The sequence below is a fragment of the Leptinotarsa decemlineata genome, unplaced genomic scaffold, assembly GCF_025532065.1.
Source record: "Leptinotarsa decemlineata unplaced genomic scaffold, Ldec_3_MD MMD2_tig00003736_RagTag_RagTag, whole genome shotgun sequence".
Lineage (NCBI taxonomy): Eukaryota > Metazoa > Arthropoda > Insecta > Coleoptera > Chrysomelidae > Leptinotarsa > Leptinotarsa decemlineata.
Window position 1 is genome coordinate 7593174 of NW_027412593.1, and position 288358 is coordinate 7881531.

At 34.8% G+C, this 288358-nt stretch overlaps 5 protein-coding genes and 1 long non-coding RNA gene across 7 annotated transcripts; 5 read left to right on the forward strand and 1 right to left on the reverse strand.

Annotated features, from left to right (window-relative positions):
• Nucleotides 1–25646: 25646 nt before the first annotated feature.
• On the reverse strand, nt 25647–26993 carry LOC141483541 (uncharacterized). The gene is made up of 2 exons (XM_074178213.1): nt 26580–26993; nt 25647–26520 (listed from the first exon to the last, which is right to left on the reverse strand). Exon 2 carries the CDS (start codon nt 26517–26519, stop codon nt 25827–25829), a length of 693 nt encoding a protein of 230 aa, XP_074034314.1. The 5' UTR covers nt 26520; nt 26580–26993; the 3' UTR covers nt 25647–25826.
• A 10176-nt stretch (nt 26994–37169) lies between these two features.
• Nucleotides 37170–122953, forward strand: LOC141483617 (uncharacterized). Its single transcript, XR_012466191.1, has 2 exons — nt 37170–37487; nt 122796–122953. It is a non-coding gene; the product is annotated as an uncharacterized lncRNA (long non-coding RNA).
• Nucleotides 70391–74621, forward strand: LOC141483615 (uncharacterized). The gene is made up of 2 exons (XM_074178383.1): nt 70391–71279; nt 71341–74621. Exons 1-2 carry the CDS (start codon nt 70697–70699, stop codon nt 74619–74621), a joined length of 3864 nt encoding a protein of 1287 aa, XP_074034484.1. The 5' UTR covers nt 70391–70696.
• Nucleotides 74530–76099, forward strand: LOC141483616 (uncharacterized). Of its 2 annotated transcripts, XM_074178385.1 has the most exons (3): nt 74530–74876; nt 74940–75612; nt 75652–76099. In XM_074178385.1, exons 2-3 carry the CDS (start codon nt 74944–74946, stop codon nt 76039–76041), a joined length of 1059 nt encoding a protein of 352 aa, XP_074034486.1. In that variant the 5' UTR covers nt 74530–74876; nt 74940–74943; the 3' UTR covers nt 76042–76099. The 2 variants fall into 2 exon arrangements, with proteins under 2 accessions (XP_074034486.1, XP_074034485.1); XM_074178384.1 differs by having other exon boundaries at nt 74538–74876; nt 74940–76090.
• A 64455-nt stretch (nt 122954–187408) lies between the features above and the next one.
• On the forward strand, nt 187409–192152 carry LOC141483614 (uncharacterized). The gene is made up of 2 exons (XM_074178382.1): nt 187409–188757; nt 188819–192152. The coding sequence occupies exons 1-2, from the start codon at nt 188199–188201 to the stop codon at nt 192100–192102; spliced, it is 3843 nt and encodes a 1280-aa protein (XP_074034483.1). The 5' UTR covers nt 187409–188198; the 3' UTR covers nt 192103–192152.
• A 61244-nt stretch (nt 192153–253396) lies between these two features.
• On the forward strand, nt 253397–272277 carry LOC111508158 (prolactin-releasing peptide receptor-like). Its single transcript, XM_023163588.2, has 2 exons — nt 253397–254670; nt 272150–272277. Exon 1 carries the CDS (start codon nt 253415–253417, stop codon nt 254666–254668), a length of 1254 nt encoding a protein of 417 aa, XP_023019356.1. The 5' UTR covers nt 253397–253414; the 3' UTR covers nt 254669–254670; nt 272150–272277.
• Nucleotides 272278–288358: the final 16081 nt, after the last annotated feature.

Here is a 288358-nt window from a genome sequence, read left to right on the forward strand (position 1 = left end):
CTGTGAATATTCAATATCGTGTTTTTTGCATGCAAAATCCAGCTGATTGACACCCGAATCACCTCTCAACAATCTTTTCTGCAATTTGGTGCCCGGACCACAATACTGATAGCCAGGTAAGTGTAATTCAAATGGTAGATTATTGATGAGGGAATTGATCAATCCTCTACCAGTTTTATTTGAATGCAATTCAGTAGATCTGCATCGACTCATAACCCCTATTTAAATAAAGGAATCGATGTGGAACCCTGCTTATATAGTCTCCAACTGTCATACAATGCGCATATTGAAGCAGAAGCAGCAATTTTCCATCGATAATTTCGATGAAAAAGTGGGTGGTGGATCGGGAAGCGGTGTCAAACAACGTCACGGATCTTTACTTCCACTTTCTATTCGCGGCCTGATTATTGGACCTTCTAACTGTGGCAAGACAAATGTTATGATTTCTTTGCTAACGCATCCTCTAGGATTACGATTCGCAAATGTTTATCTTTATTCAAAGTCTCTTTATCAACCTAAATACGAGTATTTACGTGAAGTATTATCTCCAATCGAAGGGTTGGGTTTTTACACTTTTGCCAATAATGCAGGTGAAATAGTAGAGCCTTCAGACGCCAAACCTGATTCGATATTCATTTTTGATGATGTTATGTGCGAGAAACAGGATGTTATACGATCATATTTCAGTATGGGTCGTCATAAAAATGTGGATTGTTTCTATTTAGCCCAAACATATTCACGAGTTCCGAAACAATTGATACGAGATAATGCAAATTTTATCGTAATGTTCAAACAAGATGATATGAATCTCAATCATATTTTTTCCGACCATGTATCACCAGATGTAACATATAAGCAATTTCAAGATATGTGTGCGAGATGTTGGGAAGATAAATATGGATTTTTAGTAATTGATAAGGATCGAGAAGTGGTAAATGGACGTTATCGAAAAGGATTCGATGCTTTCATATATCCTTGACGTCCTTGAAGAATTGAATCACTTGAGTGCTATATAGTGGAGATAACACTTCATTATACAAATTCTTGTAGTGAATTATGGAGGGAAAAAATGATGATGAAATATGTTTAAAAAGAAAGTTAATTGAAGCAACGGATGCCGTTCGGAAGAAATTCAATTATATCAAAAGTAGTCGTCTAGGTGATCAATCAGCACTCGAGAGGATCTATGAGCCAATAATAACACCTTTGAAAGTAATATCTGCCAATACTGAAGGAGCATCTCAAATGAATCAAGTGATGCAGAAAACAAAGCCTGCTACACCATTAACAGCCAAAACTATAATTGAAAGTGAGTGGAAACCGAAATTTGAAGGGACTTCCTCGAAGGATCTTCAAACCTCTCAATTGACAACTTTAGATTCACAATCACCTAATGTATTCGATGATGGTGATGAAGTACAAAAGCATATAAAAAAGTTACTATCAGGAAATCCCTCTTACGATACAGTCTTTGTAGTACACATGAACACTGAAACGGGAAATTTATAAATGGGAGTAGCTGATGTGGAATTTATCGATGAGAAAATTGTGTTTATTAAAAATGGTAAAACTATTGGCTCTTATCAGGGCACTCCAAAACTATATAACTTGATATTCATGAAAGTACCATCGAGAAATATCCCCTCTTCCGATATGACCACATATGGTGATATACTCAAATTAACAAAGGCTGCATATAAATACAATGAGAGAAAACAAGGTCTTCTATCGAATAATTGGAAGAAATATAGAGAAATAATCCTACCATTATTATCCAATGGAAACCCTAGTAGAGAAGGTGCTGGCATGATCAAAATACCCACCCAGAAAAAATATATCAGAAATAAGCATACAGATTATGTTTATTGGAATGAACTCGAAGAATTGATTGATCGCCTTCGACTACTTTGGAGTTCACGACTGGCTGGACATACCGGACATGATAATGAAATATTAGCCATAATTGAGGAATTACGTGAAGAAGGATTAGTCTATTGACCGCAATATCATGAACATGATGTGTGAAACTGGCTCAGTCGATCACAAACGATCTAACTATGCATACCACAATTGATAAATTTGGGCGTAGAAGAGGTGGTGTTAGTAAACCAATAGTTGGAAGATCTGGTGTTGGATTCATTCTCACACCAAATGGTGATTATGATATTCAGAATAAGCGGTTTCAAAATGTTGGTGAACCTGTAGACAGTAAAGATTCTGTTACTAAAGGATATGTTGACGATCACATTAGAAAAGTCAATGAGACAACCCTGAAGTATTTCCAAGAATTCATTGCATCAACGCTACGTAACATCGGAAAACATATTGATTCAAAACATAATGAGGTGCAAATAATCATTGACAAAAATGCACTCATCACTTCTGCATTAGCTGATCAATTGAGTAATGTGGAAAAGCGAACTGACGTAATAGCTAAGTTGGTTGATACTTTTACTGAGCGAGTCATTGAAGTTTAATAGTCAATCGTTACACTTGCACCTGAACAGTAGAAAAGTGATTCCTCAATTTTATCATCTTGAAGAAGTCTTAGAGCAGTAATATGAGTAATGCAAAATGGCAGGTTGTGAAAGAAATACACAAGCCGGCGCGTCGAAATTTCCCCCGTCGGAAGACAATAATAAAGGGTTTTTCTGACTTGTGGCAGATGGATTTGATGGAAATGCAACCATATTCTAAAATTCTAAAGAAAATGAGGGATGTAGGTACATCCTTATAGTTATCAACTGTTATTCAAAGTTTGTATGGTCAAGGCCGTTGAAGAATAAAACTGGTGATTCAGTTACTACAGCTATGGCAAGCGTGTTGAAAGATGCTAAATATACTCCAAAAAATTTACAATCTGATCATGGTACTGAGTTCTATAATTCGAAATTCTCATCGTTAATGAAGAAACACATCAATCATTACTCAACATTCAGCACAAAAAAAGCTGCAATTGCAGAACGAGTAATCAGAACATTGAAGAGTTGGCTTTATAAGGAGTTTTCACTTCAAGGTCATTACAAGTGGTTGAACATTCTTCCTAGAATTACTCGTCAGTATAACAACAAAGTTCATCGTACGATTGGTATGAAACCTGCAGATGTGAAATAGTGTACTAAATTGTCAATGTATGCCGAATCTAAGAGTCCACATGTGAAACGTAAAAAAAGTACGTTTAAAATTGGGGATAGTGTTCGAATCAGCAAATATAAAAATTCATTCGATAAAGGTTATACAGCAAATTTTACAGCTGAAATATTCAAAGTTGTGAAAGTTAATAATACAGAACCTATAACTTATGCATTAGAAGATGTGAATGGGCAACCAATCAAAGGCTGTTTTTATGGGCTGGAGTTGAATAAAACGAAAGATCCCAATACGTATTTGGTGGAGCGAGTTTTAAAAAGAAAAGGACATCGCCTCTATGTAAAATGGCTGGGGTTCTCTGAAGATCACAACTCATGGATCGATGAAAATTCTTTAGTGTAATGACATTATCATGATTGTACTCAATATTAGATAAAAAATAAAAAAATAGTGTATTAAAATTGTTTTATTTATTAAAAACTAAATAGAATAATAATCTTAGAAATGATGCAAGTAATATGTAAACTATTGGTTTTATTTTTCATAAATTCAACATATTGAAATCACTTCAAGATGTGTATGTTAGCATAAGATTTCCATGAATCCTCCGTCTCTCTATCCGCTCTTCATGGGTTAGACACCAGCACTCTCGAAAGTGGACATCTCTGTTGGGGTGAAATTGGCCGACATTCTCACACAATTGCCAATCATTTCTACAAGCACTGCATAAATTGTTCCAACAATCCACACTATATTCACCACATTGTAGACATCGCTGGACTAATGTATCGCAAGTCGCTACACAATTTATGCATATATTCCTTGAAATGCCCATATTATTACACATAATCTCTTTCGAACATTCTCTGCACTGCTGGCGGTAGTCACTTACTTCTAGAGTTGAACCATTTATCCTCTTCCGAAGTGGGTCTGGATTCCTTGCCACAACACATCTACGACACAGGCCGGTACATGGGTTGATATATGTTTCAGGCCAATACCCATGGCAGTTGTAACACACTATATGTTTGCCAATTTTGATTGGAAAGCCGCGTATTGTCGGTTTTGTATCCCACTCTTTAGGGAAAGACATATTCACTGATAGATGTACAAATATTCAATCGATGAATTTAACTACACTCTCACGCTCCCATGTTTCCCTCTTATGAACAGGTACCGTGAAGAGTGGGGTAGAGTGGAGGGAGCTACCACCACCACTGTCAAAAATCATATAAAAATTGGTGAGTGATTGTAAACTTCAGTCAGTATTCAAGTATCACCACAAGAATACATTAATATGTCTGCCCAAAGAGCTGCTGTGTTAGCATTATTATCTCAGAGAGATATTAATAACCTTGAGCTGGTGGAAGAGTTTGAAGACGTTGGACAGATAGTGGGTGTTGACGAAGAAAATGATGGTGGAGATATGCAGTATGAGGTGAATGAGCAAGGTGCAGAAGGTGGCTTAAATATCGAAGACGATGAGGCAATTGAGCAAGGTGTTGGGGATTTAGATATTGATGATGATGAAGAAGGTCTTGTTGAAGAAGAAGATGAAGGTATCGCAACAGATTCGACTCACGAGACTGACGACAGCGGAGTAGTTATTGGCAATGTTGAGTTGTTGAATATCACTGAGACATTGGATGATCCGTTAGATTTGTATTGTGTAACGGATAGTCATGTAAGGATCAAAACGATTGACGGTGAAATAGAGAAGTTGTGTTGGTGTTGCTTCCGCTTTTATTCTGTGCGGAATAACAATGGAGGGTATTATGAGCACGTCGACATTCATTACACCGCCCGCTTCATGGAGATGGGACAAACATGGTGTAAAGCATGTGATAGGCCTTTGACCAACTTTAGGAGAATAGCCGTCTGTATCATATGTAACAACACCCCACCTCTGGAGATGTAACCGTGGACCTTCGGGTCAACAAAAAAAAACAGCCCTTTTCAGGGCTACATTATTCAAACAAAGAGTAGATATCTCATAATGAGATTGCAACAACACCCCATCTGCGGAGCAGTTACCGTGGACTTTCGGGTCAACAAAAATACAGCTCTTTTCAGAGCTACAAACAAAGTGTAGATATCTAATAATAAGATTGATCACTCAGTCAAAGAAATAGAATATTTTGAGTGTCACATAATCATACGAAGAGTAGTTTGTAATATATGGATATACCTCTAAAATGTACATCCATATACATATGAGGTATGCATAAATGTGTTATAGAATATGTAAGTTCTCTGAATATCTTATCTTTGTAAAATAAATCACATTGAAAAATGATTGTTTAAGCGTCCGAGTGGATTTGAATCTGTTTGATAACATACTAGCTCTCTCTTATCTGAACAATTGCAGAATTCATGTCAAGATTTGGAAATATAATTTTCATAAGACAATATTTCAAATTCGAGGGGTGTTTATTCAGAGTAGTCAATAAGAGTAATTGGTATTGTAATTCAGAATATTTATTTCAAAGGTGGAAAGGAGAGAGGGAGGTAGACACTGCCCAACCACTGCCCAGTATCTCGTGTACACCAACCAAACAAAATGTGGACTCCGAGGAAGGATAAAGGATGGGTGAAATAGGGAAAAAAATAGGGAAAAAAAAGGAAAGGATTACAAGTCGTCGTCGTCACTGTCATCGGGTCGGGGGAAGTACTGCCACATCACCGAACCCTCAGAAAACGCCATTTCCTCCGCAAATGCGTCGTCGTCCCAGAGATCGTCATCATCATCATCCGAGCTGCTCGAGTCTTCGGAGTGGTCTTCGGTACTGGTCACATGCAGTACCTGGACCGAAGATGTGGAAGGGTGATGAGTCGTGGTGGTTGAATCGGCCTCCATATCTGGATTCTCCATATCGGAATCCTCCAACTGAAGATCCGGGAGTGGCGCTGTAGGTTCTTCCGCCTGGGGTCCGGTCGTGGAATCGGCTTCCTGGTATGTTGACATGCTGACGATAGCTACTCAACTGAAGATTACATTGAGGAACTCCTACATTTATACTCTTGCACAGGAGGGGGTATAGTGGAAGGCGGAGTGGGAGAGGGAGGTGGGGGTCGCAAAAAACGCGCCCCGGATGCAAGTGGTGGATGTTGAGCGCCCCAGGCCGCGAAGCGGCCTGCTGAGCGATCGCTTCGCGATCGCCTATACAACCTTTCCCTTCGTTACTTATCCGAATATACGTTGCTTAAAATTTCTTTATGATACGAATTTGTATCAATATTATTAAAATAATGTTCCAAAGATATCCAAAGATAATGATTAACTGTTTCCATTTTCTAATTAGTTCGTTTTATAGCGAAACAACTAACGTTTCACCGCAAGGGTGTACCGATATAGCCCTATTTTTTTCACTACTACCAAATAGAGTGGTTAGGTTGAATGCTGCCCCATCCACGCAGCATTCCGTGTGCACCAACCAGGTACTATGTGCACTCCGAGGAAAACCTAACCTAACCTACCTGATCATCATCATCATCATCTATAATGATGATGTCAGGTTCGGGAGAATCAACCACCACGATGATATTTGGTGGAGCGATTTGATGATCTTCAAGCCACAGTTGATCCACAAGTTCTGGGCTGGCGAATTCATCATGTTCAAACTCTCATTCAACTGATGTCGCAATAAAGTTCTTCATTATCAAAGTACAATAAACAACCATCACAAAAATACTTTTTATGACCACGGGCAGATATTTGTGATGATACTAGTCTCGATAAATCCTTAATCCAACAATAATGACTATTACCAGAATCATCTGTAATAATCAACAGATTAACATGACTATTTAATCTACGTTCAGAATAGTGTAACGGACCCACAACTTCATATTCAATTCTACCATTTTTAAAAACATTTTCCAACCCATAAACATTGATAGAGCAATCGTTCATAACCTCAAACTTGTGAATATCTTTCAACTTAACTGGAAATTCCATACCTGCTACATTCAAGACGGTTGAGAAGTGGGGATATGATGAAATTTCATTAAGTTTCTGACTGGCAGGGTATAAAGCTGAAGTCACAGCCCACGCAAAGCAGCACTGATCTTGATTAAGAACAATCACCACACTTTTCTTCAATTCGATGAACCTTGGCAATTTGATGTAAGAAGACCCTCCGAAGGGGCTATACTTGTTGATATTCACCTCCAAGTACAAAATTTTCTCAATGGTCCAACCTGAAAATATGGGTTTTCTCTATAAGTCCATCATCATCAACATTTTGACTAGATCACATACCTGAATCCCGATCTTGAAATTCCTCTGCTTTAACAGGTAAACTATCTGCAAAACTGCTATAAACCACATCCAAATCATTCGATTGATCAATTACTTCATTGGGACTATTAAATGATTTGATGTCTGAAAGATCCTTAGTTTGCAGACTGTACCGCCCAAACACTTCCATGTTCACTTTCATGCATTTATGGATATCCAACACTTCTTCAAGTAGTTTCACTACTTTCTGCTTAATTTCATTGAAGAATGTTGGGTAATCCATGTGGTGGTTTTCACTGTCCACTCGGTAGCTCACAATTCGACACTTGAAAGCTGTATTGACAATTTTCACACCTTCCCCATATTGAACACATGCATTTGTTCTGTGCTGCAACGTCCTCCGATGTACATTCATCTGATCGCTTGCAATAGTCAAATTGCAGCAAACGCATGTTTGCAGTGTTGGAAGTGCTGGGGGTATCAACCGTTGCCTCTTCGATGTTGGAGGTCCATCACCATTTGCGGGTGTGCAGGAATCCCGCTGATGACGACGTAGGTTGTCACTACGAGTGAAACTTTTTTTACAATCAACGCACGAATACATCTTGTATATAGAAATATCTACCGTACGATAAGGAGAATTTGAAATGAGTGAAACGTTCACACCACACTCCTTATAAAAGCCCAACTCCTCCCCCCCACCATAACCCAAATGAGAGCTACAAGGTCAACATTCAATGCCACAGAGCAAGCTCAAGGTAGTCGAAGTGACGAACGTCAATGTCAAACCCCACACTCAAGGTCAAACACCGCAACGCCGAACCCCACTGTATATTCTGTACACGTCACGATTTCATTCAAGGTCAACATGCAATGCCACAGAGCAAGCTCAAGGTAGTCGAAGTGTCGAACGTCAATGTCAAACCCCACACTCAAGGTCAAACACCGCATTCAATCTCATACTATGTGTACGACGTTCAAGGTTAGGTTACGTCATACGATATTCTGAACTTATATAGGAATTACCAACAAGGGAGGGGACAACGCCGAACGCCCACTGTTCAAGGTTATATTCTGTACACGTCACGATTTCATTCAAGGTCAACATTCAATGCCATGGAGCAAGCTCAAGGTAGTCGAAGTGTCGAACGTCAAGGTCAAACCCCACACTCAAGGTCAAACACCGCATTCAAGTTCATACTACGTGTACGACGTTCAAGGTTAGGTGACGTCATTCAAGGTCGTGTGACGTCTCAAGGTCAAAAGGGGTGGGGGGAGGCGTTCAGTCGGCATTAGCACACTACTTATTAGCTAGACATGGTTGGATGAGAAAGTAAAAACGCCGGCAGTTACGATTAGCGGGTATAAGTTCTTAAAAAAAGATAGGTGTTCGCGTGGTGGCGGGGTAGGCATCTATATTTCCAATAAACTTAAATTCAAACTCATTGAAACCTCTACAAAAATTGAGCAATTATGGTTAATAGTTCAAATGTCAACGTCCGTGAACTTCATCTGTTAAAATAACCTATCGCTCACCTAGCTCGGATATTGCTTCCTTCTTCGACGAATCATATAATACATTTTCCCATTCCTTAAGTATGTCTGATAATATTATTTGCATGGGCGATCTGGATATGGATGTTTACAATCCTAATATTCATTCAAGCAAGTATTTAGAAAATTTTATGAGCGATCACGAGCTATCGCAAATTATAAACTCACCAACAAGAGTGTGTGAGAAAAGTTCGACACTGATAGATTTGATAATGGTTACACGAATAGAACTTATATCCAATTCTGGAGTTATAGTTAGTGATATATCGGACCACGATGCGGTTTTTGCAGATCTTCCTATTTCAAAGCCGGAACCTGTCATGAAATACTGTAGAATCTTCAAAAATGTTGATATGAATAAGGTTTGCTCCGAACTAGAGGAAATGAATTCACATAGAATATACTATACTAAACAATATAGATGAAAAATTGAAAATACTCAGTAATTGATCGTCATGCCCCAATGCGGATAGTAAAATTAACAAGAGCACCTTCTCCATGGTTGAACGATAATCTCAAAGAGTTAATGAATCTCAGAGACAAAGCCAAACTGAAATACAAGCAAACTAAATCAGAGGACAATTTTCGTCATTATAAAAATCTCCGAAACATTACCAACACTTCTATAAATCATGAAAAAAAAAGTTTATTTCAACTGTGTTTGTACCAATAAAGACCAGAAGCAACTATGGAAAGAGCTGAGAAACTTGAATATCACAAGCAGAAAACTTCACGTTGCAATCCCAGAAAATTTGAATGACGCCAATCAGATCAACCCCTATTTTGTAAACAGTGTCCCAAATTTCAATAATGACAACAAAGAACTTATTGAATTTTATAATAACAAGTTAACCCCGAATCTGGACGGAAATAATTTCGAATTTCACCTTGTATCTGAAGAAGACGTTGTAGATAATAATAATAATGATATGTTATTTATTTAAAATAAATATGATATGTTTATTTTAATCAAACATGTACAGCTATTATAATTTGTTATTATACTTAAAATAAAATAAAATGAAAAAACAAACACTATAATACAATACAAAGACACAGTTCAAGATTATTTAGTTCTTAACCAGTTCTGTTCAATATAATATATCAATCGTTTGTATTCCTGCTTGATAAGAGTGAGACATAGGTTTTCAAAATGGTGTTCAATTTACATTTTCCTTGAAATAAAAATATGAAAATAAATAGTATAATACAGTAACACAATTTTCAACTTAGCGAATATCAAACTTTCAAACAGTTAAGTTCAATACAATATTTCAATAATCTATATACCTGTTTGCTAACAGTGATACATCGATATTCAAAAGGTTTTCAATTTTCATTTTCCTTCGATTATTTCAGTGACTACTATTCTAGGCATTTTCAGAATGTATTTTTTTAATTCTTTCTTGAAAGTAAAAATGATTTTGCAGTAAATTGCTTGAAAACTAATGCAACTGGAGTAGATGGTTTTATATGACAATGATAAATATATGATTTCCGGAAATAAAACATGCTTTATTACATAAAGTCAATAGCTGTATTCTTAAAAAAATTTTCCCAACTCAATGGATTTTTGCGTATGTTATACCTGTCCCCAAAACAGCTGATATTTTAGACTACAAAGATCTTAGAATCATGAGTATTCTACCCACCATGTCTAAGTTATTGGAACGCATTTTGAATAAACAAAGCAGGGAATATATAAGTAACTTTGATCTAACTCCTCTCTTCCAGTGGGGTTTTAGGCCTCTACATAGCTGTACAACAGCTTTGCTTAAAATAACGGATGACATATTGGCAGCAACAGATACAAGAGCCATCTCGTTATTGATCTTACTGGCTACAGTGAAGCATTCGACTCATTGAATCCAGAAATACTTATGCTCAATTATATTGGCTTCTCTAAAACAGCCGTTACAAGAATACTTCACAAATAGACATCAAATGGTGAAACTCGAAGGCGAATTATCTGAGTCGGTGAGATTATTGTGCGGTGTTTCGCAAGGATGTATACTTGGGCCTTTTCTTTTCAGTTTATATACCTCAAATATACTAAGATCAATCTCTGTAAGTATCATGTATCGTTTAAACCAGAATTGCTGAATAAAGCTGTTGCTGACATCAATACTGAACTTCAAAACATTCATGATTCTTCTGTGAAACACAAACTGCAACTCACTCCTAATAAAACGCAGGTTCTTATGTTTGGTGCCAAGTTATTATGCCAAAGGTATTTACGACAAGTGGTATAACTCCATATATAGTACCGGAGGCAACAAATCTTGGCTTGATGTTGGATAATAATTTCAGGTTCAAAAAGCAAGTTCCATTATATACCCAGAGAGCTTACGCGAACTTAAGACTGATTTACCCTCACCAAGCATACCTAATTACTAAGACAAAAACCAATGAAAGCCAGACTCTCATCCTTTCACAGTTAACCTACTGTTCACCTGTTTGGATAGTCTAGATTTATGCAGGATACAAAAAGTTTTTGTTTACGCTACATCTACGGCATCCGTAAGTTCCAGCATATTTCTCATAAGCTTTCTCAGTTGCAAAAGCTGTCAATGAAGAATCGTTTCTTATTGCAATCTCGAACTTCATTTCACATTATAATCATCACTAAATCACCGCAGTATCGTTATGATAAAGTTCGATTTCGTGAAAATGAACATGAAGTGAATATCCGACACAAAAATACAATAACCCCACCACAGCACAGCACTGTTTGAGAGATCTACACTCATTACAATAGTCTTCCCAAACATCTAAAAAAATTGAAACTGCCACTTTTGAAGCGTTAGGTTCGTAACTGGCTATATGAAAAACAGCTATCGTGCAACTGAAGTCTCGCATAAAATGCAAAAATTCAAGTCATTCTGTAAGCATTATGAATTACCCCTCTTTTATTCCTTTTATTTTTTTTCTCTCTTACTACATAGGTACTATAATTTTTTGTACATCATATGTTCGATTAATACTTTTAAGTTTTGTATATTTTAAAGCAGGATTCGGCGTCTTGCACACGCTTGTCTCCTGAATTCCGCTCCGGGATTTTACACCAAACCCATTGTATTTTCCTTTGTATACTTCCTTTTTTACCTTGGTAAATGAAAGTTGATCTTTCAGAATCCAATAGAAAATGCTTACCAGCCAATAGTTGTAACTAGGATTTTTTCTGTGATAAGTCAGAAAAATCAGAATAGTTTTCCAATTTTACCAGGAGGCTTCTGAGCCAATGGGTTGGCGTTTGGTTTTTTGACATTTTGAGAAGTCAGTGTCTCCTATAAAAACTTATACAGTGTTTCCCATTTTAGATGGAAGCACACTTATAAAATCTATATTTCTCAACGAATTTCAATGATTATTTTTCTATGGCCAGACATTCGAAAATTCTATTAGGACACCAAATTTCATGAATTATTCATCTTCAGGGCCAACCATTCTTATTTTTCGAGGCCAAAAAAAAATTGCGTTTTTTTATAAAAAATGTGACTACATCACTAAATTCATGACGTTTTCAAATGATCTATGTCAAAGATACAAAAAAATGCATCCAATAATAAAAAAGTTATAAGTGAATAAAATTTTAAAAATATGCTATTTAATCAAACTACCACTTCAATTTCAGAAGTTTCATATGAATTCTGACGATACCACTGGATTCAGAGGTCTCGAGATATCACTTATAAGAAAATTATAAGGGAGTAAAATATGAAAAATGTGTCGTTCATATGAATGAATGCGAATTTCGAATTGCTACAAACTAGTGTAAAACAATCTCTTATTCATTGCACATAATAGGATCGGAGATTTCAACAAGTTGAAACTGTGTCCAGTCTTTAATGTTGCGGAGTAATTGCAGCACACGCTTGCTGAATTCTAGTACACAGTTCCGCTCGATGCCTTGGTCGTGATTTGTAGACAGTATAGTAAGGTTAGGCGATCTGGATAATCATCCAATTAATCTATTCCCCCGTCCTATCCAACGATTAGGGTAGTTTTGATTCAGCCAACTCTTCACAATTCCCGCATTATGAACAGAACAGCCATCTAACTGAAAATATAAATTGCTTGCATTTTTAAGGAAAGTTCATCTATTGCGTCCGACAATTCACTCCTTACAAATTATGAGAAATTTGCGGCGTTGATACTGCAATCAAAAAAGAATGGTCCAACTATTATCTCATTGTTTCATTTAGTATTCTACAGCAACCATTTACTTTTTCTGTGCCCCAAATCGAATATTTTATGATGAAACCACTCCATTTGTTGTGAAATTAGCTTCATCACTGAATGAAATATTCTTTAAATAATGTCTCACGTTAAGGTACTCGCTCTGTGCGCATAAGCAAAATTCCAAACGTTTTTCTTGATCACCTAGTTCTAGAGTGTGCAAAAATTTCGTTTAAAATGCCTTCAATTTGTTTTTTCGCAGACATCGCCTAATATTCCCAGTAGATGTTTACAGCTGATTCTCGGCCTCCCCCCACCACTATGACGTATTAATTGATTTTTTATTGGTTGTTGTTTGGTGAAGTCAAGGTGATGTGACCTTGAAGGGTGTGGTGTATGGATCGTTCAGAAATTTTTTCCCGGTTCTAATCCTCCCCCCACCAATATGACGTGTTATTTGCTATTTTTGTTGTGCATGAGATTTTGTGTGTGTATGTGTGTGTGTGTGTGTAAGAGAATGCACGGTACAGGGTTTCATCATGTGCTTGTTTGTCTATGTACAAACATACGTCTGCATGCTTCGAAGATCCTCCAAGTAATAAATGCTCCATCGGTGTGAGGGCACCAAGTTAGTTGTGGAGTGACGTCACAGCAATAACCGTTCAACGGCTAGAGAGCGACATGTTCACTCCACGACGTGTGGCAGAGTAATGCGTATTCATCGGTCTGCCCTCACCTCTCCCGATGCGATGAAGGTTGTGACGTAACGCATCGCTCTAACCCCGCTATCGATGGTGACACCACGGCAGCCGAGGACCGTCTGCTTAACGTCTACCCTCTCCGAGACCGCAACGACCATTGCTTGCTCGTACCGGCAACTGTCATCGCATCAAGTTGGGAGATGGGCTTGGCTGTGACGTCAGGCATCTCTAGTGGATAGCAACTAGCAATGTGAACCTTTCACGGTTTCATGGTGGGGGTGACTCGCACTGTTTAATATAAAAGAAATGCCTGGCACACTATGAAATCAGTAGACGAATATATCTGCAGCAGTTAGCAATTGGTAGAGTGTTATTCAGTTCGTAATAGAAGGAAGACGGTGAGTGTATTTGTCTGTTGGAAATTGTTTATATTTTCATATATATTTTCATCATGTTCGTTTCAAAAGTAGACTTAAATAAAATTAATAATTTGATTGTACAGGAGGTTGAAATACTAGAGCAAAAGGCCTTATCATCATTGCCAATTGATGAAGTGTACATAATTAAAAATATGTCAACTTATTCTACACGATTTGGTAAATCAATTTTATTAACTTTGCAAGATGTGAGCAATGATAAATTATTTAAAACATGGCTACCAAAACGTATTTCGTTGCAATTCAGTGATGACGATATATCTTGTATCAACTCATCAGGTGGTAAATATACGATGATGTATTTAGGACAGAGCCAACAAAGTTTTGCTGGCATGAAAACGCGATCTCTAGTCAAATTCAATATGATTGAATAATAATAGTAATAATTTATAGTGAATTTCTTTAGGTCATAGCTTACAAAGTTTTTTTGTGTGAAAACGCTAACTCTGGTCAAATTCAATATGATTGAATAATAATAGTAATTATAATGAATTTCTTATTGTTTTATAATATTCATATATTAGATGATAATAATTATATGGAAATATAAACATTACTAACTTAGTTGAATACACTCACTTTGTAACTACAAGTAAAATGGGAATGTGAGTATTATATCACTGAAAAATTGGAGGTTGCTTATTGTTTATTTTTTATTCGATTTCAGTTCCACCATTTAAAGATGTGGATGCAGTACGCAAGTCAAGATTGGGTCGATGTTGTAGATCTCAAATCATCGGTTCAACATTTGTCGTCTAAATTGAAGGTGTTGGGTGATGGAGCCGAACATGCAAGCAATTATGATATGAGTGAATGCTATGATGAAAAACAAATCGAATTATGCCTTCGTGATGCTGAGAACTATTGGAGTGGTGCAGAAGTTTGTAACAAATTTTTGGATAATGAATTGGAATTGTGGCAACTTTGTGAGATTATGATTGAACTGAACCTAAGAAGATTCCTGTACAGCCTCCAACCATACTTGCCAGAATGGATTATTCATCACTTTGAATTGAATGATGAAAATCGAGAGGAAATTGAAGATGGTCGCGAAAATGATGATTATGAGGAAGAAGTTATTTTAGATAGTCTGTATGTTCCTGTAAATCACAAATAATGTCAAATAAAAAACTTTGTATTATTTTCATGTTTTATTTATTTAAATCTCATGAAATGCAATAGAAAATGATTACAAAACAATAAATATGATATAAAATACAATACATGAAATAAGTCAGTTACAAATAAAAAAAAGATCATAAAATAGTACATGATAGAGTGAAAAAAAAAGTGTCAATATCTGCTATGAACTGAACCATCCAATGCATTGTATGTTAAAACTGTATCATGCAAAATTAATGCATATACTTTAGTGTTGTCTGGAAACTTGGTCTTCCTTGTCTCAAACTCAATCTTTATATCAAGAGTTGATGATTTTGTTGCATTCGGTTGATGAGAACAATCGATGACGAATAGTGGATTCTCTCTAAATTGTCCAATGTCCATCAGAGGTTCACTCATATCTTTATCATAATAACTTCGCTGGAAACTCTCAAAAGCATAATAAGCAGGAGCATCAAGTTTTTTATCGAAATTCAAATTCCAACGCTCATATGGATAAACTTCAGAATTCAAGTATACTCGAATACTATTGATATCAGCAGTTGTGAATTTTGTAATATCCTGTGTTCTATCTTCAGATGTGGTAGTACTTTGGAATGCGATGATGACAAAACGAGGAGTTTCCAATGCGTTAGTTGTTTTGATGGCCCATATGTCTGAAGAAGTCCCACGTAATGATGGTAGTTCATAGAGGTCCCACATACGATACGCCAACTTGATTTTGGCATTCAGACCGCTTTTGTTTATTCTACTCAAAAGTTTGAGCTTGTGTTTATCATCTGGTACAATATGTCTTATTTTTCATTCGATTTTATTTATTTCCAAATCAGCATCAACCTCACCTATATATGAGTTTTTGAATGATCGAGCGATAATCAAAATCAATTCTTGTTTGGCATTCAATATACTTTTGTTGTAATCTTCAGCAAAACCCATCAAATATTTCAGTGGTAGTTTTCCACTAAAAACATGACTGTTTGTATCCAAGATATCTTGCTTCAATTGTGAAAGTCCCCAACCAGATGTCAATAATGTGTTAGCATGAGATTGTCCAAATGATATCATGGTTTTCATTGTAGATGTTATCCCAGGTTTTCTAACAACAGCCACTTGTTCACCACCCATTTCATAACGAATTTCGTCAAAGAGAAATGCAATTGCATTATTCGAGAGATAGCATGTTTTCGCTACATCTTTGGGGGTGAATTTACCTTCTATGTAAATGAAGCTCTCGGCAATATCTAGTATAACATCTTGATTATTGATTGCAATTCTGATTTCATCCGAATTCCTGAATAGCGGTGATCCATAGGGCTTATATGTGTGCTCATGTAAACTTATGAGAGAATGATCGAGCACTGGTTCATTGAATATATTCAACTTTTCATTGTTTGTTTCGAGCACCATTGTTATTTTCTCACTTTCAATCCAATCGATTTCGAAAATTTAAGATCACTCACAGACAGAGCGTTATGTGCTAACTGTTTAGCATACACTTGTGGAATAAGCTTCTTTTTATGCACACCTTTCTTTTTGATAGTGCAACTCGTTTGGGATTGTTCAATGCGATTTTGTCTATTATAAATGAAACCCATAACAACAGTTATTCGATTTTCTTCAATTCCAAAATAATAAAAATCTCTTTTTCACTTCCAAAATCGATAAGGTTATTTTTTTCCTCCAAAACACGCACTGTAATGTTGTGAATCAATTGACGACCTTCTGGACTGACAGGCATATATATAATACTGTGTGGTTCTTTAGTAAGATTGTAGCCAGGTTCAACATCAATATCGAATGAGAAAAGAATGTGGGATTCTTCACCATTTATATATGAACCAGAAATTATATTGCAATCTAAGCGGATAAGTCTCACAGTTGTAATGTTTATTGGTAATGATGATTCATGTATCTGATTTGGTGGAAATATTCCATGAGCAAACCCCATCATTTCTGCTATAGAATTTGGATGTGTCAAATCAATTTGATATTTGGATCGCATTTCACATTTGGATCGCATTTCACATTTGAATGTACTATTATTGGCGTGTAGATAGAAAATATCATCTGCAACGACATCATTTGGTTTTTTATCATGAAACAATCTGAACATGATATGTTCCTGTATGACGGCATTGATCTCTTCTATTTCGTAAGCACCACATGGAATTTCAATTGTCAACTTTTGGGGTATCGATGAGTTGTCATTACTGATTCTAAAACTAACTAAGTTATTAGCTTCAGTTATATTATTGATTGTATTGCATCCATAGAATCCCAAAAGTCCTAATCCATAACGACTGTTCCTATCCAATTCAATTGGTGGAAAAAATCCGCACTCAAGACACTTGTCCCGACAGCTTGTAGCTCGAACTTTCGTGACATGACTGATGAATATTTTGAAATACATTTCAATTTATTATTGTACACAGCAACAGCACATTTGAGACAATTTACACTTTTTGGAATGTGTTGTATTGTAATAAGTATCATTTTTATTGATGCCAATATTCACATCCTCTATATTACAAATACAACACATAGATTTTCGAGGTATAGGACCATCATTAACATCCGAATCGGAATTTTGATCGTGGTGGTGCTCATAACAATATCTATGTTTCATTATATCGATGTCATCTTGCAGATGCTTAGGCAACTTTTCCGAAACATATGCAATCTCATGTGCAACACATGCAAGTATCACTTCCTTAGGCATATTTGCAAGCATCACTCTATCCATTTTTTTCAAGGTACCATATTTTGAAAACATTCTAAGTGAAAACCCCATTCCCTTGATAGCCTCCCGATCCAGTTTTGGTGCTGAATCCATTTTTATTTGGAAAATTATTTAGAGAGAAACTGCAAGCACAAGTGACCACAGAGAACTGTATTAAATTTCTGTTGTCGATCATAGTTATATTTGATTTATACATTCGAACATTTTCGAAAGAATCGAGTCAATTCCAATGGTGGGGGTAGATCTCCAAAACTATCGAAATATGCGACTTCTTTCCCACATTTTTTATATGCCACCCAATGTGTTCCTGGTCCACTTATTCCATCTATATTAACAATAGCTGTCTCTTTTTGTTTTGGACCTGATGATGGTAATCTATCACGCATAAAAACACCACGAAAATGTGGAATTTTCATTTTTTGTGCATAATAACTGAGATCAGGATCAGTAAGAGGCCTCTGAGGTAGGGGTTCAATTAGTTTTTTGTTTTGTTTGTGGCTTTGTATGGTTTTAAATATAGTCCTAAACCTTTACGGTATGGTTTGAGATATATTCCACTTTCGCGTTTGCCTAATGCTACAGACTCCATGGTTTTATTGTGACGATTGGCTTCCATTAAAACCGCTCTGCTGGCTTTTGCCGAATTAACGGCCTTGGTAATACCAGCAGCGGCTCCCGCCAAACTTCCTAGTGCGGATAGTCCAGCAAAAATTGGTATCAATGGTAAAAGTCCACCGATCTTGGGAACAGGAATTATGCGTGGTGTGCGGATTTTCTTCTTTCCACCGGCAGCTTTGAGGTATTTACGTGCTGCCTGCAATGCCACAGTGATCGCTTTTTGCTATTATTCGTCACAAATTGATTCCCACCAGCTTTCTTCAATACATTTCGCACTTTATGGACTATCCCAGCACCAAATGCAACTTTTCTAATTTTATTTTTCTTCGTTTGTTTCCTCTTACATTTTTTCTTATTGGTACTACAACCCATGCCCATATGTCTTTTCGCTTTCATAATGTTGGTGACGAGTAATGCAGCTGCTCTTTCCCCAATACTCGCGTCCTTCGATTTAACCCTATCCCAAGCGCTGTATTCAAGTTCTTTGTCGGCTAAATGTCGTGTTTTTTGCATTCAATATCTAATTTATTGATTCCAGGATCGTTACGAGCTAAACGTTGTTTCAATTTTGTACCCGGTCCACAGTATTGATAACCTCCGGGTAGATGTAATTCGAAAGGAAGTTTGTTTATTAAATCATTAAGAAAACCACAACCTCTTTTGATTTTACGATCACTTTCAATACGTCCGTATCGTTTGATGGTACACATTGAAATGAATAAGCTAATAACATTTATATAGTCTCCAACCACGGCACGATGCGCATTGTAAAACAGAAAGAAAAGTTTGCTGTAGATAATCTAGATGAGAAATTTGGGTGTAGATTGAATGGACAAAGGGTATTCAGACATGGTCCACTACTTCCATCATCAGTTCGAGGACTCATTATAGGACCTTCAAATTGTGGAAAGACGAATGCAATGATATCACTATTAACACATCCACAAGGACTGAGATTTAGAAATGTGTATCTCTATTCGAAATCACTCAATCAACCGAAATATCAGTACTTGCGAAGTGTTTTGGAACCTATAAAAGGATTAGGTTTTTATACATTCAGCAATAATGCAGAAATAGTGGAACCCTCCGACGCTAAACCTAATTCTGTTTTCATTTTCGATGATGTGATATGTGAAAAGCAAGATATTATCAGATCATATTTCTGTATGGGACGTCATAAGGATGTTGATTGTTTTTATCTAGCACAGACATATTCACGGGTACCCAAACAGTTAGTGCGTGACAATACCAATTTCATCATAATGTTCAAACAAGATGAGACGAATTCACATCACATTTATTCAGATCATGTTTCACCCGATGTAACATTCAAACAATTCCAATTGATGTGTGTTAAATGCTGGGAGGACCAATATGGATTTCTAGTCATTGATAAGAATAGAAAAATAGATGAAGGTAGATATCGCAAAGGATTCGATAGTTTTATATACCCATGATCTTGTTTTTTACACTTATTCGATCACTGAATATTGTAGAGGTCACTTCATCAGCGAATTAGGCTATAATTTAAAAAAGGGCATTATAAATACAAAAGAAGGATTCTGAAAATAAAAACAATGAAATGAATTTGAAACGTCAACCAGTAGAGACAACAAAAGCTGTCAGGAAGAAATTCAACTCTATCAAGAATGATGATATTGAAAATCGTACGACACTTGAAAGATTGTATGAGCCCATAATGAAACCATTGAATGTTTTATCATCAAACGCTACTTCTAAATCACCAGTGTTATCACCAAATCATGGAACTGTTCAATCTACTTCAAATTATCCCATGAGTACTCCAATAGGAAGAAAACAATCTTTTACTAGTGTATCATCTGTGAATAGTGACACGAGCACACTTCAAGATGATATGAGAACAACTCTATTCGAAACACCATCATCGTCCCACATCGATTTCTCGGATCCTGACACCTCACCTGATATGAATGAAAGTGGTGAAGATGTTTTGATGAAACATTTGAATAATGTAAAATCTAGAAATCCAGCATATGATGAAATATTTGGCGTACGTATGGATCTTATTACACAAAAGCTGAAAATGGGAAGTCTAGTGGTGCATTTCAAAGATGGAAACATTTCATTTTGGGATGCTAATAAAGTGAAAAAATATGAATGCGCAGGTAGTCCAGAATTGTATGATATGATCTTTTTGAAGAATCCACGAGATGTTGATAATAAAAAAACTCGTCAAGTATATTCCAAAATATTGAAAATAACGAATGCTCCATATAAACAATATCATCAGAAGAATGGTTTTAAAAATACAAATTCTAAAAAATTTCGTGAAGTTATCAAACCTCTATTAGACTCACGACAATATCCAATAAGAAGTAGAAGTAAAATTGGTGGAGCACTCAAACGAGTGAAAATGGAGAAAATATATAATTCTAAACCTGTGAATTATGTGTACTGGAATTCACCGAAAGAGTTAGTTGCTCGCCTACGACTATTGGTAGCTTCAAAGTCAGCTGGTCATACAGGACATGACAATGAAATAATTTCAATAATTGAAGAATTACGTGAAGAAGGTATAATATATTAACATATTCACATGTAATGATCACTGTCACATCATCATTCAATGCAGTAACATTATCACCTTTTCTCTTTAATCATATTGAAATAGAATGACTAATGAAATAAGTGATGTCAAACGACAAGTTGTTAATAATTTTCGTAGAAGAATAACCACCATCAAAGGTTTTGCAGATCTATGGCAAATAGATTTAGCTGAACTGCAACCTTATGCAAAAAGTAATGAAGGATACCGATATATACTTGTAGTGATAGAGTGTTACTCCAAATATCTGTGGACTGTAGCAGTTAAAGATAAAACAGGTAGTACAATAACTAATGCAATGAAACATGTACTGAAAGAAGCCAAATACTCCCCCAAACACATACAAAGCGATCAAGGGAAAGAATTTTTCAATAAAAGCTTCTCATCTCTCATGCGAGAATATAATATCAATCATTATTCAACATTTAGCACAAAGAAGGCAGCTATAGCAGAAAGAGTGATTCGTACAATAAAGGGGTGGCTCTACAAGGAATTTTCGATGAGAGGTCACCACAAATGGCTTGATATTCTTCCAACTATAACTAGTAGATATAACAATAAAGTTCATCGTACAATAGGTATGGCACCCATTAATGTTGATCCATCAACAAGATTGATATTCAAAGGTATCAATGGAGTTGGAGAAAAACGAAGTAAACCCAAATTCCGATTGAATGATATTGTACGAATAAGCAAATACAAAAATATTTTTGAAAAGTCTTACACTGCGAACTTTACCACGGAACTCTTCAAGATTGTTAAAATCAATAAAACCTTCCCCACAACCTATAATCTTGAAGATATGAATGAACACCCTATTAGAGGATGTTTTCACGAAGAAGAGTTATTGCGAACCGAAAATCCTGACGTATATCTGATCGAGAAAGTGCTGAAGAAAAGGAAAAATAAAGTATATGTAAAGTGGTTAGGACTTCCTAGTGAACAGAATTCTGAATAAAGAATTTATGAATAAAGTAATGTTAAAGTTCAATATTGTTTTCATTTCAATTATATGTAAGTGAATTGAAAAAATATTGCAGCGGTAAACATTGCTCCAACCATTCGCAATGTTCTGTGTATACCAAACCAAATTAATTGTATACTCCATTCCCGCTTAAAATTTTTTTCAACTCACAATATTGAGAACACAATACCATTCCCAAAACTAATCGCTGTCACTTTGAAATGCTTTCTCCAACTCTTTTCGCCAATTATCTCTCACTGATAATGCCGTCTCATAAAGTCGAGTCGACTCCTCAAGCTCTGCCTGTGCTTGCATTCTCGAACGTTGATTGAATTTGTCATCTTTCATGATTTTTGAACGTAGTTCATCTGCTTCTTTGCTCATGTTAGCCAATTCAATTTTCGCTAATGCAATCTTAGCATCTAATGCTTGAAGAGTGTCCTTATTGACACTAATAGCTTGCTCACTCTTTTCATGTTCAGCAATAGCCATTTGCGCCTTCACAAGACGGCATTTCGCTTTCTTTTTCATATCTCCAAACCGAAGTAATGGAGGGAAAGAAGATAGCGATTCAGTCATCAAATCACCCTTCATTTCTTTGGGTTCACATTTTGTCTTCCTCTTCGATCTGTCACTTTTCGTTGTGGGCTTTTTCTCCCGCAAACCACTTTTCGATTGTTTTTTTTCTTTCAACTCAGTGACAATCGATGAAGATGCATTATTAACCTTCCTTTTGATAGTTCTGGATTTCTTATCAACACCAAGAGGGGGGGTAGATGAAGGGTGTTTGGATGATGATGATTGTGAAATGATTGGAGTTTCAACGATAATTTGTTGAATTGGTTCCGGCGCATCTGCGAAGTTAACGAAGTCGCTAACATCAAAATCACTTATCGAGTCTTGAGACTGTAAATGTAATACTGGAATATTTTCAAAATTAGTGTGATCGATATCAACAAGTGGTGAACCATCTTCAGCAATCAATAGTGGCATGGAGCTCGTGATAATGATTATTTAGGTTTGGAGGAATGATATGTGATAGCAATAGAATGTGGATAGGAAAGGTGATGATGTTACTGATACTTCACCTTTTATAGAAGAAAATAAACTAGCGCATGCGCTCTTTCGTCAACTAGCCCACTCTTTCATCGACTAGAGATGCCATATTCGAGTCAAGTGATAGGTGGGAGTCGTACCACTTCCGTTTCCTATTCAATCGTATAAGTCGACTTGCGATCCTGAAGTTCATTCATTCACTCTCTACAACTGTGAGCAAACAACAACAAGATGAATTCTGCAAAAATAAATGCTGCATTAAATAGAATATCTGCTGTTGATGAAAACAATTGGATAGACGAATCAGATGATGATGATGTCAATGTTCCGCTAGAGGAAGTGATAGTTGAAGCAGAAGATGTTGGAGTCGATGAAGATGAGATAGACGAAGTTGAAAACGAGGCCAACCAAAGCGACGAAGATGATGACGTGATGGAGTTTGAGAGGGTCATGGATGAAGAAGGAGATGATGAAGGGATAGAAGCTGACACAACTGAAGGCGATGGTGCTTTGAGGATCGGTATGCGAACGCTCAATGTCAGTGAGACATTGGAAGATCCCTTGGATTTGTATTGTGCAATGGATGCATACGTATTGATCAGCACAATAGATGGAGAGAACAAAAAACTATGCTGCTGCTGCTTTCGGTTTTATTCGCATAGAAACAATAATGGAGGGTGGTATGCCCATGTCAACACCCACAACACTGTCTCAATTATGGAAATGGGACAAAATTGGTGTGAAGCTTGCGAGAGGCCACTAACAAACTTCACCCGAGTATCTACATGTATTATATGTAATAATGTCCAACCTGTGGCACAATAACCGTGGACCTACTGGTCAAAAAAAAACAACAGCCCTTTTCAGGGCTACATTATTCACACAAACGGTAGTAGTAGAATTCACAGATTATGTGATAAATGACTACTTTGACTAAAAAGTCGAAGTTAGGATTTGGTTTATCATCGAATATCTGTGCATATGATGAGTACTTCTTTGACGGAAAAGTCGAAGTTGGTAATTTCTCAATCATTGAATATAATGATGAGTACTACAGAGTTGGATGATGATACTTTCACATAAGTTTTGACTATAGTGTTAACCTATTTCTGATTGAAAGTATAATGATAGCTCTGAAAATAGTTGTTTATTGTCTTTAATTGTAGCCCTTAAAAGGGCTGTTTTTCCTAATAATCCATACAATGGTATGGACTAACGCTCTTCATCATCAGAAACAATCATCTGTATCTGATGATATACTGATGATGTCGTCCTCATATTCATCAGATTCATCTGAATCAGATGATATACTAATTATGTCGTCCGCATGATTATCTAGCTCGTTATCCTGTAGATCGTCCAACTCATCTACTTCCTCTTGCATACGTTCCGGGAAATCATCAGGAAGATCGTAGATGCGTTGCAGCATTTCTGCGAAGGTTGTACTGAAATGATCAAACGTAGAATCTATTTCATGTACCTGGATGGGTCCTGTACTCATCATAGAAAACTCTGGTACACTCATCGGTTCGGTGGTGGAATCAGCAATCGACATTGTGGAAGAATGATGTAGAACTGGGATTGATACTATATTTATATTGGAAGAAATAAAACGGAGGGGGTGAAGTGTAAATGTAGAACAGTGTTTGAGATTCCAAAAAAAATTGAAAATGACGATCTTCATGAAATTCTGAGCGATTATTATGAGAAATTCTAAGTGATTATTATGAAAAACTAATAAGAGAGAGGGAGGAAGACACTGCCCCAGCCTCGCAGTGCCTCGTGTACACCAACCAAAGAAGTGTGTACTCCGTGGAAGGAAAGGAAAGGAAAGGGTGGGAGAAACAGGGAAACGATTACATATCGTCGTCGGAATTTAGGACATCATCGTCATCAATTAGGATGGGAGATGGCGGAGGACTGTCCTCGATAAGGATTGGGGATGGTGGAAGTCTGATGTCGCCAGCGTCATTGTCGTCGTCGTCGTCATCCTCATCTGTGGTGTCTCCAGGCGGTGGGTCACCCCATTCGTCATCCCATTGGTTGGGATGCTGAACCTGCACCCTGTAGTCATGATTCCTGAATTCGTATGGAATGTCATGAGGTGCCGTTGTGGAGTCCACGAATCCTTCCTGTATATATGCATAGTAAGGCATCTGAGGCTCCGGGACACTATAGGGCTCAGTAGTTGAATCAGGTTCCATGTTGGAGGTGGCTGATCAACTGAATATTCCAACAGATAATTCCTACTTTTATACTTTTGAAAGGGAGTGGGGAGGAGTGGGGATGAAAGAACTTGGAATTGAAATTGAAGAAAAGAAAAATAATTAAAAGACGAAGTGAAGAAAAATGCTCCAACCATCGCATTGTTCAATGTGTACCAAACCAAAACAATGTACACCCTTTATTTCACTTCTTTTTTCATTTGTTTTTTTTTTTGTTTTTTATTCCTAAAATTATAATTACAAACCTAAAACTACCATTCTACCTAATTATCCTAAAACTATCCTAGTTGACCTAAAAACTATTTCCCTTTATTTAAAAATTTCTTGATAAATATTCGCGCCGTTGGCTAGCAATTTCATTCTCCTCCCGGGAAATGCTAGCCAACGCGGCCTCACTATTTCGTGAAGCGAGTGCAACATCCCTACACCTCTGTAGGAAAGTTTCCATCTCCTGGGGGTTAACCTCTCCGATAGGCTCCGGCACTGGTGGCACTTGTGGCGCGATCTCCCCGGCAGGCTTCGACACTGGTGGCACGACCTCCATGGCAGGCTCAGGCACCGGTGTAAGTTCCATGGGTGTCAACATCGCTAATGGTGCAAATTGGGTGAGGATTTCACCTGGAGATGGCACCCTCGGCACCGGCTTATATGCCCTCCGTCTTTCCACTGTCAATGCGAGCGGTGTGGGACGTCTCGGAAGATTCCTTTTGGCGGTCGACCAACTACCTGCATAAGGGTTAGTCCTATTGCATTTACTCCTATACCTTTGAATAGGACCAACCTTAGCTGCAGATTGCCGCTTGGCTTTGTTAACAACCCTGTCTTCCTGGAATGAGACAGGGCTGCGTGGCCGCTGCACACCACCCGAAGTTGAAGCCTTCACCTCTTGGACCATCACCACCTCGTCTCCCTCGAACATGTCAGGGCTGCCTGGTAGCTCCACCTCAACATCCACAGGTATGATCGATGCCACAGCGTTGTCGATTTCCTGCGTGTAGTTTTCCATTCTGAAAATGTAAAATAATACAAAGTTAGTTGTTATGAAGAAGTAACATTGATAACATACTCAAAATTCGCTTGTTGTAGACTGTAGAAGACTGCTGTAGTAGACTGGTGTTGTAGTAGACTGCTGTAGCTGGACTGCACTCGATGAGAAGACTTGTCGTACTGAATGCCGAGAAGTGTGCTCCTCAGGGTGTAGGCAGAAGTGGGAGTGGTGGGAGTGAGGTGGGGGCGCGCATGCGGAATTGTGGGGTGAGGCGAGTAATGGTGGGAAGGGGGCGGGGCTAAAAGTGGAGGAGAGTGGGCGGGGACTACAGTGTGTTGTTAAATTTTTTTTTCAATGAAACATAAAATTAAAAATTTTTAGTCATAGAACCGGCATTGGTCATCCTCAGTCATAGAACCGGTATTGGTCATCTACTTGAATTGTGACTGGAGAAAAAAATCTTTATTTTTTGTAAATCTATATTATTGAAATCAATAATGGGGGTATTTAATAATCAGTGTGTATGTAAAATCGATATTTTTTGAGAAATGAGTGGCGGAATCTCATTATTATAATATTGAATTTATTACACTTATTTTCAATTTTACACGAAAAATAGTAATGACAAAAGTTGTAGAGAATTTAATTTCCAACAAATTTGGTCTCCATTAATTTTTTCGCAGGATTGATATTTTTCCAGAAAAGAACGGGTTGTAATCTCATTATGTAATATTAAATTTATTACAGTTATTTTCAATTTTACACAAAAAATAGTAATGACAAAAGTTGTAGAGAATTCAATTTCCAACAAATTTGATCTCTATTAATTTTTTCGCAGGACTGATATTTTTCGAGAAAAGAACGGGTTGTAATCTCATTATGTAATATTGAATTTATTACACTTATTTTCAATTTTACACGAAAAATAGTGATGACAAAAGTTGTAGAGAATTCAGTTTCCAACAAATTTGGTCTCCATTAATTTTTTCGCAGGATTGATATTTTTCGAGAAAAGAACGGGTTGTAATCTCATTATGTAATATTGAATTTATTACACTTATTTTCAATTTTACACGAAAAATAGCAATGACAAAAGTTGTGAAGAATTTAATTTCCAACAAATTTGGTCTCCATTAATTTTTTCGCAGGATTGATATTTTTCGAGAAAAGAACGGGTTGTAATCTCATTATGTAATATTGAATTTATTACACTTATTTTCAATTTTACACGAAAAATAGCAATGACAAAAGTTGTGAAGAATTTAATTTCCAACAAATTTGGTCTCTATTAATTTTTTCGCAGGATTGATATTTTTCGAGAAAAGAACGGGTTGTAATCTTGAGAAAGATTCCGAATCTTGACGATCAAATTTTTTTTTAATTATAAACCTTTAACAATTCATAAAAAAGTGAAATATTGATATTAGTGGTTCAAATCCCGGTTTTTTCGCAGGATCGATATTTTTCGAGAAAAGAACGGGTTGTAATCTTGAGAAAGATTCCGAATCTTGACGATCAAAACTTTTTTTTTGATTATAAACCTTTAATAATTCATAAAAAAGTAAAATATTGATATTAGTGGTTCAAATCCCGGTGTTTTCGCAAGATCGATATTTTTCGAGAAAAGAACGGGTTGTAATCTTGAGAAAGATTCCGAATCTTGACGATCAAATTTTTTTTTTATAAACCTTTAATAATTCATAAAAAAAGTAAAATATTGATATTAGTGGTTCAAATCCCGGATTACACATAAAAAAAAATCCATAATTTTTATATAAATGAAGCTTTCATATCTTATATAGAATAATAAATGTTATTAACACCAATATGTAAGCCTGTGGCGTAATGGTTAAGACCCTAGCCTATGCAGACGTATGACATGAGTTCAAATCCCCGTGTGACCAGAATTTTTTTTCTTTATTTCTCACCATTATTCCTTGTGATTTAAATAGAATTTAAACTGTTAGTATAAGTGGGCCTGTGGCAGCGTAGATGTTAAGGTATCATCCTACCGCACAGACTATCCAAGTTCGAAACTTGGCAATGGCAAAACTAGAAAAAAACTAAAAAAAATAATAAGAAGGAGGCGGTGGGGGGGCAAGAGGGTATAGTTTTTGTGGAAATAAAATATTTTTTCAATTTTAAATTTTTTTTATCAAATTTGCAGTTTTTTTTGTCAAATTTTTTTCAAAACATAATACATTAATATCACATTACTTCTGTCATATTGAATTTTCCGGTTTTAAAGATATTGAATGATATATTGATCTCGGCAGATAATAAATTAATCAATTGATCCAATGGAGTCTCCTGAGATTGTGATTGTTGAATAATATTACTTATCCAACGAATGTTCTCATTTGGATCGTTTTCATAAAATTCAATATCATTATGACCCCAAGGAAGAGTGTGGGTAGTATTCGGAATGATAAATCGTTTATCGTCGTGGTATGATAATGCAACTTTATTTTTCAATTCAGTATACATATCATGCAACACGCTTCTAAATGAATTCATCTTTCTGAATATCATACCACCTTGTTCGACGATTTTTTGATAATCTTCGCATGTCGAATCATTCTTTATTACCGATCGTTTAACCCCTTTGGCTTTCTTAAATTCACCATCAACAGATTTCACATAATATGCTTTAGCACCTGTACCATAAAAACTTATGATTGGATCATTTGGAAATTCATCTTTGAAGTTACCCAAGACTGAACTTGTTACTGGAATATTGAATTGGTTAACTATACTGTAATTGGATGTATCAAATCTACTTATGTTAGTTTTTATGAATTCATAAAAATTTTCTGTGTTTACTTTAAGAATGAGCGAGTCGGTAATTATAAAAAAAAAATATTACTATTCAATCTTATTGAAATTTTTAAAAAATAAATACCTGAGTCACGTTCCTGGAATTCAGTCGTTTGAGCCACAATTACATCACGGAATCCATCAAAAACAGCATTCAAATCTGAAGATTGGTCCACTATTTTATTTTGGGAATTAAATGACTTCGTGACCCTCGAATCCTGAGTCTGAAGAATATAATTCCCAAAAACATATTCACTTTGATGCTTTTATGGATCCTGATGGCCGATTCCAGTAATTCAATGACCTTCTGCCTAATCTCATTGAAAAATGACATGCAGTCACTGGTTACAATCGAACTCTCCACCCTGTATGTAGCAATGCGGCAATTGAATGCATTCGTTATAATTTGAACACCGTCAGACAATTGAACACATGCATTATTTTTATGACTCATGGTTCTTCGGTGAGAATTCACTTGAGTCATAGGAATTGTCACATTACAACAATTGCACGTATACATAGGTGTTGCATTATCCACTCTCACCCGTTTCACTGCAGGCCCTCCTTGGCAACTCTGGAGCTGATGCCGACGAAGATTATCACTACGAGTGAAAGATTTACCACAATCACAGGAATACATTTTCTATGATACGTTCTCACTAACTTACTTGATGTAAACTAACATAACCTACACTGGTCCGCTTCTTAAATACACTCTGATCGTATCCGTCAAGATGACATAGCCATCCCCACCTCTCAGTTACATGCACCAACTCAATCTCTAAATTGGACACATTACCGGATGCCGATACGAACAGACAGCGTTGCGCGTTGCGTACAGGACAGATGTCGAGACAGAGGTGAGGACATACCGATGAATACGCATTACTCAGCCATACGCCGTGGAGTGCACATCTCGCTCTCCTACTGCTGAACGGTTGCAGTTGTCACACCACTAACTTGGTGGGGTCACACTGATGGAACATTCATTACTTGGAGGATCTTTGAAGTATGCAGACGTATGTTTGTATACAGACATGCACATGATAAACCCTGTACCTTGCCTGCTGTGACGTCACACCGCTTGGTGGACTCACACCGATGGAACATTCATTACTTGGATGATCTTTAAAATATGATCCAACAACCAAAAGCAATTACGTCATTACGTCACACACACACACACAAAATCTTGAAAAAATTCTGAATGGTCCATGCACCAGACACTTCAAGATCACATCACCTTGATTTCACTAAACCAACAAAAATAAGCAATTAATACGTCATAGTGGTGGGGGGAGGCCGAGAATCAGCTGTAAACATCTACTATTCCCCCTAGGTAATTTTGAATTTAAACTGGTCACCCTCAAACTATTATTTGGATTATCTCCTAAATAATCTAATATAGTCTGATTATTTCCATTCTTTCTACGTATATTATTATTTGAAATATACGTGGATACTGCTCCAGACCGATTGAATACTTGATTAATTTTATGTACTGTGCTGTTATTTATGGTTGGACGATTTAGGTGTCTTTCATTAAATATTTTAGTTACCTCTCTTTTACTTTGGTGATAATCTTCAGAAATACGTATAATTTCGATTTTTTCTTGAATTGACAATTGGGCCATTATCTAGTTTCAATTCGAATTACAAACACTCAATTTGATAAAGGTGAATCACGAAATGACAATTCCTGAACAAATAGATAATAAACTAGTCGCAACCTAGTTGTTCATTCCTTGAACCCATTTAGAGCCAATATTGCGCACACGCAACAACATATATCATGAAATAAATTAATCATAAAGTAAAACAATTTGGAATAAATACACGTATTGCGTAAATACGCATCACTGGCATATAAATACAACTTTTTTTTGGGGGGTGTCAGATGAACAAAAAAGTAAACGTGGAAGGGGAGCAGAGGTGTAGTCAGAATTTTGTTAGAATTCTATTAAACGATATATTTTTCAAATTTTACTCATTGATGAAATTTTTTTTTGAAATATTCAATAGTCATATCACGAGACCTCCTTGATTCGGTAATGTAATCAGAACTTAGATGAATCTTCTGAAATTGAAGTGGTTGATTAAATAGCATATTTCTCTATCACTTATAATTTTTTTAAATTTTGGCCTTGAAAAATAAGAATAGTTGGCCCTGAAGGAGAAGAATAATTCATGAAATATGGTGTCCTAGTAGAATTTTTGAATGTCTACCTAATGCAAAAAGAATTACTCGAATCGGCTAAGACATAAAGATTTTATAAGGGTGCTTTCATCTTAAATGTGTCATACTGTATATTTTACCCACATAGTTTTTGCGGTTTCAGAAGCTTGGTTATATTGAGCTGCCAGAGATTTTTGACGTCCTCAGCTGGTTGTATAGAGCAATTTTATATAGCCGATTGGTATACTATTCAGCCATGAATTGTAGTCCTTGTATGAGATGGAAGTGTTAATATCATTCGGTGGGAAGTGGCACAGACAATCGAGTCGAACAATACATACAAGCTCACTATAAAGTCAATTTAATTAGAAACGTGCTTGAGTTGATTCACCAGATTGAGTCTACTCGTTCGTAGTACATCTGATTCGTAGTGGGGGAAATAATTTCGCATTAGTCTTAAGCAGATAATAAGCTCCTCCAATGATTGAGACGCCAACCGAAAACAATGCATGTCAGTTGATCTGCTTTTATGGGTTGAAACATTATCTAATATTCTTGTTAGTATGTAACACGACTGATCCATATGAATTTGCAATTGTTATCAGAAGAATACTTCAATAGTTTTTTCAAATTATTCTAATGACTATTAATACTGTAATAACCCAGAGGCGAAACAATACGACGTGTATAAAAATAACACTGTAAATGAAAACATCAGATTTTTGCAATAATTATCAAACCTCCAACTGTTATGACTGCATTTTACATGGATCAAAAATGTGGGTTACTTTATGTCATGAAGCTATTCATTTTATTTATTTTGAGTAACATTTTCCTCCAGATTTTAGAATCACTTCATCTTTAGTTTTGGCTGTGATAGCGTTGAAAAACTGTCAAGTGAAGGTGTCACTTACCATTTCGAAATCATTGATAATGAAGCCAAGACGCCCAAATTACGCAAATGCGAAAAAGTGACGAATTATCATTGATTTTCACTTGATAAGTAGAATCTGTAACCTTGAGCGTGAAACTGATCTCGACAAAGATATTATCATAAGGAGGTGACTGAAACTAACACATACAAGCTATGTTCTAGTTTTGTGTACATCTAGAAAAATCATTACTTTGCATAAAGAGAGTCATTGAAATGAATTCAAGTATTTTGTTATTGTACTATTGTTATTCGCTATCTGACGGATACCTTAACTATTCCTTATTTTCTACATGTAAAAAGGTTCGAGTGTGAATAATAATCAGAATTGGGACTTTTATCACCAGTCATAGATCTCTCTCCACATTTTTCAACTTTTGAACTTTCAAAAGCATCTCAAAACTTGTCACATACTGGTCTCAATAATTTCAAGCATTTCTCATTCACTCTATGGCCGAAAATGCAACATTGGTTTTTTCTGGACTATGGAATCGAATATGTGAAACATAATCCTTGTAGCACGCTATTATAGTCTGCTTAGTTTGACTAACATACTTTTTATGGCAGCTCATTTTGTGAATCCCTTTTTCTCCCTGGTACCCCCACACTTGTTGAAGTGTACGAGCAGTTCTGAAAGTCACTTCTATATTCAATTTTTCAAAAATTTTAACCAATTCGTTGTTTTATCCAAGTTTGAATGGGGTAACTCTTTCTGAAAAGTCAAGGATTCAAGAAAACTCTCTTCTTAATGAACTTCATCCATACTGTTTGAAGAAAACCCGTTACTTTCAGACATTTCCTTGATAACTTTTTTTGATAAATCTTTCTCTGCCGAATGGAAATGTGACCAACTCTTGGCAAGAAAATATAGTCTGGCATTTTTTTTTCGTGGACAATAATGAGAGATATCAGGGATATATCTGAAAGTGAACTTTATCTTTCAGAAACGAATGTGGAGAAGTAGTGGAAGAGTATATCCAGCTCACACAAATTTGCATGTGACAGAATTATTTCTAGTTCGATAACTGTTTGTACAAGCAGCTATGAACAACCCGTTGTCTTCCTCCATGGCTGATCTGTTCATGAGAAGATTAGAAATTAAGACCAGAGAAGAGTTGAATTACTTTAAACAAACATGGATCCGATAAGTGAATGATCTATGGACTGTTAAAAAATGAGGTAAATGTTCGAATTTCACGAGCTATACGTACATTCGATTAGCGATTTTTCTATTTTTTCTGTTGGTACACTTTTCACAGTTCCAGCTGTTCAGCATGTTTAGTTTGTTGGTAACAGGCATAAAAGTTAGAAGTGAGTGTTCGGCGATATTCTGCTATAAAAATGGATCAAAGAATTTGCATCAAATTTTATGTAAAAAATGAAATCAAGTGCTTGAAAATACTTGAAATGGTGAGAGTGGCATATAACGATTGTACAATCTGACGATTGTTTACAAGTTGTACAAGTGGGCCAAATTGGAGACTTTTGAACGGAAACTCCTGTTTTCATACTATATAAATGAAAACTGTCCGAGGGTCAAATTTCATGAAAAATTCAATGATGAAAATCGCATATCGATATCAATCATCATTTCTGATTTACAGCATATTTTTCCAATGTGCATTTTCGAGAAGTTGCTGTAACTTTTTTCTTGTCAAAATTTTCTTGTTTCTATGAAAACATTTTCAATGCACTTTTTCACGTAGAATTCAATGGTTTGAAAAACTAATTTTTTCAAATAAGATATCAATAGTTACTGATGGATAACTATTTTTTTCAAAGAGACACCCTGTATATTCCTGCATATTTCAACAGACCTCAAAATTGCCTTTTCAGAAATGTAGCACACTTGAAATACAGAGCTTTTAGATTTTTTCATGTAAAGTTTGAAACACCCACTTTGATCCAGTAGGCTTTGAACGATGCGGCGATAAAACAGAATGCAAATCTTAACTGGTAGCTGTCAAATTTTGATTTGAGCAGTGAAGACTCTTCAATTAGTGGTTTTTGTTCAATTTTCAAACACATTTGCAATGAAGTATGAGAATTATGAAAAATTTCCTATTTTATTCCAACCGGGGAAAATGCAGAAGCAGCAAGCAATTAATATCACGAGAGGTATCCAGAGAGAAAACAACCTTTTATAGACATTTTCGCAAGTTTGCGACACAACCTAATAGATGGTGATCAATTTGAAAAGAAAAGGCCAAAATTATATGAATTAAGGGATAAGGAGAAATAGTCGTTTTAGGAGCTATTGAAAATAATCCCGAAACGTCAACGAGAAATTTGAAAATATCAACAGGCCTACCAAGAAAAAACGTTAAGAGGATTTTGAAAAAACACAAATTGAAGCCATACAGGACCAGAAGGGTTCATCAACTCAGACCAGGAGATTTTGATAATTGCATGACTTTTTACCAGTGGTTCCTGAAAAGTGCGTGAAACCGAGTGAACCAAGTCCGTGATTTTTCGTTAAATTGTAATTAGACTGATGAAGCTTATGTGAGCAGTATCGTCATTTTCAACCGCTACAATTCTTTTACTTGGGCATAACAAAATCCCCATCCTATTATGGAGCGGAGAAGTAAAGGAATATTTGGATTAAGTGTGTGGGTAGGTGTTTTAGAGTAGGATTATCGGCCCGTTCATTATATTCAAATCAATCAAATCAAATCAAACTTTATTCATCCATTCCATAATTGTCATTTTTTACAGATTGTTACAGATAATATAATAATATAATATAATATAATCCTGTACAGAGGTTACCTAAGCATAAATGCTTGTAGTGCATATCTCTGTACAAGGAAAACAAAAAGAAAAGAAAAAATTTAATTGTATTTAATGTTGGGAGAGGTGCAAATTGATTGTGCATTGAGGATAGTTTTATATATATATATATATATATATATATATATATATATATATAATTGTTGAATAATTGTTGAATGACGCCAACGGCGATCCAGGAATGATGAAAAAAGTCATTACAGTCGACGGATCTTGGGAATATAATAATAATAATAAATGGCCTTTATTGTACATGACGGAGTTTAGCAAAGCGCCATTCTTCCACTCAACCACGTTTGAAAAAAACAAGATTACCAAAAATGGCGTAATATAAATTAATTTCTGGGCAGAATCAGAATGAAATACAAATGTTTATGTTCAGATCACTGTTGATTGAGCAATTCAATTTTAAGTTTACTTTTGAGCATGATACGTAGGACCGACTTTAAAGTCGAAGACTTTGAGGTCGTAATTAGAGTCGAAATTTCGAGATAAAAGTCGAAATTTTGAGATTAAAGTCGAAATTTCGAGATAAAAGTCGAAATTTCAAAATTCAAAGTCGTAATTTCCAAGAAACAAATAATGAAAATATGTGACACTTCTGCGCTTTCGTAGTTTTGCAATTTCAAACAATTTAATCAATTGATTGACGGAATTACATATCTGCAATGCGAACTGAATATGTATATTCAGTTCTAGATGTATCTAATGCAGGCGTTTTGTACTTTCTGAATGGTTATGATATCGAAACCTAAGTCTAATAGTTTCAATGGAAGAGCCCAAAAGAAGCACGCCAAATTCGATCAAATGTCAATGTTTTGCTCACTGTTTTCTTCGATTACCGTAGCGTAGTACATGGTCAATGAGGAGTATTATCTTGAAGTTACGCGCAGCTTGCGAAAAGCAATACTACATCAACTACTACAGATCTCCAAATATAAAGTTCACCTATAAAATTGGAAAAAACGAAGAGTTACTATTATTGGAATTTCTAGGTACAAAAACCACCGATAACGGATTGAAGTTTGATGTACATAGGAAAGAGACTAGCACTTTCAGATATATCAAAAAATGACGGGACTACATTTTCATGTCAATAGATTGCTCACGTTCTCTTTGAGCAAAGAAAGATACGATATTGGGACAAAAGTCATCAAGAAAATAGCTGAAATTAACGTACATTTTTTCAAACATAGTGGAAAAGTTAATCAGAAAAAGAAAATTCTGAACCTCAAAACTAGATTAACGTAAGTCACACGAAGTTAACTTCTCAGGAGAGCACAAAAACAAAAAATAACTCTAGGCTTGGCTGCAGAGCTTATCAACCTTAGAAAACGTACAAGGCGGTTTTCTGACAGACGGTTTTGCAAATCGAGTACTTTATAGCCAGGCGGTTCGACGTGGGTGCTCACTCGAATCGACTGCCGCGTTGGTCGGTGGTTCAAGCCCCAGTTTGAACAATGGACTTTCACTTGATATTGTCCAACCCGTGTTAGGAATCACACGTTAAAAGATAAGACCTCGGTAACCTATGCAACTGTATTTCAACGGAAAATATACGCTATTGAATTGTGTGCAGAGAAATTGGACGAATTCAACCTCATACACGAGTCAATAAAAATATTCTCGGACAGTCATGCGGCGTTGGAATCTCTTGTTCATTTTTTTAAGAAATATTAATTGAAAATCTCCAAAAATATTTGGATGTTTCTCCTTTGTACATTGTCATAATCCTAAGATATAATTTCTGAAGCAGTCTATAAAACAATAAAATACTATCAAATTACATACCATCATGTGATATGAGATTCACTGACAATTTTGTTGAAAATTTGATTCACATGCAAATAACTCAGATGAATGAAATTGAAATGAAGGATCATGAAATAAAAATATTTTTACATTCTGAAACATCTTGCTTAATTTGCCTCGTAGTATTACCAACCTATCGTAAACAACAATAAAGATGCATGGAATAATAGTGGATGAATAAGCTCGCAAAAAATCCAGCAGTCGAGTCGATTGCTTTTGTTTTCAATGTTGTTGATGCTTGCGAGGTTCATAATAACAGTAATGTGCAGGCTTTCGAATTGTAAATGTTGGACATTGTTTATGGCAAATTGTTTGTTTCATTTGATTGATTTATTCGAATATAGTTCATTGATGCTCTGTTTGTGATTGTATTGAGGAACTTGAAAATCCACTTCCATGTTCAAAACAGTATAATTAGTAAACCAGGGCAGTTGCGTTTAAAGTGGAAGTTAAACAGGTAAGTTAAGAGGTTGTTCAACCATTAATTGAGTTGAAGTATAATAACTGAGTATAGGAGGTATACAAAATGGTTGAAGAACCTAATTTTAATGAATGTGGAAACGATAAGAAACCACTTTTTCCACTTAATTCATGGTTGAGTTTATTCTTCGGATTGTTTTATGTAAGATTTTCGAGTTGGAAAAAAATAGCACAAGTTCAAATAATGTTGGTCACCAATTTTTATCCAAAGATTTTGGCACTGTATGAAGTGAAGACAAATTTATTTAGAATAATTATGTGTGGTTTATTGGTGAACAAAAACACCTAAGGAGATGATGCAGTTATCGAGGTTGTTTCAAAAGTATTATTCGTTTTTATGGGTATAATTCAACCTGTAGTATCTCAGTGAACTCGAATTAAATTGTTTCGAAATAAGCGCCACTTGAACTAACGTAACATAAGTCGATTAATTCCGTCAGCATGAAAATTGCGTGATCGGGATTTGATAAAATCGACGAAGTCTGTTTTTACCTGGTTCTGATTGGTGAAAGTTCTACCGAAGTGCTTGAAAAGATGGTAGTCGATTGGAGAAAGGTCTGGGGACTATGATAGGTTAGACAGAACTTTGATACTGAATCAGTTCAATTTTCGGACGGTGATTAGTGAAACGCGCGGACGAGCGTTGTCGTGAAGCAATGCCGGCTGCTGCTGACACAATTTTCGATAAATTTCGTCGATTACCTCACAATAGGCCTACTATGCTATGATGGTTTAGCCCGGTTGCAGAAAATTATGGTGAATCATATCAGCCGCTGATCATCATACAGTAAGAAAATTAGGGGATTTACCTTCAATTTACAGTTACTTCCATCAGCTCTTTCCTTCTCTCAACTACTCAGTTTCTACTGTAAACTTTTGTAATGGAAAAAGAGGCTTGTAATGTGTTTATTTGGTTTCGTGACATACTGTCTAGGGCAGCGTACTCGTATAGATACGGGATTACTTTTTATATACTCACATGTTTTTTTTCAATAGTTATTTTTGTTTGTTGTGATTTTCTGTCAATCCAGAGAAACGCTACAAAACATAATATATGAAAGGGTATTGATGTACAATTTCACTTTCATGTATATAATATTCATAGTATAGTATGAGTCAAACATATTTTTGGTTATTATTATTGGAGTTCTTTCCCAACACCAAATCGTTATTTTTAACACCTCGACACGTGTTTCGATCACCAAGTGATCATCTTCAAGAGGAAGATTGAACTGGAAACTTTCCTAAGCTAACGCTATTTATGCTATGCAGGTATACTATACAGATAAACCATACAGGTATACCACCCTGAACTAATTTTACAATTTGCCTTATCTATTTACTTTACAATATGTCCTTATGTAGTATATGAATGTTATAGTTATATATAAAACAATTTTCAGCTATATAAAAATTAATTTCACAATATTCCTATCTAAATTCATTTTCACAATGTATCCTTATGTAGTAATCAGTATATGCAATAATATTATTTTAACAAGCTATATACTATGCTATTTGGTATTGGTCCGTCATCGTTATTCATAATATTATTATGTTTACTTATTTCTATACTCTCATTGACATCTAGTTGCCTATTGTTGTTAACTTGTCTAACTAATGTTAATGAACTGAAGTGTATGGAATGGTTTTGTTGCAGAATATGATGGGCGAGTGCTGATTTTTCAGGTCTTCCATATTTTAGGTGTGCTATGTGTCCCTTGTATCCTACTTTAATAGATCTTTTTGTCTGTCCATGATATTTTGCATCGCAGTCCTTACATTCAATTTCGTAAATTCCAGACTTTTCCGAATTCTCGACTTCGTCTTTTGTACTTCCCAAAAGACTCTGTAGTGTTTGACTTGTTTTAAAAACCACCTTCATACCTAGTTCCTTGAAAATCTTTCCAAAGTTCCTCGTATATTGGTGGTATGGAACTGAGATGTATTTATCTTGGTTTTTGTCCTTTCTGAAAGTCAAGATTTCGTTCATTCTTAACCTAAACTTCTTCTTCCTTATTAGGTCATTTACAATACTCCTCGAGAAACTGTTAGTGGCTGCTATTTCCTGTATTGTACGTTTTTCTTTTTTGAACCTATCATGTGTTAGAGGGAAAGTCAAAAGACGATGCACTAAAAAATTCAACCCAGCACGTTTGTGCTGTCCACAGTGATGTGAACTGTCAGGAATATACCTGTACGTGCTTGTTTCTTTTCTGAATATATCGTATTCTAAACCCTCCATATTGGCTCCTCATTACCAAAATGTCAAGAAATGGTAGTTGTCCCTCATTTTCTAACTCATACGTGAATTTTATTGATGGACATCAATTATTTAAAAGGGAAACGAAGTCGATTTTTTGGTATCGAATATCGCGAAAATATCGTCCACATACTTTAGCCAAATCCTAGGAAAATACTTTGACTTTTCTTTGGTTTCCATTTCGAATCTGCTCATGAACAGGTCTGCCAGGTAGGGGGACTAGGGGTTTCCCATGGCCATTTCTTCCTGTTGTTCATAAAAGCAACCTTCTACCTGGAAACGATTTTGTTTCATACACAAATAAGTAAGAGAAACGAATTCATTGATTTCGTTATTATTGAAATTATTTTTCTATAGTAATTCCCTGAGGTATTGTAAGGTCTGTGGAATTGGGACGCTAGGAAATAAGGAACTAACATCAAAAGAAACCAAAATCTCACCTTCTTGCAGAACAATGTTTTATGTATGTTGTATGAACTCTAAAGAGTTTTTCATACTAAAACCTGGTTCCGCAATAGACAAGGTTTCAAATTCCTTGGTGAGCCACTTTGCTATTTGGTAGGTAGGAGCTTCAATAGCTGACACGATGGGGCGCATTGATTTTCCCGGTTTGTGGGTATTTGGGAGGCAATATAGCTTCGACACCGTTGGGTTGGAAACTTGTAACTTCCGTTTCAGTTAAGGGGTAAGCATGTTGTCGCATTTCTTGAGGACGTATTTTACTTCGGCAATCATCTTTGGTAACGGGATCCTGGACAATTTCGCATATGGTCCATTAGTAATGAGAGTATTAACTCTTTCATAGTAGTCCGATTTATCCAGAATTACTACTTTGTTACCTTTGTCGGCTTTCAAATAAAAAACGTCATTGTCTTTCAATCGTTTGATAAGTTTCTTTTGGTTTTTATCTTTGTTTTTTGAATGCTTCCGTTTATCCGTTATCATGTTCTTGGAGACTTGATTCCTGACTTTTTTTCGAACTAGTCCTTTCGAGGAATCAAGCATATATTGGGTGGTATACCTGTATGGGTGGTATACCTATATGGGTGGTATACCTGTATGGTTTACCGTATAGTATACCTGCATAGCATAAATATCATTAGCTTAGGAAAGTTTCCAGTTTAATCTTCCTCTTGAAGATGATCACTTGGTGATCGAAACACGTGTCGAGGTGTTGAAAATAACGATTTGGTGTTGGGAAAGAACTCCAGTAATATTCATTACTACATCAAAGGTTCCAAACAGTGCATCATAAGTATATTTTTGGTTCTCCTCCAAGACAAGTAAACTCAAAAACTCAATATTTCGAAATGATGTAACGGTTCACTCATGAGAAATTGAGAAAATCTGTATATACATTCAGTAGATATACAAAATCGAAGGAACGGTGCGAAGCCCCAGTGAACGAACAATGAGCAGAGAAAGAGTCGGTGCCGTTTAATAAAATTAATTTTTCACTTCGTGTACCTGTTTATCAAAGGCATGAAATATTTGAGATTATTCATTCAGTATATTATAATTCCTAGCTTTTTGCGATAGATATGCATAAACGATATTTTCGTTCCAGACCAAAAAAGAAAGAGAACCAAGAATCAGGAAGGATCAGGTTCAGATGATTATATCCAGTTGAATCAGTCATTTAAATCTCATCTAAAAAACTTGGATTTCATCTATCTTATGATAATTAACTGTCTACTATGCCGTCTGATTGTCTACTGTAGAGCTGATGGCGATTGTATCAGGTATTGAACTCGAGATACGCCACAACTAGCGTGGTTACGGAAGCCAAATATTTTTTAAACGGTTTTATTGAGGTTATCATGTTTGTTTGTTTGTTTATTTGTTTGGGCCAAATTTAGTAATTGAAGTTTGACCCCCTTCCCGTTGACAGAATCATCTGAAATTTGGTACACACATTCACTTCTGATGACAATACAATTCAATAACTTCTGTATAACTGTAAATCAAAGATTGCCGGAGCTACCTAATGGCCGATTACATATTTTTTCACACCTATCCTAATATGGGTATCAAATGACACGGTTCGACTAGTAGAGTAGAACTACACTTTGAATACAGATACAAATTCAAGATGGCTGCAGCTACAAAATGATGGATTACATATTACCTGGTAATACTGGGGCACTAAATGAACTAAACAGAATGAGAAGAATTGAGTAACAAAATAAAAAACTGAAAACTTGAAAATAAAATAAGTAAAAGAAAATATATTAGGTGATTTCATTGAAAAAAAAGAAGATAATAATGATGTATATAATGTACTAAAAACTAGAAAATAATTCGGTAGGTCTTAGGTAGCAGTCATCACACCAGTCACCTCTGCAATCTGAGGTATTGATCAGATAAAAAAATTATAAAATTTTTAGGAGCAGCGTAACCTGAGTAAATATGTAAATACTACGCCCAACTAGTGATGACTACTACTTAGAACCTTCCAAATAATTTTTTAGTTTTTACTAGGTTATCGGCATCATTATTATTATTTTTTCAATAAAACTGTTCAACATAATGTTTTTTTACTCATTTCATTCATTATAATTTCGGGCTAGTCGTGTCTGCAATTTCAGGAAGATTTGTGAAATTTCTTCCCTTAGTATATATTGGTAAATGGAAACCTACTTCTTGAAACTGAGTGAGTACCAACATCTTTTCTCATTTAATGCTACCTGGACCATTGAAAATATAAGATATTATGCATTTTATTCATTATAATTATGTAGAACAAGTTTTGATTGTTCCTACCGGTGAATTATTTTTTTGTGATATTGTACATTTATACCAATTTGTGATTCAATCGACAGCTGTTGATTGAACATTATCTACTGATCTAAAAGTACTGTGTTATTAATAAATATGAAAGTATAATTTTCTATTGTAATTTTATATTATGTCTTTCTGTTTGTTGACATTCCTAGAAACCATTCTCATTGTTTTATGTTTATTCAGTTTTCTGTTCTTTGTTCATTAATTCAACAATACGTGTATTTCAGCATTTATTTTGTTTGATTTTCCATTTCTTGTCAATTTATATAAGTATATTTATTGGCTGGTGCCCTCTCAGCTCTCAGAATATCTTAATTTTTCAATCAGATCTCAAGAACACAAATCCACGCCTTGATTGTTACATTGATGAAGTTGATTTTGAGATATTTTTTATCAAATTATTTTTTTTCAAGTACGCCATAATGTAATCTAGAAATATTCACCTATTTCAACGTAACTATACAGTAGGTTCTGGTTAATGCCAGTATGGTCCTGCTGTTGTATGAACGAAACACATCTGCAAGACTAACGTTTCTCAAGAACACAAATCCACGCCTTGATTGTTACATTGATGAAGTTGATTTTGAGATATTTTTTATCAAATTATTTTTTTTCAAGTACGCCATAATGTAATCTAGAAATATTCACCTATTTCAACGTAACTATACAGTAGGTTCTGGTTAATGCCAGTATGGTCCTGCTGTTGTATGAACGAAACACATCTGCAAGACTAACGTTTGTGAGGTATCTTGCATAAATGTCTGTCGGATATAATTCAATGTGCATTGTGGTACTAGCCGGGGATGTAGTTGGTTTTTGTCAGGAATTCACTTGGAAGAATTTCCAATCATTTTCGATCAAGTAAGGAAATAGTGTGTGGAATTTCCTGGATTCCAACGTTCTCCTATTCATTTTGTGAATCCAAAATCTGGCCCTCTTCTTCTTCTCCCGCCATTGACATTTGACTTATAATCATTTCTTTAATCGATACAACGTTTTGGTATCCACGACACCCTCAGAACAATGCTAGGAGAAGATTGTGTTTTATTTACCAACTGTCCATTCCTCAACTATAGACTGAACTAATGTGCGCAGCCTCGATAAAAAGTGCGTGTGTGTTGAGCCTTAGAAAGACGCATCCACGTTCCACAGAAAACGTTTCAGCTCCATATCTTGTCTTTATACTAGCTGTGAAAAACCAAATGTTGTGGTACGAAACGAGATCAGGAGAAAGGACTTAAAGTACACTGGAAAAATATACTTGGGAATGAATACGTGAAATTACTGATGAGGGACCATCTAAAAAAGGACCGAAGAATACAACAGAAATTGGTCAAAAATAATTACGAGGTAACCTGTTGGATATTACCTATTTAGAGGACAGTTAAATGAAATAGTTGTATGTAGAGAAAAGTTTATTACCGTTATGTGGTCCAGTTGGAATGACTAGCTCTTGATTCGCGGAGGCAAGGGCGAAGTTCGGTTTTTGATTTTGTAATAGAAGAGGGTCATCAAATTAAAAACTCTCATTCGGGCGCTATCTACAGAAATTTCCAGAAATACCCTTCTCAACGTTGGTCACTGTAGACCAACTGAGTTACCCCGGAATAGGAGACGCTTACTTCAGAGCTTTGATAAAGTTTTGCATCCTCACCCTTGAAATGAAAAGGTAAAAAAAATACTGAATCAGTATTGAAAATAAATGGTCACTGTATGAAGAAATCAAAATAAATGTTCACTGTATAAAGAAATCAAAGTGTCGATATTCTGAAATTTTCTACTCTTTCCAATGAGAGCCCCAAAAGGAATAACAACAAAAAACAGGGTCTTAGTCTTGGGTTAAATGCACTAAACCTTAAAAATTCTTATCGAAATCGTATCTCCAGAAAGCACCAAGGAAACTCAAAGCTGTTGTTTCCCACTCCTTCAAATGAACTCCTCTGATTTTTGAGATCCGGGACTTCGGCATTTTCTAGCACTAACCACCTCAGACCTACCATTTCACAGTACAGCTAGACACTTCCAAGATTATCTCCCCCTTGTGTCCAATTGATTCCTGTGTTCATGCCATCAGTGGTTCTTATGCATTTTATCATTTTGTGATTTTACGATTCTACTATTTTTTATGATCCTATAATCTTGTGATTTTGCCGAGCAGAACTATAATATAAAAAAAACTGTTGCCGAAAAATCCTGATGACTATACAATTAGTTAAAAATTAACAATTCTAAATTGATATCTATAAATACCTGAAAACATGGATGGAATTCATTCATATAGCTGATCCTCAAAAATTTTACTTAAATCACCACTACGTGTTCTCTAGACGAAGCCAGACACAGAAAAAAACCTTTTAAAAATTCCATCATTCACACATAGAATCGGTCAAAGTTCAAGCAATTCTACTACCTGTTACATTATTCCCTACAGACATACACCCATAACCCACTGATTCTGAGTATTTCTTTGAGAAAGACGTTGACTAGGCCATCACTGTCAACGAGGAGCACTATAGGTCGATGGATACCTACTTCTTTTTGCCTGATTTGGATGATGTGCACACCAACGACATGTTCCTTCAACAGGACGACGCTACTTGCTACACAGCTCATGCCACCTTGGATATTCTGCACGTGTAATTTGAGAGCATGCTTATCTCACGTGGCGGTAATGTGAACTGGCCACCGAGATCGCGCGATTTAACCCCGTTATACTTTTTCTTGTGAGTATTTTTTGAGTCGCAGGTATATGCGAATAAGCCACAGACCTCAGCAGTACTCAAAGCCAACATACTCTCTCTCTCTCTCTCTCACACACACACACACACACACACACACACACACAGTACACAGTTACAGTACACTATGAAAATGACTGATCCAAGGAATAGTACCAGTTGACGTCTATTTGTATAGCTAACATGGATAAAAATAATCAAAATAAACAATACGGACTTTGAATAGGAGTCAGCTCTGGAGTTCTGCTGCAGACTCCTCAAAAAAATTCGAGATCTGTTGAAAAAAAAATTTGAATAATTTGTATGCTACAATCTACTATTCAAAATTGGCAAAAATGGTTTCTTTGTATTCATATTGTCTCGCAAACGGCATGAAATAAAAAGTGGAAAAATGAAATGTTACAGTGAAACAAACTTTCCGAAACGTTTGCATAAAATCCCAATTTGAATACACACAGTGCTAATTCGTGTATTCTTTCAACCGTGTTAGGAATCACATGTTAAAAGGTAAGACCTCGTTAGTTCTTAGCTCGCACAAGTTTCTCAACTTCTGAGAGTTGTCGTTCGTATGGGGGCGGCAGCTCATTAACGGAAAAACAGATTTTTTTTAAACAGAAAAATTTTCAGTATATTTGGTGCACCAAGATAAATGTATCTCAGTTCCATACCACCAATACACGAAGAACTTTGGAAAATTTTTCAAGGAACTAGGTATGAACGTGGTTTTTAAAACAAGTCATACACTACAGAGCCTTTTAGGGGATCCAAAGGACAAAGTCGAGAATTCGGAAGAGTCTGGAATTTACGAAATTAAATGTAAAGACTGCAATGTCAAATATTGTGAACAGACAAAAGGATCTATTGAAATAGATATAAGGAATACTTTTGCACTTTTGCAACAAAACCATTCCACAGACTTTAGTTCAATAAGATTGGTTGGAAAAGTCAACAACGACAGGCATCTAGATGCCTACAAGAGTGTAGAAATGAGTAAACATAATAATGCATTTCATCAGTTCGGACTTCGATTGTCTAATATGATATAAATTGATTTAAAATTCCTGAAAGAATCTGTGAGAAATAAAAAGGTTAGCTGAGAAATAACAATTTGATTAAGCAAAAAACTGAAATTGAAATGAAATAACATGCAAGCAACCACCAAAAAAAATTTGAGCTATTAACACAAGATGGAAAATTAAAAAATTATTAATAAGAAACGAAAACTAAAAAATATAAAATTGAAAGATTCTAAGCCAAGTTACTTCACGACGGTTCGATTATTAGTATTCACAATCGTCTTCGGGTTATTGTGGATACTAACAATCGAAACGTCGTGAAGTAACTTGGTTTAAAATCTTTGAATTTTGTATTTTTTAATTTTCGTTTCTTGTTAATATTTTTTTAATCTTTCAGCTCGTGTTAATAGTTTTTTTTTTTTTAATTTTTCTGGTTGTTGCTTGTATGTTACTTTATTATAATTTCAGTTTTTTAGCTTAGTAAAACTGATATTTTCCAGCAATTTTTTTAATTTTTTTACAGATTCTTTCAGGAATTTCGAATCAATTTGTATCATATTAGGCAATAGAAGTCCCAACTGATGAGATGCACCACGAAATATTGTTAACCACCTTCAAACAAACATAATAATATTATGTATAACGATGGTGGATCAATACCTAATAGTACCTCGTTGAAATAATACTTTATCAGATTCACCTGACTATTACTTGAGGATACATTGTAAAGAAATTTAAGACTAGTAGATAAGGCAATATTGTGAAATTAAGTTGACTAGTTTAGTAATCCAACAATTCTTCTGAAAAAGGGGTTGGTTAGGTGGCAGGATCAATTTTTTCCTGAAAAAACAATTGTTTACTTGCCCACGTTTCGAGGTTAATTGAATTCTTCTTCAAGGCTCTGAAATTTTTTTTTATTAAATTCGAAATGTCGGCAAAAAATCTTTGTTTTTTAAGAAAAAATTGATCCTGCTACCCAACCAACCCCTTTTTCAGTGGGAAATTAATTTAAGACACTCAAGACGAATGTATCTAGGTGTCTATAGTATAAATAAGGATAACATTGTACGTATATTTAGATTAATCTTTCTCTTAAAGATCATTACTTGGTAATCGAAACACGTGTCGAGGTGTTAAAATAGCGGTTTGGTGTTGGGATAAAACTTCAGTAATATTCATTACTACACCAAAAGTTGCAAACAAGTATGAATATATGAATATATGCATAAAATTCTCATATGAACAAATAAATAGTCGATTTGAGCTCTCTTTACGAATCCAACTGAGTGTAGTATACTTTTTGAACAAACCTGTGGTTGGCATTCAGCAGGAATGAATGTTCAGACATCGGACACACTTAAGTGTGGTTCAACGAAATGGAACAACGTGCGTCCAAAGATCCTGTAAATTAATCGATCCTTCTTCATTATCATCTTCAGCTCAAACTTGAATGGAAATAAAGGATTTCTTGACAATGCTTGCATAAAATTCCAATTCAAACGATCACAATGCTGATTCGAGCTCTCTTTGTTTGCGTTGCAATTGTACGGGCATCTCTTTCAGACAGACGCCTCCACGTTCCACAGAGGACGTTTCCATCGCGACGCTGGCTCCGACGTCGCTCTCCGGCTCTCAGTACGGCGGAATCTGTTCGTCAGACACGTCGCTTCCTCATCGTCGAAGCTGTGGCAGCGATTTCTCCATGCCATTAAACATTTCGATCACAGTCTGATTGATTTTCAATTACTTCCTTCTCTGATGTTCTGGCGTCGAGCAGCACTGCCACAATGGTCGCTTTCATCGAAGTTTTTCGATTCGAACACGTGTTGCATGACACATTTCACTTAGAGGTTACTGGCCACCGACCAATCAGGTAAAGCTGAATGTTGTGAATATTTGTTGATGTTTACCTAATTCATCTCATGAAGACATCGTCGAATTTCAACCGTTTAGTTCCTCTGATTAGTACAAAATGTGTTTTGAAGTAGAAAATTCGATCGTAGAATAGTATTTCTTAACTTCATGCAGAACGAAATGAATATTTTAGAATAATAGACGGTTTCTATCAGTGTAATGTCCATTTTTTGTAATGTACCAAATCCACCTGTTTGCAGGATTGTTCTCTGCTGTAGAATCAGGAAATAACGTTCATGTACGTATCATGGATTTTTCAATTGTGATTGATTGAAGTTTTTATAGTTTTTAGTTATTATATATCATTCTCTAAATCTTTCATATTCGACAAATAATGACGTGAAATAGATTACCCGATATGAATACGTATATATAATCATTGTTATGTGCAAGTGAAATATATAAATGAATCATTTTTCTTATCTCCCACTATTGCTAGTTTGCCTAATTGGGGCGACAGTAAAATTCATTCTCACATCACGATTGTCATGACCGTATTAGAGATATTCGCAAAAAAAACAAAATATTACAGATTCCGACAGATCGCCTCTATTTCAAAAGATATGAAGATAAGGTAAAGCGACTTTTCGTGCTGTTTCATTTTTGTTATGATCCGACGTGTCGTTCATTGAAATGTATGTAATTCGTTTCATTACGAACATCTAGTTTTTCCATCAATTTAAGTTGCCATCAGTATCATATCAAATTGAGCCATGATTATACAATTTTTTGTCAGATATATCTCAATAAACCAGAGAATAATATCTATTGTATCTAATATTCGAACATGTACATTAACTTCAAACATCTCAGAAAATTTTGCAAATAGATATGAGTGCCCTCGCATTTTCTAGCCTTTACATTACATTACATACAGGTAAATATTGAACCAAAGTAATTGTTTGTTGAGAAAATACGAATTTTCGATTGTTTTCAGCTTCTGCAATCTAGAAAAATACAAACATTGCAATGGAAGTTTAGAAATGGTAAACTTCCTAGTTCACCCAGATGGGTTACTGTGTAAATTCAAAGTATTTTTCTTAAAAAAATGTTCTATTTATTGTCTTATCTAATAATTTCTCTTAACTAAAATTATACAGATACTTATCTTTACGTTTTGATGGCAAAAATCTGCCTCAGTTTTCAGAATTGAAAAAATGTAAGGCTATTCGCAGTTTTTTTTCTTCGCTGATTCTCTTCAATTCAGAACTTCCCCGGAAGATGTGGAAGAAGTTTCAACATGTGAAATATGTCGATGATGTTGACTTCTGAAACTTCACAAACTATACCGGGAACGATTCGATTTTCACAAACTTCATTTTCAAAAATAAGATACTGAATATTAACTCTTCTCTCTAACTTTTATATACCCCACGTAATCACTAGTACTCAGATACATATTCAATCATAATTATCTAGAGCATATATTATTTCTACATCTACTCAATTTTAATATACCTCAGGTATATTAAATGCAGGTTCATGGAAAATAAAATTGATTTTGAAAAAAATATACTACGCCGCCCATGCCATAAAAAGAAACTGCCGACGTTCGGTAACCATTTAGTTTTTATGCCATTAGAATTGACTTCGTATATACTATAGAAACACAATTAACATGTCTACAAAAACAAGGATAACATAGGTTTCTAAGAAAAAAAGTTCAGTAATGTTGATCTATTTAAATCCGGTTGGTTATTAATTTAAATGTATGAATTTCTAAGTTTATTAATTTCCAATGTTTCAGCGTTAAACCTTCATTTTTTATATGCAAAATTTTGAAATCTTCGAAGGAGAATATATTCTGAAAGATGATTTGAAAATGCTGAGCTTGTTTTCCTATTTACATAACTCATATGATGATCATGAATTCTGGAATATTCGATGTAATTTCGTCACTATCCATATTTGTAATAAAGACACGTATAAGAATTTTGCTTTTCTTTGACTGGGATTTATTGGCAACTACGCTCGTCTTGTTTCATTCGAAGTCACTGAATGTTTATTTGCGTAGTTATTAGAACATTAGACATTTATATTTCTCCAATTTTCGAATAACTTACTATGCATTTGAAATCAGATTCCATCGAATTCAATGGAATGAGACGAGAATGATTGCCAATGCATCCCTAAGATGCATAAACTTGAAGGATCAGTGAATATCATCATATCTGGGGAGAAAAGTAATTCGAATATATCCTTAGAAATCGAATTCGAATATATCCTATCCAATACTTGGTATTGAAAAAAAAACTGTGAATAGTGGCGAAACTGCAACTGACTATATCAACAACATTGACATATTTTACATTTCAAAACTCATTTGACATCTGTTGAGGACGTTTTGTAATGAGGCAAATCAACGGAGAAAAAAACTTCGAATATTCTAGATTTTTTAATTCTGAAGACGTAGGCAAATTTTAGCTTTCGAAACGTGAAGATGAGTATCTGTATAATTCCTTTTTGATTTGCAAAATCATAACATACGACAAATCACTGATGAATAGGACTTTTTTTTAATTTACGCAGTTTTGTTTGTTTGAAGGTGGTTGACAATGTTTCATGGTGCATTTCATTAATTCGGACTTCCATAGTCTAATATGATATAAATTGATTTGAAATCCCTGAAAGAATCTGTAAAAAATTGAAAAGGTTAGCTGAAAAAATAACAATTATATTAAGTAAAAAAATCTGATATTACAATGAAATAAAATACAAGCAACTACTAAAAACATAAAAAAAATTGAACAACACTAGATGAAAATTATGAAATTATTAAATTATAATTTTATGAATTATGAAATTATAATTTTCATCTCGTGTTAATAGTTCATTTTTTTTGATTTTTTATTTGTTGCTTGTATTTTATTCTATTTTAATTTCAGTTTTTTCTTGCTTAATATAATTGTAATTTTTTCAGCTGATCTTGTCAATTTTTCAGAGACTTATTCGGGGATTTCAAATCAATTTATATCATATTAGATAAAGGAAGTCCGACCTAATGAAATGACGTGGTTTTGTTCTACTGATGACCTATTTATTTTGTAGAAATTCATATTGAATAGAGGACAAAGAAAATAATTTTGTCTATTTTCTCAAGTAACTTACCTATCATTCTCAGTAGTAGTCCTCAAGTACTACTATTGAGAATGGTCCAACAAATCAAAATCGGTCGTAATAAATGATAAACTTAGACAAAAGTATTTTCTTTATCGTATATCGAATTTACGCAGTCACTTATCGAGGTGAATTGAATAGTTTGCAATGAATTGATTGATGTAGCCGTTACTACGTAGTAGAAAATCGTCATGGGAAAATGAAACTTTTTATGTCTAACACAATATTAGTTTGAAATTGTCCATATAGAACAAAACTGCAGTAACGATAGTTACGAATAAAAGTGGTAGAAAACATAGAAAAGTTTCGTTTCTCATTTTTCATGTAATTTCATATAATCATTTTAGTCACTGAGTTCTGATGACGTTTTCAGGAGTAATTAGGAGTGAAAATAAATGTGCTTGGTGCAAGTTAGAAGTTATTCATTCAACAACACTTTACAAAAATTAAATTTCATGAATATTCGGTCACTGAAATTATTTTGTCAATTGAGTTTCTATTATTATCACAGGATTATTTGACGTTTACATTCCTTATTGTGAGGCTTACCATAAAAACTTTCTGTCAATATTTTCATTTCATTCATGAACGAAACGTCGCATGATGCCTTAGTTTTGTATTATATGAAATGGAGGTGATATTACCCACAAATAAATTTTGAAAAAAATATTCATTGTTTCCCAAATTGAAAAATTATGACTAATTCAAGCAACCTCGTAATTATTACCATTATCGAGATAGCAAAAACTACAAAACAGGTAAAAAAAAGGTCTGTAGGTATTTCGAAAAAAATGCTTTAATGAAATAAGTGAAATTGTCAACTTCTTATTCTATTTAATATAAGACTTGCACTGCATATAAATAGGGTAGGTTATGACCATACAGCATGATCGTATACAAACTGGTCCATCAAGTGAGTAACGATTGAGATATTTTTTATTTTTCGGCAAATTATATTAAAAATTCTATTTCAAGTTCTGTTGCTCCAGTTCTGTTGCTACAGATCTATGTAAAACATAATGTGGATTACCACCAGATGGTATTCAGGCAAATTAAAATCTAAATCAAAAATGCTGATGAAAAATTAACGATGCATCTGATTTGTTTCTGCTGCTGAATAGTTTTTCGGAATTTTCAAGAAATCTTTACCTATTAGCTTTCAATTTATTATTCAATATATCACACCAAACGCCTCATTTTTGTTATCGAATACAAAATTGAAATTTTCATACGACCAAAAAATACAATTTTGAAAGAGTAGATCTTGTGAAAGTCTTTCTGGTTTTCTATTTTTCCTTCAATATAAAGACTGAACAGGAATTTTTCAAGAAAGCAACATAAAAATTGGAAAATAACAATAATAAGAACGCCCTACAAAGATGTATAGCTCATAAACAGTAATTTATTCCAGATACAAACCCGTGCAAAAATTCCACCCGAAACGACTGCATTCTATAAATATTGAACAGAAATCATTGTTTTCACAACCTCTTTTGGACATTTTCACCTTCCATAATTTGAAAAAAATAATAAAAATTTTATTGATTATTTATCGATAAAATCTGTTTTAAAGAAACATTTATCCACGACTATTAAATAATGTATCCATTATACGTCTGTTTGCTGGAACATTAATCACGGCAGTGATTAATGAGTCAATAATCACTGCTGTCAGATGCTTCCTTGATTTAGCTATAATATTATTTTGTTTTGTACATATAATTCAAATGTTTCGACAAGTCACCTATGATTAACTTGACCAATTGATAAAATATTAGAATTATAGATAACTATAAATAAGTATCTGGTAATATGAATATCATCTTGCGAGATTAGACACATGATGATATTTGTTGAGTTAAATACATAGATTTCTGTATTGATTATTATGAGATATATAATTTTAATAATTTTTGATAAGCATGTACTGTGTGTATAAAAATAGTGTTTCTGAAAATATGTAGGTAGGTATGTTAAGAACCAAAATTTTCTAACAGGAAAACTTCAACAATTTTTTTTATAAGTCGTAGATAAAGTATAGTATTCTACTCCTGTAGAATGGCTATTATTCTCCAGGTGATTCAGGTCACTCGTCTGCGGTTCGTGGCCGTAAACTTCATTTCGTGAATAATAGCCATCATTATACGCTCGTTCGATAATATACTATTATCCAAATTCTTTCGTAGATTCAACAATGAATGCAATAAAAAATAAACAGTCAATAAAAAAACACATGATCCTACAAACAGCACTACAAATTCAACAAACACCAACTCAATTACCAACTCACCAAACATCGACATATTTCACAACTAATGTTATATCTTATATTCCAGGATTGCCTGAAAAGATAAGACGAATAGAAAGTAGATATGATGTAAGAACTTTACAAAATAACAAATAAACACATACAAAAGACAACAACACAGGAGAAAAAACAAAGAGTTACATTGATGAAAGTTGTATTGGTGAAACTTCGAGACCATTTAAATCCTTCGAAAATGAACATCGAGTCATCAGAACATCAGAAATAAACTATTAGCAGTATTAAAATTGTCAAAACACATTTTGAAATCAGACGGTGAACATTGAGTTGAATGGAACAGAATGAGAATGATTGGCAATAGACCACACTCTAAGAGACGTAACCTCAAAAAATCAGCGTATATTTGTTTATCTGGAGAATTTAAACAGGTCCTTAGAAATGTGTTGTACTTGCTATTCATTTCGAAGAAAGATATTGATGGTGGCAAAATTTAAACAGATTAATATGACAGAATACCTTCTACTTCATCGTATGCTTCAGAAGTCGATCAACAATATTTGTAAAATGACAAAATCCTTTGACATCTGTCGAAGAAGCAAACCATCAAAAAATTGCGAGTATCATTAAGTTTTTTCCAATTCTGAAGGCAGCGTCAGAATTGGCTGATACTTGATGGAAATCAATGATAACATAATATTTAAGTAATACTTTATTCTAAAATTTGTAAAGTGAGTAAGTGACATTTGTTAAATAACATTTGTAATATTAAAATTATAATGGAGAACTTTATACAAGTGTAGAATGGTAAACTTTTTAGTTTACCCCGATAAGTTACTGCGTAAAATCAAAGTATTTTTCACGAAGAAAAATATTCTATTTATCAGTAACTTGTTGTATTTAATAATTTTGCCTATCAAAAAAATTGCTAAGAAATAATACAATACTTATTTTCACGTTTCGGAGGCCAAAATCGGTCTCCGTCTTCAGAAATGGACAAAAAATTCTAAGATATTTGCAGTTATTCCTTTTTGATCATTCATTTCTTAACTTCTTCGACAGATATCAAAAGTTTTGAAATATGAAATCATGTCAATGTTGTTGATCATCAACTGTAACACACAAGGTGCTCTCCGGTATTAGTCTGTTGTCATTTCGTCACTATCCAAATTTTTCTTCAAGATGGGTAGCCAAGTACGGTCTATTTCTAAGAAGCTGTTCGAAATACAATTCTCTCCAGCGTATATTCTCATATATATCCAGCAGTCCTTGTGGGTGGTGGAAGAGTACACGCATGCCTTGATATGAACTTCGTGATAGACAAATTTGCACGGTCTATCTCAAAAGAGATCGATACAGGAACTACGTGGGGGTTTTGCAGCTCGTAGATAAAAGCACCCTGCACCATCCTGATGTCGGAGAGATGTATACTTACCTCGGGGTGGGATAACTCCACTCACAAGAGGTAACAGCAGGAAAGAACCCTCTCCGCGGAAAATATCAGTACGAATCACGAAAGATCTGTTCATCGGAACTGCCAGAGAAGAACAATGTTGCTGCTGTGAATATGATTGCCGTTCCATTCTTACTCTAATCGTTTGGAGTAGTGAAATGGACCATCTGTATCAAACTAAGTCAAGAACCAAAAAATGATGCATCCCAAAATGTCCGTTTTGCGGTTGTACTTCTCCGATAACAGGGATGCCGTGAACTTTCGACTTTGAGGTGTCTACATGATAGAATGGTACTGAGTTGGAACCACAGTATTGTTGTAGAAGCCACATAGAATGGCGACTTCTACAACAACATTGAAGAGCTCGTCGTATCGAAGCGCCTGACATTGTCTTTCCTCAGGTCGAACGGGCTGTAGTCGGAAACTGAGGGGCTCATCAGGGGTTATATACCAAAGATATTTTTCAAACATTTCTCACTTTGAAATGGAATAAGAATACTCAGAATCGTCAATCACCTCACAAATTGTGTAATCACAATTTGTGAGCTGGTTGACGTGGAGTAGAATCTAGGTTTCAAAACTGGCACGCCAGCGTCCTAGAAGCAAATTGAATGAAACAACAAAAGTATAAAATATTTTTCGAAGGTTCATTGTTCATGGGAATTATGGAAACTTATCATGCCAATAAACTGCACTTGAGAGATTTTGGATCGGTTATATAAGTTACTATGTCGAACATCAAAACGAAAAGAGTTCAGAAGTTAACCATGATGTATCATTTCTAATCATATTTGTATTGAATATATGTTAGCGAGTGTTAAAGAATAATTTTTCCTGAATCATCTGGAAGGTAAATATACCAATCAAATAATTGGAATCAATAAATTTGGGTCTATGGATAAACATATCTCAGTATTTGTGGTGGAAGGATGTGAAGATGATTTGATTGGATGAAAAATAGAAATGTCACTGCGGAAAAATATAATGGAGATTTGAATGTGGTTATAGAATCCTTGACATAATATAAAGGTTTTGTGAAAAATGCTTTTCGACATTCTACTTCTCCATATTTTTACAAAAAATTTTTGGAAAACTTCCAAAGAAAAGAAGAAAGCGATTGATTCAAAATGAACCCTTCACAAAGAGATCAAGGTTTATGAAAGTTCCAAATCACATAAGAATTGATTATGAACTCCATATATGAATCTGAAAATTGTGTGTACCTTCAGTTGAGAAAAGATCCGAAAAATATACAACCAGCCAATGATATGAAGATATTAATGAAATGTTGAACAGAGTATTGATAGAATCAAAATCGAATATTATAACTCTCAAATAAATTCACAAAAAAAAGAAGCTGAATTAAACAACAGAAATCTCACTTCAATGGTCGTACTTCCTTTCACCGAGGAAGAAATGCTAAATATATTCTTTGAACTCAAAAATAAATGTCTTCTGTACCTGATGATTTACCTAACAATATAGTAAGAGAATTCAAAAATGATTTGGTGAAACCTATAACTCACTTAATGAACTTTTAACTAAAAACAGGCACAATTTCCGATGCTCTCAAAATAGCCAAGGTGATTCTATTCCATAAAAAAATGAAAAATATAATGAATAACGTTAGACCCATATCATTTTTTCTTAAACTTTTTGAATATTTTATGCTAGAGAGGCCTAGAGAGGCTGGACTTATTCATTGCGAGGTTCATAATTATCCCAGAAGAACAGCTTGGATTCAAATAATCTACATCTACAGCAACCACAGATACACACACATTAGCGGCATTATCTGGGTTTATTGTTGGTTTTTCGTTGGTTATCTGCCACACGTACCTACAAAGTCGTCGGTTTGCATAGTATGAATGGGGGCAACCTTGAGCATGTCATAATGCACCTCTTCGGAATATTAATCATTATTCTTGCTCTCACCCCGGAGTATGTTTGTGGAGTTGTTTCTATAATTATGAGTGATATGTGTTCAAAGGGAATACTTTTTTACATTTTCCAAAGTAATCAATATAATCCACAAATCTGTCAGAGTTTTGGTATACGGGATGTTTCTTTCCCGCTTGGGGCTTTGTTTACGAGGTGGAGTTACTACTAGTTAACAATCTTTCTCTTAGAAGAAGGTTTCATATATGTGGCGGAGCCGTGCTGAAATCAATCGAGTTCCAGACACTTTGCTGTCTGGGTAGCATCTTTCCTGTACTGACGAGAGGTAATACCTTGAAACCACAGTCTGCAGGTGATCTACTTCAATAATTTCAGCATAGTCCTGCTGCTGTATGAGCGAGAACATCTGCGAGACCAGCCTCTGTGAAGAATCTTGCATAACTGTCTGTCGGAGATATTTCAATATCCAGCGTGTTATTAGCCGGGAAAGTAGTTGTTTTACGACAGACGTTTACCAGACCCTTCTGCATAGGTGATTGGGAGAGATTAATATTTCGAAATTCATTTCGACAAGGGGACAAGAACCATGAATAGCATTTTGAAATGCGCTTGTTCATATACGCTTGTTCATATTATCAACTATTTTATAGGCTCACAAAAACTTTCGTCGTACTCCATTGTACCTGTTTAAAAAAATGAACTATCCGTTTTGATGTCATATTCGAAACTTCGTTCCGGAGATTTCAACCTCGAAGGTGAGCATCGAAGTGGTCAACCTACAGTAAACAAGGACGGCGATTTAAGGACCCTGGTGGAAACTGACCCATCACAAACAATGCGTGGGATGGTGGAAGAACTGGGCGTCAGCATCCATGTGGTTTTTGATGGTTCAAAACGTATTGGAAAGGAACGATCGACAGACATTGTCACGTTTCGAGGTCTGATCTTCTTTGATTTTGCGTAAATAAAACGATTCTTTTCTAGATCGGATCGTCACATGTGATAAAAAGTTGTTCAGGACAGTGTTCAGATACCGATGCCATCCAGGTACTTCTTGAAAGCCAAAACACATTTAAAAAAGACCATGATTACTGTATGGCGGTCAGTGACTGGTGTAATTTACTATATATAACTTTCTGCAACCGGGCCATACCATCACAGAAAACTCCTACTGTGAGAAAGACGTTGAAATGTTGCCATAATTTCGTCAGGAGCAGTCGGCACTGGTCAACAAAAGAGATCGAATACTGCCCCATGACAATGCCCGTCCGTACGATTCACAACTCATCCTACGAAAATTAAATGAATTGAGCGCCGCAGTTTTGCTTCACCAACAATATTCCTCACACCTCTCGCCAACCGACTCACATCTTTTTTCCTAACTTTCTCCATGCAAATCTCCCATTATAAAACGATCTGACCAGCTGTATTCACTCTCATAATACATGATAAGCTCGATATCAGCTCTTCATCATAAATGAAATATCTTGGAAAAATATTAGACAAACCCCTATGATGGGATTTACGTGATGAATTTATAGAAAGGAAAATACGTATGATACTGTATGAATTCAGAAAACTCAAAGATATACTCGATATTGAACAAAAGAAAATTCTCTATTCCAGTCTGGTAGAGAGTCACATCACATATGGAATAGTAGGATGGAAAATCGTACTAAAGACATACTTACGTCCGATTGGAATGATTTGAAGGAAATTTTTGAGGTTGATTATATGCAGAAAGATTACGGATGTCCAGGTGACTTGCTGAATTCCGAATCAACTCTTTCATGAATAGGCAAATATTAGATAATATTCAGGAAAAAGTAAAATGACGGCAGAATAAATCTCTTTGTCCAATTATGTCTAAATGGATCAGACAGAAAAGTTTCAAATATCTAGGTCTTGAATCATTCAATACTACTCCAGATGATTTGCAAATGATATGCTTGTCCCTGTCGCGGAATCTGGGGTTGTCCCTATTCTGTGCGTCGTGAATATCACGATGGCTTAGGGTGTGTCCAGATACGCTCGAAAACGTTTTGGCGTAGATTTTGATGGTGTCAGAAGTCAGGTGAATAGTATCGCCTGACTTCTGTCAGGGTTGACACTGATCTTCCGGACTCTTAGAAGAGTGAGCCGCTTGCTGCTGCAGGTATCCCATTGTAACTAACGCGAGGTTGATGGATCTCGCCAGTAGAGCTGTGTTATCCACGTAGAGTGCCAACTCGCGACAATATAGCCGCAATGAGTGAAGTCGCTGTTTTAACGGCGGAGCTAAATAAATTAAAAAAGAACGAAATTATTGAAATATTATTAAGTTTCAAGCAGCCAATGAGTGTCACGAATACCCAACTAACTAATTATGTGACAAAAATAAGTGAGAAGTGTACTACGGTCAGTGAAAATATCAATGATAGGAATATGACAATGAGCACAAAAAAGTAAGCTAACATATCATTTAGAAAAAAGAATCCAAGAACAAGAGGATCTCATAGCTATATTGAAGAATCTTAACTGTGAAAAATTAAATTCAGTAGATTACACTCCATCTAAACTTAAAATAAATAATAATTCTATATCAAGTGAAGAACATTCACAAGTAAACACTGTGCTCGAGAGGGCAAAAAACAGCCAACAAAAAACTTTTGCTCGTGTAGTTGACAAGGGAACTCCAGACCGCCTACAAAAAACTAATCACTCTATAAAAATGCATGTAAATAATGAGAAGACAATTCCAAACCAATAATAAAAGAGTACATGTGTATAAACCTGTGATTGGATGTAATGATGAAGAAAATTTTGAGACCGTTCCAAAAAGAGGTTATATTCATGTATCTCGTAATGGCCCCGAAATGTCGAGTGACAACCTACTACAAGTACTGAAAAGAACGTCACCAGATATATCCTTCTGCTGTGGAGAATGGTCCAGAAGCGAATATGCTTCAAGTAATAACGGTTAGCTTCCCATTTGAAGGCGTGGACAGAGTCTACAATCTCCCCATTTGGCCAAAAGGGGCAGAAAATCGAAGATTCAAGTTCAGAAGAAATTTTCGGAAGTTGGCAAATACCGAACAGAAATCTTAGCTAATAATGGTTTCTGTGACGCTACGAAGAGTATGATCGACTTCAACTCTGAAAACACAGTGAGCATGTTTCACATAAATATTCAATGTCTTTCAAATAAACTTCAAGAGCTGGAAATATTCCTAACGGATAATAAATTCTCTGTTCTTTGCCTATCAGAACACTGGCAAACAGAATCGAACATGAGGAGTCTGAAATTACTTGGTTATACACTTGCTACTCATTTTTGTAAGAAAAATATTAGACACGGGGGTGTTTCAATATATTTGAACTCTCATTTGAAATTTAAACTATACTGATAGTTACACGCGCGAAGTATACTCTGAATTTTGTGCAGTTGAGCTGATTGGTTTAAGGATTGTTGTTGTTACTCTCTACAGATCGCCCTCAGGCAATAAAGATATTTTCTTTACCAATTTAGAGCACCTACTGAATGATTTTGCGGTGTCAGATAAAAGGCTTGTTATTTTAGGTGATTTCAATATAGAATTCGCCGAGGACAATAGAGATTCAGAAGAATTGGATATGTTGCTCAATTCTTTTAGAATAACAACAACCATCAGTGAACCCACTAGAATTACATCACATTCGGCAAAATGCATTGACAATATCTTAACAAATGTTGATCACCAGTTTTATGAATCTGGGATCATAGAACCTTGCCTGTCAGACCATTCAGGTTAGTATTTTGTATACCTGAATACACCGGAAAGACTTTCTGGCGTTACCCTACAGAGATGTATCACAGACAAAAGGATTACGAAACTGAGAAAGAACTTATCAATAATGAATTGGACTATTTACTTTAGAAATAGGGACGTTAATTTCTTTGCAAATTTTATAGTTGAGTCTTACTCGGCAAACTTTGAAAACATATTTCCCTTGAAGAAAATTACTGAAAACGATAAACCTCCATTATCGTGGTATAACAACTCGCTGAAAGAAATGAGAAAAAAAACTAACTGAGATAAAATCCATTTGTAATATTAGCAGAGATAATCAACATTGGAATATCTATAAAAATCTGAAATCTGACTGAAAGAAACAATCAACATATGCCAAAAAGAGTGCAAATTATCGATTTATCGCTTCCTCGGATAACAAATCAAAAGCCTGTTGGCGAGTTGTGAACTATGAGAGGAACAAAAATAGACTCAACCAATTAGGTATATAATCCCAGATGATTTCAATAACTTTTTTATAGGAATAGCAGAAAATATAATTAACTCTTTACCGCAAATATCAGATTCTGAATTACTTCAGTTCAAAAAATTTCCGGCCCCCTCGAAGTAATTTTATTTTTCACCAGTTTACATCTCAAGAAGAACTGGATACTGTAAACTCTTTAAAAAACTGAAAATGCACAGATTTTTACAACCTAAACAGTAGAATATTAAAAGATACCATTGACATAATATTACTACCATTAACAGAGTTCATCAACTTAATTTTATTCACTGGTGAGTTTCCGCATGTATTCAAGTAGGCAAAAGTGTTGAAATATGAAGTGAATTGCAGCTTATAGTCATCCTGTATAGTTTTATTGTGGTTGCTAAATGTTGCTATTGAGAAGTCTAGTTTGTCAATATTTTTTAATTCAAAGTTTGACTGTCACGTATATATTTGTATTCCTTAAGTTTATTAAAGTTCTACTTCAACTTTGCTATTTCACTACGATCCACAGTTTCAAGTATAATCTACAACAGGTTATGGGCCCAGAAACACATTAGTGAAATATCGGTAAATTGAGTTGAAGAAAGAAATAAACGTGTTCATTGGGTGACATCTTGGACCTGTTTGTCACTGAGTTACGGATTACATAGTTTTTTCGATCACTGTAGAAGATGGAGATTCCGAAAGTGTTGATCGAGAAATTGGAAGGGCAATCCAATTGGCTTGATTGGAAATTTCAAATCAAAATCCAGCTGCACGCACACAATGCATGGGATGCTGTTTTGGGCACAGTTGAATCTTCAGTCAAACCAGCAGAGACAGCAGATAAGGATATAACAGAAACATACAAATGTTTGATGCAGTCTGCAAACAGAATTGAATACACAGCCCAAAATCTCATTGTTTCTAGTCTGAGTTCACAAATGTTCACATGTGTAATAGTTCAAAGGAGATGTGGGATAAGCTATTGAGTATCTTTGAGCAAAGAACGGAACAAAGACAAGACAGACTATTCAACAAGTTCTTTGGGATCAGAGAAAAGGATCCCCTAGAAAGCATAGCTAAACATATGGCAAAACTCGAAAAGTTTTGGATAGAACTTCAAGACGAAACTTGGAAAGAGGAGGAAGTGAAGTTGCCGGAGTCGTTATTCATCAATAGAGTACTCAATACTTTGCCTCAAGAACCATTTGCCTCACGAACCATTTGCAAAGAACCATTCAGTTACTTCGTGAAAGATTATGCACCGTGGAAATGCGACTTCAAGAACGAGAAGAAACTAACGATACTTCCACTAAAACAGCATTAGTAGTATCGAAGAGAGTTCAAGATCGATCCCCACCAATAACATTAACCCTGCACAAGAAAGATAACGCGAAGAAGAAGTTTACTCCAAAATGTTATCGATGTGGTCATAGAGGACATTTAAAGAAAGACTGTACCAAAGATATCAAAACGAATGTTACTTCAGTACAAGGTTCATCATTCATTTCACAACCTCTTTAGTTAGATTTACATCCAAACGTTAGTTGGATTGCAGATTCAGGTGCCACTCAACATATGACCATGCACCGAAATTGGTTTTCCACTTTCGAAAACTTCCCAGTTTCCCAGTCAGTTATTATTGGTAATGGTCAGAGTATGCAGACTCTCGGAAAAGGAAATATAAATGTTCAAATGTTCATCGATGGAAAATGGATAAGAAATTATCTTCAAGATGTGTGGTACGTTCCTGATGTAGGGAGGAATCTGTTTTCAATACCTTCTGTAGTTGATAAAGGTATGACGTCAACAATCAACAAACATATCTGCAACATTTCGAAAATTGGGAAGGTTGTAGCCACTGGAACTCGTAAAAACGGTTTATATGTGATGCATATTCGAGTAGTTGTCCCTGAAAATACTGCAGAAGTTCAGTTAGCCGCCAGCGATAACTTGCAGATTCGGCACGAACGTCTCTGTCATCAAAATAAGAGACATTTTCAGAATTTTCTGGAAAGAAGAGGAGTCGAGGTTGAAGCTGATGCAGAATTTTGTGATGCTTGTATGTATGGTAAACATTATCGACTACCTTTTGGTCAGAGGATGAATAGAATCAGTAAACCTGGAGAACTTATCCATGCTGATGTTTGTGGACCAATGAATATAAAATCGATTGGTGGTGCACGATTTTTCGTCGTTTTCAAGGATGATTTCAGTAAATTTCGCTATGTTTATTTCCTCAAAGAGAAGTCTGAGGTGAAAGATAAACTGGTAGAATTTTTGTCAAAGCAAAAATAACTGGACATTCAGTACAAGAATTATTAACTGATGATGGTAAAGAATTCGATAACACGGATATAAAGAAGATAATCACAAAGTATGGTATACATCATCATGCCTTACACAACTGAACAGAATGGGGCTGCAGAACGAGAAAATCGAACTCTCGTTGAAGCTGCACGAACTATGTTACATGCCAAAAATCTTCCTTCTAGGTTTTCTTTAACTGTGAATAACCAACGATTTTTAATGTTTTTTCTTCCAATAGGCTTTTTCACTAATATTCAGGTGTTATTTTCCACCAGCGACTGCATTTCTTCGTCCATTACTTTTCTCCACATCTCAGATTCATTAGATGAGAAGGCGTCGTCAACAGTATTGGGTTCTTCTACAGCAAGCATAGCAAAATCATCATATTTTTCAGGTTTTTGCAATTTAGATCAACTGGCAGACTAATGCTCATAAGAAAAAACATTAAAAATCGTTGGTTATTCACAGTTGGAGAAAACCTAGAAGGAGATATTAGATTTAAAGCAAGGTTAGTTGCAAAAGGTTTTTCTCAAGAAGCTGGTATTGACTTTGATGATACTTTTGCACCAGTTGCTCGATTTGATACTATAAGAACAGTTTTATCAATGTCTGTTTCCGAAAATTTGCACTTATCACAATTTGATGTGAAGACGGCATTTTTATACGGATTACTAGAGGAAGAACTTTATATGGAGCAACCGGATAACTATCACGACGGTACTGATAAGGTATGCAAGTTACTGCGTAGTCTGTATGGTTTGAAACAGGCACCTCGTTGTTGGAATTTGCGCTTCACCGAATTTCTGAAGAAAAAAGGATTGCAGCAAAGTTCATCAGATGCATGTTTATTTATCAGAAAAGAACCGAATAAATTACTTGTAATTTATGTTGACGACGGATTAGTATTGGGAACTGATTTAAAAAGCATTCAGAAATTTCTCAATCAGATGAAAACTGAGTTCAAGATAACTGAGTGCACAGCAAGAAGATATCTTGGGATTGAAATAAATAAATCAAACGAAGGTGTGTTTCTGAACCAGGAAATATACATTAAAAAACTTTTACAAAAGTTCAATTTATGTCAGTGTCATCCTGTCAAAACACCAATTGAGAAATGTCAAATTGGCGATGAGTTTCAAGATAAGGATATTCTTCCAAATATTCCTTTTAGATCAGCCGTAGGCAGTCTTATGTATTTATCAGTAGCTTATAGGCCTGATATAGCCTTTGCTGTTCACTTTGTAGGACAAGCAGTGTCGAAACCGAAGTATCATCACTGGGAGATAGTGAAAAGAATATTGAAGTATCTTCGAAGGACAACTGACTATGGAATTAGTTATAAAGCTGATACACGTTCTCTCCAAGCTTACAGTGATTCCAATTATGCAGGTGATTTATCTTCGCGTAAGTCAACTTCTGGATTTGTCTGCAAGTTGAATCAAGGTGCACTAACATGGTTTAGTCAAAAACAACGGTCAGTTTCATTATCAACGATGGAGGCAGAGTACACTGCAGCCAGTGAAGCCGCTAAAGAAATTATCTGGTTGAATTGTCTTCTTGATGAAATTCATACATGTGTGAATACCATCCCAATATTATGGATTGACAACGCTAGTGCTGTAAAGTTGGTTCACAATCCAGAATTTCATAAAAGATCCAAGCACGTAGACGTTCGATACCATTTTATTAGAGAAAAAGTACAAGAAGGTACATTTCAAGTACGACATATAGCAGGCGAGGATCAGATAGCGGATATTCTCACCAAACCACTGAGCAGAACTCGATTTCAGAAGCTAAGAGATCTACTGGGTGTTACTAAGAGACCACTGCACTTCAGTTCAAGGGGTAGTGTTGGAATATGAACTGAATTGCAGCTTATAGTCATCCTGTATAGTTTTATGTGGTTGCTAAATGTTGCTATTGAGAAGTTTAGTTTGTCAATTATTTTTAATTCAAAGTTTGACTGTCACGTATATATTTGTATTCCTTAAGTTTATTGAAGTTCTACTTCAACTTTGCTATTTCACTACGATCCACAGTTTCAAGTATAATCTACAACAAAAAGTTATACCAATTCATAAGAAGGGTGACAAAGCACTTCCTGATAACTTTCGTCCGATTTCGATAATTTGTATATTTTCAAAGATTCTCGAAAAGATAATCAAACAGAAGCTGTGATGAATAACTACTTCCATGATTCTCAATTTGGTTTTCGAAAAAACAACTCGACTACTCGTGCAGTGATGAATGTTGTGAGAGATATAGTTGAGGCGATGGACAAAGGACATCATGCATCAGTAATCCTATGTGATTTGTCGAAAGCTTTCGACTGTGTCTCTCATGATATCCTTCTTCAGAAGCTCAGTTATTATGGACTGAGAGGAGTTGCTCTAAAGCTTTTTGAATCTTATCTAAAAAATCGCTATCAAGTTGTTAAAGTCAGCAATGAGAGGTCAGAGTGAAAAACTAACATACATGGTGTCCCACAGAGTTCGGTCCTTGGACCGTTACTGTTTATTATTTACATTAATGATTTGCGCCAATTTCTGTTGCCGGAAAAGTGTACTTCGTTTGCTGATGATACTACCCCGATTACCTCTCACTATGACTATCAGCAACTACTAATGTTATCACTGGCGTTACAAGTGAAAAGCCAAATAATGGTTGCAGGCTAATAAGCTACAACTTAATAATAGTAAAACCCAGAATATCACATTCTCTACAAATATTTCTCTCATGGAGGAAATAACGTTAGATTATTGGGAATAACTACTGATACCTCTCTTGGCTGGAATTGTCATATTGAATAACTTAGACATAAACTTTCTAGTAAGCTATTTTCACTTCGGCAATTGAAGAGATATGTTAATCATGATACACTGAAAAGTACCTACTTTGCACTTTTTCATGCTCATATGAGTTACGGTATCATAATGTGGGGTAACTCCTCAATGTCGCTGCAAATCCTTCGACAACAAAAAAAAAAGGCCTGAGAATAATTTTAAATTGTAATAGCAGAGAACATTGACGTGCTTTATTTGTTTTTATTGCATATACAAACAAGAAATTTGGTAACACAATCTTAAGTACATTCCTATGATACAAGACGATCAGATTATATCAGAATTCCCAGGTACAGGCTTACAGTCTGCCAAAGAAATTCACCAGACTATCATGTGTATAATATATTACCATCTGATATCAAGTCAATCAATATAATTTCCTTTCAAAAAAAGATTTCTTTTGCAGCACTGCTTCTATTCAGTGGTTGAATTTGAAGAATATATGCAACATCTTGAAGTGCCTCTTTGAACACTCCTTTCAGATCCCATTCGCTCGACTCTGTTTTTTCAGAAGTGCTCTGATAAATATCACTATTTAATTTTTTATATCAGAATGATCATAAGTATACTTAACGTGGCTTTCTTCATTTGTCGCTACTATGTCCTTCTAGGTATTTTAATATATTTTCAATATATCTTTATGTATTTTCAATCTAAGTGACTTGCTATAAATGTACTTTTGTATAAAACATAGTTAAATATTCTATTCTATTCTATTCTATTCTATTCTATTCTATTCTATTCTATTCTATTCTATTCTATTCTATTCTATTCTATTCTATTCTATTCTATTCTATTCTATTCTATTCTATTCTATTCTATTCTATTCTATTCTATTCTATTCTATTCTATTCTATTCTATTCTATTCTATTCTATTCTATTCTATTCTATTCTATTCTATTCTATTCTATTCTATTCTATTCTATTCTATTCTATTCTATTCTATTCTATTCTATTCTATTCTATTCTATTCTATTCTATTCTATTCTATTCTATTCTATTCTATTCTATTCTATTCTATTCTATTCTATTCTATTCTATTCTATTCTATTCTATTCTATTCTATTCTATTCTATTCTCTGGCTTGGGCACGTCTGCTGTGTCTACCGAGTTGCTGGAATCAACTATTCTCAAAGGACAAGTCTGAGTAAGTGAGGGCGATAATATCTCCTCGTACGAAGACGTCATCTATAGGATCGATAGAGAACTCAATCAGGCCTTATTGGAAAATGTATAATGATGGAATTGGCTGATACTTGATGAACATTCATAACAATTCCAAATAACACTTTATTGCGAGATTTTCATTGGACTCAAGAAGCTATTGAACACGCCTGAGGAAGCTATAGTATGGTTAAATACGTATTGCGGTTTTGTGAACTGTCCAGCGGAAATCTAACAATGGAGTAATACTATTGACCTGCCATAGAGTAAGTGTGAATTTCAGGCGAACTTATGCATGGATTTGCGATTCAATTCCATGATATGTTTATTGTCAGAACAGAGGTCGAATTCGATGAATTCTCAACTTCTCAACATATTCTGTTGAAATAATGAGTTCAAATTGATATTTTGCTAAAAAAATATGCAGTCGCCAGTTGTGACTTTTCCATTAGTGGAACTTTATGGAAACCTAATTAGTTCATCAAGAGTGAATTGCAACTTTGTTTCGTAACTCAATTTTCTGGAGATGAGCTCATTAACAATATAAAACACATCAACTCTAGGGAAAATGGGAAACAGATCGATAAAGTGAGTAATTTTTTGAAGGGTGGGGTTCGTATATAATAATAATGATATTTGTTTGAATACAATTTTGCTGTACTTCAATTGAATCATACTAAATACTAATATTGTTTGAATATAAAGTCTAGCTGATCAATGCTCATTCTAGTTAAACTTACTAAGATGATTTCAATAATCGAAGTGAATATTGTTTTTTTGGAGAAAAACAAATTGCTTTCACGTTTTTGAATACTTTCATCCAACATAATCTAAAACTTGCATTTACCCAGTTGGAATGATTAGCTCTTGATTTGTGGAGGCGACGGCACAGGTCGGTTCTTGATTTTTCATAAAAATTCAATCATAAGTGCTGAAAAGGATAACCAAATTGAAAGCTCTCATTCTGAAGCCATCTACTGAAGTTTCTAGAAATACTGTACCTATTTTCAACAATTGTCATTGTAGACCAACTTAATTACACTCTTGAATGAAATAGGTTTTATTCAAGAGTTTCAATAGGGTTTTGAATGCCTTTGTTTCCACACGCTTCATGCCCAAAATTTTCGAAAACATTACATGTCATGAGGCAACTGATATGCCGACATCCTCAGCAACTTCTCTTATAGTGATTCTACGTTTCTCCATAACAATTTTCTTCACTTTCTCAACGAAGGGTGTCCAGGGCGAGCGTCGTCATGCACATCTTCTCGACTTTTTGTGGAAAGCTTGTACCGCTTGTAAAAGTATTTCTGACTCATAATACAATCACCGTATGCTACTGTCAATATTCACCTTATTTTTTGATCAGTCCACTATATCCATTAACAAACGTCATTGAGATGACGATCACATGTGAAAAATTTATGATCATCATCATAACAAATGCAATTGTTTTATATTATTTTCCACTGTCCGGAGACGTCTTACGAAATATGGTATGACTAATATTATGTAGATACATTCACCGGGACGTGTACCGTTTTCGTTAGAATGGAGTGAGCGGAAGTAAGACCTGAACGACCCATATACTCAAATAAAATTTTAGAATACGGGGTAATTGATTGAAACCGACTAAAAACGTTCATATGTCCTCTATTGATAAAACGTTCTGCTGAGATATATTACACTCCATCTACCGACTTGAGTGTTTGATGTTCGAAGGCGTTTCAATTAACTCCCTCGAGCTGAAACGATCGTCATTGAATGAAACAAATTGAAATCGAAAATAAATGTTCTCTCTTGGATATTGAAAAGACGTAATAAGTAGGAATAGCGCTTGTTGAAATTGATCGCACATGTTTTGAACTCGTTTTGATTGAATTTACCAGAAAGAGGGTAGAATTATTTTTTCATTTCCTTGATGTCATAATTGCTGATCAATAAACGTAAAGAATACTTGTTTGGTTGTCATATCCATATCCACGAGCTGATATTTCAATCGCCACTAAAGAAATAACCAGGAAAGGAATTTCTGGCAAAAACATAACAATCTGCACTGATAGCAGACAAGCCCTATTAGCCTAGAACAGGCAACATGTTACCTCTGGGCTGGTACTAGAATGGCACCAAGATTTAGCCAAAGCTAGGTAGATTATAACATGAGGTGAGTTAAAGGACTCGACAGAAGTGAAGGTAATCGCATTGCCGACTCTTCAGCCAAGGAAGCTGGTCTAAGAATTTCAGGATCTAGTGGTACCTACGGCCTCATGACTTCGACAATTGCGGAACTAGCCAAACGTCACACCTATGCTCAATCCCTGAAGAGATGGGATGAAATCAAAGGATGCAGTCTTGCCAGGATCACCCTGGTCGACCCTGGGAAGCTGACACCGAAGAAATATTTGGCGATGACCAGGAAAAATCTACGCTTAACAGTAGGATTTATGACTGGCCACTGTCAACTAAGGAAACACCTCCACAATATGGGGCTAGTGGATACACCTCTATGCAGGATGTGTCAACAGGAAGATGAAACTGTCAGGCATGTCCTATGCGAATGTCCGGAGTTATCGTCAATTCGAGAGTGTGTGTTCGACGAGTCTTGGCCTACACCTGCCGATATAAAGGAAATGTCTCCCAGAGACCTGTCCACCTTCCTGGAAAGGACAGGATGGACGATGACCTGGGAGGACAACTCCTCTAGAGAATGTACAATGGATCACATGTGGCCTAAGTGCAGTGGGCCTACACTCACAGTAGGGTGCTAATGCCGACTGAACGCCTCCCCCCACCCCTTTTAACCTTGAGACGTCACACGACCTTGAATGACGTCACCTAACCTTGACCTTGAGTGTGGGGGTTGACCTTGACGTTCGACACTTCGACTACCTTGAGCTTGCTCCATGGCATTGAATGTTGACCTTGAATGAAATCGTGACGTGTACAGAATATACAGTGGGGTTCGGCGTTGCGGTGTTTGACCTTGAGTGTGGGGTTTGACATTGACGTTCGTCACTTCGACTACCTTGAGCTTGCTCTGTGGCATTGAATATTGACCTTGTAGCTCTCATTTGGGTTATGGTGGGGGGGAGGAGTTGGGCTTTTATAAGGAGTGTGGTGTGAACGTTTCACTCATTTCAAATTCTCCTTATCGTACGGTAGATATTTCTATATACAAGATGTATTCGTGCGTTGATTGTAAAAAAAGTTTCACTCGTAGTGACAACCTACGTCGTCATCAGCGGGATTCCTGCACACCCGCAAATGGTGATGGACCTCCAACATCGAAGAGGCAACGGTTGACACCCCCAGCACTTCCAACACTGCAAACATGCGTTTGCTGCAATTTGACTATTGCAAGCTATCAGATGAATGTACATCGGAGGACGTTGCAGCACAGAACAAATGCATGTGTTCAATATGGGGAAGGTGTGAAAATTGTCAATACAGCTTTCAAGTGTCGAATTGTGAGCTACCGAGTGGACAGTGAAAACCACCACATGGATTACCCAACATTCTTCAATGAAATTAAGCAGAAAGTAGTAAAACTACTCGAAGAAGTGTTGGATATCCATAAATGCATGAAAGTGAACATGGAAGTGTTTGGGCGGTACAGTCTGCAAACTAAGGATCTTTCAGACATCAAATCATTTAATAGTCCCAATGAAGTAATTGATCAATCGAATGATTTGGATGTGGTTTATAGCAGTTTTGCAGATAGTTTAACTGTTAAAGCAGCGGAATTTCAAGATCGGGATTCAGGTATGTGATCTAGTCAAAATGTTGATGATGATGGACTTATAGAGAAAACCCATATTTTTAGGTTGGACCATTGAGAAAATTTTGTACTTGGAGGTGAATATCAACAAGTATAGCCCCTTCGGAGGGTCTTCTTACATCAAATTGCCAAGGTTCATCGAATTGAAGAAAAGTGTGGTGAATGTTCTTAATCAAGATCAGTGCTGCTTTGCGTGGGCTGTGACTTCAGCTTTATACCCTGCCAGTCAGAAACTTAATGAAATTTCATCATATCCCCACTTCTCAACCGTCTTGAATGTAGCAGGTATGGAATTTCCAGTTAAGTTGAAAGATATTCCTAAGTTTGAGGTTATGAACGATTGCTCTATCAATGTTTATGGGTTGGAAAATGTTTTCAAAAATGGTAGAATTGAATATGAAGTTGTGGGTCCGTTACACTATTCTAAACGTAGATTAAATAGTCATGTTAATCTGTTGATTATTACAGATGATTCTGGTAATAGTCATTATTGTTGGATTAAGGATTTATCGAGACTAGTATCATCACAAATATCTGCCCGTGGTCATAAAAAGTATTTTTGTGATGGTTGTTTATTGTACTTTGATAATGAACGAACTTTATTGCGACATCAGTTGAATGATTGTAATCACATATCGACAACGACACCATCCACAAATTTCAGGGTTGATAAATTTGGTAAAAGGGTACCTGAGAATATTTTGAAATTTGAAAATATCGAGAAACAGTTGAGGGTTCCATTCGTTGTATATGCTGATTTCGAATCTATTCTGAAACCAGTGCATACTAATGAGCCAAATCCTGCTAACTCTTATACAAATCGAACATATCTTCATGAACCATATGCTTTTTCTTACCTCATAAAGTGCTCTTTTGATGATTCTATATCTAAATTTGTACTATATAGAGGTGCTGATGCAGCTAAAGTGTTTGTGTCAAACTTGGAGGCTGATGTCACCAATATTTATCACAAATATTTGAAGAAAGTCATTCCAATGAGTCCATTGACTGATGAGGAAGAGCATGATTTCAATATTGCCGCCACATGTGGTATATGTGGAGAACCATTTGGTGATGGTGATATTAAGGTGCGTGACCACTGCCATCTAACGGGGAAAAAAAGAAATGGAGCTGCACATAGTATTTGTAACCTCAATTTCAAATTGCCCAACTTTATACCCATAATTTTTCATAATCTCAGTGGGTATGACTGTCATTTGTTCATAAAAGAGTTATGCACAAACAAAACAAAAGTTGATGTCATTGCTCAAACTAAAGAAAAGTATGTTTCCTTCACGAAACATATAATTATGGAGAGAATAGTAGATCACAATGGAGTGATGAAAAATAAGTTTTTGAAATTAAGGTTCATCGATAGTTTTAAATTTATGGCTGCTTCCCTTCAAGAGTTAGGTGACAATTTAGATGAAAAACATTTTGTGGAAACAAGGAAATATTTTCCGGAACAGGATAAATTCAAACTTATGAGGCAGAAAGGTGTTTTTCCGTACAGTTTTATCGATTCTTTAGATAAATTAAATTATTCTAGTATACCATCAAAGGTGGACTTTTATGATAAATTAAATGAAAAACATGTTTCTGATGAGGATTATGATAGAGTAAAGCAGGTATGGAACACATTCAATTGTCAAGATTTGGGTGAATATTCTGACATATACCTAAAATCTGATGTTCTACTGTTGTGCGATATTTTTGAAAATTTTAGAAATATGAGTTTAGATACATATAAATTGGATCCTGCTCACTATTTCACTTCTCCAGGTCTTTCTTGGGATGCTATGTTGAAGTATACGGGTGTCAACTTGGAATTATTAACTGATATCGATATGGTGCATTTTCTCCAAAACGGTATACGTGGTGGTGTAAGCCAGTGTTCGGAGAGAAAACATATTGCAAACAATCAGTTTCTTCCAAATTATAATCCCGAAGAACCTTCATCTTTCATAATGTATTTGGATGCAACAAATCTGTATGGTCATAGCATGTCTCAATCATTACCTTTTGGTGGGTTCACTTGGTTGACCGCCAGTGAAATATGTCAGTTGGATATCAATAGTATTCCAGATGATAGCCCCCAAGGATACATACTTGAAGTAGATGTGCATTACCCTGTCGAGTTACACGATCTACATTCGGATTTACCATTTTTGGTTGAAAGTATTATACCACCTGGTTCAAAGTCCAAAATACCCAAACTTATTCCTAATTTGAATAATAAAAAGAAATATATCGTTCATTATAGGAATTTGAAACAAGCGGTCCGTAATGGTTTGATGGTGATGAAAACTCATAGAATTCTCAGATTCAATCAGTCACCGTGGCTGAAAAAATATATCGATTTAAATACAAATTTGAGAAATAAGGCTACCAATAAGTTTGAGAAGGGTTACTTCAAATTGAATATAAATTCCATATTTGGCAAAACGATGGAAAATGTAAACAATAGAAGAGACATTCGAATTGTCACACATTGGGAATCCATAAGAAGAGGTATGGGTGCCAATGCTTTGATAGCTCGTCCCAATTTCAAAACATTATCCATATTTTCGGAAGACTTTGTCGTCATACATATGGATAAAGTTAAGGTTTGTTATAATAAACCATTGTATTTGGGGTTCAGTATATTGGATATGTCGAAAACAGTCATTTATGATTTTTTCTATGATGTCATCAAAAAACATTACGGACCACAAGCTTCTCTTCTCTATACCGATACGGATTCTTTGATACTGAAAATAATGACGGATAATTTTTATAATTTTATGATTGCAAATGTTGACAAATTTGACACTTCTAACTATAGGTTGGGTAATAAATTCAATGTGCCAGTTAGCAAATCGGTGATTGGAAATATGAAGGATGAACTTCCGAGTGATCCCATCATCAGTTTCCATGGCACCGGTGCGAAAGCATATCATGTACAAAGTGTGTCTGATGAAATAAAGAAAGCAAAAGGTATTAAAAAATCCGTTATAAAAAATCAAATTTCAATTGAAGATTACATTAGGATTGTTGAAACAGGCGGTATAATATTTAGAAAGATGAATGTATTCAGGAGTGATTTACATGATATTTACACGTTGATGTGCAATAAAGTCGCGCTATCACATAATGATGATAAGCGATTCATCATTCCTAATACCACCAAGACATTACCTTGGGGCCACAACGATATTGAATTCTATCAGACAAGCTCCGAACAAAATTTAAGAATTCTTTTGAATGTACTGAAAGATGAAAACAGTATAAGTGACAAGAAATTAAATTTACTCATTGCCTTATTGGAAGAGCAATCGAGTAATTGAATTTTTTCACTCATTATCTGATTTGTTCAACAAATTGTAAAATTCATACTTGTGGAATATTTCAAACGAATTATCCTACCCCACTTCCACCCCCACTCCCATTCCCACCCGAAGTGGTAGGGAGCATACGGCTATAAAACATGAGGAGGAGGCCACAGTTCATCATTCGATTGCAGTCTTCCTTCGAAAGAAGCAGCCAACCTGAGATACCTGCCAGCCAACTTAGTTGAAGTTGAAAATTCCAAGCAGCTTGATGTAAGTACACACTTCCATACTATTTATATTATATTGTCTAATATTTTCATTTTCTCTTTCTAGAATCATGTCTTTTCTAAGGAATGCTCTGATGACCCCGATTACCACTCTCAGTGAGAGACAGTTGGAGGATGTAGAGCGGAGGAGGGTGGTTGTCCTACAGGACATCATGGTACAACCACCAGCTGCACCACCAGCTGCAGCTCCCATTCCACCACCGGGGATGACTTCCACCCAGGAAGTGGCGGCTCCCATTCCACCACCGGGGATGACTTCCACCCAGGAAGTGGCGGCTCCTGACTTGAAGTTCTTTTTCGAGGACTTCAAACCAACCCCCGAGGAGGAGATTGACCACCCACCAACTTTGTCGACATTCAGACCAACTTCTTCGTCAGCACCCCAAATCGAAGATTTACTGAATGTGTACAACCCGGACCTGGACGAGTCTCTGGCGGATTTATCGCATCTTCAGAGTCTCTTATCGCCCATCGAACTATTATCGCCCATCGATTCAGGGGATGAGTTCGAGAAACCGGTGAAGAGGGCCAAGAAGATGAAGAAGTCCGCACCTGTGAAGAAGTCCGCACCTGTGAAGGCATCCAAAGCCAAAGGTGGGAGGGGTGGTAAGTTGAGTGCTTTTCGCAAAAAGTGTGAAAAGAACTCACCTTACGTTGGTTGGCCTACAGCACCCCTTCCAGTGATGGAGGTGCAGAACTTGGTGGAAGTCGTCGCCCAGGTCCATCGGGATGCGTCACCCCCTCCAGTCACCCCCCAGGTCCATCGGGATGCGTCGCCCCCTCCAGTCACCCCCCAGGTACGTGTTGAGCATTCCGAACAAGAGGTTGGCCCGGAAAATGTCCTTTCACAGACTGTGGTAGAGGGTAATAAACTCAAAGAGTCTATTACCTATGCACAGTCTGTGAAAAAGAGATATTTGAGGGAAAAGAAGGTTGTGGATGGTTCTGATTCCAGAAAAAGGGCCTTGATGGCGGATATTTCCACCATCGAGGCCCAGAAACTGGAATTAGAGAAGCGACTCTCTTTGCTTAGGGCGAAACTTCAAGAAGAAGATTCGCAACAAGGAAAGAGTTTGGCTTACATCCAAAAATATGGACCTCTTGTTCAGGAATGGGATGCCATGTGCCAGGGGTTCCTTAATACCTAACCCCTTTTGTAAATATATTTTTGTTTAGTTTAAGTTAGATGTATGTTAAGAATAAAAAAATTGTAATTTTAGGAATATAATAAAAACTTGCATGTTAATTTTAAGGTTATGAATGTTATGAATGAAAAAATAAAATAAGGAATATTGGAGTGCATATCTATTTTGGTTGTTGCACACAAAATACTGCGTGGTTGGGGCAGTATTTATTCCTTCATTCTAGTCATTTTCTAGTCACATGTAGTATATAGAATAAAATTAGTTAAATAGAATAATTGTATAGAATTTCCATCATTTGAAAGTGTGTGAATTGTAAAATAGTTATTTTTTCTAGAGAATAAATAAAGGTGATTCTAGTAATGCTCTGAGTATAATTCCAAAACCTTTTGACACTTCTCTCATCATTACTTTTCTCAACATTATTCAAACAAATTTCATTTATGTGAATGTGTTAAAATGAAATCATGAATCTAATTAATATTATATTGGATTTATTCCCCAATTCTCACATCAATACTTGAATAAATAACCTAGTGGGTCTTTATTTTTCACATATTCCCCTTCCCTTACTCTACCCCACTTTCTTCAAATCATATAAATAAGATTGTATTCTCAATATTCTTCAACTTGTTCGTTCATCATGAATCAAGCAACACCAATTATTCGTGAAGCTGATTCCACCAGTGAACCTCATTTTGCCCCACCAGAGAATTGGTCCTATGGTGACATTCAAGTTGCTGTAGTTGATTCAACATCTCCCGATGATGAATTCGATGGGTATTCAGATACAACAATAGAGCTGAATGAAGAACAAGATGTAACCTCAGACGAAGATGAGTTTGAACATGATGAATTTGCCAGCCCAGAACTTGTGGATCAACTGTGGCTTGAAGATCATCAAATCCCTCCACCAAATATCATCGTGGTGGTTGATTCTCCCGAACCTGACATCATCATTATAGATGATGATGATGATGATCAGGTAGGTTAGGTTAGGTTTTCCTCGGAGTGCACATAGTACCTGGTTGGTGCACACGGAATGCTGCGTGGATGGGGCAGCATTCAACCTAACCACTCTATTTGGTAGTAGTGAAAAAAATAGGCCTATATCGGTACACCCTTGCGGTGAAACGTTAGTTGTTTCGCTATAAAACGAACTAATTAGAAAATGGAAACAGTTAATCATTATCTTTGAATATCTTTGGAACATTATTTTAATAATGTTGATAAAAATTCGTATCATAAAGAAATTTCAAGCAATGTATATTCGGATAAGTAATGAAGGGAAAGGTTGTATAGGCGATCGCGAAGCGATCGCTTCGCGATCGCTTCACGATCGCTTCGCGATCGTGAAGAGATCGCTCAGCAGGCCGCTTCGCGGCCTGGGGCGCTCAACATCCACCATTTGCATCCGGGGCGCGTTTTTTGCGACCCCCACCTCCCCCCCACTCCGCCTCCCACTATACCCCCTCCTGTGCAAGAGTATAAATGTAGGAGTTCCTCAATGTAATCTTCAGTTGAGTAGCTATCGTCAGCATGTCAACATACCAGGAAGCCGATTCCACGACCGGACCCCAGGCGGAAGAACCTACAGCGCCACTCCCGGATCTTCAGTTGGAGGATTCCGATATGGAGAATCCAGATATGGAGGCCGATTCAACCACCACGCCTCATCACCCTTCCACATCTTCGGTCCAGGTACTGCATGTGACCAGTACCGAAGACCACTCCGAAGACTCGAGCAGCTCGGATGATGATGACGATCTCTGGGACGACGACGCATTTGCGGAGGAAATGGCGTTTTCTGAGGGTTTGGTGATGTGGCAGTACTTCCCCCGACCCGATGACAGCGACGACGACGACGACTTGTAATCCTTTCCTTTTTTTTCCCTATTTTTTTCCCTATTTCACCCATCCTTTATCCTTCCTCGGAGTACACATTTTGTTTGGTTGGTGTACACGAGACACTGCGTGGTTGGGGCAGTGTCTACCTCCCTCTCTCCTTTCCACCTTTGAAATAAATATTCTGAATTACAATACCAATTACTCTTATTGACTACTCTGAATAAACACCCCTCGAATTTGAAATATTGTCTTATGAAAATTATATTTCCAAATCTTGACATGAATTCTGCAATTGTTCAGATAAGAGAGAGCTAGTATGTTATCAAACAGATTCAAATCCACTCGGACGCTTAAACAATCATTTTTCAATGTGATTTATTTTACAAAGATAAGATATTCAGAGAACTTACATATTCTATAACACATTTGTGCATACCTCATATGTATATGGATGTACATTTTAGAGGTATATCCATATATTACAAACTACTCTTCGTATGATTATGTGACACTCAAAATATTCTATTTCTTTGACTGAGTGATCAATCTTATTATTAGATATCTACACTTTGTTTGTAGCTCTGAAAAGAGCTGTATTTTTGTTGACCCGAAAGTATACGGTAACTGCTACGCAGATGGGGTGTTGTTGCAATCTCATTATGAGATATCTACTCTTTGTTTAAATAATGTAGCCCTGAAAAGGGCTGTTTTTTTTTGTTGACCCGAAGGTCCACGGTTACATCTCCAGAGGTGGGGTGTTGTTACATATGATGCAGACGGCTATTCTCCTAAAGTTGGTCAAAGGCCTATCACATGCTTTACACCATGTTTGCCCCATCTCCATGAAGCGGGCGGTGTAATGAATGTCGACGTGCTCATAATACCCTCCATTGTTATTCCGCACAGAATAAAAGCGGAAGCAACACCGACACAACTTCTCTATTTCACCGTCAATCGTTTTGATCCTGACATGGCTATCCGTTACACAATACAAATCTAACGGATCATCCAATGTCTCAGTGATATTCAACCACTCAACATTGCCAATAACTACTCCGCTGTCGTCAGTCTCGTGAGTCGAATCTGTTGCGATACCTTCATCTTCTTCTTCAACAAGACCTTCTTCATCATCATCAATATCTAAATCCCCAACACCTTGCTCAATTGCCTCATCGTCTTCGATATTTAAGCCACCTTCTGCACCTTGCTCATTCACCTCATACTGCATATCTCCACCATCATTTTCTTCGTCAACACCCACTATCTGTCCAACGTCTTCAAACTCTTCCACCAGCTCATGGTTATTAATATCTCTCTGAGATAATAACGCTAACACAGCAGCTCTCTGGGCAGACATATTAATGTATTCTTGTGGTGATACTTAAATACTGACTGAAGTTTACAATCACTCACCGATTTTTATATGATTTTTGACAGTGGTGGTGGTAGCTCCCTCCACTCTACCCCACTCTTCACGGTACCTGTTTATAAGAGGGAAACATGGGAGCGTGAGAGTGTAGTTAAATTCATCGATTGAATATTTGTACATCTATCAGTGAATATGTCTTTCCCTAAAGAGTGGGATACAAAACCGACAATACGCGGCTTTCCAATCAAAATTGGCAAACATATAGTGTGTTACAACTGCCATGGGTATTGGCCTGAAACATATATCAACCCATGTACCGGCCTGTGTCGTAGATGTGTTGTGGCAAGGAATCCAGACCCACTTCGAAAGAGGATAAATGGTTCAACTCTAGAAGTAAGTGACTACCGCCAGCAGTGCAGAGAATGTTCGAAAGAGATTATGTGTAATAATATGGGCATTTCAAGGAATATATGCATAAATTGCGTAGCGACTTGCGATACATTAGTCCAGCGATGTCTACAATGTGGTGAATATAGTGTGGATTGTTGGAACAATGTATGCAGTGCTTGTAGAAATGATTGGCAATTGTGTGAGAATGTCGGCCAATTTCACCCCAACAGAGATGTCCACTTTCGAGAGTGCTGGTGTCTAACCCATGAAGAGCGGATAGAGAGACGGAGGATTCATGGAAATCTTATGCTAACATACACATCTTGAAGTGATTTCAATATGTTGAATTTATGAAAAATAAAACCAATAGTTTACATATTACTTGCATCATTTCTAAGGTTATTATTCTATTTAGTTTTTAATAAATAAAACAATTTTAATACACTATTTTTTTATTTTTTATCTAATATTGAGTACAATCATGATAATGTCATTACACTAAAGAATTTTCATCGATCCATGAGTTGTGATCTTCAGAGAACCCCAGCCAATTTACATAGAGGCGATGTCCTTTTCTTTTTAAAACTCGCTCCACCAAATACGTATTGGGATCTTTCGTTTTATTCAACTCCAGCCCATAAAAACAGCCTTTGATTGGTTGCCCATTCACATCTTCTAATGCATAAGTTATAGGTTCTGTATTATTAACTTTCACAACTTTGAATATTTCAGCTGTAAAATTTGCTGTATAACCTTTATCGAATGCATTTTTATATTTGCTGATTCGAACACTATCCCCAATTTTAAATGTACTTTTTTTACGTTTCACATGTGGACTCTTAGATTCGGCATACATTGACAATTTAGTAGACTGTTTCACATCTGCAGGTTTCATACCAATCGTACGATGAACTTTGTTGTTATACTGACGAGTAATTCTAGGAAGAATGTTCAACCACTTGTAATGACCTTGAAGTGAAAACTCCTTATAAAGCCAACTCTTCAATGTTCTGATTACTCGTTCTGCAATTGCAGCTTTTTTTGTGCTGAATGTTGAGTAATGATTGATGTTGTGTTTCTTCATTAACGATGAGAATTTCGAATTATAGAACTCAGTACCATGATCAGATTGTAAATTTTTTGGAGTATATTTAGCATCTTTCAACACGCTTGCCATAGCTGCAGTAACTGAATCACCAGTTTTATTCTTCAACGGCCTTGACCATACAAACTTTGAATAACAGTTGATAACTATAAGGATGTACCTACATCCCTCATTTTCTTTAGAATATGGTTGCATTTCCATCAAATCCATCTGCCACAAGTCAGAAAAACCCTTTATTATTGTCTTCCGACGGGGGAAATTTCGACGCGCCGGCTTGTGTATTTCTTTCACAACCTGCCATTTTGCATTACTCATATTACTGCTCTAAGACTTCTTCAAGATGATAAAATTGAGGAATCACTTTTCTACTGTTCAGGTGCAAGTGTAACGATTGACTATTAAACTTCAATGACTCGCTCAGTAAAAGTATCAACCAACTTAGCTATTACGTCAGTTCGCTTTTTCACATTACTCAATTGATCAGCTAATGCAGAAGTGATGAGTGCATTTTTGTCAATGATTATTTGCACCTCATTATGTTTTGAATCAATATGTTTTCCGATGTTACGTAGCGTTGATGCAATGAATTCTTGGAAATACTTCAGAGTTGTCTCATTGACTTTTCTAATGTGATCGTCAACATATCCTTTAGTAACAGAATCTTTACTGTCTACAGGTTCACCAACATTTTGAAACCGCTTATTCTGAATATCATAATCACCATTTGGTGTGAGAATGAATCCAACACCAGATCTTCCAACTATTGGTTTACTAACACCACCTCTTCTACGACCAAATTTATCAATTGTGGTATGCATAGTTAGATCGTTTGTGATCGACTGAGCCAGTTTCAAACATCATGTTCATGATATTGCGGTCAATAGACTAATCCTTCTTCACGTAATTCCTCAATTATGGCTAATATTTCATTATCATGTCCGGTATGTCCAGCCAGTCGTGAACTCCAAAGTAGTCGAAGGCGATCAATCAATTCTTCGAGTTCATTCCAATAAACATAATCTGTATGCTTATTTCTGATATATTTTTTCTGGGTGGGTATTTTGATCATGCCAGCACCTTCTCTACTAGGGTTTCCATTGGATAATAATGGTAGGATTATTTCTCTATATTTCTTCCAATTATTCGATAGAAGACCTTGTTTTCTCTCATTGTATTTATATGCAGCCTTTGTTAATTTGAGTATATCACCATATGTGGTCATATCGGAAGAGGGGATATTTCTCGATGGTACTTTCATGAATATCAAGTTATATAGTTTTGGAGTGCCCTGATAAGAGCCAATAGTTTTACCATTTTTCATAAACACAATTTTCTCATCGATAAATTCCACATCAGCTACTCCCATTTGTAAATTTCCCGTTTCAGTGTTCATGTGTACTCCAAAGACTGTATCGTAAGAGGGATTTCCTGATAGTAACTTTTTTATATGCTTTTGTACTTCATCACCATCATCGAATACATTAGGTGATTGTGAATCTAAAGTTGTCAATTGAGAGGTTTGAAGATCCTTCGAGGAAGCCCTTTCAAATTTCGGTTTCCACTCACTTCCAATTATAGTTTTGGCTGTTAATGGTGTAGCAGGCTTTGTTTTCTGCATCACTTGATTCATTTGAGATGCTCCTTCAGTATTGGCAGATATTACTTTCAAAGGTGTTATTATTGGCTCATAGATCCTCTCGAGTGCTGATTGATCACCTAGACGACTACTTTTGATATAATTGAATTTCTTCCGAACGGCGTCCGTTGCTTCAATTAACTTTCTTTTTAAACATATTTCATCATCATTTTTTCCCTCCATAATTCACTCCAAGAATTTGTATAATGAAGTGTTATCTCCACTATCTAGCACTCAAGTGATTCAATTCTTCAAGAACGTCAAGGATATATGAAAGCGTCGAATCCTTTTCGATAACGTCCATTTACCACTTCTCGATCCTTATCAATTACTAAAAATCCATATTTATCTTCCCAACATCTCGCACACATATCTTGAAATTGCTTATATGTTACATCTGGTGATACATGGTCGGAAAAAATATGATTGAGATTCATATCATCTTGTTTGAACATTACGATAAAATTTGCATTATCTCGTATCAATTGTTTCGGAACTCGTGAATATGTTTGGGCTAAATAGAAACAATCCACATTTTTATGACGACCCATACTGAAATATGATCGTATAACATCCTGTTTCTCGCACATAACATCATCAAAAATGAATATCGAATCAGGTTTGGCGTCTGAAGGCTCTACTATTTCACCTGCATTATTGGCAAAAGTGTAAAAACCCAACCCTTCGATTGGAGACAATACTTCACGTAAATACTCGTATTTAGGTTGATAAAGAGACTTTGAATAAAGATAAACATTTGCGAATCGTAATCCTAGAGGATGCGTTAGCAAAGAAATCATAACATTTGTCTTGCCACAGTTAGAAGGTCCAATAATCAGGCCGCGAATAGAAAGTGGAAGTAAAGATCCGTGACGTTGTTTGACACCGCTTCCCGATCCACCACCCACTTTTTCATCGAAATTATCGATGGAAAATTGCTGCTTCTGCTTCAATATGCGCATTGTATGACAGTTGGAGACTATATAAGCAGGGTTCCACATCGATTCCTTTATTTAAATAGGGGTTATGAGTCGATGCAGATCTACTGAATTGCATTCAAATAAAACTGGTAGAGGATTGATCAATTCCCTCATCAATAATCTACCATTTGAATTACACTTACCTGGCTATCAGTATTGCGGTCCGGGCACCAAATTGCAGAAAAGATTGTTGAGAGGTGATTCGGGTGTCAATCAGCTGGATTTTGCATGCAAAAAACACGATATTGCATATTCACAGAACCCCGATAATCTTGCAGCTAGACACATAGCGGATAAGGAGCTTGCAGAAAGTGCTTGGAATCGTGTCAAAGCAAAAGACGCTACTATTGGAGAAAAAGGAGCTGCTTGGCTAGTTACGAATATAATGAAAGGGAAACGCCGATTTGGTATGGGTTGTGACTCATCTCCCAAGCAGTCACACATTCCGAAGAAAAAGCGTTCTATTAAGAAAAAAAAAGTTAAAAAAATATTGAAAGCTTCTAATGTGATAGCTTTTGGTTCTGGGATTGTTCAGAAAGTGCGTGATGTTCTACACAAAGCGGGTGGAAGTGAATTTGTTGTCAAAAATTCTAAAAGAGCAGCTGAAATTGCACTCAAAGCAGCACGCAAATATATGAGGGCTGCAGGTGGGAAAAAGAAAATTCGCACACCGCGAATCATACCGATTCCTAAAATTGGTGGAATACTACCACTCCAATTTTTGCTGGTTTATCAGCACTAGGTAGTTTAGCCGGTGCTACTGCTGGTATAACGAAAGCAGTTCAAGCAGCAAAAGCGAGTAGGGAGCAGTTGAGTGAGACAAATCGCCATAATAAACACATGGAGGCAATTGCTATAGGTAAACAAGGAAGTGGTATCTACTTGAAGCCTTACCGCAAAGGATTAGGAGTCTATTTGAAACCTCAAAATTCAAAAAACTCATAAATTTGCTACCTGAAAGAGCTCTCTCCAATATCGACCTCAACTATTACGCTAAGAAAATGACGATTCCATATTTTCGGGGGGTATATATGCGTGACGATTTACCAAAATCAGGACCACTCCGATATGAATCTGCCATAGTAAATTTGGATAGTCGACATGGTCAAGGGACACATTGGGTAGCATATAGAAAAAGGGGAACTTCGATAAAATATTTTGATAGTTTTGGCGATTTACCCCCTCCCAAAGAACTGATTCACTATTTTTATATGGGTTCGAATCCTATCAATACTATCACATATAACTATAAGCGTGAACAACGATTCAACACAGTATGGTGTGGCCATTTGTGTTTGAAGTTTCTTCAGAACAAGACATGGAGTTAACACCAGTACAGAATAGGGAGAGTATCAAGAGGATGAGTCATTCATTGATCGCATATTCCAGAGTACGCACTTTACAAAAAATGAGTAAAGAACAACTCGCTGATATGCCGAAAGAGGTGTTGATTGGGTGTGCATCACATGAAATTGCATCTGTATGGGATAAGTTACCACAAAACCTACAAAATGATATTGATGTCTTGAAGTATCAGTACTGTCAAGAGCATTTCAATGATTCTAGCGGTAGCAGTAGTAATTCCGATATGAATGATGGTCCACCTACAAGAAAAATTTTTTGTTGTTATTGTAAAGTGAATGATGTGAATGTAGTCACACATAATGATATGGATAGACCACCGAAAAAGCGACGATTGGTCCACAATTTCTGCTGTCAGCAATAAAAAGACATGAATCATCGAAAATTCGTCAGTCATGTCACGCACGTTTTCATTGTCGGGATACTCTAGCGAGTTGAGTGCCAACTTCTACCCACCCATCGAATTGGATACCAATAGTAATTATGGTCTGGGATTACATGGTTTCTACTCCTACAATTCCATATTCAATGTAGATGCTAAGAATAATGTTATCGGCTATTCGAAGACAATTATCTCACCCCCCACTATTATAAAAATTCCACCTGGGGCATATGAAATTGATGAAATTAATAAGGTGATTCAAAGATTCATGAAATCCAAAGAAATGCAACTAGAAAATGGAATTGAAGAAAATATCGACGAAGTATTTCTCCTACGTGCAAACAACAACACTCTGAAATGTGAAATGCGATCGAAATATTACATTCATCTCAAACATGAAAACAGCATTGCTGAACTTCTAGGGTTCGATGACAATGTTTTCAATTGTGGTGAAATACATGAATCAACATTGCCCGTGAATATCAATAAGGTGAGGATTATTCGTGTGGATTGTAATGTCACAGCTGGAGCATATTCGAATGGCGATGAAATCCATAGCATCTTTGAATTTGATATTGATGTAGAGCCCGGTTACAAACTCACCAAGGAGCCACAAAATATTATTTATATGCCAATCCGACCTGGTGGTCGTCAGTACCTCGACAATATCACTCTTCGCATATTGGATGATAATGGTAATCTGATCAATTTCAATGGTGAAAAAATAATAGTCAAATTGGAATTGATAAAGCTATAATAATCATCATTTCTCATATATTTATTCACAACATCGACGACAGTCATTAGTAACAATCATCGTTTCTCATACGTTGATTCAGAACATCGATGACAGTCATTAGTGTATCATAAAGAAAATGAGTAAAGGAAGCATCGATAAGTTTGGTCGCAGAAGTAAGGCAGTTTCAAATACTGTTTTGCGTGGGCAGCCTGGAGTTGGTTTCAAATTAACAACCGATGGAAACTTTGATATGGAAAATAAACGTTTGAAAAATATAGCAGAGCCTGAAGAGAGTACGGATTGTGTTAATCGAGGATATGTCGGTTTTTACATCTCAAAGATGAGAGGAGAATTAGATACTGATATTGACAAAATTAATTTGAAATTAGATGGAGTAGAAAAATATTCCGTATCAGTGAGGGAAGATCTCATTACGCTTGGACTGAAATTAGTAGAATTTGTAAAAAAGTATGAGCATATGGATAAGGATATCAAATCGCTGCAATCTGATTTGAAAAAACAACCCTCGATAAGCATTCAAACGATCGAGCAAAAACGATGGTGAGCGGTGATCATCTGTGAAAAAAGTCAATATAAAGCTGAAGTTGATCAAATTGTTACTCAGTATTTGTTACTTCCTAACGCTGAGCAGGTGATATTCATTGATGGAACTATAAATTCTGCGATTATCGTTTCTAAAAATGGGGTTGTGCTTCAATAGTCAGCGATTGCCGCAGCGGCAGCAGTTGAGTCAGCATAATGTATTTGGTGGAGGCTATGATCATGTGCATTTAAAGAAGCGAAAATCCAGCAGTCGATTCATTCCACGTATATCTGCCAAACGGTCAAGATATAGAATAAGTGCTAGTAGCCTGAACTTTCTCAAATCTATTGGCTTGAAGGTGCGATATAAAAAATAGTAATAACATGGCGACAATCACCACAAGTGATAAATTGGAAGTGTTCGAGGAGCCCATGTTCGACCATTCCCTCATCAGCCTTCATGAGCATACATATAAGCCGTATGGTTCACCATATTACAAAAATTCAGATGAAATACGAATTCCAATCAATTATCAAGATCTCATACTCGATATTGCAGATAGTTACATTTATATCGAGGGGAAGTTCACACCATCTGATGCCACAAAGCGGTGCTACCTATCCAATAATGCTCTCGCCTTTCTCTTCGACGAAATTCGCTATGAAATGGGTGGTGAGCAAGTGGTTGTTGTTCGAAAACCCGGCATAACTACCACAATGAAAACAATGATATCATTCGGAAAAACGCATGCAAATTCGCTACTACCGATAGGATGGGGACTCGATGTGAATAAACAAGATATATTCGATTCCGTTAGCAATGTATTTAGTGGTAAATTACCCTTGAAGTATCTCATGGGTTTTGCTGAAGATTACAATAAGGGGATAATGAATGTGAAGCAGGAGCTCATTTTGATTATAGCTCGCTCATTCAAAAATTCATTCATTGGAGAAGTCGATGCAGATTTGGAAATCAATAAAATAGAATGGAGAATCAGGCACATTGTGCCGGAAGATCGACAGAAACTGAAACTATTGAATCGCATAAATAAAAATGGTAATAATGCTAAAGTGAAGGTGGCTTATCGTATGTGGGACCTTTATGAATTACCCACACTTCGTGATACATCCTCGGATATATGGGCGGTGAAGACAACCAGCAGCCTCGAAAGACCACGATATATCATCATCGGCTTTCAAAACACCGACCAATCCGAAAATATGTCAAAAGATGTAACGAAATTCACACATGTGAATATTAATAATATTCGACTATCTCTGAACTCTGAAGTATACCCATATGAGCGTTGGAATCTGGATTTCGACAAGAAGTTAGACTCATCAGCTTACTATGCATATGAAAACTTCCAACGTAGCTACTATTATAAAACTATGAGTGAACCGATGATGGATATTGGTAGCTTTCGCAACAACCCACTATTCATTATCGACTGCTCCCATCAACCCGAAGCTATGAAGTCATCCACTGTCGACATCAAAATAGAATTCGAAACACGCAAGGTGAAGTTTCCAGCAAACACCAAAGTATATGCACTCATCCTCCACGATGCTGTTCTATCATATAATGCTCTTAATGGCTCTGTTCAAACTGGATTGTAATAATATTGACATGTAATATGCTATGAAATATTCGATATTGATGAATAATAAAACACTCAATAATTATGTTATATCTTTTATTCACCAAACAATTAGATACAAACAAATATGGATTGAAACATTATTTTATTCACAAACATATACAACAGATTTCAAATATTTACAACACCATCATTTATCGCTTCTTCCAGTTGCGGGTTGGGACTCTGTGGTTCCAATTGATATTTCTCTATGATATTTTGCGGTAGGTAGGTGCATATGTCTTGAAGAAAATGTTTCAAGTCTGCTTCAATTATTAACTCACAGAACTCATCCAAATTTCTACTCCCATATGAATATTTATGACACAATGCCACACCGAGTTCATACTTCTCACTAAGCTCCAAAAGTTTTCGCACCTCTTCAGCATCGTAACATACACTCAAATCATAATTTGATGAATGTAGAGCATCAAAACTCAGATCAGCCATCTCCCAAGCCATTTTTCTTATGGCGGAATCCAAATCCACTGCTTCCGGCCACTCTTGGGCTGAATATTGCATCCACATATTTATAGAATGGTGAGTTCTGAAAATTCATAAATGGCATTCATTAGTTTGCAAATAATATAAAAAAAATACTCACTTGAAATCTGACTATGTCTATGAAGTGACCAAGTTGATACATATTTTATATTAATCTACCATATTTTCACTATTTACAAAAAAAAATCATAATTTCAAAATGTTCAATCTAAAACATTGAATTTCATCAATGATCGGGTTTTAGCACCAGGATAATCCTGCGAACTTTGACCCATATAAGTAAGTGTGAATTTGGCTTTGGATGAATTCACTTCACGAATGAAGTCTTCTGGTAATTGCTCTGTGACACGTTTTGGAAGCCATGCTTTAAAAGGAGTATCACTTTCCTCATCCAATAAAACTACTTGAATTGATTTACCATATCGTGTGGAATACATTGACATTTTTTCAATTTTATATTCTTTATCAATAACCAGAGCGTTTATAGGTTTCTGCTCTAAAGCTTCACTTTGTTGAATTATAGAAAAATTAATTTTTTCAATGTCAAATTTCAAATTATCCATATTCATAAATATAGTGAAATTACGGTTAATTAAAATAAAATATATATTCACCTCACTGACGAAAACGCCCTCTCGGATGGGTTGATACTCGTTGTCTTCACTTTGGAATTCGACAAATACTTCTGTTTACCTATTTGGGTATTTTAGTGTCTAAACTGAATGTGGAAGCATGATATTCTGAACTTATATAGGAATTACCAACAAGGGAGGGGGCAACGCCGAACCCCATTGTTCAAGGTTATATTCTGTGCACGTCACGATTTCATTCAAGGTCAACATGCAATGCCACAGAGCAAGCTCAAGGTAGTCGAAGTGTCGAACGTCAAGGTCAAACCCCACACTCAAGGTCAAACACCGCATTCAATCTCATACTATGTGTACGACGTTCAAGGTTAGGTGACGTCATACGATATTCTGAACTTATATAGGAATTACCAACAAGGGAGGGGACAACGTCGAACGCCCACTGTTCAAGGTTATATTCTGTACACGTCACGATTTCATTCAAGGTCAACATTCAATGCCATGGAGCAAGCTCAAGGTAGTCGAAGTGTCGAACGTCAAGGTCAAACCCCACACTCAAGGTCAAACACCGCATTCAAGCTCATACTACGTGTACGACGTTCAAGGTTAGGTGACGTCATTCAAGGTCGTGTGACGTCTCAAGGTCAAAAGGGGTGGGGGGAGGCGTTCAGTCGGCATTAGCACCCTACTACTCACCCTCCCTAGTCTACAGATACAGACAGATCCATATACACGATTGAAATCTTTTTGTCTTTTTTTTCACGAAGATAATTCTTCAATAAAAGGTGCGTATTATCGATTCGTGTTCATTTCAATTCAAGAATGCAATTGAATATAACTATAAGGTTCTGAAATATAACGGGACAGGGATTATCTTCAGATTATTAATCCTTATCAGTGAAGGACATATTAACATCCAGATATTTGACAAACTCAAAAATTTGTTTTTAACTGATGATCCGTTTACGTGAGATTACGTTATCCAGTGACTGGATAATAATTAACTAAAACGGTAGATGTACCGTTTTGGAGAAACTGCGTTTTTGGAGAAACTGGCAGAAAATTGTTGAAATTGTTCAAAAATAAGATGAATGTTCAAATTTTATTTATGTTGATACAATCTTCTCGAACATATCTTTACAGTTTCAGCTGTAGAGCATGTTGAGTTTGTTGGTGGGAGGCATGAAAGCTAGAAGTGTTTTGCGTGTTCGACGACTTTCTGCTATCGAAAAAAAAAAAGATCAAATAATTCGCATTGAATTTTGTGTAAAAAATGAAATTGAACTTCTGTACTTTGAGTAAGAAAAATGTTTACAAGTGGTACACGTGTTTCAATTGAGGGTCGAGAGGACGCCCTGGACACCTCAGCATATGAACAACCGACGAAAATGTTGACAATGAAGAAAATTGTTATGGAGAATCGTCAAATCACTATTAGAGAAGTTGCTGAGGATGTCGGCATATTTTTTGCCAGAAAAACCGTCACATGACCATCGTTCAGGAATTGTTGAATGACGTCAATTGCGATCTAGATTTGCTCAAAATGTCAATGATGATGAATCATGGGTATATGGTTATGACATCGAAACTGAAGTGCAATTGTTTCAATAGAAGAGCCCAAGAGAGCCAAGACCGTAAAAAGCATCCCAAGTTCGATTGAAGATTTTGTTCACTGTTTTCTTTGATTGCCGTGGCTTAGTGCATCAGGAGTTCTTGCCACATGGTCGGTAATGTGGAAAAACATATTATGACTTTTGCATCACGATAATGTATCTGCCCACTCATGAAAGGACATCGGTTCACGATGATTGAGGTGATAAATACCGAATCGCTGAGAGACCTCAAGGACATACCTAAAAGTGCATATTAGAATTGTTTTGAGGATTGGAGAAAACGCTGGCACAAGTGTTTTATATCTGAGGGGAAATACTTTGCGGGGGACTAGATATAAATTGGTGAATAAATACATGTTTCTTGAGAAAAATGATGATTCACATATATTCATCTATACGCTGAACAAACAGCGTATAGATGAAACTTTCTAACACGATATTCGCTGAAACATTTTCTATGTTTTCTGATGCTTCAAATGGTGAAAAAAAATGTTAATTAATATAAGTTGAGCGAATATTGAAGCAAGGAATAAAACGATACTGTCTAGAGAAGATGTTTTGGAATTTATGTATCAGGTGACAATATAAGTATTTTCCTGATTTTGGGATATCAGTAGTAGTGAGGGGGACATTGAATTCATGGATGATGAATTGATGAATATTGTGTTGAGTCATCAGCTATTATAATTACTTCAGTATTTCGTTTGGCAAGCTGAAAGTCAGACCACACTAATACGACCAGTGTGGCCAAGTCAGTTTTAGATTCAGCAGTAGAGTTTGTATCAGAAAAATAATAGGTTGATATAAAACATATTTCCTAGATTCGTACTATGAACATGGAAATTTCCACTATGTACATTCATTTAAAATGATAAACTGAATCATCAGTGGATTCCAACTCTCTAACAGTAGAATAGTAGATGGAGAACCAAAACAGAAAAACTACTGCAAAACCTGAAGATTTGAAATCACTGAACACGGCGCTCCTCTCGTGCGATTTCTTCTGCATCTACAGTTAATTGATTAGCAATATTAGGAATTTTCATTTGCATTACGCATTGTATTGTTGTGAATGATTTAATGTTCTTGCTCGTGGTGAATAACACTAGTGAATACTGCTGATTTTGTATCTATCATGACATTAAAATTATCCCATCATAAATTTACTTTGCGCGCACTATGACAAATTTCATAACCTAATAAACCAAACCAATTTGTTTGATTAACAATGTTTTTTCCTGATTTGTCGAATGTTTCAATAGTTATTTTGTTTCTTGGGGCGTATACAAATCTGATAAATGAAAGTCATGAAAATCACTCCAGCTGTTCCTGAGTTATGAATGATGTTCCATATATGGGAAGATGTGAATGACACGATGAAGAATTGTGCTGACTTTGATTCTATTATGACTTAATAATAATTCGTGGAAGCACAATAACAAATGACATAACCTCAATTGCCTATGACAACTGTCATAACATAACAAACCAAACTTCGTCAATATGAATGATCTACAATGTTTCTTCAACTTTTCGAATGTTCAATAGTTATCCTGCTATTCTGGGCGGAGATAAATCAAACGAATCAAAAAATATGAAAATCGGTCTACACGTTCTTGATTAATAAATGGTGTAATTACCACGGTTTTGCGACTTTATTTTATACTAGTACTATGTTGCTGTATCGCTGCTGGTCCAATGTTTTGATAGACTCAGAATCAACGAACTTAGGCTTGCGCAGCGTTATAGAACAGTGCTTTCAAAGAATTGTTCTACAGCGCCATCTAGTGGCGAGTTACAGAAAAATTGATAGTCTAAAAACCTTCTCTATGAAAAATTTCTTATACATGTCAAGTTTCATCACGATCGGTTGAGCGATGTAGAAGTTTATCACTTACCAACCAACCAACCAACCAACCAAACAACCAACAAACATCCATTTTTATATATTAGATAATAGATAATCGAAAAAAAAATGTCATAGTGGCGACAGCTATCTTGAAATGTCTCACATATCTAGGAACTACATATTTAAATATTTTCAAGTTCCTTTTCTGTACAACAAACATCTTTTCTAACGAACTGTTCTGATCCTGCCACTGTTATATCGCAAAAAAATTTTTTTCACGTATCTTCATTCGGCTGAAGATTGCAAAAACTATACCGTAATATAGATATTTTTTCTCACTTACCCTCTGTTTTCCCAAGAATAATTCTGACGCTGCATAATGTCCAATTAACAGATACGATCTTTCCAACCCAGTTCTTGCCATCTGTTTTTATTAGACACCATTATTATCTTGCAAATCTTACATTGAGTGTAATAACAACCCCATTCAGTCCGCTATGTTAGAGGAAAACTATATCTGTCGGTAGGTTATTTCTTTGTTGATGTTTGTTTCTGAAGGGCTTATATGTTTATATATATCGTTAGTGGGATTTTATTATCGCTGAAACTTGGACAATACAAATAAATTCGCTCATATTATTTTTGTGGAAATGTTTGTGTAGAACGGATGTTTTTTTTATCTATTTTCAACAGTTTCTGGTGAAAATGAAAAGTCCAAAAAAGGCAGACTTTCGAGATACGTAAATTATTGTTGAATCAAAAAAAATGAAGGAGCTTTTTCAGTGTTCCAAATGAATATAAATCGAACATTTTGTTGTCGAAATAAGTAATTGAAAAAATATTTTTTAATCATTATAATATCCCTGAAAAAGATTCTAGACTTTTTTCGCCAAAAAAAGTGTTTCATAAAACGAGGTTGTTCTTAATGATATAACGTACACGCCCGTGGCCTGCTGGAAGGTCCTGCTGGAAGTACTTTTGTAAATCGTTGTTGAAATTTTTCATGTTCTACCAGCAGGACTCGACTTTTCAATTTCATTGTCCTTCCGGTAGTACGCTGGGTACTAGATGCAATTCTCAGACCCTTTGATTATTATTGGGATTTTAGGAATGCATAAAGAAATAACAACGACAAAAAACAACATTTTATAATTTATTTAAAATAATCAGTCTTACAATTTTGAGAGGAATATATTATGATTTTATAATAGTCTTACAAACGGAAAAAAAAATTACAAACAAACCTCAGATTTAAAACACGAAAAAAAAAGTTTGCATGTAAAAAATAATAGGCACCATACAAAATAGGACAAATATCGGGATTCAGTCTACCGCTCAGCAAAAAGTTACATAAGGAACTCAAAGAAGACAGAAGCTTTTCACCTTTACAATAAGAACCTTTTGATGTCAAGTCTTGTAAATGGGAAGGTCTGAGGGAGTCTATTCCTCCTGCTGAACCAGTGCAAAATGATCTGATTGCTTTCAAGACTTGTGTTTCATCAACTTGGAGTACAGTTTGTGTCAGGTATAGGTTCTTGACAGACGTCAGTGGGATGTTTAGCTTGGAGTTTAGTTAACGTAATATCATCAAAATCTGCAAAACTGTCCGTTGAAGTCAAAATACGGATTGCCGAAGTGAGATCGCCATCCGAATCTTTATTTATTACAGATTTTGAGAAATTTGTTTTCTTTTTAGATCGACTCTCGAATTTGTTAATGGAAATTTATGGACAGGCATTGGAAATGTTCTTGTTGATGAGTGAAATGAGAGACATTTTACGATTTTCTTTATGTGGTGGAAGACAAAAGCATCTGTTTGCAAAACAAAGCAAATATTCCCAGTGATCTAACGAATTGCTTTGAATGCATCCATCAATTGCTTTGCTCAAAGCATTCTTGCTCCTTTGGGAATTCTCTTCAATATGTGAGAATGGAGTTTGTATAGAGAAAGTCTATCATTGATAGCTTTGGCAGACCTTGCACCAGATTTGGATTCAACATTCGGACTTAATGCACAGGTTTGGGTGGAAGAGGAAAACGTTGTTGATTCAGATTTATGAATTTTTGAAAAGTGGATTCTCAAACCTTTTGCAGTTTTGAATTTCTTATTGCAATATTGATAAAACGTATATTTCATATTTGCATCGTGTTCAGTTGTAGAAGATAGTTCCTATAGTTCCACTGTGGAAGGTTCTTTCGTTTGATGTGATTTCTTGATCTGTACATCATGACTGTTAGATAAAGTATACTTTTCATCTCTGAGAATTCTATCCTGAAAATTTTTCTCTACAGCAGGCCTTGTAGTTTCAGGTGTGGTACATTGCATTTTCATTACTCCTCCGTTTTCTATCCAATGTTCAACACATTTCTTCGATGGTATTGACAGCATCAGTGAATCTCTCACAAAAGATGTGTGCTGTTTGGTGAAGGGAATTTGTATTTTCGACTATCAATAGAAAAATGGAGAACTCAGGGACTCAGAAATCGTAGAAGAATTGGTTTTTAACGGATTGCAAAAAACTTGACATGTCACTTTGACATGTCAAAGTTATTGTTATTGAATTATTATATATTTTTATTTTGAAAAAATGTATCATGTTTGTTTCATGAGCCGCCACGTTGTCTCATCTTCAACGTCGCTGGTATCCGAAGAATTTGATGAACTGCTGCTTTCCTTGTCAGCAACCTGTGATACACGTTTTTCCACAGTCTTTTTTCTTTTTGAATTGCGGATATATATATATTTAGTCAAAGATAACATGTTCAGCTAGTCTTCAGATCATGTTATGGATTATCAAAATACTAAAATTTTAACAGTTGAAAATAATAAATTCAAAAGGCTTTTTCTAGAAATGGTTCACATAAGTAAACATAATAATAATTTAAACAAAAAATCAGAAATACAAAATTTAAGTCAAATTTACAATTATATTTTAACTTTTGATAAATAAGATTGAACAAATAATTTCAATATCATATTACTAATAATTTTTCACTCACTATATGTGTTAATATTATAATAATCACATTTTCTCTGGTGCTGTAACAAAATTTTCAACGTGAAATTTTGCATTTGACTTTTCGTTTTATATTTGGATTTATATGCCTTTTTTATATTTCATACTAACTTTGGTGAGTTTTTGTAACATATCTATTGTTGTATAATGTTCACATGATCTTCATTTTGTAGATATTCTTGATAAAGGAGAAAAATATACTTTCCGAAAGCTTGAATAACGGAAAATAGTATTTCCATAGCCCGCAGATATTGACTGAAATACCCAAATCAAAAATAATTTATATATATATATATATATATATATATATACATATTTATATATATATATATATAAATATATATATATATATATATATATATATATATATATATATATATATATATATATATATATATATATATATATATATACAGGGTGTCCCTGGACTTCCTCTTTTCCTCTCGGGAATGTATAGATGGGGTCAAAATATCACCAGTACTTCCTATAACTTTTTTTCCTAAAATCCTTCGTTACCAAGTAACGGGCCCTCGAATGTTTTTCTTTGATAACTTTTCAAGTGAATATTCAAAATCATCCAAATTTTGGTAATTGATTAAACAAATGAATTCCTTCGATGAGCTTTCATGCAGGAGTCAGTTGTTTTGCTACAAAGTCAGGAACGGACTACCCCCGATGATCCACACCCCAAAACTTTGAAATGACAGATATTTTTCAATATTTTTCAACAAATTAAGGTTACTTGGACAATTTTATGAATAAAAGTACTCGTGTGGAAAGTCGATCGGAGCAACGAGTCTTGATAAAAATGTAGTTTCACCCGACGACATCAAACCCGCTCGTCCACCATTATTTGAAATGAATAATTATCAAAGCAGAAATAATAATGATAACGTTAATTCAACAACATTTATCCTGAGATGTCTACCATTATTCGAAAATATTAGTTTTTAAGGAAAATGGAAATGATAGGTAAAATGTTCATAACGAATTTTTATAATGCAAACACGTTTAACTAACGAAACTCAAGAGCCTCAAGAGCAAACAGAAATGAAAAATCCGCTACAGAAACTGCTCGATATGACCACCTTCTCTCTCTATACATTTTCTTAGTCTGCGAAGACACCCTCTCTGTACTTGAAATAGCATTCCAGGGTCGTTTCGTATGGCTTCACAATGTAATGTTATTCTATTCAACAATGCATCTCTTGTGTGAATAGGTGTAGCGTAAACAAGGCTTTTTAGATGCCCCCACAGAAAGAAATCCAATGGATTTAAATCCGGAGACCGCGATGGCCATGAATATGGCCCACCTCTACCAATCCATCTATTGTGGAAAATATGGTTCAGATGGTCACGCACAATCAAACTAAAATGAGGAGGAGCGCCATCATGCATAATCCACATATCTCTTCGGGTTTGCAATGGAACATGTTCCAAAAGTCCATTCAAATCGTTCTGAATGAACTCCAAATAACGTTCTCCATTCAATCGGTCCTGTAGAACGAATGGTCCTATAAGATGGTTTCCTATGATCCCAGCCCAAACATTCACGTTGAATTTCCGTTGGTGTTTGGTTTGCAATATCCCATGGGGATTTTCTTCGACCCATATATGGAGATTATGAGAGTTGATAACTCCATCTCTACTGAAACCTGCTTCATCAGTGAATAAAACTCGATTAATAAAAGTCATATCCTCTCTTTGCCTATCCATGAACCAATTGGCATATTCCAGTCGTGCTGGAAAATCTTGAGGTGTCATGGCATGTACCTTCTGGATGTGAAATGAGTGGAGCAGTTGTTCCCTAATTATTCTATGAATAGTGGACTTGGATGTATGGAACTGTTCTGATAGATTTCTGATGCTCATTGAAGGATCATCAGCGACGGCTTCCAAAATATTTTCCTCCAATACAACGGTACGTACAGTCCTAGGAGCGCCCTCACCACCTCGTTTTGGCAAAACTGTACCTACAATAATATCGAAATAAAACAACGTGCTCAAATTAATTATCAATTATTACATACCTGTCTCCCTCAAGCTGCGATCGACACGCTCGAATGTTTCTCTTGACGGTACCGTTCGATTGGGAAAATGCTCGGAATACAGACGACGAGCTTCTGCAGCATTACAAAATGCTCGTCCATAAAATACATGTATATCTGCATATTCATTGAATGTAAACTGTTCGGCCATATCAAAAAAATTCAAAATATCCTATAGAATATTGACAATACAATGATAGTCATATGACAACGCACCACTCAACAAAACAAAATCGCATTCCAGTTTCTCATGTTTTATCAAAACTTTCTAAAAGGTTTTTTTGTCAACATCTGTGAAAGAAATGGAACATAATTATTCCCTGGATATTTTTCACCTGATCATGTGCAGCCGTTTTTGTAGTTCATTCGTTTGCTTTTTATTAGTATAGTAAATATTTTTTCCGATGTGCGTTTTTTCAGCTAAATTTAGATTCGTGTTAAAGAATTTCTCCCATAAAATTATAATTATCAGTGAAACTCCTCAACAGTTTAGCTGTGAAGAAGAATTTGAAACATTCGAATGTTGAGTTTCATGAGATTCAGATAACTGATCAACACGAAACGTGATTATTCCACACGTATTATGTACATACAAAATATGGAATGAATTCGATATTTCATAGTAGAGTAGCTTGTTAGTTTAAAAATACCACGAATCTACAGAACTTGATATTTCTTTTGAAAAAATATCTGCTATCACAATTGTGACTTAAACTTCCATATGGGTACTGTACTTTTTGTTTACGACTTCATTTTAGCATACTTTGTATTATTCCTGTTATAAATGTTGTTGAATTAACGTTATCATTATTATTTCTTCTTTGATAATTATTCATTTCAAATAATGGTGGACGAGCGGGTTTGATGTCGTCGAGTAGAACTACATTTTTATCAAGACTCGTTGCTCCGATCGACTTTCCACACGAGTACTTTTATTCATAAAATTGTCCAAGGAATCTTATTTTGTTGAAAAAAATTGAAAAATATCTGTCATTTCAAAGTTTTGGGGTGTGGACCATCGGGGGTAGTCCGTTCTTGACTTTGTAGCAAAACAACTGACTCCTGCATGAAAGCTCATCGACGGAATTCATTTGTTTAGTCAATTACCAAAATTTGGATGATTTTGAATATTCACTTGAAAAGTTATCAAAGAAAAACATTTTTCATTTTGTAACTTCGAGGGCCCGTAACTTGGTTACGAAGACTTTTAGGAAAAAAAGTTATATGAAGTACTGGTAATATTTTGACCCCATCTATACATTCCCGAGAGGAAAAGAGGAAGTCCAGGGACACCCTGTATATATATATATATATATATATATATATATATATATATATATATATATATATATTAATTTTTGAATGATGTAACAAATTTTCCTTTATTTTCAGTATTTTAATAATAAATTTCATAAAAAGGATTTGAAGCTTTATATCTTCTATTAATTATCTGCGAGCGCTTTCGACAGCTGGTCGTACTGTCATCTTCTAGGCACTCCTCAAACTGGAGTGCTTAGAGTTTGAGGAGTGCCAATTATGCCAAAAATGATGCAAAGTTGATACAGTTTTCAAAAACAGATAAATATTTCACTTTATTTCTACTTTTTGCGAAATAGCTTGATACATAAGCATAATTAAAAAACAATATCAATGAAAAGTCAATAATTTATTCTTTACTGCACTTTTCAAACAGTTAAACTTTGATTCATTAATTACGAAAAATTACAACGCAATTAAACTAATGGAAGGAATTATACGAAAGTAATTTCACATTTACTAAATATCGTTTATGAGGTATGCATGAACAAAATTACTTCAGAAATCAATTCAGATTTTGTTGCCTAGAAAACTAAACCGTAAAAAATTCTAACAAACATCTGTTAAAATGAAGTTATGATTTGAATTAAGAACACTAAATCAAATCTAAGCATATGCCTAAACCTCGTAAATACCAATAGAAATACAAAATAAAAAGTCATATTTCGGTGTGCCTTTCACCACGTTAAATGCAATCAATTGTCCTTTTTGAAACATCTTTAACTGCATATATATATATATATATATATATATATATATATATATATCTGTATATATCTGTTTATATCTGTATATATAGGAAACAGGAAATATCTGTCATCAGATATTTCCTGTTTCCTTTCTTTCTAGTTGCTACCACGCCACTAGTAAGTGCCATGCATGGCCGTTAAAATAAAATTTAAAATTTCAAATCCTCTAAATGTTATTTCTGAATAAAGTTTATATATATATTTTCTTTAAACCATAAAAATTTTAATGTGTGACACTTTTCTACATAATGAAAAGGACTTTTTTGTGTTTCTCAGTGAAATTTTCGACTTTTTAATATAACCTCAAGTTAATGTCTTGATAAAGGGAATAAACATTCTCGAAAGCTCGACTATATAACAAAGAGTATTCTTTAAACAACAACCCAGCAATTTTTGACTGCATCCCCAACATTTTTCCGTATTTCTCCTTAACTAGTCAGTCAAGACTACCCATCGCTTTATAAATATATATATATTTCGTCCCATTTCACCCGTATAAACTTTCCCCATTTCGAAACCACAGAGCCAAAACACTTTTTTGAGGTACATTTCTCACCAAATTTTCCTCTGTTCCAAGAGTTCTGTTCCAACATTTTTTAACTTTTTTTTGCGCTGGCTCAAAATTTCATGAGAAATAGAATGGTAGCACTTGCCGGCCTGCCAGAAGGATGAATGAGCCTCTTAATTATAGTTGAAGGTGGTAGAACAATGAGGACGCCATGTACTGCCGAAAGGACGTTGTACGTTCTATCATTAAAAATCGTGAATGGATTGGTCGGCGATTTTCTTCAACAACTTATTATCTGCTATCAATATTCCCAAATACATTTTTTTGTAACTGTATCAAGGTTTATGGCACCGATTACAATTATGCAAAACTCAGATCGATCAGTTCTGCAACTTTCGACAACTTACATGGTTAATAGAAGATAAACACATTACAGTAACTTTGTGAAATCCACCACAAAACATTGTAAACCACTTTCAAACAAACATAGTAACTTTCAATATACTTCAACAATACTCAATCAACTAAAGGGAAACTAATCCTCGTTGCCAAAATCCAAAAATGAGAGTGAAGAAAAACAAATGAAATTCGAAAATGCACATTTTTCGGCTTGCTACTTTTCCATCTTTATACGAAATATGTGGGAAATTTAATATTGTTATGGTATCTAGAACAAAACTCATTCAATTTCATTTGATCAATATTGTAAATTGCTGAGGAGAGTGGTGTGATGAGTGCTACCTAGGACCTTTCGAAAGATTATTCAGTTTTTAGTACATTATCTACATCATTATTACCTTTTTTCTCAAATAAAACCGTTTATTATTACATTTTTTTACAAATTTTATTTTCACGTTTACACTTTCTATTTTTTATCCACCCTGACGCCACACATGCTTGTATCTGGATTCTGAGTCAATAAATTTCTCTGTATAGATTATATTGGATTTGCATCTCTTTCATAGTGTACTACTATAGTAATAGTCAAGCCCTGTCAATTCATACCCTCATTGTGGTAGCTGTGGAATAATATTCAATCCTTTGATTTCTATCTGCGGCCATCTTGAATTTGTATCTTTTCCAAAATGAACTACTATTCTACTAGTCAAGCCCTGTCATTTGATACCCATATTAAGGTATTTGTAAAAAAATATATAATCCGACATTACTCGGCTGCGGCCATCTTGAATTTGCATACTTTTTAAGTCTTTTCAAGTCCTGTCATTTGATACCCATTCTGAGGTAGTTTTGAATAAATAAGTAATGCGTCATTTTGTAGCTGCCGCCATCTTGAATTCCCGATAATATAGAATTTATTGAATTTTATTGTCATCGAAACTAAATGTGTGTATCAAATATCAGATCAATTCGTCAATAGGAAGGGGTTCATACTTTAATTACTTAATTTGACACAAACAAAAAGGCAAGCTAAATAAAACCGTTTCAATAAGAAAGAACGAACGAACGGAATACAAAGAATTCACAATAAGAATAAGCAATTGCTTTTCAGTATCCAAAACTAACACAACCAAACTGCAAGAGTACTCAAAATTCTCCTCAAAGAATCTCTCATCAACTCATTCTTAACCAAAACTTTCATGGGCCAACAATAATAGATGTTTTCATATTTAATCTAGAAGTTAATTCCTGACTTAAGTTTAAGAGATTCTCAAGGTCACAGTTATTGTTGATATGTCGGTTGTACTCTTGTCAATTGCTTCACATTCAAATACAGTAAAAGTCATATATAACGACTAACCGTTTTTAGCGACGATAATTTTTATTCAACTTGAGTTTCATACTTAGCTATTGAGAAAATATAACCGTTTTGTGTGAATCCAGTTTGAGCGACCAACTGCTTTTAGCGACCATTTTTTATGATGATACGTTCGGTTAAAACTCGCGCAATATTTTGTTTACGCACAATTACCAATACAATTGAAGAAAAAGTGCAATATTACACCGATTAGGGGCCGGTGAATCAAATGCAGCCCTCGCAAAGGAGTTCGGCGTATCTCATTCTACAATATCCACAATTAAGAAGAATGGAGATTAAACCACTGTTTGATGCCAATGTTTTGAAATGAAAAAGTGTAAGGACTTCCACTCATGGGCAGTTAGATAAGGCATTGTTACAGTGGTTCAAGCATCAGCACGACCGGGGAATACCAGTTAATGGACTGCTGCTACAAGAGAAAGCAATGTAAAATTTCACGTGTTCCATGAGTTGAATAAACCGTTTTAAAGTAAGTCACAATATCGTAAGTGGTAAGATTGCTAGCGAGTCTTTGTCAGTTCAACAAAGTGATGTAATCGATTGGTTAGAAAAAGTTTGCCTAACTCTATGTGCGCAATTTAGAGAAGATGATGAACCCCTGAATTTCAAAATTGTACTCACTCATGAAGTTGCACAGAGTTATCCAATTAGAGCAGTGGTTTCCTTTGTCACTGCACCATCAGTGAAATTATCGGAAAGGCTAATCAGTATCATCCTGAACCATTGTAACTATCTGAATTCACATGACTTGATCAATAAAATGATGGACATAACTCTACCAGACAACGCAAAACTACTATCCTTTGATGTACAGAATCTATTTCCCAGCATACCTCCTCATAATACTATTATTTCAGTAATAGAATTATTAGATAAAAATAGAGTGGCATAAATGTGTGGATGACGTTTCAGTGTGTTTTACAGGTACTAAGAGACAATTAGATACTTTTCATACGGATATCAACAAAATTCATGAAAACATTATAAATTCACTATTGAAGTAGAAGCAGACAATTCGAACTAAATAAATTTTTTGGACTTAACAATTAGTAGAATGAACAACAAACATGATTTTTCAATTTATCACAAACCGTGCTATACGGATATTACTATGCATTACGATTCTACCCATCCAAATCAAAACGAAGTAGCAGCTTATAATAGCATGATTCACAAATTATTCGAAGTTCCTATTTCAATAGATAATTTCAATAAATAACTTAATATCATCAAGTAACTTGCAGTAAACAATGGGTTTAAAGCCGAATTAATGAACAAAATACTTTCCAAAAAGGTCTAGGCAAAAGCGATTTGAAACGTCTTTCCTATTGATAAGTTAGATAATTAAAATTATAAAGCTACAACGTATTTTGGACTAACAACAGAAAAAGTGACTTCAGTTTTGAGGAAAGGAGATAATAAAATTGCATATAGAACAAGTTGGGAAAGTTAGTTGGGAAAGTTACTTGGGAAAGTTAGTTTAAAATAATAAAGACAAAACATCCAAATTCGAGAAATCAGGAGTATATAAATTGAAGTGTGGAACGAGTTCTAAGGTATATATTGCTCAAACTGGCATTCAGGAATCGAATCCAGGAACAGCATATGAGCTATGTAAATAAAACAATAAGTTTAGAATATTCTAATCATCCTTTAGAAGAAAATCATATCTTTAACGAAGAGTTCGAAATTTCAAACATAGAAAATGAAGGTTTTAAACTGAATCATTTGGAAACAATGGAAATTAATGAACTTAAAAATTCAAACATTCTAATGAATGACCAACTGGATTTGAATCGGTCACAATTATTGAAATTGTTTCTTTAAAAACCGAGACAGTATTATTATTGATGTAGAAGTGAGGTAATATGCTTCAGGTAATCATAATTGAACTGGTTCTTCAGGTATATACAAATTGTAGAGGTTTAGGTAATTTGATGGAGGTAGTCCGAATTGTATTTACATGTGGTGTATAAATATTAGCGTAAGAAGCAACTTGTAGTATTCAAATCACTGTTGAAGAAGCTACTGTGTTAGCGAAACATGCCGTGACATATTTCTCAAATAAAGTTTATGGAGATCAAATCGAAAGGTATAGTTTATGAAATAGTCCTGGTGTTTTTGCCTTCAAATAGGTCATCAGTGTTGCAACCCATGGATCAAGGAATTATTCGAGCTTCAAAAGCACATTTTCGTAAAAACCTTTTCCTGAAAACGATCCAGTTTCTAGACGACTGCGGAAGCAATAGTGTTGAGTACCCAATGATCACGGTTTTTGATGCTATTCTGAAGATTCAAGATGCCTGGAACCAACAAAGGAACAATTTTTAACTGTTACAAACACGCTGGTTTTGTGCGAAGCAATGTACAATGTAGCATAACTTCGAACGCAGATAATTTTAACGAAGAAGACGACGTACCGCTGAGCATTTGGGCAAGGGCTATTGATAAGCATCTGTGCAATTAGTAATGATATTTTTGGAACACAACCACAACCAACTTGTGAATATGTTTTTTGTATAATTAGAGAAAATTACTAAAAGATTATTGAAATATTTCCAAATGATAATATAAATTTTGATCAATCCAAAATCACCAAACAGCTATGGAAATACCCCAATATATTGATAACTCACATTTTGTTTTTTTTAATGCATTCAAATTTGAGAACTCACTACTATCAATGTTAATTTTAGCCATAGTACAAGATTTTAGTTTTCAGTATGTAAATTATAACGTTAATGAATTTGGAACTTTCAGCTTTTATCTCATCCTCTCCTAGTTTTTCCATGTAATGTATATTTTACCATTACATGAAAGACTCATATTGTTTTAGATGAAGTGAATGAAATTCATCTATCAAAATGTAAGTCGTTGTATTGGTAGCTTCATAAATTTATATGAATGGATTTTGCTTTTTCACGATTTCAATTTAATCTTATATTATTTTTTATGAATATAATATCACTGACAAAAATGTGAAACTTGTGGATAATTTGCCTAGCAACGCAATCTTTACTTATATTTTATGTATAAAAACAAGTAAATCAATTGAACACATTGAACTCAGAAAATGCGACCTTGAAATGAATACGCGTGAAAACGCTGTCCCCATAGAACTTCATATTTGCTGTGAGTTTCGCCAAAACAAAATTATTAAATCGAATGTTTTTTGAATGTTACATAATGTTTTTTTCGCAAATTTTCGACTCCTATGCATTTTTTATTTCCTCATCATTATTAATTATCAAATATTCGTGGTAGATAGACTATTTCCTTTATAAAATTTCAACTTATTTTTGAAATCAGGTTATGCGAGTTTCAAAGTTTTCTAAATTTTTCGTGTATATCATTACAAATTCTATGAGTTCTCCCATGCATTTCAGTTCGCAGAGGCAGCACATTACGACTATGTCCGTTAATACTTGTATGAACAAATAAAAACGTAACTTTTATGTGTATCAATAAATAATTCAGATGGTTGATTTCCAATAGAAGGTACGATGAAAGCTAACCATTTGGTCATATAAATCAATTCATTGACACTGCAAATTTTTATTTCCACTTTCCGGAATTAGTGATCAGGTTCAATTGGTGCCAGTCTATATTATTACTCTCTTTATTAGTATTCAATGGTATCAGAGAGGACAATCTTGTTAACAAGATGGAACTCTATTGGTAAAGGTGAACAATTTATTGGATCTAACATTTATTTTTCCTAGTCCAATTCTGAGGTTTAGACACCCAGATCATGTTGAGTTTACCGAAAATTTCGCCCGAATCAAATCAACTTCTGGTAGTATGAATGGTTCTTGTGTCTAAACACTGAACTGTAAGTTTAATAACACAGTACACTTTGAATGTTTTTACAGTAAATCTTCTACGTACTATTAGGTTATTTTAAAAGTTTTTTTAGTTCTAATGTTCAGTTTTGATGTTTTTTAATGTTTTTGGATCTTCATATCATTTTCATTTCTAGACGTGTTTTGATAATACCGTAGCTTCCTCGGTAGAAATGAATGATACACAGTGGGTTAAAATTCTCATATAGTACAATAGTAACTCAGTTGGGTAATAGTGAAAGAGGTACTAGATATAATTTGTAAACCAATTACACTTTCAGTTCTTGGACAACATTTATATTTTTGAAGATGAATAAACTTATTGGTATCAAGAAAAAGATTTATCAACCTCTGGTTGGTCATTTCTACAAACACTTATATGGATGATTTGCATGTTAGTTTGTAGATACCTGGTCTGTAATCCTAGTCTATCTGTTACTTATATTGTTCTTTATATGTGTAACCAAGAAGTTATCAGGCTTATATACTATATAATCTCATGGATGTTCTCCATAAATATCTATTCAATTGAACCACTTTCAAGGAGAAGTTTCGAGTCCATTGGTCTGAGAAATAAGATACATATGTTTTCGAATGAAAATTAGAAAGATATCTGGAGAAAACTGCATCGATTGTTGTTCCATGTCTTGTTGTAGGCTTATTTTGGTTATTATTCATTTGTAATTCCAATTTATTTTATGGAAAATTTACCCAGAGCTGTCCATCTTCGTTAGCGGAATCAACATTGAAATCTCCTGCTAAAATAAGTGGTAACATGACCTGTCCACCTTCCTGGAAAGGACAGGATGGACGATCACCAAGGAGGACAACTCCTCGGGAGGATGTACAATGGGTCACATGTGGCCTAAGTGCTGTGGGCTTACACTCACCCTCCCTGCTCTATAGATACAGATACAGGAGTGGCAACGTTATGATAGTTTTCTCCTAATTCTGCAGAGCCTATTCGACCGTAAATTTGTGCCAGCACTACTCTCTTGCCCCTACACTAATATACAAAACGTAACTCGCTCTCTTTCTATCTTAACTCTCACTTATGTTCGCCTTGCCCGATCACACTACTTTTCGTAACGCTCTCGTCACGCATTCACCAGTTTACTCCCTGAGTCAAGCGTTCGAATAGAAGTTTTACTTCAAAAATATATATAATTTCATTTTATAAAACCTGCCTTCGACACACCACCATAAAACTGTTATTACTCTTCACACACTCATTAACGGCTACTTAGAACGCCCATACACGAGCCACATTTTGCGGTCGCGTTCCAGCGAATTCAAGCCGCCCATAAGAAATAATGTACTACACGTACACGGGCGTTCAGCGTTCACAAAAGTTCAAAACGAGCTTCTGCAGTCAACTTGCTGCTGATCTCCATCGAGATGGCATCGCGGCATCCGCCGTACACTAACCACAAACTTGCAGTCGTACCCAACCGCATACATATTGGTCTCACAGCATTCAATTTTTGATGTCAGTTGCCTCAACTGCAAAAATGTGGTTGGGTCAACCGCGAGTCCGGCCGTACACGGACTACATATTTGCAGTTGAGCAAACCACAACATTGTGGCCACGTTGACTGCACTTTGCGGTTGATCCAACCACATTTTTGTGGTCGACTTGCGGTCATATAAACCGCATTTGCAGTTTGGGCAACTGACATCAAAAATTGAATGCTGTGAGACCAATATGAGAAAAAGTACACGACAGTGTACGCGGTTGGGTATGACTGCAAGTTTGTGGTTAGTGTACGGCGGATGCCGTGATGACATTTCGGCGGAGATCAGCAGCAAGTTGACTGCAGACGCCCGTTTTGACTTTTGTGAACACCCGTGTACGTGTAGTACAGTATCTCTTATGGGCGGCTTGAGTTCGCTGGAACGCGACTGCAATTGTGTGGTCGATCCGACCGCAAAATGTGGCTCGTGTACGGGTGCTCTTAATCAATCTTGACTTGTGGAATGCATCGCATGAAATGCATTTCCCACACATCAAAACTAGAACGCGTTTCACTCATCGAGTAAGCATCACCAAGGGATACCTAGAACTGTTGTAGTCATCAGTGAGAGGAAAATTTTTCATTTTTATTCTTGATTGAATATTAAAACAAGCTACTGCTCGGTTACGAAATCGTGAATATTAGAATGGTCTGCGTCTATATAACCTTTTGTTAGCTTGGTTCATTCAACAAAACTGTTTTAAGAAATTTCACAATGAAGTTTTGCTAATATACGTTATAAAGAATTTTTATTGAGTAACGGCCAATTTTATCACTTATTACAATGATATGAACCACAATTCGATTCAGTTTGACCAATATCTATTTTCGATTTGATTCATTTACCGCTATGATGATAATTTACAAATCCCCTATAAAAACTTCATTAAATTCTCAATATTTCCACTGCTATAATCAACATATTATATCTCAGAAGTTATCTCAATAATACTCAAACAGACAACAAACAGTTCATCATCAGAAAATATGAAGCAACCAAATCACCGTTTCAACTTTATAAATTCAACCTGCGCTTTTATTGCGCCTCGTTTCAATAAGCCTTCTGTTCATTAAGTAAAACTAGGTTACGAATTCAACCATTTCTACTCATGAAAACTGTTGGTAATCACGTGGAAAATAACTCCCAACGTATCAAATGATTCATTGAATGATTTCTTCTATTATGTCCTATTATAATGTTTTATTAAATAAAAATCTGCAGATGAAAGAAAATAGTTCTCCTGAATAGATCAAACGGTAGTATATTACCTTTGAGTTATTGTATGCGTTCTCGGAAATTTAATATTTTTGAAGATTGTACTTGGACGATTTTGATGAGGGAAGTGTCATTTTGTTTATTATTACGGTACATTCGGAACGAACAAAATTCAAGTTATATTGTTTGCCTCATTAGTTAATATGCTGAAACCATTTCCACCAAGCTAATAGAATTAAGTAAAAACTGAACAATATTTGTATTGACTTATCTTTTAAAATAGTGGGAAGGAATCCTGTTGGTTCTTTTAAGAAAGAATACTATCAAAACAACAACTCTTCTATGAATTATATGGATATACAAAAAAATCGAAAAAACTATTATTATGTTACTAGTCGACGATAAGTGTCTTACTTTTGGCAAATGAAAAAATAACACTGATCGATTAAAATTATTTTTATAAATAACCTTTACTTCATATACAATAGTCATGCCTGTTGAACATTCTACAGATATATCAGAATATATTTCAATTAGTGACTTACTGCAAACTCTTCATTCTTTCAAATGTTCAAACCATGAGCATGGAGGTACTTTTGCAATTGCAGTTGCTCGTGTCGTGAAACAGATAAGTTAACTTTTTTAAAACGTGACTTCACGTACTGTTATCCTTGTGAAATACCGCAACATAATACTCAAACATACAAATGAGATGTCAGATCTTACACTCAGCAACCTCTGCAGACACATTCAAACACAACCACGAAGAGTTACTGACTGCCTACAGCAATTGAATGTGATCCTTTAGATTGTGTCTCTAAAAGCTGCAAGTGGTTTCTGAACATAATGGTTTTATGGTTTAATTTCAATGTTTCGAAACTCATCCCTTCACAAATTATGATGGAGAATAATCGACTTATTGCTCAACATATATTCAAAAAATGAAAGCTCCTTAATCTATACTCTATAGTATAGGGTCTTTACTAATATTATAAATGTGGAAGTTTGTGAGAATGGATAAATTAATGTATTTATGTATGTTTGTGACTTTTTCACGCCTTAACGACTAAACTGATTTAGATGAAACTTTACATAAATACAGCTTATACATCAGAATAACATATATGCTACAATTTACAAAGATTTTATATAATTTTGGTCTCAAAATAACGATAAGTATTGAGTAATTTGGAAAAGTTTTTGCTCCCTGAGAGCTATCTTGGCGTGCGCTGCCAATACCGTTTGAGTTACATGAAGATAATGTACTGTAAGATTGTTCATCTTGAATATTTCCAAATGATATAATATAGCTACCAATTATGTGGTAGCCACTGTATGAGAAATATTGAGTCATAAATACAATTAAATTGGGTACTTTTTTCAATGCAAATTTTTTAACATCTGTCAAATTCTTATGAAAATTGATACAATTGTCGTTTGAAACATTTAATTCAGATAAACTTTCTCCTCCACACTGAGTAATTTGGAAGAATTGTTTGAAAGTTATCAGAATAAGATTAACTTGACACATCACAGTAAGCCATTACGCGTCGCTTCTATTGTAAGACGACGGCGAACGATGCTCAGGGGTAGTGGGGCGGTCTGAGCAATAAAACGCCATCGCCGAGAACGCGACCCGAATGCGGGCAGAAGCGTGAGGGCAGACGTCGTTGATAGGTGTGTTAATTTTGTGAAATTTCTTTATAGATAACATACATTGTTCCTCAAAGCTATTCATTACTTAGTACAGTCGGCATATTTTTTTAGTTAGTGTATTTTTGAAGTGGAAATATAAAGTACTACCCGTTGCCCGCGGTTTATCACGAGTGGAATATGATTTGTCACATTAAGTTTTGTGATAGACTATTTTAAACAAATAGATACAATATTTTCTCAATAACCCAAAACTTCAGGTTTCCAAACTGATTAAATTCAATGCAATCTCTGAACCCCTATTTTTCCTCCTTGGGAGTAGAAATTCTCGATTCCCTTTCTTGTTGTTAATTTACGATATTCAAAGAACCTACCTGCATGTTTCAAGGTTCTAGGTTCAGTAGCTTCAGTAGTACGTTAATGTAAGAGTGTCAGTCAATCAACAGTGTACCCACGTACTGGGTGCTAAGATCCAGGTCTCGGCAAATTTATCGGTTGGGTATATATTTGGTAGCATTCACGACCACCCACAAGCAGTTGTTCTTTTGGATTTGGCATCTATATGTTTCTGCGTACTTGTCCCAGGCAGTGAAGACATCCATGTTACTCCTGCGTCCGCTGAGGGGGTAAGGGTTTTGATGAGCGGCTTTTGCCAGCCCTAACCTCTTTTGGATATCCTTCCGGGACCCGCACCTGATCTGAGAGATCGCCACAATACATTCTTCGGGAATTCTCGGTGATTTTCATTAGCTTTCTGTAATTGGTCTAGGTACCCAGTGCACACATTTATACCGTATTAGCATTTCAAGTCTTAGCATCAAGTCTCTCAGATACAGTTCGGGTACTCGTGGTCGTAAAATAAACGGTTATTATTTTGGATTTGGTAAGGTTTTTGTTTTTATAAATCGATACATTTTAGGAATAATAATGATTTTTAATAAATAGATAATTGATAATAAATAGGAGGAACAACGTCACCTACAACGCCTTATGGAAGAAGCTGATATTTTTTCTGAATGCGACGATAGAGATGATGAACATATACATGAAAATCTTGATGAATTTGAGCGTCGTGAAGAAAATTCCGAATTGGAGCAAGATTCATCTGATGGCGATGATACTATGGAAGAAGATTGTATGGAAAAACTTTTTTATTTGGGTAAGGCTCCTAAAGATAAAGAAAATATTAGGTGGCGAAAACTGCCTTCCAATACTGATGTGAGAACAAGATCTCACAATATATTATCCCACCTTCCTGGGAACACAGCCATTTCAAAAGGAAAAACAAGTCTTATGGAATGCTAGAAATGTTTATTCAGCGACGATATTATTGAAGTAATTGTGGATAATACTAATATGTTCATAGCTTCTGAATCAAACAAATATTCTCGAGAGAGTGATGCAAAGTCGACCAATACAAGTAAAATTTTGTCTCTTCTCGGTCTTCTTTATTTAGCTGGTCTTGATAAAAGTGGCCGGTTGAACACCAAACAGTTATGGAGTACAAACGGAACGGGAATTGAACTCTTCAGGTTGACAATGTCTATGAACAGATTTAAACTTTTATTGAACTGTATTAGATTTGATAACAAAAACACACGAGCGGAAAGAGTAGCAACTGATAAACTGTCTCCTATTAGAGAGACATTTCAAATATTCGAAGAAAATTGTAAAAAATCATATACTACATCAGAATATGTTACTATCGATGCGGGAGGCCTTTAGGGAACGTTGAAGTTTCAAACAATATATACCTTTCAAACCAAACAAATACGGGATAAAAATATTTGCCATGGTTGATGCGAAAATATTTTATACGAAAGCTTTGGAAGTTTATGTTGGGCAACAACCTGAGGGCCCATATTTTGTTTCAAATGCTTCTGATGCAATTGTTACAAGATTGGAACAGGACGAAATATCACTATAGACAACTGGTTTACAAGTTTCAGTTTGGTTTTCAATATTCTAAAAGACCATAAATAAACCATAGTTGGCACAGTCAAGAAAAATAGAATTGGAGTTTCACCAACTTTTGTAAATGGGAAAATGAGGAATCAATTTTCATTAATGTTTGGTTTTCGGGAGGAAGCAACAGAACTGAACCGAAAATTGTCACATTTTATAACCAAACCAAAAGAGGTGTGGATGTAGTAGATCAGTTGTGCTCCTTTCATAACTGTGCAAGAAATACAAAACGATGGCCTATGGTAATTTTTTATTTCTTACTGAATGTTACTGGTATTACCAGTCAAATTCTATATGAAGGAAACGATGAAGCTCACTATCTACGACGAAGGCTGTTTTTGGAAAAATTGAGACAAATTCGAGATAGAATTAAATAACTTCTACAAATTGAAGATACAGTTGAGACACTAAGTATCGACAGGGCAAATAAACGAAACAGTTGTAGAGATTGTAAAAAAAGGAGGCTTACGAAATGTTATTGTATCAAATGTCAGATATTCTTATGTTCAGAACACTCACTCATAGTATGCAAAAACTGCTCCGAACTATTAAAATAATGTGTATTTTTTGTTTTTTAGATGAAATAAGTTTCAGTTTAGTTTTTTATTCCTTTAACGTGTGATTCCTAACGTGTTAGGTTAGGTTAGGTTAGGTTAAGTCATAAAATAATTCTACGAGTAGTGCTTTTTTACATCAGAATCTAAACGGTCCACTTTTTGTTAATTTTATCGAAAATTCATTTTTCGATGTGTTGGAAGAACTAACTTTAGATGTGTTATATGTTAATAGTTATAGTTATATATTCATATATAGTTATATATTTCACCAGTTCACAATAGTTGCATATCGAGGTTTGATTGAATAAGAACCTACCCATGAAATGGGCAGGACCATTTTGAATAGGAACCAATAGTCTTCTCGTATTATGGCCACCACGATCTCCAGATCTGACTCATCTAGATTTTCGAATAATAGAAAACTTTGGAAAGTGAGGGTTATATGGATAGGCCAACCAATGGAAAATATATCCGTGTATGAATTATACAAGCGAGCAGATAAATCACACCCTAAGAACTGAGAAGAGTTGAAGGAAATAGAAGACGCATAGAAAAATGTGTTTACTTAGGGAGGAATTTGAAAAAAGGCACAAAAATTTAAAATTGATTATATTTGAATCAATTGAAGTTGATTGTTTTTTTGCATTCAAAACGTGATTTTAAAAGTACTTCTTGGAAATAATTTTGAAATGCTGGACTTTTTTACAAAACAAAACACTTACTGTAATATCTCAGTGAATACTTATTCAATTTTATCGAAATAAGCACCATTGAATCAGTGCATTTTGCCAACGTAACACAATTCAATTATTTTCGTCAGCATGGAAATTATGTGCTCGGGATTCGACGAAGTCGACGAATTTTAGACTGGTCCTGCTCAACGAAGGTTACACCGGTGACAAAGTTATCGTAGTGCTTGAGAATTGGTAGTCGGTTGGCCAGATGTCTGGGGAGTATGTTGGGCGAGGCAGAACTTCAACGCTCATTTCGTTCAATTTTCGGACGCTGATTCGTGAAACGTGCGGATAGACGTTATCGTGGAGCAGAATCGAACCCCTTCTGTTGACTGGTGCCGGAAGCTGACATAATTTTTGGTACAGAGTAGTCCTCACATAGGACTACTCTGTTGTGAAGGTTTGGCCCGGTTGCAAATATAGTGAATCATACCAGCCGCTGACCACCATACAGTAACCATGGTTTATTTTTGAGTGTTTTCGACACCATATAGTACTAAAATTTGAAGTGGCGAAAAATCAAAATGAAGAAAAAAAATTACCAGCAGTAGCGTATAGATTACAAAATTCCCTATCGATCAGTATATACCATGATACAGAATTAATATTTATCGAGATATGGAGCTTCGAAATCACATGAGACATTCAAATAGATAAAACTTCTTCGGTTCTCCTTCGAAAATCCTACAATTTTTTATATGACTATCACGGCAGATATATGGTTCTGAAACATATGGAAAGATCGTTTTCCTTCGTACGCGGGGCACATTTATACAGTCGAAATAAAACTTGAACGAAACAACGTAGGTTCTTGTTCTTGTATATGTGCGTGGGTCGAGGTACCAACTTTACGTCAACGTAGCTTCGCCCCATTCGCACCGGTGAGAGTGAAGTGGCAGGGACGAACGTGTTCTCGCGCTCGGTAAGTAACTTTATCTATTGTTACCGGAGATGAAATAAGTTTTCGTGTAGAGTATTGTATCAGTAAATAGCAAAATATACTTAAGATAAGTTTTGTATACTCAATTTATGACGTTTTCCCATTAATATTACAAGAGGTTATATTTTGTTGTTATTTTGTTAGTGAAGTACGTTCGGACAGAACACGTTTGAACGCGTACGAATGTGCCCCAACTGGTAGGTAGGTACGATTTAATGTGTTAGTGTGATAATTGCTAATTTTTGCAATAAATTTGTTCTGTGTTCTGCTATCGTCGATGTACTCATACATATTTTAATACCTATTTCTTATTATTTTTTCACAGAAACATGGGGCGGACTTATAAACCAAAAAAGACAAGTAGACAAGCTGTAGATGAAGAATCCATACAGTCAGCAATACAGGATGTTATGCAAAGAGTATTGTCATATAGAAAAGCTGCGGACAAGTACAATTTGAAATTGTCAATATTAGAAAGCTGAGTAAAAAAATACAAGAATAGCAATGATGCTGACGGATCAAGCAACCGTACATTCTCAAATCTTTTCTCTGGAACAAGAAAAACTGGTAAATGAGTATATTATTAAGTGTTGTAATATGCATTATGGATTCACGACGAATAAATTAAGAAAGCTAGCATATGAGTATGCCAAATATTTGAGTTTGAAATATTCAGCAAAGTGGCGAAGGAAATAAGTTGGCTGGGAAAGAATGGATGTTTTCCGCAGAAGAAACTCGGAAGTTAGTTTACGCAAACCCGAAAACACGAGCGCTGCCAGATCTTTTGTGTTTAACAAAACTTCGATTACCGAGTTTTATACCAACTTGAAGATAGTGTTGGAGCGACATCCATTAACTGTTGACAAAATCTTTATTGACAATTCACATTATTCCAAAGGTTGTGAAAATTGCATTTTTCGAATCATACACGGCCAAAAATATCACAAGCGGGTTTAACAAACCCGAAATATGGCCTCTAAGTGAATTAGACTTCAGTGACGTTGATTTTGATCTGATATCTACCAACCCTTCACTTCTAGAACACATAATTTCTTGGTGGTTCCGCGAGAATCTACAGAACAAACTATTAAGTCACCATTGATAACTTATAATGATGAACTACAAAGGTTTAATTTAGATGCTTGTGAACCAGATGCTTTGAATAATTCACCAATCCATCAAATAGTAGCTCCTTTGAAGAGGGTTTTGACACGAGAGGCAATTCGACCCTATCCGACTGTTGTAAGAAGTAATAAAACAAACAAAGGACGACGGTAAGGAAATACTGATACACCCGAAAAAAGCTAATTGAAGAGAAACACAATGAAAAGCAATTGAAAAAGCTAGAACAGAAAAGAAGGGCTAAGGCAAGACGAATGAAACGCAGCTTAGCTGATTTTAATTTGAAAAAGAAGAACAGAAAAGTTAAAACAGGAAGTGTTCAATCTGATTGTGATGGATCTGATATAAGCTTTCAAGAGAGTTCAACTTCTATCACAGATGAAGATGAAACCAAGCATGAAAATTTCGAAATGAACAGAAGTCAATTGACAGTTGATGATGTTGTACCAGAAAATGTTAAAGATGGTTCGTTCATTTCAGTGAGATTCCTTAAGAAAAAAAAATTATTTACTATGTAGGAAAAGTTGTCGGTCAATAGGTGCCTCGTTGGTGGGACAGATTCGTACAGAGAAAAAAGTGGTGTTACGTAGATGAAAAGTTAAGACTTTTATGACATATGTTCATATGATTTTTTTTTCTGAAAACGGCCTAATTGGGAAATACACACTACTGACCATAATGAACCATTTTGTCCATCTCATCAAATCCACATACTTTGCTTTCAACAGTTACTCGAAAAATTATATATTAATGATGAAACATTCTTTTTGATTATTATATCTACCTTAAGTATTCCTTTTTAGATGCCTGTTAAGAGCCAGTGAGTAGACACATTTTCTTTCGCGAGGCTGATAAAAATTCTTCTACTACTTAATTAATGAAAGCTTGAGTAGCTTTCCGTCGAGATGAGACAAAAGTTGATTATTCATTCTGTAATAACTTCTTCTCTTTGTTGAAACAGGTGAGTCATCGTCAGTGATTATCACATCACAGTATTCGTTTTATTTTCTGCCATAAGTATCTTTTGTTTTGGGTTTCTCACAGAGACATTTAATTTCACATTGGTGGGTGGTGATGGTATCTGTTACTTTTTTCTATCTGATTTTACCTACGTGCCGAGGAAAGTCTGAAAGTCTGAAAATAACTATTGTTATTTAGATCGTAAATATCAAAAAACTCGTCAATAAATAAAACATAGATACCTAACTACATAGATTTTTTGATATTCCCAACCACTGCTGTGTAAAAATTTAGTGTTTTTCCAATTTACAAGTCATATCGCGAATCTGACTATAACTTTGTGTCATTGTATTATTTTTCAGTAGGAGTTCTGGTTAGACCACCTAAATGAGTCCTTCATATTGTATATTACTTTTTTCTTATCATTTTGTCATGAAAACACTGAACTGAACTATATTCCAATCCGAAGTTCAGTAAATGTACCCAAAAGCACGTGAAATAAATTTTTTATCAGGGCTACAATGAGGACAGAATACGAGTATTATTGCAATGTATTTAAATTAGAAACTCCAGAAATATGAATTTGCAATACCTCAATACCAACGGAAGTTGGAAAAAATTTATTAAAAATATCCTACAAGGTGACGTGAAAGTACACATATAATTAATCTAAAGGTATGAAATAAAGATTGAGATGTTTGTCAGGACTTTCTTCATTATGTTTATGAAAGATGTGCATATCACTAATTGCGGTATATTGTCTTTGAACATTTTTAAAGTTTCTATGACATGTAAATGTGTTTGTTGGTCGTTATGGTTCCATTCAATTCCTTGGGTTGAAAATTGATAATAAAGTCATTGAAAATGAATACGAAAATAGTTTTTGACCATACCATCAATAACATATTTATCATATTTTTCCAGTGCTCATTAACATCTGTTAATAGTTTCATTTTATTTAACGTTTTTTAAGTTGGATACATTTAGAATGCAGCCAGTCTTGGATATCAGATTTCCTTAATGCTATAGTTGAATTTTTTCCCAGTTGCAATGGGGAATTGTCTGATAGAACCATATATATATATATATATATATATATATATATATATATATATATATATATATATATATATATATATATATATATATATATATATATTATTGAGTTTCGTAAAATTATTTTCAAATAATTTTCTCGTGGTAATCTTCGGTCTTTTTGGAGTCAAAAACCTACAGAGCCTCAAAACCTGACTGCAACCCCAAAATACTGTTCATCATATGATATATCCAGTCACGAATCAATCATTCTGAATATATATCTAATATATAAATTACGTGTCACGTTATTTGTCCGCGATGGACTCCTAAACTACTCAACCGATTTTAATCAAATTTGCACACCGTGTGCAGTTTGATTCAACTCGAAAGAAAGGATAGCTTACATCCTAATTTATAGTCGCAATATTATTTTATTGCAAATTATTTGTCTATCATTTGACATTCACAATTATCTGTTAACTCCAAACGATTTTTACAGATGGCGATATCTGTTGACTGGATTGAGTAAGTAATCAATAGATGGCGCTGCTATGTTGAATCTACAAACGTGTGATACAAGCTACAATTCAATAGCATAAGCACCCATATTGTTGGGGCTAAAGTATAAGTTAAATTTATGTCGTAGAAAACGAAATACCGTGATAATCAATTGTTTTCACTTTTTAACAATTACTAGATATTGGGAGCGATAAAATAGAACTGCAACCAAATACGCAATGCATTAAACTGCCAGAAAATTTCTGCACTGTTCTTTAGGAAAAAAATTAATTGATTCAGAGTATTTTTCCGGATATACAGAATAATTACTTGAATCATAACTGGCTCAGTCATTGGGCGATTTTGGCAGCCAAAAATGTTGATGTTGACGAAATTAACTTCCAGATACAACAGTTGTTACCAGGCGATCTGATGTCTTTCAAATCAATCGATTCTGTTGTTGATGAAAATAAAAGTGTAAATTTTCCAATTGAATTTTTAAATCCACTAACCACACAGCACTAGATATTCATGGAATATTCCCTGTATATCATAAAACGAACGTATATATTCCAAATATTCATAGAATATTCTTGGAATATATACATGCCTTTAGAATATTCATAGAATATGCTTGAATGCATATGGCAGGATTATTCCCGAAAGAATGTGCATAGAATGTCTATAAATGGATTATTCTCCCTTGAATATTCTAAGAATATTGTCGATTGAATATACCATATGGTATATTCTTAGAATATATCCCCACGGTATATTTTGGAATATTCTATACAATGGAATTTTGAATTATCTTATAATAACGTATTCAAATAATTCAATATTATTAAAAACAAAAATATTTGAAGATCTTAATCGAATGCATAACCTAATGTATATAACCCTGATAATGTTAACCAGTTTTTGAACTCAACGCGAAGATTCTGGATGAATTGCTCCAACAGCAACTGTTGGAAACCACAAAAAAATTTGAATGGGCCAATAAATGAACCAATTGCATCAATAAATTGGTTAATTCTCATCCTATTTGTCTTTTTGTATTTGAAATTATTTAATTACAAAGCGAAAAATCCTGGAAACAGAGAAATGGGGAAGTGAAGAATTGGAGTAAACGTTTCTCATTGGTCAATTGAAGTGTAGCGCGCGACAGTCGAATAAGCTCTGTGAAAGCGGCTGTCCCTTAATGCATGGTACATTTGCGTTAAATTCGACATTTGATTCAACATGGCGGTTGACGTGGCAGGTTCGTGTGTGTAATGCATGGTGTGTTGGTGTTATTATCAAAGTATAATTCTGTCACGTTCAGTGTACCATTTATAATTTGGGGTTGTCCAATTTGCAGTACAGCGAATAGTTTGATTTTGGATCTTCAAACAGGAGAGTTGCATATATTCAGTCTTCAAGAAAAGTAAGTAAAATGCAATAGTATCGATAATGAAGTCATGGTGATTAACCTACTATACCTCATTTTAGGTTCGAGGAGAGTTGGTGTGTGGGATTTGTTGGTTTGACTAAGTACATGTTTGAACTAGAGTGATTTCAGTTGTGTATCTTCAATAGAGAAAAGTAAGTGAATGACACATTCTTTTGTATCATTTGTTTTCATAATTTTTATCACTCGTTTTCAAGATAGTATCAATTTGCCCAAAAGGAAACAGAGTGGTACCTGGTACAGGCAGGTGCGCCAAGGAACTGAAAACGTAATGAGTACTTTTCAACAAGACAATGCAAGTTGCTCTCCAAGTCATAAAATGTTGTAAATGTTCATGAGTAACCTATGCGAAAAATATCTATTTGATTTTTATTCCAGTTTTATTGTGCCACTTTCAAATAGTGATAATGAACGTTAATGTACATTTTGTTCCAGGTATTACTATTGAAACACTGGCTGATGCATTGTTGGACAAATATAAGGAAAACTATTCTGGTGAGCAAAGTTTGAATAACTTTAAGTAAGTGAAATTCATTGAAGAACCCATCATACCACTCATTTTAAATACTTCATTTGGGGGTTTATTTTTTTAAGTGAGAAACCTAACCCAACCTATTTCTTGATGTAATACACTTTTTCTTTTTCAATGAAATGATATATTTATTATTTTTTAATTAGTGCTGATGAATTCACATAGTTGTTATTTTAGTATACATTTGTTTGAGAGTAGGAACATCCTAATTTGAATACATTTCTAATATTTGTAATATGACAGTATTCAGGAATATTTTATTCAGTGAATAAATATTTTGAATTAAATTTTTTTATTTTCAATATTGGTTGAAACGTCAAATATTTCAGTGTATATTGTTTTTAAAATATATTTGTTTATGAATATTATGTGTTTTATTACTTGTGTGAATCTTGTATCAAAATGCAATATATACATGCCTAATAGCGGTTACTCGTCACATTCTTGGAATATTCCAAATATTCCTAGAATATTCATAAAATATATTTAAAGAATATTCTATGGTGTTTCTCTATTGTATATTCCTACAATAAACTAAGAATATCCTGAATATTTTATGAATATTCCTCGGGTTCTATTCCTGGAATATTCTTAATAGAATATACCTTAGATATTCTAAGAATATTATAAGATATTCCAAGAATATTCCCAAGGAATATTCTTAAAATATATCAAAGGTTCGCCAGGAGCACTTTCAGGGAATATTCTCCAGAAGATATATATATCCATGGCATATTCATAGCATAATACAATATCCTTAAATGTATATTCATGAAATATACCTGGAATATATATTGCTATGTGGGTAGATATACCTGGAATGCCTCCACATAATTTTCGATTAAAGATTATTCTCCTACGTAATTTGATTCCACCTCAATTATGCAACGGTACGCGTTTGCTCATCAAAAAGATCACCGGAAATATTCTTGAAGCAACCATTTTAACTGGGAAGTTTAAAGGAAAAGTGGTCCTATTGCCACGTATTCCAATACCGTCAGATTCTACCATACCCTTCAGAAGGCTACAGACGCTGCGATCACACACTATTGTTTTATTTGCCACTTTCATTACAATTTCATTTTTGAGTAATACTGGATTTTGTTGAGTTTCATGTTTATTAATGATTGAAACCATTTTGTTGGTTTCCATATCGAAATGAGATTCTTCCAACCTTTTTCTAAGAGGGGACAAACAACATTCTGTAGACTCATCAGCTTTATCCAGTTTCAGTTCAGACAGTTGGACTGAAAAATTCGTAGGCGACAATTTTTTTTTTTGATAATATTTCATTTTATTATTCAATATAGTTTTCTTCGAGAGCCATAAAATGATTATACCGGTCATACAATTTTTCGATACCTTTTTTATGGTACCATTTCTCTTTAGCCTCGAAATAGGCCTCAGTTGCGGAGCTGAATTTTTTTCCAGCAAACAGTCTCTTGAGGTCTGAGGACAAAAAAAAGTCGCTGGGGCCATATTTGGAGAATATGGTGGATTCGGAAGCAATTTGAAGCCCAATTCATGTAATTTTGCCTTTGTTTCAATTGATCTGTGACACGGTTCATTATCTTGATAAAAAAGCACTTTCTTTTTCTTCAAATGGGGCGTTTTTTTCGCGAATTCGTCGTTCAAACGCTCCAATAACGGTTAGTAATAGTAGTCACTGTTGATGGTTTTTCCCTTTTCGAGTCTATGAATATTATATCATGCGCATCCCAAAATACTGATACCATAACCGTACAATCCGACTGTTACGTCTTCTCACGCTTTGGAGTTGGTTCACCACGTTTACTCCACTCAGCTAACGATCGTTTTGATTCTGGTGTGGAACGATAGAGCCATGTTCCATCTACTGTCACATATCGACCCATACATTCGGTTTTTTATGGTGAAACAGCTTCAAACACTACTCAGAATCATCAATTCGTGCCCAAATATTCAGGCACAATATGTCCAACATGTTCCTTTGATATCTTTAGAGCCTCAGCTACTTTGATCAACTCCACTTTGTAGTCATTCAAAATGATTTCGTAAACATTTTTGATGTTCTCATCGGTAACAGCTTCTTTGGGGCGTCCACTGCGTGCATCGTCTTCGGTGCTAATTTTACCTCGTTCAAACCCAGAAAGTCACTTCTCAACGATTGATTTTCCTAGTGCAATGCCCGAATAATGTTTATCAAGCCAAGCCTTGATTTCGATAGTGTAAGGCAATGCTTTATTAATACACGAAATTCCTTTTTATCCATTTTATTGAAAACAACAAAAGATGCTCCACTCAAAATGTTCTATCACACAAACTAATAGTTCGACTAATAGTAAAATTTGTATACGTAGTAGCTTTTGAAGGAGTACACTAAAAATCATATGGACTCAATACTAGCATCGCCATCTGTGTGTTACCCAACGAACTATTATTGATTATATTAAACAAGTATTCAAGCAATATATCGAGAGTTTCGATGTATGCTCGAGGAGCAAACACACGGTTGTTTCAAAAGTTTTGTTATGACGTAGAAAATGATACGGACAGACGAATCAAAATTGACCAACAATGGTTGATTTCACAGAAATATATTATATAGGTAGAATGACACCTATGAACGTTCACATCGACTATAGAGGACTATAGAGGATACCCGGTGGTATCAATAAACAACTGTTCCTGTAACATATTTACTGGTTGTCTAATTTATTTTACCTCATATGTTCTATACTATTGTATATTATAAATATTTATATCCAAATCTTCTAATACTTTTCTTCTGTTTCAGTTGGACGGTCTACACCAATGTAAGTAAAATCATTATTTTCTGAGAGTTAGTGTTGGACTAATCATTACGTGAAATTTGGAAATGCGAATATTAACTTATACTTATACTTGACGGTAGAGGCATGTAATGAATATATTGGAAGTAAAGTACTCATAAAATTTAAAAATCATTGATCAATTCATAAAATTATCCCTTCTTCACCCAGATTTTCGAAATTCACCGAAACCAAATGTTTAAAAAAATCCATATTGTTTAGGCTGTTCACATGACGATATAAATAACGTTATGGTTTCAAACAGAATAAAAAAACATATATCATTTTGAATTATTGCGAAAAAATACAAAAACAGGTCGATTTTTAATTCATGTATCATTTTGGCGCCCTTTTTGCGGGAAACACCACTGTTTCGTATTTCAAATTATGACAAGTCATTTGGAAGATAATATGAATGTTTCAGAAAAAATAACAGAAAATGAAAGATTGAAGGTGATTGACAATGTTTCATAATGAATTTCATTAGTTCGGCCTTCCATTGTCTGATATTACATAAAATGATTTGAAATCCCTGAGAGAACTAAAAAAGAAGAATTAAAAATGAATAGCTGAAAATAACAATTATATTGAGGCAAAAAAATCTGAAATGAAATGAAATTCTAGTAAAAATAGAAAAATTGAACAAAAAATAAAAAAACAAATAAAAAAAATTAAGAGATTCCAAGCCAAATTACTTCACGACGTTTAGATTGTTGGTATCCATAATCGTCTTCTGGTGATGAGTGGACTGATTACTCCGAGAGATGACTATTTATGGGTCATTCGAGTACTTTCACTTTCTCCGTTTTCCTTTTCCCACTTCACTGGTTAAGTGGGTGATTACCGTTTGGCAAAAGTTGGCCATTTTTTGCTTGATGATGGGTTTCCATATGTTGCGTATATCTACGATAGCTTGGCTGAATACGTTGTTGGACAACATGTATGCGCCTTCTTTGAATTTTCTCCTAAACCAATGTTCCTCTATGTGAATGAACTCAACTTGGGACCAGTCGATGTTATGTTGATGAGTCCAAACATATTCTGCTATTCCTGATTTGCTGATTTCTCCTCTCTGTGTGTGTTTCTTGTGCTCCGCAATGCGAACATTCAATGGCCTCTTAGTTTTACCGATATAGGATTTTCCGCACTCACAGGGTATCAGTTAAATGCAATTCATGTCATCACAGTCCGCATTTGCTAGCCTGGTTTTCGTGAGGCTGCTACGAATAGATAAATAGATAGAAAGATAGTGTTAGATAGATAGTGTTAGAGAGATAAATAGATAGTTTTTCCGGATCTAAAACAGGTTCTGATGTTGTACTTGGAACCAATTCTTCTTATCCTTTGCGATAGTCCTCTGATGTAGAAAAGTGCAAGCACTGGTTGTGACGGCTTCTCTTCCTTGCGAGGCTCCTGCTCTCTTTTGGCCAAAGTCTGTTCTACCATCGCTTTGGAGTAGCCATTCCGTTGATGATCTTTTTGATGATGTTTAGTTTCTTTTCGAGACCTTCCTTCGTATTTTAGAGCCCGAAAGCACGGTCTAATAGAGTTGTGATGATTTCTCTTTCAGTCAATTGATGGTAGTTGGATTTGTGGTTCAGATACTGTCCAATCTGAGTAGGTTTTCGGTATACAGATGTTTCCTACTTAGTGTTGGTCCTCTTCTCCAATACGTCGAAGAATATCAATTCGTTTTGGACTTCCTTCCCCGCTGTGAAAGTGATGGAAGGCCTTACGCTGTTGATGCGTTTCAGGAAGGCGTCTAGTTCAGTATTCCCATGGTTCCTTATAATGAAGGTGACGTCAACGTATCTCAACCAGACACGAAGTTTTTTGTGGGTGATTGACAATGTTTCATTATGAATTTCACCAGTCATCACCCGAAGACGATTGTAGATACTAACAATCGAAACGTCGTGAACTAACGTGGCTTGGAATCTCTCAACTTTTCATTTTTATTTTCATTTTTATTTCTTTAATTTTAATTTTTGTTCAATCGTTCTATTTTTACTTGTATATTATTTCACTATTATTTCATTTCAGGTTATTATTGCTTAATATAATTGTTATTTTCAGCTATTCATTTTCAATTCTTCTTTTTTAGTTGTTACAGGGATTTCAAATCACACAATTCACAATGGAGAAGGAAGTCGTTAACAAATTGCCATTTTTAGACGTAATGGTAAAGATGACCGGCACTAAGTGGAAAATATATGTATACCGAAAATCCACTCACACGGGGCAGTATCTGAACCACGAATCCAACCACCATCAATCGATTGAAAGAGAAATCATCAAGACTCTATTAGACTGTGTTTGCGGAATCTGTAATACGAAGGAAGGTCTCGAAAAGAAACTAAACATCATCAAAAAGGAACTTCAACGGAATCATAAATAATAAAATTATGTCAATCAATAAATCCAGTTCCAAAATTTTTCGGAAAATATACTATGAAAATACAGTTCATTTGATTTGTCTATAAAATTTGATTGTTGGAGTTTGTGAATAGAGTTTCTCTTGATCGGACATAGACAAATCCATAAGAACGTTTTGCTGTTATAAAATCCAGTAAGAGAGTCGAAATATATTTAATCATCTACTATTTGAAATGAAAAGTATTACAGACTCAAAAACATTCAGAAAACGTGTGGAGGAACTTCCACTTACGAAAGCATATTATAGCTTGGAAGAATATTTTAAAGACATATTTTGAGTACCTGAACATTTGAGATTGAATCCACTGATTTATTTTATTTATACATGTGAACCAATGCTTAACTGCTTTTTAGAATCTCATGTCAAGCGTTAGACCTTGTATTGTTCCATTTTTACTTCAATTAATTTACTGTAAATTGACTGATTTATTTAATTTATTTATGCTCCGTCTATAAGTATTTTTTTTCTTCGACATTGAAGTACATTTTTTATTTAATTCATTTGATTTGATATTTTCCAAATTCAAACTGAAATTCTCACATATTCAACTAGATATCTTTCTTCTAGTTCATATTAAAAAGTTTATTCATAAACTCAGTATTGATATTCACTGCGTTTCTTCATAACTAAATGAGTATCAAAAAACAACACTGTAAAAACCTTGTTGGATAAATTTGCACCCTTATCCATACGTACATACAAAACAGAACCAAGGGAAAACAGACACGGATCGGTGTTCACGGTTACAGAAATTAATAAATATTTTCTGTTTTGGTCGTTCGTGACCATCGCACATTGTTCGAAGCAGTGATCATAAATTGCAATTACCAGCCGCAGAATTTTCAAGGTTGAATTATTCTATGTTAGGCTCATTCATCAGTATGAAATAGATTTATTATTTACCCTCGCGTGTGGAACAGCTGTGAAAGAATGGCCCATTGGTTGTTTTATTGGGCCACGAGGGCTCCCAGAAACTGCCTAACATATTTATGAATTTATACGGAATCATTACAATACTGAAAGTTGGATGAACATTAATACTGATGAGTTTGAAAAAAAAAGGAATATTGTTTTACCGAGTGAAGTGAATGATACAAAAATGTTGGGAAAAATATCGTTTTGACTTTTTCTTACCACCGATTTATAAAGACAGGTAAACTTTCAACATGGTTCGCAGGTTATTACTCCATTGCGAATTAGTACGGTGTACAAGTTGAACAAGAACAAGTGATTTTCATGTAATTCACTGTTCATAATTGGGAGTTGTTGTTTTCTATTGTATCTGAAAGAAAATGTGCTCGACCTATTTACCTTTATGAGGAATATTTTTGACATATCTATTTTTCTGTGAGCTTCCTACTTTTTTATATCGATGGGAAAGTAGAAAGTTGAAACTGTTTTTTCCAATAACTGATCTTTTCAAAAATAAATGAAATTCCTATAGTTGGAATTGAAGTAATTATAGGTTGTAAACATGATTTCTATGAAACCTTATTATGAATGAGCAAATTTGTCTCTTCCAGTATCCAGTTTTTGCTAGAATTGAGTGAATTGTCTTTCTTAAAAATCAAAAAAAAATTATCGATCTTTTTGGAAATTTTCGCCATTCACAATCTGGAAAAATGAAAATTAGTAATGGTTTACTCCGATGCGTCACTGCGTGAAATCCATACATTTTTTCAAAAAACTTTCTGTTAATCGGTACTTGTATCTGATAATGTGATAGGTAGAATCGGAATCTGTGGCGTAAAATCAATTTATCGAAAACACTTCTTCGACACCAGAACATAATTACCGTTTTTCCACGTGCGTTTCACTAACCAAGTGAGTACCATCAGAATATGACCAAAACTTACAGCTATGTTGATATTTCTATATACATCTGGATGAATCATCAATTACTGGTATTAATTATTGCTTCATTTTGATATTGATCCTTTCATCAACCATAATGTGGTTTGGCTTCCTACTTCTATATCATTGAACAAACAGCTTCATTTCAAAAAACTAACATTCTCCGAAAATATTCCCTTTTTAATTCAATTATGATATAATTGTCGCAGGTATTAACTAACAATAGTATTAACAACAAAATTGCACATTGGGTAATTCTAAAAATCAATTCAATCATCCTCATTTTGTAAGGTAATTGGTCGGTTGTGTATAAAAACATTACCATAGCTGCAAGATTGTGTTCTAATCACCTTCTGATGATGCTAACTTGGAGAAACGGTCGTCTAGAGACAGTATTCATAATTCGATGTTGGAAATTTATTTAAAATGAAATTGGCATATTTAGAAAAAAATAGCTCACAACTATTTAGGGTACTTATCTTGATGTTCCGATGACTTGTTGTAAGATTTTGTATCTGTATAGATTTCTATGTATTCTCAGATTCATATGAAGTTTTAATATCATAGATACTACGAATTCGTTCAACTCTTTCAGATATTGTCGGAATATGAGGTATGAGTGGTTGTTAAACTGAAGTACTCGTTGCTGCTTGTAGATCTGGTGGTTAAATGATTGTTTACTTCTCATTATATTCATTTCTCATTATATTCATTGTAGAATCTACAAAAAAAATTTAATGCAATCACTTCCCAAACGTATCTTATCCATGATATTTCCCCGAAATTGTCTGCAGTATTTCAGACTGTAGCGAAGAGAGTTTATTATACATTTTTCTATACTTTCGAAGAAACGTGAGAATGAAACAATTTTAGAGAAAAAATCTGCATAATAGCAAATTTTTGATTATGGAGATGAGGATAGATTTAGGTCTCCAAAACGTCAAAGTTCCCTACAGAGTGTCAATTTGAAAACTTCCCACCTCTAATATCTTCCTTCCACTAAACAATATAAAGAATAAAAAAACAGGTCAATTTTATTGTCAAGGGAGACACTTTCAAGGAATATGTGTAGTGGTCAACCCCCTACAAGGGGTAGATGTTAGCCTTAGAATTTTATATGAGAAGGGGGGTCAAGTGACACATCATTTTGATTTTCGTTCAATTCTGATTCCACTGGTACCCTGACTTATTATTTTTTGATGAACATTTTCCAAAAAATGACGTTCTAAACTTACACATATTATTAGAATTTTCTGATTGATTCTGCCGTTACTTGATGAAGATCCACAGTAATTTCAAAAACTACACCCCACAATTTGATTTCCACAAACTTTATTTGAAAAATATATCACATGTTTCGCTAGCACAGCAGCTTCGTCAAGTGATTTGAATACTTCAAGTTGTTTCTTACACTGATATTTATATACTACAGGTTAACATCATTGAGACTACCCCAAGAAAATTACCTGAAGCTCTATCTAAGCTACCTGTTCAATTATGATCACCTGAAGCATATTACCTCACATCTACATCAATAATAATTCTTTCTCGGTTTCTAAGAAAACAAGTTCAATGATGGTGATCTATTCAAATCCAGTTGGTCATTAATTAGAATGTTTGAATTTTTAAGTTTATTAATTTCCATTGCTTCCAAATGATTAAGTTTCAAACCTTTATTTTCTATGTGCAAAATTTCGAACTCTTCGTTAGATATATGATTTTCTTCTAGAAGATGATTTGAATATGTTGAATTTGTTTTATTTACATAGGTCGTATGATGTTCCTGGATTCGATTCCTAAATGTTCTGCCAGTTTGACCAATATATACTTTAGGGCACATTCCAAACTTTAATTTATATACTCCTGATTTCTCGAATTTGGATGTTTTGTCTTTATTATTTTTAACTAACTTTCCCAATGTATTACTTGTTCTATATGCAATTTCAATATCTCGTTTCCTCAAAAATGAATTCATTTTCTAGAAATCAGGAGAACATAAATCAAAGTGTGGAACGTGCTCTACGAGCTATGTAAAGACGAAAACAAATTCAACGTATTCAAATCATCTTCTAAAAGAAAATCATATTTTTAACGAAGAGTTCGAAATTTTGCACATAGAAAATGAAGGTTTGAGACTGAATCATTTGGAACCATGGAAACTAATGAACTTGAAAATTCAAACATTCTAATGAATGATCAACTGTATTTGAATAGATCACCATTATTGAACTTGTTTTCTTAAAAATCCAAAAAGAATTATTATTGATATATATGTGATGTACTATGCTTCAGGTGATAATAATTTGAACAGGTACCTTAGGTAGGGGTTTAGGTAATTTTTTGGAGGTTGTCTCAATTATGGTTACTGTAGTATATAAATATTAGTGGAAGAAACAACTTGAAGTATTCAAATCACTTGACAAAGCTACTGTGCTAGCGAAACATGTTGTGATATATTTTTCAAATAAAGTTTGTGGAGATCAAATCGTGTGGTGTAGTTTTTGAAATTAATTAGAATTTTCCTATTCTGAGATGCATTATTGTATTGACTCCTTTTAATAAAAATGATAAGAAGAGTAGGTGGCACCATTCCAACCTTGAATGACAGGAATAAATGTATTACGCGTGGGATTTTTTATTTGCGAGAAAGACATTTCAAACAAAATATCTACATACGCTTATCTTAACAACTGTTCGGAATGTCGTCCATTTTACTCTTAATAGTAATAAAGTCTATTTTCGAACTCCTCTCTGACATTACGGAAAACTTCATTAGGAATTGACTGGCATGCTGCTGTAATTAGTCTTTTGAGTTCTTCAATATCAGAAGGTTGTGTTTTAAAAACAACGGATTCAAGATGCCCCCCAAAAAACGAAATCTGAGGGTGTTAAATACGGTGATTTTAGAGACCATTCAACTGCTTTCCTTCTGCCAATCCATGTAGGTATCCGTAAATCTCCCTGACCAAAAGAATTTAATAATGTGGAGCCCCGTCCTACTGAAAATGTAATAGATTCTCCTGCAGAAGTTCATTATCTTCTGTATTCATTTGAATTTTTAGCTCGTGAGTTATAAGAGGATCGATAGTCTCTTCAAGCATTCCAAATTACAGATTGCCAGTCAAGTTTTCTTCCAGAAATAATGGACCAATAATGGAATTTCCAAGAATACCAGCCCAAACATTAACTTTCTGTGTTTTTTCGATTCATTATATTGTTTATTGGAAGGAAGATATTAAGGGAGGGAAGTTAAATTGACGCCCTGTATATTTTTCGATAGGCAATGTACTCGTATGATGAGCTAAGGACTAAAGAGGTCTTACCTTTTAACGTGTGATTCCTAACAAGTGTGTGTGTGTCATTCCAAAACATCTTGCTTCGAAAACATTACTGATTTCATGCATTTACTCATTAGCGTTTTCTGGAAATTGTAAAGAGTCATCCATTACTGTTTTTCATTTTCTCAGATAGTAGAAGTCCCAAAGAGTCAATAAAAACTCTGATTCTTCTAGAAAAATGACCTTCCTTCGATATAACAAAAAATGTACCAATGAGAAATTAAAAAGAAAAATACTCTCACAAGAAATCTTTTTTTGGGTGCGAAATTTTATACGAACGCTATTTCCTATAACGTTGTGTAGCATTTTTATGTGAGATAACTGATTCAATTCCATTGCCGCACTTAAAGCCTTGATAACCAGAAGCCTCATTGAGTCCAATAGTTTTTTTTTACCTGAGGATCAGGTCAACAATATGTGTGACCTAGGTTAGTTTTTTTATCGAAAATAATACACAGAACTCTTGACTTTTGTTATAGTCAGAAGGTCTAATATATAACTCCAGCTTATGTTCAAGGTGGAGTTTCTTCAGCTTGTGAAAACTCTAACCTCACCTGTTTCATATGATGGAATCAGTTGACACTTGATGAAAATCAGTAACACATTCAAAAAAAACTTTATTGTGAGAATTTCACCACACAGTTTTACAATAACGCAACACGTAGTCCATACTCATAGACGTATTCAAAAAACACTTTATAGTGAGATTTTCGCTGAATAGTTTTACAAAAATGCAACACGTGTTGCGTTTTTGTAAAACTATTTGCTGTTTAGAGAAAATCTCACTATAACATGTTTTTTGAATACGTTAGTTATGGGTTTTCATCAAGTATCGGCCAATTCCATCATATATACTTATGAAGTATAGACACGCCTGAAGAAGCTATTTTATAGCGAAATATATGTTGCGTTTTTGTAAAACTGTGTGGTGAAATTTTTCTTGAATAGTCAGCTGTTTTCTGACTTTGAAATCGAAATTTTCACTTCAATTTTGAAATTTCGACTTCAATTTCGAAATTTCGATTTCAATCTCGAAATTTTGACTCTGAACTCGAAATTTTAACTTTGATCTCGATTTATTTTCGAATTTCAAAGTCGAAATTCGTGCCCCTTCTGCGCTTCTGTATAGTATTGATTATCATTTCATTAAGATTTTTCAAAAATCTGTATAAATTAAAGTGTGGAACGTTCTCTAAAGTATATATTGGTCAAACTGGCTGAACATTTGGGAATCGAATCCAGGAACATCATACGAGCTATGTAAATACGAAACAAATTCAACGTATTCAAATCATCTTCTAAAAGAAAATCATATTTTTAACGAAGAGTTCGAAATTTTGCACATAGAAAATAAAGGTTTGAAACTGAATCATTTAGAAGCAATGGAAATTAATACATTTAAAAATTCAAACATTTTAATGAATGATCAACTGGATTTGAAATTTCGACTTCAGTTTCGAAATTTCGACTTCAATCTCGAAATTTTGACTCTGAACTCGAAATTTTAACTTTGAACTAGATTTATTTTCGAGTTTCGTGCCCCTTCTGTGCTTTTGTATAGTACTGATTATTAATTCATTAAGATTTTTCAAAAATCTGTTTCCCTTATGGAATGTAATGACGCTGACATTCAATTTCATCATCAGAACTCAGATTATCAAATATTGGTTCAATTTTTATTATAATGGAAGGTGATATATAAGATGTATTTGCGATGCAAAATGTATAACTTGATATTTGAAGCATAAAAATGATGTAGATATAATATCTTAATATTAAAATCTCAGATGACGGTCATGAACAAAAAATATTTTGAATGAAGTTCTACCTTATGGTTTCAAAATGGCTTCACAGAAGATAAAGTCACTTTCTGATGATATTTTCTTTTATCAGCTGATTGCGTGTTGAAAGCCAGTGCATTTTCAATAGATTTATTTTACGCCAGAGGTTCTAATGCTACCAATCAAGAAATATTCCACCCAACCATTTCATATGATTTATCCGTTACTTTTTGGTTATCACGAATCGATACAACCAATAACATCCATTATTATCAGAAAAATTGCAAGATAAACGCAGTCTCAGGCAATCTGATATCGCACACACAATCACTAATTCGAGCTCATCGTCCATAATTGGGTCGCTGTAATCTGATCCCTGTATCAGCACGAAAAAAAAACTCTATGGTTTACATACTGCGATCAATTTTCCATTAACCATATCTCATCTCGGGCGACGCGGCGTCGAATCAAAAGCTTTCCGAGGGAGGTATAATCAACAAACTTTCTACTGAAATGTAAATGCTCACAATTTATTATGCATTCAAGGGTAAACTCCGGCGGGTAAACCTTCATTCCTAGCAAAACTGAGTTCAGCCTTGTCTCTAATCGGGAATATATAATTGCATCTGTTTATTTTTAGCCGGGCGTGTTTCATTTGGATTAGTTTTTATTTATTCATTCGTCAAGTGCTTTTCACAATATTTTTTTTTGCATTCAACAAATCTGTTCAACCTGTTCTTATTTCGTTAACCGTCTCCCTACGAACGGTAACCCTCAAAAGTCGAAATTCATTCGAGCTGAGGACTGACAAGGCCTTATTTTCCAACGTACGATTTCTATCAAGATTTTGGAAAGAAATTATTTTGAAATTATCATTACAATGCCGCGTCTGACTGTCTGACACGATGAACTCAAAATCTATCGAAAGTATTTCAATTCTATTTTCACCAATGGACGAAGTGATTCAAAAAGAAGTTTTATGTGTATAACTCACGGATGTTAGGTTTGAATTGATTGAAATGTGAAGATATTATTCGTACGAAGTCGTGGTTGTAGTGCTACCACTACTATTCTGCAACGAAAACGCTGCCTAAGCCTTTTGAGGTTTGACAATAATTAACTACATACTGAACTGAAGTTTCAAATTTTCACTGCTCATTAACGCCTCATTGCCAACCACCGCTGAAGATGCCTGATTTGACTTCACCTGTAAATGAGGTATTATTGGATATATCCAGTGTCGAAGAACTGAATTGAAGTCTTCATTTTTGCCTGCCTATAACTCTAATCTATTTTTTCAACAACTACATAACATCGAAGTTTCACAAATATGTGAAAAATTTTAATTAAACAAACGAAATAGTTAAACTCCAAAATTCTTCCCTTCAGTAATTGTTCTATCAACAATCACTCATATTTCGTTCTAGTCGTGTACTGGTAACACACATAACCTGGAGACAGATCTTCGGAAAATTATTTTTTTGACTATCATAACGCCAACAACACGTATTTTTCATTCTTTGTTGGATGAAGATGAACTATTTTTCCTTTGGGCCAACAGTTCCGAGGGTCGCTAGGATCATAGATCAGAACAATATAATCTATTTTGATAGAAATCTGTTCTTTGTGTCATTTGATTCTTTTATAATTAAAAGAATCTGATGGTACGTACTCACTTATGAGCTGCCTTCCGTCTCTTCAGTAGAGGTAAATTTATTTTTTCAATCTTCGAACGGTACGGCAGCATATAGTAGCCCAATCAAAATAAGGTTTGAAGTTGGTGTGTCAGAATCATTTGAACCAGGTGGTACGTGGGTCAGTGGTTGGGAATACAAAATGTACTCTATTTCCGCAAAGGATTTCCTCAAGACATTTCTTGGTGATATATTTCACTTAAAATCTCTTCCAAATGTTTGTTGATGGATTGTATGATACGTTTCCATACGTCATCCATATGCGGTGATAATGGTGGGTTTATTGTCCATTTCGCATTTCTCAATATACAATATTTTTTAATTTTCTCTTGGTTCTCTCGAAGTTGGTTCCATTGTCGCTGTTCCATTCTTTTGAGAAACTTCTACTGCAACCAAATTGTCTGAATACATAAATAAATCCATTGGTGGTTATATATAAATGAAACTCCAACACTAATAATAATTATGGTAAAGAACAAACAATTAAATATGTTTCACAGAGTACGAATAAATCCATTGGTGGTTATATTTCGAGCTATTTCTAAGTGAACAGCTCTTGTGACCATACACGTTATTATGACACCATATCGTTTCTCGTGTATCCTCTCCAGTTTTGATAAACGGTCTCATATTGGCTTCAAGTAGACAAATTGACAACTGTCCCACAACAAGTATTTTTGGAGAACTTCTTTTGTTTTGACAAATTTGCCAATTTGCCCAACAGATTCGAACTGCATGGCAAATTTTGGGAATGCAATATTTTTGAAGTAGATCGTTGACAACTGTTTGTTGAACGTGATGGTTCCTTTGAGGATCAATATTTCTTCAGGATATGATTCGAATTGTACTTTTTTCAATAACTGAATTATTGCTCTGTCCAATTCCAGTACATTGAATTCCACATCTTTTTTTTTTTTTCTGCAATTATTCACGAATCTGAACATCCATGAGGTTGAATGTAGGAATTGTTGCAGTATTGGGAAATGTTTCACTTGTGGAATTTGTATTTCACTCAACACAGTTTGTACGGAAACGAAATATCTTTTCATTTCTGATTCTGCTTGATTAACACATTGCTAGATTGCGCTGTCTTTTCTGGAAACAACAATATTCAGAAACTCCCCATAGAAAGTCAGGACCATTTATCCATCTGCTTTCACCTGGGAAATTCGTTCCACTATAACTCTTGGTTGCTTCATTTGCAACGTTCTGCTTTGACGGAACATACTTCCATTCAGAAACCTTGCTCAATTCTTGGAATTCTTCTAGGCGTTGTGCCTCGAACGTTTTGAATCGTCTCCAATAAAGTAAAGTTTGTCAATCAGTCCAATAGAACTTGCTTGAAATATTCAGTGGAAGAGATTTGGTCAAATAAGAATCCAATCTACCGATCATCAATGTATCCTGCAATTCCAGTCGTGGTATTGTTAGAGGTTTTAGAGGTATTTACAAAGCAAACATCGGTATTTTTGTTTTGTTCCCAACAAATGTTACTACAGTAGCGTGGACATTTTCAGAAGAGTCACAAGAAATGTGAAGTTGAAGAGTATTTTTTTGTCTTTCGATCGTGCAAATTTGTCGTGGGAGTTGGGGATGATGGATATTTTCTAGATGTCAACTCAGTCGATTCTACTTCTCAGATATCTTGGTATTGGTATTTCATGCTACAAGGTGTTGTACCTTGAACAATGAAATTTGCTAGGAATCCTAGGAGATCAAAAATCGAAATTACAACTTTCAGAACTTCTCTTTTTGATGGTTTTCGTTCAGTATCTATTTCATGGTAATTGATTTTGAAAGTGAATGTGTTTTTTCAGGATTCCACCAGACACCTATTAAAGGTGCGTATCCACTAAAAAAGCGAGCACGAACAAGCACGAGCGGGCACGAGCGAGCATTCGTGTATGTATGTATGTCTCGTCCACACCAGAGCGATTATCTTCAAGTTCGTAGTCGTAGTTGATCCATCTACTTTGTGCGAGAAGTACGTGCGCGGTAAATATGTCTGAAGGTGCGTATTCATCAAAAAAGCGAGCACGAGCGAGCATGAGCGATCATTCGTGTATGTATGCTCGTGGTCGCTCATTATTGATTATTGATGCAGAATGCTAATTTACTCTTGTTTGCTTTTGTTCGCTCGTGCTCGCTTTTTTGGTGAATACGCACCAAAAAATTCGTTTTTGTCTAAATATTTTTGACAATCAACTAATAAGTCATCATCTATATTCTCCAATATATTTGAATTATCCAATTATAAATTTCACAATGAACTTAACTATACAGTGTCACCGATAAAGTCCGCATCAAATGGGAAACTTTTTTATTTATCGTTTTATGTGAAATTTGATTTTGGCAGTAGATTTTGCTTGAGAAATGATGTCAAATGGCGTCTACAAAATAGGTCACGTGATTTTCTTAACTTGTCAAAATTGGCATTTAAAAAAAGAAACATCGAAAAATGACATTATTTTTCAAAATATCCAAAAATATCAAAGGATAAAAACATTTTCTTTTGTAATTTTATACCCACCCACCAAGTTTCAAACCCATAATATGTATTTTATATTTTCACTATTTTTCCGCATTCCTGCTTTTTCTACTTATCAAAATTTAAGCACACCTGTACTAAATCATTTATTTTAACTAAACTCGTCACCAAATTTCTTTTTTTGTAATATAATAATATTTTAAGAGCCTCTTTGATGTTAAAAACACATTTTGAAAAATAAAAGTTGTCAAACTTGATGCAAAGTTCATCTAGTTTCAACGGGGCTTTCAAAACTATACAGTACTTGAGTTTTTTAATGAGCAAATGGCCTCACAATATGAATTAGAACAAAACGGAACATTAGGAAACATCATTTCGTGATTTTTGAAGCCCATTCAATAAAAGAAGAAAACTCATAGTATATACATTTACCTACTCCGATAACAACACTAATTTAAAAAAACTGGGTAGGCTGTGAAAAAGAAACTACATAATGTGTTTTAGAAAACGTCACTGTCACTGAATGAATTAATGCCCGTTAGTTCAATGTAATGTATGAAAATTAAAATAGTATGTTATCTTCACAAGAAAAAATTGAAATTGTGCTAATTTGTGGTGAAAACACATTGCATCGACAAGTGGCTGATATTTTTAACGCAAGACATCCTGGTAGACATGTACAGCAATCCACTGTAAGTAGGATTTTAAAAAAATTTAAACTGACTGGTTCAGTTGAAAATACTTTTAAAAAACGTCATAATCCATCACGCAATAATGATGAGGTTCAGTTGGCTGTCTGCCTGGATGTTATCGAACAGGGAAAATCAAGTATTACCAGTATTGTAGATAGAACTGGCGTTAAAAGAGAAAGCGTAAGAGCAATTTTACATAAAAATAAATTCAAACCCTACAAACCCAAATTTATAAATACCTTAAAGGAAAGAGATTTCGATGTTCGACTAGATTTCTCTTTCTGGTACCAAGGAGAAGTAGAATTAAACAGAAAATTTCCTTACGAAATCCTATGGACCGACGAAGGTACCTTCACATCGAACGGCGTAGTTAGTTCCCAGAATTGTAGGTGGTGGGCTCAGGAAAATCCTCATTTTGTGATAGAATGTCGGGACCAATATTCATTTAAAACAAATGTGTGGTGCGGTGTTTTAGATAATCAGGTAATGGGACCATTCTTTTTTAGACACAATTTAACTTCTCAGGATTATTTGCAATTTCTAAATACTGAGATCAGTGATATAGTGGACAATATGCCGGTTGAAATAAGACACAGTCTGTGGTATCAATGTGACGGGGCTCCTATCCATAGTTCAAGACAAGTCAAAGAGAAACTATTAGAAATGTTTAGGGGCAAAGTTATTGGGCGAAATATGGAGCAAATATGGCCGCCTAGGTCGCCAGATTTAACCCCACCAGATTTTTACTTGTGGGGTTACTTAAAACAAATCGTTTATAAACAAAGACCCTTTCGTGACGTGAATCACCTATAAACTGTTATTAGAAACTCTATTTTAAACATAAACCCTGTGAGTATCAGCAACTCAATAAAAGATGTATCAAGAAGGACAATTATCTGCATAGAACGCGATGGAAGACATACAGAAATGTAGTGTATTTAATGTCGTGAGTCTTTTTTTCGTGTTTTTTTGCTATTAGGTATAGGTACATGTTTATTTTCAGTTCCTTTTAATTAAGATTAAATTCCACTGTATTTTATGTTAAAAAAACAATAAACACTCTAAGATATTGTTTCCTAATGTTCTAATTCATATTGTGAGGCCATTTGCTCATTAAAAAACTCAAGTACTGTATAGTTTGGAAAGCCCCGTTGAAACTAGATGAACTTTGCATCAAGTTTGATAACTTTTATTTTTCAAAATTTGTTTTTAACATCAAAGAGGCTCTTAAAATATTATTATATTACAAAAAAAGAAATTCGGTGACGAGTTTAGTTAAAATAAATGATTTAGTACAGGTGTGCTTAAATTTTGATAAGTAGAAAAAGCAGGAATGCCGAAAAATAGTGAAAATATAAAATACTTATTATGGGTTTGAAACTTGGTGTGTGGGTATAAAATTACAAAAGAAAATGTTTTTATCCTTTGATATTTTTGGATATTTTGAAGAATAATGTCATTTTTCGATGTTCCTTTTTTTAAATGTCAATTTTGACAGGTTTAGGAAATCACGTGACCTATTTTGTAGACGCCATTTGACATCATTTCTTAAGCAAAATCTACTGCCAAAATCAAATTTCACATAAAACTATAAATAAAAAAGTTTCCCATTTGATGCGGACTTTATCGGTGACACTGTATACAGAGTGGGCCAAATTGGACACTTTCGAAGGGAAACTCCTGTTTTCAAACTAGAGGGTCAAATTTCATGACAAAATTAATGATTGAAAGCGCATATTAATATCTATTACCGTTTTCAAGTTTAGGGATTTTTTTCGAAAAGTTGCTGTAACTTTTTCACGTGGAATTTTATGGTGTGAAAAACTCATTTTTTCAAATGATATATCAATATTTATCGATGGAGAATTATTTTTTCAATGAGACATTCTGTATATCCCTTCATATTTCAATAGAGCTCAAAATCACCTTCACAAAACTGTAGCACAGTTGATGTTTCGCTGGAGTCATCTATGGAACACAGAGTTTTTGGTTTTTTTCATGTAGACTTTGAAACGCAAACTCGATCAAGTAGGCTTTGAACGACGCGGCCATGAAACAGAAATAAATTGTTCAGGAGTAGCTATCCAATGTTTAGAAAGCTTTTCACAGCAGCAATCAAAACGCATAGTTTCAATAAAACCAATAATAATTTATACTATATTCACTACTGATAAATGAAACTCCAACACTGATAATAATGATGGTAAAGAACAAACAATTAAATATATTTCACAGAGGCGATATTTCTTCTGAAAGTTTTTTGCCGAATTGATTAGTTCAATAGGAGTATCTAGAATTGGTCGGCAATTTGAAAATGAGATCTATCAACCTTTCTCAGAGGTAAAAGTCCATAGGCGTTAAATCCGGTGACCTGGCCAGCCAATGGTTGGGTCCTTGATTGGCTATCCAATTTATACTGAAATTGGTGACAATTGCATTATTGTGAGGTGAAGCCAGGCTAGTTCCGTGTCTTTCTTCATACGAGGAATTGAGCGAATTTTAGATATGAGGTTGGTTAGTATGATACTCTGAAAGGAATTCGATTTTCAATTATGGAATATCAACTTTGGGTTATTGATGGCCACTACCTTGCACTAACAAGATGCAAAATAGCCCAAATCCGGTCTGCAAGTGTGCCCGTTTCTATAATTGAAAATTGACTTCAGCTGTTGTATCGCCAACAGCATATGCAGAAAATACTTCTGTGAAGATTCCTGCACTGACACTTGTTGGATATTAGCCAGGTGAATAATTGGAATAATTGTTTTCTGATAGGTGTCAGTCCCTCAACCTGAAGTGTAGGTAAGTCGATACTGGCCTGAACGAATTGTTCTTTCAATTTATTCGATTGTATCCCTTGCTGCTTTCGGGTAGTACCGGCTGAAGTCTTGAGCGTTTCTATTTTTTGCTTCTTGTGCTAAGCAGGGGCCACAAGTTGAGCCGAAGAAAATGACGTTCATTCTGGTTGTTTTTTTCTTCCCGTTCCTCTATATGGAATTTGTTGAGAGATTCGATCTCCCTTTCTCATCTTGACCCTAAGAAACATTTCCTTGATGTCAGAAGTGAAAGGTAAAGATAATGTTTTGCAATGTATCATAAAGGTCAGATTCAGTAAACAGAAAAACAATTGAACTCACCCCATTCGACCTCGCAAAAACATTAAAAACGATTCTCAATTTGTTAGGTTCGTGTGGATTAGTTATTCCAAAATGAGGAAAGAACCAAATTCTGTCTGAATTATATTCGATTCCTTCAGAATCAACTTTAGAAATGTAACCTTCACTTTCTATGCCCAACGTATTTATAGACGAAACGTTCAGAGTTAATCTCTCCATTGGACTTCGACTACCCAGCCCGGATGACTGAAGTTCGAATTCAACTACATACTGTTTTTATGGTAGAAGGTTGCATGATTATAAATACTGTTTTTTTAAGATCTAGAAAAAAGTCCGCGATTGAATATGTATATCTTTCGAAGATATCTTTCACTAAACATCTGCCTGAGACACTGTTTTACTTCTACCATTTGGTGGATCGGTGCCCCGTCAAGCTGATACCACAAATTCCATCTAACATTTAGAGACAGATTATCCAAAACTTCAGACAACTGATTCATAATGAAATTTATGTACATGTCTGCGTTAAAATATTCTCCAATAATCATTGTTATGTTATGTAATAACTCACACCACACATTTTGAATGTAGAATGGTCAAGGCATGCGGCCATTATATTACAAAATTTGGATTATTGTTGGACCACCAGCGACAATTTTAAAAGCGAACTATCGAGTTCAACGGGAAAGTTGTCTCGTCTGTTTATAAATCCTGTAGGGAAATGCGATATCATTTTCTCTCTCACCTTGGAACTGAAATGAAAATCCTATTCGAATATCGAAATCTCTTTCTTAAGGTGTGTGTATGAAGAATTTCATTAGTTCGGACTTCCATTGTCTACTATATAAAATGATTTGAAATCCCTGAAACAAGTAAAAAAGAATAATTAAAAAAGAATAGTTGAAAATAACAATTATATTAAGCAACAATAAACCTGAAATGAAATGATAGTGAAGTAACCTACAAGTAAAAATATAATAATTGAATGAATAAAAATTAAAGGAATGCAAAAAGAAAATAATAAAAAATAAAAAAGTGTAGAGATTCCAAGTCACGTTAGTGAACTAACGTCACGTTAGTGAACTAACGTGACTTGGAATCTCTACTCTTTTTTATTTTTTATTATTTTCTTTTTGCATTCCTTTAATTTTTATTCATTCAATTATTATATTTTTACTTGTAGGTTACTTCACTATCATTTCATTTCAGGTTTATTGTTGCTTAATATAATTGTTATTTTCAACTATTCTTTTTTAATTATTCTTTTTTACTTGTTTCAGGGATTTCAAATCATTTTATATAGTAGACAATGGAAGTCCGAACTAATGAAATTCATCACGAAACATTGTCAATCACCTTCAAACAAACGTGTGTGTATGAACTTTGGCTTAGAGGGATGCAATTTATTTCAGTGCAAAATTCTTCTCACAGATTCTCTGCTAACCCCTGTATCTCCACTAATATTTCTGATATCAGTTTTTTTTTCAACCATGCTCAAACGAACAATGAGTTATTTTTCTTCATTATATTTCATTGGATTATGTGGTTTCTTGAAATGATTATCCACAGAGCCAGTTTTTTTGAATGTTTCCAATATCTTTTCCACGGTACTAAAGTGAATATTTCTTTTTGGATGCCGTTGATTGAAAATACAAGCAAAATTTCTATATGGCACATTTCTACTTTGTCTTATGTAGGTAGATAACATTATACATAAAACTTGGGAACGAAAGATTTTGACTTTCTACTACTCCATTTGAATGTGGGAATTTTTACCTTTCATATAGTATATTGTTTAGAAATCCTGTGAATGATATCTGATTCAATTCCATAACGAATGTTTGGAATACAAACTGAGTAGAGAAAAGTGTATAATTGTATAATTGAAAGAAAAATTATTTCGTGTAACTCAATGTTTATATGAAAGTAGCTGTTTCAGGAGGGCTTTTTTTCTTCCAGTTTGTGTCTGAAAGTTACTTCTTTGCATGACCTACACATTTATGTATAGAGTTACTACTTATAAAATCGATTCTCTACTCAGTTGTATTCCAAACATTCGTAATGAAATCAAATCAGATATCATTCACAGGATGTCTAAACAATGAACTAAATGTGAAGTAAAAATTCCCACATTTTTTGTATCAAGATGGAGTAGTAGGAAGCCAAAAACTTTTTTTCCCAAAAATTATTTACTCCTAAAAATGTAACCCTTTCAATATGAACATAAAACTCATTTGTGATTTGTAAATGTAGAAAAATCTGTACACAAAACAACTCGATTCTTAATGTAATGGTTTGACATTATCCAAAAGTAAACATTTGTTTCAAAAGCCTACTAAGGGAAATTTTATTTCGATTAGATCAGTATCTACTATTCTGTTTCCGGTATTAGTCTTGCATTGTTCAAAATCACGAAATTCCAAATCATATTCAGTACAAATCGCTGGAACGAAAGTCTTTTGAATAGTCATGAAAATGTAGGTCAATGTTTAGTTCACAGAAAAGTATATTTCGGGTTAGTTTGTAACTGAATTATTGGTAAGAAAAATGATCCAACTGGAAAAAAATCTATTGAAGAAGGAATATGGGTGTAATCAGAATGAGGAGATACGTTTAGTCGATTACTAACATATTAACGTCCATAAATTGAAAATCCAAATCAGTTTAACAACGAAATGAAGAAACTAAATGAAATTTGCAATAACAAAGACGAATTTCTGAAGGTGTATTGATTTCTTTTTCTGGTAACAGGCCAATCCGGGTATTTTCTAGGCAATATATGACATTGAAGTCTGGGATTTATCAAAATTATAAAGTTTGAATCATGATTAGTTTGAATCGTAGAGCGAAAGATTTAAAAACTTAAAAAAAAATAGAGTTACACCTGACAAAAGAAAAAAGCCTTTTTTTACTAATTTTTCAAGCACGAACTGGCAATAATTGACATGTTCACATTTGTTTCCGTGGAATACATATTTTGTTGCATTAGTTTTTTTCAAAATACATCTGTTTCATCAATTATCATTTATCTAATTGAATTCTGTGATTACCTACTGTTATATAAAATACATTGTTGAATAGTTTGATCTACTTTTCCAACTGATGAAGCTACCGCGTAGCGAAACTCGTCTTCAATAAGAGGTTTGATGTGAAAATTGAAAATTATTATCATGGTGAGTATTATTGATTTTCATCAAGTAACAGTTCAGTGTATTCATTTCTTCATTTTATGATTTTCAGCAAATATTGTCTTTTCCACGACTTGAAATACTAGTTTCATCAACAACGATATATCAATCAGGTATTACCAATAAATTTTCAAGTGAAATGTAAATGTTCACAATTCATCATGCATTCCAGGCTAAACTCCAGCGAGCAAACCATCATTCCCGCTAGAACTAAGTTCAGGCCTGTCTCTAATCGTGAATAAATAATTGCAGCTGTTTATTTTTCTCTGGGAGTGGTTGTGATGTATGGAAGGGTTACTGTAATTGTAATCCGTTCGTTGGAGTAATCACTAGTGGCAGCTGACTGGTAATTATGATTTTCCTCCATAAATCTTCCAATATTCAATATTGGGTGATTATTCACAATGGCGGTCTAGGAGTTTCGGAAACACGTATTTCCCCGTTCACTATACGCTTTCGAATTACGTTGCAATCGCTCTAACAACGAGTTCGTATATTTTATTTTTGCGCTGTTGATCCATAGTTCATGAATACAATCCTGTTGAACATTTTTTGTGAAAAATTAAATTTTTTCATTTTGAAAATGATGAACATGATCATAAAACATTTCCATAAAACGTTCTATTGGGTCCAGAAGATCCGATATCTGGAGTTACATTAACGTTCAATAACCTGAATCACCTCCTCAGCAAATGATAGAACTTTTGAAAACGAACACATCAACATCACGGCTTCATGTCACCAGACGAGACAAATCTACAAATATGCTCATGTCACAATGATGCTACGTAAAACATTTAAGTTGGGCATTCGAGTGTTTTATAAAATTTTATTTCATTATTAAATAAAGTATACCTTCGAGGGCGAAACAACGATTTCAGTCATACAATTTTTCGATACCATTTTTTAGTACGATTTGTCTCTATCCTGAAAATATGCACCAGTTTCGAAAATTGCTTTTTCATCGTCGCTGAATTTCTTTCCGGAGAGCATTCTCTTGAGGTCTGTGAATAGGAAAAAGTCACTGGTGGCCGGATATGGAGAATACGGTGGATGCGGAAGCAATTCGAAACTTAATCCATATAATTTTGCCATCGTTTTCATCGATTTGTGACACGATGCATTTTCTTGATGATACAGCACTTTTCATTTTTTCAGAAAGGGTCATTTTTCTGCAATTTGGTCCTTTAAACGTTCTCATAACGCTATGTTATAGTCACTGTTGATGGTTTTTTCTTTTCAAGTTATCAAATTTTATGCCATGCGCATCCCAAAATACTGGCACCATAACCATGCCAGCCGACTGTTGCGTCTTTGTATTATTTGAAGTCGTTCACATATATTCAGTGGGCGTACTTGAAGACTGGTTGTAAATCAAATCAACTATAAGAAGAATTTGTTCAGGCTAGTCTCGACTTACCTACACTGTAGGGTAATGGACTGACACCTATCAGAGAATAGCTATTCCCCTGGCTAATACCACGAAGGGCGTTGTGCAGGAACAACAGGTGTTAATGCAGGAATCTTCACAGAAGTATTTCCTGCATATGCTGTTGGTAATACTTTTTGTCAGAAATCAACCTATCACGAAAAATGTCTCCCATTTGAATTTAAATCATATTTATGTCAAGGCATCTTGATCATATTGTATCTATATACAAAAATGTAATGAATATTATAAGAGTGCTGTGCGGCGTTGTAATTATTTATTGAGAATAATTGTGTTAGTATACACATATCATTCACTGTCGTCACCACTTTATATATCTGAATTTATTCGCAAAGCGCGTACAACCTACGAATATTATAAAATGAATTATACTGCTTCTTGAATCTATGAACGGCATGTTACCAAGCGAATACTAAATGACCTACATCACAAACCTTCATAAGAGATGATTGTGAAAAATCTTTGCCTTTTGGAGAATGGAAAATCATGTACTTGAGCAAAGCTTAAAAACATCACCCGAAGACGATTGTGAATTCTAACAATCGAAACGTCGTGAAGTAACTTGACTTGAAATCTTTCAATTTTTATTTTCTTCCTTTGTTGAATTATTCAATTTTCATTCTTTTAATTGGTATTTTATTTTATTGTAATTTAATTTCAGGGTTTTTTGTACTTGATATGATTGTCATTTTCAGTTATTAATTTTAATTTTTCAATTGTATTGGTTCTTATAGGGATTTCAAATCATTTTATATCATATTAGACAATGGAAGGTTATTTACATGACTAAGGAATGTAGTATTTCACGGCTGGCGTCAATGTTTTGATTGGCCGTGGTTTTGCAATGGTCTTCTTTGGTTATAATCTCCAAATGTCTCAACTGCAACTACGGCAGTCATCTTCAGTGGCGTGGTTGAACTACTCTTGTTGACTGACGTGTCAGACCACCGCAAAATCCGGAAGCCAATCAAAACAATATATACATGATTATTATAAAAATCTAACCAGCAAGCACTTATATTCTTTTATTATGTGAAACTTGGCTTGAGAATGATGCCACTTATTTTGTGTATGTACATTAGTATCATTATTTAATCCTACAAAGGTGACAATTGGCTCATCGTAGCTATAATATATGTACATACACAAAGTTATCAACAAAATATTGAATCAATACATAACCTTTTCTTACATTTTATCATATTAATAAACATGAAATTCAAGTAATAACCTAAGCTTTTCTCAAGTTGAACAATGTCAATATTGAATAGTTCAACTCAGATAGGTTTAAGTTATCACACGTTTTTTTATTTTATTGTATTGCAAGTTTTCTACACAATTCCATATTGTCCGTACGGAAATGAAGTATCAGTATCATTATTATCTCTCTAGAAGAGTTAATCAGCGTTTTTAAAGAGACACATTAGATTTAAAAATAGGACAGAACATTGATCTGTTTTCATGTCAATCTCAATCTGTGTTGATATTATTTCAATGCAGTATTTTATTTTCTCTATATTCGATTATTTATATTATTTGATTTCCAAAGAGTTGCGAAGTTTCTTCTGTTACCACAACGAAATTGTTGAATACCCGTGAACTATTGACTTCCATATCGCATTCATAGCGAATCAATCATCTCTCTCAGACAATTCAGAAAATACCCCACGCATCGGTCGATAGTTGCACAAGTACCATGTTATCCTGTAGTAATTGGAGGAATTTCAACGGATTTGAATTAGTATCACGGATAGAACAGCTTCAAAACTGTTCTTATAATAAATCCTAATTCAAATATTTGGTGGACGGTAGGATTAACTTGAATTCAATTTCAGTGAAGTTTGCAAATATTTTCATTATCTCATTAGCAATAATCTCTTGCGAACATCCGTTCAAATCCTTCCAAGCTAGAATTATTAGCTTAAAAAATTTGAAGTGAGGGGTTTGTAAAAGTTAGCTGGGTTGAACTCTCTGGGGAAAGAAACACGGAGAATTTCTTGAGTTGGGACTGAGTTTGAAAATATCGGGGTTAGTAATTCCTACACAGAGTAAACACTATTGTCAGATCAACCAGATATATGTTGATTCAATAATATACTGTATTCTGCAAAAAAATGTAGGTACCTACTTCAGAAAATCATAAACTCACTTTTGTTATGAATTTCACTAGTTCGGACTTCCATTGTCTACTATATAAAATGATTTAAAATTCCTGAAACAATTATTCTTTACACAAGATGAGGGACTGCCAATGGGATCGCCACTTTCACCAGTCATAGCCAACATATATATGGAGTGGTTTGAAACTCTGGCCATCGAAGAAGCCCACAAGAAACCTCGAGTCTGGTTGAGATATGTTGACGACACCTTCATAATATGGAACCATGGGAATACTGAACTAAACGCCTTTCTGAAACACATCAACAGCGTGAGACCTTCCATCACTTTCACAATGGAGAAGGAAATTCACAATGAATTGCCATTCTTAGACGTTTTGGTGAAGAGGACCGACACTAAGTGGGAAACATCTGTATACCGAAAACCCACTCATACGGGACAGTATCTGAACCACGAATCCAACCACCATCAATCGACAAAAAGAAGAATCATCAAGACTCTATTAGACCGTGCTTTTGGGCTCTGTAATACAAAGGAAGGTCTCGAGAAGGAACTAGACATCATCAAAAATGATCTTCAGCGGAATGGATACTCCAAAGCGATGGTAGAAAAGACTTTGGCTAAAAGGCAGCAGGAGCCTCGCAAGAAAGAGAAGCCGTCACAACCAGTGCTTGCACTTCCCTACATCAGAGGATTATCGGAGAGGATAAGAAGAATTGGTTCCAAGTACAACATTAGAACCTGTTTCAGATCCGGTAACACTATCCGTAGCAGCCTCACGAAAACCAGGCCCCCAAACGCGGACTGCGATTCCAAGAATTGTATTTATCGGATACCCTGTGAGTGCGGAAAATCCTATATTGGTGAAACTAAGAGGCCATTGAATGTTCGCATTGCCGAGCACAAGAAGCATACACAGCGAGGAGAAACCAGCAAATCAGGAATAGCAGACCATGTTTGGACCCATCAACACAACATCGAGTGGTCCCAAGCTGAGATCTTGCACAGAGAGGAACATTGGTTCAGGAGAAAATTTAAGGAAGCCGCATACATGTTGTCCAACAACGTATTCAGCCAGGCCAGCGTAGATATACGAAACATATGGAAACCCATCATCAAACGAAAAATGACCAACTCCCGCCAAAACGGTCATCCCTCACGGAATCAGTGAAGCGGAAAATGGAAAGTAGAGAAAGTGAAAGTATTTCAACGACCTATAAAATAGTCATCTCTCGGAGGAATCAGTCCAGTCATCACCCGAAGACGATTGTAGATACCAACAATCGAAACGTCGTGAACTAATCTCTACACTTTATTTTTATTATTTTCTTTTTTGCATTCCTTTAATTTTTATTTATTCAATTATTATATTTTTACTTGTAGGTTATTTCACTATCATTTCATTTCAGGTTTATTGTTGCTTAATATAATTGTTATTTTCAACTATTCTTTTTTAATTATTCTTTTTTAATTGTTTCAGGGATTTTAAATCATTTTATATAGTAGACAATGGAAGTCCGAACTAGTGAAATTCATCACGAAACATTGTCAATCACCTTCAAACAATCACTTTTGTTAATTAAGTGAATTTAACTGTTGAGTGGATTCCAATAGGTTATTAAAGGATTACTTATATGTGAGTGGAAGTCACTTCCATTTTTAGTAGGAATCTTGTCATTGATTTTGAATCAAAAGCTTGCTTCGAAAAGTACACAACTATACTTTTGATTTAAGGAAATATTTAGTTATTTGAAATATTGCTCTGACCGACGTGCAAAGATAACTGATTTTGTAAAAGGTTATTGTATGTATATTGCTGAATGACAAGTGTATTTTTCATTGAATTTTTTTTCATATTTTCACCGTCACGAATGTAGAAAACAACGGAGAACTTTATATTGGTATCGAAAAAGAAAACTTTCAGTTCATCCCGAAAAGTTACTGCGTAATATTTTTCCAGAAGGAAAATTTTCTAACGTATTCCAAAAACAGTTCATTGTGAGATTTTCACTAACACGTAACAAATAAAGTGTTTTATGAATACGTTAGTTATGGATTTTTATCAAGTATCGGCCAATTCCATCGTATATGGAAAATGTCTGTTCATCAATAACCTATATCAGTAACCTATAAAAAAACAGACATTTTCATTGATACTAATCTGCCAAAAATCTACCTCCCTCTTCAGAATTGAAAAGAAATTAAATATACGTGGTCTGTTAAAAAAACAAGGCTAATTTCCAAATTTCACGGGCTACGTACATTTGCTTAGCGATTTTTTATTTTTTCATGTTGGTACACTTGTCGCGAATATATGCTCACAGTTTCAGCTGTTGAACATGTTCAGGTTGTTTTTCGTGTTTTGTGATTTTCTGCTATCGAAAAAATTAATCAAAGAATTTGCATCAAATTTAGTGTAATAAATGGAATTGGGAGCTCAATAACACTTGAAATATTGAAAGTGGCATACGGTAATTGTGCAGGAGGTCGAGAATATGTAAATGACGACGTTCGTCCTGAAGGCCCGAGCACATCAAAGACTGATTAAAATGTTGAGAACGTGAAGAAAATTGTTGATATAGAACCATCGGATCACTATTAGAGGAGTTGCTGAGGATGCCGACATATCGATTGGCTCATGCCATGCAATTTTTTCTGAAATTTTAGGCATGAAGCCGAGCCGAGACCAAAAAAGCTCACCAAGTTCGATCAAATGTCAAGGTTTTGCTCACCGTTTTCTTCGAAAACCGTAACGAAGTGCTTCAGGAGTTCTTACCATATAGTCGTACGGTCATTGAGGAGTATTATCTTGAAGTTATGCGCCACTTGCGAGAAGCACTAAGAAAAAACGTCTGGCATTGTGGAAATGCAATTCATGCATCAAGATTATGCAATTGCTCACTAGTCATTGCTTCTTCGTACTTTTTCCGTCGAAAAACACCGTATTCTCAAGATTTGGTACCCTGTGAATTTTTTCGTATACCATGATTGGAAAAATCCTAAAGATTCACCCCTTTCAATTTAAACAAGATTCCTAGGTCTGGGATTCAATCAAATAAGTGAATGAATGTTATTATGTATTTTCATCGATGAAATGAGTAGATTGAACTCATTCGTGACATAAAGTTGTAATTAAATAAATGAAATGACTGTTTTTATTATAATGTTATTTAGATTTGGTGCTGAAGAGCCGATAAGGCAAGTGTCTCACGGCGATACATCAGATGTCCACAGTGTTTTTTGTCTGTGAAATTTTACCTCTATCATTAAATATATTGTGTAGCAATCCCGCGAATGATATCTGATTCAATTCCACGAAAGAAAAAAAATTCTTTCGAAACAAATACTTCTATATGAACACTGAATTATACAGAAGATACTTTTATCTACTCAGTTTGTATTTCAAACATTCGTTGTGGATTGAAATCAGATATCATTCACATGAGTTCTACTTTGAATGAATGGTAACAAATTGCACTTACATGGAACACTGTTATCCTCACTGATATACATCGATGTTTCGCCGTACATGGAAATCTTAGAAAACTAAAAAGATAATCCACGTGAAGGGGAGTGTGTAATTTGCCCATTGTTGTTGAAATTGAACGACCTGTCTAGCCACACACCGTCCAAAACAAACCTCTATATGCAAATATGATGTTTCCGTACGGCTTTTGAGAAATTATTTTATTATGTAAAAGGGTCATTTATGTTGTTGATTCATGAGATGGTAAGATTAACCCCTTTCCTAGAATTAGGACTCGGAACATTCATTCTTGTACGGTTGATATTTTGTTGAACGCTTCATAAATCAACTAATTCATACGACTTATTCAAATAAATTACCTAATTTTTTTTGTTATGAGAAACAAATTTCTCACATGTTTTGCAGAATCAGCGACTATACAGTTTTGCAAAAACAACGACATGAGTTCGCTGTACAAAGCTTCATCAAGAAAAAGTTTTCTAAAACCCTTCAAAGTGAAAATCGTACAGTAAATTGAATAAGTAAGTGTTAATGTCACGAAAGCCATATGGAATTGTATCACCTTTTGTGTACTTTTCAGAAAATAATTTTTTTTTTCTTATTTTCCCGTCCCCTTTTTCAGAAGGCGTTTTATACATTGTAATTCTTATGAAAAATCCCAGGAATTTTTGGCAAATTACTTCCTCAATTGGGATATTAATTTCACTTCCTTAATAGTTCGCCACCAACAACTGATGGCATAAGATTGAGTTTTATGTTCAGAACTATGAAAACCATACATTATTTCTCACGAATATTTTTATAAGCAACCCAAACTTGGTAACTCGTTATTCACTTCTCACATAGCAACCAATGAACGTAACTCATCGGAAAATAATTGGCTTTTGCGTTGTATACTCAAAAAACAATATTACCAAGTCGAATATCTGTTGTAGATTATTTTCAGTACCTTTCAGTACAATATTCATCTGTATCTTTTGATATCATAGTCCATTATTGAAGAGTTTATTATGTTTTATGTTCTCATACAAATTCAAATCAATCAATTTTAAACTGGTTTTGGTTTAGATTTTCATTTTCAATATCAAGTTTAAATAATTGAATGAAGTATCGTTGAAATATTGTATTCTGAAATTTTTTTATCAATATTCAATTGAACAGGCTCCCCACCATAATAGTTCATTCAGGAGTTCATTAGATTGTATCCTCTCATACAAATTCAAATGATTCAATTTTGAACTAATTTTGGTTCAGATATTTATTTCCAATATCAGGGTTGAATAATTGAATGAGGCACTGTTGAAATACTTTATTCTGATAAGTTTCTATCAATCTTCAATTGAACAGGCTCATCACCATAGTCTTTCGTTTAGAAGTTCATCAGACTGTATCTACTTACACAAATTCAAGTGATTCAATTTTGAACTAATTTTGGTACAGATATTCATTTTCAATATCAGGGTTGAATAATTGAATGAGGTACCGTTAAAATATTATCTTCTGATAAGTTCCTATCTCTAACAGAATCCTAACTGTGGTCTCCATATTTATATATGACACAATCTGCCTTCTCTTTAAAAATAGGAACTTGTTTACCAACTTGAACTAGCCAATGTATCAAACCAGGAAAAGATTCAGCTTCAAATTACTCCTGCCTTCGACCCTAGTTAAAGATTCCATTATTTACAACGGTCTCAAAATGTTCAGTCACCTTCCTCAAGCTATAAGAACCATAAATGACCTTAGCGCTCTTAAGAAATAGTTGAAAGACTTGCTTTCTGTGAAACCTCATTATAGCTTAGCAGCTGATGTAATATCTACGGTATTTTGTTAATTTGATTCAATTCAGTTTAAATTGATTTATTTAATTTTTTTCACTACTAACCAGAGAAATTGCTATTATTTACTCCATTCCCCTAACGGGAATTAATATTTCTCACCCTTGGTGAATGATGATGCAATGAGATATTTCCTAGATTCATATCGAAAATTGACAAATTGCCAAATTTTTACATAAATAAAGGCAGTCTGATTAGAAACATGCTCCATATATTCCGATATATCCAACAAATTGTTGGAAAATTACTAATGCCAAAATTAAAATTGTTAATATATCAATGTTAGTAGTGACCATTTTCTTATATCCTGAATGCTTGTATAAAATTATTATTATTAACATGTCTCTTTTCAGTTCATGTTATCACCTACTTTCAGTGATTTTGATTTTGTGATTTCATGTAAATGTTATTTATATTTCGCCCAAGGCTTTTTCAAAAAGAATCAATTCTTCAGACAATGGAGTATATTTTGAATTAAAGTGAATATCAATCTTCAATTGAACATGCCTCTCAGTCTCATATGTAATAATGTTTGGCATATTGCACATTTTTCATGTGAAAGAGCTTCGAAAACGTAACAGATTCAAATCAAAATAATTAGCCGTCTTTAATCTGCCTGAACGTATTATATCTATGTGATTTAATTCACTTCGTTATTTTGGGATTTTGTTCCATCCTTTGTCGCATTTTTAACAAGCAATTAGATTTCAATATACACTTGTTAAGTTCTGTCCTAAATTATCAACTGAATAAAAAATTCCAATATCCAGCGATAGAATCGTTATCTTACCACAATTGTTGTTACTTGTTATTATGACATGAATTTGCAGGAATATATTGACAGAAGTGTTCTTCGAAAACAAAACAAAGGAAATGAATATTTTTTTAAATTTAGTATGTGAGGAATTTTAATGATTATTGAAATACTTTATCAAGAAGAGCTCTTGTTCCATTCAACCCGATGTTCATCGTCTAATTTCAATGTATGTTATGACAATTTTGATGGTGTTGATTCCTGATGCAATTTTCATGTTCATTTTCACGCACTCTTGATGGTATTGGAGTTTCACTAACATAACTTCAATGAGTTTTTGTTTTTTTTTTTTCGTTTGGTGTCTTCTACGTTGTTCCGTTTTGTATATTTCAATATATTTCTTGACGTATTTGTTGTTTTGTAAAAACGTCTAGCATTATATCTATTCCATTTCCAATTCCAATTCATCTCATCTTTCCAGATAGTCCTGGAATATAAGGTATAACGTTACTTGTGAGAGGAGCCACCGGTTGGTGAACCGGTAATTGTTGATTTGTTGGTTGTTGAACTGATAATGCTATTCGTACGATCATTTGATTGCCTCTTTATTTTCTATTGAATTTAGTGTTAAATCTACTAACAAATTTGGATAAGAGTTCTCTTTTCGAACAGATTCCATCAGTGATACTCCTTTATAAATCATTTTAGCTTCATTGAATATTCATTATACCTTTTTAACATCACGGAAAGGATGCTAACCATCATGTATGAATATAATGTGATCTTTATTTTCTGTTCTTGTCCATTGAGATAATTCAAATAATCATTCGCATCATCATGGTTTTCAATTCCAAATAGCGAAGACGTCGTCTACATGCCTTCGAACTATTCTGGATTGAAAGTTCAATTCGTGAAGTTTGGCCATTGTTTTAATTAAATTGTGACACGATGCGTTGTCTTCATGAAACTAAAGTATTTTCTATTGATGGCATTTGCCATCTCAAAAACCGAGGCCATAATCTTTCCAGCCGATTATTGTGTTTTCGGGGGCTTTTGACGAAGTTTACCAGTTGATCTCCACTCAAATGACGATCGTTTTCATTCCAGAGTGAAGAGATGAAACCATGTTCTATGTATTGTCACATATCGACGAAAAAATGTTAGTTCATTATGTTTAAACATGACCCAACACTGCTCAGAATCATCAAGACTCTTGTTATTGGTCAACAGCGAGCTCGCGCGGCACCCACTCTGACAACACGTTATTTTGATATCTTCACAATGTCAGCTGACTCACGCAACTTCACTTTTCTATCATTCGAAACAATTTCGTGGATTTTTTCATGTTTTCTTGTGTTACTGCCTCTTTTCGACGTCCACTATGTTTTGCATCATCGGTGTTTCTACTACCACGTTTGAAGTCAGCAAATAAACGTCCAATTGTTGTTTGTAATAGACCTGAGTTTTTATAACACTTTTCAAGCCATTACTTTGCTTGAGCGGTATTTTTCCATCAAGAAGCAGTGTGAAATTATAACACGAAATTATTTTTGTATCATTGTTTCAGAAATAACAAAAGTAGTAACTTTTAGCACAAATAACTTACAAAATCATGAGTGGAATATCATGAAATTCCAACAGCTTTCGTTTGAAGGTTAGTACTAACTCAAAAAGACTAGCGCCATCTATGTGTTAAGCCCGAGACTTCTCAGCACATGAAATATACATGAAACCATTCGTGATTTCATAAAAAAAATACTCTCAAAATACATGACTCCACTTATCAAGATTTGGAAGATTGCAACAAAATATGAAAATAAAAATAGAAGGTTTCTATACGTTGGATTAAATCTGCTTTCGCAATAGTGATGTAATTCATAAAAAAATATTCAAAATCAAAATTATCGTATACAGCTGAAATCTGTCATATGGTATTATTTTGAATATTCTTTATTTCAATCGAAGTTGACATTTATAACAAAGTCAAATACGACATAAATCTATCAATGAAAAAATTCATTATTCATAGTTCATGTAGGATTTGGCAGGAGTTCAACATTTCTTTCATATTCTAGAAATGTTTTGACTGATTAATTCGTTATGCGATCTCTACATTTAACAAAAATTTTCCCAGTATAGATGAACGAATCAATAGGAATAATCTACTAACTGACTCCATCAGCTCTCATGGATTGATTTGAATATATTAGATACTAGTTGTTGCCCGCAGCTTCGCCCGTGTAGAATTTGATAGTTGTAGTACTAATTAGTACTATGCTGCTGTATTGCTGCTGTTCCAATGTTTTGACAGAATCAGAATCAACGAACTTAGGCGTGCGCAGCGTTATAGAACAGTGCTTTCAAAAAATTGTTCTACAGCGCCATCTAGTGGCGAGTTACAGAAAAATTGATAGCCTGAAAACCTTCTCTATGAAAAATTACTTATACATGTCAAGTTTCATCACGATCGGTTGAGCGATGTAGAAGTTTATCACTTACCAACCAACAAACATCCATTTTTATATATTAGAAGATAATATTTGATGTCCACAGTAGCCAATGGATTTCGGTTTCGGACCATATTCAGTTAACAAATGTGAAGTTCTTGCTATCTTCATATTTAAATGGAAGGTAGTGTGTTCAAGATTTCATCGATTATTTTTTATCTGTTTGAGAGACCTATTGATGCCATTATGTGTGGAATATAACATTGTTCAAATGTCCTCTGCGGCTTCTCTGGGTGGAGTGCATCTAAAACTTCAGATTTTTCATGACTCTGGCTGAATTTGACCGATGGCATGGAATATGTTGGCATTGAGGACCGCTGTGGTTTGTGGCTTATTAGCATACACCTGTGACTTGAGAAAATCCCACGTGAAAAAGTCTGAAGGGGTCAAAAGAAACGATGTCAAAGGCCAGTTCACATTACCTCCAGAGACCTAAGATAACCATGCCCTCAAATCACTCGTGCATCGACCTATAGTACTCGTCGGATACAGTGATAACCTGGTCAACGTTATTCTTAAATAAATATGACCGATGACGCCGCCAGCCCAAAATCCACAACAAATAGTGACTTTTTCGGAATGAATTGGACGATTTTGGATCTCATACGGATTGGTATCTTCCCAAATTCTACAATTTTGTTTTTTCACGTACTCATTCATCCAGAAATGGGCCTCATCGCTGACGATGATTTTTAGATGAAAATTAGGGTCAGTTGCCAACCCATTCATCGAACACACGTCCACTGACTAAATTCGTTAAACGTAGGTTCCTGAGTCAGTTGAATTTTGCACGGATGCAGGCCCTAGTCACGACGCAAAATTCGCTAATTTGGGATCTGCGAAAGGCCGAGTTCTTGTGAAGGAAACGAAATCGACTGCCTCGAGTTCTCCTACACCCCCTAACAAACAGCGGAGATGTTTTCAGCAAATTTTGCGTTTTGTCGACTTTCGGGTGTTAGTCGATCGTTTACTGAATCAGTGGACTCAAATTTATCTATCACACTGCGAATAGTCCTCTCGTTAGGATGAATATGGCGACCGTAAAATGAGCGAAGCGTGTGGTACGTTACTCGATTAGTACACCCTTATATATGTATATAGTGATCATATAGTGAAAACACGTTCGGCATTTATCTGTCTGTTCAAAATAATTCTGTTTGGGTGATAACTGAAAGCAACATGAAACAGTTATAGATAACACATTATGTTGAAGATAGCATCAGGTTATTGAAAATACTTCTATCTCCGCTTTTAGCTCAACTGAACTGAATAAGATGAGGTTCAGCTCTTATTTGTTCTACTTCACTACTCGAGAATAGTAAAATGAAACATGAATGGTATATATACATTCATGATAACATTAGCACTTTTGTTTTCTGTCAGTATTTTCATCAACAAACATTTCTTAACATCAATTCTTCCACAAAGTGGGTACGTTTCAATATCAAAAATTATGTACGAAAATTAGCTACGTTTTGCTATACAATGAATGTCTGCATCAGTCTGAAAACTGGAAACGACGTGTACAGCAAAATTGGTCGCCCCAATAAAACAATATTTACACAGAATAGTAGAAGCATTATTGAACCACATTAAAACCTCACATCCAAATAGTGTGATAAACAATGAACTAGATGCACTATTCCACTCATGCGAAGAGCGATACAATAAGTGCAAAAAGTGAATGTGGGTCAGATAATAATGTTGAGAGTAACAGTGAGTTAAATATTTGATTTAGCTTATCTACAAGCAAACATGTATAGAATTTCAGAAATAAGATTATTATATGGATGGGTTGATGTTATTGTTGTTATGTTGTGGAATTGGCCGCGGTGGTAGTGCGTCCGACTCACGATCGGAAGGTCGTGTGTTCGATTCCCGCCTCGACCAGATATTTTTCTCGAGAGAATTTATCTGGTTGAAGCTGGAATGATTCTGCAACCGTGTTGGGAATCACACGTTAAAAGGTAAGACCTCGTTAGTCCTCAGCTCGCACAAGTTTCTCAACTTCTGAGAGTTGTCGTTCGTATGGGGGCGGCAGCTGATTACCGGAAAAACAGTTTTTTTTTTTTGAACTAATACAAAATCATGGAGGTTAACGATGACTTTTTTCTCTCATCTCATCATTTTACTTTCTTACCATCATCTTGATAGATGTTTGACATAAATGATTTAGGTTTGTATAAAATTCTTTCATTGTTGCAAGATCAAATAATGTCTGTTGTTTATTTATTGGCTTTGTTATTTCATTTCATCAGAGTTCGTTGATACTGTGACAAACCATCACCTTTTATAACTATTATGCAAAGTTTTGAACATTTTATTAAAACAACGATAAAAATAAAATAAAAACAACAATAAAAATTAATTGACGCTTCGGGACGACTTCATTGATTCCAGTGGCGCATTTGCTTTCTCAGCTGCAGGAAAACTCGGAAAAACCTGCAGCACCACATCATCTGAAGATCTTGATCTAACAATATCCTCTCTCTTATAAAACAAAATTTAGGGTATCTCCAGAGGCTCCAATAAATTCAATGGATCGCCAGAACACTTCGTGACAGGACTATCGTCGAACTTAAACCAGTCCATTTCGTCTTTGACCAAGGCGTAATAATGACTAAATTCAACGCCAGAACCACAGTGAACAATGACTGCTAGGTTGAAATGTTCATCTATTTCGAACCTTCCAAAGAGTTTCTTGCTTCCGTTAGAGGTTGAGCCTTGTTTGAAAATCATCAGTATTATTATTAGATTGACTGGTGCCTCAGTATACTTGTTTCCTTATAACAGTCAGTTAGTTTGGCGCATGTTTGACAATACAGTCGATCATCACCTGTTAAAAGTTCCATTTTCAGATGATTTAACAATAAGCTTTGCACGGACTGGTTATTAGTCATATTAGGAAAAGCTAGATGAAGTTCCAGAAATTCACATAAGTTTTTGGTACTTCTTGAACATTTACCACAAAGTAAACAAGTGAGGATTTTTCCAGCAAAAGATTTACAAACACATAACTATTTGTTCAGACAAACTTTGAGTTGAGTTGTTTCATAATGCATATTTTTAACGGTGCGTTTGTGAAAAGTGAAACAACGTCTAGACTTATCAAAACATAAGATTGAGGGAGCTGACAATTTTTTTGTGTTATTTTGGTCATAATATAACGATAAGTATTAAGTAAGTCGAAAAATTCTTGCTCTCTGAGAGCTATCTTGGCGTGCGCTGCCTATACCGTTGGAATTACATAAACATAAATTACCGTAAGATTGTTTATCTTGAATAGTTCTAAATGAAAGTCCGCGTTAGCATATATCCACCTCTTATGTGGTAGCCATTATATACAAAATACTGAGCCATAAATACAATTGAATTGAATCTTTTTTTTACAATGCACATTTCAGAGTATCTGTCAAAGTGATACAATTGTTGTTTTAAGTATTTAATGTAGATAAACTTTGTCTTACTAAGTGATTTGGACTAATCGTTTGAAAGTTATCACGATAAGAATAACTTGACGCAACGCAGTAAGCCATTACGCGTCGCGTCTACTGTGATACGACAGGGGAAGGTGCGCGGGGGTAGAGGGGTGGTCTAAGAATTGAAGCGCCATCACCGAGAACGTGACCAGAAGCGGGCATACTTGTGAGGGACGACGTCGTTGACGGTTGTGATAGTTTCGCGAATTTCTTTATTGGCAACATAATTCGGTTTTTGAAGCTATTCATCACGTAGTGTAGTTGGCATATTTTTTCAGTTACTGTATTTTTAAAATAGAGATGTAAATTACTTGCCGTTGCCCGCTCTTATATTAACGTTCAACCAAAGCTACTAAACTTAGAAGTTTGAAATATGCAGGTAGGTTCTTTGTATAGCGTAAATAAGCATCAAGAACAGAGATCAGGAATCTCCACCACCAAGGGGGAAAAATAGGGGTTCAAATATTGTATTGAATTTCGTCAGTTTTGAAGTTGTAAACCTGAAGTTTTGGGATAATAAAAAATATTGTAACTATTTGTTTAAAATGGTCTGCTACGAAATTTATTGTGACAAACCAAATTCTACGCGGGCGAAGCTGCGGGCAACAACTAGTCATGTAAAATCAGAAAGTTCACGGAATATATTTGGCGATTCGGTAGCCAGGCGGTTCGCCGTGTGTGCTTTGTTCACTCACTCGAATTGACTGCCGTGTTGGTCGGTGGTTCAAGCCCTAGTCTAAACGATCGATTTTAACTTGCTATCGTCCAATCCGTGTTAGGAATCACACATTAAAAGGTAAGACCTCGTCAAGCCTTAGCTCGCACAAGTTTCGACTTCTGAGGGTTGTCGTTCGTAGGGGTGCGACAGCTGGCTAACGGTAAAACATATTTTAAACAGATGTTTTTGAACTCTTGGTTGTCTTTTGAAGCGCATTGAAAATTACTGAATTAATTGACTTGGTTTTACGTCTGTTCCTTTGTCATTGCCAAATAGGCTAATCGCTGCAATTTTTATGCTGATGGGTATTCCATTTGTTGCCACAATATCAAGGAGTCATAGGTAACCATAGCCATTCATACTCAGTTCATACTGCTTATTACTACTACTGCTTATTACTACTACTTATTACTACTTCGCCTTGCAGTGTTTTCAAATTAATTGAGTTCAATAGCCAGGAGTTAATAGAAAGTCTAGTAATATACAACTTGAAATGAAGTCGGATGATTCACATGGATGATTTTGATAGATAAAAAGTTGGTTGCGGAAATTGTGATAAGGGGTTTTTCAATTGATTCCATTGGAAATTTGATGTGTATATTGAAGTTTGACAGGTCACTGTTATTAATTGTCTCAGCTATGTCATATTCTTCTATAATTGATAATAATCTCTTGATTCAACTGTTCAATTTTACCTACTTTTACTAAATTCATTAGGAATCAAGAATACGGTTTTATATTAAAGTATTTGCAAACCAACAACTACTTCGATATCCAGTTGCCTGAATGATGAATTTTTCGAAAAAAAAAAATAGTTACAATTAGTTTGAAAAGAGAAGATTTTTGAAAGAAAAATCTTCTTGGCTTTCTATATCTTCATATTCATACAAAAAATGCAGGAAATTTACGAAGCAAGAAAAAAAACAGTAACTTCAAAAAATAAATTCGATGAAAATCTATATAGAAACATAATAAAATCAACAATTTATTCGTCAATTGAATCTTGCTTGAGAAAGCTTTGGTATAGAAAAAGAATGTGTCGCGGTACTGTAAACCTTTTATGGTATAAATCAAAACTTTTCTTATGAGTAAGATAAGACATGTGTCTTATTGCCTCATAAAAACCTTTCTGAATATTATTACAGAATGAAGCATTTCATTAATAACATCGCGATTTTATGTCACGGATGAAATAAAATGCCACGATGAAACTAAGTGAAGACAAACATACGAACTCATTTAATTCAAGTCGTAGTCATAGAAATCTTGTTTGAACTGAAAAAGGCTTATTTCAAAGAGATATTTGTTTTTGGAAAAAAGCTTTGGACTTTCACATCTCCATCATTTCACAAAAAATTGTGGAAAACTTGCAAAGGTAGGATTAAAGTATTTGACTTCACAACAAACTTTTTTATGAAACTGTCTAAATCATGCATAAAAGTTACTTTCAGATAAAAACTGGAAGAAATGAACGCCTTCTCGGAACAACTACTTTCACATGAAAAATGAATTATATGAACTAAAGAATACTTTCGAAACGACAACTCTCATATGAATATTGAATTATACGAAAATAACTTTTTTCTATTCAGTTTGTACTTCAAAATTGAAATTGAAACATATATCATTCATAGGAACACTGCTCAGTGGTGTACTTTGAAGTTGCGGAATGAGACACTTGCCTTATCACCTCACCAGCACCTTTTTACATAACATCACAAGATGATGGTTTGATTAATCAAATAAGCTTATGAAAGTTCAACGAACTGTTATCGTGAAACCAGTAGATTTGTCTCTTTCGGTGACAAAAAGTCGTGATATTATGAATGAAAAGAATTGTTTGTCATATAATATTTCCCAGAAAAGTACTGATGAGGTAATCGTACAGGTGTCTTCTTTCAAAATTTGAAGTACACCATTGAGGAAGACAATGTTCCATGTAAATCAAATTTTACTCCTTCATATGTTATATTGTTTTGTGTTCCTATGAATGATTTGCCTGTTTTGATTTCTCAAAAATAGAATACAAACTGAATTGGAAAATATGATTTTCGTATAATTCAATTTTCATATGATGTGATTGTTTTGTGAGTACTTTTCCTTCTATGCAATTCGATGTTCATGCGAAAGTAGTTATTTTGGGAGGAGATTTCTTTTTCAGTTATTATCTGAAAGTAACTTTCATGAATGTTTTGTTATTTTTTCTGCTCATTCTCATCATTGGTGCGCTTTCGCAATTTTTCTTCAAGGAGATAATGCAGTTCTTTCTCTCTGTAGAAAGTCTGGTATTTTGTAACTAATGTGGTTCTGTAGCAGTTTAGCTGGATCAAGGATATCCTTTCTTCTGGCAAATAATGCCAAATCATCTGAGTGTATTCTTGCATGAACGGTTTTTTTAGAGGAGTGTCAGATATTATTGAGTGCTATAAGGAATAGAGTGAAACTTGTCAAGCCCTGAGGAGTTCCATTCTCTTGAATTTCGAAATATGATAATATACCATTCGCTGAAACTGGAAACTTTTTTTCCAAAAAGAAATTCTGTTCAAATGCTAATATGTTTCCATAATAACCCCGTTGTTATAATTTGTCCAGAATATGATAACGCCACGCAATCTCTAAAGCTTTGCTGATATTAAAATAGACTGCGATATATTTCTGTTAGTTTGGAAAAGCCTCGTGAATAGTGCTCTTCAGGTCAATTATATTATCTGAGATTGATCTAAGTGATCTGAATCCTATGATGCGACATACATTAAACATTCATTCACTATTTTTGCGAGTATTTTTAAAATTGTACATTGAATGGCACAGTACACCATCATAACTTAGAGAATGAAAACCCATAGTCGGAACTACGGAATACTGAATAGAAGGAGACAAGTTATAATCGTTCGACTTCGATTAGGACACAACAAACTCACCCACGACTGTTTAATATATCTAGCACAGGGGTGTCCAAACTTTAAAGCCTTCGGGCCATAATGATTTTTTTAGTTTTGCATTTCAATTATTATTGTGTATTGTGACACTCAACGACATCTAGTGGCGAGTAGTAGTACTATGTATTATCTTTTTCAGCTACCCGCTAGGTGGCAGTAGGCGTAATTGAATATTTGGAATTACCGCGTTGGTTCGAGAAAGTTCTGGTTCTAGCTATTGTATTCCAATCACCTCGAGATGGCAGTAATAATTGCAAATAAAATGGCTAGCGGCGCAACTGCGAGTTAGTCTACGTAGGAAAGGCTAAGGAAGCGAAACAGTCTATTGTGAAATAAAGTAACACCCGTCAATAAAAGTATTTTGATTTGACTTATTGTTTTTATGTATGATTTGTTAGTATGGAAAAGAAGCGAAAAATCGACAGTGAATGCAGAACGTTCCAAGAGAAATGGAACTTAAAGTATTTTGTGATTGAGTCCAGTAATAAGGCGCTATGTTCAATTTGTAATGAAACCATAGCTGTTCTCAAAGACTATAACATTAAACGACACTATGAATCGAAACATCTTCAAAGTTACTCCAAGTATACAGGAAGTTTACGGAAGAAAAAATTTGAAGCTTTGAAACGCGGACTCAAATCGCAGCAATCTTTGTTTACCGATGCGAATACTGAACAAGAGTCTACAACTCGCGCCAGCTTTCGTGTGGCTCTTGAAATCGGAAAACGTGGCAAACCATTCCCGATGGAAAAATGATAAAAGAATGCTTGATTGCAGTAGCCGAAGAAATATGCCCCGAAAAGGTAAATTTATTTAAAAGTGTCAGTTTGTCAGCAAACACCGTGGCTCGGAGGGTGCAAGACATCGCAGAAAATATATCATCTCAACTGTCTGACAAAAATTGACATCATGAGTGGTTTTCTCTAGCAGTGGATGAGTCAACGGATGTGTCAGATACTGCTCAGGTGTTGATTTTTATTCGCGGAGTAGATAAAAGCTATGAAGTGTATGAAGAACTTCTTGATATTGATAGTATTCACGGCACGACAGCTGGGGCAGATATTTTCAAGGGAGTTGAAAATGCCATTAATAAAAAAAAACTTCGATGGAGAAATTTGAAATCTATAACAACTGATGGAGGCAAAAATATGTATGGTAAAAATAGAGGAGTGGTTGCACTTGTGACAAAGGCTGTAGAAAATGATGGTGGTTCAAAACCATTAGTCTTACATTGTATCATTCATCAACAGTCCTTGTGCGGAAAATGTTTGGATATGTCTGAAGTTCTAAAACCAGTCATATCAGTTCTAGATTATATTTTGAATCGGGCTATTTGTCCTTGCTCCAGTTGAGTTCTGAAAGTGATTTACAAGTGGTCATGGTAATGATCTTGCAATTTCCAAACATCGAGATATTGGTTTCCCAAGCTATACAACTTCCTGCTGGCAAAACTGGCGGTCGGTTTTATTGACCTCTCTAGCAACTTCAAGTCCTCGGGTGCTTTAAGTTTTTTCCAGTCCAGAACAACAACAAAGTATATATATTACCGTATTGAATCAAACTCAAATCACCAAAAAACATCTAAAACTCAATCATACATTCCAAAATTTTTCTTCGTTTTCTGATATTTTAGTACTACTAAAAGTATTCGTTAATTGTGCATCGCATTCTGATTTGAATCTTCCATCTTGAAATTTTCAGAGAAATAGCATTTTCCAAATTATTCTTTTATTTCAAAAGGCAGTTGTTATTTGTATTCATGCAGGTGCTGCTTCGATTGAGGGAATAGTGAGGTACGTTACGTTGAAACGCTGATGGTCGACAAATCAAAGGTATGTCTTCCTCTTGAATATTGGAAAAATTAAAAGCGATTTCGCTGTTAATGAACTATTATTTTTCCCAATAAAACATCAAAAATTTACCCAGCTATGCACTGGCGGATTATCACATTTTCCGCCAGTAGGGTATTCTAATTTTGCCGCCTCTTCTGACCTCTGCATTTTGATACCCTACACGGACAAAAGACGGAGGACGAAAATATTCAAGAATTAAAAGACTGAAAAATGATTCCTTGTTTTTAAAAAAAATCATATCTCATGAAAAATTAAGAACTGATTACAGTCATTCTAAACCTGTCCAGTAAATTTACTAAACTAATAACATTTATTCTAAACCAGTATAGTAAATTTTCTGAGCTTCTAAATAATGTAATTCATGAAATCTTTAAATACTAACATACAGCAGCATACAAATCTCTAGTAAGCAAGATACTGATATTTAACATCATTGGATTCCAAAAATAACTGCACAGTTTCTAAACAATTGGTAGGTATTCTCATCACAATTATTAGACTATATTCAAGTATTGCATGTACAAAAAAAAATTACAATTTTTTTTTCACAAAATGGGGTTAGATTTGCTCTCTGAGTGAAACATACCTAGGCATAATTGCCTGTGTGTGTGTTTTATCCAGGGCTTCTCTAAAAAAAAACTATTAGTATTGTACATGAAATTATCTTAAAAATATTGAAAATATTGGCGGGCAAAGATTTACAAGATAAAAAAAATATAAATAAGGAAGGTAATTAACTCTTATACATAAGAGTTAATTACCTTCTGAAATTCTGAAAGATATTCGACGATTTGTAGAGGAGAGGGATAGCAGCAAATGGTGGGTGTTATTCAGTATCGTTGTATTTTATAGAAAGTTTCCTTGTTTTTCAGGATATAGTTCTTTATTTCAGTTTTTAAATTGCTCAGTTTGTCATTTTTTTTTAATGTACTGGTATTCCATTGTAAAATAGAAAAATAGAAACGTTCTCTGGGTTATAGCTTTTCTAAATGTATGTATTGCTAATTCTTCATTACTAGTTTGTCTGGATGGTTGGATCTGCTTCGAAGTGAGTATTTAGTTGTGTGAACTCGAATTATTCATTGATGAACATACAAAAGACTGATTGGTAGGATTTTTGTTTCTTCATGTAGTAATTTTGTGGAATACTGTTTCTTTTTTCTGAATATGATTTTTATGATGGAATTTTGTATGATATGTAGAGGACGTAAGTTATTAACGAAGGCTCCTCCCCATATTATAATACTGTATCTTAGAACGGATTCTACTAGGGAAGTATAAAGCATTAGTAGGTTTTTGCGTGGGAGGATATCTCTTAAAGTGTAAAATCTGTGCAATAATGCTCTCAGTTGTTTATTTAAATTCGAGATGTTGCTCGGTCCAGCGAATGTGCTGATCCAGAGTCACTCCTAGATATTTTATTGATGATACTCGATCTATTTCGGGGCAGGTACATGTATTTGTGTCTGTGCAAGTTGTTTTGTGAAGGCTTATAGAATAATCTGTAGTGGGTTGTGTATTAACCGTAGGTGTAAAAGGTATGAATTCAGTTTTAGAGACGTTTAGGGTGAATGGGTCCAGCCAAATTTGCAATTTTCTCAGATCTGCTTCTGCGGTTGATTTTATTTCTTCCCGGCTTGTGCCTGTGAATATCAGAACTGTGTCATCGGCATATCATATTATGTTGAATAACAAGTCTCGTATTTGAACTATAATATTCATATAAACCAAAAAAAAAGTGGCATCAGAATAGTCCCTTGTGGTACACCTATTTTGACAGTCAATTCTCAGCTCACTTCTCTTCCAATCTTTACTTATTGTGTTCTGTATTTCAAATAGTTTAGCATCAGGTCCAATGCGATACCTCGAATTCTATAGTATTACTTAATACTTGTACTAATTTTTGATAAATGGTTGACAAAAAAAATGAATAGTTTGTAAATTCACTAAGCCGGTTTGTAATTTTTTGAGTTTGGTGACTTGAGAAATATAATTTTTGCTGAAGCTTGATAATTATTGCTACATTTTATTTCTGATTCAACATTAGAAACTGAATATCACTGTGTTTTTAAAAAAGGTTATCATTTTCAGTATAATATTTTTCTTCGTGTAGGTAGTTCATGATCATATTAATTTTTTTGTCAGTGAAATTGCATCTTGCATGGTATAACACGACTTGTGTATTATTATTGTCTTCAATATATCAGATTTTTTCCGTTATTGGTATGACTGTAAACTAGGGATCATATTATATGTCTGGAGAATATTTTTACAACCCACGACTCAGTGTAGGTTACACAAGAAGTTATTTTATTTTTGAGCTAAGAAAATCTCAATCATGTATTGCTTATAAGATGGACAGAAGTTTGATTTAAAACCACTTACACAATATGAATGAACACAGATTCAAAATAATGTACATTCGGTAAAGGTTGTTAAATATTTTTCATTAGACTTATAGTTTAAAAACAATACGAACAATATTCCTATTAAATTATCTGTTAACAATCTGCTTGATGATCACAATAAAATCAATTAAGGTATAAAAGTTTCACATGAACTTTCTGCGCGATTTTATATCCGCAAAATCGTCAATTATATCGTTGTATAACATGTTGTTCATTAGTTCTGACTCTATGCACAAAATAGGTGACTTTTGTTTTGACAAAAATCAAATACGGGACGGGATTTCCCAGTTTGTATCGCCGCTGACGCCGCTCTATATCTTTCTCTCTTGCTCCCGAACTCAATGCTGCCACACGTAACGTGACGTTCGGTTCCCTCAACGACCCGACCGCCCCCCGCGCTTTCATTTCGGCCAGACACTCTTAGCGAATGATCATCATACGTCATACCAACACAAATACGTAATATAAAAAAAAAGGATTAGCAGATTGACAAACCTCAAATTCCCCACTTTGACAAGCTCAGTTGAGTGGTGAAATCTAATAACATTTAGATATTTATTCATTTTTTATTTCTGTAAGACAAATTTGCCGCCCCCTAAAATACGCCGCCCTAGGCTCAAGCCTACTCAGTCTGCTGGTAAATCCGTCACTGCAGCTATGATAATTTTCAGATATCATTTCGTATTCATTCTTTGTTAAAAGACATTTCCATGATAATTGCGACATCATGTATTCAATCTCCCAGGTTCTATGACCATGACTTTGAATCAATAACTTGTGGAAAATAACTCCTTCATGTATTGAGGTATGAACACACCCGTACCTTGTATAATCTGTATAATCTAATCATTCGTATATACATAACTGTCATAATTCAGTTGTGGAAGGATAGGAATATTCAGTTGTGAACACAGTTGTGAACAAATGTACAACATTTGAAATTCAAATAAATTCGCCTCAAAGAGATTTCCATAAAAATTCCTGCCTCATTTATTCCATCCGATACAATTTTGTACATCCTGATATCCAGCAGAAAAATTTCACTTTCAAATATGTAAACGTGAAAATTTAGCAAACCATCAAATTTCATTTACTCTGTTCTACTTGTTTGTCATCTTTTGCCTAGATAGCAACTATTAGAGAAGTGATTTACATTTTCTTCGATGATATCTCTATAGTGAAACATCCACCCAACCAACAAAGTTGTTTTATAATTTCATGATGTTGCAACAGTTTCATTTTATTAGTATTTCATAATTACTTCCAAAATACTAATTGATTATATTAGAGTAGCCAGGAACATAATACAGTTGTAGGCAATAAAAGTGTTATATAAATTTGTCATAGAAACGTTCATGAAATAAAATTAAAAAACAGTTATGAAATAGTCAGGAAATTATCACGAAAACGTTTTCACAACTAACTTGAAAAACCTATTTTCCAAGAAAACTAAATTGTTATGTAGCAGTTTCATAGCACTTCTCTGCGAGATTTCCATGATAGTTATAAAACTATTTCTAGCTTATTTTATAACTGTTGTGGCGCGCTTAAATTTTTCTAATAATAAGCTATATATTTGTCAATAAAATTTCACTTGCAGTAAAAATATCAATCTTCGAAACAAAAACAATGTATTCAACAGTTTTATGAGTGCACAAGTGAAATTTTAAGATGGCTTCAAACTTTTTATTTGTTAGTTTTCAGTTGGCGACATATCTATTATATTTTCCTAGTGTCCAATACAAAATTAATTCAGGCGCCTTCAAGAACACATTTTTTACACTGTTTTATTTTATTGTTATCGTTTTCAGCTGTATTATATTTTATAACGCTTACTTGGAACTGCTAAAAACTCTTATAAAATTGTTTTCTGATTATTTTATCGGCAAAATATGTTGCAAAAGTGCAGTAAGAGAAGTATCACAAAAGTACTTTTTAAGAGTGTTACAAACATTTTATAGTAACTGCCAAAATGTTTTGCCTTCTTTTGGCCTTCTTTCAGCTTATTACTTCTTCTGTGAACCATTTGATACTTGAATAAATTATTTTAATTTCAAGAGGTATATCCTATCATTGATATGGAAATTATTGTGATTCGAATTATGGAAACCAATACGCGTAATGAAAAAGTTAATATGCTTCTCATTCGTGGGGAATATAGGGAAAACTCCACAGCAGCAGGCGTCATGTAGGTACGTTGAACGTTAATCAGGAAGGCGTTATTCGATAAGACACTATTTTGAGAAATTAAGTATGAAATTTCGCGATCAAGTAGACGAAAATGATAAAGTAATTGTGAGTGACGACAAAAAATAGATTTGTTGGCTTATTTTCACTAGAACAGAACAGTGTATACTCGAAAAATTGCTTTGATAGTTGATATCAATCAATTTTCTGTGTGGAAAATACAACTTCCGTTTATTCAAAAGTCAAATACATCAAATATTGTATCACAATGACGATTTGCACATTCTAACCGGTTTCTTCACAAAATGAGTAGATCCAGAATTTCCTAATAACATACCTTATTCAGACGAGTCTCGTTTTACAAATGGAAGCATGTTCAATAAAAACAATACTCGTTAATGGGAACAAAAGAATGCTCATCTTTCACGATATGAGTTCAACATGTGGCTCGGCATAATTGGTCCAAATATCATTGAAATATCATCAACAAGAGAGCTCAACTTGGTATTTCTCTTGAATGGAATCGGAGGGTACTCAAAGAATTTTCCGTGTGCCATCGTATTTCAGTCAAGACTAGGTACCTCCTCATAGTACCGAACCTGTGATATAATATCTCCATGGAGTTTTTTCCTGACAGATGGGTGATAACAAATAAGCCAATGCAGATGCGGATAACCAGATTAAACAGCGCAAAATTTCTTTTTTTGGGCTCATGTGAAAAAGGAGTGTACCGTACATCGGTAGAAAATCTGTATGAATTGAAAACTCGGATGAGGCTTTCAGATACATTTGGTAAAGATGAATAGATAAGTACTTTCTGATCATTCCCATATTGATTTCAATTTAAGAGCCACTGGTAGACAGCTGCTTCAGCATATTGGGCATCGTCAGTACCGAGCAGGCGGCCCTCGATTGAAGACAAAATGTGAAAAACCAGAAAAGTACTTGATAAAAATAGCTGCGTGAACGCAAGTGAAAAATAAGTGGAACCACCTATTGGTGTGACACCGAAGTCAACTTGCCAAGTTTTTATATCAGTGTTGGTGGTTTGACCAATCAACCGACAACTGCGGTAGCAGAAATTTGGAAAGCTAACCTGAAATGCCATCGGAAAACGAATCCACATGTTTCTAGAAATGATATGAAATCTAAAAAGGTTAATACAGTCAAGCTGCTGGAAAATAATTCCACGAAAATCAAAAAATAAATAGATGAATACTTTTTGATCATTCCCATATTGATTTCAATTTAAGAGCCACCGGTAGACAGCTGTTTCAGCCTATTGGGCATCGTCAGTACCGGGCAGGCGGTCCTCGATTGGAGACAAAACGAGAAAAAAACAAGAAAGTACTTGATAAAAAGAGCTGCGTAAACGCAAGCGAAACATAAGTGTAACCACCTATTGGTGTGACACCCAAGTCAACTTGCCAAGTTGCAGGACCGCCTGTCCGGTACTGACGATACCCAATAGACTGAAACAGCTGTCTACCGGTGGCTCTCAAATTGAAATCAATATGGGAATGATCAGAAAGTACTTATCTATTCATCTTTTGATTTTCATGGAATTATTTTTCAGCAGCTTGACTGCTTGACCTTTGTCGATTTCATATCATTTCTAGAAACATATAGATTCATTTTCCGATGGCATTTCAGGTTAGCTTCCCAAATTCCTGCTACCGCAGTTGTCGTTTGATTGGTCAAACCACCATCAACACTGACATAAAAAACTGGGCAAGTTGACTTGGGTGTCACACCAATTGGTGTTTCCACTCATGTTTCACTTGCGTTCACGCAGCTATTTTCATTAAGTACTTTTCTGGTTTTTAACATTTTGTCTTCAATTTTCATTTTACACAGCAGTGATGTGCACAATATACAGTGTCACCCTTAAAGTGCGCACCATATGGGAAACTTTTTTTTCGAAAAGTTTCAATGAAGTTCAACTTCGGCACTTGTTTGTACTATAAATTCAACTTGAAATGATGCGGCCAACTGCGACCCACTGACGTTCAGTGTTTGTCAAATTCAACTTTTTTTTTTAATTGAAAAAGTGCATTTCTAGATCAAATTCAACAAAAAGTAACTTGAAAAAGTTGTGTCTACGGTAATTTTATATCCATATGCCAAATTTCATGCAACTAGGATGAAGTTATTTTTATTATTATTTTTATTATTTTATTATTATTATTATTTTTGACAGATATCCCCTTTATATTAAAAAACAAGTTCGGTTGATTGTCATCAATTCATATACATTATATACATAACAAACTCATCATGGAGTTTAACTTTAATGATACATTTTTACTCACACGGATATTTTTAGAGAGAAATTGAAAATTTGCTATAAAAATTTTAACATGACTGGTGCAAAGTTTCAATCACTTGGCTATTTTCTCAAACAAACCTTTGATATCGAAAAACCAGAGGCAACTAAAAAAAATGCAATTAATTTCGATAGAACTATTATTATTATAAATTTTAAACAACAATAATATTATAGAAAATACAAATGGGTACATAAAATTAACTATTGATCTAAATGAGTTTGTCAAACACTTATAGCTTACATTTCAGTATGTCGTCCTCCACGTTCAATACAAATCATGGTCCTTCTACTGACATCTGTAACTGCATTTTTAATTAATCGGGGATTTATATTTGCACAGCACTCGCGAATGGTATTTTCCAGATGTTGTATGTCAGTAAATGGTCTACTTCGGTACACTTTTTATTTCAGGTAACCTCACAAGAAAAAGGCCAATAATGTTCCCAGTTACGTCCAATAACTTTGCCTCTGAACATTTGTTGGAGGGACTGTTTTACAGCAACCGTGTGATGTATTGGTGCGCCATCAAGCTGATACCATAGGTCGTATTTAAAATTCAAAGGCATATTATCTGAGACTTTACTAACCTCATTATTTAAAAGGTTGAGATAACCGACGGATGATAAATTTTCCCTGAAGAAAAATGGCCCAATTATTTGGTCGTTAAGTACACCACACCATACATTAGTTTAAAGTGAATACTGATCACCACATTCAACTGTGAAATTGGTATTTTCTCGGGCCCACCATTGGCAATTTTGAGAACTTACCGTTCCATTTGAAGAGAACATTGTCTCATCTGTCCATAAAATTTTATACGGAAACTTTACATTTTCTTCTCTCTCTCTCCTTGAAACCAGAATGAAAACCCCAAACGGACATCAAAATCTCGTTCTTTTAATGTGTTAATAAATTTTGGCTTTTAAGGCCAAAATTCATTCTTTAATAAAATTTTTCTAACACTTTCTCTCTTGTAATCTGTATTTTTCATAATATCGGTTATGCTCGTTATGCAGTGTTCAATAACTTTTAAACAAATGTTAAGTTGGGCCTCCTTATCATATTTATTTGGAGTGTGCTTTTTCTCGAATTGATTTGGTACGGATCCTGTTTCTCTGAATTTCGACATTATCCTTGACACAGTAGTATATTGAATATTTTTTCCTGGATGCCGTTCATTAAAAATGTTAGCTACTTGCCGGTATGGTGTATTCTCACCACATATTAAAACTATTTCTATTCTTTCCTGAAGAGGCAACATTATTGCAACAATAACTGTTAAAAATTTTACAAGTAAATCAACAACTTGACACTACCATAGCATGCATTCTGTTTGTCAAGACCTACTAAAAATTTTATTCAACGTGATTAAGCATCCTTACCGCCCTAGTTAGTGTTTATAAATAATCTGTAAACACTGAATATTGAAATTTTAAAGCAATTTCAACTCTAGTGATTTTATTAATACTTATTGCAGTTTTTGAGTTGTGTCTGCTTCTTCAAAATTGAAGGTACTGACGTTTGTTCAAGAAAATAGCCAAGTGATTGAAACTTTGCACCAGTCATGTTAAAATTTTTATAGCACATTTTTAAGTTCCCTCTAAAAAGTCCGTATAAGTGAAAATTCATCAGAAAAATTAAACTCCATGATGAGTTTGTTATGTATACATGAATTGATGACAATCAACCGAACTTGTTTTTTAAAATAAAGGGGATATCTGTCCAAAATAAGCAAAACGTTAACTTTATCCTAGTTGCATAAAATTTGGCATATTGATATAAAATTGCCGTAGACAAAACTTTTTCAAGTAACTTTTTGTTGAATTCGATCTAGAAATGCACTTTTTCAATTAAAAAAAAAAGTTGAATTTGACAAACACTGAACGTCAGTGGGTCGCAGTTGGCCGTATCATTTTGAGTTGAATTTAAGCACAAACAAGTGCCGAACTTAAACTTCATTGAAACTTTTCGAAAACAAAAATCAAGCTACATTCGCAAATTTGTCGGTGGTAGACTTGTTAACGATATCTATTTTTTTTTTCAAATCAGTTGCATGATTTTCCTCGTGATCTACCAAGACGTGAACAGCAGCAAGTATGATATTAGCAGGACGGTGCAACATATCCTAGTACGAGTGAAGTAAGGCAATACCTTGAAAATATTTTTGATAGAATGTTAATTCATATATATTTCGATATTTTATTGCCAGCTAGGTGTCCAGATTTGACACAATTAGATTCGTTTTACCAAAGTTACTTAAGGGAAAAGGCATATCAAGACAGGTCATTCAAGAACGTAAAACACTTCATTTTTCTAATCTCATATGTTTCTGTACCTCATGAACCATCATGTCGTGCAGCAGAAGAATTTCACTATATAATGATGGAATATGTGAAAGTAAAAATTCAGTAAAATGTCAAGTTTCGTATCTAGTATTTCCGCTTGTGTCTGATATCTTTTACCAGACTCACAACTATTAGAAAAGTAATATGCGTTCCCTCTGAAAACATCTCTATAATAAAACATCCACGTGTTCACCGTTTGCAAGATTTCATATAACTCATCCATTAATTCCTCTTGACAGCACTTCACTTTAATGAGTTTTCTTCATGATTAATTCAGATATCAGTATCGATATACAGAAAGTTTATGGATAATTTTCCATCTAAATTCTATGACAATTCTATGAAATATTGAAATCAAAAGAGATGAGTCGATAGTAATAAAGCACCTTTATATCTACAAGAATGCGGATGAGTATGGATTTCGAAATTGTTTGGGAATTATTAGAGTATAAATATAAATAAATATAGTTTGATGGAACTAAAAAACACGCTTTCAAAGAACGTCGAAGGAAAAATATTAGTATTATTGTTAAAAAAAGCGACGGGCGCTTGATATACAAAAAATATTGCACAAAGCGCCCACGCTTTTTTCACAATAATATGTAATAGTATTTTTCGTTCCTTATCGTTTCAAGCTTATTTAAAAAAAATACTTTCAACTTTTCAGTTTGATGTTCTTTAAAAGCGTGTTTTTTAGTTTTTTTAAACTATATTTATTTTTCATTCTTCTGTTTCGTATGCTATAAAAGCGTGGTTTTATATCTTTTTGAACTATATTTATGCGTCACAGGGGACCAACTTCCGAAGCCACACATCTGTGTTATTTACCTACCTGACGGAGGCAGTCATAGACTGACCTCCGAACAGGTCCTCACTAGATTGAGGTAAATGAACCATAGTCTGTCAACCTTGGAGTGGATGATCCTTCACAAGAAAAAGTCAGGCCCTGGTCAAACATGGATCCGTGGCCGTGCTGGCGAGGACGGATTTCAGACCACATTTTGGTTTTGGACGGGTATTATTCCGCCCTAAAATCCGGGCAACCTCCCAGCAGGAAACCACTCAAACGAGTCACACTAGTGTACCCGTTAGAGTAAATAGAGCGGGCCCGAGTGGAAATCCACCTATGTGGAGGAGTTCAACCAAACCTCCACCCAAACATAGGGGTAAACCACCGGCTCACACCCAGCCCAACGCCAGGAAAACAGGTGTTCCTCAGGAGACGAAGACGGCCAACGTCTCGTCGAGTGAACTGGGAAAAAAGGTTGGAAGTGGATCTCTGAAAGCGAAGACGAAAATCGTCTTGTCAGAGAAATCCAATAAATCAGCAGGAAACTCAGAGACAGCAGGTGTCCTTACCTCATCATCTGAGCCTACACATCCCACGATCCCGGAAGAGGAGGGTGGAGGTGTCCTTAAGGACCCCCCATCTTCTCCCTCCTAGAGTCGAGGAGTTTTAAGTTTGCTGCAACACTTGTTATCTTCAAGTGTTCGCAGGCAAACTCACAACATGCCAATGCCGCTTCATACGTCCTTGGAAAAAACTTCAAGGATGAATTAATCGACCTTGCCTTCCTGCAGGAACCATGGACAGGAAATACAGGCCGCGTACCCGGACTGAGCAATATTCCTGGTGAGGTAATAGCGTGCCCTGGAGTGAAACCCAGAGCATTTCTGGTCATCAAGAAAAGTAATAACCATTTTTTGCTTACAGGCTTCTGCACCCAAGACGTGGTAGCCATTTAAATTTCCCTATCGGGCAAGAAGGGTAAGACGAATTTTATCGCCTGCTCCGTCTACTTTCCGGGATATTTGGATACTGTACCTCCTCTTGCTGTTAGATGACTTATCGACTATAGCAAGAGGATCAAACCACAAATAGTAATGGGATGTGACGCCAATTCACATCATACAGCGTCGGGCAGCACGAATATAAACCATAGGGGTGAGTTACTGTTTGATTATATACTAGAGGAAGGGCTGTCTGTAATTAATGAGGGCTCGGATCTAACTTTTGACACTGATAAGATGTAAAAGGTATTAGATTCACATTCTCTGGGCAGAAAGATACACCATTAGTCGGTATCTACTGAACCGTCTTGTCTCTGGTCTGGATTCCTGGCCACACTGGCCTGGAAGGCAATGAAGCTGCTGACTCTCTTGCAAAGGAGGGTGCTGCAAGCGGCTTCAATGGACCAGAACCTGTCATTGGCATTACTTTGGGCTTTGCCAAACAAACACTGAACACCTGGATGGCAAGAAGAGTTATGGACTTCTGGCAGAATCTTCCAGGATTGGCTCACTCCAAGGCGTTTATTCACCCTTCGAAGCTTGATCCCAAACAGTTGTTGGACTACAGTAGGGATGAACTACGATGTCTAACAGGCCTCCTTACAGGTCACTGTCATTTGAATCATCACATGCAGAGACTCTTGATGCACTACGCCACGGTAGTCAAAGAAAACAGTGAAAAAAATAAGATTTGGAAGAATGAAGAAATCTACCTGTGTGCTCTATAGTGCACTCTGTTTATGGTCAGAAGGAGTTACATAATGAACAACATCGAATATGCGGTTTGATGATACATCCATCACTCATGAACAGGGTGACACGTTCGAAAACATCGCTGAGTCATTATCAAGAAATACGCAGATACTAAGCTTCTCAGGAGGATATCAGAGGGAAATTTCATACTATGGTCTATAAAAGATGAGGACTCATTATTCACTATTCATTAATATGCCCTGTATGGCGATATTCAAATCAGTTGTTTCTTCAGTTATTATGTTGCGTCGCTAGAAAAAAATAGGAACCACGATTTTATTTCATAAGTTTTCTGAGGAACTCAAAATTCAAATTCCACGGTTTGAAGGCCTGCAGTTTGACCGTCACTTCAATAAAACGATACAATTGTCCAGACAGATTAAAGAAGGCGAAAGCTGCAGAATCATATGATCCTAAAATTGCGAGAAGTTCAATGATTTGAGCCCTAAGTACTAGCTAGTATTTGACAATATCTCTTCTCATTTTTTTATACCTTATTGTTAAGTCTATTCAAACGATACGGACACATTTTCATAGTTTGATTACTAGACTTGTACGTAACCGCCCTATAAAGTAACTTCACAATTTTTATGCAAAATTGTCGGTTTTGAAATAAAATATAATTATTGACTTTATTCTTAGTATTACAACCTGTGATTAACTGATCATGAGTCAAATATATTGTAAACTTGAATCTTCGAATCAAAATCAAGGAACTCAAGGAAGGGACTAGCATTTTTCCTTTTCGAATGCATGAATATTTTGAAAGCTTGTATTCAAAAAGTGACGTATAACATTTGTTGTTAATATTATTATAATAACTCTCACTTAGATAAGAAAGGGGTGTAGTATATCCAAAAAACATTGATAAATCACCTTAGGTATTACGTCACATACCATCATTCGAACCACGGTGACAAAGGGGATTGAAAATACGTGCCAGATGGCCGAAGTGTAAACAACTAAATCAGAGCATTTTACTTCTGTGTGTGAGACAGTGACAATTGATTTATATGAAGTACAGAGTGTGCAAGGGCACTACAGAAAGGATTTCAAGAAATTTCAAAACGAGAATCTGCGAACAAAAAAAGAGTTTGAATTGAAGAAAACACATCTCACCTATGATTGCCATATTTAAGAAAATAACTAGAATTTCAATGGATTACGACATATTACCTATATATAAAAAAGAAAGGACAAAAATTAAACCCGCTGTAATCTCTGGAAATGAACGCAAACCTTAATTTTTTTTTTTCAACCTGTTTGATCAATTGTCAGCGATCAACATATTCTGTTTTTCTAAAAGTAATATTGTATTCGAACTGTTTTTTCAAAGTCTACTTTCCCTAGAATAGTTTTATGTATCAGCCCACCTGATGAAGCAACCGTGTAGCGAAACGCATCTATAATAAATTTTATAGTCTGAAAATTGGATAAATATCATTATGGATACTGCTATTAATTTCCATCAAGGAACGGGTCAGTGTATGCAATAAATATTTATGATGCAAACTACGGAATAATTTGCTTTTTATTGCATCCCATACCAAACACTAACTGTTAGGTAAAGCTCTCCTATTCACGGAAGTGGATTCCTGAAACCCCGTGGCAGTTCATAATGTAATTCAATTTCGTGCTGTTGGTAGAACCACAGGCACACTGAATACTAAAACCATAATTTCACGAAATAGCGGACTGTGAAATAATTAGTTATGCGATAAACCTTTTTTCCATATTACTAGATTAACAGAAGCTCTGATAGAAGTGGTGGCGATGGAAGTGAAATCAAGTGGAATATCTACTTATTGTGCGTTAATAAAAAATGAGTATTCTTACTTTGAATATGTTTCTTTTTCGAAACAAAAAAGGTAATTTGAAATAATTCATTTCTCTAAAAAAAATAGTACGAACCAATTTGATTTTTTTCTCAATAATTTCAACTAATTTCTGCGTAATTTGTTGTCCTGATTACAAAAAAAAAGTTATGTCACCACCAATTTTTCACATTTCACTCTCTGTCCGCTGACATACTTCTCCATTTCCGAGCAGTTTTTTCCAGGGCGGTTTCTGAGCTGAAATTGCTGAGAAAAAAATCGTTACAGGGAGTACCTGATAGTGTCCGCGATTTCCGAGCGATTTCTTGGCAATCTGGATTTCTGACTGGAGGCGGAATATCCCCTTGTCATCCTCTAAGTATTGTTCGCTCCTTCAAAGCAATCACTATGGAGTCTACTGCTGCTGCGATATTTCACCATCCCTTTGCGCTTTGGAAGCAGAAGGCGCTCTTGCTGGAAAACGCCACCCAAGGAGGTAAGACGAGCACCGAAAGAGGAACCAGAAAAGAAGGTTTTCTGTTATACAAGTACCCTTACCACCCTCCATGCTTAATTTTTTTCCAGTTTGTTGGCAAAATCGGGGTCGCTTTTGTCCCACAAACAAGGGTGATTTTCTACGCTGTGAATTAAAGTTTTCATTTCCATGCTCGAAACGCAATTGAAAAACGTCTCGGAAATAGCCAACACTGTCGGGTGCCATTCATTTACCTGGGTTCTCCCTCTACTTGGTCGCACCTTGCCCTTCGAATGTCGCTCGGAATCCGACGACCGGTCGGCTGTAAGAAATCGTTGCTATAAAACATCGCAAACTCTGTCATGTTCCATTTGAATGCAGGGGTTGGCATAAAAATAAAAATCCGCTTGCTAACCGCGCTGGAAAAAGCCGCTCGGAAATCGCCAAGTGTGTCACCGGCCTTAGGTAGAAATAGAATTCATTTACCAAAATGTATAAGATACATTTTTAACTACTTGAATATTGTAAAGTTGGCAACATTATTTTAATGAAATGAAGTTGGCAATGAATTCCGATAAATTTTACTGCCGTTCAGTTTCTTTTCACTAAGTTCAATCTGAAATGGTGTATATATATATGAGTATATATAAACTCAATTTGCTATGTGATTTTGATAAAGAAATTAAAATGGTTAAACGTGATTGTAAAAATTCTAATAATGCTTTTTGCTATATTTGTGGTAATTTTGTAATTAAAAAACATTAAAGGAACAGTACTGACTTTGTGAAAAAAGTTTACTTGGCATATTTTGGTATATAAATCAGTAATCAAGACAAGTGTTGGGTTCCCCACGAAGTATGTTACGTTTGTGTAGAGAATCGAAGGATTAGGTATAAAAAAGAAAAGATAGCTTTCAAATTTGCAGTACCCATGATATGGAGAAAGCAAAAAAATCATTTAGATGATAAATATCTTTGAATTATAGATATTAATGGATAGAACTCTGAAAATGAAAATGTTATTGTTTATCCTAACGTTATATCTGCTGATGGACCGAGCTTTCCTGTACCTGTGCCACCTTGGTTATTGATGATATTTTACAGTGTAGTCCCGAATATAGTCAGTCAATTGACTGATGACTTTCAGTGTACTCCGGACAATTTGAAATGTTAGTTATTTGCACAGGCAGGCAGAGTTAAATAATTCAGTGGGAGGTTTGGGTTTGATTGAAAAAAAGCAGAATTATTTATTGGAACCTGGAACATCTATTTGCCATTTTAGAATATGAGATGAACAATTTAATATTTTTTAGGCAGGACAAGGATCTGGTTTACTTTTATGATATTGACAGTCTAATGAATGAATTTGACATTGAAGAGAAAAAAAACAGAGGCATCTAATTGACACATCAAAAACAAGCTTGAAAGGTGTGTTATCAAATAACGGAAATACTTATGTTTTAGTACATGTTTCACATTCAATCGGATGCTGTGTGAGGATTCAAAAGTCGTTTCAATGCTCCTTGGTTAACAAAAGGAATTGACAAAATCACCATGTTTTATGTGTGAATGGGACAGCAGAGCGAGGAATCAACATTGGTATCAAAAACTTTAGCCCTTGAGGAAAACTTTGAAACCGAGTATAAAAAACATTCTTCTACGAAACAAAAAGATTCTTCTACCTCCACTGCACATAAATTGTGATTTGATGAAAGGTATTGTTTAAGCTTTGCCTGAATATGGTGATTGTTTTGAATATTTGTGTGCGAAATTTCCTCATTCATCAGAAGCTAAGTTGAAAGAAGGGATTTTTGTCGGGCCTGATATCCGTAAATTAATGTTCGATTCAAAATATAACCGATTTAGATTTAGGTAAATTTGTTCAAAAAGTTTTCACAATATTTTTTTTCATTGGGTTGTGTCAAGAATTATTGAATGAAACACCAGTCAAGCGGAAAGCACACACCTCAGCAGAACGGAGCTCATGAAAGTGAACCACTTCAGTTGATATCTGATATAACAGCTCATTATAATAACACAATCATATATAAGAACATAGGTTTTCACGACCGGAGTCATGTTTGAAGAAAACAAAATCCGGCCTGGTATATAGGCTGTAATCCAATGGATCCAGAAGTATCAAACGTTTCGTCTGGTACTATACATATTACGACTGAGTTGCTAACTAAAATATAACCTTTGTTCTGGCAGTCAACGTATATACCAGTGATGATGTCTGCCGTAGCAGCAGACGAAACGTTTTGTACTACAGTTTCCATTCGACAACGGCCTACCAACCCGGATTTTGATATCTTTATTTATTGGTGGTCTTTCATTCGAGCACCTGATAGTTTGACAGTTTGACCTATATATACTTCATCATTATTCAAACATTATACTCTGTATACTAAGTTTGTGGTAAGAGTGTTTTTTAATTTATTATTGTTGCATAAAAAATGACGACCTTCTCTGTTTATGACACTCGAGGAATGTTCACTGAGTTCTTTCTGACACATCTCAAATTGAAGTACTTTTTATCGCTGGAAATGAAGAAATTTCAACTACCATTTGAACAATAAGTATATAAGGTATATTTATGGTATTCAGGAAAAATCTGTTTTTGGTATTCATTTTATGGCAGATGTTCCACTTCGTGCTATTGGTGAATATTCGTATATAATATGTAATAATTTGAATGCATACAAAATGACGCAGTACTTCACCTCGAAATTTCAGAAAGTTTCATACAAAGCGTCCTTTTGTAAAATAATATATGAACAATTTCAAGCAATATAGTTTATCGTTATGAATCAGTTCCTCAAATGGAGAAGAAGCTTTTTTATGACAATGACAATAATAGTTTTGAAGTGGTTTTCATATCAAAATTTGTTTTCCTCTCGAACAAACTTGATGTGTTTTTGCATTTTGAATAGTTTTTCTCGGGCAGCTCTGCAATCACACTGATATCCAGAAATATTCAATAAAATAATCATATTTGATAGTCTTCACTTCATGATTACGAAATCGACTCATCACAAGTTTCAAAGTGCTGACTGTAATTAGTTGTTATTCGCAATTTGGGTTCAGAAGCAATACTGGTCTAATTTCAAAATTGATTGTGGAAATAACGTATGAATTATGTGTAAAATCTCAAACTCATTCCAAACCTCTTTTGTTCGTGAATATTGTTCATATTTTGTTAACACGAAAGTATCGTGTTGTCTCGCACAACTGTATTGGGAAATTCCGCGATCGAAAGGTGTTGAGAGCAATATTTAATGAATGTTAACTTTTGTTGGTTTGAAGTTGAGCATAAAATGAATCTTAACTTCTATAGAACTTTTGAAGCTTGTTCCTTCGCATTAATTGAAATCTGTAACTTTGAAATTTTTGAACCTTTTTTGTCTATGGGTTACTTCCACAACTCGATTGCCATTAAATACCACAAATTTTGGTGATATTTGACTCGATTCAAGATAAGAGTATTTCCAAGACATTGAAACAAATAGAGTTCAACAGCAACCTCTAGACATACGTAACTCTTAGGATCTTGTTATGCATCATTCCCACAATTGCAAAGCACTGCCACTGTCTAAATCGAATTGAACCAATGGAATAAAATCTTTAAATATTATTGTGACTAAATATGTAAACTTGGCATGAATGCTCTCGAAAAAATTCACAGATTTGACCTGATTATGTATTTACTACACCCCAACTCCACTGAGACAACTCAAATGGATATGAAATCAAATATACTCACCAAAACAATGAACAGATACAAGAGACCGAATTGAAAAACAAATTGCCACACATATAATCAATGCTATAATCAAACACCAACACTACCCAGATTTTCTGAAGCATGTGGAGGTAGTTTTTATCCATACGTCTAGAAAACTAAAAAATCTTATCGATAGTTATCGCCCGATCTCGCTGCTCAGTGCGGTGGCGAAGATCATTGATAGAATTTTCTGATTGATTCGGCCGTTACTTGATGAAGATCGATAGTAATTTCAAAAACTACACCTGTAGTTTTTGAAATTGATAGAATCTCTTGAGTAGACTTTTTCGCCTATAAGATGGGATGAAACTCATCCCCGAGGAGTAATTCGGGTTCCGGCGAGGTCGAAATACAACATCCCAACTGATCCGAATTGTTCACGTGGTGAAGGAATCCTTCAACCAGGTGAGGAATACAGTTATGGTCCTGTTGGACATCCAAAAAGCTTTCGATAGAGTGTGGATATAGAGATTTGTCGCCAAGATGTGGTCCTCAGACATGCTCTTATTTGTGATTAGGATTCTTCAATCCCACCTGAGCAACCAAACTTTTCGTGTGAGGTGTGAACCAACCCACATCTGCGAATTATCCAATAAAAACAGGAGTCCTGCCTGTAACCGCACTTGTACTCTCTGTACACGCACGACTTTCCGATGTTTCCGAAAACGATTGTGGGTAGGTATATACGCAGATGACACTGTGATATACGCACATTCGTTCTCGGGTGGGGTGGCGAAGCAACAGCTTCGGATCCACTTCGACAGGTCGGTCGTGCCGTACCTGAGCGTAACAAAATCGAGAATAACCCTAGCAACTTCACGAAGAAATTTACTAACGTGAAGACCTTCGGGAAGTTACGAGTGGAGGGTAATTGCGTTGACGAGCAGAAGAGCGCACGATATCTGGGAATTATCCTGGATAGGCGCCTGAATTTTCAGGAACATTTGAGCTTGGCGACTCAACGAGCGGATACTGCGGTTGAACGCACGTACCCGCTCATTGCACGGAATTCGAAGCTTACTGTTGACAACAAGCTGCTAATTTACAAACAATTAATCAGACCTGTATTCTGCAGCCTCAAGAGGACTTCTCTGCGAAGACTCGATATGCAGAATAAGGTGCTCCTTGTCTGCACGAACAGTGACAGATACATTTCGTTGAATTTTCTGTTAGATCTGGCCGGAGTCGAGACGGGTACTGAACATATCAGGAGATATGTTCAGTACCCGTAATGAATTAAAAAATGCTATATATCTTCCATGAACGGCGCGAATGCGATCGCGCTTATTCCATTGATAAGCTGGCTAATATAATTCACATATTTTCGTGACATACATCAGAATTACTCTTACTTGTTTTTCACATGAACTTTTTCCAAGTGGCTAGTGATAATCTTGTAATGCCCACTTAGTAAACTTAGTTATGAGGTATCGAAATCGCAACATCTCGATTAATCTCGCGTAAGCCTCGGCAGGAAGAGGGGAATCTTAGACTGAATGCTGAGATGAGGCTCTGTTGGGCAGAGAGCCACCCGTTAACACCAGCGGAGGCGCCTCCCTTCGACTTGTCGTGGGTTTATGAGGTGGCGTTTCACCCTGTGGACGTCCTGGGGCTCGATATTGCAGTCTCGTCTTCAAGCCTTTTCCTGCCCCCACCCACTCCCGTCTGTGGGAGAGATGTAAATATTTCCTATATACCCTGTACATTGGACCTTAGATTCACTGTAGAGAAATAGGCAATAAAGAATTTTTTGATTTTCAATTTCCGGAGAGACAGTGATACGGAGTGGATACAGTGGTACGGAGAGACAGTGATGAAAAGGTAAATTTCATACGTAAACGCACAGGTTTCGTCTCCAGTAGGGAAGCCATAGTTGAAATATTCAAAAAGTATTCCTTATTACATATCAAAAATATAAAACGAATCTTCATATTGAATTTCAGCCTCCGAATATATAGTGGTACAGAGGAACAGTAAGGGAATGGCAATTTTCATATGTAGATGCGCCTCTTTTACCCACACGGAAAACGCTCCAGTTGGAATATTCAAAAATTCTCTTCTACTACGCATCTGAGACCTAAGAAGCACCTATAAACTAAATTTCAGCTTCGTAGGACTCACCACTACGGAGAAACAGAGATAAATGAGTGATTGTTAAGTGAGTGACTTTGGAATTCATAAGTATAGACTTGCCTGAGCTCCTGCAAAAATAAGTTGTCTTTGGCGACCTCTGCAATTATGAATTATAGAAAGCTCTAAATTCACGCAGTGGTAGAGCACCCGACTTGCGATCGAAAGGTAGAGAGTTCGATCCCCACTTCGACCAGATATTTTCATTGGGAGAATTTATCTAGAAGAAGTCGAAATAATTCTGCGGATTGAGAAAAACCGTGATGCTCCATAGGTGGCTCGGAAAGTCATCAACATTGCCTACCCAGAACACGTGACCAAAGTAGTCGATGCCGTTGACTCCGAAAAAATAAGTGGTGGAAAAAAATCAAGAATTGAAAGTTGTAGTTTGAAAACTTGAATCATAATAATAACTATATTATGTAATTCAACGTCTCATTTTGGAATATTGAAAAATATTTATTGAACATTACCTATACTCGTGATGAAATATCCAAATATTTAACACTCTAACCAAATTTGACCAGAAGCTTTTGAACCCCAGCCTCAATCTATGAGAATTTAAAATCACTGTTTCGATATGATCACATAAGCAGCATTATTATCTTCTTATAATTTCCAGTTTTCAATTCTTTCAATCAATACCATATAATTTCCTGATCATTATTTCACACTCTGTATTGAAGTTGTTATATATAACACTATCCTTCGAAATGAATTGATTTCACCTGGACAGTCAATCAACAATCCGATGTAAAATATTTTATATTTTGCAATTCAATGGATGTTAAATCTGCACTGATACAAAATCAGTATATTCGATACAACGAATTTACTTTTGGTTCTGACCAACATGAATTTACCATGCATCATATTAATGAAAACACTTTTCTTGCCATTCGTTTTGTCAACCAAGTTGTCTGTCATCATCAAGATATAAAAAACTTCTAGTTCTACCATCAATAAAAAAACTACATTGAAAATTGGATGCTATACATATATACTTGAAAATTTTTCATTTATTCTCATTCAATCAGCTGCTGCTGATTAAACCTCGATCATAATCAATTATTGATTATGCTTCAAACAGTAGCTCTGAAAATGAAGCAAAAATTCACTGTGGTGTCAGGTTACTATTTATGTGAGGTAATGGAGATAATGGGGATTATAATGAGGTTCAAATCATCAATTAACAGAATCCGGTGTTTGATTTCAAAATAACTGATAACAACTTTGTTGTTGAAACAAAATACAGCGAAAACTTAATAGAATGAAATTATCTTCCCAATTGATCTGTTGTTTTCATAATTATGATTGCGTGTTAAAGGAAAACTCAGTTTGGTTTGAAATATTATATTCGTACCATCTATCATGAATGAAGATAACGATTTCTAATCTAAATCAAAGTTAGCTCAACTTCAGTGTTCATTTAGAAACCAACACATTAAATTTAACATGTTATTCATTCTATAACAGTGGTACAAAGTTGATAAACTTTCATTTAACAGGAGAGCAACTAACATATCTCGCTACGAACGTGAGACACAACATGAAATGAATAATCAGACGAATGTGATTTTTCTGTCTTCAACTGGCATGAAAGCTTTCATTGTCATATCTAAGTCGACTTTCCATACTTCTTCATATTCAATCAAAGTTATCGCAAGATTCGTAAAATGATTTCGTCTGATTGAAGAACTTTTCATTAATTAGAATTTGCAAGCAATTTGGATGTTCACAGAGAAATATATTATTCCTGTTTGATTTTTTTAAATTTTTCTCAGCAGATACAGATTCCAGATACTTTTTTTAGATCCTTCCGAAAATAAGAAGCTCATAGCTTCATACCCCCTTTTCAATTCTCTTCGAATTTGATAAGAAATGAAACCCCTTTTGTGAAATTCTTATTATGTGTAAAATATAATATCGTCATCTTAGCTCTGGCGGAAGCCATCCTTTTCACCTACCCACAACGACACTGACGGTCACATACACTTTATCTATCAGTCAGATATCTAACGAATATGTAACGAATATATAACGATATCTAACGAATATATTTTGGAGTCTTTCTAAACGTAGTTTTACTGTATTTTGTGTGCATTTTATATGATGCTGACAAAATTCAATTCGTTATAAACAAATATTGGAATGTTTCATTGCCAGCTTCATTGTTAAATGCTTTGTATATTTTATTGAAAGAACCTGTGATCTATCATATTCCACATGGCTTTTGAAATTAAATTTTGCGACCAAGTATATTTCAAGGTCCGCAATATATTCTACTCTATTGTTATATCATTCAACAAATACTGAGACAATATTGGTGTATAACACAAAATAAAATAAAAGCACATAGTTTCAGCTCATTTCTATCGCAGAATTCAGTGAATGAGGTCTCCACATATAGTAAGGAGGCATGCTTGAAGACTGGCTGTAAATCGAATTATCTAATCTAAAATAACAATTAGTTCAGGTGTAACCCTCCACAGTTTTGAAAATACAAATTCGTAAACAGTATTCAAAATTATTGAAAGTTAACACTTGTTGCTGATAGGCTGCTCAGATTGAGTGAGTGTGAGTGTGTAAGTTCAACCAATTATTGATTGATAGTGATATCTATTATCTATTACTATTAATCAAATAAACCATTTCACTTGACTAATCCAGATAGTTGGGCGCCAGGTTGCAAAAGACAAAACCAAAGGGAAAGTTATAAGTTATATCTAGCTTGGGTGGTAAGGCAAATTGAATATAGGAAAAATGAACAACTTCATTTCCTTTTTAACAATATAAGTAGTTGTTTACAGCTGATTCTCGGCCTCCCCCCTCCACTATGACGTATTAATTGCTTTTTTTATTGGTTGTTGTTTGGTGAAGTCAAGGTGATGTGACCTTGAAGGGTGTGGTGTATGGATCGTTCAGAATTTTTTTCCCGGTTCTAATCCTCCCCCCACCAATATGATGTGTTATTTGCTTTTTTTGTTGTGTAGTGAAGTCAAGGCGTTGTGACCTTGAAGTGTCTGGTGCATGGATCGTTCAGATTTTTTTTTTCATATGAGATTTTGTGTGTTTATGTGTGTGTGTGTGTGTAGGAGAATGCACGGTACAGGGTTTCATCATGTGCTTGTTTGTCTATGTACAAACATACGTCTGCATACTTCGAAGATCCTCCAAGTAATAAATGCTCCATCGGTGTTAGGGCACCAAGTTAGTAGTGGAGTGACGTCACAGCAATAACCGTTCAACGGCTAGAGAGCGACATGTTCACTCCACGACGTGTGGCAGAGTAATGCGTATTCATCGGTCTACCCTCACCTCTCCCGAAGCGATGAAGGTTGTGATGTAACGCATTGCTCTAGCCCCGCTATCGATGGTGACACCACGGCAGCCGAGGACCGTCTGCCTAACGTCTACCCTCTCCGAGACCGCAACGACCACTGCTTGCTCGTATATCGACATCTGTTATCGCATTCAGTTGGGAGGTAATCTTGGCGCATGTAGTTGAGAAGTGGGGTTGGCTATGACGTCTTGACGGGTCCTATCAGAGTGTATTTAAGAAGCGTACGAGTGTTGGCTATGTCAGTTTACATCAAGTGAGTTAGTGAGAACTATTATATAAAATGTATTCCTGTGACTGTGGTAAATCTTTCACTCGTAGTGATAATCTTCGTCGGCATCAGCTCCAGAGTTGCCAAGGAGGGCCTGCAGTGAAACGGGTGAGAGTGGATAATGCAACACCTATGTATACGTGCAATTGTTGTAATGTGACAATTCCTATGACCCAAGTGAATTCTCACCGAAGAACCATGAGTCATAAAAATAATGCATGTGTTCAATTGTCTGACGGTGTTCAAATTATAACGAATGCATTCAATTGCCGCATTGCTACATACAGGGTGGAGAGTTCGATTGTAACCAGTGATTACATGTCATTTTTCAATGAAATCAGGCAGAAGGTCATTGAATTACTGGAATCAGCCATCAGGATCCATAAAAGCATCAAGGTGAATATGGAAGTTTTTGGGAATTATATTCTTCAGACTCAAGATTCGAGGGACACGAAGTCATTTAATTCCCAAAATAAAATAGTGGACCAATCTTCAGATTTGAATGCTGTTTTTGATGGATTCCGTGATGTAATTGTGGCTCAAACGACTGAGTTCCAGGATCGTGACTCAGGTATTTATTTTTTTTAAATTTCAATAAGATAGAATAGTAATATTTTTTTTTTATAATTCAGGTTGGACTTGTGAAAAAATATTGTTTCTCGAGGTCAACATTAATAAATACAGTCCACTGGAAGGACGTTCATATGTGAAGCTGCCTCAATGTATTCAATGGAAGAAAGCTGTTGTGAATGTTCGTAATGAAGATCAATATTGTTTTGCTTGGGCTATAACATCAGCATTATATCCTGCAGATAGTCGAGTGTCCGAACTTACGTCATATCCACATTTTTCCACTGTTTTAGATGTCACAGGTATGGATTTTCCGGTTAAAGTTAATAATAAGAGTATTGAAATATTCGAAGATAGGAATGATATTTCAATTAATGTTTACGGTTTAGAGAGTACATTTGAGAAGGGTAAAATGAAGTATGAAGTGATTGGTCCATTGCGATACTCACAGAGAAGACTCCGGAGACATGTCAATTTGTTGTTTATAACTGATGACTCCGGTAATGGTCACTATTGTTGGATCAAAGATCTTTCAAGATTAGTTTCTAATCAACTATCAGCTCATAGACAGAAAAAATATTTTTGTGACGGATGTTTGATATATTTTTCTGATGAGAGATTGCTTTTACGTCATAATATGTATGATTGTAATCACATTAGTACCACAACACCAACTACTAATTTAAAGATCAATAAATATGGTAGAATGGTTGCGGAAAATAAACTAATGTTTGAAAACTTTGAGAGGCAAATGAGGGTGCCATTTGTAGTGTATGCTGATTTTGAATCAGTGCTTAAACCGATTCATGTGAATGAGCCAAATCCTGAAAGTTCATACACGATTAAAACATTCAAACATGCCCCATATTCATTTGCTTATTTGATAAAGTGTTCATATAATGATGATTTGTCAAAATTTGTCACATATAGGGGTGTAGATGCAGCTCAGAAATTTGTGAGTAGCATTGAAGATGATTTGAAAGAGATACATGAAAATCATCTCAGAAACCCTAAACCAATGGATACACAAACTGTCGAAGAAGAAGAACAGTTTGCTGCAGCCAGAACTTGTGGTATATGTAATAAAGCATTTACTGATGGTGAAGTCAAAGTAAGAAATCATTGTCATGTCACAGGAAAGAAAAGATCACATGCCGCTCACTCGAAATGTAATTTAAATTTCAAAATACCAAACTTCATACCTATCATTTTTCATAATTTAAGTGGTTATGATTGTCATTTATTCATAAAAGAATTGTATAGGAATAAAGAGAAAGTTGATGTTATCCCGCAAACTAAAGAGAAATATATATCTTTCACGAAGCATCTCTTTACACACAGCTATACCGATAAAGATGGTGTGGTTAGAAAGAATTATCTCAAAATGAGATTTATCGATAGTTATAAATTTATGACTAATTCGTTGGAGAAGTTGGGTGCAAACTTGACCTCCGATCAATGTTTGGAGATGCATAAACATTTCCCACAAATTGAGAAATTCAATTTGATGAGACAGAAAGGTGTATTTACATATAGTTTTGTTGATGACATCGACAAATTGAATTATCCATTACTTCCGACAAAAAATCAGTTTTATGACACACTCAATTGTGAACATATATCGGAAACTGATTATGATAGGGCTAGAAATGTTTGGAATTTATTCGAGTGTCAGAATTTGGGGGAATACTCTGATTTGTATTTGAAGTCGGATGTATTGCTACTGTGTGATATTTTTGAAAACTTCCGCACCACAAGTTTAGAGATATATAACTTAGATCCGGCACAATATTACACTGCACCTGGATTATCATGGGATGCCATGTTGAAGTTCACTAATGTTGAATTGGAATTACTAACTGACATTGATATGATTCACTTTTTTCAAAAAGGTATACGAGGTGGAATTAGTCAATGTAGCGAGAGGAAACATATAGCAAATAATAGATTTTTACCGAATTATAATCTCAATGAACCTTCCACATTCATTACATATTTAGATGCAACAAATCTATACGGTCACAGTATGTCACAACCTCTACCAACAAGTGAATTTACATGGTTGACACCAAATGAAATTCTTAATCTTGATGTGATGGATGTGAGTACTGATAGTCCGTATGGGTATGTATTTGAAGTGGACATTCATTATCCACAAGAGTTGCATGATAAACATTCTGACCTTCCATTTTTAGTCGAAAAAATAATACCACCTCGTACACAATCAAAAATTCCCAAATTAATTCCAAATTTGAATGATAAAAGAAAATATATTGTTCATTATAGGAATCTACAGCAAGCTGTCAAAAATGGATTGATTGTAATGAATACACACAGAGTATTGAAATTCAAACAATCATGCTGGATGAAACCCTATATAGATCTCAATACTGAAATGCGTAATAGGTCTAACAACAAATCTGTTAAAGATTTCTATAAACTAATGAATAATGCGGTGTATGGAAAGACAATGGAGAATGTAGATAATCGAATTGATGTTAGACTCGTTACACATTGGGAAAATATAAAGAAAAATATAGGTGCCAGCACTCTCATAGCCAAACCAAATTTCAAAAATTGTTCAATTTTCACTGATAATTTCGTTGCCATTCAATTGGGAAGAGTGAAGGTTCATTACGATAAACCATTATATTTGGGATTTTCCATATTAGAATTATCTAAAACAGTCATGTATGACTTTTTCTATGGATGCATCAAACAACACTTTGATGAAAATGTCTCTTTACTTTACACAGATACCGACTCGCTCATTCTTAAAGTAAACACAGAAAATTTTTATGAATTCATAAAAACTAACATAAGTAGATTTGATACATCCAATTACAGTATAGTTAACCAATTCAATATTCCAGTAACAAGTTCAGTCTTGGGTAACTTCAAAGATGAATTTCCAAATGATCCAATCATGAGTTTTTATGGTACAGGTGCTAAAGCATATTATGTGAAATCTGTTGATGGTGAATTTAAGAAAGCCAAAGGGGTTAAACGATCTGTAATAAAGAATGAATTGACATGCGAAGATTATCAAAAAATCGTCGAACAAGGTGGTATGATATTCAGAAAGATGAATTCATTTAGAAGCGTGTTACATGATATGTATACTGAATTGAAAAATAAAGTTGCATTATCATATCACGACGATAAACGATTTATCATTCCGAATACTACCCACACTCTTCCTTGGGGTCATAATGATATTGAATTTTATGAAAACGATCCAAATGAGAACATTCGTTGGATAAGTAATATTATTCAACAATCACAATCTCAGGAGACTCCATTGGATCAATTGATTAATTTATTATCTGCCGAGATCAATGATTGAAATATCATTCAATATCTTCAAAACCGGAAAATTCAATATTGATATTTATGTAGCCTTGCATTTCTCTTTGACGAAATTCGTTATGAAATGGGTGGTGAACAAGTGGCTGTTGTTAGAAAACCTGGGATAACATCTACAATGAAAACCATGATATCATTTGGACAATCTCATGCTAACACATTATTGACATCTGGTTGGGGACTTTCACAATTGAAGCAAGATATCTTGGATACAAACAGTCATGTTTTTAGTGGAAAACTACCACTGAAATATTTGATGGGTTTTGCTGAAGATTACAACAAAAGTATCTTGAATGCCAAACAGGAATTGATTTTGATTATCGCTCGATCATTCAAAAACTCATATATAGGTGAGGTTGATGCTGATTTGGAAATAAATAAAATCGAATGGAAAATAAGACATATTGTACCAGATGATAAACACAAGCTCAAACTTTTGAGTAGAATAAACAAAAGCGGTCTGAATGCCAAAATCAAGTTGGCGTATCGTATGTGGGACCTCTATGAACTACCATCATTACGTGGGACTTCTTCAGACATATGGGCCATCAAAACAACTAACGCATTGGAAACTCCTCGTTTTGTCATCATCGCATTCCAAAGTACTACCACATCTGAAGATAGAACACAAGATATTACAAAATTCACAACTGCTGATATCAATAGTATTCGAGTATACTTGAATTCTGAAGTTTATCCATATGAGCGTTGGAATTTGAATTTCGATAAAAAACTTGATGCTCCTGCTCATTATGCTTTTGAGAGTTTCCAGCGAAGTTATTATGATAAAGATATGAGTGAACCTCTGATGGACATTGGACAATTTGGAGAGAATCCACTATTCGTCATCGATTGTTCCCATCAACCGAATGCAACAAAATCATCAACTATTGATATAAAGATTGAGTTTGAGACGAGGAAGACCAAGTTTCCAGACAACACTAAAGTATATGCATTAATTTTGCATGATACAGTTTTAACATACAATGCATTGGATGGTTCAGTTCATAGCAGATATTGACACTTTTTTTTCACTCTATCATGTACTGTTTTATGATCTTTTTTTTTTATTTGTAACTGACTTATATCATGTATTGTATTTTATATCATATTTATTGTTTTGTAATCATTTTCTATTGTATTTCATCAGATTTAAATAAATAAAACATGAAAATAATACAAAGTTTTTTATTTGACATTATTTATGATTTACAGGAACATACAGACTATCTAAAATAACTTCTTCCTCATAATCATCATTTTCGCGACCACCTTCAATTTCCTCTCGATTTTCATCATTCAATTCAAAGTGATGAATAATCCATTCTGGCAAGTATGGTTGGAGGCTATACAGGAATCTTCTTAGGTTCAGTTCAATCATAACCTCACAAAGTTGCCACAATTCCAATTCATTATCCAAAAATTTGTTGCAAACTTCTGCACCACTCCAATAGTTCTCAGCATCACGAAGGCATAATTCGATTTGTTTTTCATCATAGCATACACTCATATCATAAACGCTTGCATGTTCGGCTCCATCACCCAACACCTTCAATTTAGACGACAAATGTTGAACCGATGATTTGAGATCTACAATATCGACCCAATCTTGACTTGCGTACTGCATCCACATCTTTAAATGGTGGAACTGAAATCGAATAAAAAAAACAATAAGCAACCTCCAATTTTTCAGTGATATAATACTCACATTCCCATTTTACTTGTAGTTACAAAGTGAGTGTATTCAACTAAGTTAGTAATGTTTATATTTCCATATAATTATCATCTAATATATGAATATTAATAAAACAATAAGAAATTCATTATAATTACTATTATTATTCAATCATATTGAATTTGACTAGAGTTATCGTTTTCACACCAAAAAAACTTTGTAAGCTATGACCTAAAGAAATTCACTATAAATTATTACTATTATTCAATCATATTGAATTTGACTAGAGATCGCGTTTTCATGCCAGCAAAACTTTGTTGGCTCTGTCCTAAATACATCATCGTATATTTACCACCTGATGAGTTGATACAAGATATATCGTCATCACTGAATTGCAACGAAATACGTTTTGGTAGCCATGTTTTAAATAATTTATCATTGCTCACATCTTGCAAAGTTAATAAAATTGATTTACCAAATCGTGTAGAATAAGTTGACATATTTTTAATTATGTACACTTCATCAATTGGCAATGATGATGAGGCCTTTTGCTCTAGTATTTCAACCTCCTGTACAATCAAATTATTAATTTCATTCAAGTCTACTTTTGAAACGGACATGATGAAAATATATATGAAAATATAAACAATTTCCAACAGACAAATACACTCACCGTCTTCCTTCTATTACGAACTGAATAACACTCTACCAATTGAATTTCACTAGTTCGGACTTCCATTGTCTATTATATAAAATGATTTGAAATCCCTGAAACAAGTAAAAAAGAAAAATTAAAAAAAGAATAGTTGAAAATCACAATTATATTAAGCAACAATAAACCTGAAATGAAATGATAGTAAAATAACCTACAAGTAAAAATATAATAATTGAATAAATAAAAATTAAAGGAATGCAAAAAGAAAATAATAAAAATAAAAAAGTGTAGAGATTCCAAGTCACGTTAGTTCACGACGTTTCGATTGTTGGTATCTACAATCGTCTTCGGGTGATGACTGGACTGATTCCTCCGAGAGATGACTATTTTATAGGTCGTTGAAATACTTTCACTTTCTCTACTTTCCATTTTCCGCTTCACTGATTCCGTGAGAGATGACCGATTTGGCGGGAGTTGGTCATTTCTCGTTTGATGATGGGTTTCCATATGTTTCGTATATCTACGCTGGCCTGGCTGAATACGTTGTTGGACAACATGTATGCGGCTTCCTTAAATTTTCTCCTGAACCAATGTTCCTCTCTGTGCAAGATCTCAGCTTGGGACCACTCGATGTTGTGTTGATGGGTCCAAACATGGTCTGCTATTCCTGATTTGCTGGTTTCTCCTCGCTGTGTGTGCTTCTTGTGCTCGGCAATGCGAATATTCAATGGCCTCTTAGTTTCACCAATATAGGATTTTCCGCACTGGTGAAACTAAGAGGCCATTGAATATTCGCATTGCCGAGCACAAGAAGCACACACAGCGAGGAGAAACCAGCAAATCAGGAATAGCAGACCATGTTTGGACCCATCAACACAACATCGAGTGGTCCCAAGCTGAGATCTTGCACAGAGAGGAACATTGGTTCAGGAGAAAATTTAAGGAAGCCGCATACATGTTGTCCAACAACGTATTCAGCCAGGCCAGCGTAGATATACGAAACATATGGAAACCCATCATCAAACGAGAAATGACCAACTCCCGCCAAATCGGTCATCTCTCACGGAATCAGTGAAGCGGAAAATGGAAAGTAGAGAAAGTGAAAGTATTTCAACGACCTATAAAATAGTCATCTCTCGGAGGAATCAGTCCAGTCATCACCCGAAGACGATTGTAGATACCAACAATCGAAACGTCGTGAACTAACGTGACTTGGAATCTCTACACTTTTTTATTTTTATTATTTTCTTTTTGCATTCCTTTAATTTTTATTTATTCAATTATTATATTTTTACTTGTAGGTTATTTTACTATCATTTCATTTCAGGTTTATTGTTGCTTAATATAATTGTGATTTTCAACTATTCTTTTTTTAATTTTTCTTTTTTACTTGTTTCAGGGATTTCAAATCATTTTATATAATAGACAATGGAAGTCCGAACTAGTGAAATTCATCACGAAACATTGTCAATCACCTTCAAACACTCTACCAATTGCTAACTGCTGCAGATATATTCGTCTACTGATTTCATAGTGTGCCAGGCATTTCTTTTATATTAAACAGTGTGAGTCACCCCCACCATGAAACCGTGAAAGATTCACATTGCTAGTTGCTATCCACTAGAGATGCCTGACGTCACAGCCAAGCCCATCTCCCAACTTGATGCGATAACAGTTGCCGGTACGAGCAAGCAATGGTCGTTGCGGTCTCGGAGAGGGTAGACGCTAGGCAGACGGTCCTCGGCTGCCGTTGTGTCACCATCGATAGCGGGGCTAGAGCGAACCTTCATCGCTTCGGGAGAGGTGAGGGCAGACCGATGAATACGCATTACTCTGCCACACGTCGTGGAGTGAACATGTCGCTCTCTAGCCGTTGAACGGTTATTGCTGTGACGTCACTCCACTACTAACTTGGTGCCCTAACACCGATGGAGCATTTATTACTTGGAGGATCTTCGAAGTATGCAGACGTATGTTTGTACATAGACAAACAAGCACATGATGAAATCCTGTACCGTGCATTCTCCTACACACACACACACACATAAACACACAAAATCTCATATGAAAAAAAATCTGAACGATCCGTGCACCAGACACTTCAAGGTCACAACGCCTTGACTTCACTGCACAACAAAAAAAGCAAATAACACATCATATTGGTGGGGGGAGGATTAGAACCGGGAAAAAAATTCTGAACGATCCATACACCACACCCTTCAAGGTCACATCACCTTGACTTCACCAAACAACAACCAATAAAAAAAGCAATTAATACGTCATAGTGGTGGGGGGAGGCCGAGAATCAGCTGTAAACAACTACTTTTGCGATAACCTGAGAAGATGTGAAAATAGGCCGTTTCTTTCATCATGTGGTAAGAGGGTTTACTTGAGTTTTACAGGGAAAACTTAAAATGCTGTTTCAGTTTTTCACGAAGAAAATTGGTATTTCAGACAATATTGACAGACCTTTCTTTCTCATTATAAATGATGATGAAGCGATAAAATCACAAATCAGTGGCATATGTATCATATTTGATATTTTTAAAGCATTTCATTTCAAATAGCTAGCATCATCAGTGACAACAATTGAACAGAAAAACTATCTCGTTTATAATGAACTAACCAGCTCTGCACGGGTGCAATGATGATACTGAATATAAATTCACCCACCGCAACTTTGAGAGAATGGAGAAAAAGTTATGAGAAGATAATTCTGTTTGATGGACTAGCTCTTTTTCCCCGCGGCTAGCGCCCCAGTTGGAACATCTACAATATAAAACGAACCTATATACAAAATTTCAGCCCCAAAATATACCAGTATGGAGAAACAGTGATGAAAAGGTAGGTTGGAATAAAAATCATTTCTTTTTGCACATCTACAACATAAAACAAACCTATATACAAAATTTCAGCCTCCAAAAATATTGCAGTACGGAGAAAAAGTCGAAAAGGTGATTTTTTTATGCAAACGTTCCCCTTTCACCTCCATGGGGGCGCCACGAATGTAATATTTGAAAATATCCTCTTAGTGAGCATCATAGACGTGAGACGCATCTATATACCAAGTTTTAGCTTCCTAGGACTTACCAATACGGAGAAAAATAGACGAATGAGTGTTAAGTGAGTGACACTTATGAGTATATATTCTTGGAGGAAAATTGAACCAATGTAAAATTCTACATGACAAACTACATTGATGTAATGCTATTACAGTGTATTACTGCCAGTATTGAAAATTATTTTATTGAGAAGTTTTTTGGGATAAGAATTTTCGATCAATATGTCTTCAAGAAGTCTGAAATTTTTTTGCTTGAAGGAAGGGTGTACTAATTATTCTTTTTTCCAAACAGAGCATTGAATTAATTTCAACCGATTTCTTATGAAAGGACTAGTAATTGATATATCTTCCTGAATTAATAGGTTTGACATACCAATCAGTAATCAACAAAATACCTGTTTTACGGATAACTTTTGTTTGAAGGTGCTTGACAATGTTTCATGATGAATTTCACTAGTTCGAACTCCCATTGTCTAATACATAAAATAATTTGAAATCCCTGAACAACTAAAAAAAGGAAGAATTAAAAATGAATAGCTGAAAATAACAATTATATTAACCAAAAAAACCTGAAATGGAATAATAGTGAAATAAAATACAAGTGAAAATAGAACGGGTCATCACCCGAAGACGATTGCATATACTAGCAATCGAACTTGGCTTGGAATCTCTTAACTTTTTATTTTCAATTTTATTTCCATATTTTTTATTTTTTGTTCAATTGTTCTATTTTTACTTGTATTTTATTTCACTATTATTTCATTTCAGATTATTCGCTTGATATAATACTAGCTTATCTTATCGCTCATCGCGGCTATTTTCCAAAGCCTCCACAATGGGTTTGTTTCATGATTTTTGGTTTATAGTTCACTTGATAGAAAATTCAAATTGAAAAACACTGCACTGTGTTTCATCTCTCTAAGTACCGTAGTTTTCTCGTAATTAATTATAAAAATCGAATGTGGTAGGGTGGTGACGTCACGGCCCTATTCCCGCTTCTTGTTCGATTGACCAATAGGAACAATAGAAATAATCAACATTGCCAAATCGTGAAATTTACGTAGCCTGTAATTATCAATTTATTTATGGAAGTGTATATGAACCCGTTAACGTTTCAATTAATGAAAAATTCTACACATGAAATAAAAGTACACGAAAACTCATGTTTGGAACTATGATATCTAAAATCAGTACACAAAGTCGAAAGATCACAAAATATTTACCTAAACTATGATTTTATGCATTATTTGATAATATACAGTTATGAAAATCAAAAAATACAGCAAACTGGATTAAATTATCATTTCAAATATTCAATTTATTCTACAATCCTCTATATGTACAACTAGTTTTTATTATAAAAAAAAAGAATCCTACATACATACCTCTTTCTGATATTGCTACTAAATTCAAGCGTTATAGACTCGTTTGGGTAATCTTTTGAATCTTCCAAAACTTGAGAGAAAGGTTGAATGAGGTCAAGTATAGACAGAATTGATTGTATTCGAATTGATCCAACAAAAGCTTCTGAGGTAATACCATTAATTATATGATAAAATTTATTGAAGTAAAATGAAAATCATTTGATTTTTTTGCAAAAATATTAATTCATTTTCTTTCATACTTCCACCAACAGTATTAACTCCAGATAATACTTTCTGTGGAGAATACTTGAAGATGAAATAAAAAACTGTGTCATCAAATTCCATATTTACGTTCCCCTATCATTTATAGTCACTCTTCAAATGATTTCTATAAAGTCTTGGAAGAGTGTAAGGATTGTAGTTATTTCTTGTCAATACTTTCACCAATTTTTTTTCTCATTATTTTATCCCTTGGGAACCTAAACCCATTATATGAATCAACTCACCTATAAACCAATGCGCTTTCTGTTTTCTTGTGCCTTTCCGCACAATTAAAATCAGCACAGAAATGCACCATATTAATATTCAAATATATCTTAAAACACACACAAACTAAACTCAATATAAAAACGAATTTTTCCTACGCGAGCTGTCAGCTAAGAAAAAGTTGAAACTCAATGTGGCAAAAACAAATAGAATGGATCCGATATGACATACATTTTCAATGCCGAATAAACCAATAAATTGTGATATGGGTACTCCATTTTCCTGAGAAAATGAACGGTCAATTAAAATTTCCTGTAATTATTCATTCATTTTTTCAAGAATAAAGCAAGCAAACAAATAAATATACAATAATAAGATCGCTCGAATCCACGAGTTGAGCATAAAAATGGACAATAATATTTGATAACTGAACAAGTTATATCTGAATATAATTCTGAATAGAATTTAACGATCTGTATTTTCAAATGGTTTTCTAATGCTCATGAACCCTAATACAATAAATCAATTATGCATTCATGCCATCTACCAAAAATAAAAAATTCAACGTTACTGGTATTTAGCCATATTGTCATCCAATCAGCGCCCTCTGTAGTGTATGCGACAATGTGCTCTTTCTAATGTCAATGTTTTCCACACATAACTTCGTATTTTTGTAAAAATAATTTGAAAATGAATGTTGAGCCTAGTTTGGTTGAAGCTGACTCCGACAACTTACCAGAGTCGATTTTGAAATGATAGATGAATTTCAGTATTGCAAAATTTGCAATACTTTGATACCGAAATGAAGAATGGAAAATTGAAACGGTGGGTGGTATATTTAGTAGGTCCCTTTTATTTATATGACATTCATTTCAGACTTTGTCTTTTATCGAAGGATGGAAAGTTTTGATTTGATTTTCATTTTAGCTCGGCCAACTGAAGAAAATCATAGATCTCTTAGAGTTTCGTTTTTTGGAACACTGAAAAAATGTTTGGCTGGTATGGGTGATCTGTTTCTACAACTAGGTATAAAACACTTGGCAACTCCGCTCTAGACACGATCAATTCTATTGGTCAACAGACACACGTCCAATTTAAATTCCTGCTTTTCGAATTGTTCTTTTTTCTGCAAATATAAAGAGATCTTGGGACCGATTAGGCTTGATAAGTATAATATACCACTAACTCGATCAGTCTATAAGCAAACCAGTATCATTTTCCATAGCATGAAACAAGCCTATTCTGGCCGCAACAACAGAATTTATGTCAATTTCGATAAACCAACATTGACAACAGTACACAAACAAAGGGCAATTGACCGATGAAACTATAGAAAAGAGAAGAATACCAATACTGGTTTTTGGTAATTCAGGCAAGGTCGTTTTTTGGCGAACGCTCTTTGCGAAAACAATAACTATGCTTTTGAAACAATTCATCATTACAGTATGGTACATTCTAATCAATCCAAACCAAAACATAAATTTCCAAGATGAATTCAACTCATGAGATGACCATAATTATTTGCCCAGCAGTGCATAGGAAGTATGGATATATCTCGAATACTTTTACCATCAGCACTGGTGTTCCTCAGGGATCCATATCGTCTTCAACCCTCTTTTTATTATACAGGGTCCTGCAACAGTGGCGCGGTGTTCCATATCTCTATATAGGAAGCAGATAGGAATCTAATTTTCTATAATATTACCTTATTGCTCGAGCTCGACAAAATAAAAATATTGGCGGTCACACAGGGTGTTCGATTTTTTCAACCTATATGGCAACCTATATTTTTTATCGCTTTTTCGGTTTCTTCATAGAAAATAAAATAAACTTTATATATATCTGCACTTCGAAAATATTGACGGTTTTCGAGATATCTAGCATGACAGGTTTTTTTTTCCAATATTCGTCACTCAGAATATTTGAAATTATAAAGTGGTGCCAAGTCCAGTTGAAATTTTTTTTGGTCGAATATTCTACATTGGTAACTCTCTCAAACGATATATCTGAAATCGACCTGTGATATACAGGGTATGAAAAACCGCTTGCCAAATATTGTAAATGAAAATTTGCAAAATCTTCCTTATATTAAATGGAACACCCTGTATATTATTGATCCATAAGAAGCGCCAACGAAACCTCTAAAAATTTCATTAAGTATTCCCTATGGCTAAGTTCAATAGTTTTTCTTAAATGAGCATTTCTTTCGAAAAATGGTCATTTTTTCAAAGCGAAATCCATTTGACGACTGATAAAAATATACGAAAGATATCTTGTTTCAATTTTGTACATCAGAAGGTGTCCAAACAAATATTTTTTAACGAAATAAATGTATGTACCTATCACTTTTTGCTAAATGGAAAATTATTTTTTCATTGGATGCAGAATTTCACTCATAAATCGTGCAATATCAAACCAAACAAGTTAAAAGAAAGAAACATTATAAATAACTATTTTTTTCATGTTATTATATTCATTCAGAGCTTGAGTTCTAGATATTCAAATTTGTCAACTGGCAAATTACAAAACTACAAAAGGGAGAGTTTAATTAAGGTTGATAATGAAACTTTTATAAAATATGTTCAACATGTCTTCCATTTTCTTGAATGCAGAGCTGAAGTCTATGTTTGAAAGACTGTTCTACCCTGCGCAAGACAGCTGGTGTAATGCTGCGAAAAGCATTCGTTATTCTAAGTCGCATATTTTCGGGAGAAGTTGGTGGCTCAACGTAAACTATATTTTTTATGTATCCCCATAAGAAAAAATCTAGTTTCGTCAAATCTGGTGATCTAGCGGGCCACCGTACAGGTCCATTCCGTCCTATCCATTTATTGGGAAATACTTCATTGAGATGATCTCTCACTTCTGCCGAATAGTGAGCAGGTGCACCATCATGTTGTAACCACATTCTATTGCGGAGGTCAAGAGGAATATCATCTTACAAACCTGGTAAATCATTTCGTAAGAAATTGAGATACATTGCACCATTCATATGTCCCTCAAAAAAGTATGGACCAATTACATATTCTCCAATGATGCCTCCCCAGACATTTATCGACCACCTATGTTGATAATCCACCTGTCTCAATAAGTGAGGATTTTCTGTCGCATAATAATGCGACAGTAATTATGTCGATTTACAAATCCATTTTTATGGAATGTCGATTCATCCGACCATAAAATATTATTGAAAAAATATTCGTTTCGACGAATTTTGTTCATGGCCCAATTGCAAAATCTCACTCTTTTCTCGAAATCAGCATACAGTAGTTCTTGATGTAACTGAACGTGGTATGGATGCAAGCGATGTTTCTTCAATACTCGTTGCACTGATCTCTCACTTATATCCACTATTTCCCCAATTTGTCGTTGACTCCTACTAGGATCTTCTTCAACAGCAAGAAGAACTTGCAATTCATTATCTTCATTAGTAGCTGGCTTGATGCGCTCATGTTTGGAATAATTAATAGATCCAGTTTCAACGAATCGTCCCAAGACCTTTCGGAAAGATCTTTCATCTGGATGCCTTCTATCTGGATACCGTTGAGAATAAATTCTACTTGCCAATAAACAATTCCTGTCTGATTCACCTAATATGAAAATCATATCAATCAAATCACTTTTAGATAACAACATTCTGATGAAATTATACCGACAGTTCAACTTCACGATTGACTAAAAATTTCAATATTCATTTGCAGCCAAATATTTTGTTCTGTCATTTGCCAGACTACTTGATTTCCAATAAATATTTCATTCGCTGAAAGGTTGTTTTAGACCGAAAGAATATGGCACAAATTCCGAGATTTTTGAAGTTATTGTAACTATTCAAGAACGTCCATTTTGTGGTGTAATTCGCAACTTGTTTATCTAGCAACAGGTAATTTTAGGAATGGGCGATATTTTAAGAAAAGGGTATTTTTGGTATATTCTTATCAGTCGTCAAATGGATTTCGCTTTGAAAAAATGACCATTTTCCGAAAGAAATGCTCATTTAAGAAAAACTATTGAACTTAGCCATAGGGAATACTTAATGAAATTTGTAGAGGTTTCGTTGGCGCTTCTTATGGATCAATAATATACAGGGTGTTCCATTTAATATAAGGAAGATTTTGCAAATTTTCATTTACAATATTTGGCAAGCGGTTTTTCATACCCTGTATATCACAGGTCGATTTCAGATATATCGTTTGAGAGAGTTACCAATGTAGAATATTCGACCAAAAAAAAATTTCAACTGGACTTGTCACCACTTTATAATTTCAAATATTCTGAGTGACGAATATTGGAAAAAAAAACCTGTCATGCTAGATATCTCGAAAACCATCAATATTTTCGAAGTGCAGATATACATAAAGTTTATTTTATTTTCTATGAAGAAACCGAAAAAGCGATAAAAAATATAGGTTGCCATTTAAAAAGACACAGTTGGGATCCGCCCAGAAAAAATCGAACACCCTGTGTGACCGCCAATATTTTTATTTTGTCGAGCTCAAGCAATACGGTAATATTATAGAAAATTAGATTCCTATCTGCTTCCTATATAGAGATATGGAACACCGCGCCACTGTTGCAGGACCCTGTATATCAATGACTTTATGAATGAAATGAAGAATCCAATATATTGCTTTGCTGACGACTGTATACTTGTATACTTGTTTCGTCACTCCATTTGAATCCAGGACATCGGCTACGGATGCACATTTTCACCGGCAGCAGGAGGTTGCATATCTCAATGATAATCTAGAAATTATTTCTAATCGGGGTGAAACCAACCAGCTTCAATTCATTGCCACAAAAACCCAGGCACTGGTTTTTTTTCAAAAAGATAAATGCCTTCGAATGGGATATAATAATGTCAGAACAGAGAATTCTGCTCTCTGCTCAGATGAGTTTGTTGGAGGTTAAAATGGACACCAATATGTCTTGGTACAATAATGCTGCCGGAATTGCAAAGGCTGCTCTTCAAAAGCTTGGAACATTGTTCCGAACCAGAAAACTGTACATACCTCAGCAACTTTTGATGCTTTATAGAGCTCAGATCAGAATTTCTTTGAAGTATTGTTCTCATATTATATAGAGCACCGCCCTTAAGGCATATCCTGAAGATGCTGGAATCCATCCAGAAAAGAGCCATCTGCCTGATTGAAGACGCGAACATCACTTGCAACCTTGATAGTCTGGAACATCGAAGACAGGTTAGGTATTTTTCTCTATTTTATAGATATTTTCACGGAAAGTGTTGAAGTGAACTTCACTATTTGAGAACTATTTCATTTGGGGAACTTCGTTCATATGGAATAAACTTCCTGAGAACGTTGTTCCAAATGGATTTAATCTCCAGCGATTCAAATCCAATGTGAATCACCATTTATGCACAGGCACCGCTCTTAGAACGCCTCAAAGATTTTCTTGTAGCAATTGTATATTGTCCCTGAAAAAAAATTTAATGTATATCTTTTTCACATGGGGTCTGAACATGTTATACTTAGAATCGAATGAGTCGATTAGGATTTTGTGAGAACATTCTTTAAAAGTTGCACACATTGATCAAGAATATGAGAAGTTCTTGGAATATGAAACAGAAAATGGTGCACATGGTGAATGTATTTTTATTTTCGAAACTAGGTAGGTACAAATCAGTCAATTTTACGTTATTAGTTTGGAAAAGAACATAACTTTCTGCAAAATACGCCTGTTTGGTCACCTATCCTCCAATGTGGTTTATTCAATAAGTGCTCAGGGCTGTTTCGATATTTTTTGAAATAGAAATAGGATATGAATTTATTTTTAACAGTTTTTACTGATTTCATTCTGCTTGATGTGGAAATGTCTCAGACAACAGAGTCGTATTCTAAACGTGAGAAAATAATATGGAAGCATAGAAGCTCGATTGTGTTAACACTTCTGAATTGTTGTCATGCGTTTCAGGAAACTCATGAGTTTCTGGGCATTGCTAATTATGGTGCCAAATCCTGCCAGGTTTTGAATTGAATTGACAAGTTATTCCAAGATCTACAATCTCTGAAACTAAAGAAATATTTGAAGTACCGATACTGTAATCTTACTCAACAAAACTTTTGGTTTCACTGTGGCACATCATTATGCATTCATTCAGGTTCAGTGATAATTTGTTTTCAATTGTTCATTTATGCAGTATAGTAGGATCCATATTGAATAGTTCTAAAGGCCTCTTACAGTATATTACGAACTGAAATGAAACCGAATCAAATGACATGTCCCGAATTCCAGAAATCCTGAGTTTTTTCTATTACAGTGAGAAGCTGGCACGTGTTATATTGATCACTTTTTCCAAAACTATCGGCATTTGTAGCGAATACATTAAGATGTTTTTCAAAAAAGGAATTGAGAGATTGAAAATCTTTTGCCCAAAATGTCTACAAAGATTTCAAAAATTGTCGTTTTCTCAAAAAAAGTACACCATCTCGTGGAGAGCAAGAATAACTATCTAAAATTTCTATCAATTCGAGTTTTCTATAGATTATTCATATGGAAATGTGAAGTGAAGGAGTTCGAAGAAAAACATTGTCGGGAATGTTGAGTGTGAAAATAATATTCCAATTTCATTCTCTTATTATAAATCTCCATATGCTCGGATCCTCTGTTGAATTCTGAATCATTTCAGAACCTTATTGACTAATCCGGCTGTGAAGCTTGAAAAAAGCGGCGTATAATCAACATTGAAACTGAATTTCTGTTTGAAAGTTTTTTATACAAGGAAAAATGCAAACAACAGTTTACTATCACATTTATTTGAATAAGAAATTAATCATCATTCTCTGAAACGAATATAATAAATGCAAAAATACATAACGCCTTTTGGAAATGTGAAAACAATAATTGATGTAATCTCACTAAACTACCATGATGTAATGACCTTGCTTGGTTCTGAAAGGTACTTTATTTCTTCCTTGAACGTTTCCATACAGAGATCCTGGATAGTTTTGAATATAAATAATTTTTGATCAATGGAGGTAATCACTGAAGGTATCTGTTCAAATCAAAGTACTGTAAAATCAGAGATGTAAGAATGGGGAATGGAGGTATTCAAATAACAGTTTGTATATCTTAGTTATATCTAAGTATTCTGTTACCGAAATAGATAAGGAAATCGATGGGTCTGGATGTTTTTAGGATCAATGTAGTACTTAGTAATGAAGTGTCCTCAAAGACAGATTTGAACTGGAAGCAAGATAGAATTGGAAATGATATGGAAGAGAGAACATTTTGTTCATTCCTGATTAGCTGACCCCAAGTTCCGAATTTGAATAAAGTACTGAGAATGAAGATCTGACATTACTCAGATGTAAGAAATGTCCATAAGTGGTAAGAATTTTATTTGTTCCTTCAGCTAACAGCCCATATCTTTGTACATGACCGGAATAAAAAGACTATACATTATACATGTTTTTTGGCTTGTTACGTTCTCATTACTAGAAGAAAAATATAATATCAGGGACATTGAGTTATAGATTCTCGATATTTCAAAAATACGATGAATGAAAAATTATCAATGCACTGGGAACTATTCAAATATTGTAAACTTTTACGGCCGCAGATAACTATATTGAATATATTTTTTTGTTTATTGGGCACTGGACTACAGGTTTTTGTGCCTAACGTTTTATCTACTACTGTGATAAACCATTATCAAAGGCCATGAGGTAACAGTCGAAGTCCTTGAGTTGTTCATAACGCAGAAACTATATTGCAATTTGTCTCCGTTTTATATCATCATTGGTGGGATCCATGCCCACCTTGTGGAGGAAGGAACAGAAACCGTCACAACCAGTACTTGTACTTCCCTACATCAGAGGATTGTCGGAAATGATAAGAAGGATGGGGCCAAGTATAATATCAGAACCTGCTTCAGATCAGGGAACACTATCTGTAGCAACCTCACAAAAACTAGGCCACCAAACGCGGACTGCGATTCCAAGAATTGCATTCACCGGATACCCTGCGAGTGCGGAGAATCATACATCGGTGAAACTAAGGAGCCATTGAAAGTTCGCATTGCCAAGCATAAGAAACACATTCATCTATGAGAAACCAGCGAATCAGGCGTTGCAGAACACGTTTGGACTCATCCACATAACATCAAGTGGGCTTAAGCTGAAATCATCCACAAGGAAGAACACTGGTTTGGGAGAAAATTCAAAGAAGCCGCATATATGTTATCCAACAACGCATTTAGTCAAGCTAGCGTAGAGATACGTAACATGTGGAAACCTCTAATCAAGCGGAACTCGACCAACTCCCGCCAAACGATCAGCTTCCGCTAAAACCGATGAAGCGGAGAGAGGAAAGAGGGGATAGCTGAAAGCACTTAAATGAATTATAAATAGTCAGATCTCGGAGAATCAAGTCCAGTTATCACCCGAAGACGATTGTGGGTACTAAAAATCGAAACGTCGTGTTTGAAATCTTTCAATTTTTAATTTTCATTCCTTGTTAATAATTTTTTCAATTTCCATCTCGTTATTTTTACACCTCAACACGTGTTTCGATCACCAAGTGATCATCTTCAAGAGGAGTTTTATCTTTCTCTTGAAGATGATCACTTGGTGATCGAAACACGTGTCGAAGTGTAAAAATAACGATTTGGTGTTAGAAAAAAACTCCAGTAATATTCATTACTACACCAAAGGTTCCAAACAGTACATCATAAATTCCATCTCGGGTTGATAATTTTTTTTAACTTTCTGGTTATTACAGACCGCATTAGGAGAATTTTAGAGAAACATGACATGAAACCTGTATACTATAGTTATTATAGTTTGTGAACAGTTGAAAACGAATTGATCAAATAGTGACTGTATTACAGAGTACAAGTAAGAGAACCTTCATTAGAAATGGTATTATATAGTGAAGATAATTTCGCACGGGCAGCAGCACATACACGACTACACTTTTTTTTGTTATAGTGGCACAACAATAATATCGTTTCAGTCTGAACGGAGTGCGTTTTACAACCCACCAGAACAATCCGGCGGAAGATTATGGACGATTCTGGAATGTGGAATGTTTCGGGAATTGTGTGAAACGTCAGAAGAAAACCGAAATGTCTCAGATCATCGTGAAACGGTCAGAAGGTTTATATGGTTTGATGGCTCTCCATCCTCAACCATGGTTGGGTTAGGTTAGTTCTAAGGTGAGTGAGTCTGTTCGACCCTCCACCGCAACCCGCAAGAGTTTATTGTGGCTCACACCTATTCACACTCGACCAAATAAACCCAGCTTCTTATTGAAGCTGATTAGTTTGTATGGTAAGTGGTCTTTCAGATCAGATGGTACGGCTCTGCCGAACTCTGAAAACCTGATTCGGTCCCCAGCGGGGCGGCACAAAGTATGTGTTCTGCTGTTTAATCAATTTTCCAAACAGAGGCGACACACACGGCCTTCCAACAGTCCAAGTCTCTGCTTATGATGATTCAAATGACAGTGACCTATAAGAAGGCCTGTTAGGTATCGTAGTTTACCCCGAGAGAATTACTTACTTGTTTTTTTGTAATAAGTATGTCCTGTTATTGTGGAATCAAACAAAAAAACCTCAATTGGATAACAGTATCCCAATTTGAAGAAAAAAATAATCTTCCGTCATGAATAATTACGTTGACTATTTCTGAATCGACAATTATTAGCGACGATTTAAAATCATTGCAATGGCCTGAAATGAAACTAGAAAGCTGATTCTGTGACAAACAATGAATTCTGAAATTGCTGAAAACACTGATGGTACAATTAATGTGATTTGGGATGAATAAATCAAATAGAATATTGTGCTGAGAATTTTCAATCAAATCGTTCAATAATTTCCTAATTCATTATTTGAATTATTGATTCGAAAATGGTGAAGAACTGAAAATTAATGTAATATGCTATAAATGAATGAAATGTAAAATTGAAATGATAATTTTTATTCAATAATTTTCCGATTCATTATTTTAATTGTTGATTTGAAAACGAGAGTGAACTCCAAATCAAAATCATAGATAATTCTTACATTCTCGCCAGTATCCCGGAATATTCGGTAATATTCTTGAATTTTTGGGAACATCCCGGATCATTATGGAACGATCACGGAGATTGTATGGTATGTAGCGCACTCATTTAAGTAGACCCTAGAATATTTTCTTCTGAATATATAAGAGCTTGACGTTTAACTTTCTAGAAATTTCTGTTAGAAAACATTAGATAATAATTTTTCAGAATAGACCGGAACTATCTGGAATGTACTAAAAGGACCGGGAACATTCTAAAAACATCCCAAAACCTTTCCAGGTCGAAGTGAAACATTTCAGAAAAACCTTAAAAACTGTGCAATATTCTCGAATGTTGAAGCCTTTTCCAAGCCTTTGCTTTATGGATAAAGCTACCCATTGGTAGGGGTATATAAAGCAAGATTTATCGACCGCCTATAACTTTGAGTTTATATTTTCATTTCAACTACCATACGATATATCTACTCTAGGAGCGAAGCTAGGTACCCCACCTAGAATTTTGCATAAATTTCACCCAACAAGAAGTACGTTTTCAATTATAAATTTCAATGTAGAAATAGATAAGTACTTATCAATATAATACAAAATGAAAATACGAACTTGCATCGGTTTGTCAGAACGCTTGAATTTATTTTTTCGTGCGATAACTCCTAAGATATCAATTTGAATTGCAAGATACGGATGGTGATTATAATGTGCATTCGACGAAGATTAATACCGTATTGATCTGAATAGGTTACCAGTTACTATATTATATTTAACCATGTGGGTTAATAAGCTATATTTGAAAGATAGACATACGCCATTACGGTTTTTTCTGTAGATCTTCGAAAGAAAAGTAGATTGTCCTGAATTGTTTTGTTATATCCTGAAAAGATCAATGCTTACAAGGTAGCACTACACCCCGACTTTTCAGGGGTAACATAGTTATATCTATTGAAAACACTTACCCAACACCATAACAAAAATAACAACACCAGAACAAAAACGACCGTAATTTTTATTCTGGTGTTGGAAAAGATTCATTTCAAGCCAGAGGTTCCAGTACGAACTATCAAAACATAGTTATAGTTCAACCAATTCAGACAAAACAATAATCCCTATATCTACTTCAGTTACTATAATATTATAAATGCGAATGTAAGTTTGTTTGTTACGGTTTCACGCGAAAACTACTCAACCGATCATCATGAAATTTTGTACACATTTTCTTGGAGGCATTAGAAGTAACATTTTCATTAAAAAAATATTTTTTATGTAAAATAAAAAAATCATTTGTCAAAAAAATTTCAAAAATCTAGCTACTTCAACGTCATCTAGCATTCCAGTAATGAAGTTCCAACCGTTAGTACCGTAATACCGTCGCACTGTATTATTCACAGTCACGACAATAACCAATGCAATCCAATCCAATCCAATCCAATTGACTATAGTTTCAGCTGTTTGTATTTTTTCTATATTTACTGTTATTTTCTTCTGTCACCCGCGAACGAAGCCGCGGGTAAAAGCTAGTATCATATAAAACTTTTTTGAATCACCTCGTCCACTCTACTCTATTTATTGTTAAGAAAATTCTGGAAACAACAGATATAATGAAGGAGTTGGATGGATATTTTCACTCTGGATTGAAATTTGTTGGTCGGATATCACCAGGAATAGCGATGACTGTGTTACTTTTGTCTGTTTTTCTGTTTTATTATTTCAGTGTTTTCTGTTTGGAATTTTGATTTTATGAAACGAAACAAGTCTGTTGCATGATGTGAGTGGCCCTATGTTTAAGGTTATTACTGGGTTTGTGAATTTGAGTGCAATTCCTGTTTCGATGCCCAATATTTATAGGTTTTAAGATAAATAAGGTGTTTCGATCTCATGTTCGAAATCTAATTGAGTTTCTGTTTCGGAGAATTGTGAAACAGTTAGGTTAATAAATCTGTTGAAAAACTAGAAATCCAAAAATTGTGATGCGGGGTTACCTTATGGTTTGGATTTGCTTAATATACACAGTTGCATTCCTGCCAGTTGAAACTTCACTTCAACTTTGTTTCATTATAAATAAATCATCATGCTAAACAATAATCTATATATACTTGCCAAATTCGATCAAGTAACCCCACTACATTGAAATAATAGGTTTGTTGATCTAACCGATAAATGATCTTAAGTAACATGATATCGAAATACCATTTTATTCACTGTTATGAACATAAATTAGCAGCTATATGATGGAATTGGCCGATACTTGATGACATGCAAGAAGAAGCCATTGTATGGCGATACACGTGTTGCGTTTTTGTAAAATTTGTTTAGTGAAAATCACACAATAAAGTGTTTTTTGAATATGTTAAATCAGCAGCCTACCATACCATGATCCAAAGACTCATTATATCCACCAAAAATCAAAATAAATTGCGATTTGCAGTGAATAATAATCCGAACCCAAATATAAAGATTTCCAAGAAGCATTTTATGAAGTGGATCATGATGTTCTCCTGAATACATTGAATAGGTTTGGGTTGACGAATGGTCATTCCCAAATAATGAAAAACTTCACAAAAAATAGTTCATTCATTGTTAAACACAATGGTAATTCTTCTAAAAAGTTTTGTATCAGCTCGGGGTTACCTAAGAACTCCTATCTTGGTTCCCTCCTTTTCATTGTGTTTGTCAAAGATTTGTCTTCAGTACTTAATTACTGAGATTGCTTGCTATTTGCAGATGCTTTGAATATTTTCAAAGACATAAAAAATGTTAGAGACTGCGTCATGTTACGAAGAAATTTACATAATGTTCATAGGTGAAGCTGTGAAAATGATTCATTATTCAGTATTGAAAAATGTACCTTTATTACTATATCACACATGAAAAACCCTATTGAATTTGAATATATAATGAATGGAGAAACTGTCGTGAGCTGCCCAGAGGTCAAGGATTCAGGTGTAACATATAATAATGTCTTGTCTTTTGCAAATTTTCCTCTAAAAATTATCAACAATGAAATAAATTCTTCTGAACTGTTAGATTGTATCAAATTCAATGTCCCTCTTTGTAGAACTCGAAGACTAGCTATATAACAACTACGAAGACCCCTCTTGCGACCATGTTTCGACTAGCCAACAACTTCAATGAAATTATTGATTTGGATTGGATTCTTTCACAAAGGTAATTCAGAAGTATTTTCTTGCATTATATCTTGTATATGAGTGTATAAAATGCTCCTATGTGTACTATCATTTAAGCTTGAAGTTACATTCAATTTATCCATATAGTGATATTCACCCTTATTGAATTTCAAATTTCTTTAGAATTGATCGGTATTCACCACTCATCGTTTTCAAAATATATGAAATGATGGATGTAACAGCATTGCCTGAACTTTCAGTCGATACCGACTCTATGAGTAAAGAATGAAATTTTGAAAGTGTATTTTCTGTGCCTGGCTTCAGATAGAGGACGCGCAGTGGTGATTTAGATAAAATTTTTCAGAATAATAATCCATAAGAATAAATTACATCTTCTGAGGTATTCATAAATATCATTTCAGAAGTGGATTGATTACATGAAATCCTATTTTGGAATTGTTAATTATAACTGATCGTAGAGTCATACAAAAAATGTATGACAGTTTCTTTTTTTATCATAGCTCTGACAGGCAAATTCATAAGATGACAAAATCATCAAAGGCTTACAAAGTCATTAAAAAGGTATAAGCATAAAAAGCATACAAGCACAAAAATATCAAAGTATAAGAATTATTCACAGCATAAAAACAGGACATAATGAGGAGATCGTCTTGGACGCGTCTGGCTGCATTGTAGAACATAGGTCTGTGTTGGCTATTACTGGAGACTGTCGGAATCGCGGATCTCAAGAATCAGAGGAGTCAATTTGGAGAAGTGTAAAACACCAACCTTGAGTTTTTAAGATGATTTCTGGAGATATGATTTTGATTAGGAGTTTTAAGGTTTAGTGCATTAAACTCTAGGGTAGAATCATGTACGTTGTCTTTTTCCTGTGATTTCTTTATCCAGTGACAGTTTATGTTCAATATTGAGACTTCAGTATTTCCATTCATTTATTTCAAGATTAGGGATGCAAAACCCTATTAAAACTCCCAAGTCAAGCGTTTTTTTTTAAGGTAATCTTGAAGTTTCTCCTATTCCGGTGTAACTACAGTGACAGATGTAGAAAAGGGGTACAGTATTTCTGTGAATTTCTGTAGATGATGTCTGAATAAAAGCTTTGCATTTAATAACCCTTTTCAGCACTTATAATTGGGCATATGTACCGCTAAGATTAGGAAACAAATGACGAAACAGTACAATATTGAAACGTGTGATACTTGACTCTAGACCGTTCTGGAACAGATATCTAGATAGGACAAAAATGGAAAAAATAATTCTGTACCTACAAGGAGCATCTAGTTATCTGCATCATTGGAGACACACTGGGATCTATCCTTTTGACACTTTGTGATGATATGAATTGGAGAAGATTTGGAGAAGAAGGACTGTTGAAATCAGTTTAGGAAACTAGTTTGTCATTCAGATGTTGAGAAGTGATAATAGAAACTCCCAGTGAATCATTCAAACTGATTTTTTCTAGAGAATTGGGGCAAACAACGTTCATTCAAACAATAAATTGAAATAATCCCTTTTGCTATTCCATACTTTTGGAAAACTTTCCGAAAAGTGATCACATCTGATCAATGCAGTGAATTTAGAAACAAATTTGTTTCCGTTACCATAAATATTGATGACTGTCGAAGGCACAGTTACTCTCAATCAATATTGAGCCTCAAATTCACGAATGAGTACTTCTAAAAGTGAATTCGCCTTGATGTTATTCAGTATAAAGTTAGTAGAGGAAGTTGTGATACTACAGTCAAAGTTTCTGTTCGTTACACTTTCCATTAATCCGTCATTTAGCTTCGAATGTGTAATCACGATTTAATTCAAAATTGTTCTTGAGCGTGAAACCCGTAACTCAATTTTGGCAAGGCGTTAGTTCGCAAATTCAAAGGTCCATTAGGACGAGGTGGAATTTTCCGTCAAACAAGTCCTCATCTGCGAAAGCTCTGTGTTCAGTTGGAATCTTATGCAAAATCTCGTCGTCCGTATTTGAATAACAAATTTTGAAATTTCATGTAAAAGGTGAATATTTTTATTTTCATAGCTGACATTGAGCGGATCTCTAATGCAAATTTATTTATGACTGTTTACGTAATGGAACTACGAATTTAACGCCTGAATCTGAAATTATCGTCGACTGCTTTGTAATAATTTTATTTTCGTTTCCTAGTTTACATGAAAAGAAAAATGAAGAAATACAGTTAACATCGCAATAATGAGTGAAAGCAATTTGTATTATATTCGAGCAGTAGGAATTTCAATAAACATTTTCCGTTATCGGAATGAGTCGCACTAAGGAAAGGAGTTCACGATGGAAAGGGAAGCAATTTGAGTTCATCTAGTCGATATTTGTGAAAACGCGGAAATATTTGTAATACGTAAATCACGGCAACTGTATAGAAATATTAATAATGATGTTTTCATGAAAGGTTCACAGATATTTTCAAGAAAATACTATATGAAATATCCAGTCGATATTTGTGAAAATGTGGTGAGATTTGAAATACACTAATCATGGCAACTGAATAGAAATATTGATGATGATGTTTTCTCCATGCTTTGGAGAAAACACTATAAGGAAATATATAGGGTGATCTTGAATGACATATTATTCCAACATACCATCATATGAATGAAAGTACTTCATTTTTCATTTCATAATAAATAATGACAAAAAATATGTTTCAATTGAAAACTCTATGATACTGCTACACTAATGCAAAATGGATTCTTCAATTTTCTACTGGTATATATGTTACGGTAAAAGTAGATATTGCGGCAAATGTACAAATTTTCAGGTAAATGGGCACATTTGCCTCCTCGTTTGGGTAATGTGCATTCAACTACAATTTCAAATAAAGGAAATGTACATTTAATTCACAATGACCATGTCGTTTTGGTAAATGTGAGCATACAAAATACGAAATCGCAAGTGCTAGTAATTTGGTGGGCGTGCGCATTTGTAGTGGTACGCGAATTACCGTTCCGGCTACTTCAGTAGGCGCTGCTATTTCACGTTACACATTTCGTGCAAGTGCTCTATCTATAATGTTAATGTTATTATGTTTATGTATCCTACAATAAGAATATTACAAATTAATGCCACAGAACTGAAAATTTCTTGATATAATTCAAGATATTTAGAGAAATAAGTTAAAATTATCATAATTATGGATTTAAAACTTTAATTTTTCTGCAAACAATATTTTTTGTAGTTAGTTTTAGTTAGAATTTTTGAAAAACAATGGAACAAAAAGAAAAATTTAAAAACCATCTACAACAGATTGTATCACAAAAAAACAAAAATAATATTTATTTGAACCAACATCAGTATGAAAAAATATTATTGGAAGTAAAGGCAGCAAAACCAAAAGAAAATAATAAAAGTGATGTAGATTACCGCCGGCTGAAAAAATACGATATACTAGTGGTAGGGAAGGAAGAAACATTAATAAGTCCATTAAAAGAACAGGGTAGCATGAAATATTTTGCAACAATTGGAGAAACTTATGGAATTATACACGATGCTCACTTGACAACTTGCCATAGTGGCTGAAACAGATTAGTGAAAGAAATTAATTACAAATATAACAACATTACTACTGAAGCAGTTATGTTGTTTTTATCTTTATGTGAAACATGTCAAAAAAGGCAGAGGGCAAGAAAAAAGGAATTGTGATAAAACCAATTTTAACGAGTGAAATGAATTCTAGGTGTCAAGTGGATCTTATAGGTATACAGACACAACCAGATAATGAATTTAAATTCATTTTAAATTATCAAGATCATTTAACCAAATTTGTTGTACTGCGCCCAGCAGTACAACTTATGGACATTTTCACTCTTTTGGGATCCCCATCCATTCGCCAATGTGATAATGATAGGAAGTTTGCAAATAAAATTATCCAAGAGTTAGCAAATTTGTGGGATGGTATGAAAATCAAACACGGGAAGCTTCGCCATTCCCAAAGCCAGGGCTCGATAGAGCGAGCGAATCAAGATGTTTGAAATATGATAACAACCTGGCTTATCACTAACCAAACAACCAAGTGGTCAGAAGGTTTGAAATATGTTCAACTGATGAAAAATAGAGCTTTTCATGAGGGTATAAAGCAAACTCCTTATGAAGCTTTATTCGGAACAAGAATGAAATTGTGTTTGGAAATATCAAATTTACCTATGGAATCTGTTGAACTGCTGAAACTAGAAGAAGTCACAGAAAACGATGAATTTCCTATTGAAATATTAGACATAATTTTGGATGATGTATTATTATGCAACCAATATGAAGATGAAGATGGAAGTTTTGAGTTAAATTCTGTTTTAAACGAGGAGAAAATTTTAATTGATAATGCTCGAAAGGAAGCAAGGGAAAATTCAGAAAATCAAGCTATCAAAATGTGTAATCTTTTGAAAAAAAAATTTCCTGCTGCTGTGATTGGTGACAATGTTACAGTTTCCATTCCAGACGTTGATAGTGGTGAAAGGTATCAAAAAAATTTAATTTGCTTTTTTTTGTCTAGAGATGAAAACATTTTAATGAGGAGTTTTAAAACAATCTCATTTTAGGCATGAATTCGCCATTTGCGAACAAAAGTTAATATCATACGAAGATGTTCCTCAAGATGTTGAGAAATCGGTAAGAGAAATTATAGGAATGCAGTCCCAAGACAAGGTTTCAAAAGATGCATCTGTGAATGAATATGTTCCTCAGAAAAATGCAGTTGTAAAAATGCTGGAATATTAAGTAATTCCAAGTGCCACAATAGCAAATAAATGAAACGTTTTTCATTATGAAATTTCTATATGTTCCTTTATAGTTTTATAAAATTTAACTGTTATAATATTATTATATAATAAGCAAATGAAAGTATGTTTTGTTTGTCATTTACATTTTTTAATTGAAATAATCTTCGTTATGTGTTTATACGTCATCCGAAATACATTTGTTTTGTAATTTTATTTGTATATTATTTCCATGCTCTCGATATTCTGATATTCTTCTATGATTTGATAAAAATCCATATATTTTTTTCAATTCATGAGGTTTTATTCCCATTCTCATATTATGAATTACACATACATTGTCATGAAAATTTCGAAAGTAAATTTCTGAAAAATCAAAATCTACATGGGGAAAGTTTGTGTTGAAATCGATGCGTTTTTTAAAAGGGTTTATACAGAATACATATCACTGGTAGTATTTTGAGAACATAAGCCTTTCATGGTCTGAGTCACGATCAGATAGACAAAATCCGGGCTGGTAGGCTGTGATCGAATTCAACTTGTAGTACCGAATGTTTCGTCTGCTGCCACAGGCATCATTAGTGGTATGTATGTTAACTGGGAGAAAGAGAGTTATACGTTTCGTACCAAAATTTCAATTTGATTACAGGCTACCAGCCTGGATTTTGTTTTGGTAGTAGTGTTTACATAATTCGTATTCTGATGATAAATATTACTGGAGTTTTTTCCCAACTCCAAACTGTTATTTTAACACCTCGACACCTGTTTCGATCACCAAATGATCATCTTCAAGAGGAAGATCAAACTAATCATACTAACAAAGCTATCCTTATCTACATCATAGATACCTGTTCTGGGTAGCTACGTCTTGAGTGTCTTAAATTAATTTTACAATTTACCTTATCTACTGGTCCTAAATTAATTTTACAATGTGTCCTTGTGAAATAGTCAGGTAAATCTAATAATTGAAATTTTATAAGCTATAGGAATTGATTTCACGTATTGCTTTATCTACTACTCTTAAATAAATTTAACAATGTGTCCTTCTGTAATAGTAAAGTGAATCTAATAATTGAAATATTATGAGCTATATAAAATTAATTTCACAAATGGCCTTTTACCATTAGGTATTGTTCCACCATCGTTATTCATAATATTGTTATGTTTACTTCTTTCTACACTCTCATAGGCATCCAAATGCCTCTTGTTGTTAACCTGTCCAACTAATCTTGAAATGAACTGAAGTCTATGGAATGGTTTTGTTGCAAAATATGATGGGCGGCATCTGATTTTTCAGGTCTTTCATATTTGAAGTGTGCTAAGTGTTCCTAATATTTTGTTATAATAGACCTTTTTGTCTGCCTATAATATTTTGCATCGCAGTCCTTACTTTTAAATTCGTGAATTTCATACTTTTCTGAATTCTCGACTTTGTCTTATAGACTTCCTAAAAGGCTCTGTAGTGAATGACTTGCTTTGAATGTCACCTTCATATCTAGTTCATTAAAAATCTTTCCAAAGTTCTTCGTGTATTGGTGTTATGGAATTGAGAGATATTTATCTTGGTATTTGCCCTTTCTAAAAGTCAAGATTTCGTCCATTCTTAACCTAAACTTCTTCTTCCTTATTAGGCCATCTACAATACCTCTCGAGAAGTAACAATTTCATGCTCATTTTATCGTTTGTTAGCTTGATACCATTATGAGAAACTTCCAAAAAGATCGATAGTACTCGTAATTCTGAAGAGTTCACTCATTTTTATGAGATTCCTAACTAAACCGCTATAAAGGGTTGAACAAAAAAAGTCATTTAGGATTTTACTGAATTTCCCTTTTTACTATCGAAGCGAAACACATAAATTTTGTTAGATTGATAATTTACGACTTGCGAAGTCGTAACCATAACGGAAAACATCAATATTGGATTGAATTTATGAATCCCTATAGTATGTTACTGAAACCATTATAAAAATTATCGATTTCATATATCTGATGCAGTGTATGAAAACTGCAAACACTTCATTCATTATTCAGATTGGCATTGTGTCGTCGTTTTGCAAATAAGAGGCCTATTGCAATCGATAGAAACAGATAAAAACTGTGAGAGCACAATGGTGAGACAGAGATGGTAAAATTCCTGAATGGGTTTCTTACTATAGAAAGGCTAATGAGTACAATTTCAGAATTGTAGATGTTTAGAGATTGTGTACTCTTTATCAGTGACTCAAACGTTTTTGCCATCATTGACATTACTAGAAGTAAATGTCTGCAAACCTATTATCAACAGGAATGAAATTCAAGATGGCTGAGAAGCAACATTGTAGTCCTGAATGATCCTCAGAAACACGAAATTATAGTTTTATATGTTGTAAAAATAAACCAACGAATATGTATTACGTTTGTGTAAAGTGTGTTGGTGTCTATAAAAGCTGTGCGTGAAAATCCAAATCACTGAGGCATTTAGGCAATCATAAAGTGATATGTAGGGAATGTGACACAAACCTTGACTCAAGTGAGGTAGATAATCCTTGGACGCTAATCGTGGATGAATTGAAAGAGGAGTGTAATCAACAATCTCATCACATAAATAAACTGAAAGAAGAACATGATATTTTACTTGAATAATCTTTGAAAATGGAGTGAGAATTACTGGACACAATAAACGTAAAAAATCAGCTTATCTCAACATTAAAACGTGAGATAAAAACTATTAGTGATGAAAAACATGTATGTGAAGAAGCACCAGTTTTTATTGACACGGAGATCCAAACCCAGGAAACATGCAAAAAAAGTTCATTGATGAATAACATGAATCACATATGTACACAGACAATCCCAACTCACTTCACAAATTGACAAATTTCTCGAATCTGCAGGTAAATACTGAAATGTACAATAAAAAAAATGTGAACCATCGAAATGGAACGTAGAAGAGAAAGAAGGAAAAGCTGATATGAAAACAAAAACCAGAATAGAGAACAAGAATCTTAGAAGAAATACCAAAAACAAATTAAAACGGGACACGACTGATAATATATTTTCAGTTGAAAAGGGGACTATGAAACTGAATAAACAATCAACTATTCTTACGGAATCATCCCAAAAGAGGAAACGATCGAAGAAAAGAAAAAACAAAATAGTGAATGAAACTTTGCTGGAAACTAACTTAGCCACTGAATTCTCGAGTGCATCTGAGCCAGATGTTACTGATGCTTTCAGGACCAGAGACGAAGAAATATCAAATTTGCCAGAAGATCAAGATGCAGTGCATGACAGAATAACGAATTTATCTGCTGGATGTCCACAAAGTAATATCCTCATTTTGGGAGATGAGTATGCTATAAACTATCATAAGGTTCTCAATAGTATGGTCAATTCTGAACAAAAATACAAAATATTCTCAATTATCAAATCTAATGCAGAGCTTGCGCACCTCACAGAGGGATGGTATGTAAATGCATTTGACTATGGCAAGCAAGATCATTTAATTGTGATGTTTAACACAAACAATATTAGTAACTCAAAATTACTGAATCAAGCAATGAGAAATTTGCTGCCTCTGGGCCGCACTACTAATGTCATTATTATCGCACAAATTAATAATCCGTCAGATACAATTATAATCAACAATATGAAACATAACATCGAAAGATACAGAGAAAAGCTAAGAAACATATCCATCCCATTACTTGTTGACTCAATGCTCACAGGCAGCAAATTCAAAATTGCTCATGAAATGATGAATTTAGTGCTAACTCCTTGTTTAATAATATTGTATTGAAATGAATCAAACGAATGAATGAAACAATGATTCATAGGCAGTTTTTTCGAGAAAAAAGTATATAATAATACTCGAGGTCAAATAAATCTTCCATCTAAAAAATTGAAGAATAGTAATTTGAAAAATATTTCCCTTGATATATTTCATCAGAATGTGCAATGTATAGGAAACAAATGTCTTAGAATAGAGAATGTATGTTCTGATGTCAAATGTGACATTCTTCTGATATCTGAACACTGGCAGGATGATTTGAAAATAAAGGAGGTACTTTATATTGTGAGAATTTTACATTGGCCAATGCCTATTCTAGACAAACCATGGAACAAGGCAGAGTGGCAATATATAAGAATAATGAATGTCAACTGTCTCTATATAAGTTAAATTTGAATGATATCTCTGTAGAAGGATTATTTGAGTGTTGTGCAGTAGCACATAAAAAATTTATTGGTGTGTTTGTAGTTTATACACCTCCTGGTACTGATCTCAAACTATTTTTAGAATGTTTTGCAAATATGTTGGAAAAAATTGCTTCTCATTATAAAACTATTGTTATTGGAGATGATTTTAATATCAATTTCTTGAAATATAGTAATGACAGGGCACTGTTATGATATATCAGTAACAATAAGGTCTCCAACTAGAGTGACTGCAATTTATAGTACTTGTGTAGACAATATTTTCATAAGCTCCAATATAAATGACTGGCGATCAGAAGTTAAAAATCTGAATCTGTCAGACCATTTCTCTCAACACTTGGCTTTCAATATTGAATATAACCTCCAATAACCTGCTCCTCAACAATACAAGTTTTCGCGAAAATTCTCAGAACAGAATATTCTGAAGTTTCTGAATCAATTGGAAGATGAACAATGGGAAAATCTTTACATTGACATGTCCTTGCTCAATGTAATGATGTTACTGAAATATTGACGTTTTTAATAATTCATGTAAGCTTTGTGCATTCAAATGATAAAATACAGGAATATTATTATTATAATTATTATTATAGTATTACTTTAGTAATACTATAGTAATTATTACTATAGTATTACTTGCATATGCAATGTTGCACCGCTGTTCAAATCCTCAGTGTCTATGATAACTCACCAATTCTAATTCATGTGAAAATCCCTTTTAAAATAATATGAATTGTTTTCTTTTTATTATAAAAAATAATATGGAGTACATTTTTAGGAGAGAATAATTTTTGTGAAAGAAATGTCGGCTTTCTATTTTTAATACATATAAATGATTAGAGACATAAGGTCGTAATTTTATGAATGAATCAAGTGCTTCTTTTTGTATTGTTACCCAGATTGGTGCTGAAGAGGCAATAAGTGTCTTATTCCGATACATCGATGTTATCGATGACATTGACAGTGTTCTAAGTAAGTGTAATTATACCTTTTTTATATATGATATTCTGTAACAATCTTGTGAATGATATTTGATTCAATTCCATAACGAATGTTTCAAGTACAAACTGAATAGGAAAACGAGTTATTTGGGGCCTTCCAATAGGGACTTTCGAACTTTGACAATTGATAACGGTCATCTTGTTGAAGCTACATCTGTCAAATTAGTTATAATTTATTCAGTCTCTTATGCCAAATCACCATGGAGGGATATAGCATTCAAAAACACGTGCAAATAATACAATTGTTATAAAATGGATGTTATATTTAAGCAACGTACCGCGCGCTTTTATTTTACGGTCGCCATAATCGTCCTATCGAGAAGACTATTCGCAATATGGTGGATGAATTTGAGTACACGGGTTCAGTAAACGATAGACCAAACCTCGACGAACCATCGCCGTTGACTGTCAGATTGTATTGCAGTCGTTTTTGCGCCGTTCACTAGATTGGGCTCTGGAGTAGTTGGCAACTGATCCTTACTTTCATCGAAAAACCATTTTCATCGATCAGGCCCATTTCTGAGTGAATAGATAAGTGAACAAGCGAGATTTTAGAATTTGGGATGATATCAATTCACATGAGATCCAAGAGCATCCAATGAATCCCGAAAAAATAACTTTTTGATGTGGATTGGCTGACGGCGTCATTGGCCCATATTTCTTGGGGGACGACATTGGCCAGGCCACCACTCTCAACGGATAACACTATTGGTCGATGACTACCAACTTCTTTTGGTCTGAATTGTATGATCTAGATACTGACGACATGTAGTTTCAACAGGACCGCGCTACTTGCCACACATCTCATGCCACATTGGATTTTCTCCACGGGTGATTTGAGGGCATGTTCATCTCACGTGGAGATGATTTGACTCCGTTAGACTTTTTCGTGTGGGTTTTTCCAAATCGCATGTGTATGCGAATATGTCACAAACCACAGCCTTTCTCAAAACCAACATAATCCATATCATCGGTTAAATTCAGACTGATTTATGCGCCATGAGTCATGGAGATTTGGATGTTTTGGATGCTCTCCACCCAGATAAGCCATGGCGGACATTTGAACGATGTTATATTCCACACATAATGGCATCAATAGGTTGTTTAAACGAATAAAAAATAAAAAGTTTCGATGACATCTCACACACACTTTGTTTTTTCTAAATTCGAAGATAGGAAGCGCTTAATGGAAGACCCTTTATAAATCTTCGTTGGAACTTTATTCAGAAATCAATTGCTCTCTATCTCTCTTTGAAATATTCCCACATTTTTTTAATATAAAGATGAAGCAGTAGAAACCCAAAACTTTTTTGTCCCAAGAATGAAAAACTTCTGAAACAGGAATAACTTGATGGAGGAATCATTACAACTAGCTCTTTGAAGACTCTTTGGATCAGTTTGAAAATTTCCGAAAAGTAAATATGTTACGGGGCGCTGAACAGGGTTCCCAACCCCAATCCAACAAATTGCTTGATTGATCTTAAAAATATTATTCATCTGATAATTTACAAATTTGATTTCATTGTCATAGGCGGTGATTTCAATGTTGATATTCTCAACCAGCAATATAGCAACTCCAAGCAGTTATTGGATTTCTTCGTCCGATATAAATCGTTCAAACATATAAAGAACCCACAAGAATTTCAGAAAATATAAGTACATGTATCGATCTAATCATTTTAACGAAATCTGATATCAATAATAAGGTAAGTGTATTGGAAATGATGGAAATGATGTATGAATAAAACGTAAAGAAAAATTCCAACCAAAAATATCAGCTATCGTGACTGATCCAAGTTCAATCCTGATCTGTTTTTTACTGACTTGTGGAACTATATACTCGTATTCGATATGATGGATATTGACAAAATAGCGAACTACTTCAATATCAATGTGAACCATTCAATCATCGCTATTGTAACTAAATAAAAAATCAATTCAGTTTCTGATGCAAACGACGATAGTGTTATGAATTGAAAACAAAAAATATATTCGAGTATGGGCATATTGATGAGACTGGCAAAATATATTGAACATAATAGTGGACTCAGGATACTCCCTTGGGGAACTCCTTTGAATATCATTTCAAATTTAGATACTACACTTCCAACAACAAACCTTTGCCTACGTGAATTCCATTAGTTTGGACTTCCTGAAAGTGAAATTGAAACGAATAGCTGAAAATAACAATTATATCAAGAAAAAACCTGAAATTATATTACAATAAAATAGAATACAAGCAACCTATTAACAGTGATCTCCGAGAGATCTCCTATCCCCTCTTCCCTCTCTCCGCTTCACCAGTTCAGTGGGAGCTAACCGTTTGCGTGAGTTGGTCGCTTTCCGCTTGATTATGGGTTTTCATATGTTGCGTATCTCTCTGCTATATTGGCTGAATGAGTTGTTGGACAACATATATGCGGCTTCTCCGAATTTTCTTCTAAACCCTGTGGATTCCCTGTGGATGGTAGATGATCGAAGCTTGGGACCAATTGATGTTATGTTGATGAATCCAAATATGCTATGCTATTTACGATTTGCTAGTTTCTCCTTGCCGTATATGTTTCTTGTTTTCGGCAATGCGGACTTTCAACGGCCTCTTAGTTTCAGCGATGTGTGATTTGCCGCACTCAAAGGATATATCCGGTAAATGCAATGAAACAATGCAATTCTTGGAATCACAGTCCGCTGTTGGTGTCCTGGTTTTCGTGAGAGTGCAACGCATGGTGTTGCCGGATCTGAAGCAGGTTCTAATGTTGTACTTGGATCCAATTCTTCTTATCCTTTCCGACAATGTAGGAAAGTGCAAGTACAGGTTATAATAATAATAATAATGTTTATTCACAGATATATCATTATATACATTTGATAGAGAATTTAGTTGAACAAACAGACCATATCACAAAAGTCACAGAAGTGACTTGTGCGTGATAACATAAATATGACAGATAATAACAATATAAATAACACATAATAATAATAATAATTGAAATATTACATTTTTACAATGACATGTTGAAATATCTCAATCATGAAATAAAAAGTATTGAAATATCTAATAATCAGTTTTTAATAATCAAATTTGATGGAGAAGGTGTAATTGAACCCAAACTAAAACTTTAACAGAAGAATCAACAGTCGAACAGAACGAATGAAACCGGGGTACATAGAAAATATTCTATATATTTGGGTACTAATTTTGCTGTAAGATGTTATTTTTCAATTTTTTCAATTATTTGGTGGATCGCTCTCCGGTTCCTCTGATATACATATGTTTTCAACTCTCTTTTGAATTTTGATATCGATTGTTGAATTTTTATTTCATCAGGAAGAGTGTTGAAAGCCCTTGGACCCAAAAATTGATGACTTTTCTGGCCTACTGACTTGCTCATTATCGGTTGGACAAATTTGTTTTTTCCTCTGGTAAGATACGTATGATCCAGATTAAGAAGGTCAATTTTTTTTGGAATACTGCAATATTCAGCTGTTCAAAGCATATTTGTCTCAGATCAAACGTTTTTGTCTCTTTATATACTTGATCACTGTAGTATCTACTATTTTTATTCAGGATGATTTTCAAGAATCTTCTTTGGAATACTTCCAATGCATCAAGGTGCGCCCCATCCGAGAATGCCGTATTTCGAGTGCGGTTCGACAAGACTTTTGTACAAAATGATCTTGGTCCAAGTACTCCGTCACATACTTGAATCTATATAAAATGCATCGCAATTTTTTCAATAGATAGCTAATATGCTGATCCCACCGAAGATGTGAATCTATGATGATTCCTAAATATTTAATTTTTCCTTTTGATTTTATTGTACATTTTGTTAGAGTAATATCAAACGTAGGAAGAAATGCATCTTGACAGTTAAATGGTAGGTAGTGTGTCTTTTCGAAATTTATTGATAAAAGGTTATAGTCGAACCACATTTTCAATTTATTGAGGTCTGTTTGAATTTAATTTTTCAGGTCATACCAGTTGTTGTCTCTATAAAAAAGGACAGTATCATCAGCAAAGCTTGTGATTTTTCCACTTTTTTCCACACATAGTAGGTCGTTGAGGTATATTGTGAATAATATTGGTCCCAGTACCGTTCCTTGGGGTACTCCACATGTAATGGATTTTTCCTACTCGTTTTCCCTTTGAATTTCAATATTTGCCCTCGGTCTGTTAGATAATTCTTTAATAATTCATATGATGAACCTCTTATATCTACGTCCTCAAGTTTTCGTAGAAGAATGGAATGGTCAACGGTATCGAAAGCCTTCGTGATATCTATAAATACTGCTATTGATGGAATACCTTTATCTAATACATTGTATATGTCTCCAGTTAAGACCTGAATTGCGTCCTGGGTAGATTTTCCCTCCCTAAACCCGTATTGTGTTGTTGAAAGTAATCTATATTTGTTGATGAATTTGCTCAATTTAGTTTTCAAAATTTTTTCTAGTATTTTGGCGAGGTTTGAAATTAAGGAAATAGGTCTATAGTTACTCATATAAGTTTTATCTCCGCTTTTATAAATAGGCGTGACTACCGACAGTGTTTCGCCTTAAGACACTTGCCCACTGAAGAGCCTTGGGGCAAGTGTCTTAAGGCGAAACACGTGTATACCAGTTAGGGTGACAGTGTTCCATGTGAGTACAATTTATTACCATTCATTCAAAGTAGAACTCATGTGAATGATATCTGATTCTTATTCCTCCACGAATGTTCGATATACAAACTTAATAGAGAAAAGTATCTTCTGTATAATTCAGTGTTCATATAGAAGTATTTGTTTCGAAAGAATTTTTTCTTTCGTGTAATTCAATGTTTATATGAAAGTAGCTGTTTCAGGAGGACTTTCTTTCAGTTTGTGTCTGAAAGTTACTTCTTTGCATGATCTACACATCCATGTATAGAGTTACTTATTTTCAAATTGATTAAACCTTCCTTTCTTTGGAAGATTCTCTCATCTATTTTTTTGTATCAGATGGAGTAGTAGAAAGCCAAAAACTTTCTTTCCTTAAATTCAATATATAGTAGTGCAATGATATTGTTAAATTGACCAAAATAATGTTCATAATACTAAGAGTTGTTAGCAACTATATGATCTATCATTTTCTTCTCTTCTCTATCATTGTTATGATAGTAGATAATTATCATTATAATTATTTTCTTACACTCACTGTGTAATTTTTAGGAGGGGTGGAAGATATTTTTTGGCTAACCCTTCTCCTTTTATGTATAAATGTATTTTAATGCATAATAAACGAAATTATCATAATTATTCACTCAGGTTGTTTAAATGATATAGATATAGAAATAAAATACTTTGTCTAATTTCCACTTACTTTCCACAATGTTTTCGGTTTTTCAAGTATTCTAACACTCGGTGTAAAAATCGAAACCTTGGTCGTATTAATATCAGTACATTAAGTGAGGTGAAATTAGACAAACTATTTTATTTCTATATCTATATCATTTAATTTAAGATGAATTTCCACAAAATAAATAAGTCATCAATATCACAAATTACTCAGGTTATGTTACGTCTAACGATTTTATTATTTTTGCTCTGATCAATACCGTAGATTGTTGAGGAGAGTGGTGTGATGACTGCTACCTAGGACCTTCAGAATTGATTTTCAGTCTTTAGTACATTATCTACAACAATATCATCTTTGTTTTCAATAAAACTGTTCAACATAAAAAAAAATCACTCATTTTATTTTCGGATTGTGGAAGGTGAAAATACCCAATGAAGATCGATAAAAACTATTCATGAATTTATCTATATATGTATATATTATGTGGATATACACTGTCTGTTCAACAAATGAGCTCTTACTTCGTGCCGATATTTTTCAGTTCACTACTGAATTGTTGGACTTCTACAGAAGTTATCAAAACCGTTAATATGCATGATGTATCACAAAAAGTTAGCAATAGAAACACTATCACAAAAAAAAAGAGAAGAGTTGAAGTATCACAATATAAATTATGAGTTTGCCATATTTCAGATATTATTTCAGATTTTGTGAAAAAATACTGTCATTTAATAATCAGTTTACAATGTATTCAAGAAAGACTTCGTTATGAAATTTTCACCTCATAGTTTTGAAAAAACGCAAAACGTGTTTCGCTATACAATAGCTTTTTCAGGTGTGTCTTTAAGAAAATTTTCTATAGCAAAACATGTGTTGCGTAAAGAATATTACTGAAGTTTTTTCCTAACACCGAACCGTTATTTTAACGCCTCGATACACCTCGATCACCAAGTGATCATCTCCAAGAGAAATATTAAACTTGTTTGCGATTTTGTGAAAATATTAAGTGACAATCTCACAAGAAAGTGTTTCTTGAATACGTTATGGATTTTATCAAGTATCGGCCGATTTCCACTTTTAATGAAGCTACCTCAATATCTTCGTTGTTGAAAATTCTAATTAGACTAACTGTGGAGAAATTGTGAGAATTATAATATACTGCAAAATGGTTGATGGAATTGTTGTTGTTGTATCGTTCTTTTTCTTGTAGGCAATATGAAATTTTCCATATTGGTTTAGGAGAAAGTTGAAAGAATAATGGTTCAAGTTGGAGATGATACGTTCAGCCAAGTTTTGTATGAAAACCACTAATCGAGCAGGAAATTTTCCCCACGAATATCAGTCAAATGAGGGCAAGTATCTCGGAATGAAAGATAGTCAGCTATAAAGTTGTATAAACTTCTATCTTGACACCCTGAAACTTGTTTCTCAAAACCTACTTATCGTAGGGTGTCCGCGACTACAGATATTCCAAGGTCAAGTGATCACTTATCAAAGCTACTGTGCTAGCGAAACATGTTGTGAAATATTTTTCAAATGAAGTTTGTCGAGATCAAATCGTGAGGTGTATTTTTAAAATTACTATGGATCTCCATCAAGTAACGGCAGAATCAATCAGAAAAGTTAGTAAGCAATTTGAAAGTGATTTTGATCATATAATTGAGCCCGTACCCAACAGCACTATTCAGTAATGATTGCATAAAGAAAACAACAGACTTGTCATTATATGACACCTATCGATTTTGATGTTAATGAATATAATGTAACATTCATTATTGATGGTGTATTTTTTCTGCATCGCATTGTATCATGTGGAGAATAGACTTTTTTATTATTTAAGATAAATAAATATTATTGACAAATGCATTATGGTTCAGAAATTGTTCTTGTATTTCATGGATATTCAGACTATAATAAAAATATAAAGCAATTCGGCGGAGGAGAAGAACTGATGCCCTCGCAAAAATATACGAAGTTCATATCAGCGAAACAATGGTTGTACCTATTGAATCCAATGAAAATGAATTCTTAAAACCTATTATGACAATGAATCCACCAGCTCAGGAGCAATTGTTTAGCATAATATTCTGCAACTGCAAGAATGTTTGTGTTTCGCGATGTGGATATCAATGAAGACAGTATTTTTGACGACGAAAACACAAAGGAATTCGAAACCTAACAGCGACTGGAAGACGATGATTCATAAGAAGGAGAAAATTGAAATTAGAGCTTGAAATTTATATTGTTATTCAACGTGCATAAAAACATTATTTGCATTTTTTTACATTTAGGAGGTATTTCCCTTAATAGAACTTACCTACATGTGTAGGTATGTGTTGATTTATTCTATAGTGAATTGTTAAAAAATAATCAATTATATTATTATATTGGAAAAAAAGTTCTTGGCTTTCTACTACTCCTCAAAATATAACCCTTTCAAATTATTATATTATTATATAGTTATTAAAAAATGGATATTATTCAGAATTACATATTTATCAAAAATCAATGAACTTTAAAAGCGTGTTTTTTATTCGGAACTATAGTTTGACACTAAATGATACTCAAAGCCATCTTTCTGGTCTCAATCTACAATCACTTTCGTGAGAAGTTTATTTTATCTTCCAAGGATCTTGTTGTTTGTCCAATATATTCTCCATTAGTATTGGAGCATGACATACAATAAATTGAGTCTGAAAGTTGAAATTTTGGAGTTTTATCTTTTATTTTGGTAAAAATAAATCCAATTGTTAAAACTATTTCATTTGGATCTATTTGGAAAAGTAAGAGCCTAGGGTAATGGAAAATTGGGATAGTATCATTAACATTTTAGGTACACGAGGTCTCGCACCTAGTGATGCCCCCCAACGTGATGTTTTATGTGAAATGTTTGGAGGTATTTTGAATGAGTAACTCAATAAGAATACTTCAGGTTTAGGAGAAAATTCAAGGAAGCCGTTATCCAACAACGTATTCAGCCAGGCCAGCGTAGAAATACGCAACATATGGAAACCCATCATCAAGCAAAAAATGGCCAACTCCCGCCAAAACGGAACCAGTGAAGCGGAAAATGGAAAGCAGGGATAAGTGAAAGTATTTGAACGACCTATAAATAGTCATCTCTCAGAGAAATCAGTCCTGTCATCACCCGAAGACGATTGTAGATACTAACAATCGAAACGTCGTGAACTCTACACTTTTTATTTTTATTTTCATTCCTTCATTTTTATTTTCTTTTTATTTATTCAATTGTTATATTTTTACTTGTAGTTTATTTCACGATTATTTCATTTCAGGTTTATTTTTCTTGATATAATTGTTATTTTCAGCTATTAATTTTTAATTATTCTTTTTTAATTGTTTCAGGGATTTCAAATCATTTCATATAGTAGACAATGGAAGTAGGGGCTAGTGAAATTCATCATGAAACATTGTCAATCACCTTCAAACAAACGAACAATACTTCAAGTTTTCAGTAACATTACCATAACACATTAAAAATAATAACATATTTAAAGACCAAACATTCATAACAAAATAGAAAAAACTGAAATCGACGAATATCTCATATAGGAGAAGTGTAGAAGGAGTTCGCTCAAAATAAAATGACGATTTTGAAAATGGAAAAATATACATGGTGTTATATAGGAAATAACTGATTTATGCATCAATCCTCATCATGCTTAAGGAACGATATTTGTAACACACTTGCTACGTAAGACCTCCAACATTAGTGCAAATTTTTGAAAATCCATATATTGTCCCAACATTTCAGTGAAGTTCATATGCCATATATTAATTTTTTATCAACACAGGGTGTCGGTGAAAAATTAAAGAAAACCCAATATGCGTTGACAAAATGATTATTTAAATCTAGTATCGAAAAATTTCATTAAAAAAAACAAAGTCAATATAAAAAACACAACTGGTAAAATAGAGTCCTAGACCGTATTTATTAATAGCACTGTGAAATTTCACATATGTCGTTTCCTTCTCCAGATACGTCTGTGGGTTTTTCAGTACAACAATAACAGGGAAAAACTATATATGACGGATTCTAGCTCGGAAACAATCAGAACTCCACTATCACTATAAAACTATATATTCTCCACTGTGATTGTATATTGAGAAACTAGTTCATGATAGTATCATAAAGCCTGCGTGATTTTTGCATTTTCTTCTCGAATACTATAATCTCACATTATGAACACGTTCCATAGGTTATTTCATTACCAACCAGAAAGTTTTCCAACAAAAAAGGTTTGTTTCACAAAAGACCAGTTGAGAAAAACAGTATCAATTCTAGTCTGTTAGGCTGGCCTCCAAGCCGCCCAGATCTGAGCCCAATGGTTTCCAAGTCCCATTTCTTGTCTGGATGCAGAAGTGAGTCTGTTTTGCTACCCTTATTTTGATCAAATAACTGAGATATTTTTCCTCGATACATCTTTCTTCAAGATAGTTCGTGCTTAAGAATTATGAAAGACAACTCAGTTTATTTTATAACAAACATCAGCTGAGTGTTCAATAATATTTTGAAATAACTCAGATATAATGCATTCTTTTGAATCACATTCATGTCAAAATCGTATTTGCCAATTTTCATATCTCAAATCCAAGTGAAAATATTCGAATATCATCCGAAATAAACGAATGACGTCGGAGACTAAAATACATTTTGTACTTTGTGTCACAAACATATTAATTTGCGTCCTGATCTTAGGGCTCGAACTGACAAACAGCTTCTTATGTTTTCATTATGCCAGGAAATTTGTTTTCGTTCGTTGGAGCGATGCATTCTCTGTCGAGTCTGTTTTATGGTACCCAAGTGGCTCTTTCCAGTGTTCTAGAAAGGTGGAACGAAATTTTCCAATCTAGTCGTGTTAAAATCCGAATGAATATATCTTCCTGGGATCAGTGAACATGATAGAAACACCACGAATAGAGAGATCCCAGAATAACTGTCAATGTGATCCACTGAGGAATTTACGGGCCTGAAATGAATATAGTTCACTGAATAATGTTTTGGTGAATGATGTTGACATTTGACAATGTCTTTATACGCCAAATACAAATTTATTCAGGAAAGACCTAGCTCCGTGGACAATTAAACGTATCTGGAGAAAGAAATGACACATCGATCTAAAAATATGATAGTAACTTTTATTATATACGTGGTCTGTTCAAACATTAGGTGAATGTTCAAATTTCGCGTGCTACGAACAATCGGTTAGATATTTTTTTAAATTTTTTTATGTTGGAACACAGTTTCAGCTGTTTCACATGCTCAGTGTGTTGGTGAGAGACATAAAAGTTAAAACGGTTTTTTCGTGTTCGGCGACTTTCTGCTATCGAAAAATATAAATCGAAGACTTTTCATCAAATTGTGTGAAGAAAATAAAACTGAGCGTTCAAAAACACTTGGAATGTTGACATTGACATACGGTGATTGTACTCTGAGTCAGAAAAATGTTCACAAGTGGTATAAGCTTTTCACAGAAGGTCGAGAAGATGTGAATTACGATGCTCGCCTTGGACGCCTCAGCCCAACAACTGATGAAAATGTTAAGAAAATTGTTAAGGAGAAGTTACTGAGGATGTCGGCATATCGGTTGGTTCCTGCCATAATGTATGACGAATCATGAATATATGGTTATAACACCGAAACCAAAATCCAATCGTTCCATTGGTATTCCTGCGGTATTATCTTGGAGTTATGTGCCAGTTGCGAGAAGCAATACGTAGAAAAAGTCTGGTATTGCGCAAGAACAATTTATGGCATTTACATCACCATAATGCATGTGCTCACTCGTCATTTCTTATTCGTGATCAAGCTTCAGTCACCGTATTTACCAGATTTGGCCACCTACAAGTTTTTTCTGTTACCAAGATTGAAAAGACCAACGGAAGGACGAAGTTTTGCGAAGATTGAGGAGATGAAAAGGGAATCGCTGAGAGAGCTCAAGAACATACCAAAAAGTGCTTATTAGAACTGCTTTGCGGATTGGAAAAAAACGCTGATATACCTTCCAATACTTCCAAGGGCACCGAAAATTATGATCCAGGACTTATTCGATTCTGAATGACCTTTAGCAACTTTTTGAAAAATTTCAAAGAGGGTGTCGAGGTGTTGATTTTAACGATTTAGTGTTGGGAAAAAAGTCCAGGAATATTCATTACTATACCAAGTGCATCACAAGTACAATTATTTTTGACTATTCTTCTGCAATCTTTTGGATCGTTTTTGTGCCAGCGACTCATCATCTACATTTTCTGCTACATTTTCTTGTCCTGAACTTTCTTGAACTTCCTCATTGTCGTCTTACAGTGTTGGTTGGCAGTATTCTTTATCAGTCATTGGATAATCTTGATAAATATCAATGTCGTCTCAATTTTGATCGATTGCATGTAATCGACCGATCAAGTCAGCATCATCATTGTCGTCACCAATTGATGGTCTAGTACTGTTAGAGCAGGATTCACCTTTACAATGTTTGCACAAAGATGAGCATGGAAGTCCTATACAACTCTTTATCATCCACATCGATTAGTACGCTGTATTATGCAGGTACAATGAAGCAGTTTGAGCAGCTCATCAGGCGCCAATTTTTCCGTTGTTTTCGTTGAAAGATACATTGTTCCGAATTCAATCCAACCCCAATTTTCCGGATTCAAATTAAGATTACCAAGCCAAAACTGAACTTGTGAATACGTCCTGAATGAGTGCAAATAGGCTGTTGTTGATGTTGGAGATAAAGTTGCTAAGTTGATTGCTGTTTAAGATTTACTGATGTTGCTTCAAATTTGGGCTAATAGTTAAATTTATACCAAATTGACCGTATGAGGCCAACATGATTTGTTCTCCGGCAACTTCAATATCTTCAAAAGGAGTATCAGGGGATTGTAGAAGGCTTTCACGTATTGCATCAGCTGATCATCCAACAATATTTTTTTCCCTTGCCGTAAATAGCGCTCGTTGAATCGCATCCTGCTAAAGCATGCGCAAACAGAATAATACTTTTCAAGTGTTGATTATGATAAGTTTCGTAAGTAATATCCAGCTATTTCGTTGAAGCTCGCGTTTTCCACATTGTACTATTTGATTTTCCGGTGTCAATGCTATCATTAAAACGGCAGGGTCAACGTCGGTCCTAATTACAACAATTTTTTCATCTGGATTTTTTTCTGCAAGGTCAATTGCTGTTTGAATGATAACTGTATCAGCTTCTTTTTTTGCTTGTTCAATTGTTAAAGTTAGTATCAGTTAGTATAAGCGCACTTTTTAATTGAGTTATGAACCGAGTTGATTTCTCGAGGGGTATTGCAGATGACTTAATAAGGAAGAAGTTTACGTTGAGAATGAACGAAATCTCAACTTTCAGAAAGGACATAAACCAAGAACGAAGAACTTTGAAAAGATTTTCAAGGAACCAGGTATGAAGGTGGTTTTTAAAACAAGACAAAAGACAAAGTCGAGAATTCTGAAAAGCCTGGAATTTACGAAATTGAATGTGAGGACTGCGATGCAAAATATTATGGACCGACAGAAAAATCTATTAAAGTAAGATATAAGGAACACATAGCACACTTAAAATATGGAAGACCTGAAAAATCAGCAGTTGCCCATCATATTTTGCAACGAAACCATTCCATAGACAACTAGATGCCTATGAGAGTGTAGAAATAAGTAAATATGATAATATTATAAATAACAATGACGGACCAATACCAAATAACATCCTATATAGCTTTTCAAAATGATAGTATTGGATTTACTGATTACTACATAAGGACACATTGTAAAAATAAATTTAGATAGGCAATATTGTGAATTTAATTTTTTATATACATTTAAGTATATACATATATTTATACATATATATATATATATATATATATATATATATATATATATATATATATACATTTAAATATCACATAAGGACATATTGTAAAATAATAGATGAGGCAAATTGAGATATTAATTTAGGTGTGGTTTACCTGTATCTATATGGTTTACCTGATGGTATATCTGTATAGCATAAATAGCGTTAGCTTCGTGTTAGGAAAAAACTCCAGTAATATTTATATATATATATATATATATAGCATTTGAATTCTGCACGCATGATGTGCATAAGGGTCTGACGAAAAACAATATTTTATAAAAAATAATCTCAAGCATTTAGAATTGTATATCAAGTTTCATCTTCTCCAATGTATCAACATTTTTTCTTCAACATCAATGTAACCATCCTCACATAAGATTTTCCCTGATGATGGAAATAAAATTTGGACTAACTTAAAAAGAGTACTCATTTACTTGCTGCAATACCCCACTATCCAATAGTTTTTATTCTTAACTAGTCAGCAACGACTACCCTTATATTAGGTTGTTTCAAGTTTTGTCTTGAACATACCAGTGAGGATGGCAGTTCTATGTAAGTGCAATTTGTTACCATTCATTTAAAGTAGAACTCATGTGAATGATATCTGATTTTTATTTCACAACGAATGTTTGAAATACAAACTGAGTAGAGAAAAATATTTTCTGTATAATTCATATAAAAGTATTTGTTTCGAAAGAATTTTTTCTTTCGTGTAATTCAATGTTTATATGAAAGTAACTGTTTCAGGATGACTTTCTTTCAGTTTGTGTCCGAAAGTTACTTCTTTGCATGATCTACACATCCATGTATAGAGTTACTTATTTTCAAATTGATTACTTCCTTCCTTTCTTTGGAAGATTCCCTCATCATCTTTTTGTATCAAGATGTAGTAGAAAGTCAAAAACTTTCTTTCCCAAAAATTAATGACTCCTAAAAATATAACCCCTTTCACTATAATGTAAGTATCATGTTCCCCACGTCATAATGGAAATGAAACTTATCTCGGAAGTTTTCCTGAGAAATTAAACATTTTTTTTTAAACAATACCCTATTTAAAATAATTTAAAAAATGAAAACGCTAATATGTTTGATAAGGCAACTTGATCAAGATAATTGCAGATTGTCGATCAGATCCTTACAAGACTGAGGAAAAAACCATGGTCTGTCAACCTTGGAGTAGATTTTACCATATAAGGAACTTCAGGCCTTGGTAGCATTTACTTTGTGCCTTTTCTCTCGCAGAGCAAATCAGGTTTTCAAAGTTCCACTCTTCTCAGCTGAGTTGAAAAATCACCAAATGAAGGAGTTGTTTTTTTGGCGAAGTTTGAATTTATTTGAGCCACAATAGACCCTAGCGAGATGCTATGTAGGATCGAATAGATCTTTTCAATTCAAACCTTCTCATCTGTATAGAATAGTGAAATCATACTGACTCAAGTTTTATACTTGATAATGGGATCAAACCCGAAACCGGTCGTATAAATATAATTTTTCAGTGGTATTTAGACGACAAATAACAGAGGAAATAAATGTTGAAAATTTGAAAAAGTTCAACATTACGAACATAACCTGATTTAAAATATGAAAGCTCCACTACATAGATCACATATTCAACTAGCAACGATTCTTTGAAACATTGTTAACTGTTAGTTAATTCTACTGATTAGTTTTCATTAGCGGCTGATATTTGACAAACATTAATACTGTATATGGTCGGTAAGATTTCTGCATCAATTATCGCATAATTTATAATATTTCCAAAGTAGTTGAAAATATACAGAGTGGTTGAGAGATTAAGAGAGGAAAAGAGAGAAATAAATATAAGCAATTTCACACCCTTTGAAGGTTTCATTCTCAATAATAATAAATGCGTTTTCACTATATCACAGAATAGGTTTAAGTATTATCAATAGTAAAACCACAAGAACTCAAAATGAATTTTAATTTTTCAACAACAAAAACTTTATTATTTAGCCAAGTAAGCAAACAACATGATCCATTCATCTATAGTCCATTCATAAATAGTCAGCTAAATGCATCGATATGAAAACAAAATATCAATTTTCAAGTTGGATACATTTTATCACCTGAATTACAAGAAACATCAGTAACAACATTTGCAACAACAATGTTCGTATATATGAATAGAGCAAAAACAGACGATTGGCCGACCTACATGACACGACTAGATACTAAATGGGCAGAAAATTCTCGGGCCCAACACATAGATGGTGCTAGTCTCATTACATTCACCGCTTTTTCAGTCAGTACTAACCCTCAAAAGAAAACTGTTGAAATCCATGATATTCTACTCATACGTTTGTGAGTTATTCTGCTAAGTGACACAATTTTTGTTATTTTCAAAACAATGGATTAAAAACAATTTCGTGTTTTAATTTTACACTGCTTCTTGATGGGGAAAAATATCATTCAAGTAAATCAATGGTTTGAAAAGTGTTATAAGGACCCCGCTTCATTAGAAACAACAACTAAACGTTGGTTTGCTGACTTCAAACGTGATCGTATGAGACACCGATCATGCACAATGCAGTGGACGTCCAAATGAGGCAGTAACACCAGAAAACATAAAAAAAATTCCACAAAATTGTTTTAAATGATCGATAAACAGAGTTGCATGAGTTAGCTGACATTGTATGTAAGATATAAAAAGAACAGTTGGCTTTATATTGCATGAGTATTCGACTATGAGAAAGCTCTGTTCGAAGTAGGTGCCGCGCGAGCTCACTGTTGACCAAAAACACGAACGTCTTGATGAATCTAAGCAGTGTTTGACCATATTTAAACATGAAAAACCGAAATTTTTGGGTCGATATCTTACAAAGGATGGAACATGGATCCATTACTTCGATTTGGAATCAAAATGATCATTATCCGAAAAGAGAGCAACTGGTGAACCTCGTTCAAAGCGCCTGAAAGCACAATAAATGGCTTGGGAGGTTATGACCTCGGTATTTTGGGTTGTGCGTGGTAGTATATTTGAGAAGGGAAATACCATCAATAAGGAATAACATACAGCGTTATTGGAGTGTTTGAGGGCCGAAATTGCATAGAAACGACTACAAATGTTAAAGAAAAAAATGTGTTTCATCAAGACAATGTACCGTGTCACAAGTCAATCAAAACATGATGTACAGCTAGGCGTCAAAAATCACGTATGATTTAGGCATAATTACACCTAGCTGTCAGATCATCATTGTTGGTGAGAAACGTTTTATCATTTCATTAGTTTGGACTTCCATTGTCTAGTATGATATAAATTGATTTTAAATCCCTGAAAGAATCTGTATAAATTTTAAAAGATCAGCTGGAAAATAATAATTATATTAACCGAAAAAACTGAAATTATAATGAAATAGAATACAAGCAACAACCAAAAAATCCAAAATTGAATCATTAACAAAATATTAAAATTGAAAAAAAATATTAACAAGAATATTAAAAAATTTAAAGATTCCAAACCAAGTTACTCCACGACGTTTCGAATTTCTGTTTATTGCTTGTATTTTATTTCATTGTAATTTCAGTTTTCTCGCTTGATATAATTGTTATTTTTCAGCTAATCTTTTTAATTTTTACATATTCTTCCAGGGGTTTCAAATCAAATTATATCATATTAGACAATGGAAGTTCGAACTAATGAAATGCACCACGAAACATTGTCAACCACCTTCAACGTTTTATTATTGTAAATATCTGTATTAGTGGCACAGCCTTTAATTATCTCATCATTCCATCGGTTTGAAGGAAATTACCGCTGGAAAAGTTGAATAACAACCTTTTCTTTATTTATTGGTAGGGCTCGGTGTATCACTGGCGAGTATTTTCAAGAATAGCTGCTTTTTGTTGAGTTTTAATTTACTTCTACTTGTAAACGTTTTAGTTGAAACTGGTCAGTCTTTACGAGCTCCACAAATGATAATGTTCAGTTCCTTCACCAAATAACCAATAATCACTTCACGTCAAGTAGAAACACGAGTTATGTGCTATCACAATTTTCAGCATTTGGATTAGTGGTTGACCTATCGTGGAGTTTGGCAAAATTTCAATTTGGTTTTCTTATTTTCACTCCCTCATTTGACAAATAATGTTTTTGGAAGTGATAGAAAGTTAAGCTGAGTATTCCTTTCTATCAAATTCAAGAACAGCTGTCCTGGAGTCTAATTGGAAATAAATGAGAATATTATGTTCGTTGGTAAATCTATTTGAAAAAATAACCTGAAGTGCTATTCCAAACATTGTGAGTTAAAATCCAATTGATTCACTAATGGTGATAACATGCAGGTCATGTTTGATTGATAATGACAGTTTCCCCAGTTGTCTCCAAAAAAAGACTTCGTGACTTTTGGAAATCAAATCAAAATAACATGCAGCATGCAACAGACAGTGTCTCACTTCTCATGGAAAAACCACCGTATCTTCCGTAACATCCGAGATAGAACGATGAAACTCTCTGGACTGATAGAAATGCTCAAAATGCACCTACCACCTGAATAGGGTTGGCCAAAGTGATATACACTGTCCGCCACTCGCGATGGGACACCCCATATTTACGGTAAAACATATTAGGGGGCAAAATAGGCTCAAAATTCCTTCAGATTCGTGATCAGAACTACCAACTAACCACGATTACACTTTTTTCCTGAAAAAATTTCAGTCCTGAAAAATCCGAATTTGTCTCACTTCTTATGGAAACACCCCCGTATCTTCCGTAATATTCGAGGTGGAACGATGAAACTCTCAGGACTGATGAAAATGCTCAAAATGCACCTACCACCTGAATGGGGTTGGCCAAAGTGATATACACTGTCCGCCACTCCCGATGGGACACCCCATTTTTACGGTAAAACATATTAGGTGGCAAAATAGGCTCAAAATTCCTTCAGATTCGTGATCAGGACTACCAACTTACTACGATTACACGTTTTTCCTGAAAAAATTTCAGTCCTGAAAAATACGAATTTGTTTCACTTCTCATGGAAACACCCTCGTATCTTCCGTAATAATTGAAGTAAATTTTTTTTGGTTTTGACATCAAAACATGAACGAAATTGTTTAAGAGAAACTCTACTTTTGTTTTCACATAAATAATTTATTTTATAACAAATCCCTTTTACTCATCCTTGGGCCGACCCTGCCGTGCCCTAGCAGGTGGCTGCCAATTCCGAAAAACCAGACATCTATCGAAGGACAGTTAGTTACAGTTGACACACTTACGGCCTACGAATTGTCTACGCGTTGTGAAATAATTTCAATGTATTGTTGTGTTATTATAAACCGAAAATCCATTTAATTAAATATCTTCCTGTTTCAATGTTTCTGTGAACTTTCTATAAATACCCTTTTATATTGGCGCTCCAACTAGTGGCCAGAATATTTGAAAAAGTTGTAAGATTCTTAGTGGATTTTTTACCGGTTTTATTTCGTGCCGTGTGTGACAAATACAGAATTGTTTCTTTGTTCCCGGTTTCACCGATTGAAGGACATTAAACAATTTGAAACGACCAACGTGCTTGTCTTTGCTTCTGGATTTCAATTCTAAGAACTCTGATGACTCGTTTATTGATCATTCAGTTCGTCTGTTCGAATATTTAAAATACAGTGTGTCAATTTGAAAACTTCCCACCCTCAATATCTCCCTTCCAGTACATAATATGAAAAAATGGTCAGACAGGTCAACTTTATTTGCAAGGGGGACACTCTGAATGAATATTTTCAACCCTCGGGGTTCAACCCCCTAGGAGGGGTGGATGTTACCCTCAGAATTTCAAATGGAAAGGGGGGTCAAGTGGCACATCATTTTGAAGGGCATTCAATTCTCTTGCCAATGATACCTTTTTCATTAGTTTTTGATGAGCAGTTTTTGAACAATAACGTTCCAAACGAACGGTGATTAGAAGTGAATAAGAATAAATGATTAAAACTCGCCCGCACTAGATGTTTGGTATTCAGGTTGGTATTCAAAACAAATGATTGTAATGGACTATTGGAAAAGGTGAGCATCGTACTAGGTAGCATCGTTCCAACCCTTGAGTAATATTCGAATTCGTGGATGTGAGAGGAATGTAGAACTACTTAGTTAACGAAATACGCATCGAGTGCAAACAAAAAATACTAAATTGCAAAAAACAAATTTCAACCATCTTGTTACGCTTTATCTGATAATATGTTCAAAATGTTGTCCATTCTGCTCTAAACAGTAATACAGTCTGTTTTCGAACTCCTCTCGAACATTTTGGAAAACTTCACCACTAATTGACCGGCATGCTGCTGTAATTCGTCCTTTGAGGTCATCCATATCAGTGGGCTGTGTTTTATAAACGACAGATTTGAGATATCCCCAAAGAAAAAAATCTAATGGAGTCAAATCCGGTGATCTCGGTGGCCACTCAATTGATCCCCTTCTGCCAATCCATCTCTCCCGGAATCGCTCGTTCAACCATTGTCGGACGGGGCGAAAATAATGAGGTGGCGCACCGTCCTGTTGGAAATGTAACAAATCTTCCTGCAACAGTAAATTACCGTGTGCATCAATTTGAGTTTCGAGCTCGTGAGTTATAAGTGGATCGATAGGTGCTTGAAGCATATCTAGGTACAGATCACCATTCAAGTTTTCTTCAAAAAATAAAGGTCCGATAATGGCATTTCCAAGAATACCAGCCCAAACATTAACTTTTTGTGGGTGTTGTGTATGTCCTTCTCGAAAATTGTGAGGGTTTTCGTCACTCCAATAGCGACAATTTTGCCTATTAACATTGCCATTCAGGAAAAATGAACATTCATCACTGAAACAGATATTGAACAGAAGATTAGGTAAAGCATTGATTCGAAGAGTCATGATTTCACAGAATTCTATTCTTCTGTCATAATCATCCTCATGGAGCTCGTGGAGAATCTGCATTTTATATGGATGAAATTTGTGCATTTTCAGTGCTTTCCTTACAGTCTCGTGTGACATTCCCGTCTGTTCTGCTACTGATCGTAAGGAGCTAGTCGGCTCTGCAGCAAATGTTCCCAACACCTCAATTTGAGCATCCTCATTCAGTACTCTGGGGTTATTCCTTTTTTTATTCTTCACCGAACCAGTTTCGGAAAACTTTGTCACCAAATCAAGCACATACCGGTGACTTATATTAAGATTTGGATTTCTTTCATTAAAAAGAGATGCCGCCCTTCGTGCGCACTTGCCCACCTCTCCATAAATAAAAATTATTTCAATTCGGTCTTGGATAGTGTAAACCATTCTTACAATTTATACACTTTCTAAGGTATCGCTGATCAGCTCAACAAATGAAACTGAAATGATAGTACTACCAAATGGCTTGAATGCGATGAACACCTTTTTTGCTCAAAAAACGATACTTTTTATAGCAGAAGTAACAAAAAAGGGATAAGAGTTTTAAATCCGATAATAAACCCAAATGAAAGTCACCGAAATCAGATAACTAATTAATGTAAATTTTTTGAGGCTTGTCTAATTTTACCCCTGATGGAAAGTTGAAAAGCTGACCCGTCATCACAAGTTTTACTTATAAGAGAGTCAATAAATTGTATTTCTTTGCATACTAACTTGATAACCAGGCATTTTAGTATAGGCCAATTCTAATTACTTCTATTAGTTTAGAACTACATTTTCGGATACTGCTGATCGGAAAATAATAAATGAGGGCACCGTCGGCAAGCGAATTGAATGCCCTTCAAAATGATGTGCCACTTGACCCCCCTTTCCATTTGAAATTCTGAGGGTAACATCCACCCCTCCTAGGGGGTTGAACCCCGAGGGTTGAAAATATTCATTCAGAGTGTCCCCCTTGCAAATAAAGTTGACCTGTCTGACCATTTTTTCATATTATGTACTGGAAGGGAGATATTGAGGGTGGGAAGTTTTCAAATTGACACACTGTATTAATGTGTGCTTTAAAATCCCATTTGGTGATTTGTAATTCTGGACTTCCAAGCGAAAACAGAGATGCAATAAGCTGGAATTTGGTATAGTATTCATCGTAGCGGAAAAAACTGAGTACGCTTTATACTTTTGACTCGCTGAACTTTGTGAAAACTAAGTACAATCACGGATCAACAGGGTGGTCACCCGTATTTTTTACGTTCGTGTGAACAATTTAGTGCAGTTGAACGTCAGGAACGTACTCAAAAACGAAATACTATGGCAAACGTAGTTTTGACTAACGAACAATTCGCGAAACTCATGTCGCGAATATCACTGGCAGGTAACACTACACAGGGTGTTACTACGGGAGGTAATTTTTCGAAGTGCTTATCACGTTTTGACGGTTCTAAAGACTCTGACGTGAATGCTTTCATTGATGCTGTTTGTATATATATAAAGATTGTGCTCAAGTATCCGACGCAAATGCTCTCAAAGGACTTGCGATATTATTCGATGGGTTCGCCGCAAAGTGGTATCAAGGTGGTATCAGTGGTATCAGTTTCCCCAGTTGCCTCCAAAAAAAAAAACTTCGTGACTTTTGGAAATCAAATCAAAATAACATGCAGCATGCAACATACAGTGTGTCTCACTTCTCATGGAAAAAACCCCGTATCTTCCGTAATATTCTAGAGAGAACGATAAAACTCTCAGGACTGATGAAAATGCTCAAAATGCACCTACCACCTGAATGGGGTTGGCCAAAGTGATATACATTGTCCGCCACTCGCGATGGGACACCCCATTTTTACGGTAAAACATATTAGGGGGCAAAATAGGCTCAAAATTCCTTCAGATTCGTGATCAGGACTACCAACTTACTACGATTACACGTTTTTCCTGAAAAAATTTCAGTCCTGAAAAATACGAATTTGTTTCATTTCTCATGGAAACACCCTCGTATCTTCCGTAATAATTGAAGTAAATTTTTTTTGGTTTTGACATCAAAACATGAGCGAAATTGTTTAAGAGAAACTCTACTTTTGTTTTCACATGAATAATTTATTTTATAACAAATCCCTTTTACTCATCCTTTGGCCGACCCTGCCGTGCCCTAACAGGTGGCTGCCAATTCTGAAAAACCAGACATCTATCGAAGGACAGTTAGTTACAGTTGACACACTTACGGCCTACGAATTGTCTACGCGTTTTGAAATAATTTCAATGTATTGTTGTGTTATTATAAACCGAAAATCCATTTAATTAAATATCTTCCTGTTTCAACGTTTCTGTGAACTTTCTATAAATACCCTTTTATAGTGGCGCTCCAACTAGTGGCCAGAATATTTGAAAAAGTTGTAAGATTCTTAGGGGATTTTTTACTGGTTTTATTTCGTGCCGTGTGTGACAAATACAGAATTGTTTTTGTGTTCCCGGTTTCACCGATTGATGGACATTAACCAATTTGAAACGACCAACGTGCTCGTCTTTGCTTCTGGATTTCAATTCTAAGAACTCTGGTGACTCGTTTATTGTTCATTCAGTTCGTCTGTTCGAATATTTAAAATATTAGTGTGTGCTTCAAAATCCCATTTGGTGATTTGTAATTCTGGACTTCCAAGCGAAAACAGAGATGCAATAAACTGGAATTTGGTATAGTATTCATCGTAGCGGAAAAAACTAAGTACGCTTTATACTTTTGACTCGCTGAAATTTGTGAAAACTAAGTACAATCACGGATCAACAGGGTGGTCACCCGTATTTTTTACGTTCATGTGAACAATTTAGTGTGGTTGAACGTCAGGACCGTACTCAAAAACAAAATACTATGGCAAACGTAGTTTTGACTAACGAACAATTCGCGGAACTCATGTCGCGAATATCACTGGCAGGTAACACTACACAGGGTGTTACTACTGGCGGTAATTTTTCGAAGTGCTTATCACGTTTTGACGGTTCTAAAGACTCTGACGTGAATGCTTTCATTGATGCTGTTTGTATATATGAAGATTGTGCTCGAGTATCCGACGCAAATGCTCTCAAAGGACTTCCGATGTTATTCGATGGGTTCGCGGCAAAGTGGTATCAAGGCGTAAAAACTACAGTGCAAACATTTGACGATGCGCTAGCTCTATTGACCACATTCGGTCCACAAAAACCACCATATAGAGTCTATCGTGAACTATTCGCTACCGAGCAAGACCTAAATACTCCAATAGACATTTTTATTTGTAAACTGCGTTCAATACTAGCACAGCTTCCTTCTGGAACTCTTACAGAAGAGGTTCAATTGGATATGATTTATGGGTTATTGAATCGTAGAATTAGAGAGAAAGTTCCACGTGATAAAGTAAAAACTTTTAGTGAACTTTTGGCAAACTCAAGGTTGATTGAAGAAACTTTCGACCGTATTGACAATGTCGTGACGAAAGACATTAAAGATACTCAAAGACGCATTCGCTGCCAATACTGTAAAAACATAGGCCACACCTATGGCACGGCGGAACTTCTCAGGACAACGGAAAACCTAAAACATCTGCCCGTGAGCAGAATAATACCTGTGACTCGAACACCGCTCGATTTAGTTCATCCAATCCTACATCAGGTAGTACTTCTCGGAGTAATACCAGTTCTCCATTATCGTGCTATGGATGCGGTATGATAGGATTCATTCGTACTAATTGCCCTTCATGCAATAGAATTTTTCAGCATCGACACGCTGATTGCTCCTCGTTCAAGACCAATTATTCATGTAGAAATTTTAGGACATCACGGTCAAGGTCTCATAGACACAGCGGCAAAACAGAGTGTTGCTGGTAAGGCCTTATATGATATTTTGAAACGCTAAGGCCAATGTATGTAAAATGGAGAATGTCCTTGTAACCTGTGTTGATGTGAAAGTCAAAGGCAAGAATATACCTACCAAATTCATCATCTTCCCAGATGCGCCTAATAAAACTCTCTTTGGAATAGATTTCATACAGGATGCGAAACTTATCCTAGATGCTCATAATAAGCAGTGGTACTTCTCAGGAAACCAATCGGTTCGTTACGAATTGATGCTCGAATCTGCCACCAATTCTTCCGATCTCGCTTCCTACTCGACTTCCGAAACTAGAAAGGCTGATAACTTGCGTCCGGAAGAAGGAACCATGCTTACAGATGATCAACGTTCTCGACTCCAACTCTTTCTGAATCAGCACGAGAATATATTCAGTCTGGGGGGAGAACCGACTCCCTGTGCACAGCACCACATCAACACTGTCGATCACCCTCCGATTGCCTCACCTCCGTATCGAATGTCCCCAGCTAAGAAGTCATTACTGAAAACCGAGTCGGATCGACTGTTAGCTGATGGCATAATAGAAGGGTGCGAAAGTCCGTGGGCCGCACCGGTTGTACTCGTTCCTAAGAAAGATGGTGGAATTCGACTGTGCGTAGACTATCAACGGCTGAATGCCATAACAACAAGTGACTCTTATCCGATTCCGCGAATGGACGATTTACTCCATGTAGCTAAAAGAACATTCTACATGACCACGATTGAATAACGATCGGGTTATCATCAAGTGAGAGTTATTGATCGTGACAAAGATAAGACTGCTTTCGTTACGCCCTTCGGGACATATCGTTTTTTTTTATGCCGTTCGGTTTGAAAGGAGCTCCTGGAACATTTCAACGATTAATGGACCAGTTTCGACGTGGTCTCGGCAGTGTCGTGATTCTCAGTTATTTGGACGATTTAATTGTTTTTTTCAGTACATTTGAAGAACACCTAAATGACTTGAAGCTCGTGTTCGGTAGACTTGAACAATTCAAACTTCGCGCCAACTGTAAGAAGTGTGAGTGCCAAAGTAAAATACATTGGACATTACATTACTCCAGATGGTATTTCGGTTGATCCCGAGAAGACTTCGGCGATAAGTGAACGTTTACCACCACGGAACGTGAAAGAAGTGCAATCCTTCCTTTAAACTGCTAGCTGGTATAGGCGATTTGTAGAAAATTTCGCAGAAGTATCTTGCCTGCTCAGCGATTTAACGAAAAAGAAGGCAATGTGGCGGTGGACTCCCGAATACCAGATGTCATTTGAAAAACTGAGGCAAGTATCCACAGTCAGTTACGAGGTTGCCTATCCCGATAATCAAACAACACCGTTGGGAGTTTACCATGTCTCATCTCTCACCCATGCAAAAGCCAGCGAGGTTGAGAAACCGGTACTTGGTTTAAGAAAAAGGGGGAGACCCCCAAAGAAGAAGAAGAATACAGCCAATAGAACTGGTCCCTCCTCGAGGCGAGTTCGAGACCAGGGGGGGAGACTATAACAAATCCCTTTTACTCATCCTTGGGCCGACCCTGCCGTGCCCTAGCAGGTGGCTGCCAATTCCGAAAAACCAGACATCTATCGAAGGACAGTTAGTTACAGTTGACACAATTACGGCCTACGAATTGTCTCCGCGTTGTGAAATAATTTCAATGTATTGTTGTGTTATTATAAACCGAAAATCCATTCAATTAAATATCTTCCTATTTCAATGTTTCTGTGAACTTTCTATAAATACCCTCTTATAATTTTTTATTTTGTTGTCAGGAAAGTTATTCCTTCTCAATAAGAGAGAAAATGGTAATTTTGTAAGAGTAACAGTAACATGTAATCACTGCGGTTTTAGGATGGTTAATGTTAGTTCATATTCTCATTTTCCCATTATTTAAATAAAAAAAAAGGATATTTTGTGGCGAAAAATGTTATGTAGTTCAAAATTCTTTCCAAGTACTACTTTCAAAATCACATTTTCAATTAAAAAACAAAACAATCAATTTCAAATGATTTAACTGTTGACAATTTTATATTTTCGTGCCTTCTATGAAATTTCCCTCCAATCGAACACATTTTTCTATGTGCCTTCTATTATTTCCTCCAACTCTTCTCAGTTCTCTAGGTGTGATTTTTCTACACGCTTGTATAATTCTTGCACGGAGATCTTCCTTATTTGTTGGCCTATCCTCATAAACTTCATTTTTTAAGTTTCCCCATAAATAAAAATCCAGTGGCGTTAAATCTGGGGATCGTGGTGGCCATACTACGAGAGGGCTATTGGGTCCTATCCATTTCATAGGTAGATTCCTATTCAAATTCAAATTTATTGTATCCATATCCTAATAACAAGAAATAGATCGGATTAGTCCAAGTTCACAAATTAAATTGTGTCTGATGAATATATACAAATAAAATGACATACATAAATAATGGTTGAAAAAACAAAATTACATTCTTGAATATTATGAAACATCGAGTCAAAAACCGAATTTGAATCGGGTATTTCAGTGATGCATACTTCACCGCCTGTGAAAAATCACACAAAGATAAAGCAAGATATGAAGAAATATGAGAAGATCAGTACTGAAAGTCACTTACGATAAAAAGGTTCGAATTCACGGAGGGAGTACTTTCTTTAATTTGTATTTGAAGATATTTGGACTTCTGCTCTCTCTCAATTCTAGGGGCAGAAGAGGAAGAGTTCAACCGAACCCTTGTTAAGCCACTATTTTGAACTGGTGAACCATCGAACTGAAAAATCATGCTGTGTCTCACATCCAAAGGTAGTTCTTCCAACACATCGGAAAATGCATTTTCGAAAAAATCAACGAATAGTCGTCCGTTTGAATTTTGATCGAAAAAAAATGACCCGATAATATTTTCGTTCAGGATACCACACCACACATTATCTTTCTGACATATTTGGTCTCCACAATTCACCATCCAATTTAGATTTTGTTCAGCCCAAAACCTCATGTTCTGGGAAGATACAACACCATTCGTGGTAAAGGTAGCCTCATCACTGTACAAGAATGTACTTTAAAAAATCCCTGTCATTGAGATAATTTCCCTGCATCCATAAACAATACTCCATACGGCGGATTTCATCTCCTTCGTGCAAAGTATGTAAAAATTTGGGTTTGAACGCATGCATTTTATGCCTCTTTAAACACCTCCATATTTTACTGCGGATCATATTGAGTTGAAGCGATAAGTTTCTCAAACTAATTCTATGATCAGCTTGATGAGCCGCCAATATCGTATCATCATCAATATGATGCTTTACAATTTTTTTGTCCTTTGTTACTTGGTCGGTGCTCACGAATGTATTATATATTTTATGTACAGTTCCAGAGTGTACAGCTACCTCTAGCGGGTGTCTTCTATTAAATTCAGCGGCCGTTTCACGATAAGACCTCACCTCTTCACCAACAATTAAAACAATTTCAATTTTTGCTTGAAGTGACAGACGTGCCATGTTGAACTTTGTCAATCAAAATGATCTGAGCTGATATCAGTTGAAATGGGAACTTCAGAAATATTAAAATATGAACAGGAACTCACGAACAGGAAACAACTAGAACACAGGAACAATATCCAACACAAATACAGGAACAATAAACACAATGGGAACAAAAACACGGCAGAAACAACGGTGATTCAAAGAACAACAATACTAGAAATAACAAATGCAATAAAACTGGTCTGGGGGTTAATACAACAAGATCTTTCAACAATATTGTCAGGTTGACAGTAAATATCAATGAGCAACTGTTTTCCATGGTGATTTCAGGGCACCGCATGATTCAATGAAACTGATGTAATTCAATCCCTTCAAATGATTTCAGACAATTCAGCAAGTAGGTGAAATAATCTAAATCCTACCTGTTCACCGAGTGCGATTTTTTCTTTAAAAATTAACAGTTGTTTCGATGTTGCAATGAGTATGAAGATTGATTTTGTTTCGGATGGTAAAATGTTTCCGCACATTTCTTATGAGAAATGGCTTGCCTTGAATTTTGTCGAAAGTTTGATATGTTGTAGTTCTTGATGTGCTGATTGAAAGTGTCTACAGCCAAAGCTTAGAATTGTACAGTTTTCGAAATGTGAACCTTTGAATATAGATTCTTTCCATTTTTTGCAGTTTTTGCTCATCAATCGAGACCTCTTACTTCTGGTTGGGATAGAATTTGGATGTTCAGCAACCAGAATTCGTTTTGCGAATAATCTTCTTCAGTTATAATAGATGCCGCCATCGGTAATTTTTCATACACTGCTTCACAACATCTCGATAATCTGAGAATGTTGTGCTGTGACATTTTCCTCAGATAGGCTCAAAATGGATGATAGCATCTCACAGCACCTATATTTTTCATACCTGAGAGTACTCTCCAGATAGAATGAAGGGGTTCAGGTATTGGAAGCGAACTATTTTGCGCCGTAATATGTTTTACCTAAAAATGGGGTGTTCCATCGCGAGTGGCGCACAGTGTATATCACTTTGGCCAACCCCATTCAGGTGGTAGGTGCATTTTGAGCATTTTCATCAGTACTGAGAGTTCCATCGTTCCACCTCGAATATTACGGAAGATACGGGAGTGTTTCCATAAGAAGTGAGACAAATTCGGATTTTTCAGGACTGAAATTTTTTCAGGAAAAAAGTGTATTCGTAGTGAGTTGGTAGTCCTGATCACGAATCTGAAGGAATTTTGAGCCTATTTTGCCCCCTAATATGTTTTACCGTGAAAATGGGGTGTTCCATCGCGAGTGGCGGACAGTGTATATCACTTTGGCCAACCCCATTCAGGTGGTAGGTGCATTTTGAGCATTTCCATCAGTCCTGAGGGTTTCATCGTTCCACCTCGAATATTACGGAATATACGGGGGTGTTTCCATAAGAAGTGAGACACTTTATTTCACATAAGAAACCGTCACCTCGAAGAACATATCAAATCAAACTAAGATATATCTAGATGTGAAGAAACACCAAAGTAATATCCATAATAATTCAATATTTGGAAAGGCAATCTTGGATTTTCACCCTTACCAAAGATGTATGTCTAAGTTCCCATTACTTATTACAAAATACTTCAGGAACAAAAAGAAGCCATAAGTGTTATGATAGTGTTCGCGAGGAAATAAGCTTTGATTTATCAAAGCAATAAGTTTACGCATACCCAAGTGCAGATATCTGATTAAAAACAAATCCTCATTGTCCTGATTGAATACAGGAGCTGATGGCTTTTTCGGAACTGACACATTTCTTCTGCAAGTTTTTCAAGCTTGCTATTTTAACTATAGAAATTAGCTTGAAATTATTTCACAGCAGTAGTTCCTGATCACAATGCTCATTTGGAACTCAATACAATTCCGGATACTATTTAATGCTGAAGGGTCGTATTTTTTCATACTTTTTTTCATTAAAAAAATCCTGGGAAATTTAGGCATATCCGAGTAGAAACTCTACCTACTCCAGGTGAGAGTATTTTTCTTAATATTTATTGAAATATTAACAGAGCAATAGAATGAATTTCAAATTTGTTTTCACTCATATGAAAATTCATCACAAAAAAATCTCATCTTTCTTTTCTTAGAAGTGTTGAAGTCGCCGGAAAAACCTATTCTTCATTTTCGTTTATTGTTATCAAATGTTCGGTGGTCCAGTTTGTGATATGACCTGAAACCACCATAGTGAATGTTGAATTTTTTTATTGATCTGGAAATTCTGTATAAATTCAATGAATTCACACAATAAAAATGTAACAACTTTAAATAACTCTCACGAGTTCGACATAAAATGATATACATATTCTATACCACATACTTTTTTACCTATCTTGTAGTTTCCGGATATTTTAATATTTGATGTAAAAATACATTTCTAAGAATTTCTTCATTCCAACATATTTCTCATTTGTATACTTTTTTTTTCTCTCATGTCACTTCCGGTAAAAGGTTTACCTATACTGACCGATCGATATTCCAAATTCATCAATTTTTTCCTGCAGGTTATTTACAAAAACAATATACAGAATATTGATATTCAAAAATTGACCATGAGTCATTTTTCCCATGCGTAACTCATACATTCTCATTATTTCAACGAAATTGAATAAAAGTTACTTTCACATATTCTCTATATCTGAAATTCAAGATGTTTGTGGAAATAAATACGTTCAATTTTCAGCTCTATGTTGAGGAGAAATTCACTCGAATAAATGTAAGTTGGCTATGGATAATATCGTGTGAACATTGGAATATTCAATAACAATTCAGATCTGTCAAAATAGACGCTCAATTTTCATATTCAATTGCATTAACGAATTATACGCATCAATATGCATCAACGATTATTTCAATATGTTAATTTTTTTGATGATGTAACATTTGACCTGTGAAGAAAGAAAAAAAGCAAATCATTTCGAAATAAACTGTTCACAAAGATGTTTAGAAGTAACTTTCAGACTTCATCCTATAATGATTTATACATTTTCACTTTTTGAGCATTTTGACATTTTTGCTATATTTGATGTCTTTTATGTATTTCGGTAAAAACTGATTTCATGCCCAATAGAATTTAAAATTTCATTGATTGTTGGTAACTGAAAGTACGTCAGTATATCATAACTATTTCTTTCAATATTCCATTTCGAAATATACATTTGAGAAGAAATACCCTGTATAGCATAGTACATGAGTAAAAACTATTTCCATGAAATAGGTCTGAGTTATAAAAATTTTCGAAGAATATGTCCAGTAAAACCACGTTCAAACTTAACGACACAAAATTTGGCAGGAAAACAGTTTTTGAAATACAAAAATATATTCATCTCCCGAAGTAATAAATATGCGAACGGTTTAGTTACTTCACCAGTGTTTCAATGATATCGTATCGTTGAGAGTTGATTGTTCAAATTGATACTAATGAACTGTTTTTGTTCGCAGGTGTTAAAATTGGCGGATAGTCTGGGTACCACAAATCATTCAACGATGGCCGACTGCATGTAGTGTCCCAGAAAAACGACAATAGAAATGAACATGAGTTTCTCAAACAATACCACTGTGGAAAACATAATAAACGAGAATATAGTGCAAGTGGCTTTTTTCATGGTGTATACGACAATTTTTGTACTCGGAATTTTCGGCAACGTGTTAGTGTGCTACGTCGTCTTCAGGAACAGAGCCATGCAAACAGTGACTAACTTATTCATAACAAATTTAGCGTTATCGGATATACTGCTGTGTGTACTAGCTGTGCCCTTCACCCCTCTGTACACCTTTTTGGGAGAGTGGATTTTCGGTAGACTCATCTGTCATTTAGTGTCTTACGCTCAAGGGATCAGTGTCTATATTTCTACGCTTACTCTGACGTCAATTGCCATCGATAGATATTTTGTGATAATTTACCCTTTCCACCCGAGGATGAAACTGTCTACATGTATCATAATAATAGTTATAATCTGGATGTTTTCGATGCTGGTCACGTTGCCATATGGAGTATACGTCAAACTCAAAACCGAGTCCTACACTGACAAGTTTTTCTGCGAAGAAACCTGGCCTAGCGAAGATTGGAGAAAAACTTTTGGTGGTATCACCACAGCGATGCAGTTCCTCATCCCGTTTTTGATTATGGCTTTCTGCTACATCTGTGTATCGATAAAACTGAACGATCGAGCTAGGTCCAAGCCTGGTTCCAAAAATGCCCGAAAAGAAGAAGCAGATCGGGAAAGAAAGCGAAGAACTAACAGGATGCTGATAGCAATGGTCGCTGTTTTCTTGATATCATGGCTGCCCTTGAACTCTATAAATATCGTAAACGACTTTTACTTACAAATGCAAGACTGGGCATTTTACCACCTAACGTTTTTCATCACTCACGCAATAGCCATGTCCTCCACTTGCTACAACCCTTTCTTGTACGCTTGGCTGAATGAAAATTTCCGGAAGGAGTTCAAGCAGGTCCTTCCGTGTTTTGATGGATCTGCGGCCGGAAGATTGCCATCGGCGTGTCGGTTCGAGAACTGGAGATCGGAGCGGACTTGCAACGGGAACAACGAGACTGCACAGGAATCGCTGCTTCCCTCTTCCGGGATTCATCGAGCCGTTTCCATTAGAGAAAGGAAACCGACACCGCCGCCGCTGAAAACGGACAGTGTGGAAATGGAAAACATAATTGTACCGGCGGTTGGGGTTGTTTACGATTCCGCCTCGGATATTGTTCGACTCAAATTGATAACGGAAGAGGATCCGCCACCGTACGAAGCAGCGCATAAGGAAGATGAATAAGGGTGAGTTAACTTTGTTTGTCTAATTTAGGTGCTGGTATGTTTAATCTGGAAACTTCAACTGATATTGTCAAATGAATATACGATGAAGAAAATAGCTTTTGTATGATTTCTACTGGTATTTTTATATGTTACGATCGGTTTCAGTTTGTTAAATCATTTTCAAGTAAACTGGCATATTTTGACAAATAAATACTTGAATATATAATGATGCTTTTGATAACTGTCATACGTATTTGAAATAACAAAATTTTATCTGAATTATTAATACTAAAACAATAACTATTCAACAAAAAACAAACAATATATGAAAACATACCGTAGTGTATGTAATCAAAGATCCCTTCCTGAAATATTGGATAGATTGGTGAGTAACCAAACTAATTTCTATTATTAAGAGCATCTGATAGATAATCAACATGGATCCTGCCAGAAAAAATCTACTTCAACTAACTTGCTGGTGTTTGAAAAAAAAACATTAAAGGTTTTGGTTGAATTGTGGGTTTTGCCGTGGTCTTGTTTGGTTATAATCTCTAAACGTTTCGACTCTACCTGTAGCAGTCATCTTTAGCAATTCACTGTTGGTTTCAGTTGACACGTTAAGAAGAGTGTTCGACCATACCTCTGATGATGACTGCCGTAGTTCCAGTCGAAACGTTTGGAGAAGACCATGGCAAAATCCGGAAACCAACATTGACATTGTTTCTTATTTGGAAAAATAGTTTTTCATGTTTTCGGAAAGCTTTCCTGAATAACTCATGCTAGAGCAAGTTACTTGAAGCATCATCTAGTTCTAGTTCAATAAGATGTTATGGTGGAGCCAGTTTCAAAAATGAATGTTCAATTTTTGCCACTGTTTCGTTGTAAATTATTACGAATGGGTAATGAATCTGTCAATGAGGAAGTTTTCCTTACGTCAAGCTACCCCTCTCTTTCACCCTACCAAGTCATAGAAGGAATAGAATACTAAGTCAATCAGGCGATTATTCGTCTGTTCTTAATTCGAAATTGACCAATTTTGTGATAAAAACAATAAGTTCCTTGAACAAACCAACACAAAACCTGCTGCTTCCTTTTCAGTATTGAAATATCTAGGTTGAGGAAATGCAAATGGTCATAAATATTGTAACATTGTAGCCCCGGTGAGCGATTACCGGGTTATCCACAAACAGAGAAGGCTCTGAGAACGAATTTGTTTTCTGCGATACCCGCCTAACTTGGTTTCAAAATATTCGGTTTCAGAGCTCAAGCTCAGAGCTTTGGGGATGTATTGATGATCTAGGATTTGTGGTTGTTGAAAAGGATATTGTTAGTGTATGTGCTTCTCAGCTACAATGGTGGTGAGAATGAGAATTGTTAATTACATTTGAATTGAAGGGGTTTTATTTTTAGGAGTGATTAATTTTTGGGAAAGAAAGTTTTTGGCTTTCTACTACTCCATCTTGATACAAAAAAATGTGGGAATCTTCCAAAGAATGTTAATTACAGTTTCTTGAATTTGAGTATTATGAAGTTAGGGGTTGAATTATTGTGAGTCTGAAGTTTCTGGAAAATTGTAAGTTGGGGTGTGTTTTTGTATGAAGTTCATACCTTTCAAAGTTATTGGTCGCATAATTTTGAGTAAGGGTTTCATGACTTTGAGAGAACATTTTTGGAACAAATTAACTTCAGAAAACCAATAGAAAATTTTTAATTTTGTGTTGAACTCTTTGAACATATACTTGAACACGTCAGATCACAAGGTTTTGTGGTGAGAAAAAACTATTTGAATATTCAGATGAAAGAATCAAACAACTCAATTCCTCGATGAGATTTGTCAAAGAAATCGAAATATACCAAAGAATGTCAAAATAACATCTGCAGGGCATTTTGGTTACATTAATAATAACCTCACCACTACTATGATTGTGTCATGTTATGAAATATAAAATATACGTATATGTATTGAAATTTACTAAAGTACCTCATGATTCATGTAAGTTGAATATTTCATAATTTCGAACTATTATGGCAGTTATGATGTCAGAATTCGATTTTGGCGTGTCGAAAAATCATAGAACGATTCATTTTTCATGAATTTCAGTCAACCACTTGATAATAAAGTGCACTAAACAGCACAAAACGATAGCTTTTCCATTCAAATGCTACTATAAATTCCATCCAATTAAACGTATTCCGAGAAGGCTGCAAACGAAATCGTGACCTTCGTTAATTTTAAATCGGTTGCTCCCAACATATGATGTGAGCAGGTTTCGGAATATCAAGTGCGGAACAGGTTGATGCTAAATTAAATATTATTTTGAAATACAGCCAATAGCTATTGATTCTCTTGACACTGTACCACATTTATTATGAAAGAAACTAACACCTCGTATTATTTTTTTATTGTGAAATTCAAATCAAACTTATATACAAGACGAACATTACTACGGAAGGGCAGTAGGGCCACTCAAAATTTCAATTCAAGTCTCAAAATATTGAATTTTATTACCACTTCATTTTTAAAATTTACAGTTTTCAGTCGAAATAAAATTATGTGGCCTTTCTGCACTACATTACAGCTCAATGAATACTGAAATGGAGTATTTGGTATGATACAACGATATTGCTCATCAGCTATATTGATTGAAATAATAATTTTGAAAGAAGTGTCAACTCAAGCAACTTTATTTTTTTTTATCACGGAATAGAAAAATTTATATAAATTCATTGAACTTCCAAAATCAAATTTTCCATGGTTTTCAGTAATGGAAAGCTGTTGACAATTTATCTCGATAACTGGTGAATTTTGGGTATTGACGTCGCGTTCTTGAGGGTGTCAACCTATTCAAAATATTTTTTTTTATTTTAATTAAAATCAGTATCGTATCATCATCGGTGAAATGATTCAGTGCAATTTTACTATTAAAAATAAAGTGGTAAAACATTTTATTATAAAATACATATATATTTTTTTTTACTTTTTTCATTCTCTATGTGAAACAAATATAACCACCTCGTTTTGGTTTGTTTTTGCCGTGGTCTTCTTTGGTAACAATCTTCAAACGTTTCAACTGCAACTGTAGCAGTCATCTTCAGTAGCGTGGTCGAAGTACTCTTCTTGACTTATCGACTGAAACTGAAGCTCTCATTTCTGTCGTGTCATTTATAGTGCTGATTTTTCGCGCACTTCCTGTTATGGCGAATTGCTAGCCTTCCACCGGGAGGCTAGCAACGTCGAATAGACATTGCTAGCCTCTCTATCCAGAAACTATAGAAATACACAAACACCAAAACAACTTCAATAGAAAGAAAGAGAGAACAAATCTATCAAAGATCTGGCACACACCATTGAAAGGTGCCAAAACGAAGTCATATCACCCAAATCGCGCAGGAAGTATCTACACGCGAACCCGCTATTACAGAAAGTACGCGAAAAATCAGCACTATAAATGACATGGCAGAAATGAGAGCATCAGTTTTAATCGATACGTCTAGAACCATGCCACTGAAAATGACTGCCGCAGTAGCAGTTTGAAAGCTTGGAGATTGTAACCAAAGAAGACCGCGGCAAAACTACGAAACCAACCAAAACATTGACGCCAGCCGTGAAAGCCTACATTTCTATATAACCACTTTGATCATTAGCATGTTATTATTGAACATTCCATATGTGAAGAACCTACAAAATCATCTCTGACCTGAACTGCCCATTCAAAAACAGTAGATCTTTTTTTATCAATAACACTTTCTTGTTAGTTTTTCACTGAACAGTAGACAAAACTGGAACACGTGTTTCATTATACAATACCTTCCCTTGGCGTATTCATCACCTATGAGCACGTCTGAGGAAACCATTATTTTCGTAAATTGAAACGCGTATAGCAATTTTGTAATCTGTTTAGTGAAAACCCCACAATGAAGTTTTACTTGAAAAGGTTATGAATTTCCATTAAAATTAGTTGGTAGTACAGGTCAATCAGATATTCATCTCTGATGGAACTGAACTTTGCCTTTATTTTCAGTAAGTTGAGTAATCTTTTTTTATGGCTCATTGATTGTTGAAAATCATGAAGACAATTATTATTATCATCATCATCACTTGTGATATACTGTTTGGAACCTTTGGTGTAGTAATGAATATTAGTGGAGTTTTTTCCAACACCAAATCGTCATTTTTACACCTCGACACGTGTTTCGATCACCAAGTGATCATCTTCAAGAGAAAGATAAAACTGCTTCCTCTTGAAGATGATCACTTGGTGATCGAAACACGTGTCGAGGTGTAAAAATAACGATTTGGTGTTGGAAAAAACTCCAGTAATAATTCATCACTATTGACTAGCTGTCAATTCCAGCGCATAACTTAACAACAATCAATCGGGTTGACATTTCTCCATGAAAAAATCAGTCGAAACGTGTACTATGATTAATTCCTGGAATTGTTCAATTCCATCTAGTGCGTAATTGTGCTGATATAGAACTCAATTTTCCACCCTATGGTATTCCGTAATTGTTCAATTTGTACAGGAAACCACCGAGATTGACGCAATCGAACACGTTCCCTGAAGAAAACTTCGGGACGCCTATCAGCGTCAATGGCAGAAATGAGTAATCTGAGAAAAATGGAAATCGAAAACAGCTGACGTCGAGCCAGTCAGTATTTAATGGCAGATTTCATATTCATCGGGGATATACTTCTAGCTGAATGAGAAAAATATCCATCATCCTTTCATCAAGTTTTGTTCAATATCGCGCGAAGTATTGGATATCCTTTGTACGGTTTTCATTTTAATTTTTTTACAGAAAATTTATTATTCATGCCAGCTGTTTAAATCATATTTGATCTACAATTATCCAATGTGTATATTTTTTTCATATTTTTTCAGCATGATCAAATTTGTCTGTTTTCATGTCATAGTTTTTTTGGTAACTCCATTCTCAATGAATATTCATTCTAGTGTGTCGTTGAATCCAATGACGGATAGAGAATTTTGTACTGTATGAATTGAAGCTATTCAATTATTTTAAATCAAAATTTTTGTCAATTTCAATTTATTGCCTTACTTCAGCGTATTCTATGATATTGTTGAGAGCGACTTTCGGATAAATTGAAAGAAAGCTCTGTCAAAAACGTTCAAAAATCAACTATGCATTTGGCAAATGATATTGTGCCATGTTGGTTTGCGAAATTTCGTTCCGGAGATATTACAGTAATCCAGGTCTAGGATTTGAGGACCCTGGTAGAGACTGACTCATCACGAAAAGTACATGGGATGTCGGAAGATCGACAACAGGGGTTAGGTTAGGTGAGCTCTAAAGTGAGTGGGTCTCTCCGACCCTTCACCGCAACCCGCAAGGGTTTATTGTGGCATCTATTCTTACTCGGCCAAACAAACCCAGCTTCTTAACGAAGCCGATTAGTTTGTATGGTGAGTGGTCTTTCATGCCAGATGGTAAGAGTACGGCTCTGCCGAACCTCACTTGAGCGCAAACGTTTGCTAACCTGCTCCTGAGACAGATTCTCTGAACATCCATCTCCTCTGTAGACTCACTTCTGAACTAAATTTACAGGGAGATCTGTTGGAGTCGTAAACTCGACATTCATCTCCTTTGTAGACTCGCTCCTGAACTAAATTCACAGGGAGGTCAGTTGGAGTCGTAAACTCGACATCCATCTCCTCTGTAGACTAGTTCCTGAACTAAATTCACAGGGAGGCCCGTTGGAGTCGTAAACTCGACATCTATCTCCTCGGGAGACTCGCTCCTGAACCCAAATTCACAGGGAGGTCAGTTGGAGTCGTAAACTCGACATCCATCTCCTATGTAGACTATTTCCTGAACTTATTTCACAGGGAGGCCCGTTGGAGTTGTAACTTCGACATCCATCTCCTCTGGAGACTCGCTCCTGAAATAAATTTACAGGGAGGTTAGTTGGAGTCGTGAAATCGACATCCATCCTCTCTGGAGACCCGCTCCTGAATTAAATTTATAGGGAGGTCAGTTGGAGTCGTAAACTCGACCTACATCTCGCTCTTGAACTAGATTTACAGAGAGGTCCGTTGGAGTCGTAAACCTGACATCCATTTCCTCTGTAGACTCGCTCCTGAACTAAATTTACAGGGATGTCCGTTGGACTCGTAAACTCGACATCCATCTCCTCTGGAGACTCGCTGTTTTTTTTAAATCTGTTTTTCCGTTAATTAAATTGAATTAAATGAAATGAATTAAATTCACAGGAAGGTCAGTTGGAGTCGTAAACTCGACCTCCATCTACTCTGTAGACTCGCTCCTGAACAAAATTTACAGGGAGGTCAGTTGGAGTCGTAAACTCGACATCCCTCTCCTCTGTAGACTCGCTCCTGGATTAAATTTCACAGGAAGATCAGTTGGAGTCGTAAACTCGACATCCATCTCCTCTGTAGACTAGTTCCTAAACTAAATTCACAGGGAAGCCCGTTGGAGTCGTAAACTCGACATCCATCTCCTCTGGAGACTCGCCCCTGAATTAAATTTACAGGGAGGTTAGTTGGAGTCGTAAACTCGACAACCATTTCCTCTGTAGACTCGCTCCAGAACAAAATTTACAGGGAGGTCAGTTGGAGTCGTAAAATCGACATCCATCTCCTCTGGAGACCCGCTCCCGAATTAAATTTACAGGTAGGTCAGTTGGAGTCGTAAACTCAACCTCCACCTCCTCTGTAGACTCGCTCCTGAACTAGATTTACAGAGAGGTCCATTGAAGTCGTAAACTTGACATCCATCTCCTCTGTAGACTTGCTCCTGAACTAAATTCACAGGAAGGTCAGTTGGAGTCGTAAACGCGACCTCCATCTCTTCTGTAGACTCGCTCCTGAACTAAATTTACAGGGAGGTCAGTTGGAGTCGTAAACTCGACATCCATCTCCTCTGTAAACTCGCTCCTGGATTAAATTTCACAGGAAGATCAGTTGGAATCGTAAACTCGACATCCATCTCCTCTGTAGACTCGCTTCTGATCTAAGTTTACAGGGAGGTCAGTTGGAGTCATAAGCTCGACATCCATCTCCTCTATAGACTCAGCGTCAGAAAGAATTTTTAATTTTACTCTGTCCATAAAGGTCCCACGAGTAGCTAGGAAATGAAGTCAATTAGATATAGGAATAAAATACTTTGTCTAATTTCCACTTACCTAATGTATTGATATTGATACGACCAAGGTTTCGGTTTTTACACCATTCTCAAGTGTTCTAGCAGTACTCAATAATGTATTCCTATATCTAATAGAAGATGAATTTCCACCAAATAAATAAGTCATCAATATCACAAATTAGGAAAAGAAGATCACTCACGGCAGAGCCCTGCATTACCGTGACAAGGCGATGCTACGACGAGAGTGCGCCCGGTATCTCGAAGGTTCCGTAGAGACAGCTGATAGGCTCAGTGTCATTCATCCTCTCGGCACGGATACACACACCTTAGGCCATCGTTGAGATGCCATTCAGTTAGGTAATGAAAGAACCACAAGTAATTCTGTCATTTCCAGCGGGGCTACGTGGAAGCAGGCATCCGATGGCCGGTTTGCTCAACCCACACATCCCAAGCTAATGCACTCGCCGAAAACAGCATGCACAGTGGTTCGTGCAGTGGAAGATGAACAAGGAAAGCCAACTCGCCACAACAGGGGACGTTCAGAATAGTGGTTGGACAATGATGAGCCACCTAGGCATGTCTCAAAGGCGAAAACCCACAAATAAAATACTATGGTTACTATATGGTGGTCAGCGGTTTAGGTGATTCATTATAACTTTCTTCAACCAAGCCACACCATCACCGTAGAGTCCTACTGTGAGGAAATTGATGAACTTTACTAAAAAGGGCGTCATCATCCAGCACTGGTTGACAGAAGAAGTATGTACTTGGTCCACGACCATGCCTGTCCGCACCATTCACAAATCACCGTCCAAAAATTAAACAAAAACTTCGAGTTCTGCCTCAGCCATATTTCTCTCAAACTGAATAATTATTCACTGAGATATTAATGTTCAAAGTAGGCTCACAATTAGTCCTTCAAAATCCTACATTTCAGAAGTGTCATTTACAACCTTCAAAGAAGTTTCAGCTTTTAGGAAAGCTGCATTATCATCCCAAGAAAATACAACTTGAACTGTCATCGATCTGAAGTCTTGATGAAAATTGTTTGCTTTTTTTGATACAAAATAATCCAGCGTTTTATCTAAACATTGCTTACCTAACAACATTTGGGTCAGTTTTTTCTTCGATGGGACATATTGTTTTCCAAAATCTGAGCTTGTATCCCTGTTTTTGTTGGAAATCAGTATTCATCCTGGTTTTTTATCAATTTTATCATCACAAGTGATGGCTGAACTTGCTTAACGGAGCTTTGGAAATTATTGCGTAGCCATACTACGAGTATCGAAGTGGATGAAAAGTAGGCGTCTAGCCCCAGAAAAAACCGAAATATGTACGGCGCACCATCCTGGTTTACCGCAATACAAAGAAACTCGTCCGGATATTAACAGCAGTGCATAGAAAATTGAACATTGGAACGTCAAGCTCATATCCTAGCATGCGTTATAGTGGGGGTTTCACCGATAAATTCAGATTATGGAAGGCTACAGTGGTCTAGGAATAATTGCAGCCAAGGAAAACCTCATGCGTAGGTGGCAACTGAAATGGGATAGTGGTATCTATGGAAGATGGACGCACCGACTCATTCCCAACGTAGAGAGCTCGGTTAACCGACCCTTTGGAGAAGTAGATCACTACCTTACTCAAGCACTTTCTGGACACGGTTCCTTCGGTAAATATTTGTACGACAGAAGAAGATTCGAGTCTGCATCCTGCACTCGATGTCAAATAGATAATAATACGAAGCTCACGCTTTTTGCATGCCCAAGATGGACAGAAATGCGTGCGGAATATCAGCGAGAACCGTGAAGAATATTTAGCCCTGAGCATATAATGGAAGATCTCAAAGGAGAAGAAACCTCATAAAACCGTATAATCAAAGCAATAAGAAAAATTATCAAGACTAAAAAAAGGGAATGTAGAAATTGAAGTATCTAGTTAATATTTTTTTTTTTGTTTTTTTTTGTTGGCTATATCACTTCAATAAAGCGTCTATAAAGATTTCCACTCCCCCTCAAAAAAAAGATAGTTAGATAGATTTATTTAACTACTATACATAATGTTTGAAGCAGGTCATATAAATAAACAGTCTAATTCTAACACTAGGTTGTGAACATCTTCACATAGTTATGGGTAAAAAACCAATGAGACATTGAAAAACAAAATGTGAAATAATAATAAGTATAGCACAAATAAATCATTTCACAAAAAGGCTAACAATATCGTTAACCTGCGACAAGAATTATGTATTCAACACCAAAATTAACAACTAACATTCCGTTCTTATATGTTATTATTATTATTTACAGTTATAATAATATAAAAAAAATCATACGTCTTCAAGAATCACACATCTTGGTTAGGTGCTTCAGTTTCCACGGTGCATTCGAGCCAAGGTTCAACATATGATGTGGCAATAAATAAACAAAAATTTTGTAAAATATTTTTGTCTTTTACACTCATTCTGAGTTGTGATTGAAAAAAACACATTTTCAATTTCACATAAATATTTGGCCTATAAATTTTAAACTCCGTGGAGCCCTATTAATATGTATACTTCATATGATCCTGCGATAGAAGTTCATAGAAATTTATTAATTTGTTAATTATGAAATTTTATAACTATTGCAAAGTGAAATATCTAAAAATTGTTGATAAAATTTCATTTTCAATTGATATTTGGCTATGTCTGTTTCCACATTGAACAATGGCAGTTATTAACATAGGATATGAATTTTTCACGTAATTTGTTTATTGAATTGTTTTAAACGAATAGAGAAATTCAATATTTTTGAAAAAATCTTTTTGCTATTTTGTTGTCTAGAGATAATTATGTTAAAAAAAAATCTGATTTTAATTTTTAATTATTTAAAATCGATTTTTTTATATTTCGATCGTTTAAATTATTAATTAAGAAATAATTTTGCTTTTAAAAATCATAATTTACACTTTTAAATAGTTTGTCAAAAAATATTTTTTTATTCATTATTCAATTGTTTATTAGTTCAACAATTTGTTACAAACAAATATTGACCAACGTTATATTTTTTTTCTGAAACAGAAAAAAGTTATAAAAAAATGCCATAATTTTTTTTTATTTATTATAATACTTTGTAATATCAATCAATCAATAATTTCATGTCACTTTTTTATATATAGCTGTTTTTATTATTTTTTTCTGCTTCAGAAAAAACATATAACGTTGGTCAATATTTGTTGATAACAAATTGTTAAACTATTAAACAATTGAATAATAGATAAAAAAAATTTTTGCCAATCTATTTGAAAGTGTAAATTATGATTTTCAAAAGCAAAATCATTTCTTAACTGATTATTTAAAAAATCGAAATATAAAAAAATCGACTTCAAGCAATTGAGAATTTCAATCAGGAATTTTTTTTTCAAAATCATAATTATCTCTAGACAACAAAATAGCAAAAAAATTCAAAAATATTGAATTTCCCAACCAGCAAAGTTGTTTTATAATTCCATGGTGTTGCAACAGTTTTATTTTATTAGTATTTAATAATTATTTCCAAAATGCTAATTGATTGTATTAGGTGATCGGTGAACACAATACAGTTGTAGCATCAATTTTTGGCCGTGAGAGTTGGTTAAACGTAGATAAAATGAGTCAAATCCAGCTGGTCAAATATTGAAGCTAATTAAAAGATATATTCTGACAACAAAAAAATCACCCGTCATTTCCTCTAAACGCACGATAATTTAAATATCAACAATATTTCATCGGCGTTCATATAGGTTATGTCTAATATTCACCATGTATTTAGCATTAGACAACGGATATTTATCATAAAAAAGGTGATATATGATGAATATAAGTAATAAGTATTAGGAATCATACTTTCAAAGGTAAGACCTCGTTAGTCCTTAGCTCGCACAAGTTTCTCAACTTCTGAGAGTTGTCGTTCGTATGGGGGCGACAGCTGATTAAGGGAAAAACAGATTTTTTCAAGACAGAATTTATATTATAACAGTCAACAAAGTGTCGTTTACTAGCAAAAATGTTGCCAACTAACTTATAAACAATCACAATAGTTGTGTACCGACAACAGAGCTACAGCGAAGCAGAAAGGCATACAAATATTGACAGGGCCGTATCCTTAGTATTCTGTGTAAAACAAAAACATCAAAATAACGGGGTGCTTAGTTGTGCTTTGAAAAAATATTTCATGTAGAAATGAGTTGTTAGGGTTGGATGGGAGTTCAGTTTTAGCAGCTGAACCATACAAGGTGATTCACGGCATTTCATCCATTTGAGAGTCTCTAGGTTTCCGATAATTTTGTGATTTGAGCGTAAGCGTTCGCATTCGAATTCGATTGTATAGGTTCGCTACCCGCTTTCTATAATGAATTCGTGACGTGTTGGTATCCATAGGTATTTGTTAGTGTAAATGCCTTTGATGTTAGGATGTTGACTAATTGACGTATGATAAATTTTTGCAGCGAGTTCGAATACTCTATTTGTAACAAAAATAATTTTTATAATATTTTGTTTAGTAAAAGAAGGGATAATGGTTGGTTTGGGTTAGTTTGGTTTTCAGAAAATCCATCTATTGAAAAAATACGGTCGGAAATCTTGGCAGTGGATGTAGAAAGCTTTGGTGTTGGGAGAAAACTCCAGTAATATGAGGTAACACTCTTGCAAAATACTTCCATACTTTTAATACATCGTAGCTTTCGGCCAAAAAAATATTGAAAACTCATTTTTATAAATTATAATCCATTGATACATTTTGTCAAAAACTAATAATCAGTTTTCATTGTTACTGTATTCAATTCTAATTAATCCTTGATTTTGGACACTATGATATGCATATATATGTGTATTATAAGTTATAATTTCAATTTGATAATAATTCCATTGTGTGGATACTGTAGTGGATTTTTTTATTTGTATCCCGAATATATAAATAAAAATAAATAATAACTCAATGGCGGCCATTTTGAACATTTATTGGGGGGTATATTATAGTTTTAGATTAAGTTCGAGGTGCTTCAAATAGACGAAGAAATGACTTGCTGTTCCATTAAAAAAAAAAATTTGGAGCTTTGAGTCGCCCTGTATATTGGAAATACTAAAAAAAACACTTCAAACTATGTCACCTAACCTAGTGCTTACATTTTTTTTGCGTAAAACAGGTTAAGATTATTATAATGGTTAAAACCCTTCGTTTAGCCTTTATAATTGATGAAAGAAACTTTTTAGTCAAAACATCCCGACAAATAATATTTATCCAAACTATATGTGAGAAATCCTTTATTCATACAAGCACTTTTGTAGAAACCTACAGCTTTGAAAGTAGTCTGACTCTGCCGCAAACCATCACTCCCAGAACTAAGTGTTTCTTAACAGTTTCTTAGGGGTAACATAGTAGCTAAAATACGTTGAAATGCTGGGTACTGATAAAAATTTATTTTATAGAACGACGCCATTTTAAGTGATAGCGATCCGGGATACTGAAATTAGATGAGTTGGAAATATGAAATACCGCATATATACTGATATTCACAGCTGAAAAGTACATAAATATTATAACATTATATTATTTAGAATAGAGTGAGTTAAGTTTGCGATTAGAAAATCAATACGTCGACAGAGTTAATTTTTGTATAATTATAGTTTTACCGAAAACATTTATAATTGAGTGGCGCGCTTAAATTTTGCTAAATAGGCTATATATTTGTCAATAAAATTACATTTGCAGTGATATTATCAATCTTCGAAACACAAACAATGTCTTTAATAGTTTTATGAGTGCAAAAGTGAAATTTTAAAATGGCTTCAACCTTTCTATTTGTTAGTTTTCAGTTGGTGACATATCTATCATATTTTCCTAGTATCCAATACATAATTACTTCTTGCATCTTCAAGAAAATATTCTTAACACTTTTTTATTTCATTTTTATCGTTTTCGGCTGTATTATTTTATAAGAATCGCTTAAATATGTTGCAGTAAGGGAAGCCTTCACAAAACAACATTTTAAGAGTGTTAGACAAATTTTATAGTTACTGCCAAAATGTTTATAAAACTATGTTGTAGTGTTTGTAAAAGGCCTCACAAAATATCGATAATAATTATAGTGTTTTATAAAACGGTGCCAATTTCCTATTCATAGCAGTTTTATAAACACATTGAAAACATTTCTGGGAGGAATGCAGCTTTATGATTTGTTTCTCCGAAACGTTTTCGCAACTATTATAAAATACGAAATTGCTAGTTGGGGTACTACTAGGTATTGGTCCATCATCATTATTCATAATATTATTATGTTCACTTATTTCTACACTCTCATAGGCATCTAGATGTCTGTTGTAGTTAACTTGTCTAAGTAATCTTAAGGAACTGAAGTGTATGGAATGGTTCCGTCGCAAAATATGATGGGCGACTGCTGATTTTTCAGGTCTTTCATATCTCAAGTTTGCTAAGTGTTCCTTATATCTTATTTTGACAGATCTTTTTGTCTGTCCATAATATTTTGCATCGCAGTCCTTACATATAATTTCGTAAATTCCAGACTTTTCCGAATTCTCAACTTTGTCTTTTGGACTTCCTAAAAAGCTCTGTAGTGTATGACTTGTTTCAAAAACCACCTTCATACCTAGTTCCTTGAAAATATTTCCAAAGTTCTTCGAGTGTTGGTGGTATGGAACTGAGATATATTTATCTCCTTCCTCCAATCGTCTTTGCCTTGTCCTTTTTTCTTCAACGCCACCTAAGCATCCCAGTCGACCTGGACCGGTTCATTTCTTCACAATAACCGTGCCTTTCTCAAGTTCAAGTGCAAATCGAATAAGTTATCAAAATCGATTTCTGCTTATGCTGTTGGCGATACAACTGCCGCAATAGATTTTCAATTATTGGGACACACTTGCAGACCGGTTTCTGGCTGTTTGCCCACTCGTTAGTGCAAGGTAGTGTCTATCATCAACACACAGCCTAGTTCGAGGACTGATACTCTGAAGGAATTCGATTTTCAATTATTGGAAATCATCGACTTTATGTTGATGATAGACACTACCTTGCACTGACGAGTGGTTAAACAGCCCTATATAATCCAACGCCCTTCGTGGTATTAGCCAGGGGATTAGTTGTTTTGTGATAGGTGTCAGTCCATTGACCTACAGAGTAGGGAGTTGGGACTGGCCTGAACAAATTGTTCCTTTAGATGATTTGAATTTTTTGTAGTTCTCCCCAAACATGATATTCGAGTAAATCAATAAATTTCTCAACGCACTCAGGAGATGTTTTTATGTTAATTTCCTCTATTCATTGCAGTTTCGTTATTGGAAATGGGTAAATGTTCACATGTTCTTAGTTACGGAAAATTATGAGCAGAAGTCGACTCTGAAGTCAAAACACGTTCGGAAATTCTAAACCCACATACAGGTTGAAAGAAGGTTCTGATCTAACCTTTTCTTTGCATCAAAAAACATCAGAATACACATGATTTTATTAACCACGTCACCTTCACATTTTGTTCTGGTTGATTTGAAATTTTTCTCTCGCAAAGTTACCTTCTTCCATAAGTATATATCATTTGTCAGAACAGTTTTTTTACTTTACTTTATTTGCTTGTTGTTACGTTGATTTATTTGTGTGTGGTTTATAGAGTTTGTTGTAGTTCATGAAATTTATATATTTATAAATCAAAGCTTCTTGTCTAATGCAGAGAAGTATGAGGAGCAGCAAATTCATTTTCTTTCTGAATATAACGTTGAAAAACAATTGAATCATCCAAAACTTCATTTGATTTTGTAAATTTCAGCAGGACAGAAAGATTATCATTCTTAATGTATATGAAGTTCTCATGTACTAAAATCCTACTACTCTGGTGTTCGCAATTGACGGGAATTTCAAAATCATCGATATATACATTGAAGAATGAGGGAAAGATGGTGTCAAATAACCAAAACTACGTTTAAAAGGAAATTTTTAAAAAAAATATGCATTTTGATGGAAAAAACATACTTGCATTCCAATTCTAAAAAACCTCCAAAGAATTGAATTTTGCTGAAAAACACAAAACAGGAAATCACTACAAATAAATAATCATGAAGTTATTTGCTAAAGGAGATATTGTCTTCGGCAAATAAGAGAATTTCGACGTGAGAATAAAAAGATTTATTATCTGCACGAAACTTGGCTTAACGAAGAGAAGAGAAAAAGGACTGATTATTACCCACAATGGAAGTGTTGATGTTTTTTTTTGAGGGCGGTTTATTGATGTATGAGTCGAAGTATTCTCCTAATTACCATGAAGACATTAACTGAGTTGTGTTTGAAGAATATTTTGAGAAATATTTATACCTCATTTCACCTAACTATGTGATTGTGATGGATAATGCAAATTATCATTAGAGAAAAGTTGAAAGAATGCAACTGATCATCAGGCGGTGAGACCAGTTAAAAAAATTATTTTGAATAGAAATTCATTATACATTTTTATTTTGGTAACATAGGGGGTGTAAGTAAGTACGTTAAAATATTCAAGTGACGTATTCCTGAGACAATTTTAAGAAAAAAAATTTATATGAACTTGTGTCCGAAAATGCTTCGTTTCGAATATACGGGGTGTTGAAATTGAATTTTTCTGTTCGCATTTTGAAAATAATTTTTCCAAAAATAAGTTATTTGCACGAAATTCAGTACCCGTTTTTTTTGACGTGGGAAATCAAATTTTCGTATTAATTTTCGTGTAACATCTAGAGGGCTCTGCGTACGCTGTCATTATTCATTTCAAATTGCCCTAAAATTTTTGTGAGTAAACTTTTGGTACTTTTCTTGAAAAAATCTAATTCCCACACCTTTTCCGAGTAAAAAAGGTACACCTCCTCAACAACGCTGGAGGTGATCGTTTTCGAGATATTTACAATTTTCTATATCGATGCATATTATTTAGCTCCTAGGGCGTTAAGTGAAGTTGCTGAGAACATTATAAAAACTAAGTATGTGGTGGATCTCGTCAAAATGAACAACTTTTCCCATAAAATGTTTAACGAAGAATGATTCGTTTTCGAAATACAGATTGTTGAAATTTTCCAATACATGGTAGGTTTTTGTCATAAGTTTTCTACAATTTTAGTTATTTTCTTCAAACTTTATACGCAGTATACCCTTACAGACTTCTTCCGAACTGATCATTATCGAACTGCTTATTCAATCCAAAATAAAAAAGTTTGTCAGGAGTTTGTGAAAAAACATTTCGGAGAAGTACTATGTTATTTATTAGGAAAATAAACATAAAAATTGAACGAAACACCTATTACAACAACTGTTTCTGCTCTCCTCATCAAAGAATTCCGCACCCGTTGAAAAATGCCCGGAGTGTTTTTCATCGTTCCGCAGCAAGCTATGATGCGATCCCTCAACATTCCCTCATTTCCAATAGGGCTAACATAAACTAGTGATTTTAGGTGTCTCCAAAAGAAAAAATCGACGGGATTGTGGTCCGGTGACCTCGGGGGCCAATGCTCAGTGCCTCCTCTTTCTATCGATACGTGGTTGGAAATCACTTAGCGTAAGTGCCTGGACACGTTGAATATGATAAGGATATAATTGCTGTTCCTTCAAAATTATGTAAATTGTCATCTGTTCAAAATCTGTTTAAAATCTGTTTTTCCATTAATCAGCTGTCGCCCCCATACGAACGACAACTCTCAAAAGTTGAGAACTTGTGCGAGCTAAGGACTAACGAGGTCTTACCTTTTAACGTGTGATTCCTAACATGGTTGCAGAATTGATGGATCACTCCATATGGCTCACCGGACCCTCATGGATTGGTCGTCCAGAGGACGATGCCTGATTTTTCGGAAAACGGGTTTAGATTTCGCGCAACAAGGAAAAGTTAGAAACTTTTATTGTTGAAAGTGCAGACGTTTACGATCCTTTTTTTTAATATAATGCAGAGGATTTCTTCTTTTTCAAAAATTTTTCGGATTACTGTTTTTGTTCTACGTGTCTGTAAAATACTTGCAGAAAGAAAAGTTTTAATTTTAGCAAGGGAAATACAAAAGGCAGAAATACTTTTTGTCAAACTAGTACGAAACAGACATTTTAAGTCTGATTTGATGGTATTGAATGAAAATAAAAAATGCATTTCTAATTTAAAGAGGTTAAACCCTTTTGTGCAAGATGGATTGCTTAGGGTCGAGGGTCGAATTGGGAATTCTAACTTGGGATTCTCTAAAAGACATCATTATATATTACCGGCTAAAGATGTTATTACAGAAAGACTGGTGGATTTTTATCATGAAATATATTTACATACGGGTACGCCAAAAATATTGGATTTATGGCGGAAGAAATCTGATCAAAAGTTGTGTTCATAAGTGTAATATTTGTTTTAGGTTGAAACCTGAAATTTTAGAGCCATTGATGGCTAGTTCACCGTCAGTACGGGTACACGAAGCCAAAGCTTTCACTAACACTGGGGTGGACTATTTTGGGATGGTTAAAATTTCTTTCGGTAAGCTGAAAAATGCTTTAATATATAAGGAGATCAAGTACTAACCTACGAAGAATTTTCAACATTGTTCACGGAAATTGAAGCACTTTCAAATTCACGACCTTTGTGTCAGTTATCAGCAGATCCAACTGCTCCAGAGGCTTTAATTCCCGCACATTTTTTGACATTTTTGACCGACAACGCACCTCCATTGCATTGACCGTTAGCCGTAGTTATCGCGATTCACCCGGGTAACGACGGGGTTTTGCGTAACGTAATTTTAAGAACGAGCAAAGGCATTTTTACGCGACCGGTGGTAAAGTTGTGTCCACCGCCCTCACAGTAAAAAGCCTGTTCATTCAATGGGAATTTAATTAGAAATTTCTTTTTCTCCAGATTGTCTAGAAATGGGTTTGATCTAGAGGGTAGATCTAAATGGTATCCATAATTTATTATTTATGGTTATTCAAGCACCTGAGTGTTATTCAAACCTCTATTTATTCCACTGAAAAAATAGCGAATGAAACAACAACACAATCAGCTACTACCCCATTGAAAATTGAGGCAAAACCGAACTCAAACAAGAGATAGTGGCACTCGGAGATACAAGTACACCGACATAATCAAACCGTTGTTTCCTACAGTAGGAAATTATTTTAAAACTGGTACTGGGTTTTTTCTACCTACAACACCTCTTACTACTACTACGATGACATAATGTCTACCCAAAACGTCACTTCTTGCAATGACATTGAATACGAAACCCATTGAATACATTTATTGGGACGATCCCAATGAGCATGCGAACATCACAAATTATTAATAGCCTCTCGAGATGCAGGAAATACTTCACACAACAACGAAATCATTGCCATTTTAAATGAACTCAAAAAAGAAAAAATAATTCAATAAGATACATTACGTTCCCCAATACATTATCATTTTCAAAATAGTTATCGATAAGTTTGAACGTGGCGAGAGCAACAGAAAGCGAAAATTGCCAACACCCTCTGGAGGATGTTTATTGCGTTACACATCATATGGTAATATTCATTTTGGTAATGTGAAATTGTGTAATGTGAAGAGCCCCACCACTGATTATGATGTTGCTAATAAAAGATACGTGGATGGAACCGATAAAGACCTTGCTTCATTTATATATCAGCTAGCTAAGCAACACGAAAAAGAAATAACCCAAGTAGATGGGAAACTGACACAGTTTTCAAGGTGACATCTCCAAACAAATCATCGAAATAAATTCGGATATAGCCAAGGTACAATCTACTATCCAGGAGATCAACAAGATGCAAAATATAGTTTATTTATTACCGTAATAAAAGAGCATGTTCACACATCTTCAACATCAGTCGTCATGGCTTCCAAAGACAAGATTCAACTTGTCAACGAACTACATGAACCAATAAAAAAAATATCCTCGACGCCGTACAGTTATCAAAGGAATAGATGACTTATGGTAGATGGACTTGGCTGAGATGAGATCGTTCGCTCACCAAAATCGAAATGTCAAACTGATTCTAGTCGTCATAGAATGTTTATCGAAATTTCTGTGGACTCGACCACTGAAATCTAATATGGGGAAGAAAATTACCAAAACGTTTGCAGATATCTTGACATATACGAATCGTTGGCCAAAAAATTCACAAACCGATCAAGAGAAAGAATTTTACAACAATAAATTTCAAACTTTGATGAAAAAACATGGAATAAATCACTACAATACGTACAGCATCACTAAGGCGTACTATTAGAAAGTACTATTAGAACGTTGAAAGAGAGACTTTTCAAATAATTCAGTATGAATGACACTTACAAATGGTTGAATGTCTTGCCTGAAATCACAAAATCCTACAATGATACGCGACACTCAAAGACGGGCATACAACCCTCGAAAATCACCAAAACCAACGAAAAACAAATTGTGGAAAAAAACTTGATCTGAAAAAAGCTGGATCGAGAACATTCAAAGTCGGTGTTGTGCGAATCAGTAAAGCGAAACACGTTTTCGAAAAATGATATACGCTCCGGTTGGCGCAACGCGTGTCGAAAAACAACATTTTTGTTAGTCCTTACCTCGCACAAGTTTCGATTTCTGGGGATTGGCATTCATAGCAAACCGACAGCTAGTTGACGAAAATACGGATTTCAAAAGATTTTGTCACAACCAAACCTGTAGAACCATTTTTTTCAATGCAGGTAAGCTCATTTCAAATAATTTTTGCATAACGTGTTGAGGCTTCATTACATTGCAGCAAAAATTTTTGATATATAGATAGATAGATAGATTTCAATGTGAACAATTGATATAAGTCAAGTCATGAAAATGATTACATTAACAATGCAAATGTCAGTTAATATTAATATAAATAAAAGCATGTGGTATAGGTGAATACAATAAGTATATTGAAATGACAGGAACAAATAAGTAAATATCACAGATAAAGATTGATGAGTAAAATGCAATACTGAAGTTACTAGGAAGCTTAAATTTGATACAGACTGAAAATGGTTATTTATCCATGAATTCTTGTAATGAATATGGCTCAATGTCACACAACAGATCGAAAACACGTTTTTTAAAAATTTGTTTTGTCCAATCTTCTTTGATAATCAACGGTAAATGGTTGTTGCTCTGTGTTTTTCAATTTATATTTAGGAACAATATAATTGGATTTCTGTCGGGTGGAATACTCATGTCTATATTTGTCATCTTCAAAATTCTATTTATTCTCGTTTACAAAAAGTACACACACATGAATATATATATAGCATACACGGTAAGCATTTTGTTACCCTTAAAGGTACCACGACAGGTATCTGTGTAATTCATATTTTACATTGTTTTCAATATACGTTTCTGCATTATGAAAATACGTTCCAGTTGTGTACTCCCTTCCCATACTAATATTCCATATTTCAGCAGAGGATGAACAGTCCCATAATATGCCGTTTTCAGTGCATCAATTTTCAAGTGACGTCTCAACAATCGAATTGCATAACACTTATTTGCTAGCCATGATGGGTTCTGAATTTATCTGAATTCGGAATTATCAGTTTCAATACTAATTATTCAATTTGCCCTACCTGTTTCGTAACCCAAGAAATAACTTATTGAAAATGCTGTAACAAATACTGTTGTATGATTGAAAAGTTCACGACTAGAATTTCAGATATTGAATTGTCTCATCAATGTCTCATAATTTGGTAACTTCGATAAGTTATCATTCAGTTAATAATTAAAACACAAATTCAGTTCATTCGTTTGGATGAAAGGATTGATACAACTTGAGAAATAAAGATGTTTGCTTTCCGCTTCTCCATTTTTATACAACAAAATATGGAAAACTTCGAAAAAAAAAAACGTTTAATTAAACTCTTTACAATAATGTGTAGATTATGCAAAGAAGTAACTTTCAGTTACAAACTAGCAGGAAAAAAAGAAGGAAAGAGGTTTTTGCTTTCTGCTTCGTCATATTCAAACAAAACCTTTTTTTCCCAAAAATCAATCTTTCCTCAAGATATTTCCCTTTCAGTTTTTTATTTTTTATATAAAACTTCATTTACGAATTTACAATTCATTATATACTTGGAACCACAAAAAAGTTATTGTAGTTTAAGATATACCTCTGGTAGTAGAAGAATGGATGCTCGAGATGCTTTCTAGTAGAGCAATAAGTATCAATTTAGAAGACATTCCAGTGAGAGAACTAGTCACTAGTTGCGTTAATGACCATGTTAAGATTGCTCACGGCTGGTGTAAACCTAGAAGTAAGAATGGGTCAATTGCGGCTGAGCCGATGGCGAGAAGCGCTCACTGCGCAAACTCTGATGCAGGAAACCAGTGATGCAATTGAACCCTGATTTGTGTTCAATAAACCCAACAAAATACAAATAAAACAGAACACAGAGTCAGATGTTACAAATGCAATACGCATATATACAAACGGATCGAAAACCAAAGAAGGCTCAGGATGTGGAGTGTACTCCAGATCACTAAGCCTAAGGATTAAGTGAAGAATGAGAAAAATACCAGCGTGATTCAATCCCTGAAGAGATGGGATGAAATCAAAGGATGTAATCTTGCCAAGATCACCCTGGGCGATCATGGGAAGCTGGCGCCGAAGAAATATCTGGCGATGACCAGGAAAAATATACACTTAACAGTAGGATTTCTGACTTGTCAGTGTCAACTAAGGAAACATCTCCATAATATGGGGCTAGTGGACACACCTCTATGCAGGATGTGTGAACAGGAAGATGAAACTGTCAGGCATGTCCTATGCGAATGTTCGTAGTTATCGTCAATAAGAGAGTGTGTGTTCGGCGAGTCTTGGCCTACACCTGTTGATATGAAGGAGATGTGTTCTAGTGACATGTTCACCTTCCTGGAAAGGACACGATGGACGATGACTTAAGAGGACAACTCCTCGGGAGGATGTACAATGGGTCATATGTGGCTTAGGTGCTGTGGGCCTACACTTACCCTCCCTACTCTACAGATACAAATAGTTATTATAGTTCGAGATATACATTCTATACACTATTGTTGATCTGGATAATATTCAATATACATATGAAGGTTTCAGAAATATGACAAAAAACTTATTGAAATATTTTTATGAAAAAGTGACTAATTCATTTTCCCTCGGAGTCGTGTTACACTTGAACTTATCTCAATGAGTATTAATCTTCTCTGTTCGGAATCATAAAACCTCAATACTTTTATCCTCAAGAAATTGAAGTGATCGCAAAATCAACCACATGAAGGGAAAAATCTTAATCTCTTATGAAACTTGTCCGGAAGAATTACAAACCTCTTATAAAACGTTACTGTGGTCCTTTGTTAAATGTAAGACCAGATGATTACTTTTGCTCAAGAATGGCACGTATAAATTGAATCCAAACTTTGGAGAAGATATTGGATTGGTTGTCTAAGGCAAAACTTTACTTTATTAACTTTTCCATCCGTCTGTTACTTGAGTCGAATAAGTCCTCGACTCTTTCAAACTTTTTATGTCTAAAGAGAATGGCAAATGATTCCTTCTGACATGTTTAATTTACCGATAATACCGATAGTAGGATGAATTTCGAAAAACCACGGAAGGCCATTAGAAATATCCGAACGACAAAGAAATAGCACAAAAGCATGGGGTTGTGATTATATGAGTACACATTTTGACTCTTTTTCACGATAATTCCTTAGTAAATGTCATTATCTGCTATTGAAATGTTTTCACTCAACTAGTATGTACATATCATTTATTTCAGCAAAAAATACCTATGGCTTTTTTATAGGTAGCAACCAATGTTTTTATATAGATGAAGAATCGGATGTTAACAGTCGATTGAAAAAACTTTATGTAAATAAATGACTTTGAGTTTCAATATGCAATTTTCGTAATTTCACCGAATCATTCCCAATACATAATATTCACAATTATAGTTTTGTTAGTTTTGTACTTCGATGAAAGTTAAAAAATACAATTTCAGTACAAATAGTCGCCGAATTATAATCGTCCTATCAAAACATTCGATAATGTGTTCTCAAAGCAAGATCTGAATAAGGGACGGTCTTTGTTATTATTGACCTCATTTCATGTTTCCATACAAGTCCCTCAGATTCGAAAAACAAACTCTTGAGATAGTTAGAATCGAACAGTTGTTTCAAAAGACTAGTGACGGCTGCTGCTGAAACAAATTTTGGTATATTTCGTCGAATTCCTCACAATAGGAATCTGCTGTGGTGATTTGGTCCGGTTGCAGAATGTTATAGTAAATCGGTTTGCAGCCGGGCGGTTCAACGTGGGTGCTTTGTTCAATCAGTCGATCGGCCGATGTGTGATTCGATGGTTCAAGCCTCAGGCTGAACGCTAGATTTTCACTTGCTATCGTCCAACGTGTTAGGAATCACACGTTAAAAGGTAAGACCTCGTTAGTCCTCATCTCGCACAAGTTTCGACTTCTGAGGGTTGTCGTTCGTAGGGGTGCGATAGCTGGTTAACGAAAAAAACATATTTCAAACATAACAACATATTTTAAACATATCTTACAAGCTGCTGGACGCCATACAGTAACTGTGGACTTTTTTGGTGGGATTTCACCTTTGGTAAGTGAAAGAGTGATTCATCGATATCCAACCACTCTCCTGAACGTATCCGGTTTCGACAATTTCTGTCGATCGTTCAATCATGGGGCACTTCAAACCATCAGAAACCGAATGAGAGCTGATGCACAACTCTTTCGCCATTTCACGCACCGTCTGTGATGGGTCAGTCTCCATCAGGATGTTCAAATCCTTGTCCTGGATTCCTGTAGGTCGGCCACTTCGAGGCTGAAATCTCCGGAACAAAACTTTGAAAATCAACGTCTAACATTAACACTATCATTGGCAAATGCCTTGTTGATTCTTTATGCTATTTTGGCAGCGTTTTGGTTCAATTTGTATTCATAGTGAAAAATTGGCTGAAAATCGCCTAAAGACATCTAATAGTATTAAGCTTAGAAAAGGCAAAAATTTTATATTTGAAAAAAGCAGCATCAATGTATACAGTAAAAATTCTTGATCATAGATCATATTATCACAACATATTAAAATAAATATTCATTGAGACATGGGGTTACAAAACACATGACATAATATATTTATTTGTTTTGAATATGTAGACTGATGATAAGGAGACTCAATGAAATGTATTGTTTGTTTATAATACATCTAGCTTATTTTCAGTGCATGAGAAAGAAAGAGAAGTAACATTGACGAAAACAACATTAGGTTCTATAAGTTCTATAATGTGAATTCATTAAAAGACCACACCATATTTGTTAAAATCCTACAATTTGTTACTTTAGACACAAGAAAAACCTTTTTAGTTTCAGAGCAAATCTCTACTCAGAATATGAACATACATTCTCTTCAATTTTTCAATATTATAGGGAAACTTTTGAATTTTCATCATTTATGGTTTTCGACTATAACTATTTTATAATTCGCCATATTTTTGGCAGCTTTTTGTGAAAAATAGGTAAGTTTGAAAAATTATTTTTCTCTTAGAATTTTTGAGATGAATACATTAAAAAAATTGAAAGAAAATTATTCGTTAAAATTTGTCTTCCGTTATCAACAACATCAAGTTGTTCAACAATATTTCCATAATAATGAAAATAGCCCCAAACATATGTGGCAGTTCGTAAAAAAAATTCAAGGAAAAAACAGTTCTGAAAAAATAGTAATTGAATCGGATGGAATGAAAATTAATGATAGCTCAATAATTTCGGAAAAATTCAATGAATACTTCACAAATGTAGCTACAAAACTAGCAAATAAAATTAAAAAACCGGGAAAAAAAATCGCAACAAAAAGATTGAGTAATTCCATCTATTTGAACGAGGTAGAGGAAGATGAAGTTAGGAAGGTAATCAGAGAGTTGAAGTCCAAAAAAGCACCAGGCATTGATAATATCACAACGGATACTTTTAAAAATTGTATTGAATATCTAGTGAAACCCATAACGTGTATTGCAAATAAGATGATACAATTAGGTATTTTTCCTCAAATTGCGAAAGTTGCAGTGGTCAAACCCTTATTTAAGTCAGGAAACAAGATGGAAATGTCAAATTATCGGCCTATATCTTTACTACCAACCATCAGTAAAATTTTGGAAAAGTTGATCAAATCAAGAATCTTAGATTTTCTGAAAAAATTCGATGTCATCTCAAAAAACCAATACGGATTTATGGAAGGAAAGTCGACGCAAGATGCAATCGTGAACCTAACTTCAAAGATATACAAAGCTATTGATTCTAAAGAACCTGCAATATGCATATTTCTTGACCTTGCGAAGGCTTTTGATACTGTCAGCCACACGGACTTATTAGAAACCCTAGAAAACATTGGATTCAGGGGAAACGCACATAAACTTTTGAAAAGTTATTTGGAAGAGAGAAAACAATGTGTAAAAATTGGAAATATAATGAGTGGGGAGAGAAATGTTCAATATGGTGTACCTCAGGGAACAGTTCTCGGTCCAATTCTGTTTTTAATTTATATTAATGATATTTTCAACTTGCCTGTAGATGCTGAAATAAGTTCATTTGCGGATGACACAGTTATATTCTTCAAGGACAGTAACTGGTTCAGTCTGAAACAAAAAATCATTAAATCATTTCCTATAGTAGTAGATTTCCTAAGGAAAAAATTACTCACCATAAATTTGAAAAAAACCATTTATGTACCCTTCACAAGCTATGAATCGAACTTACCCCCATTCACGAAAATAGAGTTTGAACATGGAGATGAGATGATATTGATTAAATCAGATAAGAAAGTTAAGTTTCTAGGAATATATCTTGATTGCCACCTAAAATGGAACGATCAAATTGAAAATGCCATAAAAAAAGTAAGATACTGCTTACCCAAATTTCGATATTTAAAAAAATTTTTTGATATTAAACATTTGAAAATAATGTACTATGCCTTAATACAAACTCATTTGATTTATGGTATCATAGTATGGGGTGGAGCCACGAATTTATATATGAGAAACTTGGAAATCACACAAAAATGGATTTTAAAGGTGATCACTGGAAACGGTTACAGATATTCTAGTGATCAGCTTTTTAAAGATGCTGAAGTACTAGATATTCATCAGTTATTTGTTCTGTATCTGGCATTATACCAACACAGAAATGCATATAACACCAAAAACATTGAACATAGTTATCCGACTAGATACAAAGAATGTTCCCTAAGTATACCCCGTATGCGGAAAACAATAGGACAGAGATGTCATTTATATCTTGCACCAAAAATTTATAATATTTTGCCATACTCATTTAAAATACTCAACTCGGTATCTCTATTCAAGTCTAAAGTACGGAAATGGTTAATGAGTAAACCGCGCAATGCAATCCATAGTCTTATTGACCTGAAAAATAACTAACATTGCATTATTTACAATATTAGGACACAATTAAACGTAATATTATTCTTCTTATTTTTTTTTCAATAATTATTAAACATTAACATATTAACATATTTCTACATCATTTATATATACATATTTATATTTATTTCAATTACATAGGTAGGTACAGCATCAATCCATCGATTTTGAAACGATTATGAGAAATCAAAGTTGAGAAGATATGTATACCCACGCACAGGATTTCCTTTGTGGGTTTCTTGAATTTGTTCAAAATAAATTAGGATCATTGTAACCAATGTATCGTATCAATGTGTTTTACATATTATTCGTGCCTGTAACAGTTTATGTTATGTCTTTGCCTGAATAAATTCATTATTATCATTATTATTATTATTATGTTATACTGCCGACATTTTCACTTTGGAGAAAACGAGTTCTATGCCACCATTATGAATGAAAATGACCATTTGTTTAGATTCTTGAAGAAAGAATTCTCCACTTAATGATTGATAATATAAAGGGTTCTATTGAAATTTTTTGAATTGAATTTTCAAGTGTTTTATCAATGTAAATATCGACTGCAATAAACTATACAATCTTTTCGAATTCCTAATTTTTCTTCTAGAAATAAATAAATGGCACGACCTATGATAATGTTTTGTTATTCGATATATCATTTTGGAATCTTCTCAACATAGCCCCTCATAAAATCACAAGTATAATATGTTTCAGAAAGTCAAAAATTTATGAAAACTTTCGCCTTTACAAAATATTACTTAATGATTGTTTTGTTATTCAGTTCAAATGCAGTAAGTTTGAGGTTCAATTGAATTTTTGTAATTCTTTCAAACTTTTGGTCAATCTGTTTTTACCGTTGAAACGAATAATTACAAAATATTCGCACATATTGTTGATTCGTTAATAAGAAAAATAACACTTGCAATAACAAAAATCTAAAACAAATTCATCTGATGTCTACTTCCAATACATCCAACTATAATTTACTCGTTTATTTATTCATCATCAGGAAATCCAGTTGAGTCATGAAAGTATTATAGGAGTTTTGCAAACTATTAAAGTAGAAAATAACTAATCTACGGATATAATAATTTTAGAATCGAGTAAGAATAAATGAAAGGTATACTTCAATTGAACATCAATTCGTACAGATAGTTCATTTCTACATTGAGAAAATTGACAACACATCATTCAGATATTCGAAAGTAGAGCCCATAAAAGTGACCAAAAAAATATAAAAATTACAAGCAATCTGATCTACTCGAAAGTGAATTGCATTCATAATGTACTACTCTGTTCAAAAATTAAAACGAATTTTTAACTGACTTTTATATAATTTCTATTTTGTTCTCTACGAAGTAGTCATAACCAGATATACACTTGTGCCAGCGTTTTTACCAGGAAGTTCTGATACGCACTTGTTGGTACATATGTCCTTGAGTTCTTTCAGCGTTCGGTTTTTATCTCATCAATCGTAGCAAAACGCCATCCTTTCATGAGTCCCTTCAATCTTGAAAAGTGTTAAAAGTCACAGGGCACTAAATCTGGTGAATACTGTGGCTGGGGTATGATTACGGTGTTGTTTTTTGCAAAAAAGTACAAACAAGCAATGACAAGTGAGCAGGTGCATTATAGTTAGGCATAAATCTTCAATTTTTTCTTGACAATATCGGTCGTTTTCCTAATAATTATTCTCGCGAGTAGCGCATTACTTCAAGATAATACCTACTCCTTATTGACGGTACGATGCAAAAACTCCTGATACTCTAAGCCACAGTTATCGAAGAAAACTGAGAAAAACCTTGGCATTTGATCGAACTTCACGTCCTTTTTTTGTTTCTGGGCTCTTCTATAGGAACGATTGAACTTTAGTTTCGATGTCATAACCATATACCCATGATTCATCAGCAGTTATGATGACCCTTCAAAGCAAATCTGGATCGCCGTTGACGTTATTCAAAAATTCTTTAGCGATGGTCATGTGACGGATTTTTTGGTCAAAATTCTTCAATTTTGGAACAAACTTCGCTACCATACGCTTCATGCCCGAAATTAACGAAAAAATTGCATGGCATGAGCCAACCGATATATCAACATCCTCAGCAACTTCTCTAACAACATAACAAATAACAATTTTCTTCACTTTCTCAGCATTCTCACTGTATGCCACTGTCAACATACCAAGTATTTTCGAGCACTCCGTTCCATTTTTCATACAAAATTTGATACAAATTCTTTGATTCAGTTTTTTCGGTAGCAAATAATCGCCGTACACACAAAACACTTCTAACTTTTATGCCTCTCACCAACAAACTTAACTTGCTAAACAGCTGAAACTGTGGACATATATTTTTACCTTTCATTCAGTATATTATGTAGAAATCCTGTGAATGATATCTAATTTAATTCCATGAAGAATGTTTGGAATACAACCTGAGTGGAGAAAAGTGTTTTATAATTAAGTTTTTAAATGCAAGTAGCTATTTCAGGAAGGCTTTTTCTTCCAGTTTGTGTTTGAAAGTTACTTCTTTGCATAATCTACACATCTATGCATGAAGATTCTCACTTTTTTCTGTATCAAGATGGAGTAATAGAAAACGAAAAAACTAACAGTGGAGTTACCTGAGTTCGAATGTCAAACCATTTCAAAGACACTCTTAGTGACATATTCATTGGCTGCCAATATTCTGAACTTTGACGTTTCCACGGGTATTTCCCATCTAAATTTGATGAAGTCGATGAACAACGCGATATGCATAATATTTATTTCAATTGATGATATTTATTTATTTCAATCGATTTAGAATTTCGAACAGGTCATCGAGGGTTTGTGAGGATGAGGAACGTATATTTAAACAACTACAACGTTGTTAAAGGGATTGCTTCCAAACCGGCCATCAAGAAAGCGGCCAAATTACGTTCATGGATTTTTCAAATCCTATTTATTTGAACATACATTAGTTGCGGAAGATTTAATGTCTTGCACATGAAGGAATTATTCAGTTACAGCGAAGATGATTAATTTCATTATGACTCTCAATTCGTAATGGAAATCTTGGCTGGGTGATATAACCATTTTTTTGGTGACTTGAACTAATTCCTTATGGTTCATGGCAAGTTCCAAACAATATTGACTTATTTAAGTAACTATTGTGGGATGTTCACTAAAGAGTTAACAAAACTGCAACACGGCTGAAGGAGCTACGCTCGTGTTGACTATTTTTTGAAAATCTCATGATGAAGTGTTGCTTAAATACATTATGGATTTCGGTCAATTTCGTCACATGATAGTGACTTGATAGTGGCATCGCATGATATGCAAACGTGTTACTCACATATATTGCCAGTGTAATAAGTTTTTTCGAATATTATAACTTTACATTATCAGTATTTCAGTTGGTGCGAAAAGTTCATAGGTTAACATAGAAATAGTATTTTTTATAATATTTCATTTTATTATTCAATATAGTTGCTTTCAGGAGCGATACAAAAATTAAAGCAGTCATTCAATTTTTCCATGCCTTTTTCATAAAACGATTTGTTTTTAGCTCCAAAATAGGCCTCATTTCCGACAATAACCTCTTCATCGGTGATAAATTCCTTACCAGTGAGCATTCTTTCGAAGTCTGAGAACAGAAAAATGTCGCAAGGGGTCAGATCTGGAGAATACGGTGAATGCGGAAGCAACTTGAAGCCCAATTCATACAATTTTGACGTCGTTTTTCTGATTTGTGATATGATGCATTGTTTTGATGAAATGAAACAGCACTTTCTTTTTCTTCAAATGGGGCCGTTTTTTCGCGATTTCCTCCTTCAAACGCTCCAATAACAGTATTTAATAGTCGCTGTCTATGATTTTTTTCCTTTTCAAGATTTCAAAATACCGATATCATAACCCTGCAAGCCAACTGTTGCGTTTTTGCCCGCTTGGGAGTGGTTCACCACGTGCAGTCCATGCAGATGATCGTTTTGATTCTGGTGCGAAATGATGGTGCCATGTTTCATCCATTTTCATATATCGACGCAGCAATTCAGTTTTTTCATGATGGAACAGCTTCAAACACTGCTCAGAAATTCGTTGTTTTAGGTTGATTGTGAGCTCGCGAACCCATTTTGAACACAGCTTTTGCATGCCCAAATATGCATGCACGTTCCTTCGATATGTATAGAGCCTCAGCTATCTCGATAAACTTCACGTTGAGGTCATCCGAAATTATTTTGGGGACTCTTTTGACATTTTCGTCGGTAACAGCTTGGGGTGTGCACTGCTTGCACCGTCCTTAGTGCTCATTTCATCTCATTTAAACTTAGCAAATACTTTTTCAACGGTTGACTTTTCTGGTGCAAAGTTCGAATAATGTTAATCAAGCTAAGCTTTGGCTTCAACAGTATTTTTTTCGCGAAAAAGCAATGCTCTATTGACACACGGAATTCTTTTTTGTTCATTTTCTTCAAACTGACAAAAGATGCTTACTCAAAAGCTTTATCCCACAAACTAATTATCTGACTGATGTAACATTTTTATACGTGTCTTCTGAAGGTGAGCTTCAATTAACAATCATATGGATTGAATACCACTAACGCCATCTGTGTGTAAGCCTACTTCTCCACTCACCTAATGTAGACCAGTCCATTGAAGAATTGAGATCCTGCTGTGAGATGATAATCTCACCATAATGGTCATCTGAATGAAGTCTCGTTCAAAATGAACACTTTCTACTGAAAAAAATCTCGAATGAGATTCGAGTAAAACGTTCGGTATAGTTGCACATTCTTCGTTACCACGTTTGGTGACCATATCTCCTTTTTTTTTCGATTGTTCTACCTCATTTTGGGTCATTTTCATTCAATCCAGTTATTGTTTTTCAACGTCTTCCTTCCTCTTTTCTTTAAACTACTCTTGTTATATTTTATTCGTTATTGAGTATCCCTACTATCCAATATTTTTTTTAATATATATCTAGTACGAGAGTTTTTCTTCAACGGCTGTCTTATTTTGACGTTTTGCATTGTCCTATTTTTGAATCCTATTTTAAGAAAGTGGCTTCTTTCTGTGTCTTTGATATACGAGTATTTTTATGAGTTTTCCACAAGTTATTATTATACTTCTCAAGTTTTCACTCATGTTTTCACATCTTATAGTTATCACTCATTTCTTTCATTATTCATTCCTGTTCAATATATTTTTCATCGTCACATTGTTTCTGTCTGTTTTCACTTCCACATTAGTATTCTCAATTTTTTCATCTGTATTGTCATGTCGTCAGCATACATCCACGATTTCTTTGGAAATGATTATTCATTTCGAACATAAGCTTTAGATTGTGTATTATCAACTGAAGACTGCTGGCAAATATATGAAATTTAAAATACGTTTCTCTGGCTGTTTTCATCATTATCGACTTTTTTTTCTCACAATGATGATTGTTCTTTCATTAGTTTGTTTTCCATAATTTGTTTTTATTCTTTTGTGGATTATCTACGCATATATTTCAAATGCTACTTCTGCTTTTGTCACTTCATTTTATTATTTTTTCTTTCTTTGTAGGTTTTCGTGCTTGACGATTTATTTTCAAGTTTGATATTTTTTTTTCTATTTCAGCATCAGATCTTATGTCAACCACTTTACCTATTCTTATTCCCAATAGGATTATCACTCCTCCTACACTTATCTATTATTGGTCTTCTACATCTATGAGATTTATAATCTATGCATTGGAGTAGTTCGAAGAAAGTTTTCTAAATTTCTTAATTGCAGAATAGATGGTATCAGTAATGATAAAATATATGAACGTTTGGTACTTTTCAGTTTAGAATATCGCATCGCTCAGATTTTTATTCAAATTAGTAAAAAAAGTAGACTGTCTTAAATTCTTGAATTTTGAATATTTTCAGACCTCTCCGAGCAAGAACTAATATAATGGATATTACTGGAGTTTTTGCCTAACACCAAATCGCTATTTTTAACACCTCGACACGTGTTTCGATCACCAAATGATCATTTTTCAGAGAAAGATGAAACTAGAAATTAACGCGAAGCTAATGCTATTTATGCTATATAGATATACCTTACAGGTAAACCCTACAGGTAAACCCTACAGGTGTACCACCCATACCACCCTAAATTAATTTTACAATTTTGCCTTACAATATATGTTTGAATGTTATAACTGTATATAGAACAATTTTCAGCTATATAAAAATTAATTCCACGATATTGCCTATCTAAATTTATTTTTGAGTTTGAGTTATAAAATAAGGGACAACTACCATTTCTTGACGTTTTGGTAATGAGGAGCCAATATGGAGGGTTAGAATACGATATATTTAGAAAAGAAACGAGCACGTACAGATATATTTCTGACAGTTCACATCACTGTGGACAGCACAAACGTGCTGGGTTGAATTTTTTAGTGCATCGTCTTTTGACTTTCACTCTAACACATGATAGGTTCACAAAAGAAAGATGTACAATACAGGAAATAGCAGCCACTAACGGTTTCTCGAAGGGTATTGTAGAAGAAGTTTAGGTTAAAAATGAATTATATCTCGAGTTTCAGAAAGGACAAAAACCAAGATAAATACATCTCAGTTCCATACCACCAATATACGAAGAACTTTGAAGAGATTTTCAAGGAACTAGGTACGAAGGTGGTTTTTAAAACAAGTCATACACTACAGAGCCTTTTGGGAAGTCCAAAAGACAAAGTCAAGAATTCGGAAAAGTCTGGAATTTACGGAATTGAATGTAAGGATTGCGTTGCAAAATATTACGGATAGACAAAAAGATCTATTAAAGTAAGATATAAGAAACACATAGCACACTTAAAATATGGAAGACCAGACAAATCAGCCGTCGCCCTTTATATTTTGCAACAAAACCATTCCATAGACTTTAGTTCACTAAGATTAGTTAGACAAGTTAACAACAACAGACAACTAGATGCATATGGAAGTGTGGAAATAAGTAAACACAATACTATTATGAATGACGATGACCGACCTATACCAAATAGCATACTATATAGCTTGTTAAAATGATATTGTTGGGTTTACTGATTACTACATAAGGACACATTGCAAAAATAAATTTAGATAGGCACTATTGTGAAATTAATTTTCATATAGCTGAAAATTGTTTTATATACAGC

Bases quoted from the DNA above. Each gene is read 5' to 3' on its own strand.
- LOC141483541 (XM_074178213.1), bottom strand. From the start codon at position 26,519: ATGGAAAACTACACGCAGGAAATCGACAACGCTGTGGCATCGATCATA.
- LOC141483615 (XM_074178383.1), top strand. From the start codon at position 70,697: ATGTATTCGTGCGTTGATTGTAAAAAAAGTTTCACTCGTAGTGACAAC. The intron at 71,280-71,340 runs GTATGTGATCTA...CCATATTTTTAG, and splicing joins ATTTCAAGATCGGGATTCAG to GTTGGACCATTGAGAAAATT.
- LOC141483616 (XM_074178384.1), top strand. From the start codon at position 74,944: ATGTCTTTTCTAAGGAATGCTCTGATGACCCCGATTACCACTCTCAGT.
- LOC141483614 (XM_074178382.1), top strand. From the start codon at position 188,199: ATGTATTCCTGTGACTGTGGTAAATCTTTCACTCGTAGTGATAATCTT. The intron at 188,758-188,818 runs GTATTTATTTTT...TTTATAATTCAG, and splicing joins GTTCCAGGATCGTGACTCAG to GTTGGACTTGTGAAAAAATA.
- LOC111508158 (XM_023163588.2), top strand. From the start codon at position 253,415: ATGAACATGAGTTTCTCAAACAATACCACTGTGGAAAACATAATAAAC.